Raw genomic sequence first — 231,851 nt, 5'->3', positions numbered from 1 at the left:
TATATTTGCTGATAATACCACACTCTATAATAGACATGAGAGGAAAACAAATGAAAACATATCTAAAGAAATGGCAGAAACACTAGAGGAAGACCTCCAATCTGTAGTGGAATGGGGACAAAAATGGATGGTCATATTCAATGCTGCCAATGTTTCCTTCAATAATTACAAGAAACCTTCTCTACCACCAATAGCAATAGCCAAAAACACATTACCTGAAAGTACTTTTTTAAACTCCTCGACCTAACGTTCACAGGGAACATGAGTTGGAATAGATATATTGAGAGCATTGCTAAGATTGCTGTGAAGAAGGTGGGCTCTCTCTACTGTGCTAGAAAGCTACTTACGCCTGAAAGTATCCTGTACCTCTATAAGACCACCATTCGCTCATGTATGGAGTACTGTTGTCACATTTGGGCTGGTGCATCTGCTACTAGTCTCTCACTCCTGAACAGGGTTCAAAAGAGAGTTGCCAACCTGATAGGTCCTGAACTGTCATTTAAGCTTCAGCCTCTGTCCCATTGACGAAATGTTCTATCCCTCTGCTTGTTCTACAAGTATTTTAATGGTGAATGCTCTGATAAACTACAAGCACTTGTACCCCCTCGACGTAAATACCTCGACAAACCCGACAAGCAGCTAAATCCCACCCATACAAAGTAGTGATCCCTAGATGTAGGAAAGCCTTCTATTCCAATAGTTTCTTCCCCAGAACTGCTAGATTTTGGAACTCCCTTCCGAGATTCTGCTTTCCCAACTGTACTGACATACAGAAGTTCAAGTGTAATGTGAACAGACATCTTGCTACTCCTCTCCCTTCATAATATCCCTGAAACTTATGTCCCCAATAGTAGCCCCCTACTTCAAAGTGGCACTGTGCCTTGTTTGGGTTGAAAATTGAATAAATAATAAATGATACATTTATTTAAATGACTTACACTGCCAGGTGTAGGTTGCCAGATGTTTAAACAATGAAGAAAGGACTAGAAGAGTAACACACCTGGTTAGGTGCCGAATGTCTTCTTGGACCAGTATATCTTCAGATGAAGATAGTGCCGCAGTGTGTTTCAGAACACTTTCACTTTTCCACTTGAATAAAGAAAACACACAATGGCAGCATTTTGCGCCAAAAATGTTAGCCATGCGACCAGCACATGTGATTCACATGCATCTGTGCTTGTAGGAATTTTGTGTAGACTGATGTTATGTCAATTTTTTAATTTTATCCGCAAACAAAAAAAACAAAATTTTAGTTTTTTCAAATAATTCATAAGAATGTCTATTAATTAATTCCAAATCGAATCGAACATAAACACAATCAGTATACATTTGAGACTCTTTTTATTATGACAAATTCGGTTAGCTTAGCAGCAGTAACAGTAGTTCAAACAGCCCTTTTCAGGGCTACCTCTTTCACACTACTTTTATGCGATCAACAAACTACTTGTATACAAACCACTAATACTGCCTGTCTGCTTCCTGAAAACTACTCTTCTTCAGCACCTCCTGCAGCCCACAATGTTCCAGTGCCTGTACTCATCAGGCTACCCATTCTAGTGCCTATACCCATCAGACTACGTGTTCCAGAATCTGTACCCATCAGACTGCCTGTTCCAGTGCCTGTACCTATCAGGTTATCCATTCCAGTGCCTGTAGCCGTCAAGCTACTCTTTCCAGTACTGGTCGACGTCAGGCTACCCACTCCAGAGGCTGTCTACCTGCAGCTACCCATACCAAGCTCTACTGACGTCCAGCAGCCCTGTTCCAGTATCCACTGTCCTCTGGTTATCTCCTTTCGAATTTGCCATTTGCATTTATTTCTTTTTGGTAATAAAAAAGACGATCCATTGTCTTTAAATGAATTTCAGTGATTGTCATTCTTCTCTTGCTATTGCCATTACCTTTTTGCCTTTTGTGTCTACCTTGTAGTTGTACAGTCAATTGGCGCATCTCCATACCATCTCCAGACCTACAGCAACAATAGCTTTGCTCATTGTCTAGGTGATAGAGGCAAGAGGGAACACGTCTTTCTTCATAGATACCTAGAAGCTTTCAGAAGCTGCAGACAAGATCCTAAAGGGTCAGAAGTTGTCTTTCAAAGTTCCAGTTCAAGACATATTAATTTAAATATGTCTTGAAGTCTGATTTGTCATGTGACCAAACCAACTCACAGGGGTTGCTTTCGACAAAAAGATCCTCTCAAATATTTCCTCTACCTTCCGGGGACAATGTAGTATTTTTTTTAATTTTTAACTCTCATTCATCCCAAAGAAGTTATATTGCCAATTGTGCATAAGGGATTACTCTTTGAAACTATGCCTACTGGGGCACTATATAAGAAGCTGAGCAGAGAAATGTATGTTTGCATTACATTTAAATTTCAGCATGTTTGTACAGTCAGGGAAGCAGAAAAGATGGAAGGAATTTCAAAATCTAGCAGTTTGAAAGAAGAAACGATTAGAGTATGTTATAAATAAGCGTATGATCACAAGAAAAATACAAACAAAATGATTAAAATCATATACTTTATTCTCAGTTTGGTATCAAGATGTTAGTAGTCCCTTCCAGTTGACCAGCTGGTGGTGCTGCTGAACTACTAAATCATTTGTTGTAATGGTTGGTTAGCATGTCAGCTAATAGTGCTTTTGTAATATAGCCGTTTCAGAAACAAACAAACATAAAACAAAAATTGGATTGGCATTTTTTCGCTTTTTTAACACAAGCATTTATTACTGTTACTTTTTTTATTTATTACAGTTACTTTCGGGACTACTCAAAAGTCTCTCACCCTCATCCTCGCCCAGCGTGCACTTTTCTCCTCCAATCTCACACTGGTTGTAGCCAGCCATTTCTCGTCTTTGCATTAACACATCCACTTTCTTCGACATCGACTTTGTTTCTGTCACGAGCACATGTTGTATTTTTCTCTCCTTTTTTCCTTCTTTTTTTTTTTTTTTTTTACATGGGTGTCACCACTTATCAAGGCTCGAAGGCCACTCAGGGAAAAGGGTTATTGCGTGTACAGTAATCAATGAGATAGTATTGTAGTAATCATTAGTATTGGGGGTTTTGATAGAGTGTCTTACTTAAGGGGGCGGTTTGTCAGGAGTTTGTTTATGTTGGACTTGAAGACGTCCAAGTTGTAGTCAGGTGTGAAACAGGCAAGCGCCAGAGAGTTCCACTGGCGTGCAGTTCTAAGAAAGAAGCTTTGCTCATGGAATCTATGTTTGGATTTAGGCACAAATAAAGAGTGAGGAAAATTATCGACAGTAGTTTCAGCCAGGTGGGTGTTTCTCGTGAAAGATTGGCAAGGGGGGACGAGGGATTTTGCGCACAGTTCCTAATTTGCATATGCGTGTTTTTCGGCTACTGCTGCTGCTAATCTCCCTGCAAGCCAACTATCCTTCACTGTCACCAACATCTTCCCACACACTCATATACACTATGTTACACTTTTACATAGACTAGTCTGGGTGTCCGGTGTTGCCCAGGTGTTTGGAGGTGGTTGAGCAAAAAAAAAAAAAAGTGGTAGTAGGCAGGCATGCTCAAGAAAAAGAATGTGAAAAAAAAACATGACGTCTTTGCTGTTGCTCCCATCACCAAACCGGAAGTTACGTATATTTAAATTAAGGTTATTTAATCGAAAAAAAGGGGATTACTTTGAAAAATATCGACAAAAAAGCGACCCCTCCTTGTAGAAAAGTGCCCAGTTGAGGGTGAAGGAATTAATATTTTTAACCAAGTTTTCAATATTAGTTATCCGAAGGGTCGAGCTTCAAAATGATACCAATCTCGTGAAAATTCGTCGCCTCTGTCGAAAGTTTTAGGCATACATGATGAGTGCCACTCCCTCAGACATTTAAAATCTATGAGCCCAAATACCTGAGGGAGTATCTATACAAAGATGATGTTACAGAGTCTTAGCTTTGTACGACAGCTAAGTCTCTCTCTCGGTTCAAAATGTTGAGATCCAGCAACAAGCAAGAGCAAGATAGCCAGCAACAAATTAAACTGCAGACCATCTTAATGCGGGTACTGGTCTTCCGCTTTATGGTTTTTCAAATCAGAGATTTGCTTCTCCTAGAAAGGTTGCCTTCACCACGGCTTACGGGAGCCCTCTCCACCCCAATACACATATACACACACACACACAAATATACACGGTGCTAGTTGGCCGTTGACCCAGAAAAAGAGTTCATTCGCCCTTTGGCATACATACATACATACATACATGCAGGTGAGATTTATATTATAGATCAGCTTCCATGAACTGAGGTCTCACAGGCTATGCTTGGGCGTTTTCATAATCTCAAGGTGGCTTCTGGTCGGCTTGGGACAACTTGGGGAAAATTTGGGTTTGGAGTGTTTTGGTTGGTCAAAAAGGAAAAACTATTTTTATTTTTCGATGCTCACATGACATTTCTAGTCATTTTGGGAATCAGCCTTTGTCCCATTAACATCCGGGTTGAGTTCTTTTATCTATATTATTTCTTGAGGATGACATGTTTTATATTTTGTTTTATAATAAGTGGAAAACTTTTTTGTCATCTAACGATCTCTTCAGTGGAGGGATGGGATTTCATATCTGAGTGAAAATAAAATAAATTTAAATAATAAATATTCATTTGAACTCCTTTTTGCCAACTCCTGTTCAACTGCAATTTTCACCATCCGTTCTCTCTATCTCTCTCAGCTGTCAAAAACTCCTCTCTGCTTTCCCATCTGTCCTTTTCACAGCCGTCACTGTCCTCATATGCAAATTAATGCCATACATATATTAATAAGCCGTTTATAGACAAAAGTTTTTCATGTCCACTTATTCTACATATGTACATCACAATCCTACATGGGCCCTCTACAAACACAGTGAGAACTAGCACATACATTATTCACACAACATATATACACAATTCATAAATACACTCTAACACTAACAAAATAAATATGCTAATACACACACATGCACACACTCTCTCTCTCTCTCTCTCTCTCTCTCTCTCTCTCTCTCTCTCTCTTCATGCCTATTCTATTTACACACACATAAATGCACACGGAACCAATAATGACCTAAATAAACATGTCTGCTCTGATCAATTTCTCCTTACATGAAAAAACAAATCTTTCACTTATGAATATTCCTTGGACATTCTGAATTCTTTTTCTTCATAAACTCTTTAACTTCTATTGTCTAAAATATCAGCTTGATAAGAAAGTTCTTACAGTTTCTAACTTTTAAATTCAGGTGAACATACTTCGGCTCCAACAAAAATTCATTCATCAAAGTAAACACCATCAAGATCAACACACTTTTACCAATGCAAAACAAATTTGTGCGAGTAATGTAAAAATTTTGTGGTCTGGTGAAGATGAAGTCACTGAAGGCGTTTTTGATAGCGCTTAGGTTTTTTTAAGCATTTCTCATGCAGAAAGTTGTGGAGATGCTTGAAAACGTGGTAGTCGGTAGGTGAGCGATCTGGAGAGTATGGTGGATGAGGCAAAGTTTCGTAGCCCAATTCGTTTAACTTCTGCAGGGTCGGTTTAGCAACATATGGTCAGGCATTATCATGAAGGAGAATTGGGCCTGGTCTGTTGACTAATGCTGGATGTTGTTGTTGAAGTTTCTGATGCATTTCATCCATTTGTTGATAGTACTTCACTGCTGTAATAGTTTCGCCTGCATTTAAAAAACCTGTAATCGATCAGACCGGTTGCAATTTTTGGGCCTAGCTTGAACTGAAATAAGAAAATGGTGCAAATTTGCTTCTTCTTTTTTTCCATCTTGTATTGAACATTCTGAAAAGAAGACGTAATTGCTTTAAAACGATTGTAATGTAAACGATTAGATAGAGCAAAAAACATTCTATAAAATGATATATAAAGTAAAGGTATTATAATGAGAACTTATTTGAAAATACATCATTTTAAATCAAAATGAAAAATTCCACAAGAACCTTCTTGTCAACCTAATAAAAACGCTTGGTCGTTTTTGTACAACTGGCTTCACGCACACATCCACCTAAATTAATGAAGATGATAGCAATATTTTGGACCAATCAGAGGATTTTATGAATTTATGGAAATTGCCTTTTTGGATCCACCTTGATCCTATATAAGACCAAGTTTTTCCTTCAATAAAGAGTTAAGAGAAACGAAAATGAAAAACAGTGCTAACATTCATATTACACTCCTTGCTACAATTCTCAACTCACTCGATGAAACACTCATACTCATATACACACTTATAAAACGTGACATACATACATACATACATACATACATACATACACACACTGCTTGAATCTCTTCATTATCGTCTGATGATTTTCATTGATTGTGCATAAATGTATAAACATATACAATTTGAATTTCTTGCTAAACTTTTCTATAATAAAAACTATACACATCAAATGAAGATTACTTTTATTAATAACTTTTAATCAAATGTAATTTTGTTATTGAGTGGGGAAGTTTTAAGTAAGATATTCCACACCTGTTGATTATTCATGGCTCTTAAATAATCGACTCTGACTTCATCAATATCTTAATGTGAACCCCCTTTACTCTGTAAAGACACTCACGGTATGAACAAAGATTCTTATTATTTACATATCTATGTAAACTTTTATTTTAAACACATATAAAATATCTCTTTCATGAATTTATGATTTTGAACTTGTTATTTTATTTGTGTTTATTTCTCTCATTCTCTCACAGTTGAGCATGACTTAAAAACAGTTTTTATTAAAAATGTATCTCTAAAACTGTTTCTCTCACCCCACACACACCAAATCTCCTCCCAAACTAGAATCTTAAAAAAAAACTCCAAAAGTTCACCAAGGAGGTTCATACCAGTCCTTGGCACCATTCTAGAAAAATGGAACTGTAAATGGCCTTTCTTGGACTAATAATTATTCGGTTTGACAAATATTGGAATTATATCATTTTTGAATTCTCCAATGAATGCTTGGATACTTCATGTAGTAAGCCAGTATGAACTTAAAAATTCCTATAAGACCTGGTCAAAAAAAAATAAGTGAGAAAGAGACTTCAACAGTTGGATGAATGAAAGGAACACAAGAAGGTATTCTCCACAAACTATCCTATCTTGGGGGGGAGGCAAGGCTAAAGAATTCAGTGATTCCTATACCAGCTTCAACTCACACAAAGCTATATACGCACTACAAGAACAAAGGTAAGCACACACATATACAATGCCACACTGCTCAATATGCTTATGAACATTTTGACTTGTAACTAATATTTACTCAACTTCTTTACCCAAACGCTTGTATTATGAACATTTAATAACCTGAAAATAACGTTATATTCTTTTTCTTAAATAAAAATCTAGGTAGTTATTTTTGTGTATATCCGTTAGAAGCGTTGAGTGAAATTTGAAGAATAAAACATGTATAAATACACGGATATACACAAAAATAATTATCTATACTTTCAAAATGCGCGACCACACGTCACCTATCCGGCTTCATAAAAACCCCGCAGTTAACAACATCACGTGGACTCTTCATTGAACTATCTTTAACTACATCATGTCGAGGAAGAAGAGGAAAAAAAAAAAGATTGATTAAGGAGTCTTACTCCGAAATATATTTCTTTAAAAATAAACACCCGTTTATTTTATAAAAAAAATTCGCCTTGTAGTTTTGGCTTCAAATGTATTTATACATGTTTTATTCTTCAAATTTCACTCAACGCTTCGAACGAATATACACAAAAAAACTACCCAGATTTTCAAAATGCGCGACCATGCGTCACCTATCCGGCTTCATAAAAACCCCGCAGTTAACAACATCACGTGGACTCTTCATCGAACTATCTTCCACTACATCATGCCATGAAAGAAGAGGAAAAAAAAAGATTGATAAAGGAGTCTTACTCTGAAATATATTTCTTTAAAAGTAAACACCCGTTTATTTTATAAAAAATTTCGTGTTGCAATTTTGGCTTCAAATGTATTTATACATGTTTTATTCTTATGTAAAAATGTTTTATTATAAACTTAAATATTTCTCCATTTTTCATTTATAAATGTTTATGTCTTAGGTAGCTATTGCTATCTAGTGACCCGTCTATTAGTTCAATGTTTCATAGAATTTTCCATTTTATTAAGCATACATATTCCATAAAAATATTAAGCATACATATTTCATAAAAATATTAAGCATACATATTTCATAAAAATATTAAGCATACATATTCCATAAAAATATCCTTCATTTTCTTCCTTTGTTAAAACGTAACGTTAACCTGAATTCATATTAAATGGTGCAGTTCTGGATTATACACAAAGTTTCTCCAAAAAGTCAAGGACCACATCACATATTGATAACTCTGACTTCTTTATTGGAAAACCAAGACATTTGATAAACATGTCCATTACATCAAAGTCTCCTATTTTGCACCAATCTCCCTATACTGATGATAACTTGAATATTGAAAATCAAAGAAATTAATGAATAAGAATAAAAATGGTGATATGGGGTCCTGGGCTGGGAGCAGGAGTACATTTATTCTGGGGCACACACAGGATGTGCAAACTCTAAACCTAATTGTTTTTTGGGTTTTTTTTCCTCTTCTCCATAATCCTCTCCAGATGTAATGCACTTTTTAAAACTTCAAACCAGGCAGATTTTTCTTTTTGTTTTGTTTTTCTTTTTCTCTGCCATTAACTGATGGAGAAACGGAATTTTGATTAATTTATGATTTTCCTTTCACTTCTTTTTCTTTTCACTCGACCCCGGCAAATTCTTGATAAAACACAACATATTTGCCTTGAATGAAGACATGCAAAGTACAGGCTGACTCCTCCCACCCACTCCTCACTCAAAAATGCCACCCACTTTTAGATATAAACTGTATTTATAGGGTGACTCAAAATAAAATGCCACCTATGAATTTGTTAATAAAATGTACAATCCTTTCTGCAATTCGACTCCGCGTGCTTTCATGTTTAGAAGAATCAGTATCGAGGTTTCAATTAATTAATATGTGTCTTACAGACAAATTTTGCTTCTTGAATGATGTAGATAATTTTCCCCATGTTTCTAGTTACAATATCATCTCCCTAAAAACATTTTCCTGCTTGATAGTTCCTAAAAATCTTTATATCCTCCTTTATACGATTTATAGTTTATATTTATTTTCATATAGTTCTTCTTTCTATTTGGCATCAACCTGTTGAATATTGAACATATTTTCCTTGCGTACATGATCTCTGCAGGCGATAAATTTCCTTCTTTATTCTGATTTGGCATTATTCTGTAAACCATTAGAAAAATTTGAATATTCTTCTTTGGTTCCAAACCCATTGGCTTTTTTTAATGTTCACTTAAGCCATTAAGACTAGCTATCTACGATCACTAAATAATAATAGCCATTTAATAGTCCTGTGTAGTCCATATGAATCTGTGATCAAGGCATATCCAGGATTGAGTTCTTACTGGTGGTGATTTGGCTGCTAATTGATACTTTTTACAATAGTCTTACCAAATTCTCAATATCCAGATCCATTTTCGGCCAATATATAATACAACTTTGCATGAATGATTTTATTCTGGATAAACCTGGATGACCCAAATGAAATTCTTTCAAAACATTTTTTTGTAGGACCCATGGTTCTACTATTCTTAGTGCATACACCAACATCTCGTCACTAATTAAAAATGGCGATGCTTTTATTTTTTTATTCTTCTCATTCATGTTGTTTATGTACTCGTCCATTGTAACTGCTTTTTCAATTTCTTCCAGTGTAACGGTGTTAATCTATACTTCAGTGAGTTCTTGTTCTCGTTTCAGTGCTGCAATCACTCTTTCTTCTAACAGTTCAGCATTTTCCGCGATTAGTTTTGAAAGACCATCCATGTGTGTGAATTTCTTGGATGATATATATTGTATTTTGAAGTTGAAATTTAATAAAATCAAACTCCATCTTTGTAACCTATTTGCGGAATAGGTAGGAACACCTTTTTTTCAATCCAAAAATCGACAATAATGGTTTATAGTCGGTTTGTAAAACGAATGTTCTTCCATGAATAAATCTATAAGATTTTTTCACAACATGCATTATTGCAAGTCCCTCCTTCTCAATTTGACTCTAGTTTTTCTCCACAGTCAGAAAAACTCTTGAAGCATGAGCTATAGGTTTTGTTATTCCATTCTCAAATTTGTGTAGGAGTATGGCCCCTATGCCATACTCACTTGTGTATAAAGCTACAATTAATTCCTTTTTCAAATTGTAGTGTGCTGAAGTTAAATCCGATAATAAGCACTTCTTTATTTTATTAAATGCATTCTATCATCCAGCAACACTTCTTATTTATACTCAACAGTTTATTCACTGATGCTCTCAATTTGTCCATATGAGGAATATATAAATGGTAGTAGTTTACTAACCCAAGAAATGATTGCAGTTTAGTTAGCTTGTCCAGAATAGGCATTCTTCCAATACTTTTTTGCAGTGTAATTTCCATATCTTGTTCTAGTATAGTCAAAATTTTCAACTGAATCACTTTATCTTTATTCGATGTCAAACCCTGTAAAAATTAGACACTTAAACATGTCTTCCTTAAGGCCTTTATGTTTGAACTGTTCACACGGCACAGTGCACTTTTCCAGCATATACCACAGAATCTTCATTGTCTTCTTTAATTCTGTTGAAACATTTATAACAGGTATGAAATAAACTATCCTGTTCTCCAAACATTTTGGCTACAGTTTCTAGAGTTTCCTCAAACGACATCTGTTCCGGTTTATTCAGCAAAATGTAATTAATAGATTTCGTGTTTTCGTGAACACCTAACTTTTATAGTACTACGATAATTTTTTCTTCATCTGACCATGATTGACACCTTTTTTAAAAAAATTGTCTTGTATCATTTAAAATATACAAGAAAGGTTATTCCCTCCTCTGGTTTATATCTAAATTCTGACAATAAGTTCGCTATGCCCTCTGTAGAAAAATTGTTCAACCTTTGTATTCGTTATATTCTTTTGCAAAATGTCCTGCTGTTTTAGAATTTGTTTTTGCACTTCTGTTTGGTGTTTCTAGTAATTTTCGTGAAAAAATATTGTTTTTAAGTTCATGTTATCAATATATTTGAACTAATTAATCTATATGTGTGTGTGTGTGTGTCTTCACACCTTTTACAAAAGATCACAAATAGAAGACATATTGGAATTAATAAGTAAAAAAAAAAAGAAAATAAATAAATTATTAATCATCTCAGAAACGATTGTATGCCTAATCATTGTTGACTGGAGTTTAATAGTGTTAAATTTATCTATTTAAATTAATCTCTCACTCATATATATATATATATATATATATATATATATATATATATATATATATATATATATATATATATAGAGAGAGAGAGAGAGAGAGAGAGAGAGAGAGAGAGAGAGAGAGAGAGGGAGGGAGAGAGAAAGAGAGAGAATAAATTTTGAAAAGATAAGGAGTAAAGTTAAATAGAAACTTTATTACAATATCAGATCAGGTCAATAAGGATGAAAGTAAGAGGAAAAAAGAGAGAAGCCTCTTTAGGCCGTAGCATTTTAAAGCTAAATACTTCTCATCAGAAGATATATATATATATATATATACTAGCAAAAGTACCCGTCGTTGACTGGGTTCAAAAACAGCCTACAGAAAATGGACTCTGATTTATGAAAGTATAATAGGTTATGAAAAGGAAGGGTTGTAAAGAGATAGCTTCGAACTTGGGGTATCAAAACCAAAGCAAAATATGATAAAAGTAAAAATAAAATAGATAAACCCCATCATTTATTATACCATACCTATTCACACTGAAACACTTATCACGATATTCTGTGGATCCATATTAAAAACCTTGTATCACAATATTCTGTGGATCTTTATTAAAAACTTTGTGACATATTTACATTCTATGGAAGTCAGGCACGAACGAACCCCCCATAATTTTATTATACCATATTTCTTCAAACTGAAACATAATTATCTAAGTATACTTACACAGACAGATATGAAAAGTCTTTATTAAAGTTTGTGCCTATTTCCATTCTATGGAGGCCAGGCGCGAACGCAGACCCCACAATTTTATTATACCATCCCTATTTAAGTTAAAACATACTTATCAAAGTATTCTTATGTACATCTATATCAAAAAACACTTGTAAACGTTTTTTTTTAATTTTTAATTTTTTTATTTCCATACTTTGTGGACCAGACGCGTATGCAGACCCCACAATTTTAATGAATCATCATTATGCCAGATCAAACATACCCATTCCTGTGTCTTGATACATCTTCTATCATTATATGTGATCAGTTTTTTATAATAGTCAACCATATAGGAGCCTATCCATGACCAGACTTCAGCTTTATATATATATATATATATATATATATATATATATATATATATATATATATATATATATATATATATATATATATAAACTAGCGGCATTGACCCAGTGTAGATATACCATTGCAAGTGTAGATATACATTACTGGTCAGAAGGTTTCTTAGGAAAATTAATTTAAAATATCATCATATTTACAAATTTTGCTTAAAAAAGAAAAGTTAAAAATAACATTTCCAATATGAGATAAAGTAATTAAAAAAATCTTTCATTATATAGATTGTTTGGACCGAACTTAATCATTTCTTTTTTTAAATAAACTGTAGAAAAGTATGCTTTTATATTGCCAATAATATGATGTAAGTATAACAAATGAAAATTCATTATTTAGAAACGAATTTTTCTTTGTCAGCTTAAGATGCAAATTTTAAAATCCGACTTAGATAATTTTATAGATGTAAAATAGAAGGTGCTCTCTTATCTTGTTTCTTCTTTTTTTCTATATTTTTTAATAGCCGTTACTTGAATTCAGCATAATCGGTCTCTTTAGAAGATCCACTTTCAACTGACATTCTGCAAGGAAATGTCACCAACATTTAAATATCAATCAAACATAAGAATTGTTAAAATTGAAGAAATAAACTTTTTTTTTCTTGTTAATTGTGAAATAGTGTTTATGAGTTTTCACTGCACAGCTCGTTATCGTCCTCTCATTGTCTTCATTGGAATTCGGTGTTTGATTTTGACACTGGCCGTAGTGTCAATTATAAGGCCTCAGTCAGTACTGTAACAAAGAGAATTCTTTTATAAAAAAAATTACAACTCAGATTCTATTTTGCAAAGGTACAATGATTCTCAATGATGAACGACAGTAACTTCCAACCGAACACATGTGTTAATTGAATGCTCTCTATATAATATCGACCATCCCTTTATCACGATAGGATCTAATATAATGATTTTATATATATATATATATATATATATATATATATATATATATATATATATATATATATATATATATATATATAATTATTTTCATAGTCAAATGATGTTGCAGCTCACATGAGCCATGAAAGTCAACAAACCGGAAGTCGACAGATGGACCAACCGACCTGTTGATTAAAAGGTTGACAGACAGAACCTCTTATTAATATATAAGGATGTACATAAAACAAATACGGAACAAGTGATAATTAATGTTTAGAATTTGTTTTCTTGTGGGCAAAATGAATATCAATAACATTTAACCTTTTCATTCAATGGGTAGGGTCGTATAGAATATCTTATTCAGCAGCATTTTAATACATGTAGGAACCAAACCCATAATTTTATCATTTCATTAAACTAAAGGATACTAACATGAACTATGGTATCTGTTATGCATTATGATTGTGTCAGTGTTCATTAAAAAAATAAAAAAAAGACAGGTTCACGAAGACATGCAAGATGGCCGAGACATTTAGAAGATTTTGTTTCTCAGTGAATGTAAATTTTTGTCATTTTTTTTTGTTAATTTTCATGTACTTTGTATTGGTTGGTGGGATGTTATAGGGAACCAATTCAGTTTCGGACACCACTGAGTTTTTTTTTTTCTTTTTACCTTTGATTATACTCAAAATGGCTCAGTGAGTATTGAGAATTCACTGGGCACCTTCCATGAAGGTCCTGCAGAATGAAAAATATTTTAGTTTCCAGCTATCAATATTTCTATCTTTAAAAGAGAGTAAAAAATAATGTCTTTTATTGTTTTGTATATATATATATATATATATATATTGCCATCTATAATATAAATCTCACCTGTCTGTTTAAATGTATGTATGTATGTATGTATGTATGTATGTATGTATGTATGCCTAAAACTTTCGAAAGAGGCGAGAGATTTTCATGAGATTGGTATCATTTTAAAGCTCGACCCTTCAGGCGACAAATACCAAAAAATTGGCTAAAAACATTAATTCCTTCACCTTCAACTGGGCACTTTTCTACAAGAAGGAGTCGCTTTTTTTGTTGATATTTTCAAAAGTCATCCCCTCTTTTCGATTGACGAGCCTTAATTTAAACCTTTGCCACTTTTGGTTTAGCAATGGCTGCAACGGCAAAGACGTCTCGTTTTTTTTTTTGTTTTCTTTTTCACATTCTTTTCCTCCTTCATGGTACAGGTTCGAGCCTGCCTGCTTACTACCACTTTTTTTTTCTCAACACATGTTTAAGAGTGAGCTATGAAATAAAACAACTTATATTCTAACAATATAACTAGCTGATTGAGTTTTTCTCACCTAGAAAGCGAAAGGTTGAATGAAGTACGCATGGATAACAACCACCCAATCACAGATTAATCAGACAATGTATGTGCACCAAGAAACAGTCGAATCTAGAATCTTCTATGTAATTGTTCATAAAAGAATGTGCTTGGAAAGGAAAGAAATTATTTTAATCCAAGATGTTTATACTGCACTGCCAACTATAAAAGCAGCCAATTTTTTTGTTTATTTTTTCTTTTATATAATAATAACATCAATTACAACACTACAGCTATACTTTGTCATGTTAAGCAATGATCATCATCATCAAAAAGCCTGGTCAGTACCAGATGGATGACCATTTGAGAATATCAAGGACTCTATGTACAGGAATGTCGACACCTTTCTGCCAGAGTTGCAAAAATCTAACGTCATTATCTCCCTTGATAGGGATATACATGCAACTGATGACTGTTTGTCAATTTCATAATCCCATGAAACTTCCTCCTTCAAAGGAAGCCTACTCAACCCGTCTAAGACGAGTACTGCTTCGGTTATACAACATGTGGATAAAGACATCATTTTATTAGTCTTGCAAAATCATTTAATTGTAAATTTTGTGGTTTATTCTAGAGTTATGTAAGGTATAATAGCAGTGAAACACCGATTCCTATTAGATCAGCAAAGTTAAGCAACGTTGAATCTAGTCAGTACCAGATGGGTTACCATTTAGGAATACTAGGAGCTGTATATCATCTCTCTTTATTAGGACCATAGACCTTCAGTCTATGGTCTCCCCTCACCAAACTTTCACAAGAAACACTTTCACAAGAAACACTAGACTAGCTGAAAACACTATCAATAATTCCCCCCACTCTTTATCTGTGCCTAAACCTAAACGTAGATTCCATGAACAAAGCTTTTTTATTAGAACTGCACGCCTGTGGAATTGTCTTCCTTTTTACTGCTTTCCGGCTGACTACAATATGGTTGTCTTCAAGTCTAACGTAAATAAGTTCTTGATGAGCCGTTCCATATAAATTATCAAATTTACCAAATTTTCATTACTAATGATTACTATATTGTCCAGTTTCTACTGTACACTCTTTAACCATTATCCTTCAGTGGCCTCTTGGCCTTGATAATGTGGTGATACCTGTGTAAAAAAAAAAAATTAAAAAAAAAAGATATACAGACTGTTTGCTAATTTGATATATCCTAGAAATATTATCCTTTGAAGGAGACCGGCACAGCTTGCCTAAGGCAAATACTATATTAAGTATTTCTCTTGGAACTGGAAGAGATTTCTTTCCTTATGTAGTTTATTATATTTGAATTAGATACATTTTCAGACAACTTTATATATTTTGGTAGGCGATAGGATTTTGTGTGGGTATTACTGTATTTTGTAGAGTCGAATATAGGAAGCCAGTTTAACATGCTTAGAGTTAGTGCCACTTCATTTGGTATCATCAAAAACTACAAGGACAGAGCTGACACTATACTTAGGATAGACTGAGAGCAGCTGCTGTTAACTTTTGTCACTAAACTGAGGTGGCTGCTCGAATTATAGTCGTTGTATATTGCTACTGGTGTTGTCATCATAGCCACTTCACCTGATGACAAGGCTATAAATCACTGTTACTGGTTTGTCCAAATGCTGCTGCTCTCTATACTTTGGTTATCATTGAAACCATCACTTAAATTAGGGCAAAGTTGCTGAGGGGAAAAAATTATCCCTTTTATATAGTTTACCAGCTACCATATGTGGCCAACGTGGAGGCACTGTAGGAGTCTTGATGATGGAATGGCTATGTACTGGCAGGGAAGACTTATGCATAGCTGCTCCCTTTTCACTACAAGGTTAGTCAGAGATGTTAGCTTGAAGCGAGAAGGTATGCAAGCATGAACTTAGCACTAACTTATACCTAACACACTAGATACATCACATCCTCCTGCTGGATTAAGAATCCAAACGCACACACTGTGGTAATAATAGTGATATCTTGATGACACCTCATTGTTAGGGTAAAAAGAAAATGCACAAGAGAGACAAAATCGTGTTTATCTCTGTTACCCCTGCTGAAAAATCAACCTCTAGTTTTGTTACAGGGAGTGCCGGGTTGTAGTTAGTGCATGACAGTTCTGGTATCATTAATAAACAAAACTTCATGTTCTCAATTTGCAAAAAACAAAACTAATAATGATGTACAATTTTTTTGTGAGACATGAATGGTGATATATGCTGAGTATTTTAACCAATGTGCAATAGAATAAGCACTATTCTCCACACATGCCACTCTGTTTTTTTTTTGTTTAAAATCATAGTATATAGTAATATCTAAGAACAATTCGCTAAACAAAACTCAGGAGATTCTATAAAATTGTCTACACCGAAATAGGTATATACTTTAGACCTAACTAAATGCTGCAGAAATTAATTAAAATTAATTAGCTTTATATAAAAAGAACAAATACTAGTAACATTTTTGAACTTATACATATTAAATACAGTGTTGGATTCCAAGTAAAGTTGCCTCCTTGTAAGTCTACCATAAGGTTTTATTATTAGAGCCTGTTTCTGTTATATAGGTAGCAACAGTGATATCCTTCTGATTAAGGTCTTTTTAAAATGTCATGAAAAACAAGTGCTTACATGTGATCCTTTGTGCAGAATGTATGAATCTACTGATTGTCTGTTTTTCTGTATGTTGCTTGCAAAACATGAATAAAATAAAATATAAAAGGACATGTTGACCATTATGACACATTATCTAATTCAAGATTAGTTATCCTCCAAATGAGGCACATGGATGGCAAAAAAGTGATAGAATGCATTAATAACCCGACAGATTAAGAATACTTTTATTACAGCAAAATTTATGCACAATACTGAATAGGCCGAGAGAGAGAAAGAGGGTTAAAATAGAGAATAACAAAATAATTATAAGAAGTGATTGATTGAGTCAAAATAAAAAGAACATTTAAGTATGACTGTCATTGTAAAGTCTGCTTAACTGTCCAACAGGATATGGGGGTGTAAGATATTCGGATTGAGTGAATGAAAACATGAAGTACTTAGCTGAATGACATAATCAGAAATCCAAAAACAAAATATTAAAAAAAAAATAGAATATGTCTAGTCCGGAAGTTTTCAAGGCATAAGGGGATAATGGTATAATTCATATGTTGCTCAATATTTTTTTTCTTAATTTTTTACTCTCTCCTCCTCCCTTCTTTTATTTTTCTTTTCGGTTATATTAGTATTGTTTCTCTCCTTTGAATGCTCCTATCAGCTTTTTTCTTCAGGGAATAATCCCTCGTGGTTGGGTAGAGAATCAATTACTGATTATAGTTTTGTTTTTGTGACTCCATTAGTCACTTGACATAAGTTCCGAGTGGATTTTTATTTGGTCTTTATGATGCCAGCTGATGCATTTAATTACATTTTGTAATCCTTCGCCACATATATATTTATATATATATATATATATATATCCGATTTAAATGCAAAGTAAGCATGTTTACCAAAGTCCTTTTGCATTCCTCCACAATACAGAAAAATCTGAAATTGGCTTCACTGCTTTTCAGTCCATGCTGTATGAATTGACTTGGGTGCGCAGCATGTGGGTTGATATGCATATCAACCCACATGCTGTGCACCCAAGGGAATGGGATTGTCTGAACTTTCTGCATTACTAGCCTGGGTGCCCAGCATTTCCCGGGTGCTTGAACGTGTGCGTTGAGCAAAAAACGGTGGTAGTAGGCAGGCAGGCTTGAACCCGTGAATGTGGAGAGAGGTGTTAGAAAAATGATGGTAGAAGTGTGGGGAGGGAATCAAAACAACAGTAGGCAGGCAGGGTGAAGAGATATGTTAAAACAAAAAAAGTGGTAGTAGGCAGGCAGGCTCAAACCCGTGATGCGATGGTGGAAAAGAAAGTGAAGGAAAATCTGACGTCTTATCTTCATGATGCAACCGGAAGTCAAAAGCGTTCAAATTAACCTAATTCAATTCAACGGTGACAATGACTTGCTAAAATGTTGTAGAAAAAAATCGACCCCTCCTTGTACAAAACGGCTGTGTTTAGGGTGGCGGAATTATTTTTTTTGGCTAATTTTTCGATATATGTTGTCTGAGACGTCAAGCTTCAAAATGATACTGATCTCGTCAGGATCCGTTGCCCCTGTTGAAAGTTGTTGTGAGACATACAAACATGCATACATACATACATACATTTAAACAGACAGCTGAGATTTATATAATAGACTAGCCTGGGTGCCAGGCGTTGCCCGGGTGTTTGGAGTTGTATGTTGAGCAAAAATAAAAAAAGTCGTAGTAGGCAGGCAGACACAAGCCCGTGACACAAAGGCAGAAAAGAAAGTAGAGGTGTGTGTAAGGTTGTTGGTTGAGCAAAAAAAGAAAGGAAAATTGCGAGCAAAATAAAAAAAAGTTAGGAGTAGTAAGCAGGCTCGAACGCATATCGCGCCAGAAGAAAAGGAGATGCAAAAAAAATTCTCTATCTATATAAAAGTCAAGTACGTCCAAGGATGGAGTACTGCTGCCATATTTGGGCAGGAGCCTATCCTGTCTTGACGGAGTACAAAATAGACTTCATGGCCTAGTCGGGGATGCTCTTTTCTCTTCCCTGCAATCTATCTCCCACAAAAGGGACGTTGTGAGGCTGTCTTTGTTTTATCATTATTTCCATGGGAAGTGCTCGTCTGAGCTCAAATCTCTGGTTCCCCATCGCCAATCTTTCATGAAAAACACCCGCCTAGCTGAAATCGCTGTCAGTAATTTTCCCCACTCTTTATCTGTGCCTAAATCAAAAGGCAGATTCCATGAACAAAGCTTCTTTCTTAGAAGTGCACGCCTGTGGAACTCTGTTCCGTTTGCCTGTGTAGTAGACTGGTGGATATATTATACATCCACCAGTCGGACAAAATATGAGAAATGATTTGAATTGGGAAAGGAAAAATGAATTGCTTTGAGGAAGGAACGAACAACGCGTTTACTTGAATTAAACGAACTAGGATTTATTTTGTGAAGAAACAAGTGAAAGAAAAGGGTACAGCACGTGTTCATGTCCGCGTTCGTCTCTCGCTGTTTACTGGTGAGAAGGAGAAAGTCTATTGTTGTAGAGAGAGAAAGAAAGAAAGTCAACCCAGTTTGGTGTGCGTCTCTCGCTGTTAACTGGTGAGGAGGAAAGTCTGTTGTAGTATATATAGAGAGAGAGAATGAGAAAAAGTCAATCCAGGCCATGGAGATAGAAAATGTATAAAGTGTACATACTGTCTGTTAGCTTGTGCCCCATACATAGTAGCAGGGGACGTGAAACACGCGCTTCCCGAAAGGGAGGCGGCTGGTTCGTCAAACCTCTCAGCTCAAGAGCTGGTCCGGAAAAAGGGCTGGAAACAGCTTGTCTCTTGCTTTTATAATTGTTTCTGGTGGTCTTTTGCGCATGTGTGGATTTCCTTTGAAAGGGGAAGTGGCATTGTCCATCTGTGCGTATGTTAGCGTGTGTGTGTATACATGTGAATGTGAGTGTATGTACGCGAACGTGAATATATCTACTTGTGTATACATGTGCGTGTATGTTTGTGTGCGCGTATGTATATGACAAGAAATATGGCTTGAGATGAGAACACATGTTTTTGTGTGAGACTAGAAAAGGCTCCCACACCTGTTTCCCACCTGACTACAACTTCGATGTCTTCAAGTCCAACATAAACAAGTTCCTGATGAACCGCCCCCTTAAATAAGACACTTTATCAGATCTCCATTACTAACGATTACTACAATATTGTCACATTGATTATTGTACATGCAATAACCTTTATTCCCGAGTGGCTTCCGGGCCTTGATAAGTAGTGACTTCCATGTAAAAAACAAAAAGGAAAATAAAAACAGAGAAACATACAGGCAGGTCCCCTTTATATAATAGATTACCTCATGTTTCTAATTTATACTATTTATGATTTCAGTTAAATCATGACTCAGTTTATATTTTATAATTGTTCAACAATTGTTTCTAAGATATGTGTTTATATGTGCTCTGTTGTTATATTTAGTATACATTGAGCTTCTAAACAAAAAGGATTGGTATACATAAAGAGTGAAATATATTTGAAGAAACATATTTTACCAAAACAATGTATGCATGTATGTATGTATGTATGTATGTATGTATGTATGTATGTATGTATGTATGTATGTATGTATGTATGTATGTATGTATGTATAAGCAGGCATGCATAATGAAATAAAATAAAGTGCAATAAAATGAAACATTAAAATAATAGAAACGTGATCAGGTAACAAGTGCTACCTAAAATATAAACAGAATTTGGTAAAAGAGAAATTGGAGTAATACGTTATTTTATAATAAAACATTTTATAGGTAGTTTTATGCGTGAGTGCACAAGACCCCTAATAAAAGATTAATAAATACAAAAGGCACATAATAATTAAACAACACCTCTTTTTTATAACAAAACAACGAAAAGTTTTATTTTGCATAAAGAAAGACTGTGTCCAAGGCGAAAGAAAAGAAAAGGAACAGAAAGTTCCCGGGTGTCCTATCATCTGGAAGGAAAAAACTTTAAGTGTCCTCAGGCTGCCCAGTGGAAGTCATCCTGGGGGGATTCAGTCGACAGAGATCGAAAGGAGAGAGGTCCGTGTTCTTTGGTGATCGGGGCTCCTCTGCTTTGGCTGCTGGGTCGTTCCAGACAGGAGTAAATAGTCCATTAAAGGACATATAGGATTGATGTGCCCTGGTAGCTGACAGGTCAGTGTGTGACCGAATCAGGCAGCAAGTGGACATTAATCCACAAGAAAATAGTTTGTTATGGTAATTGCTACAATTTTTATACAAGAAAACGAATGTGAAATTTATTTGTTAGTAATAAGAATGTTCGTCGTTCAACACATGTTTAAGTAAGGAGCTTGAGTGAATAGAAATTACAAGTCAAAATGTTGATTGCATGAATATATGTATAGTTGAGTATTTGGCATGATATACTTTTGTTCTGGTAGTGCGTGAGTATATGTGCATGACAGATGAAGCTGGCATGTGGGTTCGTTTTGCCTTACAATCCTGGCCAAAGGTCGGGTTTGAGTGTTGAGTAGACCTTGTAGTGGTCTAAGGTATAGAAGGAAATGCGTGTTCATCATTATGTCGCGGTTACCAAATATGGCCTCATGTGTTATAAAAAAGGGATTTAACAAAGTAGATGAATGTTCGTAAAATGTTTGTAGGTATGCATGAATTGACAAGGAATGAATGTTCGTAAAATGTTTGTAGGTATGTATGAATTGACAAGGAATGAATGTTCGTAAAATGTTTGTAGGTATGTATGAATTGACAAGGAATGAATGTTCGTAAAATGTTTGTAGGTATGTATGAATTGACAAGGAATGAATTTTCGTAAAACGTTTGTAGGTATGTATGAATTGACAAGGAATGAATGTTCGTAAAATGTTTGTAGGTATGTATGAATTGACAAGGAACGAATGTTCGTAAAATGTTTGTAGGTATGTATGAATTGACAAGGAATGTTCGTAAAATGTTTGTAGGTATGTATGAATTGACAAGGAATGTTCGTAAAATGTTTGTAGGTATGTATGAATTGACAAGAATTGAATGTTCGTAAAATGTTTGTAGGTATGTATGAATTGACAAGGAATGTTCGTAAAATGTTTGTAGGTATGTATGAATTGACAAGGAATGAATGTTCGTAAAATGTAACTTATCCTTTGGACGATGGAGATGGTTAGGGTAGGGGTCGGTCATCCTGCTGTCGGTGATGCGTGTCCTGGCTTGTAACTGGAAAGCGAGTGACTTCTTTTAGCAGCCCGGCGTCTTCGTCTTCTTTCTCCTCCTCTCTTCTGGTTTGTGTGAATTAGGCATTGTTTAGAATTGAAGGCATTTGGCCCATAACATGAGAGCGTAGTCGGCTTCAGTTCACTGGTGCCTTATTTCTTTTTCTTATTCATCTCTTTAGGTCGCATGGGATAATCTGTCCGTGCGTTCACTGACACAGCAGGGCGAATCTCTTCTCCTTACTCTTTTTGGTCCCCTCATTTTATAGTGGCAAACCGGCTCCCAGCGACTGTGATATTTGAGGTGTTTATTTTAGGTGCGTAGCTCTGCCATTGGTCGATAATTATTTTGTGGTTATCTTATTTTTCCCCCCCAAGCGGAAGCGATGCGTGGAGCCATGTGCAAACGACGATTTTTCATTTTGTCTCTCATGGTGGATGCGTTAACATCCGGTTCGCATCTAATTCTCATCATGTTCCCACAACCTCAGTCTTCCTTTCGTTCAGTCAACTGGTGGAGTCTGAATCCTTTCAGCTGCCCGTTTCCTCATTTTAAAGGCGTTTCTAACTTGGTACAAATAGTTGTTACTTGGAGGGGGGGGGATATTTCCATTGGTTAAAAATTATTTGATTCAACACCTTCATGTTAAAAGCTTTGGAAAGTGAGGAGGAAAGTTAATTCCAACGAAGCAGAGAAAGAAAGAGTGTAAGCAATCATAGCCATTTGCATTATAGTGTTCATAGGAATTACTTCAAGATTCAATTACTACAGTATGTTTAGTAACTTTCCAAGCTAATGATAGTTTCGTATCTAGCCATTTTATCAGTTTATAAGCATTATTCTTTAATTTTAGGGTTAAGAAGATTTTATAAATATATTATGAATGAATGTGTTTTAACGTGATTGAAAACTAGCAGGCCGTAAAATATGCATAAATATTATATTTTACTTATTGCAGATTTCTTTAGGGAGTTGAGTTAGTGCTTTTCGGGCACTCCCTAATAAAATAAATAATTCGACACAAGCTACTGAATAAACGAACAAACAACTTCGTAAAACTTAACAAGGAAAAGGTTTATTTAAGCAAGTCAGGGTAAGATGCTAAAAAGATATAACTCAGATAAAACTTGTCTGCCTTTGCCCGGTAGTTATTCCCAAGTGGGAATCGTCGATACCAGTGTAGGCAGAGAGAGAGAGAGAGAGTGAGGAAACAGGTCCGCTCTCTTTGGCGTCTGGCTGGAAAAGGAGGAGTTTTTCTCGTCCGGAATGGAAGCAGATAGAGTTCCTTAGGGGGTAAGGAAGGTCCCTGCGCTATGCCTCTGATTGGTCAGTATGTGTCATATCGCATAGTCAGGGGAGGCACTGATGCACAAGAAAAGTTCTGCTACATTTCTTATTATTCTTTCTGAATATTAACAAAAAATGTACGTGCACTTGCCTATACAACAATGGCCACAACTTATAATATAAAGAATTACATTGCTTAATACCCGGAAAAATACTTACTTGTGGAAAATTTAAATGCAATATTCGTTTTCAGCACACCTGAAACCTACATAAAATAAGTTTTTTATAGTAGGTTTTGTGTTGGTCTACCAGGCACAATTACTAAATATACAGCACCCCTAAAAAATAACAGACGCCCTCCCCCCTAAAAAAAACGGTAGCTATAAAATGATGTTCATTTTATGTTAAATTAATATAGAAAAGTGATCCCTTACTTTTTAAAACTATAATTTCTTCATATCTTGGAAACTGCTCATTTCCTGGAATTTTAACTGTTATTTTTGTTTTCAGCACCCCCGAAAATAGTGGTAATTTTAAAGGATTTTTTGTGGGTGGAAAGATACTGCACTTTTACCAATATTTCAATCATAGTTATTTGTTTCCTAGTTTGCATATGGATTACAAAATATCTGATATTTCCTTAAAGCCTCTGGCCTTGATGAAAGGGAGACTAAAACTTGCTGCTAAGTTTTCAAATGATCTGAAATAACAGCAAGGGGAGACTTGATTCCAAATATTTCTCATGTTATATCTTCCCTCTTTTGGAAATAGGGTACAATTATGAATATCTCCAGTATCAAATAATCCTTATGCATTGTGAAATTTACTTTATGTATGAAAACCAAAGAGGGGAGATATAACATATGAGAAATATTTGGAATCAAGTCTCCCTTTGGTGTTATTTCAGATCATTTGAAACCATAGCAGCAAGTTTTAGTCTCCCATCCATCAAGGTTTTGGGGATATATATATGCTAGGCATGCCGCCCGGCATTACCCATAAAATAAGCTTAAATATGATATTTTAATTTATGAAGATTTTGTATTCATTATTATATTTTACCTAGTATATAGTAGTGATTTCAAAAAGTAAAATAAAAAAAAATTAAAATTGAATCGAAACCAAAAAAAAAACCAACTCTCTAGTCTGATTCCTAATTGAAGAAAGAAGGCTCCTTCAATCTTTAACAGCATATTGAAACCCACAAAGGGGTGCCTGCACGTGAAATTTTTGTGGCAGGAGGTGCGCTATCTCTAACAACTCCTCTCCTGAGTCAACATTGTTAAATACCAGTGGCAAGTGAAGCGTATATACAAGACGACTGGAAACAAATGCCAAGATAAGCGGAGAGCACATACAGTGCCTACAATTCCCAAATGGTCACCCATCTGGTATTAACCAGACTCAACGTTGCTTAACTTCAGTGATTTGATGAGAACCGGTGTGTCAACACGATTATGCAATTATATATGTATATATATATAGATAGATAGAGAGAGAGAGAGAGAGAGAGAGAAAGAAAGAGAGAGAGAGAGAGAGAGAAATATTTCCACGTGCTAGAACGTTTTCATCCTAAATTCTATGTAATCAAGCATCAAGCAGAATGTAGAAACTTTGCATAAACAGAATTCAGCGTAATACTAAAATGAAACCAATAATCTAAAAAGAAACCATAAAACCTTATAAAGTAATTAATTAAAATTAGTTTTTCAAAGAAATATGCAAATTACTTAATATTCATGTAGTCGCTCGCATATCCATGACTGAATAGATTAAGAAGTTTGTTATAATAATCTTTAAAAAATTAAAGAATAAAATTTTTTATCTGTTCATCAATGTTTTGTCTTTATTTCAAAACTTATTCGGGATAATCGCTTTGAAGAAATGAAATACAAGTACAATATTTAACATCACAAATACAACAAGTATATTTTCAATCATTTCACTTGTATTTTGTTTCTTCAAATGAATCATCCTGGGGAAGTCTTGAAATAAAGACGAAACGTCGATGAACAGATAAATAATTTTGTTTTTTTTTCCTTTTTCATTTCACCATATATATATATATATATATATATATATATATATATATATATATATATATATATACCTACAGAATTAACTAGTCACATCTTATTGCGGTTCTAGCCTTTTGCTGTGGTCCTGAATATACTCGTTTTCTTTTTGAAAAGGGGAGGTGCTTTCTCCTGAAATTAATCAAAGTCCCATACCGCCAATGGGCTTTATATACACCGGACATACCAATAACTTAGTTTGCAGATGCGTATTTAATGAAAGGAGGAATGATAAATATATAAATAATAAGAGACTTCTCTACTCGAACATACCCGTCGATTTGTTGGTTTGTTTTTCCTTTCTTTCCTCTTGTGGCTCCAGGTTTTTCCGTATTGCTCTTGGCTTTTTAAAACTTCCATATATATATATATATATATATATATATATATATATATATATATATATATATATATATATATATATATATATATAATATGATGATGTATAATTAAAAGTCTTCTCGTGAGCATCGTGAGCACTGGATTCCAAAGGGTTTTTACTCCAGAAGGGTTCTAAAGGAAGAAAAATTATATAACAAATAAGATCTTTACTTTTATGACTTTTAAAAATTCCTATTTCCTTCCACCAATCTTTATTCTTTTTAATAAAAAAAAAAAAATTCCAACTGTTTCCGTTGTTTTTCGCGAAGAACATATATCTGTCTCTAATGAGTTGTTTGGTGGATTTCCACCATGCAACGAAACACGTAAAATAACATGTGTGATGTAAATGAATCTTTGGTTTGCTATGTTTACTTCCGATATATATCACGTTGACAAAAAGTTATTGCAGTTTTTAACTTTTAAATTTAGATGAACACATCTCGGCTCAAACAAAAATTATTGATCATTTAGATTTTTGAAGTATTTCTCACGCAGAAAGTTGTCGAGATGTTTGAAAAAGTGGTAGTCGGTAGGTGAGAGGTTTGGAGAGTATGGTGGATGAGGCAAAGTTTCGTAGCTCAATTCGTTTAATTTCTGCAGGGTTGGTTTAGCAACATGCAATCGGGCATTATCATGGAAGAGAATTGGGCCTTTTCTGTTGACTAATGCTGGGTGTTGTTGTTGATTTTCTGATGCATTTCATCCATTTGTCGACAATACTTCTCTGCCATAATGGTTTCGCCTGCATTCAAAAACTGTAATGGATGAGACCAGTCGTAAACCACCAAACAGTCAGTATGACCTTCTTTTGGTGCAACTCTGGCTTCGGGAAGTGTCATGGAGCTTCGTCAGCATCTAACCACTGAGCTGAGTGTCGCCAGTTATCATAAAAAAAAAAATTTTTCTTTGCAAGTCACAACCCAGTCGAGAAATGCGTCGTTCTTGTTGCGTAAAAGAAGGGAAGATGACACTTCATAACAGTGTTTCTTTTGGTTGTCATTTGATTCATGAGGCAATCATTTATCAAGTGTTTTGTCTTTCCAATCTCTCTCAAGAGGTTGGAAACTGTCGTATACGTTATGCCTAATTCAGAAGCAAGTTCTTGAATAGTTTTGTGTGGACTGGCTCCGACTAAGACTCTTAATTGATCATTATCAACATCTGATGGCTCATCATCTTCAAGACTCTCGTTGCTGCCACGAAATTTCCTAAACCACAATTGTGCTGTGGTTCCTGGGCCAAATGTTTCGTGGATATCGCAAGTTGTTTCAACAGCTTTTCAACCTAGCTTGAATTGAAATAAGAGAATTGTGCAACTTTTCTTTTTTTTCCATCTTGTATTCAACGTTCTGAAAATAAGACACAATTGGTTTAAAACGATCGTAATTTAAACGATCAGATAGAGCGAAAAACGATTTTTAAAATGATATATAAAGTAAAAGTATTGTAACAAAAACTCACTTAAAAATAAATCATTTGAAATAAAAAATTAAAATTTCACAAGAACCTTCTTGTCAATTTAGTATATATATATATATATATATATATATATATATATATATATATATATATATATATATATATATGAACAGATGATTAATAAAACATGTTAAAAAACATCTTGAAAAAGAGTTAAAAACATATTTAATTTTAAAAAGGAAGCACAAGATAAGTGGATAGTCCTTAAACCGTGGATATATATATATATATATATATATATATATATATATATATATATATATATATATATATATATATATATATATATATATAATAATAATAATAATAATAATAATAATAATAATAAAATATATAATAAAAAATGTGAGATAACACTTGTTTCCATGAAGCTCTGTTTTGTATATACTTTCATAACGCAAATGCATGAAAATTGAAAATGATGAATAGAATGGACACAGTTTATAACAAGTATTTGTTGACCTTGGGTTTACATTCGTTATTTCTCGAGAAAAGTATGCACTGCAAATTTCCTCCTACGTTAAGGTAAAATAAGAATGTGTTCAATTGAGCATATGCAATGTATCGCTTATGATAGTTTATTTTAAATAACTAGAAAAACCGTTAATCTGCTGTAAAACCGACAAATTTGCATTCGTCTGTTCGCCAAGAAATTTGAGACCAAAACGAGAATTAGTTCATCTAGATCTCTGACATTCCAGATCTTCTTGGTGCAGCACAGGACAGGTTTAAAAGAATTTTAAAAATTCCTAAAGTAGACGAAGGAAGAAAAAGAAAATGGAAAAATAATGTAAGAAACACTCTGTATGTCACGGATGGCTTACAACACCAGCAAAAAAAAAAACTGCACTTAGTGATTTAAAAAAAAAAGAAAAAAAGTTCAGTTTATTTGTGGTAATATTAGCTTTTTAAAAATAGTTTAATAGTTATGAATACATTAATATAATATGAAAGTAAATATGGAGTATATATATATATATATATATATATATATATATATATATATATATATATATATATATATATATATAGGGTGTGGCAACAAAACCCAACACTTGATACAAGTAAACAAAATACCAGGAGGTTCTAAGGAGCATAGTGAAAACTGGACACTCCTAAAGTTTCTAGCAGGACTTCACTCCTACACACACAGCCAAAACCATTCAAGCATATCTGCTCAACAATGTTCCTTACCACTGGTCGCTAGATTTATTGCATCTATTTCTTCTAGGATGTAATCGAGCTCAAAACCAACAAGCACACCCACAACATGGTCGACTCTGTAAAGGCTGCCCTCGTGGAGGCGTTCTTTGCTATAGACAACAACATGGTCGCCACCCACCTTGAGATAATTGTCTCTAATGGTGGTTATATAAAAAAAATAATAACTCTCGCTTCCCTTAGTTTGTCTTTTAGTCCTCACGTTCCATCAGCGATGTTTCTGACAAAGAGATAAGAATTGTTGTTTTCTAGATCAAAATATGTTATCACCTCTCGTTGCCTTATTTTATCTTAGCTCCTTAAATCAAGTGGCTTCATACATTGTCTGAAGTGAATTACACAAAAATTCTAATTGTTGCTAAATGAACTGTACGGTTTCCGCATATGCAGCATTTGATTTTATTGCCTACTTTGGTTTCTTTCCCTGTAAATCCTTCTATGTACAGGATAATCTCCTAAACTAATGAACAGATCATTATAAATTGGGGAATATATATTCTAAGCAACTCAGTCAGTAACATGGGCATACTATTTTATTGTTTTTGTAAATTTTAATATTTAGGATGGATATATATATAAAGTTATTTATGTATATATATATATATATATATATATATATATATTATAATTCATAATTTAATAGTCAAACGAATCTGTAGTAATAAAATCGTACTTTCAAACTTAGATTTACAAACAAAAATAACAATGGTTTGAAAAAAAAAACAGAAACACATTAGTTTGATAAGAAAAAATGCAAAACAAAGCAATATGCATATTGTTAACCGAACATTCACACACAACGTTTCTGATTTTTGGAGATGAGGATTAGTTATTCGTACTATTTGGATTCATCAGAGTACTGTTTTCATCTTGAGTGTGATTTTCACAATGTTTCGGTCGATGTAACCTCCGACCTTCTTCAGATATATTTTGCCGAACTCGGGAATGTTTCCGTTGAACTCTGGAATTTGGACGGAATTTCGAGTGGAACCCTTTATTTGCTTCACGGGAGTAACATGCTCTTGTTCTGTCAGTCATGACTGGATAGAGGTCCTAAATAATTCGCAATTTTATTTTTCAAAAAATCAATTGTAAAATGTAATATACTCCTGAAGGTTTAAAGTTCAATCCTCAGTGTGGGCGACCGAAAAATACAATTGCGAATTACTTAGGACCTCTATCCAGTCATGGCTGATGGAACAAAAGCATGTTACCCCCGTGAAGCAAATAAATGATTCCACTCGGAATTCTGTCAAAATTCCTGAGTTCAACAGAAACATTCCCGCGTTTGGCAAGATATACCTGAAAAATAAAATAATAAATAAAGGGTCTGCTCGAAATTCTGTCCAAATTCCCGAATTTGACAGAAACATTCCCGAGTTCGACAAGATACACCTTAAGAAGGTCGGAGGTTACATCGACCGAAACGTTGTGAAAATCACACTTAAGATGAGAACAGTGGTCCGATGAATCCAAATAATACAGATTCGCACACAAGTTAGTAGATACACGCTCTCACTAAGAAAACAAGCATGTTAATATTCACATACACATTACCATGCTTATGTCATTTACACATATATAAGTGAATGCCGCACCAACCAAAACAAACATGTACACTCAATTTCTCTTTACAAACACAACAACTCTTCTTTCACCGGAACGGTCTTTTAACTCTCTGAACTTTCTTGTTTTTAGTTGTCAATAAAAATTTTAAAAAGGGATAAAAATCGGATTTTAAGCAGGATTATTTATAAATTCTTTAGAAGATTTAATATAAGCACAACCTTCCATTTGAAAATTAAAATATTTCAGATTTGCATTTAATTTGATCTATTTTATCCAGAGTCATTAGACCCCATTGAAGGAAGATTCCAGGTATTCTTCTTATATATATATTTATATTAGTGATGGGACGTTTCCAAAATTTTTCCCAATTTCGATACAATTACCGATTTTGTTTTTAATTACCAATTCCAATTCTTTAAAATTATTGAATATTTAGCTGTAGAGTTGTTATTCTTTAGATTACAGTAAAAACCCATGAAATATAAGGTATATATTTTTGCAAACGTAAAAATACACTTGTGCAGATGGCTTTAAATTAATACATATTAACCATTTTACCTTTAGTAACAGTAATGGAAACATTAAGGTTTAAACAAATACAAACCAAATAATAAAGAATTACAAGAATTATGTTTGGCATTGGAAAGTAAGCACAAATTTTTTTTATTATGATAATGACTCCGATACCTTTTAAAAGTTCCAGTTTTTCAATTTCCAATTTCTGATTCCAACTAATTGTCCCAACACTAATATATAAATATATATAATGCTACAGAAGTTCAGATCAATATGGTGCAATACATCTCATAATGGGAGAATGGAAGAGAGTATTTTCTCCAATGAAGACGTCCATCACTGTATAGTATGACTTCTAGTGGCATTATTTTTCCTATAATTCAAATTTCAAACATCAATGCTTAATGCTGTGGATCTACAACAGCTGAAAAAAAAAGGGGGAGGGATGAAACAACTTATTTTCCTCCGATGATATTGCTGAAAAATTTAAGATTAAAAAATATTTGCATTGTATGGCTTTTGAATAATTCAAATTTCAATAATGCTTCAAAAAAAAAAAAGAAAAGAAAGAAAAACACTCAATTTCTCATTCACTAGCACTGCCACATGCAACCGTTCTCGACTAGATGAAAAACATCCTTGAATCTACAATAACTAAAATAAATGGATATGAACCAACACCTATTTTCTCTTATAAAGGCATCTATCAGTGAAAAATTTAAGATTAAAATAAAATATATATATATATATATATATATATATATATATATATATATACATATATAAGAGCAAATAGTTGATAACGCATGTTAAAAAACAGTTTGAAAAAGAGTTAAAAATATATTTAATCTGAAAAGGAAAAACTTAATAAGTGGATAGTCCTTAATCCGCGGAGTTTCGAAGAAATACTTTCCTTCTCATCAGAGGGTAGGAATTAGCAAAATGCGGGATCGGATTTTGCATACAAGTCAAAGATCTTACTTGATAACAAAAAGTGAAGCAGAGAGAATATGGTGATGAAAAAGATAATTTCATGTGAATGGATAGTCTGGTGAAAGGTAAATTATCCAATGACGGTAAAATCCAAAAATTTAAATCCAAGAAAGTTAATTAAATTTCCATTCGCACAACTAAAATCCAAGGAAATCACGTAATTGGAAGATGGTCCAAAATAATCCAAAAGGCCGAAATCCATGGAACAATTCACAAATATGTACAAGGAAAAAGGGGAAAAAATTCCAATAATATTAATAAAAAAAAAAAAAGATATGCGTTTGACACGGCTGCCGAGACGAAGTGTAATTAAGAAATGTTATTTTATTTCATATATATACTAGCGAGGGGTACCTGGCGTTGCCCTAGTGTTTGGAGGTGCGTGTGGAAACTCTGGGGGTGTGGTTAAAAAAAAAAAAAGTAAGTATGAGGATCGAACCCGAACCCTTGAGGCAAAGTTGTAAATTAAAGTGTGAAAAAAAAAAACGGGTGACGTTAACCATTGCCCCACCGCGAGATGCTAACGGAAACATGTTTTAATTTATTTAATTACTTGGATTTGGCAGGTGCCCGTTTTAATGAGTTAATGAGCTCAAGTTTGACTGCTGGATAGTGTTTCATTTACTGCTTTTTTTAATTTTTATTTTCCCAAGATGTTATAGGAAAAAGACTAACCCACATGCGGCGAGCGACAAATGTTGAATATTTATCTTCCCGAAATCGAGCAAATTAAATAGACAGGCGAGCTTCATTGTTAACTCTGAGATATTACGATTTATATGTGATATAAAAAGTTTTAAAAAGTTGTGAACCGACCGACCGCTTCTCTGATAAAAGCCTTTTGAGATATACAGAAAAAGCGAACACACATACATACATACATACATACATACATACATTTTCGCTTTTATATTTATAGAAGATATATATATATATATATATATATATATATATATATATTTTTTAATCTTATATTCAAATAGGCTTCAATGGGGTCCCGATTTCAAATCTTGCTAGATTCAGCCACTCTGATGAGTCGTAGATGATGAAACACGTATCAGTGGATAATTATATTTTTAAAATAATATATATGCCGCTGTGGGGGTACCAAATTGGTTAAAGGGAAAATTATTCCCAACTCACATTTAGGTAAAAATACACTTTCGTAAATAATTTAATTCATTCAAGACGTATCACAAAAACAAATAACATCTATGTAAATCGCAATATATCCGAACAGTCAGCGAAGTTGACATGGGGTAAGGGTTTAGGTTTCTTACCATGGTGTCCCGATTTCGAATCTCGCTAGATTCAGCCACTCTGATGAGTCGTAGATGATGAAACACGTGTCAGTGGATAATCATACTTTAAAAATTATATTTTAAAAATAATATATATATATATATATATATATATATATATATATATATATATTAGTGATGGAACGATTCCAATATTTTTACCCGATTCTGGTATAGTTACTGATTCCATGCTAATTTGCAGATTCCGATACAATTACCAATTCCGATTCTGATTCTTTATAAATCTCTAAATATTTAACTAAAGAGTTGTTATTTTCCCCGATTTCTGTAAAAAAAAAAAAAACACATGTTAAATGTGCAGATATTTTCCTAAACGTAAAATTACACTTGTGGAAGATGATCTATCGATTTTAGCTTTATTGGTATTTTAAAATCAATAAACCTTTATTATTTTATCATTATTACCAGCAATGAAAAATTTTAAACAAAATCAAATAAAAAAAAGAAAATTGAAAGAATCGTTTTGGCTTCGGAAAATAGGCACCAATTTTTGCAATTCCGATACCAATTCCAATACCGATTCCAATACCCCCAAATTTGTTGATTTTTCCAATTCCCGATTCTGATCCATCATCCCAACACTAATATATATATATATATTTACATTGTATGGTGTCTAACAAATTTGTATCTTAACAATCAAATTTTAAAAATTAATTATTTTGTATGGATCAGCTCTATCATTCTTTCATTTGATAATGTTCTGTCCTCAACATTGATGACTCCGAATGCTGCACGTTCACCAACACAATGCTTCGAACATGGATGACTTTGCCCGGGCATAAAATACGCTTAAATATGATATTTTAATTTACCCAGATTTTGTATATATTATTATAAAGTCGTGATTTCAAAAGTAAATAAAAGTATTTGGGTGCCATCAGTGAGAATCGAAACCAAAACTAGTATTCAAAGCTGGTGACGTTACCACTGTACCAACGTGACACGCACATGACTTGATTAAAAATTAAAAATAAACTAAGATGAATGTACAAAATGTATAACGCTTTTTTTCAATTTTGACCCATTTTTGACCCTTAAAAAACATTTTAACCGGCTAAAGATCCATAAAAGAATGGTCCGTAAAAAGTCCAATCATTTGAGGCCCCTAGTGCCGCTTTGTGACTTTTAGTTTCTGAGGGGATAGAGTTTGAATATATGGAGACAGACAGACAGACAGACAGACATATATCCTTTTATAGATTAGATGTGCAAAATAGCAGACAAAATTGTCAATTTTTATAGGAAGTAATGGAAAGATAGAAATTGGAACATACAGGACAACATAGATAAAAATATAGAGTGACACTTTCCACTAGCATGATACCATTGACTGATATACAGAATATGCAATCCAAGATACAAATTTATCAATTTAACTGATCAAATAAACATTATACATATGGATAAACCTGTAACAGTTACACAACGAATCTATTTCTTCTATATGTACTGTGACATAAAATCACAGCGGGGCCATAATGCATAAAGGACCTGGCGATGCCTCCTCTCTTTAGAGTTACCAGACAGTCAGCCAATACTGACCCTATATCTGCTTACAAACTAACAGAAAGTCCAGAGAGAGAAAACTCCACTCATCTTTCTCTCACACTCTTGTCCTCTCTTTTTCCTTCTCTCATGCTCTCCGTTTCCCCTCCCAAAAAGTAAAAAGAGAGGAAAAGATAATAACAAAAGTGGGCGATTCAAAGCAGAATGGAACAGTATCAATGGGAAAAAAAATGAAAGGTGACAAAAAAGATTTTCAGGGAATCATCCTATACATTGGCTGGTCCTTACGACAGACACACAAAAAGCACTATGTCTTATTAACAAAGCTATAATATGAATCTGCGGCATATCAATCTGCATGTCTTGCACCCTAGTCTAAACACAAGTTGAGATGTTTGTTCAACTTATGGGAACCAGGTGGACATTGTGAAACATGTTGTTTCAGTTTAGGGACCTGGTGAAGGATTATATGATCACCTGAATACAAGTTGATGTATTGTTCAAATGATAGGAATCCAAAGGGATTTTGTAAAACATGCTTTGTTTCAATCCGATCTATATATATATATATATATATATATATATATATATATATATATATATATATATATATATATATATATGACAAAGGATTACAACATTATTCAACTACAATTTGATGCATCGACTTACATCCTAAAGATGAAATCACTATCAACTCGGAGATTATGCCAAGCAACTAAGATATTTGTAAAAAAAAAAAAAAAAAATACAATGAATAGTTGGCCTACCATCTAACCATGAAGGATTATTCACTGAAGAAAAACTGAGAGGAACATTTAAAGGAGAGGGACAATGCCAATATAATTAAAAGGAAAAATACAAGAATTTGATGCTTCCATACTATCAGAACAAAATTTTGGAAATCATAATACTGAATTTCACATGAAAACAATGGTATCTACGTATTTTTAAGATGATTATACCAAAAAATTACGAAAATCGATGAGGTAGAAAATTATTTATTAAAGAAAATAGAAAATAGAATTCAAAGAAAATCATCGTATTTGTTTAAACAAGATGGCCACAAGTTTTCACCTGCTATCTCGACTAAAGTTGTTTTTTTTACCAATTCACTAATATTCAGGTAATTTCAACTACATAATTTGGAAGCTAACATTGTAATTTATTAGAATTTACAAAAGCATCAGTACAAACCATTGTTTTTTTTATCTGAAAACTCTATTTATCAACTAAAAAGTTCCGTTCTGATAGTGTAGAAACGCCAAGAATTGTTTGAAAATCTGTGCAAATTTGCGAATGTAATAAAAAGATTCCTTTCAACAAGATATACCTGAAGAAGATCGGAAGTTACATCGGCCGAAACGTTGTGAAAATAACTACCAAGATGAAAACAGAGTGGTCTGTAGAATCCAAATAATATGAAGTTGCGATTTGATTGGTTAAAACCGGCATATTCAAACTTGCACAGTGATACAAGATCAATAAGTACATCACTGCACATGTGCACTTTTCAGTCTGTTCTTAATTTCCATCCAGAGAGTTTGACACTAAACATAATCTCTTGTTCTTTGCCAGAAAACCGCAAGATGAGATGAAACTCTACACTCATTATTCTGTCTTTAGCTAAAAACAATTGCTAAACAAATTTGCTTTACATAATTATATTCCTGTTTTAATAAAACATTAAAGTTGATTGTATTAAAGTGAACACATTGGTATTTATTTGGGACACGGTAAACCTTTTTGTTTTTCATTTCAACTCCGCTCAGTCACATTAATATAGACATGACTAACTCAACAAAAATAGTGATCTTTAATAAACGTCTCCACACACCAACTTTCCATTATAAACCATTCAACCACTCTGTATAAACCCAGATACTGTTGTATACCCGTTTCGGTTTCTGCTATCTTTATGGGTTGATATGCCATTGCTGCTGTTGTGTTGTTGGCCACAACAGTGACAGCAATCGATGATTTTCAGCATTTTTGTCAGTGGGATCACACTCCATTCACCACATTGATTTTTCTAGTAGTGAAATATGTCTTGCAGCTTTCCTGGGCAGTTTATAAGTAGAAAACATACATGGAAATCAACAGAGCCCACTCAACATAAAAAAAAAACACAAGGTTCTTGTCTTGTACTTGTGGTAAAATCTATGGTTTTGAATGTTATTATCACATATGGAGAATTTGAAATTACTGTCAAGAAACACAAAGGAGCTATAAACACTAATAAGTAGAACTAGAATCCTTAATAATATAGGAATGGGAAATAGGAATGTGTACTACTTTAGATGAAGAAGAAAAACTCTGCAGAGTTGATGGGATGAGGCTATGTGCTTGTTGGAGATTACCATTCTGTAACTGCATCTCTATTCATCTGACAGGCCTTATTTGATAAGGAAAAGAAAAAAGTTACAGCATTCTAGTTTAAAAGACGAATATCTGAAATCTGTATTAACTTATTTTAACTTATTTTAATGGTTTCATCAACACAGGAAAACAAGGTTAGTTCGGCCTTCATGTATTATAAAAAAGGAAACTGAGTCAAAATCTTTAGTCTTGGTATTTTGTTTAGTAGAGATAAGTGTCACATTGGAATCTCAGCTGGAACTGTTCATATTTGAATACCAAATGGTCTGGGCAGAAATGGCTGAAAGGTGCACATGTGCAGTGATGTTCTAATTGCCTGTGTGAGTTTGAAGATGCCTTCTTTAGCCAACCAAACCACATAGCACTATACAAGAGATTGCATGTTGATAAAAAAAAATAGATCTAAATCACAACTGCTATAACTTGAAACAACAGAAAGAATACTTGAGCACTTACTAGGGTTACTGCCTCATAAGATACAATACTCTCAACCTTCATAAAGTTGACAAAATATGAACCAAGGTATCTGGACCAAAAAATCAGGAAACTAATGAAATGAAACGAATACACTGCACCTGAAGGATAATATTGACCAACTCTATGTAAAACTGGAAAAAGAGTGAAGAAGATAATTATTGAAGACTGTGTGTGTGTGTGTGTGTGTGTGTGTGTGTGTGTGTGTGTGTGTGTGTGTGTGTGTGTGTGTGTGTGTGTGTGAGAGAGAGAGAGAGAGAGAAAGAGAGAAGGAGATGAAAGCAAAAGTGATAGATACCATATGAAATTAGAGCAGCGTATCAAACAACATATATCGAAAGAGGGTGATAGAAACTTATTAAAAGATGAGTGATTTGCATTATTTGTCAATTAATTAGAACAATTTAAATGGAAGTTTTTTTTTTCAAACATAACTCAGTCTATATTTTAGCATGTATTATCTGTGATTAAAATATACAGGTAAAAAGCTTTAGGGGAAACAAACGTTAATTAATTCAGTTTTAGTATAATTAAAAGATAACACACAAAATGATATTGATTCCAAAACTTGAACAAAATTAACTCTTTTTTTTTCTTCTTCTTCTTTGCAATTATGTGTAAGAATAAAAACTACATGTTCTTTTAATTTTACAGAAACAGAATAATATGTTCAATGCTTGGCAGCATTTCCCCTATATATTTATGTTTAAATTACAAGCATGCTGGTGAAAAGAAAGTTACAATTTGTAGATAACATAGAATTCAAAAGGACATTTATTCTTCATCAACCCAACTAAGAAAGTTTGTAAATCATGTTTGCGATGATAATTGAGTTTAAGAGAATATGTTCAACAAAGTCTGAGTAGAAAGGTGAGTATATATGCATGCATGTGTATGTGTGAGTAGAGAAAATTCTTATGTACCAGCATTGTGTGTGTGTGTGGAGAGAGAAAACTCTTACGTTCTAGTATAATGTGCGTTTGTGTGAGCACACATGGTGTTTAATGTGTTTGTCAAAGCAGCAATCAAACTGAAACGATCTGCGGAGTGTGTCTGCCAAGGCCAACTGGAAGAAGAGATGGAATGTTGCCTTTGCAGCTCTTTTCATAGTTACCTAGCATATCTAAAGGATATACAACTCGAGTCTGAAAATGCTATTTTGTGCAAGTTTATGTAATTGTAAATAAGAAAGGGAGGTAATGCTACAAATTGCTTACATTGCGTGTTACATTATTTATAAGATAACAAAAAGAATTAAACTGTTATAATTCGAAAAAATCAAGTTATTTTTTCTTGATCTTCACAGACATTTATTATTTCAAAAGGAATATTATTATCAGTAAATTATACAGATCAATGCTGAATATTATTATCAGTAAATTATACAGATCAATGTTGAAAATACTGTAGAGTGATTTCTTGGAATTGAATGTTGAGATAGCCATTTTGTCAGTTGGACATGTCTATAGTTATCTGCCTTGAAATGAAGAAGAAAAAGGTCGCCAGGTTCTAAACAAAACACTATGTCTTCTTGACAATAAAATCAAAAGTCTGAAGCACATGATATCAAAGCCAGCATATCTCAAGGATCTATAGGAGGGAAATGTTGTGCATTTCTCTCCTAATAATTACTTAAATAAACACAAGGCCAAACAACATTGCTTTTAATAAAACAATAATAAAGGGTTTATTTACAAAAGGCAAGATTGTATCTCAGACTGGAGAGAAAGAAAGGAAGTATAAATGTCTGTTTGAAGGTGTCTTCTGCCATGAGACTGCAGTCGTCAACGTAGCAGTGGGAGGGGTGAGTGAGAGAGGTCTGTAGAGGTCGCTTGCTGGAGTCTCTCTGGCGATCGCAGCTGATATCCCAAAGGGCTAAAAAATAGTCCTTAAGGGAACAGCGCAAATCAATGCGCCCTGCCAACCAATTGGTCAATGTGGCCGAATCACTTTCGCACCGGTCATTGATCCGCTTATAGTAAATAATTTGTTAACTGCTACAGATCCATTCCAAACAATTCTCTTCTTGGCCTTCATGAATAATCTTTGAAATCATATTTTGATATCATTTATTGATATCTACGCAAGCGAAATAAGCATTTATGGCAGCATCTTGAAGAGCACTGATGAGCCGGTTCTTTCTATCATATTTCCGACCTGGAGCAGTGGAGCACTGGAGCAGTGGAGCTGGAGCACGTGATAAAATGTGTGTGGGGGGGGCTTATTTAACACTTCTTTACGGCAGCCATGCTGACAAGTGACAACCTGACGGTTTGAGAAAGTATCGAATCCACATTTCCTTCTTTTACAAATAAATAAATAAATAAATAAAAACAGTTCGATCAAAGTCTACGGGGTGAAACAATTTGGCCGCAAACTCTCCAGCGGGAGAAATTTGTGCGTTTGATAATTGGAGTTATCTCACCTTATTTCTTGCGATTGCAGTTACTTCCCCTTACATTCCCGTCTGTTATAATGCCAAGAAATAAGCTATAGACATTTTAATTTTCATAATTAAATAAAATAATTTGTAAAAAAAAACATTCCATTGGAAAAAATAAATTTTCTTTTATGCATGCATTTTCTGTTAATATTTTAGCTTAAAAGTTTTAACGAATTGTATGTTTTTTTACACTAGATGTCGCGTCGATTTAAAAATGGCGTCCTCCGGCTCCTCCGCCAACTTTGTTGCCGTATGTTTCTCAGTCTAAAGTTAAGTACATTTTCCTTTAAAAAAAAACTGTTTATAAAATTCAATTCAGTGTTTTATATTTGGAGTATAAATTATTATTTTTTTTACTAATTCATTTTTTTTTTTTTTTTTAGTAAATAGTGAATATTGCTATTGACGACGTGATTTAAAAGAAATCTGTCAAAAACATTTCGTTTTCGTTTACGTACTCATTTGTGAGCTATTTGCGTTAAGAATGGAAATATTTGATGGAAATTTTGGGTTTGTTTTACAATATACAGAGATACGAAAAAGTGCCCGTCCCAAATATATATAACAAATATGTTATCAAAAGCAGGGTGAGTTACATTTTACCTGGCTGGATAAGTTTTTAGTGTTTTTTTTTTTTACTATAAAACATTCAGTTTGCAAAGCTAGTTGTGTCGAAAAAACAATTTGTTATAATACCGAGCAAAAGATTCGATCTTTAGCAAGAAAAGCAAGTATTAAAGATGGGAAAGAAGTATCGGCGCTTTAACTGGAGTTATCTCCCCGTGGCGTGTTTAACAAATTTCATAATGGCTGACTTCAAAGCGCTTTCATAAGAACGTGTTTTTCCATTGTAAAAAAAAAAAAAAAACTACTCTGTCAAATTGAATGATTTTTTTTTTCTCAGAGATCTTCAGTCCAAAACAGATACGTACAATATAACCTTTTTTTCGATATTTTCATTTTTTTAATGTCATGATTAAACTGTACAAGTACCTTTTCCTCAAACCACTTCTCTTTGGAATTCCTTTCATACACCTTATTTTGCTTGCAACATTGCAGAAACAGGGGACGTAACTAAGATTGCTTATTTTAGATTACTTTCAATTTTTGCTTATTGTTCGTTATTAAATTAAATTGTATAAAAAATATGGTAAATTTGTACGTGCCCCAGCGTATTATAAACACTCCAACCTCCTCATGTTAAGAACGGCTTTCGGAATAAACACCCCCAACCTCGAAAGCCGTTCTTAACATGGGGAGGTATTCCGAAAGCCGTTCTTAACATGGGGTGGTTGGGGGTGTTTATACTACGCTGGAGCAGGTAGTAAAAAAATACCAAAAATATTTTTTTTCAAATAAATTTATCTCAGAAAAACAGAACTGGAAATTATTTTACTTTTAAGGGTTTGTATTACTGTACACATAGATTCGAAAAAGTTGTCAAAAAATAAATATATAACAAATAAATGTTATCAAAGGCAAGATAAGTTACTTTTCTACCTAACTGGATATGTTTTTAGTGTTTTTATTCAATGTAACATGTTTATTCAGCTCGAAAAACATACAGTGTTTACCGTTACCGATGTATTGGAAAATTTTAAATGGTGCCGAATTCTCTGTTGAACACGGTAAGTTTGGGAAAAGGAGTTAAAAATAAAAAAATATGCAAAATACTGTTAAAACCCCACCGAATATATGTCAGCCTATGTCACGGTAACCTATATTGAGCGAGTTTCTGACAGTATTTTGTCTAGTTTTTTTTTTTTTTTTTTTAACTCCTTTTCCCAACCGTGTGAAAGGGCGTCATTTTAAATTTTACAATACATCGGTAAACGCTATGTTTTTCGAGCTGAATAAACATGTTACATTGAATAAAAACAATAGAAAATTATCCAGTTAGGTAGAAAAGTAATTTATCTTGCCTTTGATAACATTTATTTGTTATATATTTGTTTTTGGACAACTTTTTCAAATCTATGTGTACAGTAATACAAACCCGAAAAGTACATGCATCATTAAAAGTCAATTTTGTCAATAAAATCATTGTGGAGTGCTTAGGTGCATCAAAAGTGCATAAGATGTAGTTCACTACTCAGTCAGAAGGAGGAGAGAAATCCTACACTGTGACAATTCTTACTTTTGTGATTATAAAAACTGATAATGTGTTTAACCCTTGTTGGGAGGAAAGTAATTATTTTAATATTGAAAAACATGTGCTTAAGTCGGAGAGAGTTGCAACCTTGGTTGAAGTGAGTGTTCCTAATGATGGAGGTCTGAAAAGAATGGTCCTGGATATGACCTTAAACTATATGTTTGCGGGCTTTAGGGAGTGTGGAGTCACCCCTTAATTGCCATCGCTCCCAGGTCCACTCTGACCCGGTGTGCTAGTACCTGTTCGGGTCCCAACTGTGGGTTAAATAGAAACTGACTGGAAAAAAATATATACATATTCTATTAAAAACCTTTTTTTCATAATCACTGGATTCGGCATTAAATGACCTAAAAAGGGTTGATATGCCGTAAAACAAAAACAACCAACTGAACAGAGCTGGAAAGGATAAACAGACCAAATATCAAGGTCTCATGTATGATATGAAAAGAAACTGGAATCTTGGAGAGATATCAATCATACTAGTTATTATAGGTGCCACAGGGCTTATGAAGAAGAACCTGAAGTTCTACCTAACTAATATTCCTGGTGAACCAAGTGCAAAAGAGATCCAGACAATTGCACTTAAGGGAACAATGAGGATACTAAAAAGAGCTCTCGGTTGGTTTCAATAAAAAGCAGGGCCATGTTGGCAGTTAGTTTGGCTGCCCCATACCCAGCGTTACAATCTTCAAAGGAAGAAAATTTAAAAAAAAACAAAACAAAGCCTGAATATTTATGATAGCGACGGAACAAACCAGAAATTGTCAAGCACTTAATTAGTTATGACATTGAATAAAACAATCCAAAATTGCACTAGATGCAAGCATAACTGCACCCCTTAAAAATGTATAGCCCCTTAAAAAAAATAAAGTTGAAATACTTACCCTCCACCCCCGTCTTTAAAAAACAGTTTTTAAATAAAGTTGATTCATTTAATGATTAAAAAAAAATAAAGTAAATGGGGGGGGGGCAACAAATAACTTTTCTTTTCTTTTTTTTTTTTTTTCTACCGAATTGTATACTTTAAACATTTCTGAAACTATATTCAAATTGATTCATTCCTTAAAAAAAAATAGTACAAAAATGACTTAGTGGTAGGATAAGTAATTTTTTTTAAGCCTGAAATTGATTTAATTTTCTTGTAAGTCAAATTAACGATAAAAAATTCAGACAATGAGTTTCCGCATTTTAAAATTATATGAGTTGGTAGAAAATTAAATTTTAATGTGTCTGGTAAAAGTTATTTTGTATATATTTTAGTTTTGGATTTCTCCATTGTTAACTGTACTGCAAGATTATATAGATTATTGAACCGATTCTTTACATTTATGGGGAGAAGGAAATGACCTTAACCTTAAAATCAATGAAAAGATAAAACCATTGTTTCATTTAATGTTGGTACTAATTGACTGTTCAGCAATAGCCCTGCTACTTTTGTTATGTTTGGTAAATCACAATCAGAAACATTTCAGTCAATTCTAGTAGACCTTCAACCTCTCGCCTTTGTCTTTGTACTCAAACATAGCATACAAAATGGTGCCCACATATTTGAAAGAATTACCCAAACAAGTGGTCGTTGAAAGCATTAAATCTAGAATATTCCATAGTTTTTTAGCTTAGCATTATCATTTCATTATCCAGGTGTCCGCAGGGAACAGAAACCCATGCATGACCACCTGTACACTATCTTGCTCAACAAACTATTTCCAAAGTACCTTTTCTCTCTAATGTCATGTAATCTTGTTCAACAAATAAATTTTATATCTCTTGGCACTTTGTCCCTTTCTGTCTAAAAATATATGAAGTTATTTAATCCAAGGCGCATCAATGAGTTTGAAATTCTGAATTACCATTCTTTAATTATGATCAGAACCAGAGCTTTTCGTTAATTTCTGTTTGGGTTTATTTGTTTTATTTTAATTTGTGTCCCTTCCATCTTCTTTCCAACTCCACCTCTGAAATAATATTCCCTATTTACTTATTTTATTCTTTCTAAATAAAACCTACTAATTTAATCATCTAAAAAGAAAGAAATTTCACATCTTTTGACTCCTAAATTGCAACAGGTTGACTTGACGAGGAAGCAATGAGTGATTTGATTTGTGGTTTGTTTTCTTGTTTTGATTTCTTCTTGTTCCTCCATTCTTATTCAGTAGGAATATCTCCCTATTTAATTGCATAAAAAAATAAAATAAAATAAAACAGTGTACACAATTCTCCCAGATCAACATGTGATCTCAATTTTTCAAAAGTGACTGAAGATATCTGGTGATGGTTGTTGGGGTTTTTTGGAAACCACACCTGGCTTGAAACCATTGGTATCATGTTGATTTAACCTGGTCTTCTGTAACATCATTATTAAATAAATAACAATATATGTAGTTATTCTTTTTAGCCTTATGGCTATGATCACAGTGTAGTATCTGTTCTGATGCTATACTTCACCTTTTTTGTCCTCGGTCAGTGAAGGAAATGATGAGACAATTTTAATTTTTATTCCTATCCAGAGTACCCCTTTTTGGGGAGTTGATCTTGTATTATACTCTGCCCTCATAAGGAAGCAAGTAAATAGGAACAATATATGTAGTTATTTATTTCCAAGCAATCCATGAGAGTAATATTCTTTTTGTATTCTTTTCTTTTACAGGCTTTGTTATTGATGTCAGTCGCCCTATTGTATCTCATTTTCAACTGAACACAGCCATAAGGAATAACATGATAAAGATATGCTTCAGATGAAAAGATTGTTTTTCCATGGACAAGTTAAAGAAATTAAATCAAAATAGAATCTGCTAAACGATATTTGTCTTGCCCCTAAAATTCTTGAACAGATTTGAAAGAAAAAGTATTGATATCTTTGTTTCTATGTGTAATGCCAATAATGTAAAGAAATAAAATACAAAAAAGAAATATTCCAAACTTTAACTTCAATTGATTAATATTCTTTTAATAATCCCACCTCCTAAAAATGAATCCAAATATGAGCCAATCAGAAACAGACCAATCAGAGACAGATAGCACTTTGTCTGTTGCAACACCACCTTTTAATATAGACAATACAAATCATTGGTTCGCAAATAAATGTTTCTCCAAATACTGGAACTATTATGCTGATGCCAGACTTTGGTATTTAAATCATCTTAATTACCAAAATGCAGTTAACAGTTCTTATTACTTTCCATCCTGGACGGCTTCAGCCAATCTACAGCCATGGTTTCAGGTACAACAGACAAATAATCGTTGGAGAAGAAAAAATCACAAAAGCCATAAAAAGCGGAAAAAGCGATATTTTAAACATGACACAATGTCACCAAAAGACTGTCACCAAGAAAATGAAGAAATAGAATTTGAGATGGAAATTACAGATGCCATGCGGGAATTTCTTGCTAAATCCAGTGAACATAAGAAACAGAAAGGTAAGTCTGTCATGAGTTTATTTTTGAACAAGCAGGCGTACCTGTTGATGCCTGTGTGTCAGGTTTGTGGAATTAAATATAAAAATTAAATGTTAAAAAAAATGTTTTGTTTTGTAATTTTTTTTTTTATTGATGTTAAGATAAAACCCCAAATAAAGAATGTGGCATTGTAATGTATCTGCTACTATTTATGGACTTATATTGGACTTTAAATCTTCTTGGACATATATTTTATAAAAAATACCCATCTAAGGACAGGTAATATTAAGTTTTACACTACTTTTATGGCCCCTTACAAAGATTAAAATTAAGATATAATGCTGATAAACCATATGTCTAGAATTCTTATTCCAATTTTTATTAAATCCATTCGATGATTTTGATTCTAGAGAATGTCTAAAAAAAAAATTTTTTAATTTAAATACAGAGAATTTTGCTTATTTGGTATTTAATGATTATGGATCAAATTTAGTGAAAATTTAAAATATTGGAATTTTCAAATGGGAGGTCCAATATTATGCCCACTAAAACCTTTTTAAAATAGTTTAAAGAAATTGAAATTTAAAGAATGTTAATTGATGTTTAATACCTATTATTATTATTATTATTATTATTGTTAGAAAAAAATCAGAAGTATTTAAATGTTCACGAAGGCTTTTCACCTCTTTTTACTTCCTTGGCAAACTAAATATAGCCTACAATTTGGCAAACTTAAACTAAATATAGCCCACATTTTGACCTCTTCTACCTAGCAACCGTATTTCAAAGTTCATAATGATCAGTTAATTAGCTTAGGAGTGAATCCTCTACATATAAATGTATAAACATACATACATACCTAACTTTATATAGAGATAAAGTAGAATCTTTGCACACACTAGAATGGACAGTTGCAGATGATGATCTTATTTTCTTTTCTTTTTTTTTTTTTTTTTTTTTTTACAAGACTCAAAGGCCACTTGAGGATAAGGATTAATGAATGTAACGTGGTAGTGTTGGGTAGAATTTGATTTGATTTTTTTTTTTTTTTTTTTTGAGATGTTTCAACGTATATACAAAGTGTCTTGTTTTACTAATCTAATATATAAAAGGCTATATGTTTGTCTGTCTCCATATTTTCAAACTAAGTCTTCCAAAACTAAAAGTCGCAGAGCGGCGCTAGGGGCCTCAAATGATTGGATTTTTTTTTATGGACCGTTCTTTTATGAGTCTTTAACCAGTTGAAATAGTTTTTAAGGGGTCAAAAAAATGAGTCAAAATTGAAAAAAATCGTTATCAATTTTGTACATTCATTTTAGATTTTTTTGATTTTTAATCAGTTCATATGCATGTCACATTGGTACAGTTGTAACTTCACTAGCTTTGAATGCTACAGTTTTGCTTTCGATTCTAGCTGATGGCACCTAAGTACTTTGTTTTTTTTTTACTTTTGAAATTACGACTATAATATATACAAAATCTGAACAAATTTATTATTATGATTATTTAAGGGAACAGCCCAACAAGAACTTGTTTACATTGTACTTGAAGGTTATCATCATATTGTAGTTGGCTGATTTATGTTCTTGTTTAATCATGGAGTCATTTTGTAGGAATTGCTCTGTATACTTTTTTCTATATATTTACTAGCAAATTTATCCAGCATTATCCGAGTATTAGATAGGTAGAACATATAACTAATAAAATTTGGCAAAGCAATGAATCCAATCATTCCCTTCTCAAATACAAAACCTAATGTTTAGAATCTTTATTCCAAGTTTGATCAAACTCCATTTTGATTCAAGAAAATGTCTAAAATTTAATTAGTCTTAAATGGAAATTCAGGGAATTTTGCTAAATTGGTGTTTAATGACTGGATTGAATTCAATGCAAATCTGATATATGTGAACTTTCAAATGAGATGCTGTGTCCAAATTATTCCAAAAACCATTTAAAATACATCAAAGAAAATTAAATTTGAGGAGTACTTATTCATTTTTGTTATTTCATAAAAATTAGCAGTATAATGTAGTCTGAACTCTTGGTTATGTTTTTCTTTTCACTTAAAAATAATTGTGTTCAAAGGAATTTGATTTTGATTTTCTCAAATGCAGTGTTCTATTTTCAAAATATGTATGGTTCTATCGTATTTTCTACCACTTCCAAAAATACAAAAAAATATCTATTTTTTCGTGACAATTTTCCTTTTGTACAACTTCTAGGCCTATTTTCTTCTTAGGTAAGAGGTTTAATACCACCAGAAATAATCCAGATGAGATAGTGTAGGCCAAATATGAACAAAAATGTCTATAAAACTTACCACAGATACTGCTATTCTCTACAATGTACGGAGTTCACCTGTATTAAAAATGATTTTTTTCTGGATCATGTCATTTTCGCATAAAATTTGATGACAATAAGCTTATTTCTTAGTCTTTGGAGTAGAGAAAGGCATTTTAACACTATTTAACTCATCAGACCTATTAAAATAACGTTTCTAGCCTTTAAGTCAGTCTTGAGCAGCTTCAGTAAGTATTTCTGACCTCCAATTTTCCAATGTTTAAAAGAAAATTATGCATTTCATAAAAATATAAAAAAAAAAAGGTATGCAAAAAAATTATTTGATTACTAAATCAATAATTTTTCTTCCTTTTAGGTATAGTAACAAAAACATTAATTTTAAGGTCATTTGAAAAGATTAAGGACTATTTAAAAAATTATTTTTTTCTTGTTTTTACTGTGAATGCGACTTTAAATCAAAGGGCCAAAATCTAGTTAAAACTGTATACAACCGAAATAACCACCATTAGATAAAATTAACAGTCCTGTTTGATCTCAAGATATTGGTATCGTAAATGAGGTTAATCAGTGCAAATTAACTATATTGAGGCAAAGTTTATTGATTATAGTCTAATTTGAGCCAGTTTTGGCCATATTGCAGCCATTTTGAGGTTATAGGTAATTTTCGTCAAGTTATACCTTTTTTATCTACTCCATGTAACCTTTTATGCATACTTTGTTATATTCCTACCTATACTGGAAGACTAGCAGAAACCTACACAGATGTCATAAATTAACAGCATGTATAGTTTTATAGGTTTATTTTCTACTGTTTCGAAAAAATTAAGTCTTTTGGCTAAAAACAAAAAAAGTACTTTGGGGTGAGGGTGACAATTATTTTAATTTTTTGAAGTACAACTTTGAGGCCTACATTAACTTATTGATGAAAATTAGAAAGAGATATAATACACCAGAAATGACCCAAATGAAACAATACAGGTTAATTTTGACATATTTTAATCCATTTTGGCAGTTAAAAATCCTATAATTCTAACTTTCCAATTTAACGTCATTAGATATCGATGCAATGAAACATTGCAATGACATCAACTAATTCATTGAATAACTGTCAATAATGACATTTACAATCATTTTTTTTATGGCCATAAAAAAAAAAATTCCTAAGAAGAAAAATCATATTGGTTATTAGAAAAGTTCATTTATCCTTATGACTACAGCAAACTTGATGAGGATGAGAAACGGTCATGTCACACTGCAGCTGCCAGAATCCACAAGGGTATGAACTCAGACACAACAAGTGGTGCTTTATCAACCAGTGATATAGTACTTACAACACCATTTCAGACAAGTTCAAATGAGGTTGATCATGTCTTAATGAGAAAACAATGACTTTTAACATATTGCAACTAATATTTCTTCGTTTCTATTTCTCTCTTACTTTCCATCTCTGCCCTGCTTCAGGCATGTCTGTCGACCTAGTCCACAAATCCCAAAACACCATCATAAAAAGTCTCAATAAAAAACACACGATAAAACCCGGATCTCCAACTTCTAATGTAGACCCTCACTACCAGGTCTCCTTCTCTAACATCAGGGGTTTACGTTCTAACTTTCCAGAGGTTGAAACTCAATTACAGGAGACTAAATCAGACATATTATTTCTAAGTGAAACTGGCATTGGACAGACCATTTCCCTAGATGAATTCGTAATTAAAGGATACTCTAATTTAACTTCCAAATCTGACCCCCTAGATCGCCATGGGCATGGAATATGTGCCTATATAAAAGATGGCTTTCCATGTGGTAGGGACATCTCCAGAGAAGATCCTAACTTACCCTATATGTGCTTCCGGGTTGCACTAGCTCAAACTACTGCATTTATATTTGCTTTCTATCGCCCCCACAACAGCAGAATTACTATTTTTAAAAGCATATTTGAGAAAATTGACCACGCCCTATCTGCTTGTCCTTCAGCTAATATTCATGTCTGTAGAGACTTCAATGTTCACAATGTGGAATGCTTAACTCACTTAAACAAGACCGATGATGAGGGGAGGTTCTATCATGATTTCTCCATTGCTTATGACCTCACTCAGATTGTTCACGAACCCACCCATATTCCCAATACTGACGGCCAGTATGCAAGTCTCCTAGACCTCTTTCTCACAACTTGCCCTGAACTGTGTTCATCTTCTGTTCAGTCTCCACTTGGATCTTCCAACCACTCAGTTGTATCAGTTAAGATAAAAATGAATTGTAATAAATCCTCAGATGTACCTCTCCATCGTACAGTATATTGATACTTTATGGCTGACTGGGATAGCTTCCGCACATTTATATCAGATCTACCTCTGCATTCCATGTTTAAATAGGATGTGTCCTCTATAGTATCAGACCTGACAGAATGGTTAATTGTAAGTATAGACGGTTTCATAGCCTCGAAAAAATTCCAGCAAAAACCTAACAGCCAGCCATGGTTCTCTCTGGAATGTGCTGCTGCCATTGTGCATAGAAATCACTTTTTCCATTGCTTCCAACGTAATAGATGTACTTAGACTAAAGCTGCTTTCAGAACTGCCAGCAACCACTGTAAAAAGTAATAAAGAACACAAGAGAGTTGTATGCTCAGTCCGTCAAGTCCAAAGTAGTTGAGCAGCAGCTTGGTTCCCACTAGTTTTGGCAAATAGCAAACAGAATCCTGAACAAAAGCGTGTGCTCTATCCTAACTCTCCTAAATGTACCTGAGGTAATCTCATCAGCATCAGACAAAGCCAAACTCTTTGCCAAGGACTTTGCAGCTAATTCTACCCTTTGCAACCAAGGCTGCCAACCTCCTATATTTCCTCCTGTATAAGAAAACATGCTATGTGATATACAAATATCTGTACGTGATGTTGCCAAGCTAATAAAAAACCTTGATTCCAGTAAAGCAACCGGCCCTGACGGTATTCCAATTATAGTACTCAAAAGACTTCAACCAGAACTTGTGCCCGTCCTTACAAAACTGTTTAAACATTGTCTTAAGGAGAATTGCATCCCGTCACCCTGGAAAATCTCATCAGTATGCCCCGTATTTAAGAATTCAGGTGATCGCTCCTCTCCCTCACAGTACAGGCCAATAAGTCTCCTGTGCGTCATGAGTAAGTTGCTGGAATCTGTGTTAAATAGAGAAGTAATAAACCATCTTAGCAAAAGTAACCTTCTTAGTGACACGCAATATGGTTTCCGTTCTACTAGATCTACAGCAGATGTGCTTACAGTTATATCTCATAGGATTAGCGAATATCTCGACGGAGGCTACCTTTCTAGGGCAATTATTCTTGACATATCAAAGACCTTTGATAGAGTATGGCATAAAGGTTTACTTCACAAGATCTCCAGCTATGGTATAGCTGGAAATGTCTTCTCAATTATTAAATCATTTCTCTCTGATAAGTTCATAAGAGTAGTGGTTGATGGGCAGAAATCAGAAGCTCACAGTATTAATGCTGGAGTCCCTCAGGGGTCCATCCTGGGCCCAACTCTCTTCCTGATCTATGTTAATGATCTTCCAAATCACATCCTTACATCATTCGTAGACATCTATGCTGATGGCACTACTATCTATGGTAGCACATCTAAGACCGTAAACGACCAAGTTCTCTCTGATTCTCTCTCCTCTGATCTTGAGCAAGTGGTACAATGGGGAAAGAGGTGGCCTGTTACTTTTAATGCATCTAAAACCAAGCTTTTATCTTTACATCATCAACGCTCTGATCCCCATCTGGCATCAATTGAAATGAATAGCTCTCATCTTGGGGAGGCCTCATGTTTTGACAAGCTTCTGGGCTTGACCGTTACTCCTGATCTTTAATGGAACACATACATTAAATCCGTTGCCAAGGCCGCTGGAAAAATTGTGGGATCCTTCTATTGATCCAGTAGATATCTCACTGCTGATGCAATTCTCTATCTATATAAGAGCCAGGTTCGTCCAACGATGGAGTACTGTTGCCACATCTGGGCAGGAGCTGCTAGAAAGGACATCCTGCCTTGATAGAGTTCAAAATAGACTTTGTAGCCTTTTCGCTTCCCTGCAACCTCTTTATCACAGAAGAGATGTTGTGAGTTTGTCTGTGGTTTATCATTATTTACATGGCAAGTGCTCGGCTGAGCTCCATTCTATGGTCCACCCTCGCCAAACTTTCACAAGAAACACCATTCTAGCAGAAAACACTACCACTAGTTTCCCCCACTCTTTATCTGTGCCTAAATCTAAGCATAGATTCCATGAGCAAAGCTTTCTTAGAACTGCACACCTATGGAATTGTCTTCCGTTTTTCTGCTTTCCAGCTGACTACAATATGGTTGTCTTCAAGTCTAACGTAAACAAGTTTTTGATGAGCCGTTCCATATAAGTTAACAAATTTACCAAATTTCCATTACTAACGATTACTATATTGTCCAATTTATACTGTCCACGCTTTAACCCTTATCATCGAGTGGCCTCTTGACCTTGATAATGTGGTGATGCCTATGTAAAAAAAAAAAAAAGAAAAAAAGAGTCTTATCTGTTAATTTGCATGGAGAAAAATAATCTCTTGGATCAAAAGCAACATCTCTATCGCTTGTTGGCAAGCGACTCCTAGTTCAGAAGAAGATGATGCAGATAATGTTGATGATGATGCCGGTATTGCTCATAACAATGATAGTGATGACCTTGAAAACCAAATTGACCAATTTGCTGAAAATGGTTTCAGAATTTAGTCTTCAAAAGACATTTGATAGCATGCTTGTCTCCAATTGATAACTTAGTGTTTTTTCATGTGTTCCAAGTTTTTCCAACTGATTCTGTTCTAGTTCTTTCAGGAAACAGATTTGATTGAGGTCAAGAGTGACTGTATATCAGTTGAGATATCACTGAGAGTCCCTTTAACAAAGAGTATTCCATTAACTTACTGATAGAAATTCCCAAGCAAACATTCTGTATTATTGATTTGGAAAGCAGGTTGAAAATTCTATTAATCAAACAATATTGAAATCCTGAAATTTACCAACTGAATATCAAATGAAGACATCATTGATTAATCAATTAATCCATTACTATTGATCAATAGTAATGTTGATTTAAATAAATGATTTTTCAGTGACATAATACTAGCAGTGCATAACTTATTCAAGGTGTTACTTTTTTAATTGATGTTGCAAAGAAAGTTAGAACTCTGAACATGTTGATATCACAGTTTTATCTGAAGCCAACGACTGCAGTTGAGCATTTGCCAAAACTGTCCTTATTGCAATTGAAACTGGTTCTTGAATGTCGATATGTGATGCGATACCATCACAGCATCATATGAAATTGCATGTTATGAACTGAACCCTGAAAACTTCACAGTTGTTCTAAAACAAGACGAAGTATCGGTGCAATATGGTGTTTAACATTTGAAGTATGTCCTTTTGAATTCCAAAACGAATATTTCAGAAAGACCCAAAGATGCATATGTTGGTTTCCCCCTTCAGTGTTGCTGTAAGATGCAGAGAATTTACTTAAAATGTTGGCTCAGCAAGTAAACAAGAGAGAGAATTTCAACTAGAAAAGGTTGTCATTAAAATTATTATGAGGAAAATAATCAGTCCTTTCTTTCTGTATGCACTTGTATCTATATTCATCAGATCCACCTGGATAATTAGTTAAAACTAAGATGAGTAAAATCATCCGTGAAGTCATCAATTCAGCACTATCATCAGGCTAGAAGAAACGTCAACTGAAAACTTAGCTCAGGACAGTGAAATAGGATGCTAAACCGATTCTCAGCCTTCACCTTTATGGGGTCTGTTACTGGTACAGTGAATGGCTACACTCATGATAGAAGCAGCCTTGAATTGTTGTGCCTGGTTAGCTAGTGTTCAGGATGTGGTGAACTTGTTGGAAAGAGCCGACCTAACCAACCTAGGGTGAATGCCACAACCATGACCATGACAACTAAAAGAAACTAAGTTTAATAAATTTGGTTTCATTTTGAAAAACTTTTTCTTCTGATTTTCTTCAGTTGCAAGCACTGCAGTAACTTCTTCTACTGTATGAACTACTACTAGATTATTCTTTCGAAGTATCTAAAAAGAAAGGAATAATAATCAATAAAGTGATGCACAAACAATGATAAGAAAAAAGTGAACGGACTTCAATTTGATAGTTGTCCTTTATTAATACTTAGGATTATATTGAGCTTCATATTTAAGTTATATTGTATCATTTGACTTCATTTCAATTTTAAAGAGAATTTGGGGGGGGGGTAACATAAATATGGCCAATTAGTCTTTCATACAGATTTATGTTTCTACTCAATTCAAATCAAATTCATTTCAGGTATTTTTAATGTATTTGGAAAGGTTAGATAAGTGAAATATTAAGTCTTGTCAAAACTTGTCCAATAATTTCAATTACGTAATTTATAGTGAGGTCTCTAAAAATCAATTTTTGACCACTTTAATGACCTCTTTTTCAAATTGCAAATAGTTTCACTGCATTCCTCAAGTTTTGATGAAAATTCATGTTGCTTGTCCAATTTGATCAATTCCTAAAAATGACACTTTTTGTGGGAAAATGAAAAAAAAAAAATATAACCAGGAGCTCAGACAGCCTTGTGTCTGAATTTTAATAAAGAGCTTCAACCTCCTTTTTTATTTCCTTTATATAAACTGAATATAACCCACATTATCTACCTTTATGCCTCCCAGCTGTGTAATGATTAGTTAATTAGTTTAGAATTGAATCCTATACATACAAATATATAAACATCTGCACATAGCAAACTTTATATAGGTGAAGAAAAAATATCTGGCGACATGATCTAATGATTGGAAAATCTTATATAAAATATGCTTTATACAATTCGTACAGTGTTTTGAACAGTTTATACCTCATCCAGGTATGTAAAAGCATGTGACCAGTAATTTCAGACAATTCCTTATTTTATTTTATTTTTCAGAAATCATGAAAGAAAAAGAAAGTTCTAAGAAAGAGACGCCATGTATAAATATTGAAAATGGTGAGTGTTTTCTGAAATTATTTTATTTATTTATTTTTTATGAACTTTTGAGTTCATACTAATGATAGTTTTAATGTATTGAGTGCCAAGGGTCCACAGGTTGTAATTTATTGGATTGCTGATAAATTAATTTGGTCTGGACTAAATTTTCTTAATTATCTGTTGATAATTGTCCCGGTAAACAACTTTCATCAACTCAAATAATTTGAAAGAACAAAATATTTTATTTTAAATATAAAATAAAGTCGGTCTCTTTATCGTTTCTTTGTCATCACTAACTTTCTTCCTACAAAATCAATATTTGATTATGGTCTGTTAATTTGGGGCGGGGGGAGGGGGGTTCTTTTTTATAGATTTTTGGAGCCTGTTTTTTTTTTTTTTTTTTTTTAGAATAAAATTTTGTTTAATTCCTCCTAAAGAATACTTTTTTCTTATCAAACCTATGTCTTTATCTGGTGTAAAAATTTCCAAATGGTTGCCATCTTAAAAATAGAAGCATAATTCTTTATCCTTACTGCTGTGCCGTGGAACAGTGAAAATAAGAACAATCAAGTCGAGGTTCGGTTAAGGAACAAGTATATTAACAATAATGTACAAAGATAGGAAAGCGTGTATATCTGCTGGGCACTCGGCTAGCAGTTGAAGTGCAGTTTTATCTCTCTCACCGGTGTTGGAATTACTAGCACTATTTATAGTGCTAATCGGTGTAAATTCCTTTGTTCAAGGAAGGCCGATATAACTTGAAAATATCTCGTCTGGGATTAAGAACGTTTTTGTTTTGGGTTCACCCTAATCAATTCTGTTGATTTCTATTTTCTGTTTGATCTTCTGTTCTCCGGAGCTGTCTCTGGTATGGGCACCTGAAAAGTATCAAACACTGTGTCCATGATGTCCTCCTTGGGCGATCTGGTCACCTCACTGTTTGAGTATCTTTTCCGAATTTGGTTAGTGTTACGATTGTGCACGAAGTCTGGTCCCTTAATCATGTAGACCATGTTGCCAATTTGTTTTTCAACAATGCCGGACTCCCAGAAATTCTTCTTGTAGAAGACTCTTTCGCTAACTTTATACCGTTTTTTGTTATCGTTTTTTTGAGGTTTGGCCTATCCTGGTTTGATAACAACTTGTGAAAAATCGATCTAACCTTGCGTCTGAACATAACCTCAGCAGGTGTCTTCAACATTTCGATGTTTGCATTCGAAGTGACTCTGTAGACTTGTAAAAACTGTTGGGTTGACTTATCTGTCGGCGACCCTCTAGCTTTTTTTCAGAGCTCTCTTGAATGTGTCAACAAATTTCTCTGCTTGTCCATTACTTCTTGGGTGATATGGCGGAATGGTTATATGCTCGATTAGATGATCCTCGCAAAAATGTTTAAATTCAGTAGATGTAAATTTAAATTGCGTTCCATTGTCTGTAACAATGCAGTCTACTACTCCAAACCTAGCGAATAGTTCATACAGGAAGTTGATAGTTACCTCGGATGTGGGATTCTTACATTTTAATACTTCCGGCCATTTAGATAGGCTGTCTACAACAATGAGTTAGTAAAACCCATCTAGCGGTCCTGCAAAATCTAAATGAATCTTAGACCAAGGTCGGTCCGGTTTTGCCCACGATCCGAATTGAGTCGGAGGAGCTTTCATAGCTAATGCACATCCTATACACTCCCTAATTTTTCCTTCTATATCCTTATCCATGTTTGGCTAATAAACGAAAGAGCGCATAAGGTTTTTCATTCTTGATAAACCTGGATGTCCTACATGGAATTCCTGGAGCATTCTTTTCTGTAATGTCGCAGGAATTAAGACCTTATCATTATATAAACAGGACGTTATTGCAAATTGAATAAATTTTTTCATCCAGTTCGTTATTGTTGATCCTTTATTTCGTGCGTATAATAAATTCATCCACCTCTGCCTTACTCTTAATCTCATCAAGCGTTACTGGAAGTTCTCTTATTGTGTCGCATAACGTATTTTTTACTTCAACTTCCGCTTGAATGGCTGATATTACCATATCCTCCAATGGTTCTGTCTGCTTAGGTATTTAACTCGATAATCCATCTGCATGACCAAATCTTTTAGATGGTACATATTCCATTTGGAAATTGTAATTCAGAAGTATGGTACCCCATTTTTGGAGTCTATTCGCCGTATGTTGTGGTAGTCCCTTTTTCAATCTGAAAATCGTTAATAATGTTTTGTGGTCTGTTTGTAACAGAAATTGCCTACCGTGCAGGAAACGATGAAATTTCTTTACCGCGAATATAATGCTTAGTGCCTTTTGTACACCTTCCCAAACCGCCTGAAAATACGCTTGGGAAATTCTCTTTAACTCCCTCTTAAGTTTTCTGCCTCCACATTCGAATCCTCAACCTTTTAGCAAAATGAGCTTAAAGGCAGATCCCTTAATCTAAACTTTTCGAACAGATCATTTCCAAAGAGGTTGTTTGATTTTCGCATGACAAAAATTCTTGCTTTTTCGACCATGTTCAGGAAAAAAATATTTGTCAATAATTCTCCTTCGAAGGTAATTTTTTGCCACTGACGCTTCTCATCATTTTATGTGATTTAATCATAGTGAGTCTCCCAAACCTCTTCCATATCTGTACATTAATAATGGAAATGTCAGACCCACTATCAAGCTGTAGCCTTACTTTCTTTTTAAACATTTTGACCTGTACATATTTCAATTTCCGGTTCAATTTTCGTAAGTTTAATGGATGTCTTTCTACCAGATTTTTTTCTACAATGCGATGCTTTATGCCCTTTCTGGTGGCAGTTGTCACATTGTTTGAATTTGTAGGGACACTCATTGTACCAATGTTTATTTCCACACTTCCAACATGGTCCAGGTGGATCTTTTTCCTGTTTCTTTCTCTGGTTATTTTTTGAAGTCAAATTTTTCTTTTGTGTATCTTTTTAATATGCGACACTATGCTTTCCTCTGTGGCACAACTGTCTTGTTTCAACACAATAAACCGTTCAGTCTTCAACTAAGTTTTGTAGTTTTAAATTCGGTTCGTTTTCAAGTTTATTTAAAACACAACGCCTGATTTCAGCGTCTTTATTTAAGACCAGCCAACCCTTGTACAAATATTAAACATTTAAAATTATCTGCTAATAATTCCTCCAGTTTAAAATTGTAACAATGCTCGTTATCTATACTTGCATAAGTAGTGTAGTCTTCTTCCTCTCTTCTAGTAACATTCATACATTTATATCACCTATGGAAAAGAGACGTTTTTGCAGAAAACAGTTCTGTAAGTAGCGTTTCTTGGAAGCTCAACTTACTGGTCTTTTTTGGGAGAATAAAATTCACGTACTTTGTATGCTCGGCTGTTCCCAATTTCCTTAGCAAAAACCTAACTTTTTTCGTGTCTGACCAGGTACCACAATCCGATATAAAAATATCCTCATATCGTCTATCGTACTGAACGAAAGTGACATCGTCTTCTGAATTATAATTTAAATTTTCAATAGCGGCCCACACAGGTGTTTGAGAAAATGCGTTATGATTATCATCCGCTTTAGTTAACTGGGTCTCCTACAGAATTTTTCTTTGTTCCTCCTGTGTTTTCATCAATATTTCCTCGAATGCGTTTCTGTTGTTGAAGCATTCATTAAATTCCTCTGTTCAAGGAAGGCCGGTATAACACTTACAGAGTTACTTCCCTTTTATTGAGCAAAATATATTTGAAATAAAAAAAATGAAATTAAAATAAATTGCAAGTAAGCACACTTATTTATTTACGAATTTAAAAACAAAAATAAAATTTACATTTAATCACAGTTCATTATTTTATGTTTATGACAAAATAAAATTGTTTATTTTTCAAAAATTGACATGATGTTTAAACCCAATCTGAGTATCAGGAAATTGTAGCTGTCATTCAATAAATTTCATTAAAGCTACAGTTAAATAGTGTAGTTTGGAATAAAAGTCAATTTTTTCTTATGTAACTAAACCAAAAGTATTTAATATAAAGAGAAGTAGAAGAAGAAAAATATTTCATGAATTGATAAATTTTTAACAGAATTCAAATTCAAAGAAACTTGTGCCGTCTGATGCAGCAGTGATATTATTGAAATCAATTTCCTTTTGCATTTACATTTAATCACTCTCATAGTGATTAATATATTCTTTTGGTCAGTTAATACAGGCCATCAGAGTAACATTGCGCATGCCCAGACTTGTGTGACGCTGTGGGCATTGAGAACTTAATGCACATCATCACCATATCAACTGTTTCTGTCCATCACTATATATATATATATATATATATATATATATATATATATATATATATATATATATATATATATAGGATTTCCTTGGATTTTACTTGTGCAAATGAAAATTCAATTCACTTTCTTGAAGTTATATTTTTGGATTTTACCGTCATTGGATTATTTATCTTTCACCAGACTATCCATTCACGTGTAATTACCTTATTCTTCACCATATTCCCTCTGCTTCACTTTTTGGTTATCAAGTAAGATCTTTGACTTACTTGTTGTTTCATCAAATACTTTTGTATGCAAAATCCAATCTCGCATTTTACTAATTCCTACCCTCTGATGAGAAGGAAAGTATTTCTTCAAAACTCTATGGATTAAGGACTATCCACTTATCAAGTGTTTTCTTTTCAAATTAAATATGTTTTTAGCTCTTTTTCAAAGTGTATTTTAACATATTTTATTAACTGTTTGCTCGTATTATAAGCTCTATCTCCTATTTGGTTTTATCAAGCTTTTACATCTGGTGAGATAACTTTATCAATATTAATTCTTTAATATTTATAATATACTTTAGTTTTACCATCTTGGATCATTTTGGTAAATTTAATTGTAATTTTTATTTTAAATATATATATATATATATATATATATATATATATATATATATATATATATATATATATATATATAGTTCCTGTTGAGACATCAATGTACACATTGACATTTGCTCACTTGTCTCATCATGACTGATGAATGGCAGGAATAAATCCGATACTAAAGATCTAGACTCAATTTCATTTCTATAATACATGTCACCTGAACTAACTTATCTTATATTCCTATGTTCCTGTTTTAATGAAACTGTTGAATAAAGTTAATATAAAATTCTGATAAGAATCCACGCATTGGTTAATAATATTGATTTAATTGTAAAGAGGATGTTAGTATGTTTTATATGGAACTCTAGTAATCCTTTTCTTTTCAATCAAGTGCAATCAGATGAATAAAGACAGTACTACAAAATAGCTATCTCCATCCTCTCTGCTCGATCTGACCGTCTCCATCCTCTCTGCTCGATCTGACCGTCTCCACCCTCTCTGCTCGATCTGACCGTCTCCACCCTCTCTGCTCGATCTGACCGTCTCCACCCTCTCTGCTCGATCTGACCGTCTCCACCCTCTCTGCTCGATCTGACCGTCTCCACCCTCTCTGCTCGATCTGACCGTCTCCACCCTCTCTGCTCGATCTGACCGTCTCCACCCTCTCTGCTCGATCTGACCGTCTCCACCCTCTCTGCTCGATCTGACCGTCTCCACCCTCTCTGCTCGATCTGACCGTCTCCACCCTCTCTGCTCGATCTGACCGTCTCCACCCTCTCTGCTCGATCTGACCGTCTCCACCCTCTCTGCTCGATCTGACCGTCTCCACCCTCTCTGCTCGATCTGACCGTCTCCACCCTCTCTGCTCGATCTGACCGTCTCCACCCTCTCTGCTCGATCTGACCGTCTCCACCCTCTCTGCTCGATCTGACCGTCTCCACCCTCTCTGCTCGATCTGACCGTCTCCACCCTCTCTGCTCGATCTGACCGTCTCCACCCTCTCTGCTCGATCTGACCGTCTCCACCCTCTCTGCTCGATCTGACCGTCTCCACCCTCTCTGCTCGATCTGACCGTCTCCACCCTCTCTGCTCGATCTGACCGTCTCCACCCTCTCTGCTCGATCTGACCGTCTCCACCCTCTCTGCTCGATCTGACCGTCTCCACCCTCTCTGCTCGATCTGACCGTCTCCACCCTCTCTGCTCGATCTGACCGTCTCCACCCTCTCTGCTCGATCTGACCGTCTCCACCCTCTCTGCTCGATCTGACCGTCTCCACCCCCTCTGCTCGATCTGACCGTCTCCACCCCCTCTGCTCGATCTGACCGTCTCCACCCCCTCTGCTCGATCTGACCGTCTCCACCCCCTCTGCTCGATCTGACCGTCTCCACCCCCTCTGCTCGATCTGACCGTCTCCACCCCCTCTGCTCGATCTGACCGTCTCCACCCCCTCTGCTCGATCTGACCGTCTCCACCCTCTCTGCTCGATCTGACCGTCTCCACCCTCTCTGCTCGATCTGACCGTCTCCACCCTCTCTGCTCGATCTGACCGTCTCCACCCTCTCTGCTCGATCTGACCGTCTCCACCCTCTCTGCTCGATCTGACCGTCTCCACCCTCTCTGCTCGATCTGACCGTCTCCACCCTCTCTGCTCGATCTGACCGTCTCCACCCTCTCTGCTCGATCTGACCGTCTCCACCCTCTCTGCTCGATCTGACCGTCTCCACCCTCTCTGCTCGATCTGACCGTCTCCACCCTCTCTGCTCGATCTGACCGTCTCCACCCTCTCTGCTCGATCTGACCGTCTCCACCCTCTCTGCTCGATCTGACCGTCTCCACCCTCTCTGCTCGATCTGACCGTCTCCACCCTCTCTGCTCGATCTGACCGTCTCCACCCTCTCTGCTCGATCTGACCGTCTCCACCCTCTCTGCTCGATCTGACCGTCTCCACCCTCTCTGCTCGATCTGACCGTCTCCACCCTCTCTGCTCGATCTGACCGTCTCCACCCTCTCTGCTCGATCTGACCGTCTCCACCCTCTCTGCTCGATCTGACCGTCTCCACCCCCTCTGCTCGATCTGACCGTCTCCACCCCCTCTGCTCGATCTGACCGTCTCCACCCCCTCTGCTCGATCTGACCGTCTCCACCCCCTCTGCTCGATCTGACCGTCTCCACCCCCTCTGCTCGATCTGACCGTCTCCACCCCCTCTGCTCGATCTGACCGTCTCCACCCCCTCTGCTCGATCTGACCGTCTCCACCCCCTCTGCTCGATCTGACCGTCTCCACCCTCTCTGCTTACAACTTTTCAAAGATTGGATGTTCCTGTAGTTGAGGTTACATTCCTTGACTTGGAGTTATCTACCCTGAGTGAATCCTCAATATTTGGAAACACTTAAATTATACTAAAAAGTGTAGTGAAATGGGTTAGCAATCGAACAGTTTACTTGTAGTAACATGCTAAGGGTTTGTTTTTTTTTTTAAATAGAAATCACTCTAGACAAGGCATGAAGACGTTTGATGTAAAAATCTTCTAACAAAAATGAAAAATGATTATCACAAGGACAGAAGATGCCTTAGTCTTGAAAAGATCAATGCTTTAAGTAGGAGGAAAAGAGTTTCACAAACGAAGTTCTTATAAAGATTATAGAAAAGACTGAGATAGCAACATCGCATGTGCAAGAGAAAGGGTGATACCAATTAAATTAGAGATAAATTTCTGCACCTTAAGAATCTATAAATAGGACAGATTTCATACATGATCTGATAGTAGATTTATAGAGATAAAGAATAATTTCTGTTATGAGGAAATGTTTAGAGTGATAAAGAGAACTAACCTTATAAGAAACAGAAAGAGCAATGAATGATCCATTGCTCTGTTTCAACTTTAGGAAGATTTAATGAGAAAACTTCAGAGTTGATTTCTCTTCAAGAGATTCATGAAAATCTTTTTTTATTTTTACTGTCGAGTCTTTTTGTATTGTGTTCATTTTTACACCAGATAAACACACAGTTCAACATAGTGGAGAATAATCTATCTATATAAAACTTGATGTTTGTCTGTTCCTTATAGAAAGAAAGGTTACAGAATCTACATAAAATCTAAGTGTATTCTTATGTAAAATTTATTGGAGAAGACAATGGAAATGTTCCTGAATCTCTAAAAGCCCTCTTAAATGGGGCAATGAGCATATAATACCTTTAAAACTTCAAATATTTTTATGAAATTTATGTATAAAATTTGCGGGGAGGCGATGGAAGTGATCCCAAATCTCTATGTACCAAATATCTAAGTGTCCTCACCTCTCTTAACATGAGGACAGAACCCCTTCAAAACGTCAAGTGCATATATCTGATTTTAATGCAATTTATACCATAAGTCCAGGGAGTTTTCTAACATTTCAGCTTTTGACTATATTACATGTTGAAACAAAAAGAGGAGGAGATGAAAACAAAGAAAATATGGTGAAAAAGTACATAGTAATGATCCGCATTTAATCCCGAACAACATCAGGTTTTCTTGATAGATTTATATAAGCAAATCCCAGTCTTAGTAGTATGTATATAGATTTAAATGAGCTAATGTCTTTCTCCGAAGAAAATGAAAGATTTTTTTTTTTTTGTATTTAGATGTTATTCTCACATTTTGAACAATGTAACTGCTGACCTTCTTGTTAAACTCTGGGAATCTATGGAATTTCAAACGGAGCCCTTTATTTAATTGACTGGGATTCTCATGAAATGTTCTCGTTCCATCAGCTATAACTGTGTATAAGTAATTGTTATATTCTTAGTACCATCAGATCGAATATTCAACCTCCAGAAGACTGTCACTTAAAACTGATTATACTTAGTACTTTATCTGTTGTATTACAGGTCCTTAAGATTTCTACTTGGTTATGGCTGACAGGAGAACAGTCTATCCCCTTGGATTGAATAAAGGGTTGGGTTTGAAATTCCATACATATTCTTAAGTTTGACATGATACATCGGAAGAAAGTCTAAAGTTATATCAGTCAAAACATTGTCAAAATAATATCCAAGATAAGAATTGTAGTTTAAATAAAACAAATCATCAATCCTCATCTCATAGGGATAAGCAAGACCCACAGTTTTAGTAGTGTGTGTCTAAAGAAGTGTTTTAGCCACAATCTTGGCATTCATCTCAAAATCGAATTGAAAATTTTTTTTATTTTTATTTTAAAGATAGCTTGTCATTTTTTTTTTTTTATTTTTTTTTTTTTTTTTTTTTTTTATGGAAATCTGTCAAGCTGAGACATGAAGATGTAAGGAGCTATAAAAAACTCCAAAAGGTCAAAAACTAGCCAACAATTAGTGTTAGATGGATAAATTCCAATCTAAAGAAATAGCAATTCTTCTCCATTGTCAGAAACATCACTCAAGGAATATGAGGAATAAAGGAAGCGAGAGATACAAGACTGCCAAAAGTCAAACCAAGATCCACTTTCTACTCCCCAAATTTTACCATATTTTCATCTTTATCATGTAAATTCAGTAAACCGTTAAGAAAAGCCTTTTTGCTATCTTGAACTGAATTTGTTTTACACTTGATTTTTCAAGTTATTTCTACTATTATGTAAAAGACACTTTGTGAGTGTGTGTGAGAGAGAGTTCCCTATGGACTCCAAAACAGGCATTTTTTTATTTTTTTTTTATTTCACACAGATGTACTTGATGTGTCTGAAAATGTTCTTATGCATGTTTTGTATTGGATAAGTATCAATAATCAAACAAATCTGATCAAAGGGCAAATCTAATTTTGACCAAAGTTAACACTTTTATACAGCCTAACATCACAAATGTATTTGAAAAGTTTTATCATCGCACAAGCAAAAAGGCCCAGCAAATAAACTCTTTGATAAGACAGGGGTGCGTTTGAAATGAATGCTTCTGTTTAAAGCACAATTGAACCATGATACTTGACTTTTGCATTTTAAACTTTAATTCAAGCCATTATATAAAATTAATTTCATGAAACAGTATGCTCTCTACAGTGAAATGTATACTACAATGTATGGTGGACTAAGTTACTGCGGAGAAGCATGTGAAGCTTCCTGTTGATATACCATTGGTGGGTTCTTCAACAAGAGCAAGAAATCAATCGATTTGATTGAAAAAAAAAAGTGATTTCACTGATTTTTTTAATGACATTAAAAATATAGTAGGATGGAACATTTGTGGATCCTCATTCAATCCTGGGTAACGTCAGGCCTTCCTGCTAGTATATATATGTCTAAAGAAGCTTTGAGTATTTTATATATTGAAAACATTTTTTTTTTTTTAATTTTTTTTTATAAAGATAGCTTGTTATTTTACCACGGGATTTCCATATTTCTCATGAGTCAATATAAATTTTTCATTTTTTTCATAACATAGTAGGCGACCAACCCCTCTCAGCCAGTCACCTCCCACCGGCTGAACGTCCTGGAGTCCGTCGTACAAAGCAGATGAAGCAACTCTATGGTAAAAATGCTGGATCAATTCATTGCATGGAAACAGCTCTGCAGATGGAGTTTAACAGAGTCATTGATGGCTTACAACCAAAATTATGGCCTAATATGCCCTTTAAATGTATTTTTCATTGAGCTTAATAAAAGGTATACTTTTTTTTATAATAATGTCAGGCTTTATTCTTTTCATTTTTCAGTATTTTTTTAATTGTCTAAAAAGATTTTTTCTATGTATAATACAATAATAAATACTAAATGACTAATTTTAACATTTTATTGCATTTTTACAGTAAATCCGATTGTCAGAAGTATATTCTTGTTACATATATACAGTTTGAAGTGTATACAAACATATGGGGTAAGCATGCACTCCTGACAATTGGATCTACCATGTAAATGCAATAAAGGGTTAAGAAAAGCCCTTTTTGCTATCTTGGACTGGATGTGCTTGAAGTTGATCTTTCAGATTATATATATATATATATATATATATAAATGATACAAGTCTATATTCCAAATTTCAAGAATCTGACCAACTTAGAATTTATTTCTTTAAGTACGTTGACATCCACAATTCTTGACAGCACCTGTTTTGTAAGACAATATTAAATCAATGTGGATAGAATAGATTGAAAGATTTTGTGCTTGAAACAGGTGCAGTCAAGAATTGTGCATGTCAACATACTTAAAGGAATAAATTGTAAGATGGTTAGCATCTTGAAATTTGGAATATAAACTTTCATCATTTATTATATGTTCTGTAATTACATTTGAAATTAAAGTTGAAATATAATTTAAAAAAAAGAACATTTTCACAGAAAGCCCATTCTCCTCCCCACTATGGACAGCATCCCCATAAAAACCATTCTCCTCCTCACTATGGACAACATCCCCATAAAAACATGATGCAAAAATAAAAACATGCGCAATCGTATTACATTGAAAATATATTTATTTGTTAATATTTATCTTGTGATTTTAAACTTACAGGCCAATATTGACACATGTACAAGGGCCTGGGGTCATCAGGTCAGCAAGTGTATTCAATATAATCTCAAATATGCTGTGAACTGGAAATGGGCGTGACATCACATAGGTTAGTTTGGAAGTCAATTTGAAAAGTCTGTCCAACACATGCCAGCATGTAAATGGACGTTAAACTGATGATGAGATTATCATATCAACTGTTTTGGGGATTATATACATCATATAATGCCTGTCAAGGAGTGTAAGTAACTCATGATAAAAAAGCTGAAATCAGATCAGCATGTGTGAAGAGAGGGCAGTGCAAAAACAATTTTTTCTTAAACCGCTCAAATTATTTTCAACTAAGGAAGTTAAAATTATGAGAAAGGTACGGAGTATGCATGTGCGGGTTAAAAATCAGGAAGTCATTCTTTGATGAAATTTAAATCATTTAACTTCTTTATGAATTGTATAAAGTCTTAGCCTTTCCAGAAAAAATTACCATTTTCAGTTTTCAGAGAGAACTGTCATAAGTGGGAAAAGAAAGGTAAGACAAGATTGAGAGAGAGAAGATAAAAGAAAAGATAAAGAAAGATAAAACAAGACAGAGGAAGAAAGAGAAACAGCAACAAAATATAAGGAGATAAGGTGTGACTGATTTGACAAAAATTAGCATTTTTTCTTAAGTGGATTTCGAGCAAAAAGCAGAGAACTCCGGTCCATAGATGGTTGTTGCAATTAAAGCAGAATGTTTTTTTTGTTTGTTTTTTAGGTAGAGAAAGGTTAAATTTTGTTAAAAAGCAGAGGATTCACATCCCTGTACATATTGTAAACCATTCATTGTATGCAGTTCATTGAATACAAGCTGTTGTTTTCAATGATATTAGTGCGTAATTGAACATGGTAGATGGAATTTAAAGTTTGCATTGCTGATTCATAGTCTCTGACAGCATTTCATTGTGCTAATCGGTTGCTCTTGGCTGTTTTAAAATTGTTGTTTTGTTTAACTGTCAACGTTTTTGTAAATATCTTCTTATTGAATTTCATTATTTTATTCGTTAGTTATTTTATTTGAAAAAAAAAAGATTCTAATTTTAAAATAAAAAATGTCAATGTCTGTGTGTGTGTTTGTTCCCTATAGAAAGAAAGGCTAAAATATCTACATAAAATTTGAAAGTTTATTTATATGTAAAATTTCTAACGGAAGTGGTCCCAAATACTTAAATTCCTTATCAGGGGACTATTAGGGAAGAATCCCTCTTGAAACTTCAAATGTATCTTATTTTGATAAAATTTAAATCATATGTAAAACATTTTCCGGGGAAAGACAATGGGAAGTAGTTGTAAATCTCTACATGCCCCTAACTGCATCTGAAGCTTTAAGTGATCCCTGAGGAGAGAACTGTCTTAAGACTTCAAATAAATATATCCAGTTTTAATGAAATGTAAACCATACATATAAGACACAAATTCAAACAGTTTTCTCAAATGTCAGCTTCTGACTATATTAGGGAGCAAAAAGACATAAAAAATTTTTTTTAAAAAGTGATATGGTATTATGGACGTAGTGTTCCTCATTTCATTCCGACCAATCATTCCCTTTAACAAAAAAAAGCAAACTTTAAAATAAGCTTGGAGTTCCTTCAACTTCGTCCTCCTGATCATCCATAACAGAAGACTTATTGATTCGGACCATCTTCCCCGAAGTAAATAAAGATCTGTATTCCTTCTCGTCTTCTTCAAGAATTCGACTAACATGATCGGTAAATCTTTGAGATTTTGATCGAGAAGATTTCTTCTTCCAAACTCTATCATCATCAACAGATTCTTTCAAAGTCGAGTTCTTCAATAGTTCGTCCAAATAGTTCACGGAATCTGGAACGCAAGAAATGCTCTCTGCAGCAATTTGTCCTTGCCAGCCCGAGGAGTCAAGTAAATTACTTTCATTACTAAGCTCTGTAGATTTCGCCTTTTTCTTAGGGGGTGGTTTGCGTATTTCTTTTTCATTTGACACAGGCCCAAGAAAAATACGATCCACTTCAGAAAAAGTCTTAGTTTGTCCATTGTTTGGAGTAATTTTTCGTGAGATGTCACTTTTACTTGGCGCCGTTAACGCCATCTCATCCAAAAGAAATTCAATGTTGGTTGCATCTTCCAGTTCATTACTTTGAAAATCATTGCTCACATGTGAAGTATTACTAGGAGGTCGAAATTCTTGAAGAGAGAAATTAAGGTTTGAAGGGGTTTTCTTGGGTGTGCCAGGACTGGACCTAATCTTGACTGATTGATTCATACGGATTCGCGTTTGTGGCGTCTGTTGCTGGGATTTCTTCCAGATTTTACCAATCTTTAATTCTGTCTTGGAATTGATATTGGATGAAATTGTTGATTTTCTGGGAGTGACTTTCCTGACAACTTTTCTTCTTTTAGAAATGGTCACCTTATCATCTGTATAAAAAGAAAAAAAAACAATGTTTATGAATTTTTTAGATGAAGATTGATAATTTACATCATTTGGATTATTCAGACTATTGTTCTAATCTTGGATGTTATTCTTACAACATTTTGGCCGATGTCACTTCCAACCTTCTTTAGATGTATCTTGTCAAACTCAGAAATCTTTACGGAATTTTGAAACCCATTATTTAATCCACAGAGGTAACTTACTTTTGTTCCAACACCCATGACTGGGGAGAGCTATTAATTTATAATTGTAGCACAATGGATAAAAGTGTCAAGTTAACCAGTTTTATGTGACAGTCTTGTAGAGGTTAAACTTAGTACAAGCAATACTAAGAATACATAAACTTAGTTAAGATTTCTACCCGATCATAACTGACAGACCAAGAGAAAGCTATCCTCATGGATAATAAATGAATTACTAAAAATAATATTCAATTATCTACATCATTTGGTATATAGATAGAAGAAAATGAAAAGTAGAAAGTTCTTTGATCTTCAGAAAGTTTTTCAGCAGTTACCTTCAGGCGAAGATAGTCAATGTTTTAGCATCCAGTGAAAAGGGATAGAAGAGAGAGGAGAGGGGGAAATATCTTTCCTAACTGCTTTCAGAACTCTCTCTGCCGACCGATTATGATTCTCGAAGAAGCTGACGTAGTTCTTCAGAGTACATATGAAATCAATGCACCTTACAAGCCGCTAGAGAAAATAAGTCTTTATCTATTGGTGCTACAAAATGATCCAGATTCTATTGAACTGATTGTCAAAAAAGTATTTTGATGGTGGATGCTCTGACGAACTGCAAGCCCTTGTACCCCCTCGATGTAAACACAAGCAGCAAAGTTCCACCCCTACACAGTAGAAATCCCTAGATGTAAGAAGGCCTTCTACTTTAATAGTTTCTTCCCCAGAACTGCTAAACTCTGGAACTCCCTTCCAGATTCATGTTTTCCCAACTGTACTAACATGCAGAAGTTCAAATGTAATGTGAATAGACATCTTTCTGCTCAACTCCCTACACAGTATCCCTGCAACTACTGTCCCCAATAGTAGCCCCCTATATCAAAGTGGCACTGTGCCTTGTTTGGGGGCGAAAATGGAATTTAAAAAAAACATATTAACTGCGGTAATTGAGGGAGGTAATTCAAAGATAAATGTATACAAATGGATTAAGAATATACATTACCTGTGTGTGTATCCATTGGTTTTGTAACTGTTGGCTTTGGAATGGCTTCAAACAAAGCTTTAAGCCAAGGGCCATGTTCACTAATATAAAACTGCTGGAGCATTTGAAGCCGTTCTGTGACTGACACACTAATAATTTTTTGGCAGATTTCATGAATGGATGCAAAACCCAAACAATTTGCCATTTTTATTAAATGATTCCTACAACAAAAACAATTAAAGATTTAAAACAATTATATAATTTAAAAAAAATTTATATAGTAATTTGCTAAAACATTTCATGTTTGTATATAAGATCGTCAACAAAAATGGAGATTAATCAGATCTCGTTAAGGTATACACTCCCGACTTTACTCATTTTAAAATGAATTGTTCGCAAATCATATTAGGTCCTCTCATCAACTGAAACAGTCCAATTTTAAAACGCATTTCAAAATATTTGTTTTACTGATTGAAATAATATTTGGTTTTAAAGTAAGAAGGCAGAATATTGTTTTATAAACAAGTAAATTGCTACAGTTTTAAATCTATAATTTAAATCTATTTAAATCTACAATTTTAAATCTCTAATAAGAGAGACATATTCATTGTATTAGTTTAAAGAATATTTAGCTGACAATGACAAAAGAAAAACAGATCATTTTATTTATTAGTATTGATTCCTAAAAAACATTCATCATTTAAAAAGAAATATTATTGATAGTAAATTATACAGCAGCACAATTTCCATGGTTGCTGCAAATAAACAAATCATTATTAAACAAGCTTTAAAATTTTTGTAATATATGGATTATTTGAACTACTATTTTTATTTTGATTGTTACCTTCCAATGTTTGAGCGATATAACCTCTGACTTTCCTCAGGTGTATCTTTTCAAATGAGAACCTTCTTGTCAAATTCGATAACTTATATGAAATTTCAAATGGAACATTTTATTTAATTCACAGGGAATAGATATTTATTACAAAGCTGTGGCCTAATGATTAAAGATATTAATTAACAATTGGCCTTAAAGGATATGCTTCTAGACATTGAGGTACTGAATCAAAAAATTTAAGAATCACAGTTTATGAACAGTTTTCAGCTTGGGAGACTTGATGGCAGTTTGCGACTCGGTGCAGATTGCGCAGAAGTTTAGCAGAAGAGATGAACTGATCAACCGACTATCAAGCATGTCTCAAAAGATAGCTACCAATGAACAATGTTTAGAGGTCCTTTATCACATACACTCAGAGCAAAACTAGTTTGCATGACGTACCGGAGTTGTGTTTTCTTTTTGTGAGTTTGTGTCCTTTTATTTTCTTATAATTGTACTTGTAAACCAGTGCTCGCGCACTCGGCAATTGCCAAGACGACATGGCCAGAACGAGAAAAAGACATGAAGATGAATGGAAAACCACTGCAAACAGCATTGGGGTCGACGATTGAGATAGATGGCATGGTTCTACAGAGGATTCAATCTTTATTTTGGTTGGTTTGTTTTATGGCATATCAACTCTTTTCAGGTTATTTAATGTCGAATCCAGTTATTTTGAAGAAAAAATTTTTAATAAAATATATTTGTTTTTTTTTAAGTCGGTTTCTATTTAACCCATACTTGGGACCCTAACAGGTACTACCACTCCGGGTCAGAGTGGATCTGAGAGCAATGGCAATTAGGGGGTGGCTCCACACTCCCCAAAGCCCACAAGCTGGGGCATCACCATCGGATATAGTTTAAAGTCATATCCAGGACCCAATCGTTATTACAGGTGATAATTAAGAATAACAAAAATTAACATCTCCATCAGCCATGTTATTCAAATCACTGACCATAACCTCAGAGATTTTGAAACAATGGAGAAGATGTGTCATATACATCTACGATTATATGATTCATTTTTTATTTAGAATGTTCTGTGTGTATGTACATGTTTTTTCTTTGTGTATTAATGAGATAAATATGAGAGTGATAAAAGTGCTTAGAAACAAGGTTTTATGTGTTCCACTACACTTGCGGCTGTTCCAACTCCTGCTCACATGCACAAAATTACAGCTGGCTCCTCCCTACGCCCTACCTTTTTTAAAAAGGAGCTGCATCAGCTCTAACTCCTTTAAAGAAAGAGTGGCTTTTTTTCAGCGCTCGATAGTCAAAACGTATCTTCTTTCATAAAGGTAATATTTCGTCAATGAGTGGTTGGAATATAGGTGTGGGCATCAACAAATTGGAATGTTTAAAAAAAAACTTTTTTTAAAGTATAAATCAGTGTAAAAAGCTAAAAGAAAAACGTATCAATATGGAAATAGATTGAAGGCGAGGGTGACTTGCTATTTGCTTTTGCAAATCCCTAAATAAGTAAAATATTTGTTTGTTCATCAGTGTTTTACTTGCTAACTGTTTTATAATGACTGGATACATAGATATATAGATATAATTAAACAAAAAACATGGTAGATTTAACTGCTTGGTACCGTAAATAACAAGATCAAAATCTGTTCAGATATGTATTAATTAGTGTTTTTTCTAACCGGAATATTTTTGAATAACAGAAAGTTTGAAATTGTCTGAATGTTGTCAAAACAATTGTAACATTTATGAAAAATACACAACATGATACTCTAAATTTTTTCTTGTCTTCATTTTAAAAACTTTATATGAATGCTTGATTACAGAAACTGGTAATCATGAAGCTTAATATTTGAGTCAATTTACTTTCACTTAATTTTTATTGGTATATGTACATCGCCGATTGCTGATATATTCGAATATATTAAATTTTTGGATAAAATATTTAACAAGATATATATACACACACACACACACACACAAATAAATGCACACTGCTCTTTATTATAGAATGAATGATGTTTTAAAAATAAATTCCAATATTTTTGGAGCAACAGGGTGGAGCAGTAAAATCACAATCTTTCACACTAAATGGAGTTGCCCATACTCTACTCTAGCTGAATATTAAAAGAAGTCCTGGTTTTCTTCATTCCAGCAAAAAGGAGCACATTCCTATTCTGATGGCTGCGTAAAACTCTACTTAAAAGTAATAATAGTAGTATAATAATATATAATAATATGATATAATATAATATATATAATAATATATAATAATATATATATAATATAATAATATAATGATAGTAAAAATGTTTGAAAAACATTAAAGGGAAAAAGAACCAACTTGAGCATTGCTTCTGGTGTTTGGCCGTATAAAACTTGATAATGTTTAAGTGCTATCTTTTGTGGCGTATTATGGTCGACAAGAGTTTTAGTTTTCCTCTTCTTTTCCATCTTGCCTTTTCTTTCTTCCTCTTCTCCCACATCAGGCTAAAATATTTCATGAAAGAGAAAAATTAAATGATCAAAATCCACACAACAAAAACACATAAAATCATGCGGCATATGGAAAAGTCAAATTTTTTTTACTGGATTTTAAAATTTACTAAATAACTAAAATAATAATGAAAACCAAAATATGGAGAAAAGAATATTTGGACAATGAAGCTATTAAAGATGGTTTTTTTTTTTTTTTTTTACATGGGTATCATCACTTACCAAGGCCATGAGGCCACTCCAGAATAAGAGTTAAAGAGTGTACAGTAGAAATTGAACAATATAGGATGTTCAGAAGTTTTATTACCTGAATGATGTCATTGGAGCATGGGAAATATCAGGTGTTCATGTGAGTGTAAGAATTAAGAGCGAATGGACCAAGTTCAGGAGATTTCTAAAATTACTAACCCACAGAGCATTGACAGTGTTGACCAAGGTTTGCCAGACATGTGTACATATTCAAACCTGGCCAACAATGATTTAGGACATATGTTGCATGGAACGAAATGACACAAATGATAAAATGCATGTATAATGTGAGTTTTAAAACAAAGCGGCTTAGATCTGATGATCTCATAAGATTTAATTTGGACAGTATAGGGTAATGTGTGCAGAACAAGAGATTTCATAAATCTAGTCAAGTTGAAAGGATGAATGAGAATGCTTGGATTAGTAGATGTAGAACAGTTGAGGTAGCAGGGTCAGTTGGCATATAAAAGCCAAACAAAACATAGGAGGAAGTGATAAGGATGAACATGAGAGAAAGAGAGATAAATAAAGATGTAAATTTGTTCTGAGAGTCTTGGATTTTTCCAACTGGAAATGATGCCAGATCAGAAGTGTAGTTTTTCATCTTGTGCTTCACTATAAACTCTTCATTGCTTAGATATTTTGTCAGATAATATCCATTGTTTCATTGTTTCTAAAGACAAGGAAGTGATTTGAAAAAAAAAATTAGTTTTATAAATTTGGTAGGGATGGCAATGAATGTTATTTTCTTTTTAACCAAAAAATGAATATTTTGATTGAAAAGAGAAATCCACAAAAATCAGAAAATTATCAGATTTTAATGAAATTTCCAGGATTTATTAAATTAATAAGTGTATATTAATATAAAATATTTATTAAAAAAAACGTATAGATTTTTTTTAGTCACTTAAATCACTTTAGTGTTTTTCATTTCAAGAACGAAACACCTCTAATTATACTTATAGTCAAAATTCAGTGACTATCTTTACAAAGAAATAACACTCTGAAGCTTTCTTTTTTTTGGCTAAAAGCAAAGTGTAGTAGTTCTGATACTAAACTTCATCTTTTCCATCTCCAGTCAGTGGAGGAGACATCTTTCTAGATTGAGGAATTTTAAAATTTTTTTCTTAATCTAGAGAGTTCCTTTTTGAGAAGATGGATTTTCCCCATATTAAAAACAGACTTTGTGTCAAACATTTCCTTTGTAGGAAAGCAAGTAAAGAGGAAACACCTTGAAGGTGTGAATTTTTGGTGGACAAAAATTCTTCAAATTAATTCTTTAAAAAAATAAGCATTTGTTAAAAAAAACGGTGTTGTTTTAGATGACATAGTTTGATTTTGGAACAATTTATTTTCAAATTGATAAAGTTTTACCCAGCAGTACCTGTGGAAATTTCACAGTGGACTCTTTCATATGTAATATATATTGATGTTGGCATTCTGTGGATGTTCAGCATAAATGGAGATGCCCTTATATTATTTTAGCACTTTTGTTAAAACTGCAAAAGCATTTACCTAAGCTAGCAAGGATGCTCGGCATAGCCCGGTCGTAAAATATGCTTAAATATGATATTTTAATTTATGCAGATTTCATATATATCATTATAGAGTCAATTTTCTATCGATTCTTATATATTATAGTTATGATTTCAAAAATAAAAAATATCCATACAACTTGAGTGCGTCAGTCTGAATTAAAACCAAAATCAAAACTTAAATTTGAGTTCCTTCAACTATAATCGAAACTGAAACAAAAACTTATGAAGAATTCTTGGTAAAATTATTTATTACAAGAAATGGAAAGTAATAACAATTAAATGACAGTCACTCGGAAGAAAAAAGATGTAAGCGTGACATCCAAAATAACACACGCTATCGTATTAATATATAGATCACCATCTTTGCTAATCAGATGGTTTTTTGTTTTTCTTAAATGTGTGTGAAAGATGGTTTCATGAACATGAAGTGTGTAAGTAATATATAAAAGGAACTCTCCGTCTGTGTGTGTGAGTTTGTTCCCTAGAGATTTGGAAACGATTGGGTCAGTTTTAAAAAAAATTTCACACAAAGGTACTTGATGTGTCTGGGAGTGTTCTTGTATAGGGTTTCTATGGGAATGCATCTGATAAGTATTGAAAATTGATAATCGAAAAAATCTGATTAAAGAAGAAAGTCCGATTTTGACCAAAGTTAACACTTTTATACAACCTAACATAACAAGTGCATTGAAGAAGTTTTATCATCTCACAACCAGAAATGTTCACCATATAAAATCAACAGTAGCTTTGTTTCTTTTTAGAGCACAACTGAAACATGATATTTGACTTTTGTACATGTAACTTTAATTCAAGCGATTACGGGCAAAAAAATTCATAAAATCAACAGTTGGTTATTTGATAAGACAGGGATGCGTTCCAAATGAATGTTTCTGTTTAGAGCACAATTGAACCATGATACTTGAATTTTGCATTTTAAACTTTAAATAAAGCCATTATTTACAGATCTCTATTATTATATAAAAGTCACGTTGTGTGTGTGCATGTGTGTGTGTGTGCATGCAAGCTCCCTCCTCATAGGTTCCGAAACAGCTTAGCTTATCTTATGCAAATTTCACACAAAGTTAATTTATATGTCTGGCAGTGTTCTTAGATATGTCTGGTACAGAAATTCATTCAATAAGTATCAAAAATCGAAAAAATCTGATCTTTCAAATAACTTTTCTCTCTTATAGATAAAAAGAATAATTTTTGCAGGGGAATATTTTACATTACACCGGCCAAGGGAGATAATAAGATTTCAGAAAGTCATTTTTTTTTTTTAAAAACAAATTTATTATAATCTGGAGATATAGTTTAGTGGTAGAGCATTCAACTACAAATCGAATGATCCCCTGTTCAAGCTTGGGTGTACCTCACCATTTTATTTAAATTTTTTTCTTAAAAATGAGTTCAATTTACGATAAAAGAGGTACCATTTAAAATCACTAAAAAACGTTTCTTCGTTTGCATATTTTAAAACTAAACATCAATCAGCAGTGATTTTTCTAGGGTATTCATCATCAAGCCCAAATATCAGCTGACGTGATATTGTGAACAAACACAGATGGAATTTGATGAATGATATTATTATTTTTTAAATTTTTTTTGCAAATTAGTCCACCGGGCAAATTATTCCTCGTAATATATAATATTAATTCTATAATAATACATACACAATCAGCATAAATTGAAATATCATGTTTAAACGTATTGTATGATCGAGCACCGCTTAGCTGCCAGCTATTAATTTTATGAAATCAACAGTAGATTTGACAGGCGCGCATTGGAAATGAATGTTTGTGTTTAGAACACAATTGAAGCATGATAGTTGACTGTTGCATTTTAAACTTTAATTCAAGCAATTATGAATAAAAAATAATTTTATAAAATCAATTTCTCTACAGTGCAATGTAGACTACAATGTATTGTGAACTAAGTCACTGAGGGGAGGCATGTAAAGCTTCCTCCTGGTACATTACAGAGGGGGTCCCTAACTAAAGAAGGCAATTAATCGATTTGATTAAAAACGGGTGATTTCACTGATTTCAGTGCAAGGGTGGAAACTTTGTTGATCCTCATTTAATCCCGGACAACATCAGGTCTCCCTGCTAGGTATTATATAGTTTAAAAAAAAAAAAAAAAAAAAAAAAAAAAAACAGATTTCTTACTTAAATTACTTTACTCCCTTTCATTTCAAGGACAAAACACCTCTTATTATACCCATGGTCAAAACTTAGTGACCACCTTTACAAAGAGATAACACCTTCAAGGTGTAAATTTTTGGTGGATTTTTTATCAATCAAAGATATTCACTTTTGGTTAAGGAATAAATCAATTTTGTCGCTCATTTTTAAACCAAGGCATTACCAGTTGATAGGGCTGGCAGTCAATTGCTAGCTGCTGTGAGTTCTTGTTCTCTTGTAGAACCTCCTGTAAGGCGCACTTGGTCATGTGGTCTTCAGCTCGGCTGCCCCCAGTTACTTTGCGATTTTCATGCACATGGACAACTCCACAACGTTCTGAAATTGCAAGAAGGTTTGAATGTTTAATGCAGAGAAAAGATTCAACAGAGAATAGAATTATTTCATTCATAGAAAATTATGATTACTAGCCGATGCATGCGCTCTCCACTGGGCACAGATATTTAATAGATAACTTATATGACTTATGGAAGTTGGAACTTTTGCATAAATCAACATCAATATCTACTGCTAATAGAGATTTGGTATTATCTGTTTGCCTGATGTTGAAATTCTACTATCACTCCAATAACTCTGCTGTTGTACTTGTTCGATTCCGGAGGCGGGGGGGGGGGGGGGGTAGTAGTGTAGTATCTGTTTACATTTCCTTCTTCTTTTAGGTTGGGAGTGAAGGTAGTATACTATGTATTCATTCATATTGGTAGTATAGAAGGGAGTATAGTATAATCGATGCCTTCGTTCAGTCTCGAAAGACAAAAGATACCCCTTGTACGGGCGACTGCACATGTAATTGTGAGGCAAGGGTTGTGCAATCTCCAACCACACCTCTCCTGAATCGGCACTGCTTGAATCCAGTGGCAAGGAGAGGTCCAGGATGACTGGAAATAATGGCGAGATAAGCAGAGAGCAAATATAGCACCTAGAAGTCCCAAATGGTCATGTATTCTTACTCATATAGTATATATTCATACAATCCTCCTAGGCATTATCTTTGCCTTGATGAGGAGGGAGAGTATCTGTTCTGTTGTCATGATATCATTCTCTCAGGCATTATCTCAGTGTACATTAACAAGAACATTTGTCATAATCGGCTGTTCATTAGCAAACTCAACACTTGGAATAGAGTGCGGACGTGCTATGGCAGCTGTATGCAAATGACTGAGCTGTGTGTATGGTGACGTCACGGCAAGATAAAAAGAAAGAACATGTGCACAGATCGAGAATCATGATCACATTCGAGAGGACGGATGTTAGAGATTATGATTACATTAGAGTTGCGAGTGAAGTCACTCATGGCTAAAGAAAACATGCAACAGCGAGCTGAATTTCTTTCCTATTCCTTTTTTATGTTTCCTTGTGACAGAGTCTACAACGTGTTGGGTTTGTACATATTAACATGTGTGTAAATGTGAGCAATGGTACACACTTATATTATAGATACTAGCAATGATATGCTCGCATATTTTTAATTTATATATATATATATATATATATATATATATATATATATATATATATATATATATATATATAATGATCTACTTGTACCTATCTGGCATTACCCGGCATTACCCGGAAGTATATTCACTTACAATTTGTTTGTTTGTTTTTATTTTTAAATATTGTTTTTGCTCAAATCAAAAAGAAATAAACATTGTATTCTTCTTAACAACACACTGTAAGGATCCACAATAAAAACTTATGGACCAGAATCAAATATTCATTTTATAGCAAGAAAGCTATTGATGACAAAAGTCAAGAAAGAGACCAATTTTACTTTATATATTAGGTTTAGATATTTCAATTATTCTTTGTTGCAAGAATTGATAAAACTATATAGAGCCCTTGAACAGTTGATACAAAAGAAACTATTATTGTTTGTTTCTTTCAAAAATGTTCCTCTTTCTCTAGTTGATTTGATAAACGGACAGACTAATTAACACTCAAGAAATCATAACCCACAAAAATCAACAACCCATAATTTTTATAAAATGTATTAGAATGAAATTCTCTACTGAACATGTCCAGTGTTAATGTATGAAAATGATTTTTAAGATTTTTTTAATGTTAAAAGTATAGAATAGTAAGCACTCGAGAATTCATAAACCAAAGAAAAATAGTGGAATTTGTCAAAGGGAAAAATTTTATGCATGTACTCTTTTTTTTTTTTATTACGTTTCTCCAATCGTTTTTTTATTTTTTTTATTTAATAATCATTTTAAAGTCTTCTTGGTTATATTTTAATTAAGAATTATTGAAATTAGTTTTATTTTTTAAAGAATTATTGAAAAAATTTTTTTAAATCTTTTAAACTATTTTGGGAATATTATGTATTGGATACGTTTTTTTTATAATGTTTGAAATTTTGTTATTTTGATTTCAATAATTTTATTTTTATACTTTCAAAAACATATATTTATTATATAAATTAAAATAAAAAACTTTTATTATTAAAATTTTAAAAATGAAATATTTTTATAATTTCATAAACATATATTTCTTATAAAATTTCAAATGAAATAAAAACTTTTATTTTTTTAAATTTTGTTATTGAAAGAGCAAATAAAGACTAATTGTGTTATTTTTATCTGTATAATTTTGTTAATTTTTATTGCATACATTTCAATAATGTTCTTTTTTTATATTTTATTTCAATAAATCGCTTCACAATAGCAATACTGAAGAACAATGAAAGTGAAGGAACTGATTTGCCTTGTCATCACTTTCAATAGCACTATACCGGAAGTTAGGAAGTATGTTAGTGAAATTTGAACTAAAATATATGTTCTTGCATATTATGAAATCTGCGTTTGTATTGGATTTCCTTAGAATGAAAATATGTTACAAACTCCTACAAAGACAAAAAAAATTTAGATAAGAGAAACTACATTAACAAGAGTGCTTAGATAAATATTTTTCAGGTGATACAATAATATTGGACATCTTTAAAATAGAAATTTTTTAAAGCGTGGCAGCAATATATAATAGAAAATGAATACAATTGGGAATTTCCACAAGTCCAGTTAATTATAATATTTTACAAAAAAAAATTGATCAATTACGATTTTAATTATATACATTTCTTTGATCATAATTAATTAAAAAATAGATAACATTATGTTACACAATAATTATAATGGATCGAAATTCCTACTGTTCAGTTGCACTAACATGTACTGCACTATATAAACAATGTTTCATTAATTTAATATGCTTTTTCGCGCTTTGTGAATGTGTAGGTAAATTTGGGAATTCCAATTTTGTTCTCCCAAAACAGCTTTACAATAATAAATGTTTATATGGTGAGAAAACAGTGAAGCAAAACTTCACTGCATCTTATTAAATAAACTAGCGAGGGGTACCCGGCGTTGCCCAGGTGTTTGTAGGTGTGTGTGAAAAAAACCCGAAATGTGAAAAAAACAGGTGTCCGTGAAAAAAAAAGAAAAGAAGCCTTGACGACGCGCAGTTGGAAAATAGTAAAGTGTGAAAAAAAAAACAGGTGCGCGTTTTTGATTGATGTGATGGCGATAGCTATTCAGCAGTTAGCATTTTGTGCGGGACAGTTTTTAATGAGGTCAATAAATCGGTTTGTTTGTTTTTAAAAACCCGCTCCCTGTTTATTAGGGGGAGCGTCTCGTCTCAAAATGAAAGCTACTGTCTGATATGACGAAGTCGACGTTGACCAAACGTTACTTAGCTCTCTAGAGACCACTGGCTTTCGGCCAGTAGGTATTTATTTGCTCCCCCACCGAGCAAATTAGGCACAAGGCCGATTTTTAATGTGAGGAGTGAAGGGAGGGGGAAGGGAAAAAGGGGACCAGCTCCCGAGAGGTGGGAAATGGGAGCTGGTTTAAGGTCAGGCATGTGGGGTTGCCCCCACATCTGGTCTTTGCTAGTCATAGCTAGTCATAGCTTGCAGCATCTGCCGGAACAGATACTACACTTTTATCTTGTCGCCCGGGCCCCGGAGGGCGCGCAGGCCAGTCTGGCGTTCGGCCAGTGATTAGAGTCGAGTTTCGCTTTTTTTTATACCGAAAACCGAATGTAACGTGTGCCAATGCGGGAAATGTTGAATAATTAACGTTTGAAAGTCAATAAAATTAAATAGACAGGCAAGCTCTGTGGTTAACTGTGAGAGATTACAATTTATAGATGATATAAAAAGTTTTAAGAAGTTGTGAACTGAGCGAGCGCTTCTCTGAAAGAAGCCTTTTGTGGACATTGAGGAAAAGCGTACATACATACATACATACATTTTCACTTTTATATATATAGATGACTTTGATGTAATGAGTGACAGTCAAAGTACATATCAATGAGAGGATAAAAACTCTGCAAACTTTCTCTTTATAAGACAAAAAAATATGATTTATATCAAATAGTTAAATCGATTAATATAAGTAAAATAGAATTTTTTTATGGCACAGGTCAATTTAGAAAAAAAATGAATGACGGAATAGTTTTTTATTAATTTATTCCAATCAATGAAATAGGTGAAAATCTCACTTTAATTGTAAACAAGTGATGCTTCAAAAGTAATGTCTCCTATTTTTTACTCCATGTGAATGGACGAGAGGTAATTGCAAATTGCATTGTTAAGATGACTGAACTTATGCATTCATGACCTGAAAGTTTAATGTCTTTGTTGCAGATATTGGCAATGGGAGACTCTAAAAAAGCAACCCGTCATGGACATGTGTCAGAAGCAGAGATGATGCATTATTGAATTCCAGTAAAAGCACATTGAGAATGGAGGTGACTATGTAGAAAAATAAATTCTGGAGCACAAAAGGTCACTCTTTTTAATGGTACCACTTTCATCTTCTGAGCTCTTAAACTTTATTTTAAACTCTTTACTTTTGGAACCACCCTATAAGATTTCCAATTATATTTCTTTTTAGTGTGGTTTTCAGAAAATGAGAAAAGCAGGATAAAATTAGTAATACTGCTAAAATAACAACTTGCATTCAATGAATTGTTTGCAACAGGTACTGTGCTTCAGTTAAAAAAAAATGATGACTTACTAAATACATTAGTAAATGAAGGCACCGACTGTTCGGGTATTGCTGTTGAGGTTGTTGGGCCAAGTTTATCGATATCTTGTTCATTTTGGTTAGGACTTCTGGAACTCCTTTTTGAGTCCGCGGAGAATTTCTTTCTAGATGAAGTGTTATGCTTGCTTTGATGTTCGCCCTTTTCACCAGATTCTCCTTCATCATTATCTTCATCAGATATTCCCAAAGTTATCTGCACTTCATCTCCTGATAAGTTTAAAAATATATATAAAAAAAATCCGATAAATAAAAACTGTATTCGTAGAGCAATGTTAAATATTACTGTGCTGTTGAAGTGTACATTTATGTATTTATTGTTTTTCTTCACACCAAACAAGGCATGTTGCTATTGAAGTATATTGGGCTACTATTATATGGGCCAGATTTATAGAGGGGTAATCTGGGTGGGGAGTTGGGGAGCAAGATAGTTGTTACATTACATGAAATGTTATTTAAATTTCTACATGTTGGTATGGTTAGAGAAACGAGGAGCAGGGAAGGAATTCCAAAGACAAGTACTCCAAGAAATGAAGATATTAGTGTAGAAAATCTTTCGACATGTATGGATCTCTACAGTGTGGGGTGGAACTTTGCTGCTAATTGGGTGGGTTATGGGTATTTTCGTTGAGGGGTTACACATCCAAAAAGCTCATCAGAGCACATTCTATAGAAGTACTCGTAAAATAAGCACAGGAATGCAACATTGTGACAATGTGACATGAGCTGGAATTTGGCAGAGAGAAACTCTTTTTTGCATCCTGCCCAAGAGGGAGAGGTTAGTAGTTGGTGCACTAGCTCTGTTGCAATAACAATACATAGGTGAATGATAGCTTTCTAGAGATAAAGATGCTGACAAATCTGAGAAGTTTTTTAGCTCAGTAGAGAAAGATCCTACTTTCTTTGCAGCTGACTTGGCAGCATCTTATTCAAGATATGCTTTTTCCAGTTCAACGGATTATATGATATGATTGACATGTAGGTCCTTAATGGATAATAATCTGTTTGTTAGCTTGATCATGTGACATGGGAAAGATTTGAAATTAGATTCCAGTTGCTGCATAGACTTTAATGATGGGAGACATAATGTGAGGTCAATATTAGAAAAGGTCCAACTGTTGTAATGTTACAATGTTTAGGTCCAGATGTGTAAAAATGAGGTTAAAATGATAAATTTCTATGTAAGGTTAAAATTAAGTAGAGTGGAATTTTCCAACTAGAAGTTGCGTGAGAACAACTTGTCTCAGCAATAACGTCAGAGATAGGAAACAATAAATCTAACGTGATGAATTAGGGGTAGGGTATGTGAAGATTTTTTTTTCACTAAATTAACAGTCTTTTTAATTGAATTGATGGAGAGAGTGGTTGGGTTTTGCATAGCTGCCTCTACCTCCTTATGAGGAGTGGGAAGATATGATGAGTGTATCAGAATAACTGTCAAAAAGAAAACCTCCAAAGAAATAGTTAAAACCCAAATGAATTTGTGGTGTTCTTTTTTTTTTAAATATTTACAAAAACTCTCAGTAAAAGATATCCACAATGACATAAAAACAGAGGAAGAATCATCTTTGGCTGCCGCATCACAACTGTGATTACTCAGCAGGTTCAGTCAACAAAGTGAATAAATTGTGGGAATCGAAGGACAACCCAGACTATTTTACACAATCAAAAGTAATCCACAGTTAACTTTATAAAATAAAGTTATACATTTGGCCACCATATTGACTGTTTTATTATTGTGGATAACACAAGTTTGAAATACAAGGGGAGGGGATGATGAAAAAACGACAGTAATGAAAAAATGGTTAACTGTGCATGCATTACATACATTTATTTCACGCAGAGAAGATTTCTCAAAGATAAATGTAAGAGGAGCAGGATGCACAAAAAGTTGACAATCATAGCAAGAGTCCACATTAAAAAATCCCCAAACACAAATCAAAATAACATAGATTACCAGGGTAAACAGAGAATAGATAATGCATTGGTTATATACAGTAAATATAACTTATTTGGTATTATCTAGGAATTATTTTGATAATGAATGTTGTGAACATACTATGATAGTGAGTGGCCTAGGAGCCCCATTTACAATCAGAAGCAAGATCTTACGATACAAACAAAATATGTAAAAATGTGGAACTAGGCACTTTGTACTTCAAAATTGAAGAAGTTATTCTCTTGTTGCCAGTATAAATCAGAAAGAGAAAACTTTAATATATTTTTCAGACAAATCGCCTAATTAAGTTAAAAATAGCACTAGTTTAGAACATTTTAAGAAAAAAATGGATTAATTTAGAAATAAATAGTAAAAGAATGAATTTACAAATACATTTCCAAGAGTCAATAATTTGATCTGTGTATTCCTATTATGTATTCTGTAAGATTGTAGATAAATATATAATACTGATTAAGAATATATTGGAGTAGTTTCGGTCACTGATTTCTGCAGGTCATTTAATTGCAAATGTTAGTAATAATGTTTTTATATCTTAAAGTTTTGCCAAGGACACAGCTATCCAATACATTTGATTATAATGCTCAACTATCTTTTGAGCACTATTGAAATAAATACTGAAAACTTTCTCAAAAATATGAATTTATTCTTATTATTTTGGGGTCCTGGATATGATCTTAAACTATATCTGATGGTGAGGCCCTAGCTTGCAGGCTTTGGGGAGTGTAGAGCCACCCTTTAATTGCCATTGCTTCCAGGTCCACTCTCACCCGAAGTGGTAGTACCTGTTAGGGTCCCAAATATGGGTTAAATAGAAACCGACTTGAAAAAAAAAAAACAAATATATATTTTATTAAAATTTTTCTTCAAAATCACTGTATTCGGCATTAAATAACCTGAAAAGGGTTGATATGCCGTAAAACAACCAACCAACCAACTTAATATTTTTGTTTTTATATAGAAGTTTAACTTTTTGGGATATTATTGTTGGGTTTTTTTTTTCTAGGTAGTTCCAGAAATTTTATTCCGATGATAAAATGTATTTTATTGTATGTTTTAAAATAAACATTGTCTTGGAACAGGTGTAAATAACTTTAATACCTTGTGTATATTCTTTATTTGGAACATGATTTCAAATCTCAAAAATACACACACACACACGCACATATATATAACATAAAATTTTAAGAATATTTAAAGAGTCATAATAAAAAATGTTCCCCGCCGTGGAACTGTTTATAAAATTCACAATCCTTTCTGCAATCCGACTATGATTGATATAAATAAGTACTTCAATCTACACATGATTTTCACCAAATTTCAGTTTGACAGTCTTTGTTCTATCAATGTTCATCATTCTTGAATTGAAAACCATGTTTAATTTCAGAAGAGTTTCCAATAGGTAGCTATACTGTACAAGTCCTGGAGATGAAGAATTTTCAGTGGGTCACTGTTCTGTACAGGTCCTGGAATTTATAATTTTGCAGGCAAAGAGCAAAAGATCCTTTTCGTGTTCACATAAAAAAATTATGTGCTCGAATGCTCAAAGATTCAATATTTTTATGGAGCAATTCTGGTTTCTGATTGGTTGCTATCAGAACATGCCTTAATTTGATTCGTCAGTTCCTGTCGCCAGTGTCTATAAGTAGAATCTCCCAACTTTCAGTGATCATACTTTCAATATATCAAAAATATTGCAACATCATCATGTATTCAGTTATCCATTTTACATGCTACCATGTAAAGAATTGACCTCCAAACTAACTTATCTCTGGATAGGTTCTTATGCACTCTTCTTTCTCTTGTCCATACTTGTGATTTTCTCCATGTTTCTTTTGTCAACTAAACCTGCTTACTTCAACTGTTCTACATCTGCTAACTCAAGAACTCTTATCCATTCTTCCAACATAGGGATTGCAGAGGTTATTGCAAATTTTATTAATGATTCCATGTGAAATGAACCAGTCTGAAAAGTAAGATACTAATATGAAAACACAACTTGAATAAAAACATTTCTGCATAGATCGACAAGTATAATTATTTATTATATGATTACAACTGCAAAATAATTCATTTATAATTAGGACGCAATCAATTGTAGTCGCTGGTTGAGCAACACATCAATTGAATCTTGTTTCTTAATGTTGGTTGGTGAAAATGTAGTCTTTGCTCTAAATCAAAGTTGTATTAGTTATTCAAATTTTCTTTTAAATATTTTATTATTATTTTTAGGTTGTATGTAGCCAACTAACATGATAGCTGGCAATATTTTAGGGAGGAGAATAACTTTGCAAATAAATAAATATGGACTCTTAATACAAAATCTAATTTATAATGAAATCCAGTATTAATTAAAATCTTAGTATTTATCAAACCTTTTAGGAAATTGATTTTAGTATAGACTTTTCAGCTGTCAATATTAATTACAAATGTTTCATTTAAAAAAAAAAAGATTTTGGGACACAAAAAAGTTGACATACTTAAACTGCTGAACCATTCAGCATAAGGATCTTCATCATCATCATCATCCTCATCCGATTCCCCATTTGATTCCTCTGAATTCTCCTGATCATCAGAATCACTGATATCATCATCATCATCATCGTCATTCTCCTGTGCCTTTTCTGAAGATGAAGGGATGTATTTGGTCACATGGTGCCCAGCCAGATACCTCTCAATTTGTTCATTACGCTGGAGAGAAATAATTAAAATAAAAACAAAAATGATGTGATATTCTCAAAGATAAGAAAGCAACATTTTGTGGAATTTTTGGCGCTTAGAGTTTGGCAGACAATTTTTTTCTTTAAATTTTTGAAGAATTCCAAGAGTTGTAAAAGTGTTGCCCAATTTATTAGTAAAAGCAAAAAAAAAGCATTAAATTAACACAATAACGCAATAAAAAAAACATTATTTGAACATTTATTAAATCAAAATAATTTTTTCAGCTTTTATAAAATGATTATAATTTCAAAATAAATTACAACAGATATTTTTTGTATTTATATAAAAATGTACAATTTAAAAAAATGAACCTTTTTGAAAATATATGACTTTTTTAAAACAAACTTTTTAATGGGCAGTCCAAGCAAATAAAATTATGGAATTAATGAAAGTGATCATTCTATGAAAATGTATGAAATTTTACAAAATTAAACTTTCGTAATAAATTTTTAAGATCATTAAAAGTTATAGACTTTAAGAACTTCTTGAATTGTCTTCCTTTGAAAGTCTACAAAAATGAAAATAAAACAAAAAATTGTTCTCCAAACCTAAAATGCACATGTGCCAAGTTTTTTAAATATTTTACATCATTGGTATAGTAGTTCCTCGACCGATTTCAGACACATCTGGTGTTGAAAAATGAAAAATTAATGATTATTATGTTCCCTGAAAAAAACAAACTGCTGAATTAAAGGGATGAAATATGGATTAGTTGTAGACATTTCAAATGATTCACCGTCAATAAATATAGTAACAACCAAGAGAATTTACCATAACATCTATACAGAAACTTTAATAAACATGCTATCTGATTTAACATAACAACCTTGCCAGCTAAGTGTGTAATTAATGTTTATTTTTATAACTTAAATTGTTGATTGTTAATGTTAAATAAAATATTAAACAAATAAGTTATTATTTGAAATTTTAAAAACACAGAAAATTGTTGTGCAGATATTGAATATAGTAAGCTGATTAAACAAAGTTATAGTTAATCATAAAATAAATAGATAAATACTAAGCCCAGAGTAAATTGTTATAAATGAATAGAATATAAAATCGTTAATAAAATTCATTCCAATTCTATTGTAATATATACAGGTAAGAACGAATTAAAAAATTTTTGAATTTTTTAATTTTAGATGCTGTTTTATTCCATTATGTAGTTTGTGTTGATGTTAGTTTGCATATTTTTTGAAAATAAAGAGTTCTATTGGGGAACTTATTTAATGTGCCAACGTACGGGGACATTAATTAAATTTATTTACGTTTAAAAAACGATTAAAAATGTTGGCACAACGAGGGGAAAAAAAAAAAAAAAAAAAAGCGGGAGAAAAAATTCAAAGTTCCCCAAAGAGAAACAATGCGTTTGATGTTTCTTTTTGCCGGCACAAAGAAGGTTGACGCATCGCGATAGAGACGGCCTCCAAAATCTTTAAATGGTTTTTGGAGTCCGCTCTATGTAGCACCTCGAACCAATCTACTTTATATTTATCGGCACAGCACTTGGTTGACAACCCGTGCTGTGCCGATAGATATAAAATAGATTGGTTCGAGGTGCTACATAGAGCGGACTCCAAAAACCATTTAAAGATTTTGGAGGCCGTCTCTATCACGGTGCGTCAACCTTCTTTGTGCTGGCAAAAAGAAACATCAAACGCATTGTTTCTCTTTGGGGAACTTTGAATTTTTTCTCCCGCTTTTTTTTTTTTTTTTTTTCCCTCTCGTTGTGCCAACATTTTTAATCGTTTTTTAAACGTAAATAAATTTAATTAATGTCCCCGTACGTTGGCACATTAAATAAGTTCCCCAATAGAACTCTTTATTTTCGTTACAATATTATTTAGATTGCTATCGATTTACTCCTGAAGAGATGATAGCCGAAAGAGTTCTCGAGAAACTTCCGCCTAGTATTTTATTTAAAACCATATACAAATTCTGTACCTCTAAACATTTATTTAAATATATATATATATATATATATATAAAGAGGTTTGTTTACACAAATATTACACAAGTATAAATCATGTAGAATATCTGCATGAATATAATTACACATAATAGTTACCTAAAGATGATCATCCTATAAGAAAACCGAAAAAACTAATAGAGAATTAATTAAAATATTTTAAAAGAATATACAAATTAGCTAGATCTTTTGCAGTTGTATTTTCTTTTTCAATAAATAGAAAAAAGAGTTTTTAATATGAATATCAATACACAAAAAAAAAAAATTTATAGGAGTATATATATATATATATATATATATATATATATAATTAATGTGGAAAATATATATTATATATTCTAGAAGTGTAGCCATGTTGAGTTCATTGTTCTACACAGGTCCTGAGAGGTGACTGGTTTGCAGTAAACAGAACAGTTTCCAATGGTTCATTGTTCCACACAAGTCCTGAGTGGTGACTGGTTTGCAGTAGACAGTTCCACAGAGCAAAATATTCTTACCGTGTCGAGATGGAAAAAACATGTGAAATTGTTACAGAAAAGGTTTAATATTTATGGAGCAATTCTGGTTTCTGATTGGTTGGTAGCAGAATGTGAATTAATTCGATTCATCAGTTCCTAGCAGCATCATTTATAAATAGAATCGCCCAACTGTGTGGGATCATACCCCATTATGAATCAAAAATATTGCAACATCCCCCCCTATTTTTTATAATAGGAAAGTCCCTTGTGCTCATTCTGCTCAAAAATAAATATATGTTTTTATATTCAATTATACATAACAAAAATTAGAAAGTATTTAGATCTTAAAATTTTAGCATCTAAAAAGACGCCATTTTTAATTGTGTTTAAATGTCAAACATTTGTGTACAGAGGAGAGAAATAAAAGAAATGGAACATATTTTTACCTTAAAAGGGGGTGGGTATGTGAAAAAGAAAACATTTTTAAATTTGATTATGCAGTTTTGTTCAAAAACGCATACATATAAATAAATATACATAAAAATAAACATACATGCAATATGTACTCGTTTAATAAGAGAGTTTTTTTGTTTTTTTCTTTTTTGTTAATTAAAACAATGCAAAAATAGGACATTTTTGAAAAATAAGAAAGAAAACTAATATGCATAAAAAATAAAAGTCAATTATAATTTATGCGCACCTTAAAATAAGCATGCAAAAAGTATTTGTCGAAAAGAAAAATGTTTGCAAAAAAAAAAAGAAAATGATGCAAGAAAAACTATTTGTCAAAAGGAAATTTACAAAGAAAAGGTTTTTTAAAAAAGTGACTTTTTAAAATTTTTTAAATTAAAAAATTTTTTTTTTTTTATTTCAGCAAAAGTATTAGTTACGCATTAGTAGGTTAAAGTGTTAATACAAAAAAAAATGGATACAGTTTAACATCTTGTCAAGGACTACATTTTTTTTTGTTTTTGATATATAGAAATTTATATACATACATACATACAGGTCCATGAAAAAATTATTCAGTCGAGTCCCCCAACAAGTTTGAAGAAAAATGCTTTAACTTTATTCTTGTTGCAGATTTCGTGAATACATCAGCGATATTTTGTTCTGATAATATGTATTCAAAATAATGGATTCCTTTTTCACCTCGTTTTTTATGAAATGGTATTTTATATCTATATGCTTAGATCTTTGGTTGATTATAGTGTTCTGTGCTAAGACTATACTGGCTTGATTATCACAATTAATTACTACAGGGCTTTTAGTTAAGTCTGGCTCTAAAATAGTCTTTAGGATATTTATAAGGTAAAGTGCTTCCTGGGTCGTGTGTGTGATCATAATAAATTTTGCTTCACACGTAGAGAGAGATACAATCTGTTGCTTTTTAGATTTCCATGAAATAATAGGCCCATTTTCTGAGAGTCTGAAACAATATCCAGATATACTTTTTTGATCTTCGTTGTTTCCCCAATCTGAATCCAAAAATCCTTCTAATTTTAGGGGATTTTTTGATTTTCTAAATACTAACTTCTGTTCTTTAGTTCCTTTTAAATAACGAAGGACTTTTTTAGCTCTGTTTAAATCCTTCATTGTCGGTTGTGATAATTTTTGTGACAGTTTTGTTATTGTATAGCATATGTCGGGTCTGGTCGCAGTCATTAAATATACAAGATCTATAATTTCTCGGTATAATTTATCAATTATTATTTCAGATTCTGTGTGTATATTTTTATTAATATCATTTTTGACCGGTGTAGAGCATTTCTTGCACTCTCCCATTCCAAATTTTAATAGTATTTTGCCGATGTATCTCGATTTGCTTTGAGTAAATTCTATCCCAAAAAATCAGGATATTTTGTCAAGATTGGTCATTTTGAATCTTTTACCTAATTTGTTCTTAACATCGGTCAACATTGTCACAATTTGATGCGATTAAAATATCATCGACCCATAAAACCAAAATCAGTAGTTTATTGTCTTTGTGTTGAGTATATAAACAGGGGTCTGCAGCGCATTGTTTAAATTGTTGTTTAATTATATAATCATGTAATACTGTATTCCAACACTGAACACTCTGCTTTAGACCATATAATGACTTGTTAAGTTGCCACACGCTATTTTTATTTTTCATTATAAATCCCTCTGGAGGGGTAATATAAATTTCACAGTCTATTGGGGCATTCAAATAAGCATTTCTTACGTCCATTTGATGGATGTTTAGGTCATATTGCGATGCAATTTGCAGTAAAATTTTGATTGTCGTTAGGTTTGTGGTCGGTGAAAACACAGAAAAATATTCTATACCGTAAATCTGAGAGTACCCTTTAGCAACAAATCTAGCTTTGTACTGTTCTACGCTTGATGCTGTAGTCTTTTTTATAAAGACCCACCTTGTAGAAATAACATGTTTATCTTTTGGGAGAGGCACAACCGTATAGGTATCATTTTCGGTTAAAGCATCTATTTCTTTTTTTTTTTTTTTTTTTTTATTACATTTTCACCCCAAACAAGGCAAATTGCCACTTTGGTGTAGGGGGCTACTGTCAGGGGCAACAACTACTGGGGTACTATGTAGGGATTTGGGCAGCAAGGTGTCGGTTCACGTTACACTTGAACTACTGCACGTCAGTACTGTTGGGGAAGCAGGGACCTGGAATGGAATTCCAGAGTCTAGCGGTTCTGGGGAAGAAACTATTGGAGTAAAAAGATCTTTTACATCTAGGGATCTCTACAGTGTGGGGGTGGGATTTAGCAGCCTGTCGGGTTTGTCGAGGGTGCTCACGTCGTGGGGGCACAAGTGATTGCAGTTCGTCAGAGCATTCACCACTAAAATACTTGTAGAAAAGGCAGAGGGATGCAACATTTCGTCGATGGGACAGAGGCTGAAGCTTAGATGCCAGTTCAGGGCCTATCAGGTTTGCGACTCTCTTTTGAACCTTGTCAAGGAGCGAGAGACTAGTAGCAGATGCACCAGCCCAGATGTGGCAGCAATACTCCATACATGGGCGAATGGTGGCCTTATAGAGGTACAGGATACTTTCGGGTGTTAGTAGTTTTCTAGCACGGTAGAGAGAGCCTACCTTTCTTGCAGCGGCCCTGGCAATGCCTTCAATGTAATTGTTCCAACTCATGTTTCCTGTGAACGTTAGGCCAAGGAGTTTGAAAGATGGACTCTCAGATAAAGAGTCGTTGGCCATTGCTATGGGTGGTAGAGAGGGTTTCTTGTAATTATTGAATTAAACTAGTTTAGTCTTGGCAGCATTGAACGCGACCAACCACTTTTGTCCCTATTCCACTACAGATTGGAGGTCTTCCTCTAGTGTTTCTGCCATTTCTTTAGAAATGTGTTCATTCGTCTTCCTGTCGTGCCTGCCATAAAGTGTAGTGTCATCAGCATATATACCCATCTCAGAGGCAATGTTGTCGGGGAGGTCATTTATGAATATCAGGAACAATAGAGGTCCAAGGATAGAACCCTGGGGCACCCCCGCATTTATATCATATTGTTTAGATGTACGACCGTCGAGGACAACCTGGATTTTTCTCTTATCTAAGAAGGATTTAATTATGTTAAGTATTCTACCAGTGATACCGTATGATCTGATTTTACTGAGGAGACCCTCATACCATACCCTGTCAAAAGCCTTAGATATATCTAGAGCTACCGCTTTGCCCTCTCCCGCTTTGTCCAGTGAATGGTATATACGTTCAGAGATCACAGTTAGGATGTCTGCTGTGGAACGGGCTTGTTTAAATTCATATTGTTTGTCAGTCAGTAGTTTAGCATCTGTAAGATGATGGACTAGAGCATGGTTAATTATGGTCTCAAATATTTTGGCAAAAAGTGGGAGGAGGCTAATGGGGCGATAATTTGATGGGTCTGTCCTTTCGCCAGAATTCTTGAATACTGGTACAACAGAAGCAGTTTTCCAACAGCCCGGAAAGCAAGCTTCATTAAGGCATTTGTTGTAGAGTTTGGAGAGAACTGGAGCTACTTCGGCTGAGCACTTTTTTAATAACACAGCTGGGATAAGATCGGGTCCACATGCTTTTGAGGTGTCAAGGTTTTTTATGATAGCATGCACCTGAGCAGGGGTGGTTTTCATGGCAATTTTCCATTCATCACAATGTTCTGAATTAATTGCTTTGTTAAAGCTTTTTGGCGCATTTTACATTGAATAGCAATAGTCGATTTGATAATCTTTTATATTGTCAACCACAAAAAATTGGGTTGCCTTCTATTTCTTTTGGGATATCTTTTGACTATCATCATCATCATCATCATGAATACTCTTCTCTCCATCATTTTTATTATCTTCGTTTGTTTTAATAATTTGAGGAAATATAATTTCATCCTCTTCATATGACGGGTTTTCGTCTTTAAAATTAAACATGTCTGTGAATTTTACACATCGGATTTTTTTTATTTTATTTTTCTCTGGAAAAAATACTAAATTGGCTGGACTGTTTTTATCATATCCAAGAAATATACCTCTGTCGGTTTTAATATTCAATTTACTCTTTTTATCTACATATGCGAAGCAAGTTGAACCAAATATATGCATTCTGCTTAAATTTGTTTTTTTACCACAGAAAGATTCATATGGAGTTTTAGATAGTGTTTTGTTAAAGCACCTGTTGCATATATAGGCTGCTGCCATAAGTGTATAAGTCCAGAGGTTTTTTGGGAGTTTTGATTCAATGAGTAGACGTCTTGCCATTTCACAAAGTGTCCGCCACGCTCTTTCAGCAGTCCCGTTTTGGTATGGCGATCTAGGAGCTGATTTTTCATGCTTGATATGATGGTTAATTAATAAAAGTTCAAAGTCTTTCTTGGTAAATTCCGTACCGTTGTCAGAGCGAATATACTTTACTTCACCATAGGGAGCCATGTCGGCTAAATATTTTTTAGTTAGTAGCAGGGTATCAGATTTATTCTTTAAAAAGTAAACCATTATTAAACCTGAATGGTCATCTACGAAATTCAACACATATCTATAATGTTCTCTGGCCATCGGTTCCACGGGACCGTTCAAGTCACAATGCACCATTGATAGGATTTTTTTGGCCTTTTTGTGTGGTATCTTGTTTTGATAGTTTGTCATTTTTCCTTTGCGTACAGACATCATAGTTTAAGTTTTTGATGTTTGTATTTTCATTCCATCAACTACAATCGGCAACTTTTTGATATCAGGAATATTGCAGTGTCCAAGAATTTTATGCCATGTCTGTAGATCATGGCAGGCGGTTTTCGATGGGACTACGCTATTTAAATAATATAGTCTTCCATTTTATTTAATGTCGAATACAGTTCCATTCGGGTACACCAGTTTTGATTTATTGGGGCTAAAGTTTATATTTGCACCTTGTTTAGTGGCAGCTTGTACAGAAAATATATTTTGTTTAAATTTTGGGATTAGAAGAGCGTTTTCTAGAATACAGAAACATAGTTCACCTTTATTGTTCCTTAGCGAGATTATAGCATCGCCTCTTTTCAAAATGATATCATTTACTCGACTCCCGTCAGCTAGTTCTACAAAATGATTTTTTGGCTTAAATTTGGGATCAAAATTGATAAAATCAGATTCCTTTGTAATCACATGTGCTGTGGCACCACAATCGACAAGAAAATTATTATTGTTTGTTGAAGCATTAAACGTACACAAAAATAAAAATGTATGTTCGCTAACAGAGCTCTCCACATTTTTAATGGAGTTGCCATTTAGAGTCCTGTATCTACATTGGAAACTCTTGTGATTAGGTCGTCCACAATTATAGCAAATGATTTTTGTACTTTTCTTAGGAGAAAAATTGTTTTTGGCAAAGTTGCAGTTTTTATTCTTGGCATGGGTATAATTTAATTTTGGTGTTTTTATGTGTGTATTTTTAAATTTCATGATATTTGTTGATTCGTTTTTTTCTGTGATCATTTTTTCAGTTTCCTCGTAACTTCTAAGTGCTACCTTGAATTGGCTAAAAGTCATGGGTTTTTCCTTCTGGGTTATCACTCTTGAAATCACTCGGTAATCCTTTACGGACCATGGAAATTAACAGACTGTCACTTATAACTTCACCAGACATTTTTAAAGAATTTGCAGTTGTTTCGGCTTTTATAATATAATCAGTAATAGTTCCGGCTTCCATTCGTTTTAGAGAGGTCAGTTCAGTGTATAAAGAAATAATTTTGGGTTTTCCTTTCGATAAATAATGCTCTCTCAATATGTTTAATGCTTTGCAGCCGTTGTCCAGGGCTTCTCTCATTACCAGTAATAGACTTCGGTCATCTAAACACTGTATTAATTCTGCAAAGACAGTTGCGTTCTTTAAATGAAGTCGAGGTCGTTTCTGTTTCCAGGTTGTGTTTGAAGTAGTTTGTGTAGCTTTTGGATTCATAGATATCCTAGAAATTTAACTTGCCACAATTCGAATTTTGATTTAGATCCATCGAAATAAAGATGCATGCTGGGCGCATAACCTCTAGAAGTGTAAGCCATGTTTAGTTTTAGAACAGTTTCCGATGGTTCGTTGTTCTACACAAGTCCTGAGTGGTGACTGGTTTGCAGCAGACAGAACAGTTTCCGATGGTTCATTGTTCCACAAAAGTCCTGAGTGGTGACTGGTTTGCAGTAGACAGTTCCACAGAGCAAAAGATTCTTACCATGTCGAGACAGAAAAACACATGCGAAATTGCTACAGAAAGGTTTAATATTTATGGAGCAATTCTGGTTTTTGATTGGTTGGCAGCAAAACGTGAATTAATTCTATTCATCAGTTCCTAGCAGCATCGTTTATAAATAGAATCGCTTGACTGTGTGGGATCATACCCCCATTATGAATCAAAAATATTGCAACATGTATTTTTATATATATTACATATTTTTCAATTTATTTTTATTTGTTGACAGAGAAAAATACAAAATGACTTCAATAGAAAAACTTCTTTAAAAAAAAAAAAACACAATTTTTGGTCGTGTCCTGCTGATTTCTTCGGTGTGTATATGTGTATATGAGAGAGAGAGAGAGAGAGAGAGAGAGAGAGAGAGAGAGAGAGAGAGAGAGAGAGAGAGAGATGGGGGAACAACTGTAAACGATTTAACAGATAAAACAAAAGTTTGCTTTTTTGAAGACAGTAGATCCTAATTTATCTCACCATACTAGAAATTTGTAATAATTTACTTACCTCTAAGATGTCTCTTGACAAGCAAACGTCATCACCAGTTGTTAATTGGAACATATTCTTCAAACCAAACAATTCACCTTTTTGTTCCATGTCTCCTTGAATGCCAAGAAAATAGCGCTTAGCATTTTCTGTGTTCACAGCTATTTGATTGAGTTGCTAGAAAATAAAGACAATAATCCAATACATTTGCCAAACTATTCAAGTAAAACTTTAATACATTTGCCAAACTATTCAAGTAAAACTTCAATACATTTGCCAAACTATTCAAGTAAAACTTTAAAAATCATTATTAATATTTGTTGGTTAGTTTGTAATTTTCATTAATTCATATTTGCACTCAGAATGGTGTTGGTACAGTACCTGTGTATGTCAGTGTCCATTTTTACATAGCTTCTACTGTTTTATAGCAAGTATGAAGACAACAGTTTTATTTTAAAACTTTTATTGAAAAAAATCAATTCAGATAACTTGATTATGTAGTAGAGCTGACATCTATTCAATGTAACCACCTTCAACCTCAATCACCACCTCAATACAGGTCCGAAACTGGGAACATGCCGCTTTCACAAGCGCCAGCGGGAGCTTGGCTAATACTCAGCAGATGGCGGCAATCAGTCTGGCTTTGGTGTTGTGGGAGGTTATGTTGGTGATGTTCTTAATGTTAACCAAATGAAGTAGTCCAGCAAGGAGAAGAGTCAGTGAGAGAAAGGTACAAAGTCATAGCACTCCTTCTGAAGCTACACCTGTGTCTCTTTGGACTTATGGGCCTGCACTGAGTCCTGCTGCCACATCTAGGATCTGCCAGCAGCCACTTGATTGCACCAGGGATCACCACACTCTTCAACATATCCAAGTACACTTTGATGTTGATTTTCAAGCCGACTTCAAAGAGGTGAGGTGGCATGATGTGGCCCTCACTTAAAACCACAACAAAGACCATAACCGTGGCCGGAAACTTTGTTTTCATCACCCTGGGCACATCTCTGTTAGTCATGGCAATCCAGCGATGTATTTTGAAGGTCCTGGCAATGGTCCTGTTGTCATAATTTGAATCAGTAGAGAGCAGTGCATCTCCGATCTCGCTGGTTGAACATTGTGTCACTTTCAGACATGATAGAAGATTCCTATCGCTCTTGGGATTTGTACACAACTGGCCAACTAGTAGATAGTCTGCAACAAAAAAAGAAAACCGGTTTTCATCAAACAGAAATGGAATCATGTTGTCTTTTCTAGGACAACAATTTTATCGTTCCACCCTGTACTCAGGATCTTTATATTTATGCATTATTTTTACTGGTAAAAACATTAGAAATTGTTTTTAAGCAAATGTTATTTGAAATACCTATTAATTTTAACTAGTATTTGTTGTAAGTATTGATATAAATATTTCTGTTACAAAAATGTTATAGGGTGGAGTATAAACATTTCCAACATTTCGAATAGATCATCATCATAGAATAGATATGGAAAAACAAATATCAACAACAATTATCTAAAAAAAAAAAAAAAAGTACAAAATTAATGTTGATTAAAAACTAATATCAGACAAATGGTGGCCATGGTTGATAATACAGTGTAACCCGGGTATAAGAGACCCGAATAAAAAATTAATTTAAAAAACCCAGATATAAGAGAGATTTTCTCTGGTCCCAAATTAGAGCCTGTGTTAATGTACAGTTTAACCGGTTATAAGTAACCCGGATATAAGAGAGCAACAGCACGCTGCAAAACAGTGTTTATATCTAATCTTGTTGATTATCAAAAAAAGTTAATTTAATTCATTTTATTATGTTATGTTTATTTCTTTAAACTTATAAAGCAAATAACAAGTTTTAAAAAATCTTTTAGAATTTTTGTTTTTCTACAGTATACTGAACAGTTTTAAGAAGGTTAATATGAGCACAACCTCCCATTTGAGAATTAAAATATTCTAGATGTGTATTAAATTTGATCTATGACTATTAGACATCAATTAAGAAAGATTCCCATAACTTCAATTTCTTCTTAAGACTATTAGCTTAAGTTCCAAATGTTAGATATTTCAGAATCAAAATCATTGATCAAAATTGAAATACAATCTTTAGATATAATTATATAGTAGCATTGTATCTTGATTTTGTTCTATGTAGGAGGATATAAAAGCAGTACAAAACTGTTCTGTTTTGGGAATTAATGTACCCATCCTGGGATGGGTACATTAATAGTATATCCATATAATAAAGATGAATGTTTAAGTGTATATATCTATAGGAAGTAATTTACAAAATTTGGACCATTGATAGTAAATATAAAACAGAATCTACATTTGATTTATTTGTGAGGAGAGAAAAAAGTGCAATGTGTTATATTTCAGAGGGACAGAGAGAAGGGGGGGGGCAAACTCCCATTTGAAAATTCAATTATTTTAGACTTGCATTAAGTTTGATCCAGTCGTTAAGCATCAATTAAGTAAGATTCTTTGGATTTCAATTTCTTTAAGGCAAAAATTGTAGACATTTTCTAGAATCAAAATTATGTAATGAATTTTGATTTTAAAAAAATTGGAACAAGGATTGTAGACATAAAGTTTACTATCATTAATTTTAATCTTCATATGGGAGCATAAAAATAGCGCAAAACTGTTCTGTTCAGGTAATTAGTTTTAGCTATCCTGGGAGGGATATTTTTTAAATCTTTTTATATAGTTAACTAAGTTAATTGTAAATAAATGTGTATATAAACATTTTCACCCAAAATTAACATCAATTATAGACTGACCTGTTTGTAGACTTGGCGTAAATAAATATTCTCTTCAATTGACCCTGCAGTAATCAATCGAAAAACTTGGACATGGCGTTGCTGACCAATTCTGTAAGCTCTGAAACAGGAAAAAAAAAAAATATATATATATATATATATATATATATATGTATATAAAAGACACTTTGTCTATGTATGTGTGTGTGTGTGTGTGAGAGCGAGTTCATTCTCTATGGACACCAAAACGGCTGTGCCAATTTTTTTTTTAATTTCACACACATGTATCTTATGTGCCTGGGAGTGTTCTTAGATAAGTTTTGTATTGAAATACATCCAATAAGTATTAAAAATTGATAATCAAAATAATCCCATTAAAGAAGGAACAATCAAATTTTGATTAAAATTAAAATTTTTATACAGTCTAACATCACTGCACAAGCAGAAGGGCCCTGCATATAAAATCAACAGCAGGTTCTTTGATAAAACGGGCGCATTCATATTGAATGTTTCTGTTTAGAGCGCAATGTAAGCATGATACTTGACTTTTGCATTTAAAATTCTTAAGTCATTATATCAAAATAATTTGATAAAATCAATAGTAGGTTCTCTAAAGTAACTTTGGGTGCACCTGAAGAATTGCTCAAAATTTCTTCCAGAAACCCCTATATATGTCCTATAAGCCCCTTAGATAATGCCAGATTCCCTAAATTTATTTCAGTATAAAAAATGGAACATATGAACAAGTTTTTGACCTGTTTATTTTGGGGTGGGGGATGGGGTCACAAAATTTATGAAGTAGCAGAGGCCAACAGTACAAAAACTTGCAATTGTTGACTAAGTCCTCCCAGTGCACCGTGGTGAGTTCCTGACTAGAGGAGGCGATCGATTGATTTGATTGACGAATAGATGATTTCACCAATTTTGTTTACAATTAGTTGATCCTCATTTAATCCATAGCAATGTACGGTCTCCCTGCTAGTATATACAGAGAATTGAAATCAAAATTGAAAAATAGAGCATAAAATTTAAATAAAATAAAAATGAAAAATAAGAAAATAAAAAATGAGAAAATAAGAAATAATTATAATAATAATGGTAATAAATAAATGAATAATTAAATTATAATTAGATATAAGATATGAACAAAGTAAGATATTCAAACAAAATATATCTAAATAAAATTAAAAAAGTAAAATTAAAATCGGAAAATGAAGCTATAAGATTTAAGAAAAAAATTGTGTATGAACCGTCTTTCCATTATAAGTATAAAATAAACAAATAAAGTGTAATTTTTTAAATTATAGTCAGATATAAACTGTAGAATAACAAATGAAAAAAAAAAATGAACATGAAAACAAAGTAGTGATGTAAGTAAAATTTAGACATATTTATACAGACAATTTTTTTAATATTTATAACAAATGTAACAATTTCATTGGTTAATGAACAGAGTTGGGTAGTGGGACACTGGGACAGCACTGCTGTCAAAGGAAAAGTAAAACGCCTCCTTCCCTCTACTAGTCTGTAGGAGACTTTTGGGCAAGGTCGAGAACCCACTTAATGTGAGGTCATGAAAGCAGATGACTCATGTAATATGGAAGCAAACAGAAATAATTCTGTTCATGTTCGTATTTTGTTGTGCTAAGCAGGAGATACCTCTGTATACAATGGTCAGGACAATCACTCTTGGACAAAAATAAACAGCAACCTACTGTCTGTACAACTGCAAAGAAAGCTATGGCAATACATCAAACTCTTTATTCAAGAAACAGTGTGAATAGGGTTCTGAATCAGAACCCTTCATTCAGTAGGTATGAGCAACAATGAATTCATGAATGCCTTGAGGGAGAGAGATTGATGGAGAGCTATAGCTGTCAATACCTGTACCAGGCAGGACACCACTTGATAATGATGAATGAACAAAGATGAATAACCAATGAAAAAGATCGGTGTAGATTGAGAAGTGTGTTGAACTAAAGGAAATATTGAGTTGGATACAATATGTAATTAATGAAATAGATTGGCCTTTTTTTTTATTCATCCAGAAATTTTTAATTTTATTCATAGAGATAGACAAGAGATGGATGGTTTTAGAACATACCTGTCTTGTGCTTGGAGATCATGGCTCGGATTCCAGTTTGGATCGAAGATTATAACAACATTGGCACCTGTCATGTTCAAACCAAGTCCACCTGCTCTATCAAAAGAAAACATAACAAAGAAGATGAAACATTATTTCCAATGCTATAAAAGAAATTTGACTGAAAATAATTTTAAAGTTAAAAAAAAATGCCATAAAAATGCCATGCTAATAATAATCAAAATCCTTTCTGTAAATATTTGGTACAAATACACTTCAGTCTACACCTGACTTGTCCATTACATTTTGATCATGAATGTCCAACAATCTTTGTTGTACTGCCATTCAATAATAAGCTTCAAATGTGTATCATTCCATGGTAAGCATATCTAGATAGAACATGCAAAATTGTTAATAGCTGATTCCCCTCTTGGCAATATGCTGACTTGAGCTGTGATGACCTTCTTCAGTTCAGGTATACTATGGGAATTGTTTTGATAAACGTTATATTCTGAGATAACCTCATAGATAAAATAATGTTGTTGCTTTGTTGATACAAGACATATAAAAATTTTGTTGCTTTGTTGATCCATCCATCCATCCATCCATCCATCCATCCATCCATCTATCCATAGCCCTTGAGCCTCTGGAGGGGCATAGGTCATCTACAACTTTTGTAGATGTTTTTGTAGCGAGGAGTTCTTTTTACAGAGTGAGAGTGCTGGCCCCACACCCAACTTTCCCAGAAGGTACATACAGCGCCTAGCCTTCCCAAATGATCACCCATCTGATACTGGCCAGGCTTAATGTTGCTTAACTTTGATGATCTGGCAAGAACCGGTGTGTCAACGTAATTGTGCCGTATGCTTTGTTGATACAAGACATAAAAATTTTGTTACTTACTTTGTTGATACAAGACATATAAAAATTTTGTTACTTACTTTGTTGATACAAGACATATAAAAATTTTGGGGTCTTTATTAAATTCTCGGACAATATTCATACGCTGCCGGGAACTGGTTTTCCCATCAATTCGTCGGTATTGGTACATTGTGTTCAGCATGTATGTCTCCAGAATATCTAATAACTGAAAAAGAATGAAAAATATAACAATGTTTGAAACGTTTGATGCTTATTTTCTATTGTGATTCAAGTGAAATATTACATGTTTTTCTTTTTTTATTAGAGGTGGTAAACTTTAAACTGACAACTCTACTTTTTTTAGTCACAGATTTGGCAAATATTTTGAGTTCAGTTTGATTTGGCGATTCAGCATGAAGACACTGACACCTGAGCAGTGTTTGCAAATTGTACCACACAATGCACAGTGGGTTGGCAAGCGGACATATGGATTTTTAGCAACTTCCTCAAATCATTATGAAACCTATATATTTGAATAGCTCAGAGTCTGAGGTTGCAAAGAAATGGGCTCATTTTTCTTCTAACTTCAATTATTTCTCAAGATATGCCTGTTTGAAGTTCACAAATTTCGGATTTTTGTGAAATTGCGACTACAGTGATTTTACCAAGAAGTAACTTTGGGTGCACCTGAAGAATTGCTCAAAATTTCTTCCAGAAACCCCTATATATGTCCTATAAGCCCCTTAGATAATGCCAGATTCCCTAAATTTATTTCAGTATAAAAAATGGAACATATGAACAAGTTTTTGACCTGTTTATTTTGGGGTGGGGGATGGGGTCACAAAATTTACCAAAATAATGAGCATTTTTTCCATATAAAAAGCCCAAAATTTGTCCCTGGCCGGTATATTTTAATGAAAGATTACAAAAAAGCCCCAAGATGAAATTTCTCATGCTTCACAAATAATAATTTAGACATAGAAAGCTATTATAATCCAATTGGATGAAAAAGTTTGCTCTCGGGAACCATTTTAATTCTAACATACTGAAAAAATTTGAACTTGCCCATTTTTCCATAATTTTGGACAACCCACAATGACTGTATAAACCATAAATCTAGATAAATCTTGTCATTCTTACTCAAATTTCATCATCCAGGCCACTTTTCCTATGTTTTTTGGGGTGCAGAATCCAAATCTGGCATCAGAAAATCATGAAACTGTACAGTTTTCTGGAAAATCCTGATTTTTATGCCTTTTTAAGCTATTTTCAGTTAAATATTAGCTGTAAACCAGAAAAAATTATTGATTTTTTTTTCAAAATTTATCCATTATAATTGAATATTTCCATTTTTCTCATTTTCAATTTTTCAACATCTCACATTTTATTTTATTTTTGCTACACAATCATAATGAATGACATGACAAACATTGCTCTCATTGGGATTTTCAAGAACTGCAAGAGATCTTGATTCAACAAAGAGTCAGACTTCGATGAAGTTGTGAAACAGGTCTCATCTAAGCTAGAGGTCCCACCTAGTGATAAACTTATACCTGACATCAAAGCTGTGTTCAAAGACTTTCAGCAACAACAAAACAAGAATCGTTCAGTGCTCAGTTCATCCAGGTCATTTGATGAGAAGGTAGTGCTCCAACGTCACACCTAAGTACCGAAGGCAAAACGTTCTCTGGGGGAAGTCAATGACCATCAACAACGCCGACAACTGAGCGACTATGTGGATTCGACCAAAGCTGCTGCTCAAGCACAGAACATTTCCCCCACCAAAATGTTTGCTTTCGGTCTGAAGAAGAAAACAAAGAGTTTGCTAAAGTGGGATACTCTATCCTACGCATGAGTCCATCCCAGACTGACACATTTCATTGGAGGTTGCGTCTGCCATCTACAAGAGTGGCAAAATGACCAAATTTACACAGACATTCATTTACTCCTGAAAGATGCTGGAGCTGATGTTCTTCCATCGTATGACAAACTGTTGAAATTTATGAAGTAGCAGAGGCCAACAGTACAAAAACTTGCAACTCCGAACAGTGGTGTGAAGTACCATTGCCTCCAGTGCTGGCAATTTACGTCTGCCCAGTTGTTTGCATCACTTCAGTTGCCCGCATTCTACAACCTCAATGAGATCCAACCAAAAACTGCTCACCCAAGGAATGGATAGTAGTGAATTAAGAACCAAGATCAATCAACTGGTATTGCACATGGCTGTCATTTTAACCATTATTAACTCAGATAGGATAGTGAAAATTGACGACATCAAAGAATTTTGTCACGCTATATATCTTAATGTTGGCTCAATTCCATGGATTGATATCACTCCAAGTGCTCATGTTGTTTTAGGGCACAGTGCTGAGTTAATTGCAGAAAATGGCAATATTAGTCTGCTCAACTGTACAGAATCTGGCATTGAGGTAAATCACAAGTTCCTATGTCAGTATCGGATAAACAAGTCTCGAAAGACAAACCAATTTGACAATTTATCATTGAATTAACAGACTCTGGGACAAGAATGATCCCATTGTTATGAAGACAAGAGAACGTTTTAACTGCAGACATCGGAAGTCATTAGGTCACAGCATTAGAAGTTGTGAACAGCTTAAAACTGCAATTCATGGTTGCAACAGTGAATATGAATATTTGTTGTGCTTTTTGACTGATGATGATGCATGATCAGTTATCTGATACACTGAATTAATGCACGCACATACATATTGTTTTACTCATATAGAAAACGCGGACCATTTGTAAAATGTAGTACTTAATATAAAAAAAAATGTATGTTAGATCCGATCACCTGCAATTGTTGAGCAAGTATATTTGTTTAAACTCGTATAAGAATCCCTTTAATGCATTGCTTAATTGAATTTAGTTTTCACAACCAGTTAACCCTTTTCTTACTCGTATGAATACTGTGTTATAAAACCATTTGCTCATAACTTATATTTCATACCAGATGGGGTTATCTAAGATCAACTAACTGAAACCAAATATATATAATAATATATATAATATAGTTTTTTCATTGTGTACCCTTTTAGTAGTGTATTTTCTCATTCTAACTGAATATTTGAAAAGCTTGTTTCATGCAGTATCAAATACAGGTCCCATTTGTCTTCTTAGCCGGAATAGTTTTAAAGATACAGGTATTTAAAGTTTGTCCGTAAATGCCTAAATTTTGTCTGTCAGTTAATTTATGATGTTTTGGTCCATGGACTCTTAAAAGAATGATTTTTATGTTGAATATCAGCTTTTCAACATCCTACCATGGTATACCATCCTATTTGATGTCAAAAATGAACTCAAAGAGCTAACAAAGCATAACCACTTACATTATAGATATACATAGGTAAATGTCCGCTTGACCCCCAAATTAAGCCCACTGTGCAGTGTACGAGATGATCATTTTACTGAGAGAAACATTTAATGAATGAATAAGTTCACAAAATTATCCTGTCAAAAGGTCACCTTGTTTGAGTGATGTAAGTCCATTAGATTATTTTCTTTGAGGATATATTAAGTCCTATGTCTATACGGATAAACCAGACACATTAGACCACTTGGAAGACAACATTTGAGGCATTATTGCTGAAATACAGCCTAATTTTATGCATAGTTTGTGAAATTCAGACCTCTAGATTATGTCATATACATGTGAGCCATAAGAGTTATATGGCTGAAATTGTATTTCAATTATAAATGTTAAAAATTATTCTTTGGAATAAACCACATATTTGTATGAAAATATTTTTCCATGATTTATTTTAATTAAAAGTTTGTCACTTCTAAAAAACATCCTATACTTATCAGTGAGAAATATTAGTGTAAATCAAAAATAGCAGAATATATGTAAGTAAATAAAATTGTTGTTTAAATTTCTCAGTGTATTGTTTCATGATTTAATCCAAATTAAATTTTTTTAATTGGAAAGGAAAGGCTTATTAAAATTGTACAATTTGTTTTATATGATTGTCAAACTTAAATAAACAAAAGAATTTTTTTTTCAATCAACAATAAAAATATAAAGCAAAAAAAAAATCTACATCACACTCTATTGTACTGTATTGGCTCCAAATTATCGGAAGTGATCTCCTTTGGATCGAATCTAAGTTATCTCCTGAATTATACTGCATAACAGTAGAATGTACTCTACTTTTTCCAGAAATCAAAAATGGGGTGGGAAATATAAAACCAGATATTTTTCACTTTTTAGCTTGGGCATCGGAAGTCCTCAGTCATGCTCCCAATAGCCTTCACAACTCGGACACTGTTCTCGTCAAATGTCTTTTGTGGTTACAATAATTTTCAGTCCCTTTTAGTTGCAATCAGACAAGACTCTCAGGACAGCTTGCCATCTTTGCCATAAAAAGACAAGCTGTTCTGGAAGTCTCATTTGACACTGACCAGAAGTGAAGATACACGAAACGACTAATCTTGGGTAGTTTAAAGCTTGCCAAAATTGACAGCAAACAAGCTAGAAAAGAATTCTGAATTTTGTTCATGCATAGAACAAATCTTTTTTAACTTCAAAATAAGAGAATGCACTCTCTAATTCAATAGTAAAGATATAGAAGGAATAATTTGAATTTAGATCAAGGGAGATCACTCAATAATTCTTAGGATAACATCTTTAGTACTGACACAGCTTTTCAACCAGACAAAATCGACTTTTGCTGATGCAGAATTACATAAACAGCTTGAAAAAACTAAATGAAAACTAACCAGCGTCCAAATTAAAACAAGGCAATGTTCCAAAAATAAATAATTAAATAAAACATCATTTAAAGCAAGGAAAACACTCACCATATGTTTATTTTTATGAAAAATTATTTATTTTTTAACAGAAACAATTAATGAAACGACTTTTATAATTTTTTTTTTTCACAAGAAAGTTAAATTAATTTTTTTTTTGTAATGGTTCAGCTTTTGAACCAGACAAAAACTGAATCACATTTTTTTATCCTAACACTAAAGTAACAACTAACCTAACCCTAACTTATTTTTATTGACTTAAAGTAACAATTATTTGTAGTCTATTTGTTTGTTTTTTTTTCATCTCATTTTTTCCTCTGTTGGAAAGTCTTGACAATCACAAATTTATTATTTAAGTTGTCATCTATTTTTCTTGCCTCCTGATTGGATAAGCACTTTGGCATTTTCCTGCTGTTTACATGAACAGTAGGAAACAAAAAGTCAGTTTTGTCTGGTTCAAAAATTGTACTAGTATCACATCTTGTTACCATAGCCAGTTTGAAAATTTGACAAATACTCATGTGTGAGGGGCATTCTAATAGTAATGCCTCCTATTTTTTTTTACTCCTTGCAAATGAATCAGAGTTGATTGTAAATTGCATTCTTATGATGACTGAACTTATGTATTCATGACTTAAAATTTCATCATATCAAAAAGCAGAGATGCACCATTGAATTCCTCCATGCAGAAGAAATTGAACAAATCAATATTCATCGGCACCTGTTGAAGGTTTCTGAAGCCAATGCAGCTTATGTCAGCATAGTTAGGAGATAGGTTCGTTGATTTCAGAGTGGTGACAAAGATGTGAATCACAGAACATGCTCCGGACGCCAACACAGAGTCATCACCTCATTGCTAGCAAAAGTGCATTGAGAATAGTGGTGAAAAGTAAATTTTGGAGCACAGAAGGTTGCTCGTTTTAATGGTACCACTCTTGTCTTTGTAGCTCTTCAACTTTTTTTTAGTTAAAAAAATAAGATGTATTACTTTTGGAACAACCCTTATATAACATGATAACAATTATACAAAACACAAAAATAAATAAATAAACGCAGACATAAGAAGTTGATTTTTGAATGATAAGAAACATTTACCCTCGTAGAATAAGAAAAGAGTAACACTTTGGAATGATTCTGGTGAAAGACTGTCAATAATTCCACTAAAACCTGGAAAATCAATTAAAGAAAGAAATGAGAGTATTTATAAACAATTAAGATAAAAAAAAAACATATAGATGTAAAGAATTAGAATATTTTATATTCTATTTCAACAAGTTAGCAATGTGTGGATAGTAGAGAAATCAAATTAATCCTCAATGCATGTGATAGTTGCTGAGAAGATACCATGTATTGGTTAGTAATATAGATATGCATGAGAAAGTATAAAAACATTTCACTTATTAATAGCTTGTCTACGACAAACTAACAAACTATAAAGGCAGTAAATGAAACACATTAGATATAAAATTTAACATACAGAATACATTGTCCTCATAGAAACAGTAGAATGCATAAGATTGATTTATAAAGGTAAAAGAAGGGGATGTGTGCACCCCAAAGCAAAGACATACATTTTCATATCCTGTTCTTTCTATTATTAAATGTGCCAAAGTCCATCTTTTCCATAGGTTGTCTAAAGAGAAAATGAGGACAAAATCCTGTCAATTCTTGGTAATGTTAGAGTTCCCAACAAAATTTTGCATTCATGAGATTTGAGGGTCTAAGTCCTTTTTCTCAAGATTCACTGTATATTGATTGACAAATGCATGTATCAGAAACAAGACAAGAAATTTGGAGGTACCCTGATGATACCTGGGTGCATATCCTTCATTGCATGCCCCCAAAAATCAAATTCTAATGCAAAAAGATTTTATAAGAAAAGGAGAAAGTTTGAATATGACTGCATGCTTCTATCTTAGCATCATCATCCTAGCATTACATTTTTATACAGAGAACTGCATCAAGAACCAGGTACCTTCTGGAGCTGAAAATTGGCACATTTACAAAAGTCAGGTTATTTTATGACTTACCTTCATTTTACAACAGTATTTTGGGTCAGAGAGAGCACTGAATGCGGCTTTCTGTGTTAGCTGCAAAAATCGTGGGTGTTTCTTGAAAACTTTCTCACATATTTCTATTGCTGTCTGATTTTGGACAGAACTTGCCTTTTTATCAGGTGCCAACAAGCCGACATGGTTGGAGACTTTCAGCAGTAAATGCAAGAATTGAAACATAACAGATTTAAGGGACTTGCCAGTGGAACTCTTCTGCAAGGAAAACAAAAATATGACAAAAGAATTAGATACATATTGATCAGTGTATTATTAAATCAAATTTTTATCTCAGTATGAGATGTAGAACATTTTTCATATTCATTGCTACATTTCTCCCATCTTCCCTCTCTTTTCATCCTCTTTTTCTATGAATTAAAAAGTATTATTACTGTCGTGATACTTTCTTTTATTTATAATAGACTAGTGTTATATAGATAGTTTTATGTATAAACAGCTTTATTCCAAAAGTAAAAAAGAATTAAAACTTTTAACCCTTTCACACAAACCTAGTAGTTGATGCCTGTCTCTGCTCTATCATTATTTTTATGTCAATGCTCATTTGAGCTTCAATCTATGGTCCCTCCTTGCCAAACTTCCATAAAAAATACAAAAAACACTAGCTGTAACGTTTCCCCGCCCCCATTCTTTATCTGTCCTTAAATCTAAATGCAAATTCCATGAACAAAGCTTCTTTTCTAGAACTGCCCACCTGTGGAACTCTGTTCTGCTGGCCTTATTTCCAGCTTACAATATGGTCCTCTTCAAATCCAATGTAAACAAGTTATTGTTGAGCTGCCCCACTCCTAAATAATCCATTTCTACCCCATTTCCACCACTATTAATACACTGTTGTCTCAGTGACTACTGTACACTCATTAACCTTTATCTTCGAGGAGCCTTCAGGCCTTGATAAGTGGTGACTCCCATGCAAAAAAAAAATGTATATAAAAGAGACAATAGCCAGATGTAGCTTCTGCTGTGGTTCAGTTATTATTACCTCTGTCAAGGAAATTATGTTTTCCGTCCAGTTTGTCACTATGTTTGTGCACACCTGTAACGGAAATCATTAAATGCTATCTGTCACATCGAGAAAGACAAAATCAATGGACAAACAACAAATAAAGAAACAACGCTCATCAAAATATGTAACTTACAAACCGTGTGAATTTATTACAGGTGACTGGTACAAGAATATAAGTCAGGAGGAGAAAAATCTCCACTCATCCATATTGCATAATGTCCCGAATGAAAAAAAGTGAGATAGAGAAAGGAAGTCGATATCGCCACCAGCATGCATTTAAACATGCAACTCTGAGTATAAAGAGTATATGTCTCAAACTTGAGGATGTTGTGCATTGTGTGTGTGTGTGTGTGTGTGTGTGTGTGCTGCATGTGAGCAAAGCTGAATAGTAGTTCAACAAGCATTCCTATACACCCTTGCATCTGCATTGCTTGACAAATCATCACAAAACTTGATCAAAATATCGGTTATGGTCTAACTTGGAACTGATTTCATTTAGTGATATCTAAGACAAAGGTCAAGAAAAAAAAAAAAAAATCACAATCTCTCTCTTTGTAATAACTTAAATTTTGTTCATCATAGAGACTTATAACTTGGCTCATCGCATCTTATATAACTTTAAAATTTTGACAGAATCTGAACTTCCTATTTTTCCAAATTTTATATAGCTATTTGATGTTCTTTGATAATGACTGAAACTTGGTGGACAAGTCAAGCATCGACTAAAGCTTCAAGTGCATCTTGTAGAACTTGGGAATCTTTCTGTTGAAGAATTCCTGACAATTTTGCACGTCATGTCCAGGTGCGCTTATTAACCAGCGATAAAACAAACACTGTTGGACATATATGACTAAAACTTGGTCGACAAGTCACGCATAGACTGAAGATTATTTGTACCAAATATAATTGGATTGTAGAAACGATTGTGAATTTTACTGACAATTTTATGTGTGGCATTTTTTAGTGGGTCACTTTTACTTTTAAGATTTAAACAAAAAATCAGATTAAGTCGTTTTTTAACTATTTACTTTAAAAAGTTTGTATAACATTTAAGAAAATAATGTATATAAATTTATCAGATACTTTCACAAAGATACACCTACCCCTTTTTTTTTCATCTTCACCAAAGCAGAGATTATATTTTTGGTAGTGTTTGCTTGTGACAGCCTAGCATTCACATCGCTTGATCAATCATCACCAAACTTGATCAAAATATCTGTCATGGTCTGAGAACTAATTTGGAATATATACAGGATGTCCCAAAAAGATGTACTCACTCTTTGACCTTCCATTACTCATGAATTTTTTTATGTAAGTTCATGTGTCTTACCAAACATTCAATCCTATCGAGTTAAATTGATAAGTAAAATAAATGAATTGATGTATAACTTATTGTCATTTAGATAAATATACTTATTGTCATTTAGATAAATGTTCTACCTCATTCTGTCCATGTTTGCAAATGTTCAAAATGCCTTCCTTCATTTTCAAACACAGCTGATAATGTCCAAGAATGGATTCAACAACACTTCATTTGGAATTGAAGACATTGTATTCGAATTTCATTCTTCAAATCCTTAATTGACGCTGGTCTTGCAGCATAAACCTTATCTTTGGAATATCCCCATAAAAAGAAATCCATTAGCATAAAGTCTGGTGAGTGTGCAGGAAATTCAACTCTACCTCTTCTGCCAATCCATTTGTTTGGATATGTTGCATCAAGGTAAGTCCGTACATATATGAAATATCTTTGAATAATGCTCATGATTTTATGTGATTCCCAGATTGAATTTCAACATGTTACAATTTTTTTTTTTAAATAGTTTTTGTCATAAATCTGATGTATGCATCAGTTCCACTAATGAGCACTTACCTTACGACAACATTTTCCTTGTTTCTTACCACTACCACAAGCGCAAGGATCTCCAGCATTAATGGCATCTTTAAGATCCGGATCTTGAAGAATGGTCTTGTACACACTCAATTGGAAATCAGTTAGTTTGCAGAAAACCACATTATCATCTGACATGTGTCAATAAAAACAGCAAAAATGAAAAAAAAAAGAGAAAAAAGAAATTGTACATTTCATAAAAATATTCATACGATTTACAATTAATTTCTATAATCAGTGGTGTGCAGAGAGAGAAGCATCTAAACTCTCTTTTTCTCATGATTTTCTTAGTATGAGGACTTATAATTGAGTCTTTGGCGTATACAATAAAGGAACTGGCCCAGAGCATAATCAGGGCATTACCAGACCTCTGCATACCATTGTCTAAAATATACATACAAGAGCCTGTTTGCTTTGCATATACAGGGTGTTTGTAAAATCAATTACATAACTTTGGGATTTTGTTTTATATGTGTAAAGAATCCTCTTCATGTGTAGGATTAGGGTAAGCATTAATTGATAAATCTTCTAATATTGCTGTTTCATCTATTATATTTGTATGAATGTTTCGAAAATCAATCAGCTGTGCCATTAAATGGCCTATAATGTAGCATAGTTGTATATTGGACTCCCGGGCATCATCAAGTCACCCAAGCAAGGAGATTATTATTGTTATAGAAATGTAGCTGTTTTTAATATGAAATATCCAATAGATGATAAAATATTTGAATAGGTGATTTGAATTAGGGAAAAATGGAGTGTTAGCTAAATATGTACACAGGAATTTTAATCTTGGAAAATAAGATTTAGTTAACAATAACAAAAGAATTGATTACATGACAAGTATCATGTGACTGTTCTTTGTGCTATGTTAGTATAATTACGTAGTCATGTAGGCAGAGGGAGTTGGGTTTCTAGGTAGCGACGAGTTAGCATAGAAGAAGATCTTGTCCACATTCAGGAAGATTTGAATGAACGTGCCCATAGCAAGATTTAGGGATCAAAAGAGTGGTCACAAACTCCAAAGAGCAAATAAAGTTATATCAAATGCATAACCTACTGTTGCTGGTTTCCTTTGTAAGGAGATGAACTTGGATAAAGGAAAGAAAAGACGCAATCACAACAGAGAGAGAAGTATGTTTTGCCTGTGCACAAGAAAGACTGATGTTAATGAACTGTCTTATTGTATGTGTTGCACACCCCCACACACGTTGCACAAGATAGATGCTTCCCACATACGTTGACCATGATAGATACTTTTATTGATACACACATACAAGGACTCAATCACACACAGCAAAATGCAACATATTGCATTTTGGAGTATATATACGATACACATAATTATGCATTATATAGATGAACATGCAATAATGCCATGTAACATTTGTACAAAAATTTATTAAAAAATAATGAAAATAAAGACGGTTTGTTATGAGTATACTAGTTAAATAATAGAGTTTCCAAAATATTGAACTTTACCTTTTTGTGGAAGCTGATCAGAAATCAAGTTCTTGGTTCTACGAATCATGATTTTACGCCGGATTTCAGAAAACTTCTGCTTGCCTGAAATGAAAGACAAAAGAAGAATGCTGTCACATTGAATATTGTTGGGTTTTCGTGGATAGTATAAGGTTGAAATTAAAAGAGAAAAAACAATTATGAAGAAATAGTTGCATTTAAATATGACTTATTTATTTCCTGCAGAAAAAGTTTTCTAAAGATAAATATAAAGGGGATATAATGAAATATGACAAATAAAAGGGAGTGAAAATCACAACTTAAAAGAAAGCGGGTTCTTTTTGGGAAGAGATACGTGTAGATTTGTAGTTGTGACATAAGCAGTTTTGACTACATATGGAGAAAACCAAATCAAGTTCAGTATACTTTTAGACACATAAAAAGTATTTACAAAAAATAGATTATTTTTTAAAATATTCCCTCTTAAGGCAGATAGTAAATCGATGCATAAAACTGAAAAAATTATTTTTTTCCAATTTTGTGTGCCACTTTTTCGTTGTTTTCATAAAAAATCTTTGTAAAAAAAACAACACGTTTATTTTTTAGATTAGTCATGTCTTGATTTTACTAATTATGCATAAATAAAAATTAAACATGATTTTATGTACATCTAATTAAATCCTAAAAGACAGAGACAATTATTTGGCACACTATTAGAAGAAAATAATTCTCAGTTGCTAAGGGTTTAATTAGTCAATGCAACTTCGATAATTTCAAGTTTAATTAAAAAAAACAAAAAAAAACAAAGTAAGCAATAGTCAATAATAATGATAAGGATTTCTACTTTTTACAAAGATTTTATAGTGTTACATTGTTATTCTGTTAAAAAGTTTAAATTTGAAAGAAAAAGATCACTTGTAAAATTTAATTTGCCAAAAAAGAAAAAAAAACTCTTGGCTGAAAGTTTGACTGTAACTAAATTCGTTTTGTTTTTTATTTCAATAAAAAAATAAACTCGTTTATTTTTTTTTTATTTTTTACAAAGATTAAAAAATGGAAAAAAGTGGCACACTGAGTTGTAAAAAAAAGTCTTAGTCTTTAAGAATTTGTCAAAAATAATCACAACTAAATCGTTTTATTGTTTATTTTAATAACATTTGTTGCACTAACACTCAATAGATCGCCATGTAAGAGGGAATATTTAATAAAAATCGGGAGTTTTCTTTTGTAAATACCTTTTTAGGTATGGACTTAAAAAGATATTTGCCAAACCTCTAAAACTTCTGAGTAAATTCGTTTTATTCTTTATCTATTACAAGATTGTTTTATGATATTTTCTTGGTAAAATTTAGTTGTAAAGTTGCAAATACTTTTGAAGGTGAGAGCGACATTCAAAATATTATTGCAAATTACAAGAGAAAAATATATGAAAAGGAAGATAAAAATCTTATGTAAGAAAAAGGATATAAATATTTTTAACTGACAAGCAAAGAACACACTACCAGTCTATGAGAAAAAGTGGAGTTTTAATTTACAGTATACTAGTAGGCAGTTCACAAGGTAATCCATATTAGAATTTAATAGTTCATAGTCTAGAAAGCATGAGTTTCTTTCCATATAAGAATTCAATATATAAAAGGTCTGATCAATAGTAGACAGAGATGCATTTAAGTTCTGGACAAAGGATTTACAATCTCTTCAGTCAGAATTTCCAGTCATGGCTGACGGAACAAGAGCATGCTACATCTAAGGATTAAATATAGGTTTCAGTTCAAAATATTGTGCAGACTAAATTCAATTGATAGATTTTTGAGCATTACAAGATAGACTGAAATATTATGAAAATAACACTTAAGATGGGAACGGTAGTCTGAAGAATTCAAATAATACGCTTCTTTTTATTTCTAAATGAGCTCACTCTGGCCATGCTATTGCTCCCACCCTTTATCATCACCTAAAAGGGTATCTGCATGAATCCCAAACACACTTGCTTATCTATGAAATAGAAACTGCAAACGCAAACTCATTTAATATCTTCAGAATAACTATCTAGATCTGTGCTGCCATTTTCAAAGTATCCCTCCCCCCAAAAAGGACAAAGTTCCTTTCATTAATCTAAAAGAAAAGAAAACCCATTACTCTCTTTTGTGCAAAGAAGAAATTGTCACAATTTGTGTCAGATAATTTGCAAATAGAAAACAAACAAGGAAAAACAAAAATTTAGCCTCTTCTGTACAGTTATGAAAAAATAAAGACTGAAAATACAAACCTATCTAAGAACACTGCCGGGCGAATAAAGTACCTTCATGTGAAATTTCATAAAAATTAGCCCAGACGTTTTGGAGTCCATGGGGAATTCCTCTCTCTCTCTCTCTCTCTCTCTCTCCCTCCCTCACAAACACACAATAGTAGAGATAAATATTTATCTGGAAACTACTACCAGTAAAGAAATGCCATGGTTTAATATATATTTGGTAAAAAGGACATTGAACAAGAAACATGTGTACTTATAGAATTAAGAGTGCATTCCTTTTTAGCTTAAGGGATATGACTCCTGGATATTCTGAGCTGACAAGGTGTTTTCTAATAATTCATAAGAGATCTGTCATCATTTGGTTGGAGATGAGGTAGGGGTGTAAAGTTTAACTAATAAAGTGATCATGGACATAGCGATAACAACCAAACATGTTTGTTTTTTTTTTCTACATTTCTGCCCTTACCCTCAAATAAAACCGGAAAACATATTTAATTCAGTGTAATACTTGGATAATGTTTTTTATCAACAAGGTAGTTTATATCTGCTCACACAATGGTGTTGATACAGTAACTGAGTACCTCAATTTCCATTTTTACTTTTTTAGACATTTTTTAAGCAAAAATAATTTGTTTTAAATACCCTTAATGTCTACTTTTTTGTTGATATAAAAAAAAAATAGTCACTTAGTTTAAAAAAACATTTATGTAACAAATGAGGAAGAGTATAAGAAGGCTATAGCAATGCAGGGAACCGGGTGTTAAAATGATGTGATATATGGACAAAAATGGACATTTATTTACCTGCAATGTTTCAAGCAAACTACCTTTCCCTCTTATTTATGTAATGTTTTCTTTATCTTATTATGTGAGGTTAATTTCTTTAAATTAAAAAAAATATCTTGTAGACTACTGTGTGATTTGAACTCAGATTTGGCAACTATAAAAACTTCCATTTAATTTGTTTTTACAAAGGGATCATCACTTATCAAGGCCCAGAGCCCACTCAAGGATAAGGTTAAAGAGTGTACAGTAATCAAAAGGATAATATCATAGTAATCATTAGAAGTGTAAATTTGATAAATTGGATTACTTAAGGGGAACGGCTCATTAAGAACTATTTATTTTTTGTCAAGCAATTATCTGTTTCTATTTGCATACTATTACATAATACAACTATTCGAAATAAGATGTTAGAAGTTTATTTGGTACTTGTACAGTTTAATCAAGACATTAAAAAATGAAAATATCGGAAAAAAAGGTTTATATTGTACATATCCATTATGGAATGAAGTTCTCTGAAAAAAAATTTCACTTAACTTCATCAAGTAGTTTTTTTTTTTACAGCGAAAAAACAATTTGTTATGATACCGAGCAAAAGCTTTGATTTTTAGGAAGAAAAGCTAGTATTAAAGATGGAGAGGGAGTGTCGGTCCTTTAAACTGAGTTATCCCCCCATGGCATGTTCAAAAAATTCAAAGATGTCTACCTTCAACGTGCTGTCATAAAAACGTGTTTCTCCACTGTAAAAAAAAAAAACTACTCAATCAAATTAAGTAAAAATTTTTTCTGAGTTTTTCAGTCCAAAACGGATATGTACAATATAACCTTTTTTCGATATTTTAATATTTTAATGTCTTGATTAAACTGTACAAGTACCGTTTATTTTATTAAATAAACTTCACCGTGAGCAAGTGAGTGCATTTTTATATTTTGTTATCTACTGTAAATGAAAGAAAAGATAGATTTCCAAGAAAAGCAAAGATATCATCCCTGCCTCTCTTAAATTGTCTGTTTCCTCCCAGACTGAATGTAGATCATATCCTCAGCTAAAAGTACATCCAATCTATGACCTGGTTCAGTCATCAGATGTGCCCCTCTCTCCTGCAATCCTCCTACACTTTCAGTCACATGATCGACAACTATATAAGTTCTAAGAAAGGAGAGTGAATGGGCAGCCACATTCAGTCTTGTGATGTCAGTTGGACAATGTCAATGTGAAAAAAAAAGAAAGAGAAGAAGAGGACGAAGACAAAAAGAAAAAAAAAACCATTATCACCTTACATCAAATGCTGGGTGAAAACGTGCCCTGCTATTAAAAAGGGATTTTCAAATGTGAAAATGCCTACTATTAACAAATTTGAGTTATCCTGAATTATTTCTATTAATACCAACAAGAAGTGAAATTATAAAAACCAAATTTAGACTAACCAGCCTATGTGGTAACCTGACATCAATTCACTGGGATTATAACCCAATATTCTGACTAAAGAGATTGTGTAATGCCGAATTCTTTGTCCAGAACTTAAACAATCTGTGCCTACTATTGATCGGACTTTCTTTTATATATTGAATCTTATATGGAAAGAAACTCATGTTTTCCAGACTATTGAACTATTGAATTCTAATATAGATGACCTCCTGAACTTCCCATAAACTGGTTATGTGTTCCTTGCTTGTCAATTAAAAATATTTATATCCTTTTTCTTACATTAGTATTTTTATCTTCCTTTTTATATATTTTTCTCTTGTATTTTTATGTAAATAAATATTTTCATTTAAACTTATAACTTGAATTGTTTCTCACTTGTTTATTTTCTTCTTTTTGTTAATACCTAGTGTCTTGTACTGGAGAATCGCTTCTTCTATGTTCTTTTATTATTTTTAATGGAACTCTAGAATTCCAAGCCACATCCGGATTTTTTTTTTTTTTTTTTTTTTTTGGTGGTGGTGGTGTAAGCTTCTCTAGTCCCACTAAAAGTAAAGTATAACAATATGAAAAAACACCTAAAACAATATAATTTTTAAATAGTATATAGATTCTAAAAACATTTCACAATGTTACAATTAGTTTTATGCAAATTACACTTACATTTTCTTGCATTTGCAAGTTGACGTTTTGTTGCATTGTGTTTTTGCCCTTCCTCAATGACAAGAACATACTCTTCTTGGAAATCTGTTGTTGAACCAAGATATCCAGGACGTGCCCTGCAAGTAAAAATGTTTCCAGATGAATTTCAAGTAATCATCATTATTTTTTCATAAGCATTTTCTTTGTAAGGATTTGTGAAATGTGGAATCATAAGATGTTGTTCTGTTCTCAAAAGAGTCAACAAAAATTTTCACTTCAAATATATTTAATACCATTCTATGGCTAAAAGTTATATCTAACAAAAGACCATTCCAAACAGAGTGGTTCCTAACCTTTTTTGGTTTACACCCTTCAAGAAATTTCCCTCAAACCTCGCACTCGCTAAGATTTCTAAACTCACAGCTAATATATGGTTTGATTAAATCTAGTCAGCCATGTATTTAATGGCTACTTAATGGCAATACTTAACCCTAAAATGAAAGCAAAAAGTTAGTAGATTGCAAAAAAAAAAAAAAAAAAGAAAGAAAAAGAAAAGAAAAGAAAATATAGCCAATACCCTATGTTTTTTTATCTAAATTTTTCTCACACTCCTTAAAATATTATCTTGCATACCTTGGGAGTGCAAGCACCCCAGGTTGGGAACCTCTGTGTTAAAAGGTCAAGTAATCTAACATTTGCTGGAGGTAAGATTTCCAGTCAGTCAGTAAATATCTTTAGCTGCTAACACTTTACTCTCGTTGCTCCAAGAAAATTCTAAAAAGGAACTCTAACTCATCAAATGTATTTCAACTGAGATTCAACACATCAGAAATTACATTTAGCTAAGTTTATGAGCATGCTGTAAAAAGTCAACACTGAATTTTATTTAGAACTATTTTTTTTAACATTATTAATAAAAAAAATAGTTCTGTTTTAATTTCTTAAGACAAATTTGCTAGTTAGTTTTTGTAATCTAAAAAGAAAATAAAAAGAAATTAACTGCACTCCTACAACATTCGCATGACTTCTTAAATTTAACATGTTTCCTTTGCTGAAAAACATTTGACTCATGCTTCTTCCTAATAAATTTTTCTTAATGCAACTATTTCATTCATATGCAAATTAAGGGATTTATATTTTTAAATCATGTGCCCCCATGATCTTTAAAGATCATTTTGTATCATATAGACCCATTCCCAGATTAGCATCCACATCCCTATTTCTTCATAAATGGCCAGATTTACTTACTACACAGCTAGACTAAATTAGCTCTCACCACACAGCCAGATTAAACTAGCCCTCACTACACAGCCAAACTAAACTAGCCTTCTATACATGGCCAAACACAGCTAGCTTTCAATACAAGGCCAGACACAGCAAGCCCTCGATACATAGCCAGACACAGCTAATCATCAAACATGGCCAGATACAGCTAGCCCTTGATACATGGTCAGACTAAACTAGTCCTCACTACATGACCAGACTAAACTAACCCTTACTACATGGCAACACACAACTAACCCTCACATTCTTGTTGATTTAAAAAAAAAAAAAAGTCTGACTCAAATTGTAACTATCCTCTCCACAAAATGACGACTCTAACCTTCAAAATGCCCGACTTGAATCATAATTTAATCCTCTCCATACCACGACAATGACAATTTTCAAAAAGTTTGTCTCACATCAATTTTACTTTTTTCATGCCAAAATAGTTTGTAATTAAAAAAGAAAAAAGAAATTGATAGCAATCCCACCACATTCGCACAAATTTGGCATGTTCCCTTTGCTGCCAAACACTCAACTTGCACTTCCCCAATTTGTTCTTCTTAATGCAACAAATTAATTCATATGAAAATTAATGCATTTAGATTTCAAATCAGTTTTATACATTTTGTAAAAGTTTCATGCCATAATCTTTTTATAAGGTTTTCTTTCCAAATTGCCCTTTCTTTCTTTTTTAGTTAAAAAATTAATTTCATGATGAAAAATTGTTTCAGCTGAAATAAATTTGATGGGTCAGAAATCCCTTTTAAAATTTTCTCACAGCAATGTTAGCAGCGAAAAGGATATCTGTTGAGTGACTAGAAATATTGCCTTCAGCAGAGCTTCGTAAATGTTAGATCTCTCAGACTGTTATAGGTATGACTTTGATCTGATTAAAATGCAGGTTTTTAACCTGAGGGTTGAGACCTCAAATGGAGTTGGCAAACTAATTTATTAGGTTCACAAAACCATAACAAGATTAAGATAAAAAAATTGATTAAAAAAAATCGATTAAAATAAAAGTATCAACAGGATTATCTCCCCTTTCTCACTACTTACTTCATTGGGTACTTGTACAGTTTAATCAAGACATTAAAAAATGAAAATATCGAAAAAAAAGATTAAATTGTACGTATCCGTTTTGGACTGAAGATCTCGAAAAAAAAATTTCATTTAATTTGCTAGAGTAGTTTCTTTTTTTACAGCAGAAAAACACGTTTTTATGAGAGCGTGTTGAAGTCAGCCATTATGGAATTTGTTTAACACGTCACAGGAAGATAACTCCATGTAAAGCGCCGAGACTCCCTCCCCATCTTTATTACTAGCTTTTCTTCCTAAAAATCGGAGCTTTTGCTCGGTATCATAACAAATTGAGGCCTGTACAGCAAAGATTGTTTTACAGTCGATTTCACATAAACTGAAGAAGAACCATTTTCTTAATCAAGATCCTTAGACCTTAGAATGGACTTCCAGCTGCAACAATTCATGTTGAAATTGGTTAGATTCTGGGACACTTTATCATCTGTATAAATTTCTAGAACGTGGCAACTAAGGTATTTAAAACAAAAAAATTATTTTGGTTAAATTTATTGAATTGAATCAAAATGAATTTTATACAGTCCAAGTTGCCCTTCCCTGCAATTTGTTTTAGTTTTTTACAATGCTTAAACTGACTTCACCCAATAGTTATTGTTTTCTTTATGATTAATTTTCATTTACAACATTGTATTTGTAAAAAATTTTGACTTGTTTAAAGCATGCATTTTTAGTTATACATTATGAGAATTGGCTTCTGGATGAATAGCACACAAGATAGCTAATTTTATAATTTCAACAAAATTTGAATTCTCATAATTTGGTGGTTAATTGTAACTGTGCTATCAAAATAAATTTGATATTATTGTTTATGTCTTGCCAGATTAACAGTTTTAGATATAATGAAGACAGCATTTTGGTTGGAGATACCTAGTTTAAGTATCATTCTTAACTAAAATCTAGACTGCAGTGGAAATCCAACTTCAAATCTTTCCAATATCACATGATCAAACTAACCAATCTGTTACCTATTTCTTATATGAAACCACACAAAAGTTGGAAGTCATCCATGAAACATTCATCTCAGAGATAGGAAGAAAAAAGAAAATAATAATATTTTTCAAGTTTGGCATAAAGATTTATGAGTTTGAGAAGATGCACCATGTGACATTCGCTGCTGGGTATGTATATACTTGATACATACGAACTCGGGAAGGACCGATCAGCGAATGCGCTAAGCTATAGTTCTCCCTTCAAGAATCCAAAGCGTGATGAGGTTAGATGGGATAATGTTTCCATTGTGATATTTTATATACATCAAATAACAAAGAGAAGAAAAAAGAAAAACAAATGGCGGATTATGTTTTTATTCCAAAAATCACGGGTGCATCACGCGCGATTCTCTTTTATTACTAAATATAGAAATATATGGAGAGGGAGGTTCTCTTGGTTGTTTTGTTTTTGTTTTTTTTATAATAAAAAAATGAAATGTCACATTACTCATTTATATATATATATGCCAATTCAATATATTGATGTTGAAATAATAACCAATCATTCGCACATTAAATCGGAATTTGATTCCTTTTCTCTTTTTTTTTATATTTAAAATGAAATGTCACATTATTCATTTATATATATATATATATATATATATGCCAATTCAATATATTGATGCTGAATTAATAATCAATCCTTCGCACATTAAATCGGAACTTGATTCCTTTTCTTTTTTTTTCTTATATTAAAAATGAAATGTCACATTACTCATATATATATATATAAGCCAATTCAATATACTGATGCTGAAATAATAATCAATCATATTTTTTTTGTGCTCATAGTGCATCCGCACTTCATGACATAGAAAAGAGGACATATCTGCGAAACGTTTTAGATCTCTTCCGAGAATCATATTTTGCTTTCTCTCTTTTTTTTTTTTTTACGTAATTAAAACCCCCGCTATGAAAAATTCTTTTTCATATTGGTCGTATCGCCTTCTGCGTTAAAAGAAAGATGCCTGTATTTACCTTAGGTTTTCCAACTTCATATTCCTCTTTCTTTTTTTATTTTTATTTTTTTTTTATCTTGATGGGGTTAAATTGGTAATTCCTCCTTTTTTTTAAATTTCCACGTGGTGCGCTGTGCCTATCCCATTTTTCAATCTTCGCGGCAACTGACTCTTTTTTGTTTCCCTTTTTTTTTTCTTTTGCCGCCTTAGTTATCTCCCTTGGTCCTCGCTCCTGCTGATATTCTTTCTCTACGTTCTATACGCTCTCTCTCTCTCTCTCTCTCTCTCTCTCTCTCTCTCTCTCTCTTTCTTGTCAACGTGCCGTTTCGACGGGTTTGTTTGCTTTTTTTCTTAGGTGCCCGTCACAACCAGAAGAAAGTTGGAGGATGAAACCCAAGATAAGAACAGTGGTTTGAATGATCCAAGTAATCCTAAATATAATTTGCTGTAACAAAAAAAAAATTTCTGAAAAACTAAGTAGACGATATTTACTGAAAATTAATTAAAAATTAATATTTAAAAAATAATATAATAAAATATTGGCCCTCAATGAGAGAAAAAAATATCAAAGATTAAAACAAGTTAAAATTAAAACAAGTTTGTTGGGATGTTACCTTTTGTAGTGGATTTTATCTTGTAACATCTTCTTTTGGACTATATCATATGCATATATACATATGAACATTAAATTTTTTCTTTGCTTTGGATTACACCATATTTTTCATGGCTCTAGGTTATACTACCATGCTTCTACTTTTCTTCACTGAGTCTGGATTTCATCTTGGAATATCCTTTTAATTTTGGCCTCTTATAAATTTTCATACAAACTTTAGTTTTCAACCAGAAAAATTTATAGACTAGCTAAAAATATTATTTTGCTAACCACGTTTCCTCTGAAAAGATGAGCCATTCATTGAAATTCTATGGAATAAGGAAAAAAACTTTAAAACTTTATATTCCTTGTTCAATAATAAATTTGTTATAAATTTTTAAATTTACAGAATCTAATTTTAAATTTTTACTTATGAGTTCACAGAGGAAATATCCAATATTGACTTACAAATATTGGTTGTTCCCTGAAGAATGAAACAGATCTGTAAAATGAAGTGAAGTTTTTGTTTTGAAAGAGATAATGATTGGTAAAATGAATATAATCGGACTTTGGAATCTAGCAAAATTGTTATTTATTCATATAATATTTGCTAAATAAAAACAGTATTTTAGAAGTTGATCTTCAATAGAACAAACTAATACTAAATAATTTACCAGTCTAAAATGCTCCACAATTCCATCATATTATTTTGAAGAGCAGTTCCTGTTAAGCCATACCGACGTTTGCACTTAATACTCCTCAAGGCTTGTGTAGTTTGAGCTTTTAGGCCCTGAAAAAATAAAAGATAAAAATTATTATGAAATTATGTTTAAACTTGACTTTGTTTCATTGCTCATAGAAATTTTCAGTTTCTGTTGTGAAGGAACATAACTGGCTATACACCGGTTACAAACTGTATATATATATTGGACTGTTTGGCAGACAGCGGCAGACAGCGGCAGACAAGCAGTCGCAGTAAGACGGATAGTCTTACGTGTTGATTATCAGACTTTCTTCCCCATACTTGTTACTATGTACTTCTATTTACCTTAGGCGAGCAGCCTTACGTTTCTGTATTATAAATAAACCCCATTACACATACCACTCGGTGTAACTCACGTTTGTCTTTATTTCCTAAGTATTTAGGAATATAACAATGGCGACGAAAGGATGTTCTTTCTCTTAACAGAGATAAATTACCGTACCAAGGACTGTGTACAATGCAAGGATTTTTTGTTTTACGAAAAAAACAAACTACACAAGGATTTTTGACCACGTGCGTCAATGAATTTAAAAATTTTTCCTACCTAAAGTAGCGAAAAGTACGGATTTTTCTTCGTAAAGAACTCACAAGAAATTATAGAAACATGTTCAAGGTAAAGTGGAATTTATATTTATTTTGACAAGTAAAAAAAAAAAAAAAAAAAAAAAAAAAAAAATGGTCGCAAGTTGAATTCGAAACTACACTAAAGGATTACGAGTTTCGAAAGAAAAAATATAAATACAACGACTATTGTACCATTTTATGCCACGTGGGAACGGCAGCCATATATTTTTTTTTTTTTTTGGAAAATTAATTGTTTGTTATTGCCTTTATATAAATAATTGGAACTATTTGTCGTGGGAAGTAAGAAATATTTTGTGTATGAACTTACGTTGTTGAAAAAAAAAAAAAAAAAAAAAAAAAAAAAAAAGAATTATTTTACAAAGCCTGTTGAATTACTATGGATGAACTTTGTTGAAACGTGTTGTGTCTGCATATTGCTACTAATTTACGATATACGTAAATTTACGATTTTTCTTTGGAATTATTGTGTAGAATTCGAAAAGACATTTTTGTACTAGAAGCTAACATGGAACAATTAGCAGAGTTAACTAAGGCTCTAGCCCTTAGCATCCAGGAACAGACAAAAATGACTCAACAATTTTTAGCGCAACAACAACAACAACAGCAAATTCAACAACAACAGCTACAGCAACAGCTGCAACAACAACAAGAAAGAACACAAAAAACTTTAGAGGCACAACAAGAACAAACAAACATACTACAACGACAAATGTCGACACAGCAAAAGAATTTAGAAAAGCTAATTCTAACGTCGACCGGGAAGAAGACTAATTTTTCTGCCGAGGGTATTTCAAATTCACTAACGGAATTTCGTTACTCCCGGGATACTGGTGTTACTTTCCCTGCATACTACAGAAGATACGAAACAATTTTTACGAAAAGATGTTTAGACTGGACCGATGAGGAAAAAGTTACCCTGCTACTACAAAAACTGGGTACTGATGAAAACACCAAGTATGCAAATCTAATTCTACCAAAAAAACCGGAGGAGGTTTCGTTCGAGGAAACAATTAGTACCTTGTCGAAAATATTTGATAAAAGGGATAGCCTATTTCACTCTAGATACAAATGTTTGAACATTCAGAAGGCAGAAGCTGAAGACTATCTAGAATATGCTTGCACTGTGAACTGTTTATGCGAATCATTTAAATTGAATGAAATTTCCGCAGACCAATTTAAATGTTTAATCTTTGTACAAGGTCTCACAGCACCAAGGGACAAAGATATACGTTCACGGATCCTAACAATTATGGAGGCGGATCCTAACATAACATTGCAAAAAGTCACTGAAGAGTGTCAACGTCTGATTAACATAAAGAAAGACAACACTCGCATTGAAGAGAAAAATATTTTTAAGGTGCAGCAAGTAAAAAGGCAAAGGACCACAAGAAAGTCCAGGTTTCAAGAACACAGGATCCTTAAAGGATACAAAGACCCAAAGCTAAAGTGTAAATGTTGTGGTAGTTTAAGACACAACAATAAGACCTGCTGGTTTAGGAACAAAATATGTTATGAATGTGGTCTCAGAGGTCACAAGGGAACATACTGTGCCCAGAAGAAAAGACAAGGGACCGATAATGTAAATACGCTTCGCATGAATAAAGAAAAAAGCTGCGAAAGACGGAAATATGTTGATGTTCGGATAAATGGACATCTGGTTACATTGCTTCTGGATAGCGGTGCAGATATTAGTATTATAAATGAAGATATATGGAAAAGGATAGGTCGACCTGAATTAACGAAAACCAGAAAGACGGCGAGAAGTGTGTGCGGCAAAAGATTAGAGTTCAAGGGAGAATTAAAATGCAAAGTGACATTCGCTAACCAGACTCATAAATCCAAAGTGTACGTCGTACCAGGAAAGAATACATGCCTGTTTGGGGTAGATTGGATTGTCCTGTTTAATTTATGGGAGAAACCCATAAATTCGTTTTGTAACGTTTTAACTGCAGAAAAAGCAAACCAAAGGGAAGACTTCCTGAAGGATTTGAAAACTGAATTTCCCAATGTTTTTGCCGAAGGACTAGGACTCTGTATTAAGACAGAGGCAAAATTTGAATTAAAGAAAAATGCCACTCCAGTATTCAAACCTAAAAGGAATGTGCCTTTTTCAGCGATGGACGCAATCGAAAAAGAGTTGGATAGACTTCAACAACTGGAAGTCATTGAAAAAGTTAACCACACAGATTGGGCAAGTCCAACCGTGTATGTAAAGAAAAAAAATAACAGAATAAGGGTCTGTGGAGATTTTTCAACGGGTTTAAATGACTGTCTATTGGACCATAATTATCCCCTTCCGTCCGCAGAAGATCTGTTCTCTAAGCTTAACGGAGGAAAAATTTTTTCTAAGATAGACCTCTCAGATGCTTACTTGCAAATTAAGATCAGCGATGAATGCTCCAAATACTTAGGCATAAATACTCATAAGGGCATTTTTAAGCTAAAGAGGCTTCCTTTTGGATTAAAGGTTGCTCCTGCTATTTTCCAGCAAATTATGGACACGATGCTGGCAGGGTTGGAATTTTCAATGGCCTACCTTGACGATATCCTAATTAAAAGTGAAAATTTGCAAGATCATAAGAAGCATGTAAAAGAAGTATTCAAAAGAATACAGGAATTTGGTTTTAAATTGAGCCCAGAAAAATGCGATTTTTTTATGAAAAAAATTAAATATCTAGGTCAAATAATCGACAAAGAGGGTCGAAGACCGGATCCACAAAGGACTGAAGCAATTGAAAAGATGCCTGCTCCAGATTCAGTGACAAAATTAAAATCGTTTTTGGGATTAGTTCAATACTATGCAATTTACATCCCTAACATACATAATTTAAGAGCTCCTCTTAACGAGTTACTGAAAAAGGGTGTTAAATGGAACTGGAATAAGGAATGTGAATCTGCTTTCCAAAATATCAAAAGATGTCTACTGTCAGACTTAGCATTGGCACATTTCAATCCAGAAAAGGAAGTAATACTAGCAACGGACGCCAGTGATTACGGTGTTGGCGCTGTATTACTTCACAAGTATGAGGATGGTAGGACAAAAGCTATCGCCCATGCTTCAAGAACGTTGGTTGCAGCGGAGAAAAATTACAGCCAAATTGAAAAAGAGGCGCTGTCGATAATATTTGGAATTACAAAGTACAATCGATTTCTCCATGGACGATCTTTTATTTTGCAAACCGACCATAAACCCCTACTTACCATATTTGGATCAAAGAAAGGCATTCCCACACATACTGCGAATCGATTACAGCGATGGGCTGTAACCCTCTTAAACTATCAGTTTAAGATGGAACATGTATCCTCAAAAAAGTTAGGACACGCAGATGCATTATCACGGTTGATCCCTAAAAGAAGCGAAAGTTTCGAAGAAACGGTAATTGCTGCGCTTAAAGACGAAAGTGAATGTACAAGTTCAATGTGTAATATGATACGTGAACTTCCGGTAACTTTCGAAAAAATAAAAAAAGAGGCAGTAAATGACATTTTCATTAAGAAAATGAAAAATCAATTGGGATGGATAAAAAAAAATAAAAAGGTAGATCAAACAACGCCTTTTTCCATCTGTGAAGATGTGCTCATGTATGGTGAGAGGATCGTAATTCCACTAACGTTACAGAGGAAAATTCTGAAGGAATTTCATACAGGTCATCCGGGCATTTCGAGAATGAAATCCCTTATGAGAGGATATGTGTACTGGCCTGGTATGGACAAGGAAGTTGAAAAATGTGTCAAGACATGCAGAGGATGTCAATTAGCAGCTCGAGATCCTCCAGTAAAAACGACGCCATGGCCAAAGACGGACCTACCCTGGTCACGTCTGCATATTGATTATGCGGGACCTATAAATGGTTATTTTTACTTGATTATTGTAGATTCTTTTTCAAAATGGCCAGAAATATTTAAGTTTAGACATCCAACAGCAAAAAACACTGGGAGTGCGCTTAATGAAATTTTTAGCCGTTTTGGAGTGCCAAAAACCTTAGTGAGCGATAATGGAACAGCATTTACTGCTCATGAATTCAAAGAATTCTGTGACTCACTAAATATTCTACATATGACAACACCTGTGTACCATCCACGATCGAATGGGTTGGCCGAAAAATTTGTAGATACGTTTAAAAGGGCACTTAAGAAAAATCTTACTACGGACACAGACGAACAATGTATTCAAACATTTTTAGCAATTTACAGGGTGACACCAAATCCTAATAATAATGTCAATTCTTCCCCGGCTGAGCTAATGTTTGCAAGAAAGATAAGATCTGTCTTCGATAGGCTGCTACCAGAGAAAAAGAAAGTTTTCAAAAAAGAAAACCTTAATACCAAGTGCTTCTCCCCAGGTGAAAATGTATATTTCAAAAATTTTCAAAATGGACGAAATCAGTGGGTTGAAGGTATTATCAAAAAAAGGATTGGGAGCATGGTCTATACCATCCAAGGATTAAGTTTTGTCTGCAAAAGACACAGAAATCAAATACGTCCCAGACTGTCTCCAAATGTGGAAGAGACACCAATGGAAACATTGTGCGATATTTTTGATATACCAAAACCAGCGTGTGTACCGCAAACAATGAATATTTTGCCTGAACCGACCATACGGGCTGGACAGAAACCTTTACCCCGGGTAACGCTGACCAGAAGGAAAAGCGCAAGAAAGAGAAAAGTTACCAGGAGATTAAGCCCTGACCCTAAAAGGAAGAGGTATTTAAGCTAAAATCAGGAAGATTTCAGCTTCAGGGGGAGGTGTTGTGAAGGAACATAACTGGCTATACACCGGTTACAAACTGTATATATATATTGGACTGTTTGGCAGACAGCGGCAGACAAGCAGTCGCAGTAAGACGGATAGTCTTACGTGTTGATTATCAGACTTTCTTCCCCATACTTGTTACTATGTACTTCTATTTACCTTAGGCGAGCAGCCTTACGTTTCTGTATTATAAATAAACCCCATTACACATACCACTCGGTGTAACTCACGTTTGTCTTTATTTCCTAAGTATTTAGGAATATAACAGTTTCTTTTACCAGTATTATTATTATTTGGGAGCTGGGAATCAGGAGTTAAAGTTGTTTCTTTTTTTAATTGAGTTGAGAGTCAGAATTTTTTTTCATGCAATTTCCAACTTCTGAGATGTGACATCTGATTCAGAAGTCAGCCAGAGTTGCTATTTTTTTAAAGAGATAAAAGACGGATGAAAAAATTTAGGATCAAGTAAAGATTAGATACCCCATAGCAGAAGACAAAGATTGGTGAACATTTCAAGTGACACCGGTTGTTTGACCTTGACATTGCCGTTGGTTGTTTGTAAACACGTCAAATAGCAAACATGGTCGAATGTTCATGAGCAAGATTTAAAAAAAATATATATTTACAAAACTTTTTAAGATTTAAAAGAAAAAATATATATTTACAAAACATTTTCTTTAATATTAAATATTTACAAAACTTTTAAGGATTAAAAAAAGCAAAACTTTTTAATGTAAGTAATAAAACGAACGTATTTAAACAAAATATATTTAAATAAATGAGTGTCTTTCTCAGTGCGTTCTTTTTATATATTTACAGAACTTTTTAATAAAACTGATAATAACAATAATAATAATAATAATAATAATATAAATAAATAAATGGTAAATTTTTACGACGTACCCCAGCGTATTATAAACACTCCAACCTTCCTATGTTAAGAACAGCTTTCGGAATAAACACCCCAACTTCAAAAGCTGTTCTTAATATGGGGAGGTTGGGAGGTGTTTATTCTGAAAGCCGTTCTTAACATGGGGTGTTTGAGAGTGTTTATACTAGGCTGGGGCAGGTCGTAAAATAATACCAAATAAATAAATAAACTGATGTTATAACTGATAATTTCAGATGATGTCAATTAAAAAATACATATAAATTTAAATAAAATTATTATAACCAAACTTTTTAATAGCAGAAACAAATATAAAATAACTGACTTGTTCGGATTTTTGCGACCAAGATTAATTTTTATTTACAGTGTTTTTTTTGTTTGTTTTATCTTTCTTTGTGTGTTTTTAATACAATGTAATATTTATTTAAAGTGTGATGTATGTAGGGGGTCAGTGAAGGAGAAATAGACTGAGGCAGTTTTTATGCATAATAAAATCACAAGATAAGCAAAACAATCGAGATTTTAAAAAATATATTTTATTCACATATCTTTTATAACTTTTATTTTCATAAAGATGAAGTGTAGTATCAAAAGATACAAATCTTTTTATAATTTTCATTTTTATTTAAAAAAAAAACAAAAAAACTTGCTATTTGCTTACTTTTCCATAAAGACAAATTAAGTACAAGTAAGTTTAGCGTCCGAAATTTTCAGTTTCTAATGTTTTGCAATTAATATAGTTTATTTTTTTTATTTTTTTATTAATTTTTGTTATAATTATGATTATTATTATTAGTTTTATTAAAGTGCTGTAAATATATTTAAAAAAACGCACTCAGAAAGACACCCATTTATTTAAATATATTTTGTTAAATTTACGTTCACTTTGTTACACTAAAAAGTTTTGTGTAAATAGAAAAAAGTTGTCTTTTTTTAATCCTGAAAAGTTTTATAAATATTTAATATTAAAGAAAATGTTTTGTAAATATATATTTTTTCTTTTAAATTTTAAAAAGTTTTGTAAATATATATTTTTAAAAATCTTGCTCGCGAACATTCGACCATGTCTGCTATTTGACGTGTTTACAAACAACCAACGGCAATGTCAAGGTCAAACAACCGGTGTCACTTGAAATGTTCGCCAATCTTTGTCTTCTGCAACGGGGTATCTAGTCTTTAATTGATCCGAAATTTATAATTTATAGTTGCAGTTCTTGCATACGTAATGAGATTATGAAACTATTAAGACTCAAATTCGGATTTCTGTAACAGTGAAGAATATATATATATATATATATATATATATATATATATATATATATGAATAATCATCATCCTCATGTTTTGACGAAAGACGAGATCATGGAGTTCATACACTCACACTAGATAACCCATTCCTGCATGACTGCTTCCAGGTCCCCCCTCTCAAAATTGACTTCCCCTGCAATGACATGCGAATGTGTGAGCATTCTACTTCTGAAGTGAGTAGTAGAGTTCCACAGAAGTAGGAAAGGAATAATTTCATTTATTGCTCCAGAACAATGACCTCCAAACTGAACATGTGTTGCTTTGACAATAGACGATGCAAATAGAACTTAGCCATAAATTTATTGTTTGGTTGGATGAGTCTTCCATGAGAGATTTTGGGCTCTCATGAGAAGGCAGATATATGTACCATTCAGGCATGTTTTCAAACCATAGAGAAGGATGGGGCAGGTCATATACATAAAAAAATGTTCAATTTGATGTTTTTGCTGAGATGTGACATCCATATTTTGCTCAAATCATCTTCTTTCTAATGTTGAAATCTTTGAGTGAGGATTCAATGAAGGATCCTTGGTACTGATATGAATAAATCCAATTATGTTAACATCAAAATGAGTTATGCTTATTTAATTTTGTGATACAACATAACATTTTGTAATACTATAATCTGCAAATACTTACCAACCACTTTAGGATATTCAAAGTGTGCATATTTAATTTTTCAACAATTTCAAATAATTTAATATTCTGTAATATACATTTGTAATTTGCATTTTTCTTTTTTCTTATATATATATGCAATAGTGTAACAAAATGTCTCGACATGCTGAGAACAGATACTACACTTTGAATTATTTGTTTGCATAAAATATTTTTAAAAATTACATTTGGAACAAATTAGGCACAAGGCCATCAAAAGTGTGAGGAAAATGATCATCCTTGATTAGAAGTGATAAAAAAAATATCTATCCTACTCTTAACTAGAATCATCTCAGTTACCACAAGACCGCATTTGTTCTAGGGGCCATCCTACTTAAAGATATCCCCAAATTGGTTTGAAATTTTTATTTTTTATAAATATGATTAGATATATATCTACAGAAATTCACTGGCATATAATGGAAAAAATAAAATAAAAACTAGTTATAAAATGAAATACGTATTAGATATGTTTGAAGCCAAAACAATGCATTATTACAAAATAAACAGATATTTATTTTGTTTGAAATTTATATTGGAATTCATAAATATATTTTGAAGAAATACTTCATCTTCAGTATGTCTTTCTTTTTTCTTTCTTTTTTTTTGCTATGTTGTTGCATAAAATCAGTAAGTAGAAGTCCGTTTAAAAAAAAAACATACTGAAGATGAAGTTTACCTTCGAAATATATTAATGAATTCCAATATAAATTTCAAACAAAATAAATATCTGTTTATTTTGCAATAATGTGTTGTTTCGGCTTCAAACGTATCTAATATGTATTTCATTTTATTCAAATTCAACCAACGCTTCTATAAAAGGAACACAAACCCTAATGCAAAAACTAGTTATATTTAATTGGAATCCATTATTGAGATGAGTATTATTTTATTAATTTTATTTATTGCGGATCGTTATCCTAACTAAGAAAAAGATGAGGATAATGGTCCGCAATAAATAAAATTAATAAAAACTAGTTAGTAAAAAGAAAACACTAAGTTACTGAATTTTTGAGATAAGGATTGGTTATTCGTATTATTTGAATTCTTCAGACTACTGTTTTCATCTTGAATGTCATTTTCATAACGTTTCGGTCAATGCAACTTCTCATCTTCTTCAGGTGTATCTTGTCGAACTTGGGAATGTTTCTGTCAAACTCAGGAATTTGGATGGAATTTCAAATAGAACCCTTTATTTACTTCATGGGTGTAGCATACTCTTGTTCAATCAGCTATGACTGGATAAAGGTCCTAAGTAATTTGAAATTGTATTTTTCAGTCACCCACACTAAGAAGTGAACCCATGGTGCAGTGGCTAGAATACTTGGAAAATTCAATTGTAAAAGTGATATTTTCTTGAAGGTTGAAAGTTGAATTTTCAGTGTGGGCGACTGAAAAATACAATTGCAAATTACTTAGGACCTCTATCAAGTCATAGCTGATGGAACAAGAGCATACTACTTCCATGAAATAAATAAAGGGTTCTGTTTAAAACTCCGTCCAAATTCCCAATTTCGATAGAAACATTCCCAAGTTCAACAAGATACACCTGAAAAGGGCCGGAGGTTATATCAACCAAAATGTTGTGAAAATGGCACTGAAGATGAGAACAATAGTCCAAAGAATCCAAATAATATGTAAAAAAAAACTTTTTTTACAAAGGAGTCAACACTTATTAAGGCCTGGGGGCCACTCAAGGATAAAGGTTAATGAGTGTACAGTAGTCAATGGGAAAATATCATAGTAATCATTAGTAGTGAAAATTTGGTAAATTTAAATTATTTAAGGGGACAGCTCATCAAGAACTTGTTTATGTTGGACTTGAAGACAACTATATTGTAGTTAGTTGGAAAGTAGGGAAATGGAAGGGAGTTCCACAGACGTGCAGTTCTAAGAAAGAAGCTTTGTTCATGGAATCTACATTTACGTTTAGGCACAGATAAAGAGTGGTGGAAATTATTGATAGTGTTTTCAGCTAGACAAGTGTTTTTCATGAAAGTCAGGCAAGGGGATACCATAAATTGGAACTCAGATGAGCACTTGCCATGAAAATAATGATAAAGCAGAGACAGGCTTGCAACATCTCTTCTGTGAGAAAGAAATTGCAGGGAAAAGAAAAGGGCATTCCCCACTAGACTACAAAGTCTATTTTGAACTCTGCCAAGGCAGGATAAGCTGCTTCTAGCAGCTCCTACCCAGATGTGGCAACAGTATTCCATCCTTGGACATACTTGGCTTACAGATAGAGAATTGCATCGGCAATGAGATATCTACAACCATTTTTCCAACAACCTTAGCACGGATTTGATGTACGTGTTCCATTTCAGATCAGGAGTAAAGGTCAGATCCAGAAGCTTGTCAAAACATGGAGCCTCCCCAAGAAGAGCCATTCATTTCAATTTATGCCAGATGGGGATCAGTGTTGATGATGGAAAGATAGAAGCCACCTCTTTCCCCATTGCACCATGTACTCAAGATCAGAGGAGAGAGAATCAGAGAACTTGGTTGTTTACAGCCTTTGAAGTGTTGCCATAGATGGCAGTGTCATCAGCATAAATGTCTACAAATGATCTTAGGATGTGATTTGTGAGATCATTGATGTAGATCAGGAAGAGAGTTGGGCCCAGGATGGACTCCTGAGGAACTCCAGCATTAATACTGTGAGCTTCTGATTTCTGCCCTTCAACCACTATTTTTATGAACCTATCAGAGAGAAATGATTTAATAATTGAGAAGACATTGATTGAGATGCAGAAGATTTGCACAAATATATCAGTCCACAACTCCATCCTGGTCACAGACTATTTGACCAAGATGGGCATCAAGACAGTTTGTCACCCTCCCTATAGTGCAGACCTTGCTCCATGTGACTTTTGGCTATTCCCTAACCTCAAGTAAAACCTTAGAGGTTGTCGTTATGAGACCATTGAGAAGATGAAAGAGGCTGTGACGAGGGTCATTAACATACTCTCAAGAGGACTTCCATGGGGCTTTCCAGAAATTGTTGGAACAGTACAACAAGCGCATTGCTGCCAGAGGAGATTACTTTGAAAGGGACTAGAGTTTCATTTGTGTACTATCAATAAAAGTGCCTGTATGAAAAATGTCTGGAAATTTATTGAAGGCACCTCGTATATTAACGTTACATTGTGTTACAGACAGGGGGTAAATCTGTGGCATGTATTGGAGGTACTTAATGAATGGAAATGAAATTGTTGTGAAAAACTGGACATTTTCAATTTTGTTCAACATTAATTCTGTCGTAAAGTCAGTCTATATGAAACGTTTCTTTCAAATAGTAAAGGAAACGACTGAATTTTTAAAATGATCGTATAAACATTCACACTATCATGAATTACAGTTAAGAGTAAAGGAATACTTTACACAACAAAATTTTTTCCTCAAACAAAAATCATTTTAAATAGGGTAGTCCACAGAGTAAATACGGTATTGCAATGACTGCTGAAATGCAAATGAAAGACAAATATTGAAAGAATGAAAGAAACTTTGCTTGCATAAATGGGTTAAAATGCATTCAGTCAAAAGTAGGATATTCAGAAAATAACCACATCCCTCACTTTTGATGGTCTTGTGCCTAATTTGTAAATTAATTATATAAATAATTCAAAATAACTTCACTTACTTTAATCTTGTGGACTTCATCAACAATCACAGCTGCCCAATTCATTTGATTCAAATGTTCCTGAAAGTAACAAACAAAAAAATAACATGCAAATTAGCAAAAATAAAAATATGGTTGGATTGTAAAAAGCATTATGAATCTATTACAGAAGGAGATTTGATATCTGCTTGTCTGAATCCGAACTATACTATTATTTCTATTAATTGTACTATTGTATTATCTTTTGCTGCTCAATTCAGTTTACTAATGTCTCAGATTAAAATACTATCTTGCAATGCTCAATTCTGGGGATGAGATTGGTAATGTAGTATATGTTCATTTGTCATGATACCACCCTCCCAAGCATTATCTCTTCCTTTTTTGGGAGGGGTAGTGTAGTATGTATTCTGTTGTCATGAGACCATTTTCCTAGATATAAACTTCTCCTTTAAGAGTGAGGGTAGTCTATGTCAACAAAAACTGTCTCTAAGTATTTCATGCTAACCGAATGACTCATGAGGTGGGTACAAAATGGTGAAATTAAATGCATAAAACCGTTTTTTTCTTTACCTCTCTCCATTTCTCCACTTCTCTCTTTCCCTAATTCTCTCTCTGTACTTCTCTTTCTCTCTATACAGTTTGATGTTAATCAAACCAAGGCAATGAAAGAAAGAAAGCAAAAAGAGCAAATGAAGACTTTTTCTCCATTTTTCACTATGAAGATAAAAAAAATATCCATTATTAAATTAGTACACAGTAATTTGGGTAGTAGTATTAGGACCTCTGACAATGAGAATAAGAACTCCTCCTCCTTTCTTTATTTATGACTAATGAAAAAATAAAATGAAACAGATTTTTTTATTAAGCTTGTATGTCGGAATTTATCTTGCTTTCAGATAAATTCGACGCTAAAGTAACTAGGCTGAAAAAAAAAAGCATGAAACAAAAGGGGGGGGGGGGTAAGGAATAAAATATAAATGTCTTGCTTTAAAACGAAGAAGAAACTTTATTTACAATAAGTTGCAAATTTTTCCCTTTGCGGGCATTAAACTTAAAACGCCAATGTAACATATAATGAAAAGGTAACATGTAAAGAAAAAATAACGACACTGCTGGTTCTTATAAAGAAGTTGTGCGTATCCATTACGAATACAACAAGAATATACAAAATAGTAGTATCTCCCATTTATTCTCGCATGTTAAGTTAATTTCAGGAGCGTACTCACAATTGAAAGCCTGTCAGGCAAGTGGCCTTTTTCCCCTTTTTTTTTGTTTAAAGTTCTTTTAGAATTTTCCTTTCCTGCGTGAAAACCGTAGACACACATGTATTACAGGAGCAAGACCTCGTCGCTTGTCCGGATAGGAAATTCCATAATACCTTGTCACGTAAAAGGTATTTTCTTTAAATTCCACTCCTTGTAAAATAATAATAAAATAAATACGTGCAGGGCCGCAGCCACGTAGTTAATTTCCAGAAGCCTGTCTCGTCACAGCCGGGTTTACTTCTTTCAAGGAGGGCTCTTCAAAATTCCATCTTCAGCGCCGGGCAAAGAACACGGTCTCTCTCCTCGACAGCAGAATTTCAAAAGAGGGCGAAATACGCGCTGAGCTCGTGACGTCATCACAGAGCTAGCATTTCTCTTCTCTCCAAATTAAAGGGAGTTTCGTACAAACCGAAAATATACGAAACTAAAAAGCATAATGGATACAAAACACAAAAAACCATATACAAGAACCAGATAAACAATAATAAATGTAAACAGGGGGGGATGCACCATTATTGGTACAAAAAAAATTCCAACATTCTCCCCCAACAGGAAATGGCAGTCAACCTACAGTTGGATGACACCTGTAAAATTTACAATACAAAATTTTTTTTTTTTATACATACATATACTACACAATGTATGGTCAGGAGCTCTCCAGAAAATACATATTAGAACAAAAAGCAGAAAAATTTAAAGGCTTATTCTACAAAAATTCACATGAAAACATTCATGTTTAAGGTTAGAACAGAGAATATTCTGCCAGGTAATCAACCATTAGGATATAAGAGTAAAGGCTTGAGAAGTTCACTTACCATCCACCCTCCTCATCCCTATATTATCTCTGGCGAACACCAAAATATCTCAGCTCCCTCGTAACCACAAGAGCCCAGTGAGATCAACACCGGTGCTACAAGAGGGACGAATCCAATCAACCCTATGCTTGGATGAGTTCTTCAACTCGGTGGAATAAAATAAAACTGAATCCCCCATCCTGCACAAATCATGCAAGGCAATTGCAGTTTTAAACGCCTGCAAAGCTATATAAATGTAGCTAAACAAACAAAGTTTAATATAGGTGTCAGAAACACCTAGGCAGCTGGATATGTAATACTTATGGAAGACTCCTATCAAGGAGAGATCCAATCTTGTTGTATTCAGCACTGAAACAAACATCTCAGCATTAGAAAAATCATTTCTAACTAAGTATAAGATGGTTCTGAGCGCCTCAGAAACACCTCTGGACAAATCAAGCTTGACTTCGATAGCTCTTGCAATACTGCAGTAAGCTACGTCAAGGCAGATCTTTACAAAATATTCAAAAACAATAACACCTGCATGTGACTCCCAAGCAGGAACCGTTCTACTTAAAGGAGCCACTTCATAGAATGAAGGTTCTGCAAGTGTTCTCTGCACAACATATCCTACACTCTCATAGGAACTCGGAGAAGCTGAACTACACACCATGTAGTCAGCAAATTCAACCGGATCCCTCATGGGATTCTTTAACGAGTTACACTCAACCAGAATCTGGACGCCCCAGTCCAACTTGAGTTCCCGTAACTCTTCAAAAACCATTCTCTTCTTGGTTTTTACACCTTCACAGGTGGATATAGTGCTTTCTGCTCTATACCCTTGATGGAGAATGTCTCTCCCAGTGCTAACATTAGCACTTAAAGTGCACAAAACTTGCACTTTCACACAGGACAGACTCCTGTCCTTTAACCACTGACCATTGTCAGAACCACATGACCGGAGTAATATCCCACCGTCATGATTAGGTTCCTCGGTATTCTGACAAGGTAGTGGAAGATAACCACAAATGCGAGTTTTCAAACTCACATGGTTAGAGGGCAAAACAATTCCAACATCCCATGGAAATCCCTCCATAAATTTTACAATATTCATGCCCACACTTACCAAGTTGTGGACACGAGTGGTATCATTCATGATACCTGGGAATCTCACTGCCAATACCTTTAAAATACTACAGGCAAACTGCCCGCCAGAAAAATCAAACTTCAGCGCCTGACTACGCAGATCCTCTGAAGTGGCACTTGCAACACTGCTTTCAGATTGTGATGTAACATCTTCCAAGCCAAACTTGCCAGCACTCAGCAAACAGTTTTCAGAGTCTGAACATTCGGGCTTAGTAGCCGGCAACTCGCCAAGCATCTCCCCAGGGGTTTCAAATATCTCAGGGTTGCACAAGGAATCACACTCCACACCATCTGCCAACCTCGAAAGAATGAATCGAACCTGGGACGAGAACACTACAACATTAACAGCATCCGCTTCTACTAGCGAACAGTCCACGTCCTCACGTAAGGAACGATCACCCAACAACTCTGTAATATCATCTACCGATGACAACCATTCATCGACATCGGCCTTCATTGTCATAAAATAAGGCTGGGGTAATTCCCTCTGCAACTGCAACAAATCCAAGACGGCGATAACTTTCCCCAAATAAAACTTTCGTTTCTTTACAAGGAATCCGGAAGAACGAGTGACTAACATCGTGCAGCGTTTTTCTTTTTCTTTCAAAAATATGGAATAAATCGAAACAAATACAAATAGGCGTTCGAGAATTATACACAAAAAAATGCACACACAAAGGTTACAAAGATATTTGCATAAAATTCCTTCCTCACAGCACAAACAAAACAAGACCAATACAGCATATTTAGCCGTGAAAATATCAAGGGATACAATCCCCAGTTACAAATTAAAAGTCACTATGACTTAAATTAAAATTAAGTGAATTTAAAATTCAAACTTCTATATGGAAGTTAATTCACTGGAAATGAATAATAGTGTTAACACGCTTACAGCAATATCCTCACTGAATACGACCTAGGAAAAAAGTGGAAAGAGTTTAAATATACAACTACGTCGGGGGAGGGTACATGCCACTATGTCACATGTGTATCTTCAAAGGAATTCAAATAACCAAAAGCAAATACGGGCTAAGAAAGAAAAAGGGGGCTTGTCTTTTCACAAACTCTTAGAATAACAGTCTGCAAAGCAAATGGGTATAAATTCGCTATAGAAAAATAATAAATATCTTCAACATATAAAATATTTCTAATAATGTTGTCCGGTTAATTCACAACCCGGAAACATTTAACACATGTGAGAGAACGCACGAGTTCATTAAATCAAATAGTGGAGTATATACTTATTCCTTCTTTTCTAATATATTGAGGAAAAATACCAACGTATACCTAACCGGTTTGGGACACAGCGTCTCTATTTACTAGGCTCCCCACGAGGGTATAATTAGATAAAAGTCGTTTCTTAAAGTGGGGAAAATCCAGCTTCCGAAAAATATCGAACACGCTGAATTAGGACGAAAAATAAAATTACCTCAGTCTAGTAGGATTTCTTATTCGCTGACTAGGCACAGAAAATATTATAGTTTCTCCCACCGTAACTCGCAATACCCGTGGAAATTCAACTAAAGCAGGTAAAATGTAAATTATATACCGAAGAAAGGTTTACGAAATTTACAACTTCAATTCTAAAGAATAGAAAAAAGGAAAGTGTATACTTATTGCTTAATCTTTTTATTAAGAAAAAATTTATGAAAAGTGCGTAAAATATTACTCAGATATAAATAAAGACACTAGACACACATAAATGCTAAATTCGGGAATTTTCATTAAGCGAAAGACGAATGTTGGAAACACTAAATTACATTACACGCTTTCTAAATTCCGGACATAGCAGTCCTCAAATACTTTAAGGAGAGCGTTAACAGACGCGCTAAATTACAAGTGGGGAGGGAAGGCATCAATAAGCCGTGTTGTGGACGAGGAAGTGACAGAAACGCGTCTCGAAATAGAAGGGGCATAGGCGTCGTATCATACAATGCGTATAGTAACTTAGTTCACTGAATTATTTGAGATAACTGACCACTTAGTTTGAAGAGTATTCTGAAATAAGAAACATGAATTTACATAATGCCTTCAAATAAAAGGAGTAGACTTATTTAAATGCTTCTAAATAAGGGAAAATAAGTTAGGAAAATGCTTTTAAAATAACGGAAGCAATTTACAGTGGTCGAATGAATCTAACCGACATTGATAGCGTCAGGTAGCGAAGTTAACAGGAATTTCAATAGGCTAAATTCAATCCTAACTTGAAAGAAAATGAATTAAAGTGTATCTCTATTGGAAAAGGGTACACAATAACGGACAAAAAAATGACTAAATGTATTTAATATAAAGTTTGCAAAATGCATTTACCGAAAGAGACTAGCGTATCTCGATAAAAAAGGAAATATACTTAATTTTCAAAGGGTTCCAAAAAAAGGGAATAATAAATTTGCCTAATGCATTTAATATGGGACAAAATTGGCCCAATGCTTTCAAATAAAAGAAATTTCCCAACTACTCTTAAGAAAAATTTGCAAATTGTCGGGAAACAATTTCCAAAGTGCCCACAAATAAAGGCAGAAATTTTCTAAACTACCTTTAAATAAACGACAGAAAATTTGCAAAATGTTGGAATTTATCTTGCTTCCAGATAAATTCGACGCTAAAGTAACTAGGCTGAAAAAAAAAGCATGAAACAAAAGGGGGGGGGGGTAAGGAATAAAATATAAATGTCTTGCTTTAAAACGAAGAAGAAACTTTATTTACAATAAGTTGCAAATTTTTCCCTTTGCGGGCATTAAACTTAAAACGCCAATGTAACATATAATGAAAAGGTAACATGTAAAGAAAAAATAACGACACTGCTGGTTCTTATAAAGAAGTTGTGCGTATCCATTACGAATACAACAAGAATATACAAAATAGTAGTATCTCCCATTCATTCTCGCATGTGAAGTTAATTTCAGGAGCGTACTCACAATTGAAAGCCTGTCAGGCAAGTGGCCTTTTTCCCCTTTTTTTTTGTTTAAAGTTCTTTTAGAATTTTCCTTTCCTGCGTGAAAACCGTAGACACACATGTATTACAGGAGCAAGACCTCGTCGCTTGTCCGGATAGGAAATTCCATAATACCTTGTCACATAAAAGGTATTTTCTTTAAATTCCACTCCTTGTAAAATAATAATAAAATAAATATGTGCAGGACCGCAGCCACGTAGTTAATTTCCAGAAGCCTGTCTCGTCACAGCCGGGTTTACTTCTTTCAAGGAGGGCTCTTCAAAATTCCATCTTCAGCGCCGGGTAAAGAACACGGTCTCTCTCCTCGACAGCAGAATTTCAAAAGAGGGCGAAATACGCGCTGAGCTCGTGACGTCATCACAGAGCTAGCATTTCTCTTCTCTCCAAATTAAAGGGAGTTTCGTACAAACCGAAAATATACGAAACTAAAAAGCATAATGGATACAAAACACAAAAAACCATATACAAGAACCAGATAAACAATAATAAATGTAAACAGGGGGGGGATGCACCATTATTGGTACAAAAAAATTCCAACATGTAGAAAGAAAACCTATTAATCACAAAATCGACTTTATATACAAAATAACATGATACATCTTGTCAGCATTTATTTGATCAATTACGAAATGAATAGATATTTTTTTTCCTGTAAAACTCAGGGTGGTCAAGCTTAAGAGGACTATGCTTCAAATGGTTAAACCAGACAAAATGCAAAAGAAGACAAAGAATAACAATAAGAGAGAAGGGAGGGGATAAAAAGTGGAATAGACACAATGCAACAATTACGTCTAAATCCGGTAAGGAGAAAGAGAGGGAGGTGATATCAAAGGATTGAATGAATAACCAAAAATACAAAACACACACAAAACAAAAAAGGAAGAAAGAGGAATAAAAGTTTAACTGCAAAATATTATTTTTCTAATCTGAAGGTAATAATAGTTCAAAAGGCCAACATACAAAAATGAAAGGGTTTATAAGTGGAGAATGCAATAGGTAGTTACAAGTTGGGTAATGTATGTGGGAACCAGACAAGATTTTAAATGTAAAATCTTTTACTGAAATGATTGATTCTGTATTCGATAATCTGAAAGTATAAAAGTAAGAAATTGTAATTGAACTTACCTTGTTATCACGAAATGTTTCAAAAGTTGTAACGACAACTTCAAGTTTTTGGCGCTCTAAATCTTTCAAACATTGTTGCTTATCACTGCCATGGAATTTCCTGTGAACAGAACAAAATGAAAATTATGGTGTATTCATTCTTTTGTAGACTGTTATTCTCATCTTTATAATTGTTGTTGTTTCACCGCGCTTTAGCAAACTCATCCTCTGGCCTTCTTCAGGTGATTAACCGCAACGGGATAGAGATAATGAGTACTGTATCCCCAGTAACTATGGTACTGCCTTCCATAGTTGTTGCTATCTCACCATGCTTTAGCCAACTAATTCTTGGGGCCCATGGTACAGTGAACAGAGGCACTAAATCTCTATGGTTAAGGTTGGACATTGTCTTAAGATAGCGGTTCAAATCATACCTAAAGCAGGCCAGAGGATTAGTTGGCCAAAACTTGGCGAGACAATTATTGAAGGCAGTAATTACTGGGGATACAGTCACAAGACTCAGCATTCCTATCCCATCATGGTTAATCACCTGAAGAAGGCCGGAGGATGAGTTGACCGAAACATAGTGAAACAACAACAACAATGAAGATGACGATAACAGTTTGCACAAATTATGGAACTTAATCTCAAAAGGATTTTAAAAAAATGAAAATTATGGCTTGTATACACTATTATATCTGTGTAATAGCAAGATCATCTGCTTGTGATTGACGATTTTTTATGTCCTATTGCTCCCTGCCCATAACATCATATTACATTTTTTATTTGTACTTTTTACATTTTATTATATTCAATCTTTTGTGTAAAGATCAAGGATGTATTAAACATTGACTAGGTGGGACTATTCAATAGCAAAGGAGTGGTTAGAGGAAGAGGTTTGAGTAAAACCTTAAAGGTTAGCAGTGAGCTAAAAGTAGAAGTTGATGAAGCCATGTGACTTCCAGGCTGGTGATAATGTTATGTTTTGGTCTCTGTTTGGCTGACAACTTAAGCAAGCAGGTGCAAAACATGGCCATTTCCAAGGAAGCCCTAATACGGAATGAGACATTTGCGTACAATGTAGCTAGGTGTAATGTAATGAGATTTGTCTGTCTGTCTGTCTGTCTCTTTCTCTCTATTACGTGTAAGAAATCAATTTGTTTTCTGTTTCACTTCTTTGAATAAACCTTTGTAAACTAAACAAGTGTTGACCACATTTGCATCAAAAGTGAAGGGGTAGCATGTGTATATACGAGGTACTTTCAATAAGTTTCTAGACTTTTTTCATATGGGCACTTTTGTTGATAATACACACATGAAACTCTAGTCTCCTTTAAAGTACACTCTCCAGCTGTAATGCACTTGTATCATTCCAACAACTTCTGGAAAGCTCCATGGAAGTCCTCTTATGTGAGCATGTCAATGAGCCTTGTCACAGCCTCTTTAAACTCCTCAATTGTCTCATAATGACAGCATCTAATGTCTTCTTTGAACTTAAAGAATAACCAAAAGTCACAGGGAGCAAGGTCTAAACTATAGAGAGGGTGAGGAACTGTCTTGATATCTTGGTCAAATAGTCTGTGACAAGAATGGAGTTGTGGACTGCACCCTTTGGACAAACTTCGCGCAAATCTTCTGCATCTCTAGTTCCTCACAAATAATTGTGTATACAGTTCCCACAATGACATCAAACTGTGCACTTATTGTTTCTATAGACACATGGCGGTCCTTATCCATAAAATTCTTTGTTTGAATAATCAACTCTGGTGTTCTAACTTTCTTACTCCTCCCACACTTCTCATTATCCCTCACAGACTCCTTGCCTGTCTTGAATCTCTTATGCCACTCAAAAACTGATTCCCGAATCATGCAAGATGGAAAAAATGTCACAGAAACGTATGGAATGCTTCAGACTGCTTTTGGACCATGTTGTATGACTTAGGCATCAGTTTTTGAGTGATATAAGAGATTCAAGACAGGCAGGAAATCTATGAGGGATGATGAGGACACTTTAGAAGAACAATATGCAATAAAATTCTGTTTTAAAATGCCACAGAAATGTACAGAATGTTTCAGACTGCTTTTAAAACAGAAATTTATTGCATATCATTCTTCTAAAGTGCTGTCACGTTCAGATTGCATTTTTGAAATTCACCAGCTGTAACAATAAAACTTTAGTAGGGTATATTCCAATTCCTGCTGTAACTGTTCATTTGAACCTGAAATTATAATAATTAGCCAGTCATCTCATAAAATGTATAGCATAAACGGACTGAATTTTCAAGAGTCTACAACAATTTTTAATGCCTGTACAAAAAGGTCTGAAAACTTATTGAAGCCACTCCGTATGTATGGCTTTAAATTATGCGTGGAATTGTAAAGTAATGATGATGAGGAATACTTAAATATCCCTCACTTTTCACTTCATCAATTCATATCAAATGTGGGTTGCACATTGGTCATGATGTTACAGAGTGACTTTTCCCGTGAAATTCTGACATGTATATAAGTTTGAATGTGCCAATGCTTGAGGTCATTTTTTGCCGACTCATCCAAGTCTTCTTTGGCCTGCCTTTTCCTCAGCTAACCTCAACACATGTGTATGTCTATTTATTTAACCATATTTTTTTTTTCAACGTGTCCATAGCACTGCAGCTGATTTTAGTCAGCTTCAATATCATAAAGTTAGAACCGACTTTGTTGTCAAGATACACATCACAAAATCACTAAATCATAGTCCTATCATTCATCTTCATCTTCAGAAAGACTAAATTAGTAAGAGCACTACGGACATTTATGCTGTTGTAAACTCACCCCTGAACAACAAATGAAAGTGACTATATGCACCCCTCCCCTTGACTATAGCTTGTATGCCATGGTTTTTTTCTCCTTCATTTCTTTTCTTATTCCTGTTCTGGTATAGTTGTCTTGGTGATCACCAAGGATGCAAGCACTGGTTTACAAGTATGCAAAAATAAAAGCAAGAGATTCACAAACTCTGATACATTGTGTATAAATCACTTGTACTCTGAGTATGTATGATATTGTCATTGTAAAAGAAGGATCTTCAAGTATTGTCTGTTGATGCATCATTGTTAGTTGATCAGCTCATCTCATCTACTAAAGTTCTGATCAGCTCTGCTTGCTTCATTGCATCTGCCATCACAAACTGTCATGGAAAAAGAAAAAAACTGTCATAAACTAAACTGACTACTCAATATATTAACCTTGATCAGGAATCCTAAATCACTGGTTTTTGTTGCAAAGTGTAGCTGACTACATATTTTTAGATCTTTATAACTTTTTACTTCTGATAACTGTCCATTTAGTGAATCATTTTCTAAGATTCCTCGTAGTCTTGGCTCTGGAGGGAGAGGGGAAACAGTCCATAGTGCCACATGATATTGAATATCACCAAGATAGCAAAATGAGCTATGCCTGCTTTGTTATGTCTACTGTCACCAACTGTCACAAAAAAAAACAAAAAACTGTGATGAACTAAACTGATTACTCAATAGATTATCCTTGATAATCCTAAACATCTGGTCTTTGTCACAAAGTGTAGTTGACCATATATTTTTTGTGGATCTTTTCCTCTCATTGTCCTAGGTCATAACGTTTTTACTTCTGATAACTTTTTGTTTTGTGAATCATTTCCTAATATTACTCAGGGTCTTAGTTCTGAATGGAGAGGAGAAACAGCCCGTAGAATCACACACATACATGAGATTGAATATCACCAAGTTAGCAAAATGAGCCCACAACTTCAAACTCTGCACATCATCCACAAAAAACTCAGCAAAAAACCTGCCCTTGATGAGCAATACAAGTATCTCTTCTACAAAGACAGTTTTTGATAGACATCAGTCTTCATTGCAAATCACTGCACCTTTTATGAACCAAATTTTGATAACCAATGCAAAAGACGGAATTGTTACCAACACAAGATGTGCAAAACACCAGAAAATCTTGCCAGAATTTTTAAAAGTAGACTGAATTAAAACAAAGTTCAAATCAACTTACCCAACAGCAAAATGTCCCCAAGTGTCCAGCTCATCAAGCCAGTTGTATAATACACAGCCTGGACCAATGACCAAAAAGGGTAAACGTTCAATGGATGGATCATCAGGAAAGGAAGACATCTAATCAAAGAGGAGAGCAAGTATTTAATAAAATTATTATACAGGGATAGAAAATGGCAAAAGAAAGAAAAAGGAAAAGCTGAAATCACTAATGTTTCCCAACCTAGGAATCACGCTTTAATTGAAAGACGTATATTTAAAAAAAAAAAAAATGAACAAAAAAAAAAACACACACACTACTACTACTATCATCAAAAGGATTGAATAAATTGTTAGTGATAAATAATAAAAATAATTTTTGTATAAAATAATCCAAACATTTACAATTGTCAACCATGTGATGATGTATGAAAGTAAAACCTGGTCTATTGTGGATTGAGGACATGCATTGCATGAAGGTACATGGATTATAGTCAGCTAATATACTTCCTAACTTCCGGTGTGGCTGCTACCAGAAATGGTGACAAGGCAAATCAGTTTTTCATTTTTTTCTCTCACGCTTACATCTTCCCCTGTGCATGCATTCTTTTCTTATTACGTTTCTCTGATCATTCTTTTTTTTATCTAATAATCATTGAAAAGTTTTTTCAATCTTATTTTAATTAAGAATTATTGAAATTATTTATTTGCGGACTGTTATTCTCATCTTCGTAGTTGTTGTTTCACAACGTTTCAGCCAACTATTCCTCTGGCCTTCGTCAGGTGCTTAACTGTGATGGAATAAGAATGCCAAGTCTCTTAGCTGTATCCTTAGTAATTACTGCTTTTCATAGTTGTTGTCATCTCATCACGTTTTGGCCAACTAATCCTCTGGCCGGCTTTGGGTAGGATTGAAACCGCTATCTTCAAACAATACTCACCTAGAACAGTAAAGATTCAATGCCTCTATCCACTGGTCCATGGGCTTCGAAGGGCGGATTTTTTTATCATATAAATCCAAATTTTTTGTTCTTATCTGGTCTTCCATTGTCGGGTCCGTACCGAATGGTATATGATTTTATCATTGGAAACGTTTGAGATGAGTAATTTGTACATTTATTTATTAGCAAACTGTTATCCTCATCTTTATAGTTGTGGTTTCACAACATTTCGGTCAACTATTCCTCTGGCCTTTGTTTTATTTCTTACTTTTGTGATTAAAAGTGCAAATAAAGACTAATTGTATTATTTTTATCCGTATAATTTTGCTAATTTGTATTGTACTATTTTTCAATAATGTCCTTTTCTTCTATTTTATTTCAATAAATCACGTCACAATAGAAATACTGAAGAACAATAAATGTGAAGAAACTGATTTGTCTTGTCACTGCTTTTGTTAGCCACATCAGAAGTTAGGAAGTATGTTAGCTGACTATAACTAGTAAATGATATGAGAATCATAGGATGGATGTTTAATGTGAGTCATAAAGACAGGCTTAGATCTGATGACTTTAGATGAAGATTAAATTTGGACAATATAGGGAGATGTTTAACAAGAGATTGTTAATTTGGTCCCATTGAAAGAATGGATGAGAGTTCATGGATCAGTATATATAGAACAGTTAAGGTAGTAAGTGCAATTAATAGGAGAAGGTCAAGGACAACACTGGAGAAAGTGAGGAAAATATTGATGATGCCTCCATTCAGTCTCGAAAGACAAAGGATACCCCCTGTAGGGGCAGCTGCGCATGAAATTGTGAGGCAAGGATTGTGCAATCTCCAACCACACCTCTCCTGAATCGACACTGTTTGAGTCCAGTGGCAAGGAGAAGTCCAGGACAACTGGAAACAATGCCGAGATAAGCGGAGAGTACATACAGCACCTAAGAAGTCCCAAATGGTCATCCATTCAGTACTGACCAGGTTCAAGGTTGCTTAACTTCAGTGATTCAGAGGGAACCGGTGTGTCTATGTGATTATGCCGTACGTGAGGAAAATATACTTGTGCGAAAGAGAGATAAATTATTTTAGTACCAGAGCATTGTCACCGTCAACCAATGGAAAGAGTTTTGTGGGAGCCTTTTCTAGTCTCACACAAAAACACGCGTTCACATTTCAAGGCACACAAGTAGATATATTCACGTTCGCATACATACACTCACATTCACGTGTATACACACACACGTTAACGTACACACATGTACACACATGGACAACATCACTTCCCTTTCAAAGAAAATCCACACATGCACAAAAGACCACCGGAAACAATTATAAAAGCAAGAGCAATAAGCAGCATCTTTCTTTTCGGACCAGCTTTCGAGCTGAGAGGTTCGGCTAACCAGCCGCCTCCCGAAAGGGAGGTGCGCGCTCGCGTCACGTCCCCTGCTACTATGTATGGGGCACGAGCTAACAGACAGTATGTACACTTTATACGTTTTCTATCTCCATGGCCTGGATTGACTTTTTCTCATTCTCTCTCTATATTACAATAAATTTTCCTCCTCCCTAGCTAACAGCGAGAGACGCACACCAAACTAGATTGACTTTCTCTCTTTCTCTCTCTACGACAATAGACTTTCCTTCTCACCAGTAAACAGCGAGAGACGCACGCCAAACTAAACACGTGTAGTACCCTTTTCTTTCACTTGTTTCTTCACGAAATAAATCCTAGTTCGTTTGATTCAATTTAACACGTATTTCGTCTCTTTCTCAATTCAATTCATTATTCCTATTTTGAACTACCTCAACAGTTTTATTAGGTATGAGTACACAATATGATGTTGCATGGAAGTGGAATCTGACCAGTAAGAGTTAAGGATGAACTCAGAGGAAGATTAAATTTTGATAGTATAGGAAGATGTGTGCAGAATAAGAGACTTTGTTGGTATCACCAGATTGAAAGAAAGGAATGGATGAGGACTCTTGTGTTAGTAGATGTAGAATAGCTGAAGTAACAGGGTCAGTTCACAGCAGAAAACCAAAGAAATCATGGGTGGAAGTGATTACGATCGACTGGACTTAAGAGAAAGAGAAATAAAAACCTGTCCAGAGATAGATTACTTTTACAAAATAAATAAAATTAACTTAAAAAATTTGGCTTTAAAAATTAAAGCAGTATGAACTGTTGGTTAATTTTTTTTTATAATTATAGAGGAAAAAGAATTTTCAATAAAAATTCAATTTGAATTTGTAACAATATACTCACTAACTTATAGTCCAAATGAAATTTATGAAATAATACAGAATTTGATAATCATATTTGATGGTTTAGAAAGACCTTTCAGAATGAAATTTACTTAGAGCAATGAGGGTGATGTATTATCAGCTAAAAAGATATTTACTGATTGACTGCAAATGTTAAATCTCTTGACCTCTTATGGAGATAGCCTTGTACACAAACCATGAAAAAAAAAAACAAGAAACAAATCTTCACCTCCCGAATGAAAGCAGGTTTCAATCGCCACACATCTTGTTTTGTGCCTGTTTTTCCCAGTATAGCAGCCATGAAACCAATAATCTGAAAATTAATTAAATAAATAGATTTTTTTTATCTTACAACAACAATGACAACAGAAATAGCTGCCTTTTCTTTTCCTTAGAGTAAACCTATTTTCTACAGTTAATGATAACAAAATTTGAGCAAATTTATCCACTTTCTGCTGTAAAAGGATTTTTAACAAGAATATTCAGTGTCGTCAGTTTGATAAATTATCTATTAATATACTTGTTAGATGGAACAGATTTCATCTAGAAAGTAATAATAAAATATTGTTATCTTTAGAGAGGAGTAACTCTTTGCCATTTGTTATCTCTCTTAAGATAATGTGAATTTGGCAAAGTAGAAGCGTTCTCATCCAATTTATTCTTCTTATTCATGTCTTACCACAAATACCACATTACTTCAACTAGTGACAAGAATTAAATAAACAAAAAAAAAACACACTTTATTTCAATAATAAAGCTGAGTTAATCAATGTTTGCATCCCTAAGGGTTTTTCCTATGTATTTTAATCATACCAAATATATTATAAAATATCCTTTAGTTTTGGGATTGATTTAAAAAAAAAAAAAAAACAGCTTCTATTCACTCTTACCCTCATACTGTATACTGTTTGACTCCTCTCCTTCTCTTATATCATATACAGTACCTATTATTCATTTCTGTCATTTTCTCTCTGTTTACTAATAATCAAAGGTAATAAAGAAAGGAAAAAATAAAAAAAAGATTAGAATAGCCTACTATAAACAAAAGGAAATATTACCACAAATAGTAATTCTATTTAATCTACAGTTGGAGAATGATAATGATAGTGAGAGTAGGACACATATAGCGAGCAAAAAGAGATTAATTTTGAATTTTTTCATATTTATCTGGTTTTGCAGACTATTTTTTTCCTGATTCAAACAAACCAAAGCTCAATGGGTGACCCAATGAGTTACTTTAAAATAGCATAAACCTCTTAAATGAAAATAAAAAAAATGAAATATTTTAATTTTAAAGATAAAGTCAGAAAAAATGTAATGATATCATCAGAATACTCACCTGTACGGTTTTCCCAAGTCCCATGTCATCTCCAAGAATAGCACCTTCATTGTTTTGGTAATGTTTGAATAAGAAAATAATTCCTTCTCTTTGATAATCTCTCAAATGTTGGTTGATACTTGCTGGGACCTGGAATTTTACAAAATAATCTCTTTTATACAGAGTGTGTAAGGTATTTGAAGACCTATGTTATTTTTTCCTCTAGCAGAAATATTATTTAACTTTATATCTTATTGGAATCATACCTGTCACAGAACAGTTTAGCACTACTTATGTCTCTTTATGAAGATTAAATTTTGGATATAATGATACTAAACTTTATGTCTAGAATCCTTATTCCAATTTTGATCAAAATCCAAAAAAAAAAGGGTCTTAAAAAGAAATTAAAATTCAGGGAGTATTGCTTTATTGGTGTCTATGAATCAAATACAATGCAAATCTGAAAATTTGTGATTTTCAGATAGAAGGTTGTGTCACATGCTATACCCCCTAAAAACCCTTCAAAATACTCTGAAAAAAAACCCTGAAATTTGGGAAATATTTATTAATTGATGTCTAATACCTATTATTAAAATCTCTCAAAAATTGGAGCTATCTGAATTTTCACAAACAGCTTGCATTCTTTCTTTGCTCTTTTGCATAAAACTAAATTAAACTAAATATAGCTTACGTTATGCACCTTTACACATAGTAGCTATGTTCCAAAATTCATAACGATTGCTTCATTAGTTTAGGAATCTTGTACATAGAAATATATAAACATATACACATGCTTAACTTTATAAAAATGAAGATATATTTCAGAATTATCAATAGTAGTCTCTATAATTGTACAACACATGAAGAGGTACAGTTGTCATTGTGATAAGCTGAATGTCACAATTTAGAAATAGAACCATTTTTAAAAGTTGTTTGATCTTTCATTTAAAAAGTTTCCAATGGTTTATGACAGAATCACCATTATGAAAACAGAAAAGATATTTTAGACACCAATATCTCATTAGAAATGACAAGATGGTCATGCAACAGAATAATAAAAGAAAAATTTAAGTCCTCAGGTTCAAGTATGCATATACATTGAACAAGAGGGAAATGAGAAGTCTTTCTTAAGACGCCTGTGAAATGATGATATACAGACAATGGATACTCAGTGAAAGGACAGAAAACCAACATATGTTAAGGAGTTAAAAATGGTAAAGTTTATTCACAAAAAAAGTATAGGGAGAAATAAAATAAAAGAACAAAAGTAGCAAGGTTATTTATAAATATATAGCTAGAGCAAGCAAAGAATACATGTACATAGATTCAAAACTTGAGAGAAAGAAATGGTCTGAAATTACAATTTGCCGATGTACCAGTTATCTGTTATGGTGGGAATAGTACTGCTTGGTTTCGTTTATCATGGCAATCTGATCATCATTAATTTACTGTTTTTCAATATGCCTTCATCATTCATCAAAATATATCAAAGGCAGTGAATTATGTTCTTCTTACATCAGTAATGATATCAGACGATTTAGTAATTTAATTTCCAATATACAGGGTATTTGCATGTCATTTATCTCCAAAGTTTACTAGTCTTTTACTTTTTTAAATTTTTAGGAGTGAAGAGATTTTGTCTACTATTCTCTTTTGCCTCGACAGAGATTGTGTCTTCATAACAGTTTTCTTTGGGGTTTTTTTTTTGTCAAAAAAAGGGAGTCCTGCTGGCCTATACACACAAGTGGAAAACGAGGCAAGTTATGTATACTACCATAACCTTTCATAGAGACAGGGAAATGGCTAGTTCCTTTCCCTAATCATTATGATTTCAATTGTGTGAAGATTTGAAAAGTGGGAGGAGGCAGGGGTAGGTTCTTTCATTCTCCTTTTCTTTATTGTTTTGTTTTCCTATCTTCTAAACTGAGAAACAAATAAAATTTAAAAGAACACGTTTTTACTCAGTGATATTTTATTTGCAAGAGGAGTCTAGTTTTAAGATTATGCAATCATAGCATTTGAGCACTTGCATTTGTATGGGTGATAATCCTAGAAAATCCTTGCGGTTCATTGCAAAAGAATCCCAGGAACAATCTGAAATATTGTCCACAAAGACATCAGATACAAGTTTTATGCAATGAGTAACAGTTATTTTATATAAGAAAAGATAATGAAAAATTGCTTAAACAAGTTAAAAAATTTTCATAATCATACACTTTCTGAATCTGATGACTCGGAAGGAGATTAAATCTGGATAGTATAGGGAGATGTATGCAGAACAAGAGACTTGATGGTATTAAGATGAACATGGGAGGAAATGATAAAGATGGACTTGAGAGGAAGTTTGAATAAAAGTGAAAAAAATATTTTAAAAAACACACACATAAGGACAAAATTATTTTTTTATTATCTGCTTAAATACAGCAGATGAGATTTCATATCAACAAAAATTCACCTATGAATGAATATTCTTCTGGTTGGTAGTAAATTAGGTACATTTTGCTTTGACTTACTTGATAGATGTGGTCTGCTTCCGGTTTACTGAGCACATATGGCACTTTCTCGCCCACAGCTTTGAAGTTGAACCGAGGTTTTTCCAGATCAATTTCATCAAAACCTTCAGAATTGAACAAACAGAAATAAATCTCAAAACTTGCATCAAATTTAGTAATCAAATAAGAAAATACAACAAACATTATTGATTTCATTTAATGGCACTTTTGAACACAGTTAGTGCTCATTGTAGACACAAGAAAATATTATTTCTAAAACTTCATAAAACACACATCTTATTATGGAAAAGACTTGAATGTATAGCAGACACCACCCTCAGGTGTCTTCAGTATCTCTGTACAGGGCTTTGTCAGAGACACTCATATGAGGATACTTCCTATTTGTAATAAACTTTGACTAAATATTCAAAAACATAGTATGCTGTCTCCTTAGGCCATCTAACACATACCCTTGCATTTCAGACAGAGACACCCCTTCTATTAATAAAAAGTAACTTTGAGTAACAAATAAGAAACCATTGACAATGATTAACTATAAAGAATATAGATAACAATAAGACTAAATACTGACAAGCCAGCATTCAGTAAAAAAAGGGACATTCAACCTATTTATACACCAGATGAGGTAATCAATGGTGTAAATCTATCTGTCTCTGGAAGTGGGCATTCATTCATGACAGAGGCCACTAAGGTTAGTCATCAGGCTTTGCTAAAAAAGTTCATAGCCTTCAATCTCCATCATGTGCATTAACTCAAAGCAGAAAAAATAAGAGGGTTAAAAGCATAGCCATGATCTGCACTTTAAGGAGTGGTTAGAATTGCACTTTACGGGTTGATGCAAGTTTGATGGGTTATAGTCAAAATTGTTTTCTGCTTTTGATTTTTGATTTCTGCTGTCCATTTGGCTAGATTATTAGATATGTTCAAGCAGACAAGAAAACCATTCTTAACATAAAGAAGTGCAGGGGAGGGGGCTTTCATGTTATCTGAGAGAAAAAGAATCATCTATATATATAAAAGCGAAAATGTATGTATGTATGTATGTATGTATGTGTGTTCGCTTTTTCTGTATGTCAACAAAAGGCTTTTTTCAGAAGCGGTCGCTCGCTTCACAACTTTTTAAAACTTTTTATATCACATATAAATCATAATATCTCACAGTTAACAACGAAGCTCACCTGTCTATTTAATTTGCTCGATTTCGGGAAGATAAATATTCAATATTTGTTGCTCGCCGCATGTGGGTTAGTCTTTTTCCTATAACATCTTGGGGGGAAAAAAAAAAGCGTTCAGCTGTAAATGAATACTATCCCGCAGTCAAACTTGACCTCATTAACTCGTTAAAATGGGCATCTGCTAAATAAATTCAAACGTGTTTCCGTTAGCATCTCGCGGTGGGGCAATGGTTAACGTCGCACTTTTTTTTTCACACTTTAATTTACAACTTTGCCTCAAGGATTCGGGTTCGATCCTCATACATACTTTTTTTAACCCCCCCCCCCACACCTCCAAACACCAGGGCAACGCCAGGTACCCCTCGCTAGTCAATCAGAAAAGACCATATCTTGCTTGTCACCATTGTCCTGTCTGTTGGACAGAAACCAGAAGTAAAAAAAAAGCAGATAATCTTGACTATAACCGTTTGATGAATAAATCCCATAATGAAACTTCTTATTTTTTGTATTATTTGGATTGTTCTCATCTTGGTTGTTTTTCTCACAACATTTTGACCATCTTCAGGTGCATTCACACTGGATGTTTGTTATTGGTGAATGGTGAAAAATGTTTTGTTTTGTGTTGTTTTTTCAATGAACATAGTTGTTAGAAATTCAAATGCAAATAGCGCCAAGTCTATTTCTTTTTTTCATAAATCCAGGTCCATCCGATTTTTTTTGCATGAAACTTATTATGTTATTTTTATGAAACTTCTTAATATGTTATTTTTTTCTCCAACAATGATCTTGCAAAGTTACTTTGTAATATGAATCATTTACTTACCATCAAATCCACTGGTTCCAGCTTTACTCAAAAGAATCTCTGATTTTTTTTCTGTTGTAATAGATGTTCCTCTCTTGTATTTTTGTTCATCTGTTTTACTAAATGAAATTTCATGAAAAACATTTTAAGTTCTTGTAATTTATAAACCAATTTCTGAGTTTGTTTTTAATGCACAAAGAAAATTTGATTTTCACTAAGGAACAAAATTGAATCCTTTAAATAGTTGGTACTTTTACAGATTTTGATCTGCACATATCAATTTTTTTGTTGCTGTTCAAAATTAAAGTTTTAATTTTTTTATCAAAGAAAATTTAAAGAAAAAGTTTGTACACCTCCATCCGTCGCTTATTTTGTAATAATGCATCTTTGCAATGATGCATCTAATGATGCATATAATGCAATTCCTTTTGGATCCATTTGTCTAACATTAATTAATAGTATTGTTAGTCTCCATGCTTTCCATGTAATATCTAGTTTCTTTTGTTTTTGTTTTGTTTTTTTTTTCGTCCAATAGTCGTCTCCTCTTTGCATCTTACGTCAGATTAGAAGCAAACCCAAGTGGTTAATGTCATGTTCCGAGCAAAGCCGAGTAGACGCTTAGATACATCCAATCCGAAATCAGCACAAGTACCTAAAAATTGTTAATCTATATTTTATTGTTTGGATTATTATCTGCAACAAGGAGGTTATGTTTTAGATTGAGTTTATTTATCACTATGTTTGCTGGTTTATGTACAGTCACATCACTTGACCAATCATCACCAAACTTGATTAAAAATATAATATAAAAGTATGCAGTCTCATGGCTGACTTATGTTCATGTTCAGATTACTCTTCTCATCTTGGGTATTTTTTTCACAATATTTAAACCACGTAACCTACGCCTTTTGTCAGGCGGTTTTTTTTTAACACAGGAATCTTGGTATTATTTGGATTATTCAGACTACTGTTTTGATCTTTGGTGTTATTTTCATGTTCCAGATGATATAACGTCTGACATTCTTCAGGTGTATCTTGTCGAACTCGGGAATCTCTCTGTCAAACTCTGCACAGGATTTCGAACGGAACCCTGTATTTAATCCATGAGCGTAACATGCTGCTCATTCTGTCAGCCATGACCAGGTAGAAGTCTTAATTAATTTGCAGTTGTATTCATAGTATCACCCACAGTGAGGATTGAACTTCCAACCTCCAAAAGAGTTTCACTTAGAATTGAATTTTATCTCAGACTTTTTTGACCAAAACTTTGTAAAAATAACATTCCAAACGAGAACAGTAGTCCGAAAAATGTAAAAGTGTAAAAATGTAAAAGTGTAATTTGTACTTTATTCTTGGTTATATTATGGCTATAGTGAAGATTGGACCTTCAACCTCCAGAAGACTGTCACTTGGAACAGATTGAACTCAACACCTTTATCCATTGCGCTTCAGATTCTTGAATTTGCAAAGATGCACCTGAAGAAAGTTGAAGATTACATTGACTGAAATGTTGTAAAAAAAAATAACAACCAAGATGAAAACAGTAGTTTGAATAATTAAAAAAATTCAAATTATCAATCCTCATTTAAAAAGTTAAAAAGTGAGAATATTCATCTATTTTTTTTTTTTTTAACTTTTGTAAATCTCCATACTATTTATTGATTGAAAAGGAAATGATTATTAATATTTTTGAAATATTATATCTAGATATCTTTCATAAATCTTTTTAAAAACGTTATTATTTATTTACTAAAATGTACCTTTCTTACATGAGTCTTTGTTACTTTCATTTGTGGTCCACTTTCTTTCTTTCTTAAACTATTGAAGGAGTAAAAAAAGAAAAGAAAAAAGAAGGAAAAAATGTCTATGTTAATGGAAACAATGTACTCATGACTGGAACTTTATTGTGTGGCATACTTTTCCCCAACAACACTGTTTTCAATGTCAATCTCAAAAACAATGTGCTTGAACTTAGTTCTGTGATATACTTTTCTCCAACAGCACTTCCAATCTTGTAAGCAATATGCATGCTATTGGGACTTAGTTATGTGGTATATTTTTCTCCAACAACACTAACAGAAAGACTTACGATATTAAAATCCATCATTCATCAGCATTTAATTAAATACTTAATGTCATATGTATTTTTTACTTTTCATTTTTTTTTTAAATTTAGCACTAACTGCCTGTACTAAGAATTAAACCATCAACCTCCAGAAGACTGCCAATTAGAACTGGTTATTACTTAGCACTTTATCGATTATGTCACGGGCGATACTAAGAATACAATTATATAATACAAATTGCTTAAGAATTCTATCCCGTCATGGCTGACAGAATGAGAACAAGCTCTGGATTAAATAAAGGGTTTCGTTTAAAATTCTGTGTAGATTCCCAAGTTTGACAGAAGGATTCTAGAGTTCAGCAAGGTTGTCGTGACTCACAGACTTTCTTTTATTGCCCCTCATCTTTCCCTTTCTTTGGAGGGGACAACTTGTGACCCTTCACCGCTAACACTGGGGCTTGCCTTTTTCCCTTTCCATGGGTTGACGGCCATGAGGATTTAGCTGCTAATGTCTCCACCTTTCTCTCCTCGACGTCAGACCTTAGCTATAAGTTTTTTCCCTTTAATCGTTTCCACATTGGGACTTTGAATAATTTCTTACTTTCTATTTTATTAGTATTTTGGACTTATTCAATTTCGACGTATTTTGAAGCATTTACTGCTTTCCCCTTCCACACCAAGCTTCACGCTAATTCTGTTTTATTCTTTCTGTTTTCAGTTTTTACCTTCATTTTTAATAAACCTGTTGATTCAACGACAAACTGTCTTCAGAATTTTGATTTTGGAGAAGTGTTTATACTTTCTGTCGTAAGACTTAAAACACTCTAGACAATGGAGCATGTGGTCTTTACAGGACAGAACAGTAAAAAAGCGAAGCCGACCGAGTAGGATTGAAGCAATCTCCAGAACTTTTTACCTCACCAACGCTACAAGGAATATTGGCCACTTCAACAACAAGCTGTGGATTAAATAAAGGGTTTCGTTCAAAATTCTGTACAGATTCCTAAGTTTGACAGAAGGATTCTAGAGCCCAGCAAGGTACACCTAAAGAAGATTGGAAGTTAAATCGGCCGAATTAAATAATTTGTAAAATGTAAATGAAATATCAATCTTTGTAAATAGAAATAGAAAGCTTCTTTAACCGATCTAAATTTGTTATTTCTAACTGCATCTATTTGCCACGATTTAACTTCATTTTTAGCTGAATCAATTATTTTTAACATTTTCCTAAACAACTCTGTTTATATATGTTTATATGTTTATATGTGTTTATATGTTTATATGTTTAGTTTCAACTAAGAAAGTCAAAATTAAGAAGACACGAAGCATGCATGTCAGAAAGTCAGTCTTTCATGAAAAGCAATCAGCTAACATAACCCCCAACCCTCATCATTAATCTTTGGAAATCTTAATCTTCATTAATCTTGAATTTTAGTTTTCAAAAAGAAATATCGGAAGAGGGAAAAGGAAGACAAGTCAGAAAAAGATAGAGAAAGAAAGAAAGAAAGAAAAAACAGGAAAAGAGAACAAGAGATAAAGCAAGAGTGAGAAAGAAAGAGAAATAAAATCCAGGCAGATAGTAACAAAAAACTAAGGAGAGACGGCTCTAGCAATTTGATAAAAAAATTTTCTTTAATAAAAAACAAACGGATTTTGACCAAAAGGTGAAGAAGTTACATCTATGAAAGACTCTAGTTGTAATACTATCGCTCTTCCCCTGAGTGTTAGGAAAAGATTCATAGAAAAAAGAAAAAAAATGTGTTGAAAATAAAAAAAAAAAAGCCATGACAACAGTTAGAAATGATTCACTAACACACAAAGGCAGTCAGAAATGGGATAGATTTGTCAGCTGAGAGTGGCCAAGAGGGCAAGTTATTTTCTGCTTATTGATCACTCTTAGACAAAAAAAATGGATGTAGAATTTCCAATTTTGAGTCAATAAATTTAGGAGTCAAAGTTAGTTTAGGGACAGCTTGCAGTTTGGGACAGTTGATGAATGTTGGCAAGTCATAGGTTCTTCAAGAGCAAATAAGGAGATGAATTGATTTACTGATCGACAAAGTTGTCTTGATAGACAGCTATCAACAAAGTTTGGGGGTCTTTATCACACACACTCGGTGCATAACTAGTTTATACATGATGGTGCACTGAGTTGTGTTTTCTCTTGTGAGTTTGCGCTGTTCAATTTTATTTTATACTTGTTAACCAGTGTTCATTTCACCAAGACAACACAGCCAGAATGAGAAGAGATGAAGATGAATAGAAAACCACAGCAAACAATGTGGGCCAGTGATTATTGTGAGGGATGGCACAGTTGTACATAGTGATTAGCAGAAATTCACTTAAAAATTAGAAATTCACTTTCTTGATTCACTTAAAAGAGAAAAATTCTGCAAAACAAATGGAGGACTCTCATTCTTGCATAAATTAGTTTTTTAGAATTCTAATAATTACCTGAAAGATAGTTGTACTTTCGAATGACCAACCAAAGGTTCATTGGTTTTGTTTCTTTTGAGACAGACCACAGCCACCGGAGATTTCCTTATATTTGGAGATTTTGTTTTTCGTTTTTGGTCACCCTTTCCTCGTTTGCAGTTCTTCCAGGTCTCACCATCAATCAGGAGAGACATTTCACTTAGCTTTCTCCCACTTGTACGTCGGCTTTTATTAACTTGAAGACCCACATCCTCATCCAAAGAATCATATTTCTCCCTAAAAAAAATAAGAAAATATTGACTTTCTTTTATTTTGAATTTTTTACTAGGAAAAGAAATAAAAATCAAATGTCTACTTCACATGCTGACATGTTGTGGCCTGAAATGTTTAAAAAGTTGTTACAAACCTGCCCTGTGTAAATTGTACAAATCTGGGTGTAACAAAAATGAATGAAGAAAAAAGAAATAAAAATGGCCATCTTATCTCTTTATATGCCTGCAATGTTACTACCTAATATGCAAATGTGATGCTTCTGGTTGGAGATAAAAGATCCCTGATTTTTCAGAGAGGGGTTCATTTTGGAGTTGAATTTTGAAGAAGTGAGTTTGATCAGCAGAAGTGCTTTTGAAGTTGAGAGAGTAATAGCAGAGAGTTGAATTTTTGGATGAAGTAATTTTGGCAGCAGTGTGTCAACTCTAACAATTAAGACTTGACTAATTTAACCACACATGTGTTGAATGGCTTTTAGAAATCAACTCCCAAAACAATCTTTCTCTGACTAGGCCTTTATTTATTCCTTCATGTCACTTTCTCAGATGTTTTCCTTAGTTCTATGAACAGACTCTCCTACCTAAACTGCCCGCTAACTTAAGAACTCTCAAACATTCTTCCAACGCAACTATATCACTAAAATCTCCTGTTCTGTATATCTCCTTGCACTACCCAAATGTAATCTACCTCTGAGGTCAGTAGATTTAAGCACATTTTTAAAACTCACATTACCCATTCATCATATCATTTCTCTCTGTGTAATACATGTTCTCAACTGTCACTGGCTGGGCTCCACTTCCATATATCATCACACTGCATAAACTCTTTCTTTGGTTAACACTGATAATACTCTTCTGATTAGTAATGGCAGAAGTTCCCTTCACTTCCATATATTATCACGCTGCATACATGTCTTTCTTCTGATTAGTGATGACAGAAGTATCCTGAACTTACTCATTTGACTATAGCATTTGAACTGAATCTTTTAATCACCTGATTTTCTAGTATTCTTCTCTGATAATTTTGGGCTAGGTTTTACAGTTGAAAGTTGTACTTACCGAATTCTGATTGCCTCCTCATCTCCTCTTAAAGGCTTAAATAAAGATTCGTCTGCTTTATCACTGGTAGATGACATTATCACATCTGAAGCAGAAATGTTTTCTGTTACATAGCCAATCAAATAAAGTATAGTTGTGACACATCAAGGAACTTGCTGTTGTAATTTTAATTGAGTTAAATTATGGAATAATTAATTTAAAAAATTAAGGGTTCACACATTTTGAACTAATAAAATATCACCAAATTTTATTAAATGAACAATTTAGTCCAAAAGGTCATATGTTTCATATCAGAGTGACAGACAAGACGAGGACATCTCAATGGTTTGAGTGAATTTTTAAAACAACAATTTTGAAGAATCATTTTTCATTTGTGATTTAGAACGGTCACAAGAATGTAACTTTTACACTGATATTAAACTATCAATTAAACAGAATTCTCAGGAGATAATTTTCAGTAACAAACTAAATTATGATTACAATTGAAAAATCCTGTAGACACATTTTCCATTCGATAAACAATTTTCTGGGAAACATAATGAAAGTAGTACTGAATCTTTAAGTTTCTTTCTAACCTAAGACAGCTGAGGACACGTCCTTTAAAACTTCAAATATATTCGATTTTGATATATCAACAAATACTAAGACTAATTTTGAAATAGCACCCAGACCAATATTGGGTTTCAGAATCAAGGTAACCTTTTTAGGTGAAACAAAGACTTTTATTTCACAACCAATCATAAGAAAGCAAAAAATGTGACACAAATTGTGATTAAGTAGTGAATCGTAAAATTCTAAATTTCCCAACAAAACAACACTTGAAGAATTAATGACATTAGTGAGTAAAACAGAACACAGTCGCTCAGTCTGAGAGATAAACATATACTGATCAACAAGAGAGGGGTTAAACTTGGATCTAAAAATATGTGCATTACTTAAAATGAAAAAAAAAGATAGTAAGCCTAGATAATGAAGTTATGATAATGGTTAGAAATGATTCAGCAGGGGGCACAAAGACAGTCAGATATAGGATAGATTTGGCAGCTGGGAGAGGCTGAGAGGGTGAGTCATTTTTTGCTTATTGGTTACTCTTAGACAAAAATACAGACATAGGATTTCCGATTTTGAGTCAATAAAATTGTTATGTAAATTAGTGTAATGCAATGTAGATTAGTGTAATATAATGTAGATTAGTGTAATGCAATGTATATTAGTGTCATGTAATATAGATTAGTGTAATGTAATGTAGATTAATGTAATGCAATGTAGATTAGTGTAATGTCATGTAGATTAATGTAATGCAATGTAGATTAGTGTAATGTCATGTAGATTAGTGTAATGTCATGTAGATTAATGTAATGCAATGTAGATTAGTGTGATGCAATGTAGATTAGTGTAATGTCATGTAGATTAGTGTAATGTAATGTAGATTAGTGTAATGTAATGTAGATTAGTGTAATGCAATCTATATTAGTGTAATGTAATATAGATTAGTGTAATGCAATGTAGATTAGTGTGATGCAATGTAGATTAGTGTAATGTCATGTAGATTAGTGTAATGTAATGTAGATTAGTGTAATGTAATGTAGATTAGTGTAATGCAATCTATATTAGTGTAATGTAATATAGATTAGTGTAATGTAATGTAAAAGTGTTGTTTGAAATTCTTTTTTTCTTTTACTAGTAACAATCACTGTCTATCAGGTTGCATACATCTAGGCACATTTTCTTAAAAATTCAAGGCAAAGTCTTACAACTCTAATCTTAGCTTTCTGCAACCATTGGATTCTTTTTTTACTGGCTTTTGTTTACAACTCTTCTCATTCACCACAATAATGTATCTGCTTATATTAATCTGAGCATCCAGCAACTTCTCTATTTACCTGAACTTGCTCCATGTGACTTTTCTTCTGCCCCCAAACTCCAGGAGACCTGCTTTGAATGGGTAGAGGCCATCAAAACAATCATAATGATGGAGCGGAGTGGTATCTTAGAAGAATCCGTAGCAGTGCATAGAAGCATGGAAGAGAAAGATGACAAACTGCATTAGTGTAAAAATGCACAATGCTGCATGTTTAATCTAGATGCATAGTTACATGTTACAAATGACAGGCCTGCAATGCGAAGAATTTTTAACTAAGAAAAAAGATCACTCAAGAAATCGTCTGACCTCTTTGAAAAAATAATGGAAGGCAGACCACTTGAAATTCTACAGAATTTATGTCCACCCATTTTTTATATTATCGATTAAATAGTCAATAATTCTCAAATGCTCTTGCATTGTGGGTTAAGGGTAGAAGTTCCTTGAACTTACTCTCCATTGAGAAACTTTAATCTAAAGAGAAAATAATTCTGCATATTAGGAGATAACCAAAGTTAAACTTACTTGGAGATGACAAGAAAAGATCATCAACTTTCATTTCTTCAGTCTATTCTTCAAACAATCCATCATATTTGACAACAGCAGTCATAGAATTGTTGTCACATTTCCAAACTTATTTTATGGTGGTTTTATATCCATTCCCATCACCAGATTGAAGCCCAAGACATTTCTCTCATCTTCACCAGACAACTGTCAGTATAAAATAACAAGAACAATATTAACTTAAAACATGAAAATAAAAAAGTAACAATAGTACCGAGAGAGCACAGATATCATGTAAAGCCCAATAATAACACACCTGGTTAGCAAATATAAGCATTGGAACAAACATGGACTATTACTGCATTTCAACCTTGTACCATAGATGCAGAAAACAAATATCATCTAACATGATATATTGGGAGTATACAACTGTAATCTAAGCTTTTATATTACAAAAACACATAAAAGTTCACAATTATTATCCATAGCTTGTAAGTTGCTTGTGCTTGTATGTGACCCTTCTCATGACCCTTCCAAATTGAGCCTATCATCCTGAAATCAAATCACGTATGCACCGTTTCCATGGCCCTTCCATATAGGCCTTCCGCGCTGAAATTAAAGCTCTTCGTTTATACCTTCAAAAAGAAATAAGCCAAGATAAACCTGTTAGAATACAAAGGAGGTTTATCTGACTTGATCTTCTTTCCAAATCATTAACAAGTGGAGGTAGAAGGAGAATAGAAGCATGAAAGATAATCATAGTTTAATCATATCCTGTCTGTGCATTTCAATTTAACATGCTCACACATAATACACTTGCAAAGAAACTATCTTCCTCTCTCACTCTCTCTTTGAGTTATGTGACATCATATCAGTTTCTAATAATTTCCACAGTCTACTAAACATAACCTTTAGTTTAGAAAGTTGAATCTGACTGAACTTTTCTCAACTTACCATTTTATATACTCAAGGGGTCCAATTTTGAATGGGCACTCAACCAATATTTAACACCATGGTAGTTATATGCAAAATGCTTAGAAAATGGATGGCATAATTTTGGGATTATGTTTTATATGTGTAAAAGCATACATGGCACTTGCAACCTGAATGAACTATGATTTAAATTTGATGAATAATTAATATTGAATGACTATGTAAAAGAATTAGAAGAATACTGATCCCAGGACAGAAATGGTGGCACTGAAAACGAACCCTGTTCGTTGACATAACCAATTGGGCATATTTAACATACAAAGGCATTAAAAACTGTTTTTTCTGTGTCCACGTTATCAGTATAATTCACAATTCATTTTAGCAAAAAAAAAAAAAAAAAAAAAAAAAAAAAAAAAGAATACCAGAAAGGACTATTTGGCTTAAAAATAATCAGGTCTAAAATGTGGACATCAGAGTTCAGAAGTCTCCCAGGACGTGTAATGGCACGAATACTTCAAGGTATCCCTTGCGAGTATAATTTTTACTTGAATATATACACAAATTTATCAGCATTAATCTGAAACAAACTAGTAAACAAACCCCAGAGAAAGATATTATCTTACTGTGAGTCAAAACACAAACATTAACACAACCTGCCAAGGCTGTTATGTCTTAAACTACATCGGCATGCAAAGTATAAATTTGACCGGTTACCAACAGCAGCAGCAGTGTGTGTCTAGTCCTTGAGGAGCGTGGTCACTATCTCCACAACAATCAGCAGCAGCTCTGTCGCCATTGTCACCATCTTTTCAACAATCAGTAACACAGCTGCTGCCATTACCATCTTCTCAACAAGGCCATCACTGTTAGCGCCAGCAATCAACAATACACTCAACAGTTCCAGGAACAAAGACTGCTATCTACATTAAACTGGCTACCTCTGTTGACTCAATGGACAGTGGCACATCCTGACAATTAACAGAGGAGAATACAAACCTCACTAGCCCATCCAAAATAAAAGTTTTACTTTAAACTTCTTTGTCCGTCTTGCTTCCATACACTTATTATTTACCAAATTCATGCCAGGTGTTCAGATACAACAACTGGTATCATTGTATTATGTCATATCTAAAATTTAAGACTTAAATTTAACGGGTCTTAGCAAGATATTAAGCGAACCTTTCATAATTGGTATCTTATGACTGGATCGAATTTAATCTGAAATATTTGAATTTTCAAATGGGTGGTTGTGCTCATATTATGCCCACTAAAAACCCTTTGAAATAATTCAAAGAAACTGAAATTTGGTGAATATTTATGAATTGATGACTAATACCTATTATTTAAATTTCACAAAAATTGGAGATATCTTAATTTCCACAAATTACTTCCTCCCCACTTTGCATAAAACTAAATGAAACTAAATGTAGCTCACATTATCAACCCTTACACCTAGCAGCTAAGCTTTAAAATTCAATATAATCACCTAATTAGTTTGGGAATGAATATTATTAATTTGCCCAGCCGTACACACGCGATAAAGGAACTATGTTGAATGAATAATATTAATTTGTTTCCTGATTGTTTTTTCGGATTAAATTTTAGTTCAAAAACAATATCTTCTGCAATATTCTATATTGGATTATGATGTTTAATTTATAATACATTTGACATTTAATTTTTCATTTTTAAGAAGAATTAATTTTATTACTAGTTCCTTACAAAACAAAACATACCTTCCCTTACCTCTATCACTAACTCTAAGTCTGGGTGACACATTCTTATAAGCACCTATTCTTTTATTTGTTAATTAATATTTGCAGAATAAAAATGACAAAAAATAATTTCAATTAAAAAATTCAAGGAAACAAATTAATATTTGCAAAATAAAAATGAAAAACAAAAGAAATCTGCAAAAATCAGATAACAAATTATAGGGTGGATTAATTTGCAGTGCTTATTAAGATAGAGTCGACAAATCAATTTTTTTTTTAAATGTTGTTTTAAACAAAAACAACAGTACTTACTTGTCATGTCAAAAATGATAACATATTCAAAAATTATGAAAATTCATTGAGTATAAAATTATGTATAGTTAAAAGTAATTTTTATGGAAAATTAGAGGAAATTGCATTTTCCCTAAATGTTTTTAACACCTTTAAGATTGCGAATACAGAGGACATACTTATTTCCCCTTTTGCGAATGTAATGATTGCCGATTTGTTTTAACCTGTAGCAACCACTACATACAGCCGGAACAAACCTTCAGTGGAGACATTTTCATAGCAATAACCATTTCAACACCCACGGATATCAGAACACATAGGATTACAATATCCTAATTTGCCCAGCCGTACACATGCAATAAAGGAACTATGTTGCACTCTACATGCAGTGATACAACAAACAGGCTGGAATATTCCAGGACACCTGTATATAAGGATTCGTCCGCGAAAATAAAATCAGTTTCTCTTCAGATTTCTCCAGCCTGACATGTGTCTAAAAGACTCTATCCTTGTGAGACGTTAAATCATCTAACATGATTTTGCACACGTCATGCACCTAAATTCTCACCATGGAAAGTTACCATACTGAACAAAAATTAATTCTTCATAACCAAATTTTATTTCAAACTACTGTTTTCTTATGTGATGAACACACACACATGCATGCATTCTGCTTACATCGTTTAATGACTATTTTCTTCTCCTCAGAAAATAACCACTTGTGTCCCTCTGTTCACAAAAATCAATAATCTTAAATTTCATGCCCTTTTCACGAGACACTCATTTAGCTGAGCCTGCCTAATGAACATTCGTTGCAAAAAACCTTAACGTTGGAACAATTTGAATTAATGTTTCTGTAACGTGTGAATAAATGTTATTTCATTTCAATACATTCTTTTATCAGGTTATCAGGTGTCGTTATTTTCCGGAGTTATTCATGTTTTTATTTTTATATATGTGAGGATGTGTGTAGCAAAATGTAGTGGGCAAAAATCAGGAACAAAGATAGGAAATAGTCAGTTTCGCCCTGCACTGGCCACCTCTAGAAGAGCTGTAATAACCGTAAAGAAAGAAGGAGACAAAAAAAAAGCAGAAGAAAAAATTCGCCTCTCGCAGATATGTGGTTCATCACAAAGAACAATCCAACCACTAGAACCACCTACGCACAATCTGCAGAACACTGCCTGACAGCTTCCCAGTGACCTGCCTTTATAGTGGCCGGGAATTATATATTTGCATAATCGCGTGAGAGCAGACACGATTCTGTGAGAACTGCATGGGGTCACCGGCAGTAAAAACCCATGGACGCCATCTTGGAACTCTCTCTTCCGCTCAGCCCGCAACACAACAGACGTATCCAAGGTAAGCTCTTTATTTCTCCCCATTTTGGTTATTGCTAATTTTGCTACACTTCCCCCAATCTCATGATTTCAAACAAGGCAGGGGGGCAGTCATCTTTGTCGGGTACTCTTTCTTGAGTTCCTTGAGAGCGCTTAGTCGCCTCCTAATGAGCATCTCGCTTGCTGCTTTGTTACATACTCGCGCCTTTCCAGTTAGCGTGTCCGAGACCCAATGGTATACTCAGACAGAATCTGTCTTTGTGTAGCACCTTGCTCTGCCACTGAAGAGCCAAATTGATGCCTTTCAATATGGCATCCAGTTCGACTAATTTGATGTATTAAGAGTCATCTTCAGGTCGCAGCCAAGATGCATCTTCCAACAGTTTCATGCATCTCCAAGGCTGCACCGTTTGCTAAGGAGCTAGTATCGACCCATACATTCAGTTCTTTGCCGTCCACACACCAATTTCCCCGGGCCAGATCGTCCTGCTGCACAGATTCTAAGGTCTTGAACATCATACGATGCAGTACGGCATCCCTTGCTTGATCACAACAGCCCTTTGTTACTGAACTTACTCTCCTTCTGAGTATTCCACAAGCCACACAAAGCCAACCGCACACCGGAAAATGCCCAACAAGTCGACCACACAGTGAGAACATTGTTCATCGCGTAACAATGCTGGGAGCCTCTGGAATTGCATTTCCTCGCTTCCACCGCATTTCACTGTGTTCCATCCCGACCGTCAATCCCAGCACTAGCAGTGTCAGAAATTTCGTGAAAATAGTGAATAATTCCACCCCATCTTTCCAAGCTTATAACTCCTCGAAAAATGTAATTCAAGCCCTAATTTTTTTTTCAATTAAAGGAGCAAGGACCAAGGTTTTATTAAAAAAAAAAAACAAAAAAAACAATGTGTTTTTTTTAAAAAAAAAGGTTTTAAACTTCGGACTTTACAGGTAAATTTCTAAAAAAGCGATTTTTTTTTTGTTTTAAATTTGAACATATTATTTATTGACCTTTTCTCTTCAATTTGTGATATATAAAACTCCCCGACATAAATTAATTATTTACTTTTTAATAGACATTTCAAAATGAGAGGCGTGAATTATTCGACCCCCTGTCTTTCCAAGCTTATAACTCCTCGAAAAATGTAATTCAAGCCCTAATTTCTTTTTCAATTAAAGGAGCAAGGACCAAGGTTTCATTAAAAAAAAAAAAAGACAAAAAAAAACAATGTGTTCTTATAAAATAAGGTTTTAAACTTCGGACTTTACAGGTAAATTTCTAAAAAAGGGATTTTTTTTGTTTTAAATTTGAATATATTATTTATTGACCTTTTCTCTTCAATTTGTGATATATAAAACTCTCCGACATAAATTAATTATTTACTTTTTAAGAGAAAGTTGAAAATGGGTGACACTTGGGGGGGCGTGAATTTAAAAAAAAACGTTTGTCTAAAATATTATATTCGGTTTATTGGAAAGAACATAAAATTTCACATTGACCCTGAAAATATCGTAAAAATAGAATCAATAGAAAAATTTTGATAGATTTTTAAAGTTTAAAAATTGAAAAATATTGAGTTCGGAAAATTCATTACTGTTTAAAAAAAAAAAAAAAAAAATATTTCTATTACTTTTAAAACAACTGTAATAGTTTATTTTGGAAGTATAATCCATAAAGAAAATAAATAACCCACTTTTAACAGAGAAATTACGAGATTTTTATATTGTATTCGCAGTTTCATGTTAGGGGTGTCAAAAATTCCTACAAAAATTCTGATACTGCTATCCCAGCACTCATGCCCCGTCCTTCAACCACTCCGGGTTCTTGGACTCCAATCCAAACTGCGCTAGGTGTTCTCTTACACGAGTCACAGGCACCACGTCTTCATTGACCAAAAATGCCATCAATGTAAACAGATGCTGCGTGGCTTACAACTTCTTCCTGGGATAATACTTCGCTGATAATTGCTCTCATTATCAGGGGAGCCACATTCAAGCCGAACCCCAGACGGGTCAGACAGTATTTTTTCCCATCGATTTCCAGTCTGGTTTGGCCACAGTGGCTCATGGACTCGTACTTGTAGGTATGCTCTCCTGAGGTCCAGTAGAGATACATTAACACCTTTTTGTCTCTATTCGTGCAGCTTAGCCACACAAACATCTGCGTTGGCCGTAAACGTGTCTACGTAATGATTTAGCTCCTGGTAGTCCACCACCGGGCACACTTTGGCTTTGTTCTGCTGGATCACAGCCATCAGGGGAATTAGGCCTTTGGCGGGTCCCAATTTATCCTCTGGGTACGGCACGAGCCAACCATTATCTATTCAGGTGCGGAGCTCCTGCGTGTATTTTTCACGGATTTCTGCTGGCACTGGGTATTCTGACACTCAATTGTGTAGCCTTTCTGGGGGGTGGTCCTCAGACCACTTCCACGATGCGGTCCACATTCGGTTTTGATGGTCAAAGGTGGTGGTGAAATTCACTAATAGAAATGGCTGTGTATTTAATATTTTTCCTGCCACCCAGCCGCACTGATCCTGTAGGCTTGATAACGACACCTCCCAGAGCCTTTATGGCGTCGATCCCTAGAAGTAAGTCAAACCCCAGCAGTTTGCCATGCACTACCAACACATCGATTCTGGCAGACACACCTTCATCAGTGGATAGAGAGACCACTCCAACACTGCAGTACATATGGGATATTCCACCAATCGTTTCGACATTCATGTTCGTTTTTCTCCAAGACCGGCACCGGTCTGCATGTAAAATTATCCTAGCGCATCATGTATCAATAAGTACCAAACATCGCGTTCCGTCAAAATGGATGTTTGTCACTGGGAGCGTCATGTTCGCATCTTGGTGGGGAAGGAGACTGGTGCTTATGCGTCCTCCCCTTGCTCGTTTCCCGAGCAGTTCCAAGCCCAGTGTGCACTCTCACTGCACCGGTAACACCTTGTTTCGCATTTTTGACAGTCCTTTGCAAGGTGGCCTTTAACATTGCATTTAAAAAAGGTCATACTAACAGGAATATTCTTGGCCCTGTTCTTGTTGGGTGAGCGTGTGGCCACAACCATGTCCTGATTTTGTTCCCCAGTCGTCGTTAAAATTCTTGCTCTTGACATTAGCTCCCCCATGGTCAGGGCTTCGATTTTCGGTGCCTGTTGAAGAGCAACTGAGATGACGTCAGGGAACCCAGTGACGAAAGTCAATTTCGTGAGTCTCTCTAAGCTATCTCCTGTGAACCTGGCCAATCCAACCAACTGCTTGATTTTTTTGGCGTAAACATCCACACGTTCGCCAGCTCATCTGACCATAGTTATTTTTCTGTATGCTGCAAGCGTGTCGTCAGTAAATGCCTCTTTTAATCAGGCCTCAATCTGGTTTATCTTCTTTTGATCATCCTCTTCCATTTCCGTGTAGAGGGCCAGTGCATTACCTTCCAGATATAAAGGTAGCAGACTCGCTACATCATCACAAGTCTCACTTTTTCAGCCATGCTACAACATCTCCCTCGCCAGAGAACAGCTTGATGATATCACTGCTTATCCACACCTTCACCATAGTCGTGCCGAAATAGCTTGTAGCAAAATGTAGTAGGCAAAACTCAGGAACAAAGATAGGAAATAGTCAGTTTCGCCCTGCACCGCCCACCTCTAGAAGAGAGGGGTTTCTTGGCTGTAATAACCATAGAGAAAGAAGGAGACAAAAAAAAAAAGCAGAAGAAAAAATTTGCTTCTTGCAGATACGTGATTTGTCAAAAAGAACAATCCAAACGCCAGAACCACCTACACACAATCTGCAGAACACTGTCTAACAGCTCCCCAGTGACCTGCCTTTATAGCAGCCGGGAATTATATATTTGCATAATCACGTGAGAGCAGATGTGATTCTGTGAGAATTGCATGGGATCACCGGCAGTAAAAACCCATGGATGCCATCTTGGAACTCTCTCTCCCGCTCAGCCCGCAACACAACAGACGTATCCAAGGTAAGCTCTTTATTTCTCCCCATTTCAGTTATTGCTAATTCTGCTACAATGTGATTTGGTGGAAACCTTTTGCAAATCAGAGATTACGTTAAATCCCGCGGATATTCTACTACTTTTGACTTCTAGAGATTCCTGCGCCTGCAAACTCAGTCTTAAAAATTGATCGATCCTGATTATGAATCAGTAGATGCTGACTCACACCCTTGCAAGTTAGTGAATACTACACAGTCCTACAAATTGAGCGTGATAGACTTTATTTTACTAAAAACACAATAGCAGTTGTTTTACTCAATGATTTTTCATAATTTTTCCATATATTACTATTTTCGACATAACAATAAAATAAAAAAAATATTATTTTTGCTTCAAATAACATATTAAACAAATCGATTTGTAAACTCTACCTTAACAAACACCTAATTTTGCTCTGTCACCGGTTGCGAAGTCAAACAAGGCTAATCAATAACATTTGGCAAGCTAACCGGGTTATAAATTAAACCTCGTTTTGAGCTCGGGGAAAGGTTGGTCTGTAACCGGTGTTGAGGGAGAACTTAGAATAATTCTTTGAAGTGTTGCATTTTAAAAAATGTGAATTCTTTGAACTGTTAAATTTTTAAAACTGTAAATTCTTTCAACTGTTGAATTTTAAAAAATGTACATTCTTCGATCTGTTGATTTAAAAAAAAATCTAATCCTTTGAACTGTTGAGTTGGATTTAAAAATTAAAAAGGTACTTATGCACTTTTGTTACTGTGCTGAAATAATAACGTTATTTAGAAAGCCATTCTTAACATGAGGAGAGTGTTTTCAAACTGTTCTTTACTTTCACGTAACAATTTAAGATATCGTAAAACTTGAATTTTACTTGAAAATACTATTTAAGAAAGAACGCGGTAACAAAAATACATAAGCACAAAAAATTCTACTTCTTTGAACTGTTTAATTAAAAAAACCAAAAAAAAAACCTGTTGTCTATAGTAATAAATGCTCGAAAATTCGTTGAACTACTTATTGCTTCTTGTTTTTCTTTTAAACTTATCTTGCATTTAGTTGTTGTACATTACACCTTTTCGTTTTTGTGTTGTTCGAAGTTAACAACTCGGCACTTTATTCATAGGGGCTAAGTTCTCCCTCGACACCGGTAACAAGGTACCACATAAGCCAAACTCAGAACGAGGCTGGATTTTCGGACCTCATTTATATACTATAACGGTTAATGGCTTCGATATAAGCTAAACGTGAGATTATATTCAGTTCCCGGGTTTCGTACTCACTTTCGAATTTCCAACGAATAAGAAAAAAAATGTGTCCGTGGTAAATTCAAATTAAATTTTGAAGCCTTTAAACTGTCAATTCAAAAGGCGATGCTTTTTCGTTATATTAGAATGAAATTCGAAATATTGAATTTCAAGTAAAACCAAGGTATCTATACAATTGTCATGACGTAGTAATGAACATATTTAAAAATTACGAAAAACGACAAGGTAGAAAATTAGGCAGATTTGGCGTTTAGTTGTACAAATAGCCTCGAAGCCTATTATCACAAAAGGGGACGCGTTGGGTCGACACCGGTATATAGCGATTATGTAAACAAACGTTTGTTTATATTTACGTGATTATTGAAAATGTAATCCTATGATCAAAATTTAATTTAAATTAATCACGTTGTTTAACAAATAAAATAAAAAATGCAAGATGAAGCTTTGAAGCTTTACCTTCATCTTGCATTTTTTCTTTTTTTTTTGTTAATCAACGTATTATTTGTATTGTTCAATATTTTAAATTATGGGTTTGTATTACTGTACACATAGATTTAAAAAAAGTAGTAAAAAAAAAAACGAATATATAAAAAATAAATGTTATCAAAAGCAAGATAAGTTACTTTTCTACCTAACTGCATATGTTTTTAGTGTTTTTATTAAATGTAACATGTTTATTCAGCTCGAAAAACATAGTGTTTATTGGAAAATTTAAAATGGTGCCCGACTGCCCGACTCTCTCTTTCATACGGTAAGTTTGAGAAAAGGAGCTAAAAATAAAAGAAATATATAAAGTACTGTTAAAAACACACCAAATATATGTCAGCCTATGTCACGGTAACATATATTGAGTGAGTTTCTAACAGTATTTTGTCTACTTTTTTATTTTAAACTCCTTTTCCCAAACTTACTGTGTGAAAGTCGGGCGCCATTTTAATACATCGATAAACACTATGTTTTTCGAGCCGAATAAACATGTTACATTAAATAAAAACACTATAAAATTATCCAGTTAGGTAGAAAAGTAACTTATCTTGCCTTGCGTAAATGTTACCTTACGCTACAACAGAACAGAACACCGACCACGTTAATTTGGTTTTCAGGGGTATTCGAGGTCGCTGACAACGATTCTGATAATCAAACTCGCCGCAAATTTACCGTTTGCATGGCACGAACCCTTAGACCTTGGGACTATTTTTTGCCATTTCATCGCCTTCGGTAGTGTTTTTCTTACATCATTTGTTATATATTTGGGCGTTTTTTGACAACTTTTTCGAATCTATGTGTACAGTATAAACCCTAAATTATAAAATAAAAATTTTAAATTATAAAATAAAACACATTTAATCATTTTAAAACTTTATCTTTCATTATTTCTTTTCTTTTTTTTTTTGTGTTAAAGAACGTGGTTGTTCACATTAATCGTATATACCGGTGTCGACCCAACGTGTCACTTTTTGTGATAATAGGCTTCGAGGCTATTTGTACAACTAAACGGCAAATCTGCCGAAAATTAATTATTAATGAAAATAAGGTGCTAATGCAGACAGTGATCCGCAGTGCGGATCATCCGCACTATTTTTTTAAATCGTATTTCTCCGTTTAATTAAAGTTTTATGATATGTTTTGTTTTTATTCAATTGTAAGGTTAAAGTACAGAATAGGTACAAAACACCCTTCCCATGTTAAGAATGGCTTCTTAAATAATAATGTTATTATTTCAGCACGGGGTTAACCTGTACGGATAGGGTCCCGACGTCCCACCTTGTTCTGAATTCGGGAAACAGTTGTTTGACCTGGGCGGTGTCGAGGCGAAAAATTATCCTTTCAATAAAGTGCCGAGTTGTTAACTTAAGAAAAAAAACAAAACAGTTCAAATAATTAGAATTAAAAAATAAAAATAAACAGTTTAAATAATTAGTATTTTTTACCCCCTTATAAATTCCACAAATAATTAGAATTTTTAGTATACCTATTTTTTTTTTTTAATTCAACAGTTCAAATAATTAGAATTAAAAAAAAACAAAAAAAAACTTCTGTCGTATCATGCGTTCATGCGCCCTCGGTTATATTTTCTTTTCGTTACGACACTTTCATCTATCTCCACAATTATTCCGGAACCCCTTAATTTTGTTGAGGTTGCTAATAATTTCTTCACGTGAAGGGGGAAGGGCACCTCCAACAATAATTTTTGTTCCTTTTTACTTCTTTCATTTGTCCTTGACAAATGACGCACCGCAGTGGCGCAGTGTACCGCACATAGGTCCTTCTTTTCGTAAAATGTTATTTTATCGTAAGAAAATGTTCGCCTCAGAATTTTCTCATGCTTGTCAAATCCATGCTGAAGGGGTTTTAGAGTGAGGGTAATTTTCTGCCTCGACACCGCTTATGTCAGACGGCTTTTTCCGCTAACTCAGAACGAAGCGGGACGTCAGGACCCTATCCGTACAGGTTAACCAAAAAAAAAAAAAAAAAAAAAAAAAAGAAAGAAAGAAAAAGAAACTGGAGAGTTCAAGAGAGTTGTTACGCCAATTTAGCAAAACTCAGTTCGTTAATTCAATTGTCTTCGAAAACTATTTTCATTAATAATTAATTTTCTACCGTCGTTTTTCGACGGGCTTGAACCATAATCACCTCCCCCCTATAATTTTTATAGTAATATTTTGATTTTCGAATTTCGCTCTAAAAACGAAGAACCACCAGCTAACTCAAGTCGCTCGTCACTACATGATTTTGGGTGCTTCAGAGCGAAATTCGAAAATTCTTTTGTTAATGTGACAAACAAGCGACTTGGCCTGGTCTGGTCACTAGTCATTTTTGGATAGAATTATGGGTTAGTTGCCAAAATCTTTTCCCAGTGAAACATTATCATTAGAAAAGAATAAACTAGAAAAATATTTAACGATCGAATTAATTAACAAACTTTGGGTTTGTATTACTGTACACATAGATTCGAAAAAGTTGTCAAAAAACAAATATATAACAAATAAATGTTATCAAAGGCAAGATAAGTTAATTTTCTACCTAACTGGATATATTTTCCGTGTTTTTATTCAATGTAACATGTGTATTCAGCTCGAAAACCGTACAGTGTTTACCGATGTATTGGAAAATTCAAAATGGCGTCTGACTCTCTCTTTAACACGGTAAGTTTGGGAAAAGGTGTTATAAATTAAAAAAAAACTGGATAAAATACTGTTAAAACTCGCTCAATATATGCTACCGTAACATAGGGTGACATATATTCGTATTATAGTATTTTGTCTAGTTTTTTATTTCTAACACCTTTTCCCAAACTTACCGTGTTAAAGAAAAGGAGTGGGGCGGCATCTTGAATTTTCCAATACATCGGTAAACACTGTATGTTTTTTTTTAGCTGAATAAATATGTTACCTTGAATAAAAACACGAAAAACATATCCAGTTTGGTAGAAAAGTTACTTATCTTGCCTTTTGTTATATATTTGTTTTTTGACAACTTTTTCGAATCTATGTGTACAGTAATACAAACCCGTGTTTATCGTTCGATCATCAAAATGGAAAATAATGCATAATAATAATATTTATACCTTAAGAATTTTAATGTTTGTTAGTTTTTTGTTTCGATAAACGTAGATTTACTTAAACAACAACAAAAACAAAAAACGTGCAAAACTTACAGGTTAAAACACAAACAAGATTTTGGTTTCATTCATTGACTTCCGGTGATTAGTTAAACGAGACTTATCTCCCTTTATCGTTACAATTTCACTCGTTCAAATCTAGTCATCTTTTCATTGAGGTCTTACATGGGCATAAAAGATTTAGCAAAAGATTATTCGACGAAGCCAGCTAGCACCTGTAAGTGGGCATTCAGTATTTGCAGGGATAACATAGACCAAATTTGAAAAATATGGAAATGGGGGGGAGGGGGTCACAAAAAAATGTTAGGACCAACAATATACAATTTAGCAACATTAAGAAAATCGGGGAATCTACCCAATTAAATATTTATTAGCAAACACGTGAAATACAATTATAAATGTGAGAATTATAGAAAGTTAAGAATTACAAAATTAAAATAAAAATTGAAACACAGGTTGGTGAACCAGTGACATGTAGAGAGGTGGGGTGAACCCCCTCCCGAGCATTCCACTTCGTGGGGGGGGGGGGTACACACGATCATATTCAAACTGTCTCTCTTTCCCGGACTAGGACTTATACTTGAATTTTTGGGGGAATACAATTAATGAATCAGCTTTGGCATGACTAGACTTCTGCATGCCACTACTGTGAACATATGACCATATAGGATCCTATATTAATGTAAGAAGACCAACTCTTATAATATCTTGTAGCAAAAATATCATCAAACGAAAGAAAAACAAAGGCCTTTTGTAAAGAAAAAGGTATATTTATTTAAGTAACATACGCCATTGGGTTAATCTGGAGTGTTCAGATCATGTCTGGGTTACCATTTATAGAATTTTTTTATAACCACAACAAAAGGGTTTATTCAATGAAGTTACCTACACCGTTTGGTGTAAGTGGAAAAAAGTTGGACAATATCCATGTGAAGAAAAAATATTAGAAAATTCCTTCGACTGTTGAAAATCTGTCAGCAATTATCTTCAGATGAACCTAGTTGATGCTTGAGCATCTAGTGGACAGACACAGGAGAACAATAGTGGGGACGTCTTTCTTTGTTGCTTTCAGATTTCTTTCTGCTGATCGATAGTAATTTCATCTGTCATCTAAAGAACTACTTAAGCCCTTTTGTCAAAGTGAAAATGCAATTAATTAACAAACATAGTTGTCTGCTCTTTTTTTGTTGTTTTTAAGTTTTATTTCTTCCCGTAGAGAATAGGTTTGCTCGGTTCTCCAGTGGACAAAGGCAGGATAGAAAGGACGTTTTTCTTCATTGGTTACAGGAAATTCTCTGGCTGCTGGCTGCAATTCCAAAAGTGACTGGATGTAGTCCTTCAAGGGTTAGTAATTAACTCGTGTGACCCAACCACTTCATAAAGGCTTTCTGCACAAAGAAAGAGATATAAATGCTTATAACTACGACAAAGGCATTCCTGACATTTGTCTCCTGTGGCAATTTTCATGACACATCCCTGGTCATCCATAATCAATATTGACAACCTTGAGGACTAATCTGAGAAGAACCTCTTTTTTTTAGTTATTTTACACATAAATAATTTGTAAATAAAAACAAAATAATAATAAAAAAAGAAACAATATTTTAAACTCGAATGAGAGATCACTGTGAATTTAACATTCACAATGTTTCAGCTGATGTAATTTCTGATTTTCTTCATGAGCATCTTTTCAAACTTGAAACCATATATCGTCATGTATTAAATCAAGGTTCAGTTAAAAATTCCACACAGTTTTTTTGAGTTTATTTAGAAGATTTCCAAGTTTTAAAAAATGCACCAGAAGAGCAGGCGTTACATCAGAATATAAAAACCAAATTCGAATAATCCAAATAATACTAATTAAATTTATTATTAAGCTTTTGAGAAAAATAAGTTAAACAACTTATATGTCATGAGGAAGTTGATGATCTGTGGAGGGTCGGTTTCAGTTTTGATTTTGCAAAACCTAGTGACGTTTTTGGCTCTAGTTTTATACCTCTTGCTGACAGAAAGTGATTTGCTTATGGGTTAGTTGTTGGCTGTTTGAGAGCATTACTTCCTTCCAGGAGTGTCGTTTGAGAAAGTTCTGATGACGGTTCTAATTCTAGAGAACCTGCTTACTTGCTATTTGTACTAGAGTTCATGTACACAGGTTTATAGTCTACAGTTTATAATCTTGTATTATTTGACTCCTGACAAATTTAGGGTTGTGATTTAGCAATATTTTGCAACCTTCACACCGGACCCAACTCTGATCAACCTATCTGTGGTGTAGGAAAAATTTCGACAAATGTTAAGCTGAATAGTTTGAAGGATGAGCTCTCAGGTAGGGTGTTATTATGGTAATCGTTGTTATGAAAACGTGTTTATTTTTGATAATCAATGAAAACAAAGAATATGTCAAAGCATATACACAACAATATACTTGTTATACTTTAATGATTATTCAGATTCAAATGTAGAATAGAATCATACACCACAGTATGATGTTGCTGGTTTGATATTTGAACAATTGATATATTCAAATATGCTATTATTCTTCAACTTAATGGTTTAAAAAATGGCACAGTCAGAACTACAGGGGTCGTTACAAATGTAAAGGCTCCTATTTTTTTAACTCAGTAAGTTGAAGAGCTACGAAGACAGTACTGTTACCATTAAAATATGCAACCTTTTGTGCTCCAAAATTTATTTTTATACATGGTCAGCACAATTCTCTATGCACTTTTGCCAGTGATTAATGATGGCTCTATATGGGCGCCCAGAGCACGCTGTCATATGCAGGTCATTCAAAAAGTATAGCCAGCTATTTTTTTAACCCGAAAAGTTGAAGAACTACGAAAATGGGAATTGTTCCATTAAAATGAGTGTTACTTCCTTCCTGAAGTGTCTTTGAGAAAGTTCTCCTGACGGTTATACTTCTAGAGAACCTACTTGTTACCTGCACTAGAGTTCATGTGTACTTGTTTATAGTCTACAGTCTATAATTTTGTGTTATTTTACTCCTAGCAAAGATAGGGTGGTGATTTAGCAATATTTCACAACATTTACACATACATCGCACTTTGCAAATACTATGAGAGAGGCGGTTCATCTTCTGGTTCTTAACCTTAGAAGGCAGAAATTTAAAAATCAATACTAAATATCTATAGTTATTTATATTAGACATGCATTATCTATAATATATACCTATACTCTAGAGATTATCTATAAGATAGATACTTATTAGCCATAGTTTGAACTTATGCCTAAAGTCATATTAAGTAGAAACTCTATATTTTATTTCCCTTAAATGGGCAAAATGATGGTGATTGTCTCTACATGAAAACTAAAACCTGAAGTTCAAAACTCATTTTGAACCGTACACTAACTCTTTATGCTATACTTTTTCCAATATATTTATTAATCCAGAAACCATATTTAACCCTTGTTTAACTCTAGTAGATACTAACCTTAAATCTGCACCCCTTACATATATATATCCCCAAGTCTTTTCAATCATAAAATGTGAATAACTACATCTTCCAATCTTAATCTTATTTTGAGGAGTGTAACTTCATAGCAGATACTAACTACCTTTGATAGTAACTCGATTAAACCTAACTACCCATGCAGAGGTGTAGAAATGCTTGGCCTTGAAACCATTTATTATTATTCTTGATATTCATAAATGACCTCCCTGATAAAATTGTCTCTGAGACAGGTATATTTGCTGACGACACCACATTCTATAACAGACATAAGGGAAAAACGAATGAAAATATATCCAAAGCAATGGCGGAAACCCTAGAAGAAGACCTTCAGTCTGTATTGAAATGGGGACAAAAATGGAGGGCTACATTCAATGCTGCCAAAACTAAGCTTCTTTTCTTTAATAACTACAAGAAACCTTCTAAACCACTAATAGCCATAGCTAATGATACATTACTTGAAAGTACTTAGTTGAAATTCCCTGGCTTAGCGTTCACGGGGAACATGAGTAAGAACAGATATATTGAGGGCATTGTCAAGGCTGCTGCAAAGAAGGGGGGTCTCTTTCTACCGTGCTAGAAGACTACTCACACCTGAGAGTATCCTGTACTTTTACAAGGCCACCATTCGCCCATGTATGGAGTATTGTTGTCACATTTGGGCTGGTGCATCTACTGCTAGTCTCTCCTTCTTAGACAGGGTCCAAAAGAGAGTTGCCAACCTAATAGGTCCTGTACTATCAGCTAGGGTTCAACCACTGTCCCATTGACGAAATGTTGCATCCATCTGCCTGTTTTACAAGTATATTAATGATAGAAGGTGGGCTCTTTCTCCCGTGCTAGAAAGTTACTTATGCTTGAGAGTATCCTGTACCTCTACAAGGCCACCATTCGCCCATGTATGGAGTATTGTTGTCACATTTGGGCTGTTTTACAAGTATATTAATGATAGGTTCTCTGGCGAACTACAAGCCTTTGTCCCTTCTTGACATAAATACCCCTGACAAGCAGCAAAATCCCATCTTTACACAGATGTAAGAAAACTTTCTACTTTTATAGTTTCTTCCCTAGGACTGCTAGATTTTGGAATTCCCTTCCAGGTTCCTGCCTCCTGGACTGTACTGACATGTAGAAGTTCAAGTGTAATGTAAACAGACATCTTACTACTCAACTCCCTACATAGTAGCCTGGAAATTATGTCCCAGATAGTAGCCCTCTACATCAAAGTGGCACTTTGTCTTGTTTGGGGTAAAAATGCAATAATATTAAAATAAAAAAAGTTAAATTTATCATCCAAACGATAACAACAGGAAAAAACATGAAAGTTCTCATTTTCCTATTTAAAATAAACGAATAATCTTACTTAAAATATAAACCTGAAAGGTAAGAGACGTGCAAACATATAAAAATTGTCTTTCTTAAAATGTCTTCTTCTTTTCAGTTTTTTTTTTTTTAAACAAAACCTTCTGAAAATACAAATTATTGGGCTTTCTTGCCCCAAAAGATAATATAAAAAGACTTTTTTGTATGAATGGTTCGTTAGTGGAAAAGAGAATTCTATTTCAAACCACTTTGGGTTTAAATTATCAGTCTACAATTATCTCCACTTAGTTGAAGTTCTTTAGATAGAGGGAATTTCTTTTCTTTCTGTTCTCTTCAAAAGGAAAATTGCTTTGTTTCCCAAATAGAGATAACTGAAAACTTGTTTGTTTTTCTTCTTTTATTCTTTCTGAAAACTATTTAAAATAGGCAAGAGGGCAAAGGAATTTCATCCCCAACCCCAACCAATGATGACAGATGATGATGATGAGTCAGGGATTGCCCAGCCCCACTGCCACGCCAAACAGAAGGGGGACAAAAAGGATGACACCTGAGAATACACCAGGACAGAGCAAGAAGTGCAGACTCCCCAACCACCACTTGGCACCGCTTAATGGCTAAGAGGTTTAAGAAAAATAAAATTCCCTAAATATCTTTCACTGCAAGAACCATTGCACCAAAGTGGGCCCAGAAAAAATTATGTCATATGCATACATTTTTTTCTCTGATAGAAAAGGAAAAAAGAAAAAGAGAAACGCTGTATTTTGGTTTTCATGCTGCGCAAAATATTTGAAAGTGAATGTCTTTTGCATCCCCCACCAAACCACAAAGTCTATTTCGTACTCTGTCAAGGCAGGATAGTTTTGATTTAGGTTGTTTCCCAAAAGCATCAATTAAGTATAATTAAATTACTTACGTTATTGCTTAATCATTAAATTAATTGATTTAAATTGTTTAAAGTTATAACATCGTGGAAATTCATACATATTTCTTCATATTAAATATGCTGATATTTTGGAATTATTTAAAACTAGCAGTACCCGCTAATCGGCATTGCTCGGTGGAAGCATGCCCCTCCCCCACTCGAAAAAAATTAAAGTAAGGTTGTTGTTGTTGTTGCTGCCCAACCCCCAACCTCTTCATGTTACGAACAGTTTTCGGAATAGACACTTCCAATTTCTATCGAATGTGCGCGAGCCTTTTCTAGTCTCACACAAAAACACGTGTTCACATTTCAAGCTATATTACTTGTCATATACATACGCGCACACAAACATACGTGCACACAAACATACGCGCTCATGTCCACACACATACATATATTCACATACACTCACATTCACGTGTATATACACACACGCTAACATACACACATGTACTCACATACACGCACGCATGGACAACATCACTTCCCCTTTCAAAGGAAATCCACACATGCGCAAAAGACCACTGGAAACACCTATAAAAGAAAGAGCAATAAGCGGCTTCTTCCTTTTCAGACTAGTCTCCGAGGTGAGTGGTCGGCGCACCAGCCGCTTCCATTTCGGCAGGTGTGCGCATGCGCATACCTCACGCCATTTACTACTATGTGGGACAAAAGGCCAACAGATAGTATGTACACTCTTTCTCTCTCTATCTACTACTTGTGCCAGAGAACACCACTGTGTAGCTGACAGCTAACATGGCGCACAGTTTAACTGATGTCAACCCTCTATCCTTTGTCTTTTCTACACGCTTGACTATCATTCCCATTTTCCACTACATCACTCACTTCTTTTTCAACGTGCGAACAAACGATAGTGACCCGCACGTGAGATGAACACACATTTCCTTTTTCCTTCTATACTTCCAACCCCGCAACAGACGATGGTTACATCCGCACAGACATGAACACGTGTTATATCTAAAACATTCATTCTTTCAACAGTAAATAAACGACACGTTTATCTTATCCATCAATTGAGTCTTTGTTTCCTTCATTCCATTCGTTTCATTATTTTCTTTTGTAACAGGATTAGGATTTATATATCCTAGTCCTCTACAAATGTCAAGAACGAGTGGAGAGAGGTGGTGTAGTAAGGATAATGAGCAACCCCCAGCCAGTGTTACCAAATGAGATTTTAAAAACCCGGAAAAGAAATCTCCAGAAAATCACTAGATTTTTAACTTTTAGTCATCTGAAATTTTCAAAAATCGCTAAAACACAGTATTTTAACTTTGTACCCTACATAAAAATATTATGAATAAAGTATATTCAATATAGAAAATGTTCCATGTTTTCTCACTATATATTTCTGGAATTATATTGAAACTGTTAGCTCCCCAGAAGGCGTTCATATTTAATTAGTTACTTTTACCTGTTTTTCGAAGAAGGTATATTTTGTTTTGCAAGAAATAAATCATAAAATAAAACAGTGGTTATAATGAAAGTTAAATTATAATATATAACAAATCAAACATCACAATAATGGCGTATCTAAATATTGAATTTTTGTCAAATAAATTCTCCATAAATATAGGATGAATTAATATTTGCAAAATAAATTTATTTTAAATAATTATCAAAACACAGGCACCCAATTTATATGTGAATTACTTGATAGATTTTTTTAATCATTTATAAGGGGAGATCGGGGAGGGGAAGTAAAAATGGCACAAATGCGTGTAGGGGAAAATAGCACAAGATAAAAATCTTTCAGAATATATCTAAAGGGAAAACATTAAGTTTGTCAATTTAAAAAATAAATTTTAATGATATTTAAAAGCAGATGAGGACCCTTAGCAATCTCCCTACAAAAAATAAGATTCTGCTTTTTTAGGCGATTGTGTGTGAATATTTTGAATGAAATATTTTAGAATTTAAAGTGGGGGATCATTTTTTATTATAAATTTTTTTTAAATGATCCCTCATTGCTAGGACATTCCAACATTTTTGGATTGGACAGCACTTTTCATGTCCACCATTCACAATCGTGTATAATTGTATCTGCTCTGAATATTTTTAAAAGGTAAGAAAAATATGATTTAAATATTCACCAATTTTACAATATCCTTTTATTTTCGGTTTATTTGTATTATTTTTAGTTTTCCAAATTAAATTAATGTTAAAGTATAACATGTGTTCTGATACTATACTTTATCTTTTCTGTTGTAGGTCGATGAAGGAGAAATGCTTTAAGATTGAAGATTTAAAAAAAGATGTTTTCCCAATCCAGAGTGTCTCTTTTTTGTGTGGTAAAAAACAACCTTTGCCATCGTAGGAAATATATTTGTTATTACAGGCGGAAAAAATAAAATAAACTTAAACTTCAAAAAGGTGGTTCATGCTGACAATTAAATGGAATAATAAACGTTGAAAAAATTAGTAAAAATAAGTAAAATCATGAATGTTGGCTCTTTGGGGAGGCAAATAAGTAGGAACAACACAGTCGTTTAGTAAAGTGTAGAATAGTTAACATTTGAGAAATTGTAAACAATAATACAAATTAACAAATACCTGATACCAAATGTAGTAAAATTCAAGTATCTTTTATATGTACTGAAACTGTGTTTAAGTTCTTTTTATTTTATTTCTGTTATTAATCATTGTCTTTGCAACAATTAACTGGTTACTGGTCGCTTAACTATTGTGAACTTCATTCTTGAAAAATTGTATAAAAAGATCTATGACTACCGCTAACTCTAAATTTGAAAGTGCAACTGGAACTTAGGGTTAGTGGTAGAATAAATCATCTGTTTCCACTTTGGGGGGAATTAAGCCTTCTTTACCCATTAAGCGATAAGTGGCCATTTGTTTTTGTTTTTTTAATCAATGTGCAAAAACAAGTTTGAACAAAATAATTTGTAATTAAAAAAATAGATTTGTTTTAGCACATTAAAGTATATAGGTTGGTAGATAATTAAATTCTACTGTACAATTTATTTTTAAAACAAATGTACAGAAAAAAAGAATGAACCAAACTGTTTAATGATTTATTTACATTTCATAATATGAAAGAAAAACAAATGTATAGGCAGGAATAACAAACTGTTGGATTACGATAGTTGGCTAAAATGTAATTATATGTCTGTATGGGTAATCGAGGACAGTAAGTTGGCAAGTGTTCATTAAGTAAAGGAAATAGTTTCATTCCATTAATCCATGAATAAGTGAATTTCTCGTATCAACCAATCAGAATGAGAGGAACAAATATGGGAGACGTTAGTGTATAGATCAGTTACATAGGAAGGGGTCTAAATTTAAGTAACCTGTGAGTAAAACTATGTGGTGTAAGAGGGGAATGGTGGGAGTACTTAGCAAATAGGGTGAAAAATGGGAACTACTTCCTCTGTAGATTATGGAGATGATGATGATGTCGCTCCTAGGAGTAAATCTAATGTCTTAATATTACGAATTGATATGTGTAAAATGTCGTTCTATAGTTAAATAAGGTAATGGCTAATAGTATATACATAATAAATTTGTATGTGTCATCTGTTGTTGTAAACCTACAATATTTTGGTCCAAAGGGGGAAAACTGCATCTCTTTTATTATATATAGAGATTATACTTTATATTGTACCTATTATTATGATATGCACGTAATTTAAACAAATAAATAATAACATATTTCTTTTAAACACATCTAATCTTTTATCTGAAAGGTAGGTTATAGTCAGCTAGCGTCTTTCCTTATTTTCTGTATGGCATTACTGGAACCGGTGATGAGGCAAAGCAGTACCTTCACTTTTTTGTTATTCATTATTTGTATTTTGAAGAATTTATTGAAATATAATATAAAAAAAACATTATTGAAAAGTATACAATAAAAATGACAAAATAACACAATTAGTTTTTATTTGCACCGTTAATAACACAATCAGTGCAAATAAGTTCACTTAATGAAATTATTTGCACTAATTGTGTTATTTTTATTTAAGTCCCACTACTACTTTTCTTTTTTTTTTTCTTTTCGATTTTAAACAAACTGGAAATTAGTGGGTCGTCTGTTTTTTTAGACAAAATTAGGGATGTTTTACTAATCAGTTTTTATTTGATTTCTTTGTTTTTTTTTTCTTCTTTCTTTTGAAGGTGTCTTTATTCTTCCACTCTCCATTATTTTTCAATTAAATTATAAAAATTTTAATTAAAACTATTGCAGATATTGTAATTAGTGTAGTCTATAGAATGAATAATAAATAAAAATAGAGTTTTAATACCTTATTGTTTCTATTCCAGTGGCTTCTTTTCAAGGACTGGAATGTTGTGTAACTCTCTTCCTGCTCACCATTAAGAAGATGCCTAGAGCCTTACTCTTGAAAAGACTATGGTCAATAAGCATCTTCTTTCTTTGCAGTAATCATCTTTTGTTCTTGTTAGCTCCTTACATTAAGTGGCTTTATGTCTTGTCTTGACCGATTTCCATAACAAAATGTATCATTGTGGTGCTTTATAGACAGAGGATGAACACCAACCTCTCACTCTTCACACTTTTGAGTGCCTTCTGCTTAATTTTTAAATGGAATAAATTGTTTAAATTTTATTTGTGATTAAATAATTCAAAGTGTATCTATTTCTAGCCTCCCAGAAACTCTGCTAAATCATTTAAGATATTATCTGATGATTTCCTGGACTTGTCGCAGTTTCAAAAATCACCATCCCCATTTTTTTGTTTTTTGTTTTTCTTTCTTCACCCCCTGCTGTTTTCTCTTTGTCTTCTTTTCCTTAAGCAAGGGACGCAAAAGCTAATGCTTCCTAAACATATGAACAACAACCAGTTTCAGTGAACACATTCGCTTTCCCTTTCTTTCCATCCTTGACTCCTTTACGCATGTAGGAATTCAAATGTATTAAGCTTAACGTTAATAATTCAAACAATTGACTTTTTATTTTTAGATGAAATTAATTGAAATAGAATCAACAAACTCCCAAGCTACTTTTTGTTTGCAAAAATTTCGTTCTGGAATTACTTAGAGTTATTTGTTTGTCTTGTGGGAGCGACACCTCTAGTATCTGTTCCCTCAGCATACTAACTTTTTTGACTTTTCAGAACCGACTCCATTGTGTGGTAGGCAGAACCCAAAAAACGATCTCTTCTTTGGGAATCTAGACTTATGGTACCGACAACATTATCTTTGGTAGATTTGACCTGTTTTTTCTTTTGTTTTATCCTTCGTTTCTACCTCCCCTTTCCAGGCAGAAAGGGTCTAATCTCTTTACACTCAATTCGCTTAGCAGCACTCTGACCTGCTAAGCACCCACTATGTCTTTCTTCTCTGCTCTCCCTCTACCAGGGGATCAAGCTTATAACCGGGGTTTCTTTCTCACTTCTTTTTTGGGGTCATTAGGAAGGGTTTGTTTACTAACTTTCTTCTTTTCTCTCAAGGCTGAAACGGCTAAACCCTTGCCTTAATTGCTTAGCAGCACTCTGACCTACTAGCACCCACTGCGTCTTGCTTCTCTGTTCTCCCCCTCATGGGGGATCTGAGCTGCTAACCCTGACGCCCCCAGCAAGTCACACACACTTTCTTTTCCGATCCCCCTCCACCCCCCCCCCATTTCCTCTATTTTTTTTCTTTTGTCCCCACTACACTTTGGTCCGCGTCAGAGGCCAGTCTTACTTCCCAAGAATGCCGGCCAGAAGAAGCATACCACTCCAGATACGCTACACTGCTTCCCCGGAAAGCTCCCCAGTGAAGGGAGCAAAACCCACCAATCCTGAAGAGGAAGAGAAGAACAGGGTAGGGCTGCAGCACGCGGCGATCCAGGAAAAGCTATTCCCAGCGAAATCTAGAAGACACACGCCTGCTCCCCACGAGGGCAACTCCCATAAAAAAGGAGCAACCAGAACACCGATCAAGGAATTTTAGATGGACCACAGCTGGTGGCACCTGAAGACCCTCAATCCGCAACAGGATCTCCGGGGCATTCCAATCCTGCTGCCCAGAAAGTCAGCTCCCCAACATCAGAAGGCGAAGATGAGAACGGCGTCACCAAGAGAACTGTGGAACTCATTAACGCCACTATAGCTTCTCTTAAAGTTCTCTGTGGGGACAGAACAAATGAACCACCCTCCAATGCTCCCCAAAAGGGCAACGACAAGAAGGAGGAAGCAGCAAAAGGAAACAACGAAGCACCTAGAGAAGACGGTGCAAAGCAGGCGGGTACATCACACCTACCTACAACACCATCCGCAAAAGTCATCGATACTGCCTCCCCAGAAAAGGAGGTACCACCAACTCCCGACTGGTGCTACCAGATCAGGCTGTCTGTTGGCTTCCTGAGATGAAATGCACCTACATCGATTTTCTGTTTTTGTTTTCTATTCTCCTTTGTAAAACCTGATTATGTTCTGCAAAACCAAAAACAACTATGAAACCGCGCCAGTACATCGCGTCACCCAGTAAGCCCTTCTTCAATGCGTTGGTGGAATCGTCTTTGCTGCAATGTCCACAAGGCCGGATCTTCTGTGATCGTCTAGAGATTTCGTCTTCGGAGATACCGGGTGCTCGTTGACGGAAGCAGTTCCACAAGTAAAAAAAAATAATAATGAAACATCAGCACATCAAAGAATTTTGAATAACAAAAACTCCGGAGATTGGGTTATATAAATGTATTAAAAGAAAACCATAAAAGAAATATATACAAACATATATACAGTTTGGAGTATGAGTTTGTAAGCAAGCATTTAAACTTCTAAGTGGGACTTCACAAGTCTATTAACTTAACCCTTTTTAGTTATCGGGCAATAGGCGAGGGGGGAGAGAGAGAGAGGAGGTGAGGTGGCTTGACTCTCGGACTCGCTCTGTTTTGCTCCGACTTCTGTTCTTTCTGAATCTGTCTGAATTTAAACTTCTAAGTGGGACTTCACAGGTCCATTAATTTAACCCTTTTTAGTTATCGGGCAATAGGCGAGGGGGAAGAGAGAGAGAGAGAGGAGGTGAGGTGGCTTGACTCTCGGACTTGCTCTGTTTTTCTCCGAGTTCTGTTCTTTCGGAATCTGTTTTAATTCTGACTTTCTTGGTCTTTATATAGTAGAACACTAGGCGGGACGGCAATTACCAATTCCTTCCCGACCAATCAGAATGCTCAATAACCAAATCGTCTGATTCTCTCTCATTGGATAATTTGACTGATGACCAAAAATTGGCCACCTCCCACAATCCAAGAATAATTCTAACTCCTCCCCGATCAGCCAAAAACGCCTGATGGAAAATAATCAGTTTTCTCTCATTGGATAATTTCCAAACTGCGTAATACACGATAACCGCATAAGTAAGAAAACTGCGTCCAAAGAAAATAAATGCTTCGTAAATTCTGCCCTTAGATGTGACACTTGTCATTATCAAAGGAAATGGACCATTTATTATTCTGTCAACATCTCGACAAAATATGTTATTGAAAATTGAAAAATCTCTTGATCTAAATTTCAAAACTGCGATTCGGCTTGAGAATGAAAAACATTAGAAAGGTCATTTTGGGTTCCAATGGTTTTATCAGAGTCACACCAAATCATTTAATATTTGATTCGAAAAAACATTCTTTGAAGCCGACAAATGCGTGTGTGAAATTTTAACTCCAAAGAAATTATTTATCTTTGTTTTGATCTTGTCACAAATATATTTTGTGACACCAACAAAGGCAGTTTTTTTAGTTCAAAGCAAAAACATAATCTATCTGTTGTTTTTCCAGCTGACACATAATTGTGTCTCCGAATTTGTCACCATCGTTGTACCGAAATCGACCTCGGGTTCAATTAATATTTTGGATTCATTTCTCTTATCCTCAGATTTATCAAAGGAAAAAAATATTTCCCTTTTTTGCACTGGATATGACTGTATCGGAATTTGTCACCATCGCTCGACTTGAAAACAAAACGTATGTTTTTTTGAAGTTATCATTCTGTCCATTTTGACTAAATCATTATTATTGTTTTGCTTTAAAGAAAATAGAAAAAAAATACTTTGGCAGAATTGAAGCCAGCAAGGTTCTCTGGTAGTACCCGGCACAAGATATTAACATTTATCTTTTAGTTAACCGGTGTTGCTCGGAATAAAATCTTAACATCTATCTTTCGATTACCCGATATTGCCCGGGATAAAATGCTAACGTTAAATAAAAGCGTCACATCGACCCTAATGGTCTGATGCTGCCTCTCTTTGGTGTTACACAACAACCCCCTTCCCCTTTCCTTTCCTTTTCCTTCCCTACTTACCAACCCCGTCGCCCCCCCCCCTTTTTTTTCCCTGTTGGTAGGGCACTAGAATAAGCCAACTGCCCCCTTGCAGAGGGTAAAAATCCCTCAATGGGGCAACCAGTTAGCCGTGGGTTGCTACCCGTAATGCCTTAGTACGTGATCCTGGTGATTGAGCTAACCTAGACCGGGGTGCATAAAAGTCTAGGCACTGCAACACATTACTTTGGCCCTTACTTCGGCTAGACGGGCAGTCAGAGAGGCCCGATCCGACCAATCGGCCAGTCACGCCAAGCCCTAGCACTTACACCCAAAGTACCAACTACCACAACAAAGAACGAAACTTAAAGGTACTCCCATCTTTTTTTTTTTTTTATTATTTTTCTTCCCCCACTACAAAAAATAGGCAAACCAAGTAAGTGCTAGAAAGCGGTGGCAAGGGTCAATCAATTGGAAAGACCAAAACTCAACACTCCATTTGAGCAAATGTATTTTTGAGGACATATTGAACAGAAAATATAGTGCTTGAGAACTCCTTACCAAAAGAATATATCCTCCACGTAGCCCCGACATGGTCAAGGCGAATGGGTTTCCCCCTTACTATGCCCCAATTTTGGACTCCGAGGTGTGTAGGGAGCGTGGTTCATGAAAAATAAATCCCCAAATCTATAAATGCATCCCCCTCAAAACCCTTAAAAGAAACCATTCCTCTGACTCTGACCTCTCAAGCTCAGATGAAGAACAAAAATTCCAAACTAGAAAAACCGTTCCAACTATAGACGAAGGAAACTTCCCTCGATTCTTGGTTATTGAATTAATCGAAAACAAAAAAATTTCTAATAGAAAAGACATTATCCACAAAAAGTAAACCAAAAATGATCAAAAAAACAAAAGATGGAAATCTACTAGTTGAGGTAACTAATCTTAGAGATGCTCAAAATGAAGAACTTTCATGAGTATAAGTGCAAAGTCTTTCCCCATAAAACACTAAACACTTCAAAAGGAGTAGTTCAAAGTTATGAACTATCGCTAGCAACTGAAGACGAAATAAAAACCGAATTAGAAAAACAAGGAGTAATCAACCACATCCGCACAAACATAAAAAGAAACAATAAAATAATAACCACCAACACATACATACTAACGTTTAACAAACCAACAATACCTAAGGAAATAAAAATTGGCTACTTAAATGTAAAAGTAGACCAATATATCCCAGCCCCATTAAGATGTTTCTATTGCCAAAAATATGGACATCATAAAGAAGCCTGTAAAGGAATAAAAATATGTGGAAAATGTGGCAACAAAGAGCCTGACCACACCGAAGAAAAATGCATAAATGAGGTGAAATGCGCTAACTGCGAAGAAGATCACCCGATCTTCTCTAAAATATGCAAAACATATAAAAAAGAAAGAGAAATTATAGAAGTAAAGTACAAAAAAAACACAACCTTTCCAGAAGCCAGAAAAATAGTTGAGACGTATATGAAAGACAACACATATGCTGAGACAACAAAAAAAATCAACTAAACCATGCCAACATAATGAAATACATGATCAATATAGGAAACTGATAAACAAATTGATTACATTAAACATTAAAGAATAGCCAGAATTTCAAAATAGCCTAAAAGAAAAATACTAAAATCCGGGAAACAAAATAGAAATAACAAATCCAAACAAAGAAAATAAATATTCCATCCACAACAGAACCATTAAAAAAGTTATCACAGAAACCAACAAAACAACCACCAGAAATTAATAAAAACATAAGCAATGATAAAACAACAAATAAAGAACGTTCCAGAAAAGAAAACCAAACAATAGACACTCAAAATAGATTCCAAATTCTAGAAAAAATGGAAACCGAAAACACCCTAGAAAAAAGAAACCAAACACAAGTAATCAAGAGGGAAAAAATGAACAAGAAGCCAAAACAGCAACATCTCAAGCAAAATCCAGATCGATGTCCAGATCCAAACAAAAAAAAGAAAAACCCAGTAAAACACTTCACCAAAGACACAAACACCGACAAAAGATAAACCCTCTACTTCTAAAGAGATGGAAATAGAGGAAAACTAAACATCCTCATGGATAGAAATAAAACACAACAAATTATCCAATGGAATTGTTGTGGAATAAGATCTAACTATAATGAACTTCTTATACCCTATCTCATTCTTCAACCCAGCCATTGTTTGCTTATAAAAAACCTTCCTACAAAACAATAACCATTTCAAAACACCAAACTATGAACAATACAACTATTTCCATAACACAGGCCTTCGTGCTAATGGAGGCACCTCAATTCTTGTAAGGAATAACATACCTCAAAGCAATTTCTCTGTCAAAACAAATCTCCAAGCAATTACAACTCAAATCACATTACACAAAATCACAATCTGCTCAATATACCTCCCTCTTCATGAGTCAATAAATGAAAATGAACTAGAAAATTTAATAAACCAACTACCTTCACCATTCGTTCTTCTAGGAGACTTTAACTGCCACAGTAAGTTATGGGGATGCGAAGTCACAAACTCAAAAAGAAACAAAATTGAACAACTAATTAACAAAAATAACTTATGCCTTCTCAATCAAAAAAATCCCACATACTTAAATCCAACAAACGGATCAACTAGTGCCATTGATCTTACCATGTGTGATCCATCAAGCTTCTTGGATTATACGTGGAGCACTTATGAAGAACCCTGTGGAAGTAATCACTTCCCTATTATAATCAATTACAGTAACTCCATCCAAAACCACATACCCAGGTGAAACACAAACAAAGCCAACTGGGCCAAATTTAAAGAACTCTGTTCACTAAAACTAACAGAACATCAAATCCAAACAATAGAAAAATTCACAGAAGCCAATAGCCAAAAAATGCATACCCAAAAATTCTCCTCCTTGAAAAAAAAAACAAATCATGGTTCAATCCAGAATGTAAAATGGCCATGAGACAAAGAAAGGCAGCCTTAAGAAAATTTTAAAAACAACTCACGGCCAACAACTTAATAGAATATAAACACCATAGAGCTAAAACTCGAAAAACAATTAAAGAATGCAAAAGATCCTGCTGGCAACAATTTGTCAACAAAATCAACATTACCACTAAACCCAAAACCGCCTGGGAAATGATTAGGAAAATAACTGGAAAATATAATCCGAATCCAATCAAACACCTTCTCACAAATAAACAGAAAATAACTGATAAAAAAGATATTGCTAACACACTAGCTAAAACCTTTGCTGAAAACTCATCATCAAAACACTACAATAGACAATTCCAAATACTTAAGAAACATGAAGAAAAGTACAAAATAAACTTCAACTCCAAAAACCAAGAGCCTTACAATGAAATCTCCTCCCTCAATGAACTAGAAACCGCCATAGAAAAATCCCATAACTCAGCTGTAGGACCAGATGAAGTGCACTACAGCTTCCTTAAAGAAATTCCACCCAAATCACTAAAACTCCTTCTCAAAATTTATAATAAAATATGGGAAACAAAAGATTTCCCAACTTCATGGAAAAATGCAACAATAATCCCAATATCCAGAAAACTACAGACCAATAGCTCTCACAAGTTGCCTATGCAAAACGTTCGAAAGAATGATTAACTACCATCTTATATGGTATCTAGATGACAACAAAATAATTTCTGAAATCCAGTGTGGATATCAAAAAAATCGAGGATGTATAGACCACATCACTAACCTCGAAAATTATATCAGAAGCTTTTATCAATAAGGAATACGTAACATCTGTTTTTTTCGATCTTGAGAAAGCATATGAAACTCCCTGGAAACACGGTATCATAAAAGATCTCCACATTGGACTAAGAGGCAGATTACCTGAATTCATAAAAAACTTCCTAACAGACAGATCTTTCCAAGTTTGCATAGACTGAACTTTATCAGACCCACAAAATCAAGAAGGAGTGCCCCAAGGCAGCATATTATCAACAACTATCTTTAACATAAAAATCAATAACATTATAAAAGAACTCTCTCCTGATATACATAGCTCCTTATATGTAGATGACTGCTCAATCAGCTACAGATCTAAATGCACTCACACTATTGAAAGAAAACTACAACATAACATAAATAAAATTAATAAATGGGCAACTAAAAATGGTTTAAAATTCTCCGAAACTAAAACAAAATGCATCCATTTCTGTAACCAACGCAAACTCCATCCTGGCCCAACCTTACAGATTGAAGGCGAAAAAATTCCATTCGTAAACGAACACAAGCACCTGGGAATCATTTTTGACAAAAAACTAAATTTCATTCCTCACATCAAAACCAAATGTAATAAAGCATTACAACTCCTATGAGTCATCGCCCATACATGATTGGGTAGCTGACAAGAAAACACTACTCAAACTATATAGAGCATTAATCAGATCAAAAATAGATTATGGTAGCTTCATATATCAATCCACCAGAAAGTCATATCTAAAAACCCTCAACACAATATGCCACTCCAGACTAAGACTAGCACTAGGAGCATTTCCAACCTCCCCTGTAGAAAGTCTGTATGCAGAAGCACATGAAACTCCTCCAATGCTTAGAAATCAAAACCTTGGTCTAAAATACTACACAAAACTTACAGCCAACCCCACAAACCCAGCATACAATGGCACTTTAAATCCAAACCGTAAACACCTTTTCGACCAAAAAGAAAATGCAATCAAAACCTTTGGACTTAGAATAAAATCGATTTCCAAAGAAGCAAGTCTACCCATACTCAAAATTCACGAAACTGTCCTACTCAAAAAACCTCCCTGGAAAATCGTATCTCCTAACATCGACCTAAGTTTAAGTAAATATGAAAAGAAACATACTCATCCAATAACTTATGATAATTTCGATAAAATCAAAGAAAAGTATCCAGACCACACACACATCTATACAGATGGGTCTAAACAAAATAACGCAACAGCCAGTGCAGCAATACTCAATAAATCAATCAAAAAACAATCAAATCTCCCAAAAGAAACCTCAATCTTCAGTGCTGAAATACATGCTCTAATCCTAGCTCTCAAACTCGCCTTCAATAACAAAAAAACAAATTTATAATCCTTTCAGACTCCCAATCTACTCTAAAAGCGATTAAAAATAAAAAGATGGACAACCCCCTAATCACAAAATTACTCAAAAAATTAACTGTAAAAAAGAAATCATTTTCTGCTGGATACCGAGCCATTCCGGTATTAAAGGTAATGAATTAGCAGATTCAGCAGCAAAAAACGCCTTAAATCTCCCAATCGATGCAAATTTTAAAATTCCATACATAGATCTAAAAAGACGTATCAGTGCATATACAACAGAGAAATGGCAAACCTACTGGAATGAACACCTTAACAACAAACTTCATGAAATCATGCCAAAAATCAAAAAACAAGAACAAAATATGAAACTAAATAGAAAAGAAGAAGTCAAACTAACAAGAATAAAAATAGGCCATACTCACTTAACCCACTCATATCTCCTAACAAAAAGAAAGCCAACCCATCTGTATACCTTGTCCAACACGACTCACAATCAAACACATATTAATTGAATGTACTGATTTTGTAACAGCAAGAAATCGATTCTACAAAGAAAACAATATTAAAGAGTTATTTGATAAAAACAATCCCCACACCATACTCTCATATCTTAAAAAATTGGCCTTTATAAAAAAACTTAAAAAGAACCCTTTATACAACGGTCCTGGATATGACCTAAAACTATATCCGATGGTGAGGCCCCATCTTGCAGGCCTTGGGGAGTGTGGAGCCACCCTTTAATTGCCATTGCTCCCAGGTCCACTCTGACTTGGAGTGGTAGTACTTGTTAGGTCCCAACTATGGGTTAAATAGAATCCGACTTAAAAAACAAATATACTCCATTAAAATCGTTCCTCAAAATAACTAGATTCGGCATTAAATAACCTGAAAAAGGTTGATATGCCGTAAAACAAAAACAACCAACCAACCAACTCCCGAGGAAAAAACCTCCCAGCAGTCTCCCTAAAAGAAGAAGGGAAGAACCCAAAAAGCCAGATACAGCCAGGCTACAAAAACACAGGCAGACTGGCGAACTCTGGTTCCCAACACTCAGACAAGCAAGTCAGCACCAAAATCCAGCCTACAACAGCAGCAGAAACAAAAAGCAGTGCCAGCAAGCCTGCACTCAGAATCATCCAACCCCAAGAAGGATGAGGGAGTGGCGTGGGGCCCCCAATCACTAGACCAGTTGACACCCGAAGGGTATAGGAGCTTTTCGAAACAACCTATAAAGATTACATGAAGGGGAACACCATCAAACATCTATCGGGACAGGTTGAAGAATGGGGAAAAAGAGTTCTCTCCCTGGTCACCTTTGACCTGAAAACCAGGGGCCTGACGGATGTCGATAAGGACACAATAGTGGAACTCCTCCTGGACCAGAACATCCCAGCCGACTACATTTGCAGGAGGAGGTTCGCCATGTGGAATATGCTGCTCCCCAGCCAGGAGGATACATGAGACTGTCCAGCACTGACCACAAATGGAAAAATCTCTGACTCCAGCCAAAGTACATTAGCAGAAGGGGAACCACTGTCTCTGTACTAAACATCCCATGTCACATGGATGGCAAACAACTCTGGGCCATATTTAGTCAGTACGGAGATGTGGAAGCTGTTAACCCTGTCCACAGTCAATGCAATGTAATGACTGGGGACTATAAAATCTGGATGGTCCTGGACAGGGCCGGATTTAACAAGATCCAGGCCATGCTTAAGGTTGGTCAATGGACGCTGTTGATTATAGTGAAGGGGAGAAGGCCTCACTGCTGGCACTGCCAACAACAAGTGCATATAGTCAAGGACTGCCCTAAAAGACACCCGACTGAAACCCCTTCCAAACCACAAGGGAAGGCACCCACCGCAGTCCCAACCAAAGTTCCAGCAGCAGCTATCGAAGCTCAGGCCACTCCAGCAGCAGAGGTTGGATAGTCGATGGTCACCAAGAAGGGCAAAACCGCCAAAACCCAGCCCAAGCAACTGGTGACCAAAGACCAGCTAGAAAAAGTCACCAAAACCACAGCTGTGGACACACAGGTACCCCCTTGCTCGATCAAGAGAAAGTTACAAGAGTCCAAGGAAGAGGTCGCATCCGAAGACGAAGTAAACCAATCCATAGAGGCAACAGCGGCGACAACAACAGAAGGCAAAAAGACGAAGAGGAGGAAGAGGAGGAGGACAAAGAGTAACCCCCCCACATCCACCCACCCGCCGAAAAAGACACTACATTAACTGCCGAGGCTGAACCCTCTACATCCCCAAGCCCCAACCATCCAGAGCAGAAAACCTCCGCCTGCTCCAAATCCCCCAGGAACTCATCCCGCAACCCTTCTGCCGACAGATCGAAGGGTGGCCAAGGTGATACAACTCTTCCAACACTGGTCACGCCTACTCCTACTACTCCTACTCCTCCTCCAGCCAAAGAGGAACACTCCATCCCAACAACAGTGTGGACAAAGAAACTCCCCTTCCTGCCCGGAGGCAGGATATGTGAGACGGACCTTCTGCAAGCAGCTCCAGAAAAGGAAGGCAGAAGGTCCGTTATGCCCAACTTAAGAACTTTGTCTATGTCGGTGGCGACAACGTCAACGACCCTACAAACTTCAAGGACTCCCCAATGTTGATCACCTTTGTGAGGGTCAATAAAGATCCATGGGCTCCACCCCTCTGGAACATGATAGTGGCAGCGAGGGATGCCATCCTGGGCCAGGAACTGGTGGATATGGCACATCCCGCGCTCATAAAATGACAAGTCCAGTGTGAAGGTAGAGTCCCCATCGATGCCCATCCCTCCTTTTACAGAGCATTAAAACTAACCTTCCTCCTGGACGTGGGAGGTGTGGCCAAAGAAGGAAAAACCTTGTCCAAACTACTTACGATAAGTCTCAGCCAAGCCTGCCACATCCTCACTGCCGAGGACTTCAGGCCCATATGTGACACTGCATAAGGTAAGTAACCATGACTTTGAACTTGGCTACTTTTAATGCAAAGCCTCGCACGTTCTGAGAGATCTGGTGTCCCTTAAGGTAGATATTGCCGCTATTCAAGAGACCCACTTTGTTTCAGACGAGGATTGTCAGGTACTGGTAAGAGTCTTTGATGTTTACTCAGCATATGGCAATACCTATAATCGTGGAATCTTCTTTTTAGTGAATCGCACCCTGTCAGAGTCGATGAATGTTGTTCATAGGGATGGGCGAGCAATCGTTGCCAATGTTGCCTGTAATAGCAGTGTGTTCGGATCATTACGGTTTATGTGCCTAATTTTGCAGTAGAGGGAGTTTTGTTTTTTTTGGCGGTTGGAGGGCTTCTTTGAGGATCCGAAGAGGTTAGTCTTAATGGATGATTGGAATGCCATCCTTGATCCTAAGATAGATAAGGTTGGGGGAGGGATAGCGGGTCGGGGTGGTGCAACAGCAGTCTGTTTGACTTGATGGCTTTGGGTGACCTTGTCGTCAGATTTTGTCTGGATCACCCAGGGTGGGAGATGTGGACGTGGCATGCTAGTGTGCCCTACCATCCAAGTATTTCGTACTTGGATCAAATGTTAGTTAGGAGAGGCAATGCAGACTTAATATCTTGCCCAACGTTCAATTTTTAGGACACTCGGACCATAAATTAGTTATGATCCGATTGAACTTAAGCACTAGGCCTAAGCTAACTGGATACTGGAAGTTTAACAACTCCTTGTTGGAGTTGGAAGACTTCCGGCTGGATGTTACAGAATTAATTCAGTGGGCACTAGTGAGGGCAGTAACTGGGAGTAAGTGGTGGATTAGTCTTAAGGCCAAAATTAGACGCTTCTCTGTACAATACAGCCAATGTCTCATGCTAGATAAGGCCAAGACAAAGAAGCGTATAGAGGATAGGTTGATGTGCTGTGGAGGGGGGGGGGGTTCGACCCCCTAAAGAGAGCGCTAACTAAAGAAGATCTCAACCGCTTTGCTAGCGAGCAGTAATGAGGGCCAGATAATTAGGACTAGGCTAATGAAAGTCTCTAACGAAGCTGTGAGTGTTGATGCTGCTCTAAGGCGTAGTTTGGACGGGTACATTTGGAAAGTAAATAATCTGGAAGGACACATCCTTGTATTGCAAGGGGTTTCAGGAGCATCTATCAGAATGCTTCACCCAACTACCCAGACTCAGGCTCAAGGAGTTTGGCAGCTATTTGTCCGACTTGCCCTGCTTCATAACGGCTAACGGTGATGGTCTAGTTATGGAACTTGAGATCATTACTGCATTGAAGCAGGTCAGCTGCAACAAGTCCCCGGGGCTTGATGGTCTACCCTACAAATTCTACTTGAGGTTGTCGCCTATGTTGGTTCCTATTCTGAAGGATGTGTTCAATCATTGGTTTGTGCAGGGTTCTATTCCTAGGCAGGTGACCAAGGGAGTGATCACATTGCTGAGGAAAGGTCAACGGCATGGTGGGGTGGAAAATCTAGATGATTTTAGGCCCTTGACTCTGCTAAACACCATCTCTTCTTTAGTAGAGCCGTCCTTGCTACTGCTCATGCACAGGCCAAATATTTTGCCTCATCTCGCAAATACTCCACTTCCTTGCATGTCAGTCCAAAGTTCTCAAAGTGCTCTTTGACCGAGTGAGCAGACATGAGGCTCTCATTTACAAAGATATCATCTGTGTAAGACAATGTTACCTGGTGCACAACCTCATCCTGTTGCCAGATCGCGTGCATAATTGCCGTCATAATGCCTCATGCCACGTTGAGACCGAACCCTAGCCTGGTCAGACAATAGCGAGTTCCTTTAACTTCCACAGTCTGAAATGGCCACAGCGCTTTTTCAATGCGTATCTGTAGGTAGGCCCTGTGCAGGTCCAGAATTGCCACATCCAACCCTTGCTGCTGCCACTCCCTTAATTTGAGTGCACAAACATCCGCCTCTGCCGTGTATGGGTCGACATATTCATTAAGTTCACCGTAGTCCATGATGGATCGGACCTTCTGTTTGCTATCCTGTAAGACGGCCATCAGGGGAATCAGTCATCGGGGGTGGCGGGAGCACATCCTCCAGGTATGGAAGCAACCAGCCATTGTTGATCCAAGTCAGCAGTTCTTCTTCATACTGCCTCCTGAACCTCATGGGAGGGGGGTACTCTAATATTTCTGTAAGGATATTGGTGGTTAATTGCCAGACCACTTCTAAGATGCTGTCCACGTGTTGGTTTCCCTGTTGTACTCCACATGAAAGTCAGGTTTGTCGAGAGTAAGCGCGACACAAACATGTTTCTCATGTCAGGAGAACTCTATCTTGCCGGTGCAGTGCACAGTGATTTCACCCAACTGTGTAATCAAATCCATCCCTAGAAGTAGGTCATACCCAAGCAGCTTCCCATCCACCACCAGGGCTCGCACGGCTACTGCAGGCCCATTGCCGATGCTTGTGCTGATGACGCTCACCCTGGAAGAGGCCAGCGACCCTCCACCCACGGTTAGCACCGGTGTTCTCTCTTTGTACCAAGTGTCACAACATGCTTTGCACACCAGGATCTGGGTGAACCCAGTGTCTACAAGGGCGAGGCATGCACGTCCGTTAATACGCACACTTACTGCATGCAGCACCGTTTCAGTGACAATCTGTGGAGAAGACTGGCGCTGTAGCGCAACGAGAGACAATCACGGCCAAATGGTTGGGCCGACAACATTTGTAGCAGCTTGTAACTATGCCCAGGTCCTGATATCCACCCTTTGATGGCTGTACAACTGCTGCACGGTCTACAGTCTCTGGGCTCTTTTTTAGTATCACTTCCGTCTCGTCTACTTGGGATGACGCTCGGAGCAGATCTTCCACCCATGCTAGCAATCCTGCAATAAATGCGCACACCAGGCCTTTGTCTGACATTTCTCCGAACAGTACCGCAAGCTTCTTCAGTTCTGACAGATAAACATGAACTGTCTCCCCGGAATGTAACTTGTGTGCCATAAGCTCCTTCCATGCAGTGAAGTGAATAGTATCAGTAAGTAAAGAATTGCCTTTTAGAAAGGTTTTATTAACTGTAAAATACACGTACGCTCTTGAAAGGATCGAGCGGGAAAATGAAACAGAGGGCGCTTTTATTATGAATGTCAATCCCAAGGGGGATAACTCTTAACAACAAATTAAATCATAACATTTTCCCCGTCCTAAAGTATTCAAGTAAGGGGTAATTAATTATAGACAAATTTTTTTTTTTTTTTTTTTTTTTTTTTTACAATCACATAAGAATCATTTTATTTACAAATAACATATGAACCCAAACTGCAGTTTTTTCAGTATTTAGTCACAAAATCCTTATATTTACTAGGGAATTGTCGAACTCGGGACGACCTCCGCACAGATTGGCAGGAATGCTGATTTTCAGTATTATTTTTTAGTGAAATCTGATTTTCTTCAAGATCAGACGATTGATTTTTGTCTTCCTCATGACCAATGTTTTCATTAGTAGAAGGTTCAAATAAAGTCTCTGAAGTAGTAGGATTATTATTAGAGTTTTCTTCATTTGATGAGTTTGGAGCTAAGTCTCGAACGTTGACAGTGGTTTCAGTACCAGAAGGTAGTTGAACATAAGCGTAGTGGGGGTTGACATCTATTAGGGTGGCAGGCGTTACAGGAGGGTCATGTTTACTTGTTTTAGTGTGGTTTCTAATATATATTGGGCCTGGTTTAACCCAAGAAGGAATTGAAATTCCAGAAGCAGATTTACGACTATATTTAAACAGTCTATCATGGGGAGTCATATTAGTGGCAGTACAAAGTAGTGATCTAATTGAATGAAGTGCGTCCGGTAGTATGTCTTCCCAATAAGGTAGTTTCATTTGATTAGAATGTAATGTTGTTTGAATGGCCTTCCATAAGGTACCGTTGAGTTTTTCAATCTGTCCATTACCTTCAGGATGATACCTACTTGTTTTAGAAGTAGCAATTCCTTTTTTGTGTAAAAAATCCTTTATTTCTCTTGCTAAGAAATCAGAAGCACGGTCAGTATGTATCATGTCAGGCAAACCAAAAATTGAAAAGAGTTTGTTTAGACAGTGGATAATGGTTTTGCTTGTCATATCTCTGCAAGGAAAAGCGAAAGGAAAACGGGAATACTCATCAATTAGAGTAAGTAGATATTTGTTGCCATGTATAGAAGTAGGTAGAGGGCCTTTAAAATCAAGATTTAATCGTTGAAAAGGTAATATGGCTTGAATGAGAGTCCCTCCATTGGTATTGGCGAATTTGGGTTTCAGTAATTGACAGGATGAGCAAGAGTCAGTAATATTCTTAATTTGATCCAAAGTAAAAGGGAGGTTCCTCGTTCTTATAAAATGGCTTAATCTTGAAACACCAGGATGACATAATTGTTTATGTAAATCACGAAGATCTTGTAGATTGTAAGTAAGAGCAGAGATGCGAGAGAATGTGTCAGCAGCAATATTTTCAGGTCCAGGTCGATAAACTATAGTGAAATTGTATTGGGATAATTCTATACGCCAACGACATATTTTGTCATTCTTAATTTTAGATTTTCTTTTATTGTCGAATATGAAGCTGATGCTCTTCTGATCTGTGATGACTTTAAAGTGCCTGCCGAGTAGAAAATGTCGCCACTTACGGAGAGCTTCTACAATAGCGGCTGCCTCTTTTTCTACTGCATGGTGCTTAATTTCGTTAGTATTGAGAGTTCTTGAAAAAAATGCAATAGGACGACCTTCTTGATTTAGTGTTGCAGCAATGCAATAGTTACTAGCGTCCGTTTCTACTTCAAATTCTTTATTTGGATCTACCGTTATTAAAGTGGCGTCTTTTAGATCATTTTTCAATGTTTGAAAAGATTTTAATACAGATGGAGGTAGTGGAAATTCTTTGTTTTGATTTAGTAATAAAATTTTATCAGAAAATTTTTTAATGAATTTGCAGTAATAGGAAAACATTCCAACTATTCTTTTTTGAGATTTAAGATTCAGCGGAGGTGGCATTTCAAGTAATGGTTTTAGTCTTTGATAATCGGGAGCTATTTGATTATTTTCTATGGTGTAGCCGAGTAGAGTAATAGAACTAGAAGAAATTATGCTTTTATTTTCATTTAAAGTGATGTTATATTGTTTAGCAATTTTGTAGAATTTTTGAAGATTGTAATCGTGTTCTTCTTGATTTTTCCCACATATAGTTACGTTATCAACATACACAAAGGTATCGGTTAGATTTTCTTTTTCTATAATATAGTCTATGCTCCTCTGGAAAGCACTTACTCCATTGGTGACGCCAAAAGGAAGACGAGTAAATTGAAAAAGTTTGCCACTTACTTCAAACGCGGTGAATTTACGATCAGCATGATTTATAGGTATTTGGTGATAAGCAGATTTTAGGTCGAGAGTAGAGAAGATGTTATATTGAGCGATGTCGTCTACCATCTTATTGATATTAGGCATTGGGTAAGCGTCTAGTTCCGTGAATCTATTGATGGTATCGCTGTAGTCGACTACCATTCTTTTCTTATGATTCTCGTTCGAAGTTACAAGAACCTGCGCTCGCCACGGAGATATCGAAGGTTCAATTATGCCTTCTTTCAACATTCTAGCAGTCTCTTCTTTTATGAATTTGTTGGCGGCAAAAGTGTAACGTCGGGATTTTGTCGCAATAGGAGTAGTATGAGGAGAAAGATTAGAAAAGAGAGGAGGGGGTGGAACGTTTATGGTAGGAAAAAAATTATTCGTGTTTATAGCTCCAATTATAAGTTTGTCTCTAGGACCGTCGAATTTAAGTGTTACTTTTTTATATTTTTTTAAAATATCTTTTCCGATTATTAAATCAATGAAAAGGTTTTCAATGATTTCAATTGTTATTCCAGAATGGGTTTTATCTTTCAGTATTAAATCCACGACAGCTTCGCCAGTTATTTTAGCATGTTGATCGGAAGCAGCCAGAGCTATAGTTTTGTTTTTAGGTATTGTGAAGAGTTTAAGTTTTTTAGCAGTATTTTCATTAATGAATGTTTTTACACTGCCGGAGTCCACCATAGCATTTACGAAGTGCCCGTTAATTTGGCATTGAGTGAATGTGACATCTTTGGAGTTAGTTCCTAGTCAGGATAGAGAAGGTGAGGGGTAGTCAGAGTCGTCATAAAGAACAGCAGTATGAGTGTTAGAAATAGAAGATTTACACACTTTAGCCCAATGACCATTTTTTTTGCATTTTTTACATTCGGCGTTTCGTGCAGGACATAAATATCGAGGATGACGTGATTTTCCACAGAAAAAACAAACCCCTTTTGGATGCATATTTTCTTTAGTCACAGCTATACGATTGTAGCCCGAAGGATTATTTGTAGCTGCTACAGTAAAGTTATTTGCGTAGCTTATCGAATGCTTTTCTGCTTGTTCAAGTGATCTGGCCGTGGCATATGTGTCTTGTAAAGTCAGGATGGGTTTTTCTAACAGTCGTTGTCGAATGGACGAAGAAGAAATTCCGCCGATGAAAGCTTCCCGAATGTATTGATTTTTGTTTTCTTCAGCAGAAACCGCTTCGAAGTTACATGTTTTGGCAAGCATTTCCAATTGTAGTATGAAGGCATCTATATTTTGTGTTGTCTGTTGCTTCGTCGTCATCAATCGATATCTATTATAAACAATATTTTCAGGTTTTAAATAAGCGGCGTCCAATGTTCTTAATGCACTATCGTAGTCGGTTTTATCGCTTATTAAATCGAAAACAGAGGCTGAAATACAATTGATCAAGGCAAAGAAATTATCTGAAGTGTTTTCGATTAATCCGTTATTATGTGAGCGGATATAATTCTGGAGGGTTAATTTCCAATGCCTATAGGATTTTTCGGAATTAGGGCATGTAGGTTCCACCTCGAATCTGTCGGGACGTAAGATTCGATCCATTATTTTTTTTATTTTTTTTTTTTTTACAGTTAATAAAATTGAAGTGAATAGTATCAGTAAGTAAAGAATTGCCTTTTAGAAAGGTTTTATTAACTGTAAAATACACGTACGCTCTTGAAAGGATCGAGCGGGAAAATGAAACAGAGGGCGCTTTTATTATGAATGTCAATCCCAAGGGGGATAACTCTTAACAACAAATTAAATCATAACATGCTAGCAATCCTGCAATAAATGCGCACACCAGGCCTTTGTCTGACATTTCTCCGAACAGTACCGCAAGCTTCTTCAGTTCTGACAGATAAACATGAACTGTCTCCCCGGAATGTAACTTGTGTACCATAAGCTCCTTCCATGCAGCAACCGTATCTAGTGCAAATGCTACTGCCATCAAACAGTGTAATCAGCTTGGGATCAAATCCTGACGTCATGCCAAAATAGCTTGTAGAAATGGAGCCTCCCTCACTTGCTAACAATGAGTAACCGTCTGTCTTGTACCATCACTTGTTTATCATCTGTACAGCAAAAACAAAACTCCCCCACTCCTCCAAGCGACCTGCTTTATATTACATCTCGTGTGACATCGTCAGATAACATGAGACTGTTTCTGTTAAATATTGCAGACGCCATCTTGGTTTCTCTTTTTCCTGTCCAACGTGCGTGACAGGTAGACACGTGGTGCTTAGCAGGTAGGTCGTTTGTATGTCTGTTTCTATTTTTCCCACAGAGGGATCTCATGGCCCTTGAAGTAGATATAACTGCTATACAGGAAATTCACTTTGTTTCTGACAGGGACTGCGGTGTGCTGACGGGCGACTTTGATGTCTACTCAACATATGGCAATTCTTGTAGTCATGGGGTTTCTGTGCTAGTAAGTCGCACCCTATCTGTAATGTTACTGTAGTCAATGCGGACACTCATGGAAGGCTGGTTGTGGTCGATGTTGCAGTTTTAAAAGCGTTAAGTTCCGGATTTTGGCTGTTTATGCGCCCAATTTTGCTGGGGGTGAGGGTTTCCTCTTTTTGGTCCAGACTTCCGCAAGTGGATCTCTGTTCTGTATCATAATCCTGCAGTAGCGGTACAAGTAAATGGAAGATTGTTAGAGTCCTTTGGGGTCTCTTGGTCGATGCGCCAGAGTTGCTTGCTGTCATTTCTGTTGTATGTCCTGGCGTTGGCGCCTTTCCTTAGCAAGTTAAGGGATGAGGCGGCTAGACCAGTCCTGCGTGGTATAGCTCTACCTGGCAGTAAATGTGCCAGGGTGTCCGTGTACCCTGATGAAGTCACCGTGTTCGTTGCATGACGAATCAGGATTAAAGCAGTGATAAAGGTGATCACTGAATATGAAGAAGTCACAGGGGCCATTGTAAATCGAACCAAGTCCGTTGGCCTGCAGTTGGGAGCCTGGTCGAGAATCAACACCCTTCCTGGCGATTTCAGCTGGACTGATGGACTAGCACAGATTCTCGGTGTATGGTTTGATCCAGGCCTCCAGCTGGATAAGAACAGGCAAAGGTCGAATTGTCTGTTGGGTCTTGAATTCACAAGGGATTGTCCCTGAAGGGTCGTGCAGAGGCATGTGCAACTTACGTCTTTCCTTTAATCCTTTACTTCCTCTGCCTGCGGACCACTGTAAGGCTTTGGAGGGACTCCTTTTCAAACTTCTTTGAAAAGGGGGAAAGCCGTATGTCCATAGACAGGTCTGTACACAGGAACTTAGTGAGGGCGGCTTGAGGATGCCTGATGTGGAGTGTCATCGACACACCAAAAGGTTGGCGTTCCAGAGTCGGACTCATCCGTGGGTCCCTGTAGTCAAGGCTGCTTTGCCTCAGCTCATTGAAGGTCGTCCTAGACCGGGTGGGGAGTCGCTGTTTTTTATCGAATGCCAGGCATTGCTGGGGTCCAGTGACCTTATATGGCCTAGGAGGAGGCTATATCGGGATTTAGTGGTGGGGACCGCAAAAGATGCACTGGTTGAGTGGCTACACATGTCGAGAGAGGAGGGGTTCTCTCTCAGTGGAATTAGGTGCCAGCCAGAAGCTATTTAAATAACTCAGAATTTTCTTTGACATGGAGGCTTGTCCAGAATGCACTGTTACTCTTCAACGTGCTTGCCAAGGACTGCAGCAGGGAAGAATACGTTCCCTTCTGCCTGCGCTGCAAAGAAGACAAGGAGTAAACAAGAGAGAACGCTTTTTTACTTTGCAGCCAAGTTCGGAGGCTCTGGGAGTATGTCAGAGAGATAACAGCTTACATCGACCCCAAGCGGTTGGTGCCACTTGATTTGGCATACGTTGTTGACAACATGGACCTGCCATTTACTGGGGAAAAATGGTAGTGTTTCTCGCAATCCTAGCAGTAGCTAGGTTAGTGACGTGGGTTACAAGTCTTAAAATTGTTTATGGGGTTGAATGAGTTTCGGATTGGGATTTGGTCATTTACTTAAAGTTAAAGTAAAGATCAGATGTGATTGGAAAAGATTATATCACATAGACTTTGATAGGAGATGGGTGCACAATACTAGTTTGTGCATCCGACGAGGCTCTAGGTTTGAGTTTGTCTTCCCACCCTAGTAGTATTAATCTGGCGATGCTAAAGTACTACGGAACCCAGCCCCGAACAAACGTTACCTAATTAGGATGAGTTAGGCTTTTAACCACTTTGAGTGGAAAAACCTTTTTAGGTACTAGATTAGGGCAAGTATGAAAGTTGATCCTGTCCCAGATTTTATTTTTCATTGGCACTAGGAGAGCCTCCAAAGATGCCCAGTCCACCCTTTGTTTTGTCCCCAGTCTGTTGCCCCTATACGTATATATATCTTGGAAGACACCATCCATTCCCTATGTTACCCATTCCCATCTAATTTGTTTTTGAAACCTCGCCTCTAGGTCCCTTACTCCCCACTAGGAAACAATCTGCTTGTTTCCGACCTTGACTTGGAAAACAGTGGGTGCTCCATCCTTAGAATTAGGTTGGGAGGACCCCTTACTAACCTACCTCCACAGGCATTTTGTTTAGTTGTTTTCTTTTTCTTTCTTTTTGGCTGTATTCTAGTTTGCCCCTCTCCCCATCATCTCATCCTATATATATTAATAAAAAATAAATACTTTTTGTTTGTATATATATTTTACTTTAATATTTTGTATATATGTTTTTATATTTTTCAGGCAATTGTATATAACTCAATCGTATAAGCTGGAGATATTTTAAATAGATAAATGCCATGATAAGAATGAGGTATTTTGGTGATAGAGTCTTAGTGTAAAGACCTAGAAAGTTAGATAGATAACCCTCGACCCCTACTTCCCCCTACTGGCCTTATGCCTAAGTGTCTTAGGACCCAAAATGAGCCTCTGGCAGTAGATAATGCCAGAGCCGGGGCCAAGCACTAAATAAATAGATCTGGCCTGGGAGCAGAAAGAGGCTCCCGAAGTGTGACTGACACTACTAGTCACGTCGAATGAATCCACCAGCCGAGGGATTCCCAGCAGCAGCAGTCTCAGCAGCAATTCAAACAGCCCTTTTCAGGGCTTACCAACCAGCCCTTATCAGGGCTAATATTCTACCAATAATGCGATTCACTACTGCTTGCCTTCTGAGACCCACCAGCAGCCAACTTCACTTCACTCCAACAGTTCAAGCTCACTTCTGCGACTTCCAGTCTCCAGCAGCTTACAGCACCTCCTGCAGCTTTTTGGCAACCTCACCTGCCCCTTGCTCCTCAGGCCTGCAACCTTGCCTGCACTTTACTCTTCTGGTTTGCAACCCTGCCTTTACCTTGCTCCTCTGGTCTGCAACCTCACCTGCACCTTACTCCTCCGGTCTGCAACCTCACTTGCACCTTGCTCCTTCGGTCTGCAACCGCACCTGCACCTGGCTCCCTACCGACTGTCTGTTCCTTAACACTGACCCTACGTTCTCAGTGTCGATCTTTTGTCCATTCTTAAGCACTGGCGCCACATTCTCGGTATTTACGGTCCATTCCTTAACACTGACCCCACATTCTCAGTGTCTACCATTCACCCATACCTAAACACTGACCCCATGTTCTCAGTGTCCACCGACTGTTCCAGATGGTCCTGACGTCCAGCCGATTATTCCAGACTCCGCAAGCAACCTTAAACCATGCTACGTCTAGAGTACCTGTTCCAGACCTCCTGTCCTTAGTCTCTTGTGATGTGCGACCTTCCAGACAGCCAGCATCCAGATCATATGATCTCAAACCCTATTTCATGCTTCCTTTACAAATAAAAGACGAACCCTCATCTTTAACCAAACAACCTGTCATTTTTCTTTGTCTTTTGCTGTTTACTTTTGTCCATGTCTACCTTGTTGTTGGATTGATTGTCCCTGAATGGCCGGACCTGCAACAGACTGTATTAAATGAAGGGAAAGTGTTTTGCCTGGCCACACCTCAATCAAAATGGGGTGGTTACACGCTGAAAAACCTTGGTCAGAAGAAGATGAATTGCATCCAGCAATACTTGCTTGTGTTTTTATGTCAGGAAGGGTTGAAACAGAAAGCCCTTCTGGTTTTTTGATGGGTGTAGTGTGAAGGACTGCCAAAACAGCCCTCCTAGTTTGAGAAGGACTGCCAATAATAGTCCTCCAGTCTTGAGGCGACATTCATTCCCTTATCAAGGAAGGTTTTCCTAGGAAACTTTCCAGTCAGTGAGTTATTGTTGATTTTAGTTCTCACTCCACATAGTGTTAGTCCAGCAGAGATACTGAAACTTGTAATAGGGCCTAGAGTCATTTCCTTTTCTCAGAGACAGAAATCATCTTCTAAAAATGGAGTTATGAGTGTTTCTTTGAACACAATGGGGGCAAGAAGTATCAACACAGCAGCTTTAATTCCAGCTGGACAACAATAGAGAGTGTCAACAGTAGTAGCAGTGTGGAGATTGCATTCATAACTGTCAACAGAGAACTACAGATAGCCATAAAATGTACACAAAGAAGACAGGGAATAATGTCATCAGGCCTGTGCTTAGTATATAAGAGGAGCTCCAGCAAAAAAATATTTTGCTCATGACAACTGACACTATTCAAAATGATCATTTCTTACACATTTACTTCCAACAACATCTCTACTTGGTGATTCTAAAGACTTCAACTCTACCAAACTGCCTCTTTAACACGTTCCCAAATCTCTCTTCCTCTGATACTCTCTTAGCTTTGTAGACTGGTTTCTTAGTGGCTCTCTTGGATTCTAAGTATTCATCTTTACTCTCTCCAACATTTTTAAAGTTTACATTTGTCCTTAACTACCATTGCCACATTATCATTTCACTAACAAGTTATTCTATACCTGGGTGGGCCCTTGGCCCATCCACATGTAACATCTGAGGATGCTAGCAGGTCCCACTTTAGTGATTTCCAAAGGTCCTCAACATTAGCTTCTCTATCATCATCCTGGATCTTATTTTGAAACTGATGTTCAAAATCTACTCCAGTTGCATTCTCCTTCAACTTCCAAACGTTTCTTTTTGATACAAATGGTTTCTTAACTTCTTTGACTAAAATCACAGACTAATAACTGATGTTGCTCCACAACCTCCTCACCTGAAATTACCTGATCACCATTTTGACTTTAATAATGTGACTCTCCTAAAACACATGCACAATAAATCAACATGTCATTTAATCGAATCTGCTCTCATTTGCCAATCTACCAATAGTATTAAGCAAAGAAAAGGTTTCTTCCACATTTGTCCCTCATCATCATCACCATGACGGGCTCCTTGCCCGGACCAATGTGACTCTTCCTCTCCAGAGTTTCCTGTCTTCCATCAGTTGCCTCAGATCTTTAGGTTCACAGTTGGCATTGTGTGCTATTTGTTGTTAATTTGTTGGATGTACGTGGATCTAGGTCGTCCTCTGCTTGCGCGTCCATATCGTGGAGTCCATAGCAATATATCACTCACCAATTCATGCTTGCTCCTCAGACAATGACCAGCAAATTGTAGGCATCTTTCTCTGATGGTATTAGATATGGCAGGTAGATTGCCATAAAGTTGCTGCTTTGTGGGATGATTTTGCCAAGATATATTTAATATTGTTCTTAGCATACGGGTGTATGTGCTGTCTAGTTTTCTTTTCAATCTTTTGGTGAGTGTCCAGGTTGTAGCACCGTAAACAAGGACAGACTCTAGCACTGCCCTGAAGAACTGCCTTTTTAGTTTGTCAACCAGTCTCGAAGTCCATACTGAATGTAGCCTATCCAATGCGGTCCATGCTTTTGAGATGCGAATTCTGATATCTCTCTCTGTGGAAACTATGTTGCTGCCCAGATACGTAAACTCAGCGACTTCTTTCAGTGTTGATCGAACCAAAGCCCTGATCTCTCCCTTCACATTGAAAGTCATAACTTTGTCTTATCTGCATTTATGTGGAGACCAATGTCATTTGCAGACTTTTCTAGCTTACGTAATAGTGTTTGCGTATTAGCAGTGTTGTTTGCGAACAAAGCAATATCGTCTGCATAATCTGCATCAGTTATGTGTGCTGAGTGATGACGTCTGTTTCTGGATTCATTTAGGGTGAAGTCTAGCATGTTGTGTATATCAACAGAGGTGCGAAGTACAAAGTCAAGACAGACAATGAAAAGAAAAGGGGCAAGAGTATTTCCTTGTAGAACCCCAGTGCGGATGTCGAAAAATTCAGTGTCCCCATCTGGGGACCTGACCATTGCTCGAGTGTGCTCATATAGCATCATGATAGCATTAATGAGTTCATTTGGAATGCCATATGCTTTTAATATGCTGGCCATTTTTCCTCTATGTACGGAGTCGAATGCTTTGGAGAAATCTACAAAGATCATGACTGCCTCAATGTTTTTTGCTTTGACTCCTTCAATCAGTCTCTTAACAGTAAGTATTTGACTAGTAGTAGAGCGATTCTTTCTAAATCCATTCTGGCTCTTCCTGAGCACTTCTTCGATCTTTGGTTGGATACGGTTGAGAAGCATGGCATTGTAGAGTTTTGCTGCAATTGGAGTGAGTGTTATTCCTCTGTAGTTGCTTGGTATGCTTAGGTCACCCTTCTTGGGGAAGGGAAGTATGCACCATTCCCTCCATATATGAATAATTTTTTGATTATATACAGAATTGCATGAATTAAGAAGTATGTCATTAAAACCACCTGTCTTCCATACTTCAGGAGGTATGTTATCTAAGCCTGCAGCTTTACGATTCTTGGTCTTCTTTAGTACATTTAGAAGTTCCTCCATTGTAAAATCACTCTTCTCAATATCGAGTTCCTGTACAACAATCGGCTGAATTGGTTGGTCTGTAACTTCTGGTTTGTTTCCGAGTAGCTTTCCAAAATATGCTTTCCATTTCGAACATGCATTTTCTGGAGTGTTTGCCTTTAACTTAGCTTTGGCAGGTGGTTTGCGCCCAGATATTTCATTTACTACTTGCCAAGCCAGATAGGATTGTTTGTTATCTGCTGCATTCTGGATTCGATCTATTTGTTCTTGAACATACTTCTGTTGTTTTGATAGGTACATCATACTAAGCTCTTGATTTTGTATTCTGTCGAGTGGGGTATTTATGTTGCTTTTTGATTATGTTTTTTAACTTTTCTCGTTTTAATATTATTTTATCATTTTCCCACGGTACTTTTCGCTTTACCTTAGGCTTCAGAGTTATACACTTCTTTGCTGCTTCTTGGTGCGACCTAACAAAGTTTTCATAGGTGGTATTAGCAGTTGGTTCCTGCTCTTGTGCTTGTAAAGCATCAAATCTGTTTCGCAGTTCGAAGATGAATCTCTGTTTGATCTGATTCTCATGTGACAATGTTGACCAGTTGTAGGGCTGTCTAGATGATTTTTTAGTTTTGTTCGCTCGTAGGCTTAACTTCAACGTAGAGGTTACAATCCTATGACCAGTAGACACACCATAGAAACTGCTATAAGCTTCACAGTTATGACAGCTATTGATCCACTTCTTATTCATAAAAAGATAGTCCAGTTGAGCCTTGTCTCCATTTGGGGATTGATGGGTCCAGAACTTATCGGATCTTTTTCTGAAAACGGGTATTCATGCATTGTAGGTTGTTTTCAAAGAGAAAAGTTAATCGATACTCTCCATTTCGGTTTGTTCCATCATGGAAAGAGAACTTATGCTTGTTGTCTTCCTGTCCTATATGTGCATTCATGTCACCTCCGATAACCAATAAATTATGTTTGGGGATTGAGCGCACTATTGCTGACAGTTCATCATAGAAATTCTCTTGCTTGTCACTGACGTTGGTAGGGCTGTAGCAACAAATAACAGTAATAACAGTAGTAGCAAGAATTATCCTTTGTGTTATCTTCTCAGCACTTTTCAATGATTTCAATGCTCGAGGGCTAAGCAGAAGTCCTACTCCCCCAATGGTACTATTTGTCAAATTTTTCTATGCTGACGCCGATACTAGTGTCCAGCTGTTACCAATTTCATGGTACTTTATGTCCATGTTGTGGAAGAGACGATGCTCTTAAATACACACAATTTCGATATCGTGTTCTTTGGATGAAGCAACAAGTTCTGACATTTGAGATGTGGGTTGAAGTGTCCGTACATTAAGGGTGGATATTTTGATGCTATGTCTACATTTTGCTAGCTTAGGTATTGGTGCTGTAGTAAACTTGTTGATAGCTGTGGTCAGTGCCGGAACACCAAGTAGTGACCCTTGGTTATTCATGTGGCGGTCAATGCAGTATGGAATTCTGGTTTGATTTAGAGTCATATTGAATCTTTCGATAGCTCGGATAATATCACCTGTGTGAGCTACGTCTGCAGGTGAATTGCAGTAATTTCTCAATTAGATTAGTTGAACCTGATCGTTGATCGCTTAATGATTCTTCCGCTCAGTGTCTTTTGTGCCCTGCCATTGACTGATCCTTTAGTTCTTCCGCCAAGGCGCATAACTGTCATGCTGCTCCCCATGACGTTACTAGGGCCCATTTACCAGTTCAAGTTCTACATCATTCTTCTGTTATGAGTGGTCCTACATGATTACCGTAGACTATATCCTAATTCTGCCACGATTTAGGTCTGATGTGAGTGCTTCTTTCATCAGATGGTATAGCCTGTTGAGGCAATCCTATACTGTTGTAACTTCCGCACGAGCTATGATGTAAGGTTGACATTTGCGGAGATTCAAATACTTTTTATCACCAGGATCGGTATGCTCTTCACAGCATTTTTTTAAGTATATTTTTCTGACATCCCTGATATTTTAATATTTTCCTCCACCCACTTTTTCAAAGTTGCTGTCTGTGCGGGCCACAAATAAGATTGCAATGGGTCTGATGCAGACCGCGGGACGCATATTTGACATGCGTGGCTTAGGATCTTCATGTAATCCCTCCTTTTCTCCGCCCATTTTTAAAGTTAGTTCTTATTTTAGTCCATCTTTTCTTTGCATTTTCTTAAAAGTTGTCTATTAATGGTTGAAATAATTATTTATATTACTACCTGTCAAAAGTCATTATCAATGAAAACAATTTAGGTACAGGATAAATCTAAATATTCCCTTCTTAATTTCTTTTATATCATGATTTAATTTTTGGTCCCTCGACAAAAGGAGGGTGGACCTGTAAATTCACATTTGTCCGTTCGTCCATTTGTTCATCGGTCCATTCGTCTGTCCGCACTTTTCTCAATAACTACACCTTGGAGTTTTTTTAAATTTTGCACAAAATTTAAACATGATATGAGTAAAAAAATAACAGAATGGATTTTCTGGGAAAACATCGGTTGCCCCCTATGGGTGCCTTTCTGATTAAAATGTCTAAAATTGATGCATTGGATTTTTATAAAACGTTCTGAAAAGTTGTAACTAACTGATTTCTATATAATTTTGTTTGTCTATACTTCACAATAACTCTTGGGTGTGCCTCCCCAGGGGTTCTTTTAGGGCTAATAAAAACACTCCATTTTTGGGACTATTTTATCATAGTTGTCCAAAATTTTCTGTGTATGTCTATTTAGCAGTTTTGCATGGTGCTGAACTGAAATTTAAATATGTTAAGGCCTTAGGAACCTTTGGGGCTAAATAGGGTGGACAAATGATGGACTTAGTCATTTTTTAGGGAATTTCCCTAATAAAATAACACAATTCTATGAACAATGACAAACAACTTCTTCAACTTAACAAGGGAAAGGTTTATTCGCAGAGCGTACTGAAGGAAGAAAGTAGAGTCGGGTCTCCACTGCCTTACGAGGTAGTTACAGCCGGCGACTGTCGTCAATACCTTTAGTAGGAGCAGCGAAGAGAACAGGCGTCTAGCACCGACGAAGGCTGGTAGCGTAAGAGAGAGTTTTCTTTTGGGACCGGAAGCTGTCTGGTCCCTAGGGGTTAATTTGTATTCGTGTGCAAGTCCTCAGATTGGACAGTTTAATGCCACATCACTCACTCAGAGGAAGCGAATGCGCGAGAAGAAAAGGGGTCTATTTGTGTCTGCTACATAACCCCCTGCTTAGGCTGAAAGCCGACAGAGAGAAAGGTAGCATAACAAATAGCAGAAAGAAAAATACAATAAGTAATGTCCGTGTCTTTAGGTCATTTTCTTGCAGAAAAAAAAAAATGTTCTTACTTTTCTGTGAATAGTTGGAATATTTGCAGAAAACGTTCTGTTCTAAAAAGGAGAGAAGAAAAAATGTTCTTTTTCAACAGAAATACACTGTTTTGCAAAGTCTCTTCGGCCAATGTACCCGTCGACCACTACGTGTAGTGGTCACATAATTGTTCTCACGTGGAACATTTACCTCAGGTGTATGATTATGCTGTGTGTATGTTGGAGGAATGTGTGGCTCAGGTGTTAATGTGTCCAGAAAGGCTCTTTTTACCCTATCTACCGATACTGTCTCTTTTTTACCACTAATGTCTAGGATAAAAGTTTTATCAGTGCGTGAAAGCACGCGATAAGGGCCAGTGTAAGGTGGAGTTAGGGGGGCTTTTACTGCGTCCTTTCTAAGGAACACGTGAGTCCATGTCGCTATGTCCTTCGGAACCAAAGATTTAATGGTCTGTTCCCTAGGGTGCATCGGCGGTAGCTTACTGAGATAAGCTCGTAGTCTGTTGACATATAGAGCTGTGTCAGTTGATATATCCTCTATCGGGGTCAGCATCTGACCTGGCAACGATAGAGGTGCTCCATAGACCAGTTCGGCTGCGGAATATCCCAGGTCCTCCTTGATTGATGCCCGACAGCCAAGAAGGATGACCGGTATGTACTCGCTCCATCGCTGTTGATCAGGGTAAGCGTGTAATGCAGCTTTCAATTGGCGATGGAAGCGTTCTATCATCCCGTTCGAAGCAGGGTGATAGCTTGTTGTCCAAATGCGAGTGATCCCGAGGATCTTGGACAGTTCCCGGAATAGGTGGGATTCGAATTGTGCACCACGATCAGTGGTGATTGTAGTGGGAACTCCGTAGCGCGATATCCAGCCTGATATAAGGGCTCGCGCTACAGATTCAGCCGAAATGTCACTGAGTGGGATGGCTTCTGGCCACCGTGTGAAACGGTCTATGCAGGTCAGGAGATAAGTGAATCCCTGACTGACCGGCCATGGTCCAACCAAGTCAATGTGAACATGGCTAAACTGAGCGTCTGGGGTGCTGAATGTTCCAAGGGGTGCGCGGATATGCTCGTGCACCTTTGACTTTTGGCAGGATACACAGGAACGTGACCAAGCAGTGATGTCACGCCTCATGTTAGGCCAGAAAAATCTAGCTGTAATCAGCTTTACTGTGGCTTTGCGTCCGGGGTGTGCCAGGTTGTGTAGAGTGTCGAAAACAACTCTACGGTGGGTCGTTGGAATGAATGGTCGAGGTGAATCCGTTGAGGTGTCACAGATGATCTGCGTGTCAGAAGTAGGCACGGGCAGATATGCGAATTTGCAAGTCACGAATTCAGGTGACGATGGATCCAACGTGTCCAGACTTGGCTGGTCTAAGGCCATCTGTTGCAAATCGATATCCGATGGTGAGGACAGAGAATTGATGGGCAGGCGAGACAATGCGTCTGCTGCTGCGTTCTGCTCACCCGCGATATGTCGGATATCGCTAGTAAACTGCGAAACAAAGTCCAAATGGCGTGTTTCGCGGGGAGAATATTTGTCCGGCTTAGCACGCAGTGCGTATGTAAGCGGACGGTGATCGGTGTAGATCACAAATTGTCGGCCCTCGAGTGAATGTTGGAAGTGTTTCACTGCGAGGTACATTGCCAGTAGTTCACGGCCAAACGTGCTGTAACGTTGTTCGGCCGGTTTCAGCTGTCGCGAAAAGTATGCAAGAGGTTGTAACTGTTGTTGGTGCTGCTGTTGCAGCACTGCACCTACAGCTGTGCCCGATGCATCAATGACCAGTGAAAACTGGGCATCGGGTACAGGATGTGCCAGCAAAGATGTCGTCGCTAGTTTATTTTTCACTTCAGCAAATGCTCTAAGTTGGATCTCATTAAGTGAGATCTGCTCGTTTTTCTTCTTCCTGTTACGTAACAGGTCGGAAAGAGGAGCTAAGAGATCTGCACAGTGTGGGATAAAGCGTCTGTAGTAATTCAACAGACCAAGGAAGTGCCTAAGTTGGCGAAGTGAAGTGGGCGGTTGAAGGTCTTGTAGAGCCTTCACCTTTTCCGGCAACGGAGATATACCGTCTGGGCTGATAATGTGGCCCAGGAAAACTAGTGACGTAACACCGAAAACGCATTTACCAGGGTTAATCCTCACTTGGTATTGCTGAAACCGTTCAAAAAGTAGGCGGAGGTGAGTGACGTGTTCCTCAGGTGAGGCACTAGCCACGAGAATGTCATCTATATAGTTATAGACGAAATCTAAATCACGCACTACTTCATCCATAAAACGCTGAAAAGTACTGGCAGCGTTACGTAGGCCGAAAGGCATAGTAAGAAATTCAAACGCTCCAAATGGAGTTGTAACCGCAGTTTTGGGTATGTCGGCCGGATTCACCGGGATCTGATAGTAAGCCTTAACCAGATCTAGCTTAGAGAAGGTCTTACAACCATGCAGAGAGGAAGCAAAGTCCTGAATATGCGGGATTGGGTAACGATCAGGTACCGTCATGGCATTGAGTCGTCTATAGTCCCCAGTCGGACGCCAATCTCCGTCTCGTTTTGGGACCATATGCAGAGGGGAAGCCCAAGGACTGGACGAGGGGCGTATAATTCCCAACTGTAGCATATGATTAAATTCTGCCTTCGCTGCTTTAAGTTTATCCACAGGGAGGCGACGAGGGCGTGAGAACACAGGAGCACCTGTGGTCTCAATGTGATGTTTTGTGGTGTGCGTGAGTTTGCTCACCACAAAATTTAAATTGGTTAACTCCGGGTAGGAGTGTAGCACCTCGTGGTATGGGTCATTCGCAGCGGCAATGAAAAATACCGGGCTGATAGATGGGGCATTCGATAACGAGCCAGGGACGGAAAGTTCCGTGCTAGCGTCTATCAGCTGGCGTCTGCGCATGTCGACCATTAAATTAAAATTATGCAAGAAATCCGCGCCTAGTATGGGATACGGTAGATCTGCTATGGTGAAAACCCACGTAAAGTCTCTCCGTAAATTCAAGTCCAGAGAACGTGAAATTTGACCGTACGTGGGGATAGGAGAATGGTTCACTGCTTGCAGTGTTATCAATGACACTGGTGGCCTCTCTTTAAGTAGCCTAAGTGGCCATATGCTACAAGCAGCGCCAGTGTCTACCAAGCAACGTGCTTGAGATTTTACGTCAGTGACGAAATAGGCACGGTTATTTGCATTTTGTGGAAAGTTTGCCGTGCTCGTCTTTCCACAATTTAGTTTCCCTGGTTGTTAAAAGTGCAGGGCATTTTACAGTTCCGTGCTTCAGCGCCATAGCGACTATGATAAAAACATAGTCCCGGCATGTTTGCACGGCGACGGTGGTGCGGGGAAGATGAGCGGCTTTTGTAGCGGCGTCTGGGTGAGTGCGACCTGCCCATATTGAGCTTGCTCACCTCTCTAGTGAGGCGTTCGATGGCCGTTAGTATAGCCACCGATGTAGCATCCTGTCTTACATTTGCGGTGCCTGCGGGTACCTCAGCAGGCTGTTGTGGAATCGCCGCGGTGGTAGGCCCCCTCACAAAGTCCATGACCTTGTCCGCCGATGCTGCTACTACATCGACGGTGTGTTTTTCAAACATTGGCGCAAGTATGGCCTTTACCTGCACCGGCAGCCTTGAGAAAAAGAGCTGCTTAATTAAGGCACTGTCAGGAGGGACGTCCTCTGCCAGTTCACTCATTCTACGGAGTAGTTCCGTCGGCCTGCGGTCACCTAAGTACTCGTCATGGACCAGCGTTTGAAAACGCTTTTCCGCCGACACGGACGTCCGTAGTAGCACCTCCCGTTTTATGCTATCATAAGTGGAGTTTAACGGGGTGTCCGTTATTAAGTCCTTGACCGCAGGAGTCAATGACGCGGGGAAGGCACTGAATAAAATGTGCAGCTTCGTTTGCTCTGACACGTTGTTCGCCGCAAAATAAGACTCGAGTTGAGCAAACCAAACCCGAACATCACCGGCGAAGGCAGGCAACGTTGTCATCGTCACTACAGAAAGTAGATACAAAATATTTAAAAAAATATATATAATCTATCCGAAATCTGAAAGGACGCCGAACATGGACCACGTGGAGAAGAAAGGAGAAATATGGGGAAAATCTTTAAACAGAGACAATACAAAAAAAAATTTTAACAGGCTAATGGGGGAGGAGAAGAAAGAAACAAAATTACCATGAAATAAAGCTAAAAAAAAAATTATATCAGGAAGAGCCGTGAAGCAAAAACATGTGGACAATATGGGTTATTTTTATTTTTTGTTTTTTTTGTTTTTTTTGTAAATGTGTGTGAACCTGGAGATAAATGAACTCTTTAAGTACTTACATTTTGGCCGAAGAGTGCTAATGCGGAAAAACTTCGTGAAAGTTCTTTTTTTTTTTTTTTTTTTTTTTTGTGTTGAGTTTTTTCTTATGCGCGGTGCGCGTTAACACGGCAGAAATGTTCAAGGTAGAAAAAAGATAGCATTAGAAGTTATTCCTGTGGGTAGTGGTTCGCTTGGTTTTCTTTGTTGAGAAGTTCGTTTTTTTTTTTTTTTTTTTTTTTTTTTTTTGTTGTTTAAAGTTTTAAACGTGCTCTCCCGAATCCGTTGTCTGTTTATGTGGGTGGTCGGAAACCATGTGCTGGTTTTTAAAATGCGCGCCTTCCTTGCCCTGTTAAAACGCGAAAGAAGTGTCTGTTCGGAAATGTGTTATCACGACGGAGTCACCATTTTAGGGAATTTCCCTAATAAAATAAAATAACACAATTCTATGAACAATGACAAACAACTTCTTCAACTTAACAAGGGAAAGGTTTATTCGCAGAGCGTACTGAAGGAAGAAAGTAGAGTCGGGTCTCCACTGCCTTACGAGGTAGTTACAGCCAGCGGCTGTCGTCAATACCTTTAGTAGGAGCAGCGAAGAGAACAGGCGTCTAGCACCGACGAAGGCTGGTAGCGTAAGAGAGAGTTTTCTTTTGGGACCGGAAGCTGTCTGGTCCCTAGGGGTTAATTTGTATTCGTGTGCAAGTCCTCAGATTGGACAGTTTAATGCCGCATCACTCACTCAGAGGAAGCGAATGCGCGAGAAGAAAAGGGGTCTATTTGTGTCTGCTACAATTTCTTCTTTTGTATGGTGTAGAACTCAAATTTACATAAACTACATAAAATTATATAAACGCTAAGACTGTAGCGTTTTGTTCATTTTCACCAGGATTTGACGTCCCCTGGGAACTTTGGGGGCTAAACGAAGTTGGGGGGCAATGCTGAACTTAGTCATCTTTTTATTCTTCATTCACTGTGCACTCACAGGGGACCATGCATGCTTGACTTGTTTTTTTACAACCATCATAATCTGTATGTATGTATATAAATGTTAATTTATATAAAGACTCCCCCTATTAGTATATATAGCACTAAACACTCGACCTTCTCGCCATTGACCATTCCTCTTGAGAAAGCCTGCATAAAATGGGCGAAACGTCGAGTGTCTAGGTCTTTTAGCTTCTTTTAAATTATATATATATATATATATATATATATGAATTATTGTTATTATTATTATTGTTATTATTATTATTATTATTATTATTATTAATAATAATAATAATAATAATAATAATAATAATATATATATATATATATATATATATATATATATATATATATATACAAATTTGGATGGTTGTAACACTGGACTTGCTAATGTTTCAGACAAATAGTCTGTTAAAACCAGAAGTCCTTGTCAGGTGACTTAATAAATAGTTGCTTTCCACAGAAGGAACCAATCCTCAAAATCCTTCTGTGGAAAGCAACCATTTATTAAGTCGCCTGATGAGGACTTCTGATTTTAACTGACTAATTGTCCAGTGTCGCGACCATGTAAATTTGTTTATATTAATAAAAATATATCTTTCTCCTATTTTATTGAGCATTCTTAATAACCTTGTTAAATTCATTTGTTTATCACTCTTGAATATGTTTCCCCTGGCGCATATATATATATATATATATATATATATATATATATATATATATATATATATATATATATATAATGTATAACAGTTGTAAAATTTTTATTAAAAAAATCTTGCACTTGTCTAAAATATTTATTACAAAAAATCTTGCACTTGTCTAAAATATTTATTAAAACATCTTGCACTTGTCTAAAATATTTATTAAAAAAAATCTTGCAATTGTCTAACTAAATTATTTATTAAAAAAATCTTGCACTTGTCTAAAATATTTGTTAAAAAAATCTTGCACTTGTCTGGTCTTTTAAACGGTTAAATTTTGAATTATATTTATATAATAAAGCTCAATGTGTGTGTGTGTGTGTGTGTGTGTGTGTGTGTGTGTGTGTGTGTGTGCGTACACAAATAGGCTTCTATATGGTTCACTGTTATACTAAACTGACTACATGCAATGATAGAAGAAGTATCAAAGATCTGAAATGGGTATGATATAGTCACCCCCCACCAATGGGGGCAAGGTCCCAGGGGGAAACCCTTTGCACACTCCCACCGTTTCACATAGAGTTACCAAATTTGGCAGGATAACCCACCATGGGGAAGGGTGAGGTTTTGACACGATACTGCTCACCCCCATCAACAGAGGTGGGGCCCTGGGAGGGAGGAGTTAGTTATAACTGGAAACCCTGTGCACTCCGCTCTGTTTGATTTAAACTTGTTGAGTTACCAAATACGGCAGGATAACCCTCTATGGGATGGGGGCGGGGGGTGACGGGTTACACTGTTCACTCTCACCAACGGGGTGGAGGTTCCAGGGGTGTCACTTATAAATGGGAACCCTATGCACACTCACACTGCTTGATGTAGAGATACCAAACTTGCCATGATAAACCCACAATGAGATTGAGGTGGCTACAGATTACATTGCTCACATACTAATGGAGGTAGGCCCCCATGAGGGCCACTTATAATGGAGAACCCTAATTAGTATTCATACTTTTGTGCCAATAAAGATTCCCACTACGGCAACCTAATGTTCGTTTAAGGGGATTGCTTTCATTTTGATATCCCAAAAGTTTGAAGCTATCTCTTTACACCCACGCCTCCTTTTTATAACCTTTCATACTTTCATAACTTCATAAGTTTCAGTCCTCAAGTGACTTCTAGGCCTTGATAAGTAGTGATTCCTTTGTAAAAATAAAGTTCATTTTTTAAAGACATTTTTAACCCAGCCAACGACACATACTTCTGCTAGTATATATATATATATATATATATATATATATATATATATATATATATATATATTCCCTCTGCTTCAATTTTTGTTATCAAGTAAGATCTATTACTTGTAGTTTCATTTAATACTTTTGCAAGCAAAATCTGATCCTGCATTTTGCTAATTCCTACCCTCCGATGAGAAGGAAAGTATTTCTTCGAAACTCCGCAGATTAAAGACTATCCATTTATTTAATGTTTCTTTTTTAAAATTAAATATGTTTTTAACTCTTTTTCAAAGTGTTTTTTAACATGTTTTATTAACTACTTGTTATATATATATATATATATATATATATATATATATATATATATATATATATATGACTTTTATGCGTTTAATGAATGACGTCATATGTGACGCATGAAGAACTTTTGCGGTGTCATGTCTAAGCGAAGGGTATCAGCCTTTTGTCACATCATCTTTTGTGACGTCATAAAGAATTTGCCTAGTGCCTTTTAACGTTGTTTAAAACTATTACATCAGCACTTTGAAACGCCATCCAGGGTGCACGGAGACAAACAAGATCCAGAGTTTTAATAGTCTATAGATTGGTAAATATACTACGGTTAAAAGTTCGCTTAACAACACAATACCAACATTAACACAAAAACAAGGTATATTTTTCAAAATATATATATTTATTTATTTATTTATTTATTTTTACAATATTTTTCATGAGTAAATTTCGTCTACATCGGAATAGGAAATACGGTGGTGCGCTCCCCTTTGATGCGAACTAAGTAAAAAAAAGCTTGATTTTCATTGGTTTATTCTTAAACGATTGACCAATCAAATCGTCTGTTAATTAAACTACTTTTCTATGTTAGAAAGAAACAAATGTTATGTCGGAAATGTCTCTGATACAAAGATTTGCTTAAATTGTAAGTAATTTTACCGGTTAGCATGATCTTTTAGTTCGATTATTCATGGCGTCAACGACTGACCAACAATATTTATTTTATTATCTTCTAATTGTATTCATTCGGAACAGCTAATTTGATAAATAACACAGGCGAAATAAGATAATGTGGAGTTGTGTGGACGAAATACGATGACTTTATTTTTTTTTTTTAATATTGGTGGTGAATAATTATATATAGAAAATGATTTCTTAATTCTATTTTCACTTTATAAATCTGTGTATATATCTGATAAGAAAAAGAATTCCCTAGGAAACACTTAAATTATCGATTCTTTTATCGCTTATTCATTTTAAAACCTTTAACATTTAAATGTTACCAGGACAAAATGATTGAATGGTTTTAAACTGTTAAACTACAAGGCATTAATTATTCCGATTTATTCTGTTTTTATGTTTGTTTTTAATAACTATTAATTTTTTTTATTTTAGTGTTATTAAATTCTTATATTTTATATATTATATAAAAATATTTATCTTAAAAAAAAAAATAGATATTTTGTTTTATATATAACTACTATTCTCATCTTCAACGTTTCGACCGATGTAATCGCCGGCCTTCATTGAATGTTTTTCCTTTTTTTCTTTTTCTTTTTCGATTTTGGGAATTTTTATGTTGAACTGGAGTTCCCAAGTTCTAATAGATGGTCTCCAAGTTCGAAAAGATGCAGTTGAAGAAGATCGGAACGTACATCGGTCGAAACATTGTGAATCCGAGATGAGAATAGTAATCTGAATAATTAAAAAGAAATTTTTTAGGGGTTTGTTTTTTGTTCTGATTTTTAACATGAAAAGATCTGTCAGTTATTATTAATTACGTAAAAGCAAAAAAAGAAGAAAAAAAATGAAGACTGGCCACTGACTAAAAAAAAAAATGTATTTTAATATTTTTTAACAATTTTTTTCTCTCTCTCTTTTTTTTTTTTCAGAAACAGGAAATCTTAAAGTTAAGGATTTTCACGTAAGTTTCCAATATTTTTCTTCTTTCTTACGATTTTGCGGTTGCCAACATCCGAGGTTAATAATTGTTTTGTTAATTGATTTCAATTCGGACTCAATCCTTGAAAATAATGTTTTTATTTTGACATTTGGATTTCGTTTGAAACCACATTTTTTATAAGCATTAACGAAATTAGGTCGGATTTATTTACTACTGTTTACTGACGTTTTATAAAGCATAAAATGAAGACACTTCACTTTCACAAGCCGTTGAAAAAGGTGATTTTGTGTTGGTTTCAAATATATATATATATATATATATATATATATATATTGCAGACGTGTACGAAGTGGCATCTCTCTAAAAATTCTATGACTATATTAAAAAAAAAAATCTGAATTCTTCCGAATAATATCACGCCATGAATAATATCAATAGTAAATCTTGACTAATAACAACACGCGGAACTGATTTTTATTTTTAGTGATTTGAACTTTTACCTTCAAACCTGTTTGAAATTCCCCTTTTCCCCCCTCAAGTTTTTAGAGGTTTCTTTTGTTGTTTTTTGAAATCTGTTTAAATTAAATCTAGAATAATCCCCTATTTCGGATCAGCAATTTATTTGACGACGTCGTGGTGAGAATAAAAACATGCCCTTCCTTAATCATCATAAGTTCGGGGTAAGTGGCAGTCTAAAATATTAAGATCGGGGGTCGAGGTTCTAAATTTGGATGCTGTATTTTTTTCTTTAGATAAATTTTTAGTGATGGTTGGATGTAGGCAAATGTCTTTTCTTTTTTTTTTCTGGTGCTTGTTCAAAAAGAGGCAACAGGTCGATTTTTAAGCAAAAACAATGCACTGAATTGTCCCGTCGAAAGTATTAATATATCCAAAAATTACGAAAATTTATCGAATAGAACAACTACTATTGTGTTTTTTTAGTAAAAAGAAATAATAAAAAAAAAAGCCTTATGATATCGACTACATGTCTTGGACGCCATTACCATCTAAAATATGCTTTGTGTCTCCTGTTTCTGCAATCTTAACGGTCTACTCTAAAATATCTACGAAAAATTCAATTTTCCCAATGTTCCGTAAAAGTTACTTTAAAATATAAATAACTTTCTACTTGGTGAATTTTCGTAACTTTTGGATATATTACTATTTTCGACATAAGTAATATTGTTTTTGCTTAAAAGGACATATTTAAAAAAAAAAAAATCGATGTTTGCTCTCTTTGAACAAACACCTTTTTTTTTTTAAATTATAGGTACGTCTACAGAATGGAGTTAAAGCGATTTTTGCCCAACTAAACTTAAAACTTTAGGTTAGGGTTAGTTTAGGGTTGAAAAATTAGTTCAATTAAAATTCTGTAGAAGTATAAAATTAAATGTACAATGATCACCTTCTTTCAGATCAGCAAGCATTTTGTACGTATACAGAATATAAAACATCCTGAAATAATGTTATTATTTAGAAACTCATCTGTGCCTAAAACTAAACGAAAATTCCATTAGCAGAGTTTCTTTCTTAGAATTCTCCGCCTGTGGAACACAATACCGTGAAGTTACTTCCCAGCAGATTATAACATGATCATTTTCTAATCTAATGGGAATAAGTTCCTGCTGAGCTATCATCTTGAATAATCTAACCCTACACACGTTCCACCATTACTGATTATGTTGTCTCAGCATCTACTTAACATGTAACCTTTACCCTAGAGTCGCCTCTGCCTCTGAACTTTGAAGTGATGACTTCCCCTCACCCCAAGTGAAAAAAAAACAAACAAAAAAGAAACTCATTTTTAACATAGGGAGGGAAGGGCATTTTGTAACCTTACAATTTAATAAAAGTTAAATTTAGCTTGAAAATCCTATATAAAAAATAACACGATCCATATTCTGCATAAGTACCAGTGCTTTCTCCACAAGACTATCTCTAAGACATCACTTTTTCAGCCTTCAGACTAGGATTAAAGTGTCACAATAAGATAAATAGCAGATGACCACCGACCAGTGTTTCAATTTTGAAAATAAAAATGTACTATCTGTTCTGTCTTTAGTCATAGCAAAAGGAATCCTTCTTGATTGAGGGCAATTTTAATTTTTACCCAGAGTTTTTGATGCCTATCCTCTATATGAGTTATTATTGTGGAAGGTGTTCTGGTATTGCTTGTCACATTAAAGACAATGTACAGAATTATCTGTGAAGATTTGCATAAATTGGAAGTTGTAAACATATTCTACTATCTTGGTGATCCAATTCTTGCATGTATGGTGTGGGGGCAAGTTTCATAAGCTTTTTCGTGTCTTAATCTGTTGTTGACTCAGTTGTTACTTGGGATCAAAGTTACAACATTTATACCCATAGTACATTATATGTGAGCGACATAAAAGCATGTGATATTGACCCTACCAGCTGGGAGCCCAAAGCTAAAGTTCATAAACATCTGGAGACAAATGATAACCAAAGGCCTATCCACTGGAGAAAGGTTCCTCACAGAGTGAGCTGAGATCAAAAGACTATTCAGAAAGGCTAGTCAAAAAAATTCAACAGACTACCAGCACAACGAACCGACCTTTACGTCAGACATCTGCAACTGACAATGTAGATCGAAAATAGGCTTATTCAGCTAAAGAAGACAGTGTGCAACAACAACCTCTACAGGCGCAAACTCGGTCTTCTAGACTGACGGAAGCCAACCACATGTGAGTGAATGATGGGTTTCTACTAACTTATCCTTTCTGAAGATGCAAAGGATTAACATGGCTATAATTTGGTAGATCTGCTGTGTGCCCCTTGATGATAGTTCTGACGCCCTACTATAGATGTTGAAGGTACCCAGTTTGGAGTCAGCTTTGTGCTGCAACCGCCTACATGGTATGGAAGTGTTGAACGAAGCCCTACACATCCAAATTTAGAGTAAGCAAAGAAAAGGCAAGCCAAGAAAGATCCTAGCAATGGCAATTAAAAAAGTAAATCAGTACTATTATTCTTGCTAAAAATGTCGACCCATGAAGCATCAAATGATACATAACAAACAACAGAACCCCCTAACTAAAAATTAAACAAAGATGCTTACAATTTTTCAAAGTAATTTCTAATTGGGTTTCTGAATTTTTGAGATGAGGAATAGTTATTTGGGTTCTTCGGACTACTGTTCTCATCTTGAGTATCATTTTCACGTTTCAGTGGATGTGACCTCTGACTTTTTTTCAGATGTATTTTGTTAAACACTAGAATATTTCTGCTGAAATGCGGACGGAATTTTGAACTGAATCCTTTATTTATTTCATGGGGGTTGCATGTTCCATCAACGACTGGATATAAGTCCTAAGTAATTCGCAATTGTATTTTTTGGTCGCCCACACTGAAAATTGACCTTCAATCTTCAGGAGAATATCACTTTTTACTATTAATTTTTCCAAGTACTCTAACCACTATGTCACAGGTCCTTGCAGACTAGTATGAATTTTGGAAGCCTTAAACCTATTTTATTTCTAGTTGTAAATATCAGTATTTATTACTAATTTTTATTACTGTGTTTGTGTGTGTATATGTTAATGTTTACTTATTACTGTATATATTATCTATTATTTATAATTAATGGTTCTCATATTGTGGCTGACGGAATGAGAGTATGCTACCCACATGAAATAAATAAAGGATTCTGTTTGAAATTCTATCCAAATTCCCAAGTTCAGCAAGATACACCTGAAGAAGCTCAGAGGTTATATCAACCGAAACGTTGTGAAAAATGACACTCCAGATGAGAACAGTAGTCCAAATGAATCAAAATAATATGAATAATTTCTAATTCGTTTTAAAGTAAATTAGTTAAAATTACTTTAAAAAAATAGAATAATTTAAAAAAAAACATCAATTTCTATATGAAATGGAAACTGATGTTATCATTAAAAACAAACTATACAACTGTAGAAGGTGCTCAGTTCAGTTCCAATCTCTAGTTTAATCTTGTAAGACATTTGCAGCAAAAACTTGCCTCTCTACCACAATTGCAAGGAATTTACTTCTCTTCCTCTGCATACTTAGTATCAAATGGAATTTTTACTTTTCAAGAGCTTCTCATCTGAGAAACATATTGCTATGGGACTGCTTCCTTGTAAACGATAACATAGTCATCTTCAAATGCAGTGTCAACAAATAGTTGCTATAAACTGTTCTCATAAGAATTCCAATTTTGTCCATTCTATCTCTGCTACCCCAACCGTTTTACATCTACTAACCCAAGAACTCTCGTCCATTCTTTCAACCTGGCCATTAAAGTCTATTCTGCACACATCACTCTATACCGTCCAGATTTAATCTTTCTTTGAGGTCATCAGAACAAAGCCTGTCTTTAAGACTCCCATTACACATCCATCATATCACTTTCATATCATTTCTCTTAATGCAATGCATATCCTCAACTCTCATATCCATGTTTCATTTCCATACAGCATCACACTGCATACACATGGCTGATAAACTCTTCCCTTAGTTGACAGAGATAATGCTCTGCTAGTTAGTAATGGCAGAAGGTCTATGAACTTATTCCATCCATTCCTAATTTTTGCAGTCATACGAACATCAAGATATGAACTCTTCCAAACTGTATAAATAGACCAAGCGATACTGGCTTTTGTGATGTGTTTTTGTACTTCGTAGTATGCCATCTTGGCATTAAATACTATGACCGTTCTCTGTATATTCTGTTTCGTTCTCAATACAAATACCTTTCTTTAACCGTGTCCATGTTTTTTTTTTTTTTATCCTATCGGGCCACAACACTTAGGTAATAAAAATTCTGAGCATCCTCAATATAATCTCCAGACTGTAGTGGAATGAAGCCACACATTTAATGCTAGCAAGACTAGCTGCTCTCCTTTAACAATTACAAGACGCCTCTCCAACGGCCTATATCCATGACAAATAACATCTTACCTGAGAATTCTTCCTTCAAACTCCTTGGCCTAGCATTATGTGGGCCATATAAACTAGAACAAATACATTGAGGACATTGCGAAAGCTGCTGCAAAGAAGTTGGGTTCCCTCTATCGAGCTAGAAGACTACTCACACCTAAGAGTATCCTGTATCTCTATAAGGTCACCATTTGCCTATGCATGGAATATTGGTGCCATGTCTGGGTTGCCGCATCTACCACTAGCCTCTACCTTTTGGATAGAGTTCAAAAAAGAGTTTTCAATCTAATAGATTCCACTTTATCAACTAAGCTCCAACCCCTGTCCCATTGTCGCAATGTTGCATCTCTGTGCCTGTTTTACAAATATTTTAATGGAATGTCCTCTGATGAACTCGTTGCACTTGTGCCTCCTCGACATACATATCCCTGATAAATCCATTTAGCAATAAAATCTTACCCCCTTCACTATTGTGGTTCCTAAATGCCAGAATGTTTTCTATTCTAGTAGTTTCTTCCTTCGAACAGCTAGATTTTGGAATTCCCTTCCTACTACCTGCTTCCCTAGCTGTACTGATATGCAAAAGTTCAAATGTAACATAAACCAACATCTTGTTAATCTTTCCTAGGACTGGTCCCAAATAGTAGCCTCTTACACCCTATTGGCGATATACTTTGTTAGGGATGAACATGAGTAAAAAAAAAATAAAAATAACTCACCATCCAAATATACTT

The 231,851-nt window shown here is 34.8% G+C and overlaps 3 protein-coding genes across 9 annotated transcripts in view; 2 read left to right on the top strand and 1 right to left on the bottom strand.

Moving 5' to 3' along the window:
* Nucleotides 1–40,106: 40,106 nt before the first annotated feature.
* Nucleotides 40,107–65,440, top strand: LOC145245956 (gem-associated protein 8-like). Of its 3 annotated transcripts, none has more exons than XM_080107727.1 (4): nucleotides 40,107–40,366; nucleotides 44,892–45,660; nucleotides 54,909–54,968; nucleotides 65,205–65,440. In XM_080107727.1, the coding sequence occupies exons 2-4, from the start codon at nucleotides 45,213–45,215 to the stop codon at nucleotides 65,411–65,413; spliced, it is 717 nt and encodes a 238-aa protein (XP_079963853.1). In that variant the 5' UTR covers nucleotides 40,107–40,366; nucleotides 44,892–45,212; the 3' UTR covers nucleotides 65,414–65,440. The 3 variants fall into 3 exon arrangements, with proteins under 3 accessions (XP_079963853.1, XP_079963852.1, XP_079963854.1); XM_080107726.1 differs by having other exon boundaries at nucleotides 40,107–40,679; XM_080107728.1 differs by lacking the exon at nucleotides 40,107–40,366 and adding an exon at nucleotides 40,509–40,679 and having other exon boundaries at nucleotides 65,208–65,440.
* Nucleotides 65,441–67,664: 2,224 nt separating this feature from the next.
* Nucleotides 67,665–177,725, bottom strand: LOC145245954 (DNA excision repair protein ERCC-6-like 2). 4 transcript variants are annotated; one of them, XM_080107723.1, is made up of 27 exons: nucleotides 177,664–177,725; nucleotides 164,495–164,680; nucleotides 162,109–162,193; nucleotides 160,799–161,056; nucleotides 156,301–156,398; nucleotides 154,303–154,406; nucleotides 151,811–151,939; nucleotides 150,701–150,784; nucleotides 147,287–147,405; nucleotides 143,285–143,384; nucleotides 136,020–136,079; nucleotides 124,096–124,211; nucleotides 118,542–118,657; nucleotides 113,438–113,521; nucleotides 111,938–112,086; nucleotides 109,020–109,256; nucleotides 108,085–108,156; nucleotides 102,303–102,448; nucleotides 101,383–101,478; nucleotides 99,300–99,399; nucleotides 96,543–96,698; nucleotides 86,689–86,899; nucleotides 82,225–82,461; nucleotides 77,367–77,518; nucleotides 73,061–73,206; nucleotides 69,891–70,090; nucleotides 67,665–68,692 (listed from the first exon to the last, which is right to left on the bottom strand). In XM_080107723.1, the coding sequence occupies exons 2-27, from the start codon at nucleotides 164,526–164,528 to the stop codon at nucleotides 67,866–67,868; spliced, it is 4,116 nt and encodes a 1,371-aa protein (XP_079963849.1). In that variant the 5' UTR covers nucleotides 164,529–164,680; nucleotides 177,664–177,725; the 3' UTR covers nucleotides 67,665–67,865. The 4 variants fall into 4 exon arrangements, with proteins under 4 accessions (XP_079963849.1, XP_079963850.1, XP_079963848.1 ...); XM_080107724.1 differs by lacking the exon at nucleotides 162,109–162,193; XM_080107722.1 differs by lacking the exon at nucleotides 177,664–177,725 and having other exon boundaries at nucleotides 163,992–164,680.
* Nucleotides 177,726–224,828: 47,103 nt separating this feature from the next.
* LOC145245951 (uncharacterized) overlaps nucleotides 224,829–231,851 on the top strand; it is a 19,244-nt gene continuing 12,221 nt past the window's right edge. Inside the window, exons 1-2 of one of the 2 annotated variants that reach the window (XM_080107711.1) lie at nucleotides 224,829–224,949; nucleotides 226,184–226,215. The gene's annotated coding sequence lies outside the window, so the exon portion shown is untranslated. Of the gene's footprint in view, nucleotides 224,950–225,098; nucleotides 225,217–226,183; nucleotides 226,216–231,851 lie in introns of those variants that run through there. The other variant, XM_080107710.1, reaches the window with a different exon arrangement.

The sequence above is a fragment of the Euprymna scolopes genome, chromosome 23, assembly GCF_053919585.1.
Source record: "Euprymna scolopes isolate OS-2025 chromosome 23, ASM5391958v1, whole genome shotgun sequence".
Classification (NCBI taxonomy): Eukaryota; Metazoa; Mollusca; class Cephalopoda; order Sepiida; family Sepiolidae; genus Euprymna; species Euprymna scolopes.
Note: the sequence above shows the minus strand (reverse complement) of the source record. Positions and strands in the feature narration are given on the sequence as shown.

What these genes read in the sequence shown, in the direction of transcription:
- LOC145245956 (XM_080107727.1), top strand. Translation starts at nt 45,213, where the DNA reads ATGAATCCAAATATGAGCCAATCAGAAACAGACCAATCAGAGACAGAT. An exon ending in TGAACATAAGAAACAGAAAG is followed by an intron (nt 45,661 to 54,908) that starts GTAAGTCTGTCA and finishes TTTATTTTTCAG; the next exon opens with AAATCATGAAAGAAAAAGAA. An exon ending in ATGTATAAATATTGAAAATG is followed by an intron (nt 54,969 to 65,204) that starts GTGAGTGTTTTC and finishes TTCATAACATAG; the next exon opens with TAGGCGACCAACCCCTCTCA.
- LOC145245954 (XM_080107722.1), bottom strand. Translation starts at nt 164,130, where the DNA reads ATGCTTCTATGCACTGCTACGGATTCTTCTAAGATACCACTCCGCTCC. An exon ending in AATACTGTTGTAAAATGAAG is followed by an intron (nt 108,157 to 109,019) that starts GTAAGTCATAAA and finishes TTGATTTTCCAG; the next exon opens with GTTTTAGTGGAATTATTGAC. An exon ending in ACACCAGAAGCAATGCTCAA is followed by an intron (nt 70,091 to 73,060) that starts GTTGGTTCTTTT and finishes TTTTTGTTGTAG; the next exon opens with GAATCATTTAATAAAAATGG.